At 38.9% G+C, this 288358-nt stretch overlaps 8 protein-coding genes and 1 long non-coding RNA gene across 9 annotated transcripts; 5 read left to right on the top strand and 4 right to left on the bottom strand.

The window, feature by feature from the left end:
• Nucleotides 1–4998: 4998 nt before the first annotated feature.
• Nucleotides 4999–17247, bottom strand: LOC139730277 (sulfotransferase 1A1-like). Its single transcript, XM_071641155.1, has 6 exons — nucleotides 17016–17247; nucleotides 14123–14364; nucleotides 12994–13117; nucleotides 9851–9945; nucleotides 8758–8947; nucleotides 4999–5108 (listed from the first exon to the last, which is right to left on the bottom strand). Exons 1-6 carry the CDS (start codon nucleotides 17245–17247, stop codon nucleotides 4999–5001), a joined length of 993 nt encoding a protein of 330 aa, XP_071497256.1.
• A 32660-nt stretch (nucleotides 17248–49907) lies between these two features.
• Nucleotides 49908–55375, bottom strand: LOC139730258 (uncharacterized). Its single transcript, XR_011710913.1, has 4 exons — nucleotides 55221–55375; nucleotides 52326–52510; nucleotides 51787–51895; nucleotides 49908–51154 (listed from the first exon to the last, which is right to left on the bottom strand). It is a non-coding gene; the product is annotated as an uncharacterized lncRNA (long non-coding RNA).
• Nucleotides 55376–59134: 3759 nt separating this feature from the next.
• On the top strand, nucleotides 59135–64342 carry LOC139730275 (alpha-amylase A-like). Its single transcript, XM_071641154.1, has 5 exons — nucleotides 59135–59283; nucleotides 60603–60841; nucleotides 61913–62097; nucleotides 62978–63081; nucleotides 63406–64342. The coding sequence occupies exons 1-5, from the start codon at nucleotides 59135–59137 to the stop codon at nucleotides 64340–64342; spliced, it is 1614 nt and encodes a 537-aa protein (XP_071497255.1).
• Nucleotides 64343–69811: 5469 nt separating this feature from the next.
• LOC139730274 (uncharacterized) lies at nucleotides 69812–81787 on the top strand. The gene is made up of 9 exons (XM_071641153.1): nucleotides 69812–69855; nucleotides 71211–71292; nucleotides 71679–71924; nucleotides 74199–74276; nucleotides 75106–75184; nucleotides 75802–75848; nucleotides 78085–78149; nucleotides 80776–80948; nucleotides 81066–81787. Exons 1-9 carry the CDS (start codon nucleotides 69812–69814, stop codon nucleotides 81785–81787), a joined length of 1536 nt encoding a protein of 511 aa, XP_071497254.1.
• Nucleotides 81788–103764: 21977 nt separating this feature from the next.
• Nucleotides 103765–105242, top strand: LOC139730255 (melatonin receptor type 1A-like). The gene has a single exon (XM_071641138.1). It carries the CDS (start codon nucleotides 103988–103990, stop codon nucleotides 105176–105178), a length of 1191 nt encoding a protein of 396 aa, XP_071497239.1. The 5' UTR covers nucleotides 103765–103987; the 3' UTR covers nucleotides 105179–105242.
• Nucleotides 105243–125960: 20718 nt separating this feature from the next.
• LOC139730273 (vascular endothelial growth factor receptor 1-like) lies at nucleotides 125961–232219 on the top strand. The gene is made up of 23 exons (XM_071641152.1): nucleotides 125961–126558; nucleotides 183590–183946; nucleotides 198429–198596; nucleotides 202573–202737; nucleotides 204268–204546; nucleotides 208175–208471; nucleotides 208933–209359; nucleotides 213749–213984; nucleotides 214839–215168; nucleotides 215810–216106; nucleotides 217034–217297; nucleotides 218134–218231; nucleotides 219602–219770; nucleotides 220351–220455; nucleotides 221055–221165; nucleotides 221824–222020; nucleotides 222603–222710; nucleotides 223962–224084; nucleotides 226140–226213; nucleotides 227037–227177; nucleotides 227503–227608; nucleotides 228565–228817; nucleotides 231679–232219. Exons 1-23 carry the CDS (start codon nucleotides 126213–126215, stop codon nucleotides 231711–231713), a joined length of 4686 nt encoding a protein of 1561 aa, XP_071497253.1. The 5' UTR covers nucleotides 125961–126212; the 3' UTR covers nucleotides 231714–232219.
• On the bottom strand, nucleotides 142592–147028 carry LOC139730261 (uncharacterized). Its single transcript, XM_071641144.1, has one exon. The coding sequence runs from the start codon at nucleotides 146792–146794 to the stop codon at nucleotides 142592–142594; it is 4203 nt and encodes a 1400-aa protein (XP_071497245.1). The 5' UTR covers nucleotides 146795–147028.
• A 9757-nt stretch (nucleotides 232220–241976) lies between the features above and the next one.
• LOC139730254 (tRNA N6-adenosine threonylcarbamoyltransferase, mitochondrial-like) lies at nucleotides 241977–252309 on the bottom strand. The gene is made up of 9 exons (XM_071641137.1): nucleotides 252282–252309; nucleotides 251156–251398; nucleotides 249612–249711; nucleotides 248445–248605; nucleotides 247502–247631; nucleotides 245531–245738; nucleotides 243945–244099; nucleotides 243601–243803; nucleotides 241977–242175 (listed from the first exon to the last, which is right to left on the bottom strand). The coding sequence occupies exons 2-9, from the start codon at nucleotides 251362–251364 to the stop codon at nucleotides 242100–242102; spliced, it is 1242 nt and encodes a 413-aa protein (XP_071497238.1). The 5' UTR covers nucleotides 251365–251398; nucleotides 252282–252309; the 3' UTR covers nucleotides 241977–242099.
• A 4555-nt stretch (nucleotides 252310–256864) lies between these two features.
• Nucleotides 256865–288061, top strand: LOC139730252 (ankyrin and armadillo repeat-containing protein-like). The gene is made up of 21 exons (XM_071641136.1): nucleotides 256865–256988; nucleotides 258118–258319; nucleotides 258805–259234; nucleotides 259837–260111; nucleotides 261463–261622; nucleotides 262405–262681; nucleotides 263543–263726; nucleotides 265437–265659; nucleotides 272561–272762; nucleotides 273144–273352; nucleotides 274296–274400; nucleotides 276351–276764; nucleotides 277756–277997; nucleotides 278972–279122; nucleotides 279796–279957; nucleotides 280928–281157; nucleotides 282933–283091; nucleotides 284631–284748; nucleotides 285830–286136; nucleotides 286588–286637; nucleotides 287525–288061. Exons 2-21 carry the CDS (start codon nucleotides 258152–258154, stop codon nucleotides 287749–287751), a joined length of 4293 nt encoding a protein of 1430 aa, XP_071497237.1. The 5' UTR covers nucleotides 256865–256988; nucleotides 258118–258151; the 3' UTR covers nucleotides 287752–288061.
• The last annotated feature ends 297 nt before the right edge of the window (nucleotides 288062–288358 follow it).

Genomic DNA, 288358 nt, shown 5'->3' with positions numbered 1-288358 from the left:
ACAGGGAAAATAACCCAAATACAGGAATGGGTGATGCCTGCTATAATATGATACACCATAATCAATAGGCATAGACCACGAGTATATGCCGTTTTCAAGAAAACATACTTGTGGCTCTCGGCCGCATGCTTGTAAACTTACATTCGGCCGTCTAGCAATGGTAGATAAACACGAATGTGGCATATTAGGTAGGGGTCACATCTGTCCATTTGCCATGTCTGTGCATCCTGTCAGACGATCACAGTGTGTTTCTATCTAATCACTTGTATCTTTATTTTTGATTGCCTCCCAACCCATATGCAATTGCAATAATTATATTTTGCTTTCTATCTCTCAGTGTAATGAACTGAGCTTCTATCTGACTATTTTATGTGACCGTGCACCACAAAACGAGCAAAAGGTAGCACACGCTGATTTTGTGTGGAGACTGAAAATAGGTGAAATGGATCAACCTACAAGTGAGTGGTTCACAACCTACAAGCTTGTTTTTTAGTGGACCTCTCAGTTCTTTTTTTTTTCTCAACTGAAACATAACCTTGTATTATTTTTGCAAGTATAAATGCATATATATGTAACTTTATTTGTATCATTTGATATCATTTGCAAAGTTGTATGTTTACGTTTCTCATTTGTGATATAATTCCTAAATAATACTGTGTTATGTTCTGTTGGAAAAAAGAGAATAATGAAATAGATGAATTGAATTGAATTGAACCTAACCGATCATGACTTTTTCATATTTTCTGAACGAGCAAGTCTTCTTCTACATTATTTTAAAATTTGGGATCATAAAATGGGCAGGAAAGTGTGCTTTTCAGCAGTATATCTTGAACTCTTTTTTGTAGAATAGTGTGATTAGGTGTTTTTAGAGTCCTCTTTTCATTTCTTAAGAACCTTGGATACACTTTTCACTTTAAACTCGAATAACTGTTGAAAGGATGATGTTATTGCTTTGAAAGTTAGCATCAATTATGAACAGAATGTGTTGACACGGCACTCTCAATTTCAATTTAATCTGATAATCCCGTCATTGTTGTTACTCTGGTGGTTTACATCCTGTTTTTTTGTCCCATTCGTTGCACAGCCAGCACGGCTTGGTACAGATTTAACGCTTGAATAGACACTTCACTTCAGAGCCTCTTTTCTCAGTTCACACTTTTTTCTGAGTGTGTGTTCTCTTTCCAATATTTAGATTTCAGTTTGATTTCAGTTACACATCATTTTAAAGCTTAAAGTCTGCTCTTTTAGAATATGCTCTTAACTAAAATTTCATGTCTGGCGACTTTCTGTGCATTTTGTGATGCAGGGTCACATAATATACTGGTAAACCAGAAACATTAGTAGCATGAAACTTTCGCGAATTGCCGATCATGAAAAATCATAGGTATTTTAGTATACAACATAACTGTACATGAATAGAGAGAATCGTACAACACTAACTGTTGGTTGATGTGAAACTCACAACAATAATGACTGCACACTAGTAAACCCATGTTAAAAAAAAAAAAAATGCGTTCAAACTTACACATATATATTGTTAAAAAATATTTCAAAGGTCCTCTTTATCATTGGGAACAATATAATTATTTTTAAAAATCGCATATGATGCGTCCGTCACTGTGTTGGTCAGTTGGGGTGCTGTTCGTTATTCCGAAGGTTCGTTATTCCGAAGATTCGTCAATCCGAAACACCCCAATTCTCTTTACCTAGAAGTTCGTTAATCCGAACATTTGTGGCGTTATTCCGAAGGTTTGTTTATTAGAAAATGAAATAGGGTTCGTTATTCCGAAGGTTCGTTAATCCGACAATGAAATGAGTCCGTAACGAACCTTCGGAATAACAAACCATATCACATTTTCGGATTAACGAACCTTCGGAATAACGTGCTGTAATCGGTCAGTTGTACTATACCATATGAGTATTTTTTTAATTGAATCTAAATATAAGGAGATATCACTATATTTGTCAACTGTAAACCGTAACTCTGGACGTTTTAGTCTGGAATCAATTTGATCACATTGTTCACATTTTGTATATTTAACAATACTTTACACTTCTTTTACTAATTCAATTTTTTTACATTGTTTCTATCACTCACATTTTAGAACTATTTTGAAAGCACAGATGCTGGGTTTTTATTCCATCTGCAAATTGTGAATTATTGTGAAAGTAAAAACCGTACGTAATGACCAAAATTGCAGATTTGGGAATGATTAACAGCATTATGAAATCACCAGTTTAATAAAATTAATCTCGTTAAGAATAACTAAGAAATGCTGCTGGTATTGTGTGCCCGAAATGAGTAAGCTTCGAAATTCATTCACATTTCTGACTAACCATACACATACGATACACACACACATACACACACACACACACACACACACACACACACACATACTCACAATACGTTTTATTCTGCTTCATCATACATCATGCTGAATACAGTATCTCAAAATGCAAGATAAAATCGAGTTATTGTTTGTTTGTTTGTGTGTTTGTTTGTTTGTTTGTTTGTTTGTTTATTTGATTATTCATTCTCCATTACACATACCAGAAATACATAAAACAGGACATCAATCTAGTAATGATGAATCAGAAGTAAGATTACAAAATGGATGAATTACACATTTCAAATGTATGATTCATTTCTTCTCTCTGGTCTAATATGTGGTGATCACTGGTCACAATATGCTATATCAGTATGCTGTCGAAACCTTGTTAATCTATGTTTAACCTTAAGAATACCGTAGAAATTTGCAAGTATTTATCATATGAATTGCAGACTCATTTGAAATTGCAGAACCAATTCTTATATACAGGAAAGAAAAACGAAATGGCTCTCAGCTATGTACTGAGTAATTCATCAGAATAAAAGAAAAGAATCAACAATCAATGACAGTTTACATATCAGGGCAGGAGTGTTCAACACCCTTGATATTTCGGTTAGAGTTCGTTATTCCGAAGGTTCTTTAGTCCGAAGGTTCTTTAGTCCGAAGGTTCGTTATTCAGAAGGTTCGTTATTCAGAAGGTTCGTTATTCCGAAGGATCGTTAATCCGAAAATGTGATAAGGTTTGTTATTCCGATGTTCATTAATCCGAAAATGGAAATAAGGCTCGTTATTCCAAAGGTTCGTTAATCCGAAAATAAAACAAAGCTCGTTAGGCCTATTCTGAAAGTTCGTTACGGACCCTATTTCATTGTAGGATCGACGAACCTTCGGAATAACGAACTCTATTTCATTTTCGGATAAACGAGCCTTCGGAATAACAAACTCTATTTCATTTTCGGATAAACGAGCTTTCGGAATAGCGAATCCTGTTTCATTTTCGGATTAACGAACCTTCGGAATAACGAACTCTATTTCATTTTCGGATTAACAAGCCTTCGGAATAACGAACTCTATTTCATTTTCGGATAAACGAGCTTTCGGAATAGCGAATCCTGTTTCATTTTCGGATTAACGAACCTTCGGAATAACGAAACGAATGTTCGGATTAACGAACCCTTTTTCATTTTCGGATTAACGAACCTCTAGGTATAGGGAATTTGTCTGTTTCGGATTAACGAACCTTCGGAATAACGAACCTTAGGAATAACGAACCTTCGGAATAACAAACACCACCCGATAAAAAAAAAATGAAAAAATAAAGAAATTCTAACTTACCTTTTCCTAATGCGTTGGTATCTAAATAATTTATAACATGATATAAGCATTTCATTTCATAGCCAATTACATTTAACCAAAACGTCATAAAAATCCGACTTATTCAGCAAAGCTTAATCCCCACACACACAAAAAAGAGAACACAACAGCAACGAAACGGCAGCCACCTACCGTCCTTATGAAACAAGTCTTATACCACAAGTAATTACCACTAGTATACAGTGTCAGTGTGAAAATAATATAACAAAGCCAGACCTAGAGAATGTGTCAGGCTAATCCTAACCATAATCATTCTGATCCCATTTCTTAAATCGGACTGAATAATGCATATCATTAATACACTACTTGTTACAGTAATCTTATTCAGCTAGACTATAACATCACACGGTTGTTCAGATGATGTTAATTAACGAAAAACATTTGCATTTTTACCTTTGTTCATGCAACGGTAGTCAATTCAATAATCGTGACTTTTTTTTCTTTTCATTTGGAACAATCCACGATGGGAAGATATCCCTTTATTGAGTCTTCAAAAGAAAGCGTAATTACCATAATAAATGATTTAAAGAAAAAGTACAAGTAGCACATAAAGTAGATATTTAGTGAGTCATTAAATACACATTTAAACCAAATAAAAAGGTTGTACAAAAAAACAATCTTTCCAAAAACAATGATGTCCCCTATTCAAGCCAGATCTATGTCCTCAGGAGCCGATAAACCAGTTTAAAAATCAAATTGTCCAAATGTGCTATTACTTTTACTATTATTATTCTACCAACAGAATCCGAATTCTATATCGCTGGTTTGAAAACCATGTAGGTTTCATATTTCTTACATTTTATAACATGTACAGTGTCATTATATAATACAGATATAATATAATCTATGTATCATATACACGTGTATATAACTTGAAACCTCAATACCCACAAAATACCAAAGAATTAAACAAAATTGATATGTGATTATCAACTTGTGTAATAAACCGTCTAAAAAGAAACAATGAACATCATTCAATTTTCAAATTGAGATACAAAGTTTCTTTTTATTCTGGATGAGGAGTAGGGAGGAGGAGGGGTAATTAGCAAGGAACGAAACCTTGTTGGCTATAGAGGAGTCTTCGCCAAGACTACCATATGCACCATTGGCATTACAGCCTCTAGCTATAATACAGACAGGGCCTATGGGGCAGCCATAGTGTCAGTCAGTGCCGTATATAATGATACAAACGGTAATGGTGCCGGTGGTGCATGTAGTAGTCTTGCCGCAGACTCCTTTACGACCAAGAAGGGTTTGTGCCTGCAAACTAGCGGAGGGAGCTGGTGGACGGTTACTCGAAATCAAATGTTAACCCACTCCCGTGGAGTCGATCTTGCAGTTCTCTGTCGAATTGCTCACTTTGTGCCACAGTGAAGCAGTTCTTCCAGTCACCGACGATTCCTGTAGAATCATAAGAACAAGAACGAAGACAAACAAAACTATAAAAAGAGCCCACTCATTTTGAGTGTTTTTTCAGGCTGTTGTAGTATGTACTAATACTGGTATCATACCGTTACTATCTCTGTTCTCCCTGCCTTATTTTGTGTACATGTATTTCAATAATAAAAGTTACTCTAGGTAGTCTTAATTATCACTAATACAACATGGTGCACTATCATTTTTGGTAGTGTCCGGACACTTATTGTCTGTGGTAGGATCGTTTTCGTTTTACACTCTAAAAAAATCCGAGTCAGAACTGACCCGTAACTGGGTCCGTTGGGGTCACACACCGTTCCGGGTCAAAAATGACTTGGAATTTGGTCATGCAGACCCCGAATTGGGTCACCCTGACCCAATTCATGACTCTGAATGGGTCATATCTGACCCCATTCCTTGTCATTTCTGACCCGGAACGGGTGTGTGACCCCAACGGACCCAGTTCCGGGTTAGTTCTGACTCGGATGTTTCAAGAGTGGACATCCAGGGCCGGCGCAGTGTTTACAAAAGTGTGGGGGCCCACTTCCGGGTTTCATGAGCTAACAAGCAAAAAAAAAAAAAAAAGGCTCATCTCTTCTCCCCGTCCACTTCCGAGTTTCTTCAGCTGACAAGCAAAAAACAAAAAAAAAAGGTCTTCAGAGAAAAAACATAACCTTACCGCCGCCATACTTCAAGATCCCTATCTATTTCTATATTAGTGCCACTTACGTACTTCTGGTTTAAAAAAAGTGTGGGGGCCCAAAGTGATGACACCTTATGTATTCCTTTGTATGGGGCACAAAAAGTGTGGGGGCCCGAGCCCCCATAGTACGGCCCCCAAGGCTGCGCCGGCCATGCATCTATGTTTACGTTTATAGTTTTTTCTCTCTTTCTTCTGGGCTTCCAGTGGGTCATTAATAAATGTTTTTATTCAGAAATCAAGATATAATTATACAACAAATAAAAAAAACGCACACACACGTAGAGACAAACAAGTTGCATGTACAGGAAAGTTATATTTAAAGGGGTGGCATAGTTTTTGTTGAGATTGGAACTTAGGTTTTCAACTTCTTCTTTTTTTGTGAGATGATGAGAAACCACTAATGAATCTAATATGAAAGAGCAAAATAATTCTAAGAGGAATTTAATGTTCTTTTGATGAAAATTGATTTTGAAATGGCTGAAATATCCAAAACAAAGGGATCCTCATAAAAGGTGGGGCCCACCTTTAGTTAGAACCTCTTTGCTTTACTTTGCTTTTTGTAGCTCAGCCAATTCAGAACCGATTTTTATCAAATAAACTTTGAATTCCTCATAGAATTGTATGCCCTTTTTAACATTACATATGATAAGATGTTTTCTAAATATCATGCAAAAAGTTAAAGGCTGAATCCTAGTTCCAACCAATAATATACCATCCCTTTAAGCAGAGAAACGTCACGAGTTATATCTTCCTCGTGTGATTCAAATTACTAGACATCAAGTTTTACACCATTTGAGTATTTTGAAAAGTGTAATCACTCTTCTCGTTAGCACGTCGTAAAAATGATGGAAAAGGTTAAAAAAATAATAATAATGTCCTTAAACGTAGCTCCCCTTTTAACCACGCAGGTTTACAGTTTGAAACAAATAATTCCTATATTGTTATTTTTCTTTCAAAATCATTATGAATCTCAAACGGCTCTTAGTGCAGCAAACTTTCAATCTACAAACAGAAAGCCCCATTATATTCTCAGAGCTTTGAATCCAATAGGACATACACTTCAAGCTCTCTTGATCAATCGCAGTCGTATTTTTCTCCCCTGTAGCTGGTGTTGCCAAAAAGATGAGATTTGTCGCAAAAATGCCTAAGCTGGGTTTGTTTGTTTTTTCGCTTTAAAGTTACTCCATCAGCAGATAGAGCAATAACCTTTGAAGTGATTCATCATATGTTACATAAGAAGTAATATTCTGAAAGATATTATTATAAATATTTGATGTTTTCTTTTGATTTTAGTAGTAGATTGTGCAGTAGCTTCAATGGGAAATCTAAACATGGAGTTGATCCGTTTTGAGGTCAAACTTTACATATATTTTGACACCTGTTATCTGTTTGAAGCAGAGTATAATTAATGTTCATATTCATAACTCATTTGCTTTGATTTGCTTGAACTTTTCAGTTACAGTGGCATGCTGTAAAGTAATTCGGAGTTTATAGGTATTAACACCTTTTATTCCACGTATTACTCTACGTATTCCATGTAGTACAATTTCCTCTTCACAAAAGGCTCAGCAAACGACTCAACAAACCATATTCCACAGTTGGAAGTGTTCGTACTGTATTATTCTGCTTTATACAGCGGATAAGTTGTATTGTCTAATGATTTAGTGATCTTGGACTCGAATCCTCGGTCAAGGTATTTTGCCCTACCATGTCATTGACAAGAAGCGCTTGAATTTGTACCTGATAAATCAATAAATTACATTTTTACAAGAACTGACTCTACTGACGCGGCTATTTTTAACATGATGAGACCATTGTATTTTACTGATATTGCATTACCCTTGATGGTCTATATCATCTTTATGTCATAAGTGTACCATAAAAAAGCAGTAAAACAGAAAGCGAACATATAAATTTATTGCATAATGATATACACGTATATATACATTTTGTCCTTTTCTGTGTATACTATAGGCGTATAAATGGGTACCTGGCAACGCTGGTAATAATAATGGCAGGGCCCTCTGGTAGAGCAGTGGCAACACTGAAGAGGCTACCCTGGATAAATAAGACCTTATTATTATTATTATTATTATTATTATTATTATTATTATTATTATTATATCTATAATTACTATTATCGCCATGCAACATTATCATATGTGTCCCTGCTCACAAAACCAGCAAAATGTCGCCAGACATGGATTCTTAGTTAATGGTAAATTCTGAAAGAGCAGACTCTAAGCTTTTGAATGATGTATAACTCACGACGGACTCCCCTAACCTACCTAAATACTGGAAAGAAAGCACACACTCTGGAAAAGAGTAAACTGAGAAAAGAGGCTCTAAAGTACAGGGTATTCAAGCACTTAATCTTCACCAAGCCGTGCTAGCTGTGCGATGAAAGGGACACAACCAAGGATGTAAACCACCGGAGAAACAACAATAAAGGTATTCACAGATTAAGCTGAAATTGAGCATGTTCTATCAACACAATTTGTCCATGATTAATGCTAATTTTCAAAGCAGGAGCGTTATCATTTCAAAGGTTTTCAGACTTAAAAGTGAAGAGTGTGCAAAGGATTTCAAAGACATCATTCTATCCTCCCCCCCCCCCCGAAAAAGAAAGGGTTATAGAAAAACTGTTGAAACACCATTCCTATTCATGTTATGATCCCAATTTAAAGAATAATGTAGAATAAGGATACCTCTTTCAGAAAATATGAATAAAAAACTCAAGATTGACTCGGTTGAACCATTTCAACTTTTTTGAGACCTCACATAAAATCAAGGTGTGCGACTTTGCAACGTTGTGATGAAGGTCAGATATCATACTGTATAAAACGATAACAACAATTATAACACTAATAACACTACCAATAATAACAATTACAAAAATTATAATGATAACGAAAATAACAATACTCTCACCTTTCCGGTAGTAACTGACAGCGCCGTGCGCTCTGCCGTACTGATTACCATCTTTCGAGGTCTCTTCAAGACGTGCCATCTCTTTTCTGATTCCGTCGATCGAGATTTTAGAAATGACGTCATCCAGTACATCCTCGGATATCGGGTGGTTGATGAATTTAGCTATGCTTGCGACGCACTCTCGCAGTTTCTTTGATTATGAATGAATGAAAACATAGGAGAGCAAATAAATGAGATCGGAAACACATATCAAATTTAAAAACAAGTGCTTTCATTTCTCTCTCTTATCTATCAACATGTCATTCCTTGGCTTTGTTTGCTTGAAGGGATTGTATAGTTTTGGTTGAGACCTAATTTCAGGTTTCTAACATTTTTTGGTGAGATAATGAGAAACCTCTTGTGAAATATGAAAAAGCATGTTTATTCTATGAGGAATTCAACGTTTATTTGATGAAAAATTGGTTTTGAAATGGCTAAGATATCCAAAAAGAGTAATTCTAATAAAGTGTGGGACCCACACTTTATTACGATCACTTTGCTTTACTTTGTTTTTGGATGTTTCAGTCATCCAAACCCGATTTTCATCAAATGAACTTTGAATTCCTCTTGAAATGGTGAGTTCTATACTATATCATAAGTGCTTTCTTGGTATCTCGCAAAAAGTTAAAAGCCCAATTCTCATCTCCTTCAATACTGTACCATCCTTTTAATTCCCTTTGTCTGTAGACTCTATCTGTACTTTTTTTTTCTTTTTTGCTCAAGTAATACACAGGATTAGAGCTGGCACGTCTCAAGGCGTATCGGAGCAATTACCCCGAAGGGAAATTACCACCCCCCCCCCCCGACTAAATACAGGTTAGTGATAAGGTTAGGGTAACGTTTAGGGGTAGGGGTGGGTTTTAGGGTTATAGTTTGGATTAGGGTTAGGATTAGGTTCAGGATTAGGATAGGGTTAGGGTCAGGGGAACGGTCCGGGGTAATCTCCCGGGGGTCATGCCCTAGACCCGTTCGAAGGGTAAAATATATCATTTCCACTGAATTTACGTTTCACAAAGGGTTACAGAAATGAAAATACCGTTTCATTTATACGCACCGTTTTCATGTCTTCGAACTTTAAGAACATGATGTTCTCTAAGTGTCTGACTTTCCAGTATGACAAGACATGCTTGTCCCAAGCTCCGTAGATGTCTAGACGACGATATGAAGGAAAAAAGTCAACAGTTAAATCTAGATTGGTCTAGTAAAAATAACATTATTGGAATAGTTCATGTGGGAATCCTTTTGAGGTGTTGGTTAAAGTATATCGTATGCCTTTATTCAAAAGCGACACGACTTTCGATAAATAAATCCTGTCATCACAAAACACGTCTTAACGCTTATATATGCTTTCTCGAAGTGAGATGATTATAACATGGTTGTCCCCATATTTCGTGTGTGCCTGTGTTTTTGCCTGTCTGTTCGTGTGCTTGTTTTTTGTTTTGTTTTTCCATCTCCAAGTTTCATAAGTGGGTTATAAACACATTCAGAATTTAAACGTTCGTGTTGTTGAATACAGACATAAAAGTAATAAATACAGTCTACACAGAAGCTTAGATTCCCAAAAGTGATACGAAAATGATAAAAAACAGGAACATTTTATATAGATACAGATATTAATGAGGAAAGGGGGTGCACGTCACGAGAATTAACGACACCACGAGTCATACAGCCTATTCTGCGAGTTATACAGCTCACGAGTCATACAGCCCATGAGTTTTACACCTATAAATAAGCAAACAAAGCCCACGAGACCGACACATTAAACCCTGTGTTGTATCTGTCGAACTAGTTGGCTGTTTTTACCTGGTGTCGGTATCATGGGCTTTATTTCCTTATAAACTCATGGGCTGTAGGACTCGTGAGCTGTATGACTCATGGGCGTCGGTCTTGTGGGATGGCCCCAAACAGGGAACTGGGTATAATGATAACTTGCATACCAGTGAAAGGAAACAGAATTATTCTATGAATTTCCCCCGAGAAGGAAACACCCTGCATGGACTACTACAATTCAAGGTCTGCAGCATATATCTTTGATCAGTATTTTTTACAAATAAGAAATAATCTCTCCCAAATGACCCCCCAGTCCGAAAAGCTGTTTGTTGATTTTTTTTTCTTTTACAAACTCCTGATTTTAGCTCTTCTTTTTTTTCTCCAACACACAGGACCGAACTAATCGATAATATAGTTCGGAATTTAAAGAGTATAAGAAAAGTGCTTGTTATGATAATATTGATGATATTCTGTTAAAATATATTATAAATTTTATCGTTGATCCCTTGGTACATGTGTTTAATTTGGCTGCAAATAACAGTATTGTCCGTGAGGTTACGAACGTATCTACGGGTATTCCAGTTTTTAAGAACGGGAATAGGGAAGATGTCTGTAATTACAAACCAATATATTTGTTCTCCATTTTCTAAATTACTAAAAAAAAAGTTGTTTACCCAAGACTTTTACATTTTCTTACTAAGCATAATAATATTTCTAATAATCAATTTGGTTTTCGGCAAGAACACAACACATCCTATGAAGTCCTTTTCTTCAAAGTCTCTAAAGCTATAGATACATTTTATCATACCATAAGCATGATAGGTGTATTCCTGGATTTCTCTAAGGCCTTCGATACCCTCGACCACAAAATACTTTACAAATTATCCCATTATGGTATTTGAGGTACGACCTTTGTTGAGAGCCTCAAGAATTACCTCACTAATCGCAGACAATTTGTATGATATCAATGGTCATACTACATCTGTTACGCACGATATATCACTTGTGGTTTACCGCAAGGAAGCTTACTCGGACCACTTTTATTATTTTGTTCTCGATATCGACGATAAAGTTATTATAGAAATTCATCAAGTTTTCTTTCCTTTTTTATTATTCCCTGATGATTCAAATGTGTTTTTCTTGCTCTGATCCTGAGCTATTGACTGATACTTCGAATATCGAGTCGATTAGATTACTTTACTGGATAAGAGCAAAGAAATCCTCAATTAATCTTTAAAAAAATATAAATGTATGCTTTTCAGTATTTCTTTGGAAATATTATCCCGGAACATTTTTCTGGATAATGAAGTCATAGCGAAAGTTTCCTCTATCAAATTTTCAGGTTTGTTTCTTGATAGCAAGCTCACCTTAGCCTCTTGGTAAGACTAAGAGCTTGAATAGCCTGTATTCTCAGTGCACACTCTTTCAAAGTGTGTGCCTACCCTCCAATATTCAAATGGGTTTCGAGAGTCCATTTGATTTGACTCATGCATCATTTTAGAACTTAGATTCTGATCTTTCAGAATCTGCTCTTGACTAAAAATCCATATCTGGCGACTTTTCGTTGGTTGTCTGATGCAGGGTTTATTTAATCATAAGCACAGTCACAAAATAGTCAATCTTATGACACATTGACATCATGCATCATGACAATTCAACAGCTTGTAAAGAAACTCTACAAACACACACGTGTATGCAAATTGGTCTTTAGCTTGCAAATCCCTACTCTCCTATATATGCACACTTTAGTTTTTCATACCGTTGATTCATGCTTTTGATTCATTTTCTTTTTAGTTACACTTGTATTTCTGAAATAAAGTGTGACAAATTGAATACGTGTTAAAAGGCTTGGATGTGAGAAATCGATGACAGAAAAACATGACGTTATTCAGGAAGTCAATGAACGCCAATCTATCCACGATAATATCATGATAACTATTCATATCTATGAATCGATCGGTCAAAGGTGCATGGTCCCGGTGTTTTAGTCAAATGCGTACGCGGGCGCACGGCGCAAGTTTCCTATAGAGACCTATGCTATCGACTCCTCTTTGGCGCTTATGCTGTGGCCCACTTCCCCGAGTCCGAAGGAGTCCGATCCACTGTAGTCAGTGGTCCGATCACAGTTCGGCTCATGATTCGGCTGAGGGGGATGACAGCTTTAGCAAACTTCTTTTGTGATGTCAAGAAGCGCATATGCACGCACCCTGGCATTACTACAGACTGCGCAATGCGCAGAGAGGACAACGAAGGCAACGTTACGAAGCAACACCTACGCACTTTACTCTTGATGACAGCTCAACTTCGGTAATCTTCATATCAATGCTAACGGTGATCAGCAGTATCATCAACAGCGCCCTCTACACTACCGGGACTATGCACCTTTACGAAGATAAAAAATTGAATATTGCCTTCAGTGTCTCTTACTTTGATCGGTGAACACGTTGTTGAGAAGCTTGTCCCATGTGAAATAGTCGCCTTGCGGGGTGTGAGTTACAAACCTGAAGTAGGACGTCATCACGTCTTTAGGATTCCTCGCCAGGTATATGATCTGGGGATTGAAAACAACATGACTTTGTAGTGAATGTTTGTTATTCCGAAGGTTCGTCAATCCTTGTTCGTTATTCCGAAAATGAAATAATAAGGTTCGTTATTCCGAAACACACAAATCCCATATATACTTGGACTTTCGTTTAACTGATAGTAAAAAAAAAAAAGTGCGCTATAGAATATATTCAGATATATGAGGTTTGTCGTTCCGAAGGCTCATTAATCCGAAAATAAAATAAGCTTCGTTATTCCGAGGTTCGTTAGTCCTTACAGTAACTGTCGAGAGTGAGTGTACTGCAGAGTGTATCAAAAAAATAAGGAAATCCAACTATGGAGGGCTACCATTTCGTAATTGTCGGCTATGGAGATTGCAATGTTGATTGTGAGGAGAGGGGAACTCTTCATCTTTCCATTGATACCTAATTATGATGACAAATGTCATGAATGACTGAGCACATGAACTTTAAAGACGACAATGACAAATTGCACTTTTCCAAGTTTGCGTGTTATTGTGAAGGAACAATGCATGTCTCACTGCATGAGATCTGTCAATGAATGTTGCTTTATAGGCCATCCTGTGCGAACGCAGGTTGGTGTGTAGGATTTGTGTTTAGGATTTGTGTTTAGATTTTCTCCTAACATAGCTCCCAGTGACAAACCGTGTCTTGAATATGCAGAGAGTAAAATGGATCATGGTTTCACCTTAATAAGAAGGACCGAGTTTTCGACAACGTGGCCATGTTGAAGGTTATGAACCCTAAATCGTTAGAAGAAGCCCTAACACACGAATCTGCATGATACAAACAAACACACACACACACACACACACTCACGCACACGCACACATACGCGTATTTCCTAATTCGGTGACATGCCACAAGGAATATAATTTTACGTGAAACATTTATCAGTTCTGTTTCTTATCACAGAAAAAAAAATATGGCCTGCGACCGTTATTGCAAATTTGAGGTCAACCGGAGGTACCGAGAAGGTGAATGCATGTTACCTTCGCTTTGGCCTCAAAGATTCCTGGCGGTAGGAGATGGAGCGGTAGATGAGAGGTCATCACTCGTGCAGAATCCATTTTGTCCAGTTCGTGATAGAAAGGCCGGATCGGTGAGCGGGACTTCATCGTGTCCATGCTGGACATGCCCCCCTCAACGTGATACTTCATAGATGCTCGCCGCACGTTCTCCCACACTCCGTCGGCTAGGAGTAGATGTACTATCTCTACCATCCAGTGGGTGCCTGAAGAAGAAAGTTAGTTGTCCAAACCTGTTGCTTCCGAGACTTGATAATTCGCAAGATTTGTTGCAATAGTTTGCCATAATTATAGGAAGTCTGCTCAAAGCGAGGGGAAAATCGCTTCCCAATTCTCTGCATATCCAAAACAGGACGTGGAGTTTTTTGTCTTTATCAGCATGCACACAATAAGTGGGAAATTCATGTTTTGGAGGGAAGAAAATCTTTGTCTTTAATAGTTACTCAGTATATCTGCTGTGGGAACATTGCACATTCTTATCACAAGGTCCTGCGTTAAGCTGCGTTTACACCGAATCCAGCACGCGTCACGGAACGCGGATTTTGCTATGGTGCGCTAAAAGGAACCAGGTCTGGTTCTGTTATAATATCACTTCCCCGCTACTATTTTTGTCAATTAATTGTAAATTATTGGTATACTGTTGATTTTGTTGCTCCTGATTTTGACATTAGAATAGAATAATTATTAGAATAACAATAACTGATTCTTTTTTAGCAGAACCAGATATGGTTCCTTTTGGCGTACCACAGCAAAAACCCGCGCTGTCCGTCGCCTGTACCGTGCTCGGTGCGGTAAAACGCGCCATATGAATGCACGCCCGGTTCGTTTTCCCATGATGCTTTGCCAACTAAGACCTTCCTAAACCAGATGCATGAAGTTGTACTTGGTAATGCTATAGAGCAATATAAAATGCATTTAAAAAAAAAAGATGTAGAGCAATTCCAGGAGTGAAGACGTGGCCATGGGTGATTGAGATCACATCACAATCATAAAAATTTGAAAGTTTCATGCATGATCTTCAGATCTCCAGAATGGTTTGGTGGCGGGAAATCTCGTGGACATAAAGAAAGCTAGTGATCATTAATTTTCGTACTAATAAGATCTTAGGATAGGATAGGATCTAGTGCATGGTTAGGCTTTGCAAGTCGATTAGATTAACAACAAACTAAAACATTCTTGTTCGTGGATTCATGCCTGACGGTAATTAGAAATAACCTTCATCACATAATATTCACTTGGGTATACACTGTATTATGATTATACATGGCTATTTAGAGCGTCCATAGACACGAGTGGGTTACAATATACAGTTAATTGAGTCAACATGTGTTTATCTCGGAACTCGCCCAATATCAACGTTGCCTCGAAAGGTATGCTTGAGATGTATACTTGTTTAATAGCAAATATGTTTGTTGTTACACTAGTGATGCACCTCTTTATTAATCAGATGATGATGTGGCAAGGACAGAGTTCCCTGATGTCATAATTGTCAGGATGTTTTCTATCGTCAAAACATATTTATCAATATAACTTTGAAGGAGTGGTAATTATCATACCTCACTTGGAGGGATTTTTTTTTCCCTCAATACAAACCATAGATCTGTTTTGGTGATCTACGTCTTAAGCGTAATATGTTAACAATAAAGACCCTGTCACATCTTTCCAGGAAAGCTACGCGGGCTTGTTGCGAGTAGGGATTTTCCAGCACGCAGGAGAATTTTCTGCGGGTGGACAAGGATGTTGGCGAGTTCCGAACTTGCGTCTTACTGCTAGAGGCGTGCTATTTACCAGCTACTTGATACCTGTCAGCCTGTATTCCGTGTGACCTGCGTGAAAGCTTTGAAACCGATTCATTTTCAGCTACCAGCGACATACGGGGACTGCGAAGTACCTGCGTTACAGCTGCGAAGTACCTACGTGGGAGTTGCCTATGCGAGGTGCTGCCGCTAAGGGTCTCCTGCTGGTGTTATGCGTGTACTCTGCGGGCAAACCCCCGCGACTGATCCGGAACGAGTTTTGAGCATGCTCAAGGCCTTGTCAAACCGTGTCTGGGGAAGCATTGCGGGATGACTTGCAGGGAAAACATTTTGCTACCCGGACCTCCCAGCAGTTGGTCTGCACCTGACAGTACCTAGCAGTCAAGTTTTGAGCATGACCAAAACTTTTTTTCCGGGTGACTCGCAGGGATTGCCCGCAGAGGTCCACGCAGGACGCCAGTAGGAGGCCCTCAGCGGCAGCACCTCGCAGGCAACTCCCACGCAGGTAGGCCTACTTCGCAGCTGTATAAACGCAGGTACTTCGCAATCCCCGTATGAGGCCAAGATAATGGCACTCTGTGGGACTTCTGCCATTCCTTCAGAGAAATTCCTTCCCTGAGCTGTCCCTGAGCTGTTAGCTGTCAGCATGGAGGTCAAACAGAATACCCGCAAGTAGAACTTAAGTAGAACGAGTCCAGCAAGTAAGACACATGCAAAACTCGCCAAAATCCTTGTCCGCCCTCACAAAATTGTCCGCTATGCTGGAAAATCCCCACACGCAACAAGCCCCCGCAGCTTACCCGGAAAATTGTGGACAGCGCCTAAACATGGCTGCGGGTAAAAAGGATTTGCGTGCGCACCTCCGGGCGACTACGGGTGAGATACGTGCTAGGTATATACTGTCATCTGCGGGTCATCTGCGGGGACCTCCGGATGGTAAAAATTGTTCTTCGCAAGTCGCACCCAAGGCTTGCACTCAGAGGTGTGACAGGACCTTGAAGGACATAATTTCTCGCCATCCCGATACGTTTTGATAGTACATGTATAAGGAAAACAGAATATACAGGTAGGTAATAGATTGTTATAGAGTATGACCTCACCTGATTTCGGAGAGGTGACTATAATGATATCATCTGGATGAAACTTCATGGACTGGACCCCTTCGATAAACTCGGGCTTTACGTGAGGGGGGAATACAATGCCCTTGTAAGTGTTGAGGGCAATTCGGGGCGTCCGGGGCGTCTCGTTCGTCGACTTCTTCTCTTCCACTGTCAAGTCCGTAAAGTTCTCCTTTTCCGCTTTCCCGTTTGTCAACGTCCTCTCGTCCGCCATCTTGTATGACACTTGAAAATTAGCCAATAACCAATCAATCAGCGAATGATTATATCTCGCATAGAACGAAAACAATGTACCTTTCAATAACACACACAATAGGAGAAAGTCCGTTACCACACACATTAACCAGATAAAGTATAGGGGAACTCAGCCCTCGAGAGAATGCAGTGTGGAAGACAAGGTTAAGATTCGAGCATTTTCATGAATGTGTGTTTTCTAGCAGAATATTCACAGTGTGTTCACATCCAATAGCCCACTGTGGGAATACACTGTGTAATCACAGTGTCCAGTGTGCGACATAGTGTTCATGGAGTCGACATTTTACTCACACACGGTTGGGCACTGCGTTCACATTGTTCAAACGCCAGAATTTTACTTTGTACTAATCTTACTGCTTCACGCTGTATCTTTCAAGCGCGATATAACTAGAAAAATATGAAATGAGATAATCTTTACTTTCATTCTATGTTAGTATAGGCCTGTAGCCAGATAGCCTTTTTTCAGGTTTTTCCGGCTTTAATGTTTGACATTTCTAGGATGTGCTGCACTTTAATTCGAATTGAGACGCTCCGGTATTTTTAAGTTTACTATGTTAGATGCGATTGGAATGTCTCTGAGAAAATAGATTAATGAACAGTTTGTCATACTATTGACCAAGATGCCGATGAATGTTTATACATTATTGTTGGATACCTTAAAAGTTATGTGTTATTTGCAACTTCTTGAAACTCAGACACATACCTGCAGAAAAAAAAAACATGTTCAAGAATATTTTAAGCATGTTTTATAGGGCAATTAGTTATTTCACAATAGGATTTTTCAATCTCGTGTAAACATTTTTTTTTCTGATTAGAAAATGTCACTTCTATTTCATTCTGGTATCAGCACTATACTCAAGGCTTCAAAAAACATCCCACATACATACAGGTATAAAAACAAGCAAACAAACAAACAAATACATTAACCTTTACATGAAAAGAAATAAACATCATTCTCTTAACCTAATTTGATTAGAAATCTGATAATAAAAACGAATGAAACGAGAGGAAGCTTGATTGCTTTCATCAATATATTGATTATAGTCATCAAGTTACTCTGTATGTCATTGAGAGGGAAATTAATCCAAGTCACATGAAAGTTGTGTAACTTGGTGGAAACGTAGGCTTTGGATGTACGTGTATGTGTCGGTGTTTTTCTGTCCGTGTATGTTCGCAAACGTATGTTTGACGACGAATTAAATCTTATTCTTGTATGGGATGTACACATATCGACTTACGATAGTAAGCTTACCATCACCTGCAGAAAGGGACTAAATTGCAGAAATTTAAGGGAGTCGTTACTGCCTTCTGATGCTGAGCTGACTTATAGTTTAACTATATATACCGTGATCTTACCTTGTTAATTCCTGTAATTTTAAAGAAGAAGGTTGTCCAGTTCTCAAGAAGTGAGTCTGCCTAGGCGTAAGGCTACGGCTCCCAGTCCTCTCGGTGAAAAACTTCTCCTGTGATGGTACGCGAGCAAATGGGAGATGAATGAGGCGAATTTATACCTAACCACTATACTAGTATCCCTAAGAACCTACAGATGGTTGGAACATGTAGGCTATAAAGCATCTAGCCAATCACCAACGCCCTGAATTGGAAATATTTTATCGCTTTGTTTTTTGTCGGTGTGTTCGTGTGAGTGATTCGTCATCTCGTTAACCGGATAAAGCAGATCATGAAAATAAAGCACTCTTTACCAGCTCAGTTCGTCATGCATGTCATGTCATTAATATTATGACTTCCTCAACGCTGAAAAAGAAATAATGAAAACAGTGAAATTCAATTCTTTTAGAAACGCATAATATCAAACATGCAGTTTCTTTGTGTGTACATGTAAAAAAAAGCATCAACATGATAGTCTTTTGGCGTGTGAATGAAAACAAGCATCTTTAAGATTGTTTCATGGCTGTTATATTGTATGTCTTGCCTATATACACACGCATGTACAGCACAGAATGCTTTACATACCATTAATTATCAATCATAATTGAAGAGCTTGCTTCCAAAAGGCGCTAAAGCCATTGAAAAAATGATGGATTTAGCAGCTTTTGGAAGCAAGCTCTTCAATTACTGCTTTCACTATTGGCAGTTGATTGGGTTTTTTACGACTGTCACCAACTCTTCCAACAAAAATTCAAAACTACAGATTTCGGAAATACGTCATTGGGCGTTAAAAATACGAGGTGCTGCGTTGGACAAAATTCGTGGCGATGCCAGGGATGTGAGGTGCTCTCAGTAGAAACGCGCTCATTGCAATGATCCATAGCTTGGCATGAAAGACAACAACAACAATAACAACACAACGACAACTGAACAAGTTTGATATCAATGTAGGATAATACACATGATCTCATTAAACTTGAAGACATTGAATAGTGTGCAGGTAGCTAACTAATATTGCCTATAATTTTGCTTATTTTTATCATCATTTTCCACTAGTCTGCAGATAGTCATAGATATGATTGATCATCAAAGTTAAGAATGGGAACTTTTCACTGACGGTAATTCAGTGTGTACGAACGTTTAAAAAAAAGGCATAATTTACCATTTGCAGATGAAACAAAAACCCACCATAAAGGGCCGTTCACATTGGAGCGGTTTTGCGGCAGCGGCAGCGGCGGCGGTTTGCCGCTAAACTCTGCCGCAGCGGCACGCTGTGCACACTGGAGCGGTTTGCCGCGCGTAATATGCAAATTAGATTGTTGCCCTTGGGCACCTGCAGTTTACTAGTAATCAATTACATAATTATCATGCACATGTATACCGTGAATACATTCCCCATGGATCTGAGAATTTACAAAATCACTTTTCCAAAACGAAACAAACAATAAAGGAAATCAAGGATGCGTAACATGCAAGAAGACTATTGGACAATCAGTATTGGAATCTCAGCTTTTCAACTTTTTGCATAAAAAAAGAACACTTTCAACACAGACTGTTCAATGAAACTGCAAAATATTCCTTGTGTTACTGATATTGGTATGCACGCAGAAATTATTGCATCGGACCACTGCTATATATACTGAGAAGGCGGTACATAAAATGTGTACATCCAACACCTCAATATCTCAAATATGATCTGCGAATGTCACATTTTCCTTGTTCTTGTTTTATTGTTTGTTTGTTTTTTCTTTGTTTTTTCTTTTTACAAAATTAGTCAGCATCCAAAATAATGATATCTTATCTTGTTTCATGTTAACGAGAAAATGACTAGTATTTCTTTTTTCTGGTGTCGGTAAAGTAGTCAACTGTATGAAAGATGAGCTCTTAAAAAAAACAAACAGCAACATACTTCTTTACTTGTCATTCCAATCTTTTACCATAGAATAGTATACCAGTATTATGATATATACATATATATATATATATATATAAATATGTATGTCCCAAAAAAATTACAACGGGACCCCCCGCAATGATATCTTTAAAAATAGTGAATCAATCTAAATACAAATTCAGGGTATGAAACTATAACTCATTGCCCACATCTTACAGAAAACCCCATTCGATTTGCTTCAGTGGTCAAAGAGAAATGAGGAATTTTGTAGAGGATGTCGGGAATCTCTTTTGTCCAAGTTCTGTCTATTATTCACGCACTAGAGCATTGAATTGCTAAAATTGGAAAAATTAGACTCATGACATGTTTTACAACAATCTACATTTCTCTGTGACCGCTTAACCAAATTGAATGAGGTTTTCTGCAAAATAGAGCTAAGATGTTACATTTTAAGGTCAAAGTAGCACTTAGACAGGTTGATCATTTTGGATGTTATCAATTCGAAAATTTGATTGTAATTTTTGAGGGAAATGCTGCAGTATGTCCCACAAAAATTACAATCAGATTTTCGCATTGATAACATCCAATATGATTTTTTTTTTCATTGCTACTTTAGGGTCTTAAAATATAACATCTTAGCTCTATTTTGCAGAAATCCCCATTCGATTTGGTTAAGCGGTCACAGAGAAATGGGGATTGTAGTAAAGCATGTCATGAGTCTGATTCTTCCAAGTTTAGCACTTCGATGATTTTGTGTGTGAACAATAGACAGAACTTGGACAAAAGAGATTCCCGACATCCTCTACAAAATTCCTCATTTCTCTTTGACCACTGAAGCAAATCGAATGGGGTTTTCTGTAAGATGTGGACAATGAGTTATAGTTTCATACCCTGAATTTGTATTTAGATTGATGCAATGTTTTTAAAGATATCAATGCGTAGGGCCCCGTTGTAATTTTTTTTTGGGGACATACGGTATATATTTATTTATATATATATATTTTTTAGATCATCATGATTGTGTCATTCATTTTCATGTGCATGTTTGTGTAAAGATTTTTGTACTTCATAACTCACTTTTCCTACTGCGCCTTGAGCACGTTAGTCATGTGGAATTGGCACATTAAATGTATACTGTATTATTATCATTATTACCGATGAACTCTATATGGATGAAATGTTAATGTTTGATTTATGTCAGTTCATGCTCTTTTTGGAAGTGTAGTTACAGAGGTGAGGGGATGTTTTAGAGAATATGCCTACATTCACTCTCCTACTCACACCTACTAGCTACGTATGTAGAGTATAATGTAATCCACAAACGGCCCATAATAAACTCACCCACATACTGTACTCCCAGCTATGGAAAAACAAGAGTAGCATTTTCACTCTCCACAACATGTGTTTTATATTATGCATGGGAAGAAATTAATGGCAGTTTTGCATCCTCTTAGAAAAAAACAAACAAATAAACAAAAACAAAAACTACACACACACACACACACACACACACACACGATGTCAGTTTGGATGTCAAATTCATACATCTGCATTACACCAACAAATCTACGCTTTCAGAAATCTGGATAGCATTTTAACAGACAGTCGATTTCCAAGTGAACCACACAACTGTTGGGTAAAGTGATTACCAAAAGCCAACTGAGGTCGGTTTTATCTTAAGCAAGTTTTGAGGAATTACACTAAATCTTTTCTTTGAAATTTAACCGCCGAATGAAAACATTAGTTAACAGGAATTTTAACCAACTTATGTCGGTAAATGACAAACATCACTCGAAATACACATCAAACAATGTACATACACTAATACAAACCACATATGTCAAATTTAGCACTTGAGACACTAATTCAGGACAATTGTTCCAACATACAATCTCATTTGATGTGATCTAATATGGCAGTCTGTTGCAGAAATAAAGTACAGTGTATACATATATGTGACCCTGCACCTCAAAACAAACAAAAAGTCGCCAGACATGAATTTTTAGTTAAGACCATATTGTGAAAGAGCAGACTTTAAGCTTTAAAATGATGTATAACTCAAATCAAATGGACTCTCCTAACCTATCTAAATATTGGAAAGAAAGCACAAACTCAGGAAAAGTGTGAACTGAGAAAAGAGGCTCTGAAGTACAGTGTCTATTCAAGCGCTTAATCTTTACCAAACCGTGCTGGCTGTGCTATGAATGGGACAAAAAACAGGAAGTAAACCACCAGAGTAACAACAATGAAGGGATTATCAGATTAAACTGAAATTAATCATGCCTCATTAACACATTCTCTCCATTATTAATGCCAACTTTCAAAGCAGTAGCACTATCCTTTCAAAATTTATTAGAGTTGAAAGTGAAGAGTGTGGACAAGGTTGTCCAGAAATGAAAAAGGGATTCTAAAGACACACCTAATCACACTATTCTACCAAAAATGTTCGAGATAAACTGCTAAAAAAAAAAACACTTTCCTGCCCGTTTTATGATACCAAATTTTAGCATAATGTAAAAGAAGACCCGCTCTTTCAGAAAATATGAAAAAGTCAAGTTCGGCTAGGTTGACCCATTTCACTTATTTTCAGTCCTCACGCAAAATCAGTGTGTGCGACTTTATGTTCGTTTTGAGGTGCACGGTCACCTTATACTGTTAACATTTGCGAAGGGAAGTCATATAACACATTCACATGTAAAATGAAAATTCACAAGATCTGACACTGTATGAGCAACTTTGTAAATCTGAATGGACAGACATGAGTTGTCAAAACAATACAGTAATGGTAGTATGGTACTGGATTTTATGAATGATTGAAGTACATGTATGATAATTAACACCAATGTAATTTGTATCTTGGACCAATTTTCTATAAGCATATTATTCTCATCTCCTACATCTGAAAAAAGAAGAATTAATTCAGTGCAAATTCCTAGCAGAAATGCATACTTAACAACATAAAACAAATCAGTTGTTTACATTTCACTTTCAAACCTCGTAAGGACCAATCTTTCTAAGTATAATAAGAAACAAAAAGTACTTGTATTACATGTACATCCGTCTAGGGCAATTACCAACTGGGCAATTACCCCGGACCCTTCCCGTGGTTCTAATCCTAATCCTGAACCTAATCCTAACCCTAACCCAAACTGCTAACCCTTGACCTAATCCTAACCCTAATCTTTACTCTAACTTTACCACTAACCAGTATTTAGCCAGGGGGTAATTGCCCTCTGGGGCAATTGCTCGGATACGCATGTACATACATGTAGGACAGGAAAAATATAGGAGAGAATAGGATTGAGAGAAAAGAGCAGTACAGAGTTCATCAAATGAATTGAGCAAGAAAGAGCGGATACATAGGGGTGGATGAGGCTTGAGATTTACAATGATATGGACATGTATTGAAGTTACAAACACAAACACAAGAAAATCAGGATAAGCAAAGGAATACATGTACAACAAAAATGGGCACCTAGGTGCTTACATGGTTCAATTTAGCTAGTCAGATAACAAAATCAAGTAGCAAACAGAATAGCAACATATTACACATATCCAATGCAATGACCTGCTATGAGTTGTCTGACATCAAATACTAATTTAATGCAAGGAAGGTACAAACTGAGTATTCAAGATTATACATGTAATGAAAATAATATTCGATGCCATGTCAACATTCATAGATTTGGGTTTCAAGATAAACTTGAAGCTTTCAAAAATCTGTAGTAACATGCTTCAGGTACACTATAAAGTGCTTGGTCTACTGCTAATCATTTTACTCATTGCCATGCAGCATAATACAATATTACATCCATACTCCAAAGTCAAATACACACATGTGACAGGTACTATGTAGGTACATAGTGAAAAGGTGGAATTTCATCACATTTTTGAATAGTATGTTGGCTACTGGCCTACCTGGGAGCAATGCAAAGAATTCTTGTGTTGTGGACCTGTACATGTATTATGCTATCACATTTCTCCTGAGTCGAGTTCTAACTGCGAAGTGATACACACTAGCCTGCCTTGTATGATAATCATGAAGAACTTGATCATTTCTTACGAACATAGATGAAATTGCGTGGGGTACATCTTCACTACTCAAGTGATACATGAAGGATGCCAGTTGAAGACAATTATATCTTGTGTTTTCAAATTACCATTCACATTATAAAGACTGAAAGTAGTTTGATCCACAATATCTTGGTTAGATTTTCTATAGATTTTTTTACATTACCATGGCAACACATTAATTACATACCACATTTACCTGTTATAGTGGCCACATATGCCAAGTTCTAGGTCAACTCCTGAAAAAGCAAGAGAGTTGTTGTAACTTGGGTTGGAACCAGGTGCAAGCATGGTTAGCAACAATACTGTTGACAGATATTTAGGCCAGGTGAGGTCTATGGTAGTCTCCATGGCAATGTCACAGTTTGGTGCTCTATACATCCCTTGTCAACTTGTACACACTATGTGTGGGCGTGGTGTGTAATAATGGAATTAGCAGCTTTTCACATATTCGATACTTGTCTACATTATCATAAGTAAAACTAACTCCTTGAAAAGTGAATACGTGTACATGTTTCAAAGAAGCATTAACCACTAATAGTATCAATATAAAGGTACCTTATGGTACAGGTGTATAGTCAAAATACAACAATATCCAAATGGCAAATGGCTTGTGAAATAACATGGTCACTGTTATGAGGAGATCACAATTAATGGGTCAGTGCCTATTTCCCTATAACATTGTATGTACTTCTCAAGCAAATGCTGTTTTATTATGCAGACTTGATACGGGAAGGGTGGAGATGATAAATAAATGGTTGCATTATGGTTGACTCGGCAAATTTAGAAAATAAGGGATGGATGCCAAAGTTTCAAATCCTCCTTGTTTGTACAGGAGTCCCTTTTAAAATGGTCTCACCGCCATGCAATGTGGCCAGTAGTTGCGATTTAGAACGAAGATCAACTTGAAGACAAGATCAGCTGCACCCACAATGCCTTGAGGACTATGCCCTGTGCTCCACAACTGCAGATACATGTACCTGAAGAGGGTATAATTTGCTTTCTCCAATAAGAAGGATGAAGGGCTGTGACTGCGGATGTTCTGTGTCGACCACATACATGTATGAGTAGCTAAAACAGTCCTTCCTGGAAGAACGAAAAAGGCAGGCATATATGGAAACAGTGTAAAAAAATTTAAGACATATTGATGTGCACTATTTTCTTATGCCTTTATACACATGATATTTCCAGTAATTTTGTACCATATATTTACTAGCAACTCCAGCAAACTAGGAGCAAGAGTGACCAAGATCAGAAGGTCATTTTTTAAAGCTGAAGATCTACTATGCACGTGCAGGAGTGAGTCAAACATGATATCTGGAAACAGGGGACAAAATTGTTTCAGAAGGGAATGGGGAGGTAGTACAGGCCTGTAAGAAAGCTACAGATCACAACAGAACAATTCACACAATTCTGGCCTTCATGGTGCTATTTGTTTGTTTGTTTGTTTTTTTCCCCCCATGTCTAGCTTAATTACAAACCAGAACTGTCTTTGCAAAGAAGTGTAACTTTAGTCTTAAGTCAATTTTTTTTTTGGACCAACCCCCCCCCCCCCCCCCGAAAAAAAAAATAAAATAAAATAAAAGTGACAGACAATTTTATATTCAAAGTTATATTTGACATGCATTTTCATGTCCTCCAAAATTGATTAAATTGGTATGGGCCAATTACTAGACCTAGGCACCTATGGTACACTATAATATACACTATTAAAATGATTGATTGGTGCATGCTGCATATTGTCATACCTGTCAAATGTATGGGATGTTGCCATATACATTATAAAGAAAGAGAAGAATCTACATACATGTACATTTCCTTGAATGAAGGGGCAGGGTAAAGATTGAAAGATGTGCCTTCACAGAAATTTCACTCTTAATTTAAGTTCACTCTTTAGTTCTAGGTGACATACAAAATAATGTACCTGTGTTGTCATTAGAATTATCAGGTACGGTACAATACATGTACCATCACTTCCAAAATAAAGTTGTTGTTTTTTCCTCCCACAGGAGTAAGGTCAAGTTCTGAACAATGGTTATGGTATAAATGTACCTAGAATGTCAATCTTTTGAATAATGCACTTTCAGTAAATCCTGAAAGCTGAAACTCACAGCTTTCCAGTCAATGAGTGAGCTTGCATCAAAGCCTGGTCAGGGATGCAGCCTCCTTTGCATGGTCTTTCTGCATTTGCTGAATAGGAGGGAAGCAGATTCAATCACTGTTTACCTGAGGGTACTAGTAAATAATATTCATACAAGTGAGGTGTTATACAAATGATGTGTTATACATGTACAATGCATTATAACGTTATTTCCTTACATGAATGGGGGAACTTTTTACTCAGCACAAAGAAAATGTAATATAAACAGGTCTCTTTTAAAAAGCACCTTAGCCCTTCACTCCCATAACCAACACCACATGCAGGAATTGATTGCCTGAACTTTTGATATCTGTTTTTTGCTCTTAAATTGCTCATTTTGCAGTACAGCGTAAGTGCTACTAAAATGCCAAGTGCTTCATGAAACTATTCATGAAAATAGACATTTGGTATTGCTACCAACATGAATTAACGCACTGAATTACCTGCAGAACACAATACAGAGGGTCATCTTTCCTACCGAGGAACACAAAGGACTGGCACAGCCTCCCAGAAGAAGTAATGGCTGCTTCAACCCTTGATACAATATGTCAAGGGTCAGCAATTAACCAACCACTGCATCACTAGCATTTAAATTGTATGAATGAGGGTACCACCTATCGGCACCCTATGAATTTGCAGCTCATTTATTCCAAAAGTATAAAACAAATTCACCAAAGTTTTTCCTCAAATAAGCTGTAAATACTGCAGTTTCAAATCTTGTGACCGTTCTGTTGATATCCAAATCTCTGTTGTAAAATTATGCAATTTTAGTACGTGCAATGCATTTTCTTCGCGTGGCTGAAAAAGGGTACCTCACGATCTGCACCCCTTCCCTCCATAGGTAATACATGTGAATTTCATAGTCATGTGTTGTTACTGTGTGGATGTGTAATTGAAACGTGTTTAGTTTGTTTTGTTGGCTTGATTTTCGTTTCTTTGTTACTGTTTTCATAGCTATAAAATGGCACTTAATCCCACGCATACCTTTTTGTTCTATACGCAAACAGCCATGATACGCAGGGTGTCGATGTACCCTGCCGATAGCTGGTGCCCTTACCATACATTGAAGAAACCGTCCAAGTCTATTGATTGTGGGAAATGTGGGCATCTTTGGAAAGGCAAGACAAGATAATGCACACGTATGCTTACCAGCTACAGTACAGTTACAGTTAAAGTGACTTTAAAACATTACCCTTAACTTGGTCAGACTCAGCCTGAGACTCATGAGAGGATTTGATTCACTTTCTAACAAGACATATCAGTCCTACTTCACTGCCTGTCTGATGATGCGAGACTGAACGCAAGTACATTTGTAAATTCAAGTACCGTAGATTGTCTTTGTCATGCCAATGCCAATGGACAAAGTTGTGGTTATGTGTATGCATTTATACCAGTGCGGTTGCAGTATGGCAGCACAAAAACACCTACGTAGTACATGACCTAGATCTAGGCCTGTATAGAGGCAGAGTCAATGCCCAGAACATACCTAAAGGGCCTAATGCACATTAGGTCTAGAAACTTTAGACTAGAGTCTAGAAGAACTGTGTCTAACGTTAACAATAACAGTATCAGGCCTACCTACTAGAGGCTAGGTGTTTCTGTTGTTGTTTTTATTTGAATTTATTTGCCGTTTATTGACTATTTTTTCCCGTATTAGCTCTAATTAACGCCAAATTTTTACTTATGAATTACTTTCTATTAATTCAAAAAAATTTTCCCTGGCCAGGGCCTACATTATTTTAATTTTATCAACTGTTGTTAGAAATAATTCAAAAATACTCTACGATATCAAATATATCTCATGTTAGAGTGTCTAGTCTACTAGCGTAATAAGAAGCATATTGTAACGTTGAATACTGAGTATGTTGTATACACCTAGTACTGCCTACGTAACTTTTTTTTTTTTAATGAGGATGTTACGGCCAGGCCTAACTGCGACCAGCCCCAACTGTGTAACTGTGTATACGGAGCGTCCCGGGGTTAGGCCAGGCCCTACCGCCTGCCTACCGGTATACAATCGACCATATTGTGGTCCATTTATCATATGAGAAGCCCTTCCCATCTATGGACCCATACATTACTGGTCATTAGTAGGTGTGGGACTAGTCGGATAGTAGGAGTGCTCCTACTGGACCTAGTAGTTCTAGATCTACTCTAGACTTCAAGGCTTCAGTACCACGTTGGCAGAATACTCTAGACATAGATACGCGTATATGGGACTGTGATATTGATAGACTGCTTTCTTTCGCTGGCGAGTTTGCGTCTATGGCAAAATACGTGGAAAGTTACAATCTGCAATGTAGCCTCTGCAAGAGAGTGACCGCTGTCAAGGGTCGAAACAAATGGCAAAACCTTAAGAAAACCAAATGAGCAACTTACCATTTAGCCCGATTTCATCACCAATGGTCTCCAATTCGATATTTTCCTTAGGAGTGTTTTTGTGAACATAATTGAGTTTATTGTACAAAAGTTGTCTTTTCTGGACGTCTTCGTTCCGCTCTTCGACCGACGTATTGCACCTACGCGAGACTCTTTTTCAAGCTAAAGTTTATGACCCCACCAACATAATAACGTCACGAACTGTACTCTATTATGATTGGTCAATAGCAACCTCGCCGCAGCGGCAGACTAGAAAAATCGCTCTGCGGAGCGATTCGAGAAAACCGCTTGCGGTTGCCGCTCTGAAAAGTCACCGCTACCGCTCCAGTGTGAACGGTTGTACATGAACAACACGCGAGGGATTTTTGCGGCACGCCGCCGCCGCTGCCGCTGCCGCAAAACCGCTCCAGTGTGAACGGCCCTTAAGTGTTTCAAAGTAGTTCTAAAGTATGAGTTAGGGATGGAAACAACCAATGTAAACATTTGAACCAGTATAATAAATGTTAAAGGGAAGCAGTCCTGAGATTTTCACTGTACTGATAATTAAGAAGAGTAAAAAATATAAACTTTCACCAATTTATACGCTTGGACATCAAAAATTGTCTCCGTACGCGATTTTTGAAAAATAATTCCTGCAAGCGATCGTGAAAGAGCCGGCAAAAAGATGCTACGTAGTGCATGCCCTACTCACCAAGTTGACAGCCGTGCCTCTAAAACCAATTTAAGTGTTCAAATGATTAGTTGCAATTTCATCATATAATGTGAAAGTTTGTGGTTTTATAATTTCAAACAAAATATTTCAAGCGTAGATATATATAATTTACGAAAAATTAATATTGTAAACATAAATTTATATGTATTTTTAAACCAAATATACCATGAACTTGACATCAAATAGGCACGGTCGTTTTCTAGCTTCCGTCCGTGTTGCATACTTCTTAGCGTAGAAACCCCTCTCGCGCGCAAATCCTTACCATACCAATACACAGTACACTCGATCGACTCCGTCCAGTCGATTTTGGCATTCAAACCGAAGATAACCTGTGCATGAGAGAGTCGAATTCTTCAAAGAAAATATTGTTTGTATCTCAATATTTCTGTAAGTAGTCAGATAATCGCCTTTCCTCAAAAAAAAAAATATGACGTGAGCCGGGAAGGGTAAACACAGGGGGTCGTAGGGATATGATTTCGCTCCACTTTGCCGTGCATGTCCAGTCGGCACTGGCAGCAGCTAGCTCAGTGGCACTGTACTGCAGTCCAACCCCGGCTGCAGGCCCACGGTAAATTAAACATAGCTAGCCACTTTCCTTACCTCTCTACGCTTTTTTCCCTCGGTTTTCTTCGAAGTCGATCCCGTGCTCGAGGTATTTCTGTTTTATAACTCATGTGAGCAAATGGTCAGGATTGCATCTGGTTTCAGGAGTTTTCTCGGTTTATAACCGAGGGCCACAGCCTGCCGGTCCACGTCAAAACATCGCTTCACAAATTGTCCACGCACAGGTAGGTCACAACACGATTTCGAGATTTTGTAGGCCCTAAGTTTCTTATGTTCGGCATCGTTGTACCGATATTTCCCAGCCACACAGCTCACCTTTCACGATACTTTTGTTGGTCTGGGACGGAAAAAAGGATTTTCCTGGGAAATTTTCTGCACGATTCGAGCAAAACTACTGATGTAAGATAGCCTGACCAGACGACGCTGAATGCGGTCGCCCCTGTAGTGTACTAGCAGGTCTGTGTAGAATCGTTTCTACCTACAAATATGTACACTCTGTACGTACTATATATAGAACATGCATGAGCGGCGACAGGTAGGGCTGCAGCTGCGCTTGAGACTGGAAAAGTGCGAAGGGCAAACCGCGTACGGGGTGCGTACGCGTATCTACCGTAGATCTATCATCTAGTTGTACCGTCCACACGTGCGAATATAATACACAATACATACACACACACACAAACACACACACACACACACACACACACACAACGTAGAAACAATGTCAAATACGAGTCGGAGTAGCCACCGACGTCTTCATGCATCCGGGTAAACTAGGGAGCGTACGGATAACGAACAGAACACGGCTGGGAAGAGTTGTGCATCGACGACGTATGACTCTCCGCCAAGACTTGCTCATTAGCATATTCACCATGCAGAGTCACACTTTTTCAACCAAAATGTACGAGCTTATTTGGTGATTTTAAAGTTTGTTTTTGGTAAAAGTAGTTCATTGGAGGTACCAACAACAACATATTTTTTTAAATTTCGTGAGGACTGTGTCCCTTTAAGCATTGTTAAAATGAGAACAATAGTTTTTATAAAAATGCTTCCAGACTCAACCGTCTACAGTTATGGTTTAATGAGAAAAATAGGGATGTCTCCTTATACAGTTGTATTTTAGGCTTTATTGCAAAAAGAAAAAAAAAATATATATACATATATATATATATATATATATTGTAGCGAAATTCGGTGGAACCGATTCGATTTTACTGTTCGATTAGTATTTTTATGATCGATAGTGTCTATAACATAGAAAGGGGCACAATATCGAAACGTTGGACAAACGTTTCAAGGTGGTAGTGCATCATTATGAGTTTAAACATTTATTATTAGATATATGGTTACTTGTTTGTCATGGGCAAGTTTGGATTATTTTAATACCAACTCCGGTTTAGACCGATGATACATGCCGAATTATAGTAACCATGTACAAGAGATACTGTTAAAACGTATAATCATTGTAAGAAGTTTGTAACCACGCCAACATTGTAAATAATTTGAATGACTACTGCGGGTAATTTCTTCGTTGATCACGGCCGTGCGGGATTGCCTCCTCATTCCGCGATAGGAGGAGAGGCATATAAAGTGGCCGTTGTGTGACCTAGTCCGCAACAAGCAGCCCGTGTATGATACATTTCAAGTGTGTTGTTAATGTTCACTTCTATGTGTAATAAACTGTACATATGTTCCTGAATTGCTGTCTTTACTGTGTCTTCTTGAGAGTTCTACCACAATACAACATCTTGGAAAGTGGTGGTACATGTTCCTGAGTTGAAGCGCCGTTCCTGAGAAGACCAACTAGTAAGCCGTTGGATTTCCGGCATATTGGTAATGTGACTTGTCGCATAGTCCGTGCCCAATCCAAGTTCCAATCGTCGCCGTTGGATTTCGGGTATAATGGTAATGTGACTTGTCGCATAGTCCGTGCCCAATCCAAGATCCAGTCGTCGCCTGAGGAAGTTGGTAACGGTGCGATACAGCACTTTTACCCCGTGCCATCAACGATACCTGTGCCACCATATGGCTGTGAAAGGTGTTCCACGTTAGCGTGACTGAGTTGGTAGCAAAAGTTGGTAGCAGAGTTGGTAACAGGTGTTCCACGTTAGCGTGACTGAGTTGGTAGCAAAAGTTGGTAGCAGAGTTAGTAACAAAACTTGGTAGCAGAACTTGGTAGCAAGAATTGGTAGTAAAAGTTGATAACAAAAAAGTGTACCAACTTAACATCCTCTACAAGTGACGTTTGGGAGTGGCATACTTTAAGTGATGCTGAACTTGGTATGTGTGCCGCTTGTGTTGGTGAGCTGCTTCTGACACAACATAATACATGGTTGCATACAGACTAGTAGTTTTAATAATTTAAAGGGGTCGTTGTAAACTGCAACAAAACGAACCCCGCCTACTCGGCCATCCTGACACGGCTCGCGGAGGCATTTGTACAGACAGTCAAATACACTCTCTTACTTCACGACGAGAAGGCGAGTTCGTCACAATATATATATATTGTAGCCTTCTCTCCTTCTGTCGCTAGTGTATATGTTTGTATACGCTGTGTGCCATCCGGCCCCGGCAACTAGCTGGAGAAGGGTCAGGATGGTCCGAGCTAGGCTGGGGTCCGTTTGGTTGAAATATACAACCAGGCGTGGAGAACGGCGTTGAAATGTACCATATTGCTGGGTTACTTACTACCAGTCTATTCCCGTTACTTGCTTACTACCAGAATACTACCAGTCACAATTCATCCAACGAAAATACCAGTATCAGAGCAACTCATCCAAATGCAGATACCAATACCAGTGCAGCTCATCCAACGCAGATACCAATATCAGATACCACCAGTTCACTCGCCTATTATTTAAGCAGCACCGTAATTGCATTGCACTACTCACCGATACGACATGTTATACTGCAGCAGACTTCAAAGGAAACGGTCCAGGCAGTAGTGTCCACTACAATCAACGCTTTATTAACACTCAACAACACTAATCATCCACACTTTAATTGGCCTGTATTCAGGCCCACCCAGCTGATTGGCATGTATCCAGGCCCACCCAGCCGGCTTATCCACACTTTGGCCCGTATCTAGGCCCACCCAGCTGTTTGGCCTGTTTCTAGGCCCACCCAGCTGTTTCGATACGTATTCGACCTCTTATTATTCTCCGACCGCTATATTTCCGAAGCAGTTACGCATTTTACTTACTGACCTTTTCCTCAAATACTAACGCTTATTAACCTCCTCATCATACGGAAATGATTAGATAACGAAGCAATAACTGTATGAAAGATTATTACTGAACATAATCGCATTTCCAATGATTATTACCCCTCTAAAATTTCTAACAAAACAATCCATAATCGTCAGTTTCCTTGTAACTGATCGATTCATGATCGATTGCTAAAATAATCGATCGATTATATATTCGACCACGGAACTTTCAATAGTGGGCTAATTTTCACCCGTTTTCTTACTAATACACTAATCTACCAATTCTTCATTGGTTACAATATATATACATGTATATGCAATATATATATATACGTTAGGATGTTTTGTGGTACAACTTTCGACACATATGCATCAAAAGTGGTATATCTTGAACATTTTTTAAATCACTGCTCCCCAGCACCTTTACTTCTCGAGACAGAAAGACTCACTCACTGCGTACTGGGGTGTGTTCGCCAAGCGTGAACGCCACTGAGGACTACCGTATAGGTGAGGATTCAGTTTGTAACGTTTTGCGAGATACATTTGTATTTAGAAACCACTCTATGAAAATGTTAAAGGGCATACAATTATTAGGGGAATCAAAAGTTTATGTGTATGAAAGTCGGTTTTGAAATGACTGAGATATCTATAAAAAAAAAACAAGGTAAAACAAAGGGATAATAACAAAAGTCGTGGCCTGTCAATACTATTAGGATGGGGGGGGGGGTTTCTAGATATCTCAGCCATTTGAAGACCAATTTTCATCAAATAAAAGTTGACTCCTTCTTGAAATTGCATTCTCTTTCACATTTCATAAGAGGTTATTCATTATCCCACCAAAATTCTATAGTGATATCCAGTCATTAGGTCTCGACCAAAGCAATGCGTTGCCTTTAATGCATTGCCATGGAAGGTTTTGTCCAATTTGGGTCATCCCATGAGTTCGACACCCACAACTCATACAGCCCACGAGCTCGACACGAAGCTAAAAAGGCCAGCGAGACAGACACTGGGTAGGCTAGTACATCATGATGTAATGGCAGTCTCGAGGGCCTTGTTTGCCTAGCGTCGAGCTGGCGGGCCATTATATCTCATGGGCCTACTTTACATGATGCCGACCTCATGGGCTTTGTGCACTTAGGCCCGAATTCACGAATGTGGTACAAATGAAACCATGGTTTAAACCATGGACAAACACCCCATGGAGCGCCAAGTGTCGCACGAAATATTTCGTTACGAAATTGATAATTTCGTCCACAAAATGACCGTTTAGTTACGAAATTGTCATTTCGTGGACGAAATATTCATTTAGTTACAAAATGTTGTCATTTCGTTACTAAGTTATCATTTCATCGACGAAATGACTTATTTCGTAACGAAATATTCCATCCGACACTCGGCGCTCCATAGATTTTGTCCATGGTTTAAACTATGGTTTCATTTGTACCACCTTCGTGAATTCGGGCCTTAGTGTCTAGCTCATGGGCTATTGACTCGACGGTAAATTTGTCATGACAAAAGAATGGATGGATATCGTGCAAGCCTTGAATGATAACGCACACGAATACACACACACACACACACACACACACACGCACACACACACATATATAAAGCACATAAACACACACGATATTTATACACATATTCATTGGCAAAATGGATGACAATCGTAACATGTAACTAAATGAACAAAATACCTACCCCCCCCCCCCCCTCCCCCGGCCGATCATTCCTTTTCAGTTGATCAGCCCCATTCATCGTCATGACTACTCTCTACAGAAACGGTCCCTCCGCCTATCCCCCTCTGCAGCAGATCATTCATGTCACAACATTTTTGGGGGGCATATTATATGTATATATTATCATAGTATCTATTAGGACGTTCTTGCCATTTTCGTAGTAACAAATTTTTATGCAATGAAAATCTTATTCAATCAATTCATGCAAGTGGGTAAATTTATGAGTAATGTTTAGAATATTTTCTATAGGTTTTTAACATTTCACTGAAAATAAAAACACCATCATAGTCTGAAGTTCTACAACGTGATACTAAAAATTAATTATATAGGCCTACCCACAAAATTTCGATCAATTTCATAAGGTCCGTTATTCCGAAGCTTCGTTAATTCTAGTAAAAGAAATAAGGTTCGTAATTCACAATTTACACACCTTCTTTCTTTGCGTATAGATGAACATAGTACACTCGATAGAAAGACATCTTCTTGAAAATACTTTGGTCAATAAGGCTTTGTTGTGGTAGGAGATGTTACTGATTAGAATCCGTAAAGAACTCCCCCTCCCCCTCATCCATAAAAAGGGCGGTAGATATAGTAATAGTAGTAGTGGTATTATGTAAAAATAGTAATAGTAGTAGTACATTGTAGCAGTGGTATATTAGTAGTAGTAGTAGTAGTAGTAGCAGCAGCAGCAGTAGTAGTTTTGTAGTAATAAGTTGCAGTATAGATACTAGTGCAAATAGTAGTGGTAGAAGTAATAGTTTTGTAGTAATTAGTGGTAGTAAGAGTGTTAGTTATAGTTGTGGTAGTTGCAGTAATATCATATGGTACTATATTAGTAGTATAGCAGTATAGTCGTAGTGGTAGTGGTGATAGTGGTAGTAGTAGTAGTAGTAGTAGAAGTAGTAGTAGTAGTAGTAGTAGTAGTAGTAGAAGTACGTGTAGTAGTAGCAGTAGTGGTAGTAGTAGTAGTAGAAGTAGTAGTAGCAGTAGTGGTAGTAGTAGATTAGAAGTACATGTAGTAGCAGTAGTACTCTCTTAATTTCTAGGATTTATTTTTAAGTCCTAAGGATTTATTTCTTTAAGTCCTAGCGGACTGTAAATACAGACAAAACCTTAGGACTTAAAAGTAAGTCTTAGCTAGGATTTAAAAATTTAAGTCTATGTTCGACTTAAATTTCAAGTCTATAGGATTTATTTTTTAAGTCTTATTAGATTACATTTAAATCTTTCTTAGACTTGTTTTTAGAATAAATCCAGCTTGGATTTAAACGACGAAAGACTTATTTTAAGCCTTCCTTGGATTTATTTCAAATAAATCCATCATGGATTTAAACTCATACTACTGAAAATGACAGCCAATTGATGCACTTTCTTCACATGTAAAGGTCTATTTATTTTAACAAAATCAAACTGATGCATTTTTCACAAACATCGATAAGTTACAAAATATACAGATGATTGTCATACACATGTAGGCTCCAGAAAAAATGAAATACGACATGATGAAAACAGAGCATATTTTGCAATAGTCTCAGATGGTCACATCTTCACATTCATGTTACTGATGCTTCTTTCACTGTGTTCTGTATACAAGTTACTAGACGACTGGAACCTTCATTGCCAAATAGATTACTTTTTTTCACTTTTTTTTTTAAAATCTTGCAAGATGACTCCATACGACTCGATTCACTTTCATTTTATGTATTTCTTTCCCTGGTGAGCATCGTTAAGTCGTAAGATGGAAACTATAAACAAATATAAGATTATATATGAATTCTAATAACTTAAATTTTAGAAATGATGCTGTGTAATAAACAATACAGCCTCCATTAAGTTGACGTTTAGATTTACACGCTTTGTACGTCCCATGCATGCAATTTAAAGAATTATTTGATTTTTTGGAATGATGCATAGTATAAATTTAATCAAGAGGGAAGTAAAGGCCAAAATTAGTGTAATCAAATTAGAAAAGAGAAGAAATTTCCCTACACAGAATGGTGTAAAGACTTTGAAAATCAGCTACGAAATAAGGAAGATATGCCTCTTTTCAATTTCACACATTTCCAGAAAACAGATCTTGTCCAGTCTTTATGAACGTCCAAATGAGGGAATTGATGATGTCATTCCTTCAAAATATTTTTACACTTTTCACCTGCATGTATTTGCATATTCATACGGACTAGTCAAGAAATGTTTTCTGAAAACGTGTTACATTTCCTTATTTCTTTCCAGACTTCCCTAATTTTTCCACTATTCCGTAGGGAAAATTTACAATTGAATCAATTTACAATTGAATCCAAACTGTATTACATACAACAGTAGGGAGCAAGATCTATGTAAACTCTGAAGTAAATTCACCTTAAGACATTAAGAAGCTCAAATAACAATTAACATTCTAAACTTACTTCTAAAATTCCTTGAATATCGATTGTCTGAAATGGATTTACATAAGTACATTTCCATACTGCATTTTGGTAGACAAAATGTTTGACAAAAGAATATACAAATTCCTGCTTAATCTATTGATATTTAAGAATCCATCTCAACTGATGACAGGGAACCATCTCAAGAGACTGTTCAAGTGAGATGGACCACTAGTTTCTTAATTACTTTGATGTCATATCTCGTAACAAAGCACTATGTTGAAGTGATGCAATCTGAATTTTTAACTAGAATTATCACTCATTGTGATTAATATACCCCCACCCACAATTGAGGGAATTAGCTCAACCAGGACTATTTTTTCTCACTTTTTAATAAAGAAAAAAATTACCATGGCAATGCACTGTTCCACCTCTCAAATCAAGTGCTCAAAAACTGAGTGAGCAAGATAAATAAACTGACGATTTCTATGGTTTTTACTAAAAATTGTGTAACCATGGCAACACATTGTTGGACATTAAGAAAAAAATGAAGTTTGCACAACTACAGGCCCTATATCATAGCCGTCATATGTGCCAAATTTCAAGCTAAATGCTAAAAGGGTGAGGGGTTTAGTTGAATTCACATTAGTGTATCATTTTCATGCAAAATATACTGTTACCATGGCAACACATTTTCCACACTGACAAAAGATTTTTTGCACATCTAGGTAATGTAGAGGTAACATGTGCCTAATTTGAAGCCAAAATGCTCTAAACAGAGACAGGAGAATCGAAATGTTTGTATGATTTTCATTGAAAATGCACCGTTACCATGGCAACACATTGTTTAACAATGATGAAATATGAAGTTTGCATATTTCTGAACTACAATGGTTGCATGTGCCAAATTTCAAGCCAAATGCTCAAAGACTGAGGGAGTTACCTGAATCCAAAATATTTTTGTATGATTTTCATTCAAACTATGTTGTTACCATGGCAACACAATGATCAACAATGACGAAAGGTTAAGTTTGCACATGTACGTACCATAGTGGTCAGGTGTGCCAAATTTCAAGCTAAATGCTCAAAGACTGAGGTTGTTACATGAATCCACAATATCTTTGTATGCATTTTAGTGAAAAGATGCTGTTACCATGGCAACGCATTGTTCACCATTGATGAAAGATTAAGTTTGCACATCTATATGCTAAAGTTGTTGCATGTGCCAAATGTCAAGCCAATTACTCAGAGTGAGGGAGTTAACTGAATCCACAATATTTTTGTATGATTTTCATTCAAAATATGCCGTTACCATGGCAACACATTGATCGACACTTACGAAAGAATACGTTTACACATCGTACATACCACAGTGGTCTTTTGTGCCAAATTTCTAGCTAAATGCTCGAAGACTAAAGGAAGTTAGCTGAATCCACAATATTTTTGTATGTTTTTTGGTTTAAAAAAAACTGTTACCTTGGCAACGCATTGCTCACTACATTGTTTCCATATCTATATACCATAGTGGTCATGTGTGCCAAATTTCAAGTCAAATGCTCTAAATTTGTTTAAGGTGCCCATCTGCGCTGAATCTATCCTTCCTCGTGGGTTCAAGCACATACTTTGGCTGGAAAACCAAAGTTTATTTCTTTATAAATAGAGAGTTTCATATTAAAGTGTTTTGCCACAACGTCATAATGAAAATAGCAACAAATCAGCGCTCAATAAATGTGATGGACAATGGCTCAACAACACTGTGGGAGGGATGAAAATTAGGTAATCGTTGAATAATTACAAAAGTGTTCAGGGGAACTTAAACTTTCTTCTTTCAATTTAAATCAATGCGGATCTGGCATTACTTTTTTTTTTCATCATCAACCAGACATAATATACAGAAAACAAGCCAAAGATGAACAATAAATAAATTGAAACTGGACATGTATAAAAACTTGAAATATTGTTTAAATGTTCACGTAGCAATGCAAATGCAAAAGTGAGGCACACACATACATGATAGCACCTCTAAAGGAAACATTGCGGCATTAACTTTCCTTATTGTGTTATTTTCATTTAAAAATGCACACAAAAAAAAAAATTACAAGGAAACTTTACTACAACCAGGGCATGTTAGACATGCTTCTTGTGTGCATGGATTTGTAGCTCAATATAAATGGAAAAGTGAGGCACACATAACATAACTTAATATCCATGAGTCAAACATTATGCATGATAGTATCTTCAAAGGAAACATTGCAGCATTTTACCTGTGTTACTTTGATTTAAGAATTCACCGAAAATTAAGAAAACTTTGCTGCACATCAGGGCAAGTCAGATATGCTTCTTGTGTGCATGGGTTTGTGGCACAATGTCGGAAAATCTTACTAGCATCATACACTGACGTGTTCTTGAAGTTCGTGGCTAATGCCCAGAACGAAGCCCTCACTTGGGATTGTAGCAGTACATGAATATGCCACCACAAAATCAAAGAATGCTTCAAGCACCCAAGCATATTTGACGATGAAGACACAGTGGGCTTTTAAGAGTCTGTCAAATTCTTGCTTCCGGTCATCTCCAGCCTGGACTTAGTATGGTCTTGTCCAGGATGAGAAAATACTGGATGTACGTCTAGTCACTCCCTTATCTGACTAAGCAGGGCTGGCTGAAGGTGGCATCTTTAGCATCACTGAACTTCGCGCTTCTCGCTCGTGATGTATACGTTTCGCGCGGATCAACTTGGCGTTTCCCGTTTGCTAGGGCTTTCAGGTGGGAGAATCTCCAGATCAGAAGATGCTTGGGGCTGGGGTTGGAGTCTCTGCATCAGCAATGCCATGAACATTGGTTCCTACCTGAAAAGAGATTAAACATGTATAGCACTACTGATATTTCGAACTAAATTTCACTTGAATCGTTTGAGCAAATGACAAAGGCTACAATTATTATCAAATAAACTTTGCATCACATAGAGGGAAGTTAAGTTCTCAGTGAGAGGGCACTCTGGAGGGAAAAAATATTAAAATATAATTTTACATATTGATCTTAAATACAATGTACTAATAACATATTCATCACATAACTTTTAGTTTGTGATGTACAAGTAAATATTTCTGATATATTTCGGAACATATTATTTTAAAACATTTTGTCTCATCTGGTAAACCTCAAAGCCTTGAAAAAAATTCCCAGAAATCAGATTACTTTTTGCCATCATCGGGGTGGGGCCTACTTGATATTTACATGTTCCAGACTCATAAGATATTTGATGTACATATTATTACAAATCAATAGAAGTCAGCATGCATTTTTAATCCGTAATTTAATGAATTTAAAAGAAAACTGTCAAAACAGGGTAGATGCCCCTACACAATACTCATTGCTGAATGTTCTAAAGTTTGTTTGAGAAGAATCGCTTCAAAAACACTGATATATCAGAGAAGAAAACTTTGCATTTCTCACGACAGCATGAGAAATTCAGATTTTTAAATTCCACCTGTTACTGAGTACATGCAGATTCTACACGAGTCTTGCTTTGTAAGATACGAAGCTCAAATATTCTTCTCTAAACATGAGCTGGTACTTAAAAGCCCAATGAAACATGCATATTGATAATTCTCAAAATTGGAAGCTCAATGATTTGATCATAAACTGATTTCAAGTCTATAAACATTAAGCATATACTGTACTTACAGGCACATAGTCATTCTGCACCAGGTACTGCTGGGCATCCCTCGGGAGCATGAGAGGTCCTCTCCCTTTCTTCTACATGGGGATGTTGGGTCTGTGAAGCATCGCTGCAAGTAGTGACATTCCACAAAATTCCTATAGAATGGAACACAATACAATTTTTTTTTCAACTTTAAGTATTTCACCCATTCTCTTTAACATATTAGATATGACGTATTGTATCAGCTCTGACAATCCCTAACATTCAGTTTTCGACTTATTATCAATATCAGTCTATGAAGAGCAAACTCGTACACATTCACTTTCCTGAAAGGTGTAATAGCAATGAAGCATAAACAAATGAGTAAGTTTTACTCTTACACTTTGGACAGAAATTGTTCCAGTAATTATAATCAATGCCACAAGATCTATGAGGATTGGCGGAAGGACTTACTGTCTCCATCCATGTCTTCACATCTTCTTACGATGTCTTGCAACTAAGGGTGGTTTCGCTTGGCAAGTGCAAGATTCTATTGACGTAAAATGGCCCCCATCTGTTCACCATCTCCTGCACTTTTCTCGGTACAACTGGGCAAAGTCCGCATTGATCTGAAAATAAACACAAGTGGAAAATGAAAAACAGAAACGCTTAACAAAAAAAAAAGGAAGAAAACAAATATGCTTCGGGGGTATAAACGGTCGCCATAGCCACATTTCTAGATTTTTATGTAATTAATTATTTCTTATTGGTCTCGAGGGTTGTCTTTCATGCTGGAGGAAAAAATGAGACCGATATCTCTGATTTTTGTTTCAGATGTTATCGTTAAAATCAATTTTTAGAAATACCAGGGATGTCTTGCATATCTAAACACTAAGAAGGGATAGTCCTGACAGAGTACTCCTTGGAGTACAAATTATATAAATAACAGGTAATTTGCATTCCCTTTATCTTAAAAAATATTAAAAGTAAAAAATAAAAAAAGGCCTCATATATTGTAAAACTGTACTACATTCTCTCACTGGTGTATGTGATGCTTAATGCATACATCTCAGCCAGAAGTGTAGATCTGTAGAATTTTTAAGTCTAGATCCTTCTACTCAAACACAGATCACCACATTGATTATGCTACAAAGAGAAAGACTGGAGTAGAATACCTTTATCCAGGTGCGAAATCTTGTTCCATTGCACGAGTTAATCCCATACATTATTTGTTTCATACAACGTATTCAACAATAACACTAACAGACTTATTAGTTCAAGAAAGAGTCTTGAATTCAGTGCAGAAATGGCAACCATAAGGCCTAGGTGTCCAGGCATACTACTGAGTGGTAGTAATAATAGTAGAAGTATTTTCATGGAATGGAAATCAGTAGCACATTCACATTACATACACATGTACGCAGCCGAGTGCAAGTAGCATTGAAGTTGATTATTCCAGTAAAATGAGTGACATGATGCACGCTTGATAGTAAGAGTGTTGAGTGCACACGCCAAAGGTAATTGTTTATTGTGACATCAGACTCAGTAGACCTAGTCATGCAATGGAACAGAAACTGTTTATTAATTGTTGTAGACCCCCTATTTTAATATGGGAGTCAATGGAAATTGGTGATGTCAGCCAATATGGCCCATGCGATAGAAGTTTTTACAGTTCAGAGCTTGACGCCACTGCACTGGCATTGCAACATTGGCGCCCTAAACCCTGGGGCGCTCATCACACAGGGGGCTTCGTGTTTGGGCTGGTCGCAGTTCTATTGTAGCGCCCATAGGGTCTACGTACTATTGGTGGCCTAAACACAACGTTAAAAATAAAAACCATCTAACAGCATGTGCCCTACATTTTATCACAGCATAGTGGGGCATGATAAGGCCTAGAACTGTGCCTTTCTACGTAGAAATTGATAAATTAAACCTTACAAGACTGTGTAGGAAGGGGTGAACTGACACTAACTTGTTACTGTTACTCAGTGTTAGACGACAGTTAGGCCTACGCTACAGTAGCCTGTTTAATGCCCATAGCTTTACCTTTCAGTCAAGACACCAACATCGTAAATCATCAGGTAGAATGGGCGCTTTATAAGAGTCCCTGTATTATTACACTTGTACTTGCAGTTTCACCGAAATAGAGCCCCCACAATACTAGTATAACGTTAGCCTACATGTGACTTGTTACAATGTTTGGATAGACACATAGCCATGAACAGCTAACGTTAGCACTGCCGCTTCAGGGATACAGCGCTGTATACAGCGGCAAGGCTTAAAAGAAACCTGTACTGACATTTTCTACTTGTCTGATAATTCTAATCTACATTTTTTGATGCCTACAACGGGAAAGAGAGGATTCTGAAACCCAGGATAAGCCTGTAATGATTTTTTGAAAAAAATGGAAACGAGCAAGCCAAGGAACGATCCACACAATTTGGCATACGTCACAGGTGCCAACCTCCGAATTTAGCAAAACGACCTAGAAAGGTTCTACACCATGTCAGTTTACTGATGAAATCTCACACGAAGTACTGCAAAAACTGTTATTTAGTAAAATTGCAATATGGAGCTGAAATAAACATGTTAAACAATATTTATTAATTTTTAAAAGGAATCTCTTCAAAAGCTTTTTATTTAGACCAAATTTGTGGGGAATATTCCAGATATGCAAAATGAAATTGGCATCATTGTCCGAACGTGCTGCCCATAGAAAACTATGTGTAAAAAAAAGTAACGTTGCACTAACTATGCATTGATGATGAGCGATAATGGTTCGACATCACAGTTCAAACTATCTAACGAAGATGAGGACTGAGTGATTCTTAAAATCTAAATAAAAAAAAATAGTCAACAGCAATCACGGTTTACGCCTAGTTAGAAGAAAACGGCACTCACTACATATAGACTCTAGACTAGAACTAGGACTAGGACTAGTGAGCAGTCAAGGACCGAGAAGATTCTACTCTCGCCGCTCCGTCGACAGCTGTACGTGCACAGCGCTAATAATAGGCACAGCGTGAACGCCTCGTATGCAATTTGTATGCAATACATACCCCGAATGGCCCTGCTGCCAGAACTTGAAGAAAGTCCAGACGAAAGTCCAGACTCCAAGGTCTAGCGTTGCCGCTAGAGGCCCTTGTGCTGCAGGCCCTGTTGTTTCTGTGCTGAATTTTGCAGGTAAGGTATCTGCTTTATGGATTTTCAATGTTTTTGTGGTCGAGATAAATCTCATGGTGGTCGTATTAACACCAAGGACTAACTTAGATCTAGTTTTAGTAGGACCCATACCTCGGAAGAGTGGCCCGACCACGTAGATACAAACAGTGCCACCGCTTCGCGATCCAAACGCTGGTGTAGGCATAGAAGTACTAGAGTACTTCCGTATCCATGTAGATATCTCAAAATTCACCCAACCAAATTGCACCAAAATCACAAAAAGTATTTTATGACTCATGTCCACTTGCTCAAGCTAATTGGAACCAAATCGCAAGTTGAGAAGCGTAAGTGAAGTTGTCGACTTTCCTGTCGTCGCTAAAAACAATCTGCTCTGTACGACTAAACAAGAGTGATCGCGGCGTAGTAGCCCTACTTGCCTGCGCACGCACAGACTGAAGTTAGCCATCTAATATCATGAGACAAATCTTTCAAGTAATCGGGAGCAAGAAATCAATTTATAAATTATTTGAGCTAAGTTGAATGAAAAATAAAGTTCGTAAATCACATAAATCGCTAAAATCATGACATTTTTAAATCTAGTTCCCGCGTAAATTCCCCGTTCGCACAGCACTAGTCGGCTAACTTCAGTTCTAGATTGTGCATATCGCGTTTACCAAGATCTCTCGCGAAGTGTGAGGTTTTTTTTAGTGACAACTTGAAATTCGGCGTCAATATTGATACTTCTCGATTACCGATTTCAATCAAATATAATACGGTATTTTGAAATATGCTTAGAAGTATATCCTGTAATTTTGGTGCGATTTGGTTCAGCGAAATTTGAGACAGCTGCATGGATAGGACAGTACACAAGTGCCGCCTCCTAGCTAAATTGGGCCTAAGCGTCGTCTGCTACTCGGCACGATTTAACGCACGCGTATGCGAGGGCTTGTAATCAGTGAAACATTTGGCACCTGTGACATCACGACATCCGGGTTCGTCAGCTCATTAGCATAATTCTCGCCAAAAAATTTCCATTTTCAACATGAAATTACGGACTAAATCGTTATGAAATTCTGATTCTGTTTGCACCGCTGGGTCTTTTAGAATTAAAAGAACAACATATAAAGAAATAAAAAACCGGTACAATGCCCTTTTAAAAGGGCATTGTACCGGTTTTTTATTTTTTTATATGTTGTTCTTTTAATTCTAAAAGACCCAGCGGTGCAAACAGAATCAAAATTTCATAACGATTTAGTCCGTAATTTCATGTTGAAAATGGAAATTTTTTGGCGAGAATTATGCTAATGAGCTGACGAGCCCGGATGTCGTGATGTCACAGGTGCCAAATGTTTCACTGATTACAAGCCCTCGCATACGCGTGCGTTAAATCGTGCCGAGTAGCAGACGACGCTTAGGCCCAATTTAGCTAGCAGGCGGCACTTGTGTACTGTCCTATCCATGCAGCTGTCTCAAATTTCGCTGAACCAAATCGCACCAAAATTACAGGATATACTTCTAAGCATATTTCAAAATACCGTATTATATTTGAACGAAATCGGTAATCGAGAAGTATCAATATTGACGCCGAATTTCAAGTTGTCACTAAAAAAAAACTCGCACTTCGCGAGAGATCTTGGTAAACGCGATATGCACAATCTAGAACTGAAGTTAGCCGACTAGTGCTGTGCGAACGGGGAATTTACGCGGGAACTAAATTTAAAAATGTCATGATTTTAGCGATTTGTGTGATTTACGAACTTTATTTTTCATTCAACTTAGCTCAAATAATTTATAAATTGATTTCTTGCTCCCGATTACTTGAAAGATTTGTCTCATGATATTAGATGGCTAACTTCAGTCTGTGCGTGCGCAGGCAAGTAGAGCTACTACGCCGCGATCACTCTTGTTTAGTCGTACAGAGCAGATTGTTTTTAGCGACGACAGGAAAGTCGACAACTTCACTTACGCTTCTCAGCTTGCGATTTGGTTCCAATTAGCGTGAGCAAGTGGACATGAGTCATAAAATACTTCTTGTGATTTTGGTGCAATTTGGTCGGGTGAATTTTGAGATATCTACATGGATACGGAAGTACTCTAGCACTATGCCTACACCAGCGCTTGGATCGCGACGCATGGCACTGTTTGTATCTACGTGGTCGGGCCACTCTTCCGAGGTATGGGTCCTACTAAAACTAGATCTAAGTTAGTCCTTGGTGTTAATACGACCACCATGAGATTTATCTCGACCACAAAAACATTGAAAATCCATAAAGCAGATACCTTACCTGCAAAATTCAGCACAGAAACAACAGGGCCTGCAGCACAAGGGCCTCTAGCGGCAACGCTAGACCTTGGAGTCTGGACTTTCGTCTGGACTTTCTTCAAGTTCTGGCAGCAGGGCCATTCGGGTATGTACTAGTATCGCATACGAGACGTTTACGCTGTGCCTATTACTAGTATTTAGCGCTGTGCACGTACAGCTAGCTGTCGACGGAGCGGCGAGTAGAGTCTTCTCGGTCCTTGACTGCTCACTAGTCCTAGTCCTAGTTCTAGTCTAGAGTCTATATGTACTGAGTGCCGTTTTCTTCTAACTAGGCGTAAACCGTGATTGCTGTTGACTATTTTTTGGATTTAGATTTTAAGAATCACTCAGTCCTCATCTTCGTTAGATAGTTTGAACTGTGATGTCGAACCATTATCGCTCATCATCAATGCATAGTTAGTGCAACGTTACTTTTTTTTACACATAGTTTTCTATGGGCAGCACGTTCGGACAATGATGCCAATTTCATTTTGCATATCTGGAATATTCCCCACAAATTTGGTCTAAATAAAAAGCTTTTGAAGAGATTCCTTTTAAAAATTAATAAATATTGTTTAACATGTTTATTTCAGCTCCATATTGCAATTTTACTAAATAACGGTTTTTGCAGTACTTCGTGTGAGATTTCATCAGTAAATTGACATGTGTAGAACCTTTCTAGTTCGTTTTGCTAAATTCGGAGGTTGGCACCTGTGACGTATGCCAAATTGTGTGGATCGTTCCTTGGCTTGCTCGTTTTCATTTTTTTCAAAAAATCATTACAGGCTTATCCTGGGTTTTAGAATCCTCTCTTTCCAGTTGTAGGCATCAAAAATGTAGATTAGAATTATCAGACAAGTAGAAAATGTCAGTACAGGTTTCTTTTAAGGGCGGACTCACACTGTGCGATTTTTACTGCGATGCGCTGCGCTGCGACAATGTGCGATATCGCAGCCTGTTGCACTCTGTCGCAGGTGCTGCGATGTATACCGCACACTGTGCGATTTGTGGCCTACGATTTACACCGTGCGCATGCGTACATCGTACATTACGGCACCTGTTCTTCATCATAAAGAACGGTCACCATGAATGAAGTCACTCGTTACTGCTTTTTTTTTTTTTTTTTTTTGGCGACGTTGGTTTGAAAAGTACATGTATGTTTAAGCTTGCTTTTTTATATTTTAAAGTAACTACAGAAATTACTAGAAATGAATCGAATAACACTGTATATTCTAAGAAATAAAGTTAATAATGATAGAAAAAAGAAATGCCATATTTTGGTATTAATTTGGATCACTGCCTGGTTCAAAGCCCCCCCTTTTTTTGGGGGGGGGGGTTACGTGGTTGTAGGATTCTTGATCATTGGAAATAGTTATTTACAGCATATTACGCATATTTATGTAATTATTACAATGGGTAGAAATCACAGTAAGGGTGAAAAAGTACTGCTTGGTGGAGGTCTGTATTCTCTGAGTGCTTTTCTAAGGCTTTGATAGTGGAATTCTAGCATTGTGGTTTCTCAAACACATAAAATATTGTGCTGACATATTTTTCTGGTTGGCCCTTGAAAAATTCACTCTTGTTTTGTGTACGGTATGTAATTACCATCCAGATGTAAGGGAATCACACTTATTTACAATATATATTGATTCACAAATAAAAACGTGACAAGAATAAAGATAATGATATATTCAAGTCATTAAATTAGATCTAAAATATAGACACATTAATCACAATTAAAGTCAATTCAATAGTTTATTTATTTCCATCATCAAAAAAGAAAAAGATAAGATGGTACAAAGCGGTTCAAGTTGTCGATTTGTCTTTCTATATCATGACTACAGCTGTATGCTTCAATTAGTTCAATACAATTGTACTGTCAAAAAATGCAACAAAAAAAATGCAAACTAGTAGGAAAAGCAATATCATAATTGTGCTGTACAATTCATATATACATACTGCAGTATGGATGTCATAGTTCTTAAAAGTATCACACAAAGTGACAAAAAACATCAACTTCCATTTCTTTTCTACATAAACAATGAATAAATTCAGTCAACTTGAACATCTACAATAAGTTCAGCTCAACGAGTTACCATTACAATTTGCATGAGACAACTACCTATGCCACTACAATTTCCCAAATAATGTTGCTAAAATAAACAAACAAACCTCAGAGAGGAAATTGCTGCAATCTAACATACTCTAAAAGCAATGTTTACAGTTAGAGTTTGTGTACAAAGGTACATAAACACTTACTGTGAACATACAGTGTATTTTGAAAAATGCCAAATTGAAATGATCATACCAGCATATCCGAAGGGGTGCTTTGAGATGCACTAAATGTGCTACTGGTCCTAATCCAGATTAATCAGACACTGCATACACTGCAAAATACTGTGGCAAAGCAGTCATTTGAATTGAAATTCCAACTGTGTGTGAACCTTGTCAATTGTATACCTTAAAAATGTAATATCATTACAGGAGATCTCATCTTCAACATTGTCCATTTTCTGTCCATCCCAGATTATGTTGGTGCCTACCTTAGGCATTCTTTACAAGAAGAAGATGTGCTGGTTAAAATGTGCGGAAGAAAAAGAAATAAAAGGTTCAAGGCTAGAGTACATGTAATTTTGGTTACACATATTACTTTCCAGAATTGACTTATAAGCAAGAAATATACAATTGTGTTACCAATAAATCAGGAAGATACAAATGAATGAACATTGAATTGCTTTGACTGAGATGGGTAAGTGGCAAATTGTAGCCTACAATGTAGCAAATACAACTATAACAATTTGCTGACTCAAACTCTCAGATGTTGAGTCCAGTAATAAATGTTATCCATCGATACAGATAGAGGTATGATAAAAAACAAGCAAACAAACAAACATAATTTTGTGCAGAGAGGGGAGATCAGCAGTTAAAATATGTAAGATTAAAATACCATGCAGCACTTATACGGTAGCATATACTAGCATACGACTGCATAGGAAAAAAATAGCTATCTCAGAACGCTGACTGCTGCATTCACATTGCTCTTAATTCAGAATTGCACAGTAACATGATTTCTTGTTTGCAGCTATAGTACAACTTATTGCAATGATACATGTGCCATTCTCCATTTTTCTAGCTCAAACATTTCTGGCAATACATGTATCATTGTCAGACTCACATTTCAATACGCTTAGACAAGGGCGATGAAAACACACTGTGCAATTCCATCATTGTGCCATGATTATTAAAAGCCTTGTTGATGTAGACTGGCATTATTAGGGTGATTAATAAGTTTACAAAACTAAGTTGTTCAATGGTCAAGTTAAACTAATATTAGACAACTTCCAATAAGCTCTCACTTCCAAAAAGGCCTAAGGTGTTTTTACTCTGTGCAGTCCTGTGAGTGACGAAGAAATATGATGTCATGTCACTACCACTTTTGCAACAGTGCAAGTCATATACAACTTCAAGGTAAAACATCTCTTGAACTTCTGAAGTTTTCCATCGATTCAAAAGAAGTTTTGCTTACATGTTCAGCTCACTGCAAAGTGTGTTGCCATGGTAACAGCACAAATTGCCCTCAAAGTTATGTAACGGCTTTAAGAACAGCTTTCTTCCCCAGTTTTTGAGCCATTAAAACAATGTTTGGCCCACATGTTGAGTTTAATGTAAAGTTGCACAAAACATACATTTCTAAACAGTAGTGGAAAGAGTGTTGCTATTGTTTCTGAACATTGTAATGGCCCTCACAAATCAAACAAAAGCTTGTAAAATTTTTCCCTCTCCAGTTTTCCAGTGATACAAACAAAACATGGTACATTTGTTGTACATGATTTAAAGTTGCAGGATACATTTTAAAGAGAAAGGGAAAGTGCATTGTCGGAGTAACAGTGCATAATCGCCTTAAAATCATGACAAAACCTTGCACATTGAAATCCTTCAGCTGTTTGATGGTATTTCAGAAAAGAAAATGACTCATGGTGATTGCACGTAAATTTGAGTTTTTCGAGAGTAGCTGTGTTTGTAGTTATTGGGAAAACAGAAATCAAACCACTGTAAGTTAACATCAAATGCATGTAAAGTTCATGGAAACTTGCACTGGTCCAAAACAAATGAAAGAAACAAGTCAATATGTCAGTTTCTTCAAGTTCCACCTTCACGACTGCCTGCTGTAGTAGCTACCACTTTCCTGCTTTGAAAAGTCACATTTTGTTTCCAGTAAGTCCCAGAGAGACAGCAATGTCATCCCACACCGATCTTGCAGTTACAGGTGTAAGTGTTGAGGTGAACTACATGACAAGGGCTAAACAAACACAAAAAAGAGAGCAAAAGGGAGAAAACAGGGGAAATATTAATTGTTACAAAAATGCATAAGGTTCCCTGTGAAGCAAATGTTTGCAGTTTAGGATGCCTCCAACTTTCCGCCCATTGCTTACAGTGTTTACAGCACTTGAACTACACACATTAGCAACTGACAACCACAGTTGAGTTATCGAGTTGAGTTTTTATGAAGTTCCTCGACCATGGAATTGACTGTGGAATTTTATTTTCTTGAAAAAGTAAAAGAACAATGTGGCATGTTTTTATTTTATACTTAGAGAACTTACGCCTGAATAATCCTTTCGACAGTGATCATAGATCTGAACGCTCTGACAAAAAGAAGTATCCCTGGATGATAATTCTTTGAATAAAGTCTACTCAACAATGTTCTTTGAAGTATGTAAATCAAATTTGGGATTTTCAGGTACACCCCAAATACATAAATATGTTGCACTTGTCTGTAGAGAGAGAGGAAAAAAAAAAAAAACAAGCATGTTTTTGTTTTTCTTTCTCTCTCTATTTTAGAGGTAAAGCAAACATTTTCCATTAGTGCATCAGCAGGGTACCTACTGCTGATAAAATTTTGGTTTCCTTTGCTTCTTGACTCCTCCTTACCTTCTTAGGTTTTGCTTTGACAGGTCCTGCTTCTCCTTCTGCTGCTCCTTATGTGTAGCATTTCAGCCTTTGACGCCTTGCCGGTAGAGTCTTTATCATCTTGTAATTCCTAGTAAATAGGAGAAAAAGAAAAAGAAAAAAACACACAAGCATGATTACATATTGTATTGAATTAGAATGATGAAGAGGGATGCATTCCCCCTATGTCTTACAATGGATTCATTCTTTCAAAGAAATTATGTTTTCATTTATTTCTAGAAATTGCTTACAATGACTGTATTTGAAGTTCTATGAATAAACTATTCATCACTTTTAGGGTAGCATGAATGAAATTTTTATTTTCTTCAATATACTGTAGAAGACAATTAAATTACACTTTTTGAAATAATATCTTTCTTGCTCTCAACTAAATGGTTTTTTTTAATTGTCAAGCCACCATAAAAAGAAAAAGAAACTGATGTATTCACACATGCAGTCACATAAACATTATGGAAAGTATGAAAAAGTGTTTATTTTATCTTCTAACATATATACTGTACCTCAGTCTCCAAAATTGGTTAGGTATCCTCTTGGCATGTTTGTCCTCAGAAATTGCAGGTAAGAGAGGGATTCATGTACTTCTGCAGGACAACCAGTTGCCAGCTGCTCCTTTTCTGCTCTTCCTTTTCAACATTGAGACAAGCCTCCAGTATGAATTCCTTAGAGATTTCATTTTTATTCAGACCTGTTTAGGGTGACACAAAGGGACAACTATTTTCAGGCATTTATGATAATTACAGTAGACTCTAAATTTACCATTTGGGTAAAAAGGACAACATTTGGGAATGAATCTAGAGTTAACAAACACATATAGTGATAAACAAATTTATTCAACTATTCACCATTGTTGATCATTGGACAGGCCTGTACATAAGTGCTTCATAAATTCATATATCATAATCATAATTATTTCAGTCATTTACTAAGGTCTAAGGGCTCGAAAGCTTAACTAAATTACACTATGCATTACATATAGTGTACGTTTAGTACAAGTATGTCAATATACATACGTGTAACACATGACGCACACAGCATTGTTTCCTACAGTCTGCAAATTTGGATAATTCATGATTGCCCTTGAATGATGTTTTACATTCTGAAATCAAACTGCAAGTACAGTTTGTACACCCTACAGATTGGGGCAGGGTCTTTGATGATTTCAGACTGAGAGTTCATTTTGATATACTTTGTTATGAAATTAAAGGGCAATTAAAGTTAACAGAGAGTATGACATGTACACCGGTACTGTACTGTATACTATATACAAGCAGCCTTACCAAGTGCTGTGCACAGCACGTTTGTGACTTGCAGCAACGACAAGGCTGTGTTTATTATCGACACAGATTAACAAATGACGCACAGATTGGGGAAACTAAAAATTTATCGGGGACCCTATCCCTAAACCTAACCCTAATCCTAATCCTAACCATAACCATCAAACCCTAACCCTAACCCTAACCCCAACCCTAACCCTAACCATAACCCTAACCATAACCAAAAACCCTAACCCAACGTTTTTCCCATAGGTTTAACACGCGCCATGCCCCAATCTGTGCCGTCTTTAAAAAAAACGCCTGCCGGATAATCAAATACTTTGTAGCACTAGTCTGCAGACCTGAGCATGAACATGTTACAGCCTCATACAGTAACAACTTTCAATTTGGAGTGCATGATCGATCATCACATAAAAACTCGGACAAACATGGATAAAATGTTAATCACCTAGTAACCTACATGTAGAGAGGGTCACTTCAATGCATTGCATTTGTTTTGTGTGTGTGTGTGTTTCTAGACTACAATTTCTGTACAAATCTCCCACAACAACTGATCAATCTAAGTTACCTCAGCTCCACTTAGGTCTTTGTTAAAAATCTAGAGGGCTATACTCCTGGCTTAGTTAGGTAATTTCCATGAGACTAGACACTACGTCTACTCTAAAAAAAAAAAGTTTGGGAACATTTTGTTTATTTGTTGTCTAGGATCTGGATTCATACTGCTTGTAACTATAGCAATGGATCTCAATTACAGTGTAGGTCTAACTCCAACGGTTAGAGTTCTAATTCCTCTAACGTTTAATACAAAATAGGTCTAAGCCTACGGTTCTAGCGTTAGACCACAGCCAAGGGCAGGAAAGGCTAGCATAGCTACTGACAATCTAGATCCAGTAGGTGCCTAGGCCTAAGTAATAATCGACACTGTATTTCTGTAGCCATCACTAGCTTAACCAGAGTAGGCCTACCGTATGATTTTGAAATCCATGAGCACAATTTGGCAAAAAAAAAAAAAAAAAAAAATGTAGACCCATCTAACGTTAGTACCCTTACGTTAGATCACCTTAAGGGACTAACATTACTATCGTTTAATGTTGTAGAACGGGTCTAAAACTAAGAAGAAGCCTGCTGACTGCGAGTAGTGCTAACGTTAGTGCATGCTACATGTACGACTGCTAGTGCTAGACTGATTAGCTGTTTAGATCTAGTGCTTAGGGTCTAGACAGACTAGTTTAGTTAATCTATATAAGACTTTAATAAGAAAATGTAGATTTCTAGAGATCTTATCACTAATGATATCACTTGATTATCAGTTACATCTTGATGGGCTAGACTTTCAATTATCAATATCCTTTCCTATCAACGTGTAAAAAATATCTGGATCTGTTTCTGTTTCTGTTACGGTTCCGTCGGTATAGAGGTCTACTCAGAATTAACTGTATTCCACCAACGTTTTGTAACTGTGTGTTAGTATGGTCGTGTGTGCAGGGCAGGAAGAATGTTTCACATTTGATTGAAGCCTCTAGACTAGACTAGATCTCTAACTGTTGGTTACTCTTTTTCAACGTTATGTCGTTACACAGAAACCACGTCTAACGTTAGGCCCTAGGCCTAACGTTATGTGTTTAGTGTTACTGTTAGTGCACGTCCACGTCAGTCGATCCAGTAGCAGTGCAATACTAAGCCATTATGGTCTAGACTTAGATCTAGGGCCTGTCCAGACCAGGGGCCTAGCCCTAGTAGTTTATACAATGTGTATGTCGATTTAATTTATAAAATTCGACTGGAACACATACATTGTACATACAATGTAGATCTATCTAGGGCAGACTAGTTCTAGGCCCACACACGTATTTAGGCCTAGCTAGATATATGGGTCTAGTTTATAGCATACTCAGTGACAGTAGGGCCTAGGCTTAGTATAATTTAAACATTAGATCTAACACTTAACAAGTTAGTCCAAGGCTATGCATACAGCACCGGTCCGGCGGTACGCAAACAAAATTTTAACCAACCCAAAGACTGTTTAATCTGCCCTCGTTCAAACTCTATACATGGGACTACGTATGGACGAAACGGCTGCAATGGACGCGAGAAGCCCATATTCATGGTAGAATTACTCACGATTGCACTCTAAGTCGTTGTAAAACTCCCTTCCAATCTCATCTTCGTCATCATGTTGAGATAGCTCAGTAAGCAATTGTGGAATAAAGGAAGCATATCCAGCCAAATCTTGATTAGTACTTCTTCTACCACCTTGCTTCACTGAAAGTTTTCGTTCATCGTCGCAAGCGATTGTCGCAGAATTTTGAACATGTTCAAAGTTCTGCGATGGGGCTGCGATCCCTGCGATATCCCCAAATCGCCGGTTGTCGTATCGCAGACATCCTCACACTGTGCGATTTCTCGTCGTGCGACATCGCAAAGGGTAAATCGCAGTAAAAATCGCACAGTGTGAGTCCGCCCTAACTGCGACCAGCCCCAACACGCAGTGTTGGGGCTGCGCATTGTAGCAGACATGATCATGACAGGCGAAGTATAGCGCCTAAAAATCAATATGAAATCGCAAAAATTCTGCAATATGAAGACTTACAGGTGAAGATGTAATGTTGAAGACTGACTGCGTTCAACTTTTGGTTCTGGCAATAGTCCCTTTCTGCTCGGTTTGATGAGTTAAATGCGACTCGGTCGAGAGGAACTCGGGAGAACTACATCTTATACAGTCAATGGATTTGAGATTTGTGCGCATGCGCTGGCCGTCAAGTCGTGTAGCTTTGTGGCAAGGCCTTATCATACTGTTGGCAAACCCTCTCGCTGTATATTGCGTTGCTTTCTGGGTGGGTGCGCGCGCGCAGGCCTTGTCAGAAGGCTAAACGCATTGCGACTCCGCCAGCACATGAATATTTACGTGCGCAGTGTACTGCATACTGATTTCGAAAATGGTGAATGGGATGGGGAGCTAGGACTACGGACCCGTATATGGCCGTGAAAAAAACGTTTTTTCAAGATCATTGGACCAGTGTGAACAAGAACAAGGTGAACGAAGGGTATTAATTAGATAATAATCTTATGTATACTATAAAAGTACGTTTTTTCCTCGTGATATTCGAAACTTACGGAGGTGCGAAAATCTGTGACAGACTGTGTATGTTTTTCAAGCTTACCGATATAGCACTCTATTGACTCAGGACGCTCCCACAGTGTGTAACTGTATACGGAGCGTCCCGGGGTTAGGCAAGGCTCAAACTCGCCAAAAATGTAGGGCGGTTAGTGCACATCTTAACATCTTTTATCTTTGGTTACTGAGTCCCAGAGTTATCAAACACATTCTTAAGCATTCATACAGTAATATGCTCACCTTTAAGCAACTTGGTCAAGCTTCCGTCAGATCATGCCCTCAAAAAACTCCGGCCTGCATGACTTCAGCCTTCAAGACCAACTCCACTGTTCGAGTCAATAGCGTTTGTTTGCAAATGGTCGATGGTACTATAGTACATGTACAATGTACATATTGTGCACTGAATGTGTGTGTATGACTACGCTGTCTAGCATCGCATGAAGCAAAGTGACGGCCAGCGCCAATTCCGGTTTTAGGCGGTTCAAGATAGCGTCATCTGATTGGTTGTAAGTTTAAGTCCTTGTTAGATTTAGATTGCGAACAGCTTCGACACTCAACTTTTAATCGAAGCCACCTAAAATAAGTCTTAAAGACTTAAAATATTTTAAGTCGTAAGAAAGATTTAAAATTTAAGTCCTAGAAATTAAGAGAGTAGTAAAGTAGTTGTTGTTGTTGATGTTGTTGTAGTAGTACTAAAGAATCATATATGTCACAATGTATGTCTCTCAAAGCGAGTTTGTTTATTCGCTTACCCGTCTCCGTTTAAATCTGAAGACGCCAGCATGTGTCTGAAATATTTGCCCATCTGGCTGCCTTCGAACACCGCCAACTCGTTGAGGGCAGCGTCCATGATGATGACCTGCCAGAAACAGAGGAGAAACAGAGTTATAGCAAAAAAACAACAACAACAACAACAACAACAACAACAAAAACAGCAAATATCTAATGAAGATGGAGAAGGAGAGAGAGAGAGGGGGGGAAGACAGGAAAAAAATACACATTCACACTGGTGTCTGATTATCAAACAATGCCCCGCTGGAAAAATCACAGTGTCCCACAGTGTGAGAAACACAGTGTGAACACAGTCATTGTGAACACAGTGTGAAATCTCTTCGCACTGTTAAAATTCGAGCATTTTAACAGTATGAAAACGTTGTGAGTCATCAATTCAGAATGTCACACGGAACATCAGTAAAGTATGTGAACACTCTGTGAAAACCAAACCACAGTGTGAAATCATCAATTCAGTCTATTAAATTCGAGTACTTTCACATAGTCGACTATTATGACCACACTGTGAACACACTGTGGGATATTGTGTTCTTTCCAGTAGGGTGAACTTCTCAATTAGTCATAATTCATTATCCATAAAGTTTCTGTTGATTGATATTAGAGCTCGTATGTCGGCTTACGTTCGGCATAGGGAATCGCTCTTACCACTCATATTTTGCATCATCTGTCACAATCAAAAGCGACAGGTAGTGTTCGAAGTCATTACCTGTCACGAAAGCGGTGTAAATGTCGTGAAATGCAAATACAGTAGATACTACAATACTGTCAAGCCCCACAGTTTCTCACACATAATCATGGCATGAAAACTGATATCTCAGGTAATGATATAAGTGTCCATTTCCAAACACCCGAAAGTTTACATAGGGCGATGTTTACAAGTCTTCGGTGCTTGTGTTACCTAAGGTGATATGCTTATCGGGAATGGGAGGATCAGGTGTTAACAGAGATAGCATTGTCTAGCAATACGGTAAACATCTTACAAAATACCGCAATATCAAAGCATTCTATGCAGTCTACAGTAGGCCTACTGCTGTAGCTGCTGTCAACGTTCTTATGAACGTATTCCTGCAGTTATGCCATCATATCAGTGATTTCACCATCTATGATAACTCTCGCTCGATAAAGCAGTTCCCGGATGTGTTGTGTGCAAGGTCTCCGTTAAATATTCATATTCAGTGGCAGAAATGAACGAGATCATCGCAAACTAGGCAGACATAGTAATTTTTGTTTGTTTTTTTCTCAAAGTTTTGATAGGAAGAGGCTGTCATACTTTGACGAGATCGGAGTGAGTTGGTGAGTTTCTTCCACAACTACTGTATTCTATATTATATTCTTTCTCAATAAACCATAACTGTAAACGGTTCATTCTACGCGTACAAGCGATTTTGTTATAACTATTGTTCACGTTTTGTATATTCAACAATACTTAACTTTGATTATACTAATTGTCATTTTTATTTGGGTTGTTTCAATCCCTATCTCACAATTTAGAACTATTTTAAGCACTAAAGCTGGGTTTTTGTTTTATCAGCAAATGGTTAATAATGCCTTTGATGACTATAAATGTATGGCCTATAATACAATGCATATATTAGTAATTGCTATGTTGAATTGAATTGAAATGAATCAAATTAGACTGGATTTATTTCTCAAATTTCACGACAAAACCAAATACGATACAATGTGTAACTAAACAGACGCATTTTCAAAATCATCAATTTACAATTCTAAACGCAGACGTGCAGCAACAAAGGTGATTGCAATTATGTCATAGAGCAATTAGACAATACAAAGCTATTGTATATCTTTAAGTACATGACGGAACGAAGGCTTAAGCACATTACGAATAAAAGTATGAAATATGACGGAACCAGCTCAAAGCAATGTTTGTTATTACTAGAAAATTCCTAAGGTTGAATGTGTTTCGTATAATACATAACAGAACACAAAATTAGACATGAAAATAACCGTATACTCAGTTTTTGCTTATACAATGTGTATCAATACTAAATAACAAACATTCGTGTCGTGCATGCTTTCTCATAATAGTAGGCCTGCAAATCTGCATGCACAGTAAAAATGTTGTATTCTAACTCTTCTCCGAAAATTTGTACCCACAGTAGTCACCATGCGAACATTTCCGTCTTTGCCTCTGCTTGCTGCGATCATCACGACAGCAAGCAGCGCCATCACCGATCCAAACTTTGCCGACGGACGAACCGTGATCGTACACCTCTTCGAATGGAAATGGACCGACATCGCCGAAGAGTGTGAACGGTAGGGTCACTCAGGAAACAGATTTGTATCGTTTATGTGGTCTTGATTTTATTCGACGGAAGATAGCATGTCTTTGAATAATCACCGTCAATCAACGCAGTGGTAGTTCTCAAAATGCGACAGAAACAAACCAAATGAGGTCATCTCGCGAACTTGCCACCCACGAGCCATACAGCCCATGAGCTCGACATCGGAAAAAAAAAGGTCCATGAGTTATACAGCCAACGAGTTCGACAATAGCAAAATAGACAAACAAGCCCCACGAGTACGACACTGGCCAAAAAAAAAGAAGGCCAGCTAGCTCAACACTAGGCAAAAAAAGCCCAAGAGACTGATGGTGCGTAGGCCTACATTAAGCCCCGTGATGTAATGAGTGTCGAACTCCTCGACGTCCTTGTTTACCTAGTGTCTGAATCATGGGCCTTTTTTGAGAGGGGGCAGTGTCGGACTCGTGGGACTTGTTTGCCTAGTGTCGGACTCATGGGCCTATACCATTAATTTTGTCTACTATCGAACTCGTGAGCTGTATGACTCGTGGGTGTCGAACTCATGACGCGCACCCAACCAAACCTTCAAAGGAATGAAAATCAAAACTGGCCGAAAGAAATCTGCAAAATACCATGCTCGCATATTTCAATCTTATTATCTATATTCATACTTTCATCATAGCTCATCCTACGAATAATATTCATTATACAGTATTCATGATCGACGTATGCGACTGAGTTAGAAGAACTGCATTTGGTGCACAGATGATAATAACGCTAAGTTGAGCTCAGAGTGAATTATTTTGTTGCAATCGATTACCTTTTGACACATGCAGGTAACAAACACACACTGAAGCTTTTGACCGTTTCTGTTTTCTGTTACAGATATACGGCGCTGTATAACAACTGATTATCATCATCATCATCATCATCATCATCATCATTGATTAATCAAAAACCGTAATATAAAAGGAAGACAGATTCGGCAAAGGCATATAGTGTCTGTGAAGTCGAAGTCCCTAGTTAGAGGCTTGAGTTCACGTTCACATAATCACATTTTAGCAATGTCCTTGACTTTCGAGTCCTTGACTTTCGATGTCATCTCTTTCTTCTTGGTCTTCCTTTAATTGTTTCCATTTCTCACTCTTCCACTCGAGCTTTCCTTCGCGTCTTCTTCATTGGTTTCAATATTTCCATCATTATTTTGCTATACATAATATATTTCAGTACAAGTGTATATCACTAACAAATCCCAGTTACTACTGTAGGACTAGGAGAATGAGGAAATGGGGGACGAGTTACAATGATTTAAATTTTTCTGACGTCACCCAGGTTTTTGGGCCCCTATAAATTCGCGGGTGTGCAGGTCTCACCCCCGAGCGAGCACGAGTACTTTCCGGACAACGAATACAGCTTGTACCCGTATCCCTGGTGGCAGCGATATCAGCCTCTGGGCTATGCGCTCAACAGCCGCAGCGGCACGGAGGCTGAGTTCGAAGACATGGTGACCCGATGCAACGCGGTGGACGTGCGAATCTACGTCGATGCCGTTATCAATCACATGGCGGCAGGTAAGGCTCGAGTCACGGGTGGATTTGTCAGTGAATTAATCATTCGATAGTTTGATAGTCAATCAATGCAAGAATGACAAGGTAAGTTTAAGATGTAATCGATAGACTAAATGTCAAAAAAAACCACCAAGTTCATAATTTTTCCTGTTGCATAGTTTGTCCATTGTTAGGATTATAGCTGCGATCATAACTTTCTTGTAATGTAACTTTCTTGTAACGTGATTTGTGTGTGTTTCATAGATCTCTCTCTTTCTCTCTCTCTCTCTCTCTCTCTCTCTCTCTTTCATCAAATGATCGGATACAAGAATATGAAACTTTCAATTGACTTAAATACGTAGGGTAAAATAAAGCAAACACTGATAGATTTTTCATCAAAATCAGCTGTACGAAGGTGTGATATTGCGAAGTTTCGGTATTGTTAAAAAGTCGCGTCATTTGCAATTACATAATCATGCAAAGTATACAGGGTGATGTAAGAATATCTTTAAGTTCCATTGTTTTGCAGGAAATCAGTAGAAATGTTTCAAATCTTCCTATTCAAGAGATTGTATTATTGTAATAACTTCAAAATCATCAAGTGATATATTAAAAAGTTATTAATGATCAATATCGATCATTAATTATTTGTTTTCATTTCATGGGAGCGTAGTGAAGTGATATCATTATCGCCTTTTCAAATGTTGCAAGTGAGGTTGTCATTAATATTACTCATAGACAAACCTGTGAAACTATGAAATGTCAAATTTCTGCAATTGTTGCGATTTTGATGCACGTTTGATTCTACACTATTCGAAAAAATGAAAATGGAAAAGCATTGTACCTCTGACGGTTCTGGGCAATTACGCCCTGGACAATAACCCCAGACCCTTCCCCTGACCTTGACCCTAACCCTTTAAACTCTGATCCTAACCAAAACTCTTACCGCAACCATAATCTTTACTCTAACCATATCACTAACCAGTATTTATCCGGGGGTAATTGTCCTGGGAATATATTGCCCTAATATGGATCATGACAGCAAAATATTCATTAGGTCTTTTGGCACACAATAATTATTGGTGCTTTATACAGGTAGCTATGATTTCCCACGGGTTCCATACACCGAGATGGACTTCAACGTCCCCCGGGGCCTCTGCCCTTCGCCAGACGGCGGCATCTGGGACGTCAACAACACGGACCAGATGCGCTACTGCAACCTGCTGGCGTTGAGCGACATCTATTACGGCCCGGGCAACGACTACTACGGCAGGGACAAGGTCCGCTTGATATTGATTGTACCGTAACCCTCTCGGTGCTATTGCGTTGCAATACAGTTGTACCATTGACATCTCATGCAGTTTTCATGCCAATGACAATCTCAAAGCTGAAGAAACAGAAATATCAATAGGCGAAAAATTGTGTGCACTTTTGCAGAATGTCAGCTAACAGTCTTGATGCAGGGGTTTGGATTCGTCCGGACGGAGAAAAAGATGGCGTTGCGTGTTGAAAAACAATAGAAGGAACACAAGAAGTTATCAAACTATCGAATTACAGCGCTTCTCGAGGTTTGGAATAAATACTGCAAAACCATAATATTGATCGTCTTTTTGTTTTCAATGCCAATTACTGTATAAAATTGGAAGGAGAAGAAAATGCGTATCCTCAACTGACTGACAATTTCCTGACTGATTAATTCTATGTTAATTTTCATTCATTCTTTCTCGCTCTGCTTTCAAAGTAAAGACACTCCTTTTAAACAAATATCATTCCTGTTCCGTAGAAGTAAATAATTATTCTCTGTCACTCGTAAAAACTGTTCTTGTCATTTTTATGTGAGACGGCAGGTCGCATTTACGTAGTAGCAACGTTGAATTTGAGGAAAATCTTCATAGTTGAACTTGTTTGTTTTGTTTGGTGGGTTTTTTTGGGGGGTGGTTTTTTGGTTGGTTGGTTGGTTGGTGGATTGGTTGGTTAGTTTTTGTTTGTTTGTTTGTTTGTTTGTTTGTTTGTTTGTTTTTTCCTTGTTTACCTCATCTTAACCCGTTCCATAGGGGAACCTGGTGGCCTGTGTATTAAGTCTATGGGGATTTCAGAATTCAGTATGGAATGGTTTAACGCATTCTCTGATTTTAATCTATGCACCTGTCTCTTTAAAAGGTGTTGGAGTACATGAACAAGATGGTGGACATGGGCGTGGCTGGTTTCCGCATCGATGCTGCCAAACACATGGTGCCGTCAGACCTCGTCGATCTTTTTGACCGGTAAGTCACTAAATTGTTGACATTCACACCATGAATGCCTCTTTATCAGTAAAACCAGCCGGAATAAGGAAAGAGAATTCTTTGTTATTCCTGTTTAAATGAGAGAATAAACATCCCCTTTATAATTTTTGCTAAACATAGATTATGAGAAGTGATAGTTTTCTTGTCTAATTGATTTCAGTTGCCACGTTGGTCTACATCAATTCACGTTTATGGAAATCCAGCTATTTTGATAAAATACCGCTAATTCAGAAAGATATTTCAAATATGGTGATGTATAGATAGTCACACCTAAGTCCCCTTGTTGTCTCTTCTTTTCGTCAGCCTGCACGACTGTCCATTTGGTGGTCGTCCTTACATCTACCAGGAGGTCATTGACCGCTTCAGCAATGAAGCCATCACCCCGAGTGAGTATTTTGACACGGGAGACGTTACGGAGTTCAAATTCTGCGATCAGGTAGCACTAATCGGGCGAGGCTCACAACCCGTCGACGGTTTCTCTGATCTGGGTCATGCGGCGAGGTGGAATATGATGTCAACCGAGAACGCACTCGTCTTCGTCGAAAACCACGACAACCAGCGTAACCACGGCGGAGGTGGAGAGATACTCACTTACAAAGAGCCGACTGAGTACAAGAAAGCTGTTGCGTTCACGCTCGCCTGGGATTTTGGGACCACTCGAATCTTTAGCGGATACGCCTTCAACCACAGCGACGAAGGTCCACCTTCCGATGCTGGAGGTCACACCCAGTCCCCGACTTACGACGACCAGGGATTGTGCGGCGGCGGATGGGTGTGCGAACATCGATGGCCGCAGATCCGTAACATGGCCTGTTTCCGTAACCAGGCCGGCGGAGAGCCGGTCACAAAATGGTGGAGCAACGGGAATAATTTCATCGCCTTCTCTAGGGGCGGTTCCACTTTCTTCGCTCTCAACAACGAACCGTCTACTCAAAGCCATCGACTGCAAACAGGCCTTCCCGCGGGCACGTACTGCGATCTCATCACCGGTGACCCTACGGACACAGGCTGCTCGGGGTCATCGCTGACAGTCGACGATGACGGCATGGCTGACATCGTGTTGGAGAGCGGAGAAGATTCAATGCTTGCCCTGAGCCTGGGAGCGACCTCTGGACGCGGCCAGGTCGATGGATGTGTTGTGTTAAGCAGCGCCTCCCGAGTGACGCCATCTCTCTCTTGGTTGTCATGTTTGCTTCCCATGTTTATTTTGCATTGCGACAAATTTAAAATTCTCTTTTAAATATATTCACAAGACAATATTAGTACCTAATTGCAATTTTGACGGAGATTGTTTCTTTTCTATCATGGGAAGAAAATTTCACGATAATATTTATGTATACTGTAAACATCTGTGAGTTATCATGGATATTTAGGAATTTATGGCACCTTAAAATGCTAATCTACGGTAGGATCATAGAGAAGAGCACCTTTGAACGCTATTAATTAGCTCTATATGTCAGTTCCTGGCTACAGTAGACCTTATCGAGATTGCTATTTGCATTTGCTGCAATCTAAGTAAATTACCTGTTTTTATAGAAGGATACAGAGTTTATGTGTGTCTTGCTCACTTCGCGTTGATACGTTATGCATCTGAACTAGTACGAAATAAACTTGGACATCTCTTGATAAACAATACTGAATAACAATTTTTGTTACTATAGATGGAGAGAGAAAGAGATGTACACTTTAACCAATGAAAATGAGAGAGAGGACCTGCATGTTTGAGCGAATGTTTCCACAAATTGCGGATGATATGAGTCGTAAGTTGCGATCTCCCTATAGACCTCACTTGATCAATCTTGAAGCTTTACTTTATGGCATCTCCTGTCAGATACACTTAACAAAAACGAACAATTTTTAATATCCATCAATCAGCACTTGTTGTCGACTTCACATCGTTAATTAGACTGTTGCTAAATAAATTGATTTTTATCTACTCTGGTTCAGTACTAAAGTTTTGTTGTTTTGTTTTGTTTTTTACATAAGTGTATGATATACCGGTAAGTGAGAAGAAACATGCTTTTTCATCGCTAAAACAGCTTAATCTTTCACATTTTGGTAACAAAGTCGACAATAGCGCTATATTGGGGTGAGTCTTGATATTCTATCAATAAATATCGCAAAACACCGCTGAATAAAAAATCATAGTCAACAATGATTTATTCTCGCTTAGGCTTTTCGTTCCCCTGACGGTCGCGTTATCATTTGATTAAACAGAAAATATATTTAATTCAGACTAAGGCCCCGTTTATTTGGGGTCATCCCAAGAAAACGGCACCTACGAGTCATACAGCCCACGAGTTCGACGTTATAGGTAAAAAGATGATTTTTGGTAATATCATGGAAAGCGATATGATTTCGAAAAGAATTTGACAAAATTATTATAAAAATTAATAGTTATACACAAAATGGAGAGTTTGTTTGCAAAAACCGATAAGTCCATTTATGAAGATTTTGAAGTACGGTCTCTGTCATAAAGTACAAAATGATACCTTTGAAATGATATATTGGTCACTAAAGGTACATTTTTTAAGTTATGGTCAAAAGAGGCACAAATTTTCTTACTATTTTCTTTGTTTTTCTGGACGTTTAATCGCAAATATCTCCATTTGGCAAATATGGACTTACACGTTGTATCGGTTTTTGCGAACAAACTCTTCAAATGTCAGTGCAGTATTCCTGAAAACAAAAAAAAAAACAAAAAAGCAAGGCTTTACCATTTCAGATGATTTCGAGTAGCAAAGAATTCCTGTGAACAGTAGGGAGCTTAGGAATTATTAAAAAGTTACAGCATGATTGAGCTCAAGACTGATTGAGACACACAAGTATAGGTGAGAAACTCGCCAGTGACGGAATAGCAACATTATCAGATCACAGATCACATGTCATATCACGATCAGAAATAAAATGAAATAAAAGCTTCAGCTGAGATGAAAAGAAGTCATTTCAAGGTGTTATCTTTCTTGGAAAGCGTGAATTTGATTGTATCTCACGGTATTACAATAAATCATGTAACACTAATAATCAATGGTTATTCAAGACCATTGCATTTCAATTTGGAACGATAAATTCCATTTAAATATTAGAATGCCTATAATGGATCTGTGCAAAAAAAAAAAAGTAATGTTTCATCATGTCAATAATCATAAGGTCTATATTTTAAATCGGATAGATGTTATTTATGTACCTTGGTATGATTTCTTTCCAATGAACGATGGAAATGAATAGTCGTTGTGAGCTGCTGGTGGCATTTTGATGACCTGAATCCGACGTGCAAGTCTGAACAGTAATAAAGAGAGAGCTAGAGCGCCATCTTTAGACAGGTTTGTTATCGAGTGCTGTTACCCCAAGCGCCCCCCCCCCCCCCCCAGTGTTATTGTGGATGAGTTATAAAAAAAAAAAATCATATGTTTATGTAGCGTTTTAACTTGAAGCATAGTTATGCGTTGTATTGATTACAATTTCATATCATAACAATAGATATTTGAAACTCAAACGATTGTATTTATATACTCCATTCTGTTCTAATATTTTGCGTTGCGAGTTCTTCCCAAAATTTCACCGCTTGGAAATTTTTGTAGGCCTGCCATCGCACTCAGTCTGGTGATCATTCATCACAGTAAACGCCTATAGGTCGGATTACAGAGCCCAGCCCAGCTGCGGATCCAGAGGGGGTGCAACCGGCGCACGCCCCCCCCCCCTTATTTTTCGTTAAAAAACAAAAGAAATAACCAAAAAAAAAAGGAAATGAAACCCGGAAGTAGCACCAGAAATTTTAGTTACGGCCCCCTTTACATATTCCTGGATCCGTCCCTGCAGAGCTGTATACAACCAAAATAACTTTCTTCGTTTTCTCTTAAAGGGGATGGCTAGTAACCGATCATTGGGAATCAGTGGGAATGCTGACGGATGATTGTTCCAATCCTTATCATCCTAATTAATCTTTATTAATGTGCAGATTAATGGCCCGTCACTGACCAGTGCCCTGTTTCGTAAAGCTGTTCGTAAAGTTACGAACAACTTACGAGCGACTGGTGATCAGTTCTGATGTGCTATACTTATCAGAATTTCCATAATTCAGCAGAAGAACCAATCACCAGTCGCTCGTAAGTCGTTCGTAACTTTACGAACAGCTTTATGAAACACCCCCAGGTACGCTAACCTGGAAAAATTAAACTGCACATTACTTGAATATGAGACCATTCTGAAGCAAATAATTTTCACACAACAATAGATATATAATGTACTCTTAGATGAATTCCACAAGGATTGGAAAAATCATCATCCAGCATTCCTATAAATACTGATTCTCACTGATCAGTTACTAGCCATCCCCTTTAATCACTGCAGCAGTGTTCTTGGCACAACAACCCAAAAAACCACCAGATACTTCATATTATTGGCACACATTGATTTATCATAATAAGGAATTGTATACACGCGGCCCGGGTGACAGGGAAAAAGCAAAAAAAAATCGTAAATATAACATGCAGTGTCTAACATATTCGAATAACAAAGACAAAGACACACACGGATTCATGCCATATGCATTATATAATATATTCCAAAATTGCATTCGTTTATACTGGTCCCCGATTTTGGTACAGCGTAGATAACAGTAGAAAGGACCCTTCTGAATTCATTATACTTTCAAATACAATGATAACATTGTTTCGCATTCTATACATGCGACACTAGATAATTGAATTGTTCATTATTGTAACCCTCATACATTAACTTACACCTGTCGTGATGACGGATCGAGTGGCGTATTCAGTACCTTTTTCCTTCAATCTTTCTGTGACCCCTCCTCTCTTCACTTTGTCTTTCAATGTGCTTTAAGGTCTTAGTTTTTTTTTTTCTTCCTTCCTTTTTTGTTGTGTGATCAACTATGTGTTTGTTTCTGCTCTCCCTTTTGTCTCTTCAGTAGTTTTGTACTCACGGCCTTATGAATAATGTCTGTGCCGCAACTGCTATTTTATTTTATTAAGTTTGTATATGTTCTATATAATATATACTTTAAAATATACTTCAAATCATTACTTTGTATGAGTATATCATATGTATTTGTCGTAAAATTCTCTAATTGTAAATAGATAAATTTGGATAGATTATTAAGATGATTTGGGTATTTTGTTTTTTAGTGATCTATGCTTTAAACGCTCAGCTTTTCAGTAGATCACTCAGTTCAATCGATTTATTTTTTTACATTTTTGTTACCACTGCAAAGTATACATTGTTTATATTCATTAATTCATCAAAACATAAAAACTTAATGATCTGCATTGTAAAAAAAGATTAAAAATAATATGCATTATTCATGTATAGGCCTCCTTTGTATTCTGTATTATTTTTCTGTTATAGATGAAAATAAAAGTTCAATTGAATTGAATTGAATTGAATTTTTATCATTTTCCGTATAGGACACAGACTGATAGAATCACCAATAGACTTTTTATATAAGACGATGTATAAGACAAGATTCAATAAGATAGAAGTGTAATAAAACAATATTGAATACAGTGGAAAAAAAAAAAAACAGTGAGGGGAAGAAATGGGAAGCCCGCACCATTTCAGTGTGCATTCCGAGGCTGGACAGGTGCTATCTATAGCAGGGACGGTGAAGAAAAGAGATCTGTGAAAGTCAACAATTCATGTCAATGAACACTACACCATACATTGAATCAATCATTTGCACTTAATGATGATGATTAAAATTTGTAGACAATTGAGGCCTTTAATCGATCTGCTCGGGCCAGCGCAAAATTATTAGCATGTATTCAGCTTACTCATGTATATAGATACAGATCAATAGATCAATAAATTAGTGAATACCCATGCAACAATTTTTGCAGCATGTTTTCGATTGGCTATCATCGTTCACAGAACCTTTTTCATTAATGGAAAAAATGAAGAAAAAAAAACAATGATTGCACTGTGATAATAATAATAATGATAATTTACAATATTTATAGAGCCCTTATCACATTAAATGTTTCTAAGCGCTAGGGGAAAAGGACAGAGAGAGGGGGAAAATTCAAGGAAGAAGGTACAGTTTCAGGAATAGTTAGAAACACATAACAATAATTACCAGCTGCACATGCTCACACATGAGACTATTCAATGGACAAATAAGTTTGTAACGTAGATTTACTTTTTTATATTGAGTCAGTTCGTTTTCTACTTTCAGATAGATTATTCCACAGCTGAGGGGATGCTGACTGAAAAGATCAAAATGAACGGTAAGATTGGGTAGGAATTGCTGTTTGATCGCAAGTTCCGAGAGGGTAACCTTTAACAGCTGTTGATAATAGAAGGGTGTCGTGTTTCGCAAATGTTTGAAAGTTAACAAAAGAATCTTTCAGTTTATTCCTTTCCATATTCTTAACATGCATATACATAGTGTAGTACATGTATATGCAACTCGCAGTAGTGGGGTAACAGCAACAGCAACAGTTTACCAGTTTAACCCTGGCCTCAGTTTATGTGCGCATCTGCCCTCAGTCAGACCATGTTGCTAACTCGTAGATGGCGTCCGGTGTTTGTTCGTGTTTTTGTTTTGTTTTTGAATAACCGACTTCAGCAAAGTCTATAACTCGTAGGGGTCAAAGGTTGTTGTACAGGCAACTGTGAACGCCATCCGCTTGATCCGCCGCTAGTATGGGAAGTGAGGACTGCTGCCTTGTGTGAGAGAAAATACAATTTGACGATGAATGAAGAAACCAGGGTCTCAAAATGTATAACAAAAAAACTGTGAGTGCCTTGTTCTTTCTTTATCATTTCATTACCAATCTGTCATACTTTGAGTTTGATGCTTTGTTGAGTAAACTGAGAGGTAACTTTTTGGAGCTGGGTACGGTTGATTAAACTAATGCTAGTTCTCAGTCCCTCACGTATGAATACGTGTTGCATTGGTACATGGACCATGGTGCCTGATCTATCTCGCTATGCTATGGCTGTCGAATCAAGTAACCAGTTAGTAGTATTGTACGTTGTAGTAGTTGACGGTCTACTTGTAGTACTAGTACTTAGTAGTAGTAGTACGTGTAGTACTATACTAGATCAAGCAGTTACCCAAGGTGTGTTGTTTCTTCGTCATTTTTATTAGATTGCCAAATGTACATGCTGCTTTTTTTAGTGGTTAGTAGAAAAAATGTGTCTAACAAGTTAGAGCTAGAGTCTACACTACCGGAGCGGAAAAGAGTCAAATATGAACAAGAAATTCAAATAGGTAGCCTATTCTCATCAACAACATCAACATGCACATGCAACAAAGAAAGAGGGAGGTTGGTTTGTTTTTTGGGGTTTTTTTTTCACACGACTTATTTTTCGCACTTGGCCAAGTGAAGTACATACGTTAGGTGCGAACCTAACTAGTCCTAAGATTTAAAGAAGAGTTTTGCATGATATTGATTTTGATAGTTTGGAAACTGTATGTGACACATTTCGAATGATATTGCTAGGTTTTACTTTAGGCTACTTGGAAATCAAAGGGTTCCTGTTCTTAATTCACCCCCCCCCCCCCCCATGTAAAATTGTGTGTTTGTTTATTTGTTTTTGTACTTAATACATGTACATGTATCCCATTTTATCAAAACGGATGGCACTTTTTATTTGGATCAAATAAAGATGTGTTGTTTATAGAGGGAAAAATGCTGTAAAAGAAATATTTGCTCAAACTCTAACCCTGACCACAAACCTACACGTAATAGGTTTCTACAGCATATGTTTACCTAGTACATCTTGTATTAGTAAGGTTTCACTTTACCTATGGTGCTGAAGGTAAAGCCTTGTGCCAAGTTCTGTTTTGGCAAGTATTGTAGCAGCTGCTTTCTTGTCACTCAGAACAGATTCAAGCCAATTTACATTTATGTCTAGATGGTAGTTTGATGAAGCATTCAGTCAGTCACCTACACATTTTGCATATTTGCAAAGCAGCTCAAAGAGTTCAAAGTCTGTAATATGCATGTGGCTGAAGCTTATAAAAGTTAATGTCTGTGATTTTTGGACAACATGATGTGTCACTGTGACACTAACATGGGAAAAATGTTGGAAATCTCCAGTGACTAGCAATGTAAACAAACAAACTTTGTTTTGCAACTCCCCAGGGAAAGGTACCTGAACCGGGAACGTGTGGAAAGAAGATTTGATACCTCAGGACAAGGACTGTACAGGACACATCCGCTGGTTGTGAGTAAAATGTTGTCCTTAGTTTTAGCCAATGGATTGCATCCTGTTGTACTTGGACATCTATGTACTCTGATCATTCAATAATTGGACCTCAAGGTATACATTTGTGTGTTCTATGAACTGAATGTAGCTAGATCGATAGAAAGATGAAAGAAAACGTTTAATAAAGCAATCAGTGTTGGAACTTGTAAGAATCATCCACATTATTTATGATTATATAGGAATATAAAAATTTCAAACTGCAAATGTACCTGTGCCTTGTGTTTAGCAACAGTCATATGAATCATAGAAACATTATCTTTGAGATTTGATATGTATACAACAAATAAATATTATCTGTGAATATTGTATAATATGTCTTGGCTTTTTTTCTATGTGTACATCAGGTGAAGCTTGAGCTTGCCTATCTCATTGCTAATGAGGACCAGAAGAAATCTGAGCAGGAGGCTTGTCAGGGCAAAGGAGATGGTGATGGAGGGAGCGGATTGCAGCACAGTGGAAGACGAAGGAGAAGAGGAGGGTCTTCCGAAGACCAAGCACTGACTCCAAGAATCCAGAGACTCCCTCAGAAGAAGACCAGAATACAGATGTCGGAGATCACAAGGCTGACTCAGTCTGCTCATACCACTCTTGTGAGTTCACAATGTACAACACACGTCTTTCTCAAATTGGTTGCAGAAAATACTGGAGAAATTTTGTCTGTCTGACTTTCGAGAGAATTTTCCAGTGCAAGGTGTGTTGAATGAAAGTGTATCACAAAGCAGTGTATTAAAGTGAAAAATCTGTGGGAAATTAGACAACAGGTGTACATTTGAAAAAAAAATAACAATATTTTTGTATCTATTAAACCATCATATGTGCAGTTATAATAGCAATCCTGTAAACTTGAGTGTAGCATCCTAATCTCCTTGAAGACTAGTCTCTCGAAAGTATACTCGGACAGGTGTCTATGGGAAATGCATGTTATAGCGAAATCAGCTGGTCCTTAGCGGGTTAATAGTCATTAACTTTTTATTCACAAAAGGACTATTGATTTTCAAAATACATGCAAGCAGTGACTCCTGACTGTGACTCTTGGCACACCAGCTCACTAGTTATAGAATCTAATTGTAATTTTTGCCACCAATCCAACCTCATTACTTACATCATATCTTTTATTCTGTTCTGCGTGGTATTTTGTTATGGAAAATGAGAGAATTTGACAGTTTCCAGCCAAGGCCTGGGTCAGGTATAGACCGATTCTGTGACGCGCTATGTGTATTTTTGGCATGGGCAGCGCCATTAACGCGGTGTCTTAGCCGACCCCCCCCCCCCCTCTCCCCATCCCCTTCCGCGCGCGGAATGAAAAACTGATGCATAGTTGTTTTAGCCAATAGGCGTCTCATACTGAGTGCACGAACGCTTGCTTAGTGCGCGAACCTTTGTTACAAGTGTGTGATAAACATGTTGCCCGGGGGGGGGGGGGGGGGGGGGGGGGGGGGTGGGGGAGAGGAGGGGGGGGGTTGGCTAAGACACCTCAAAATGAGCTCATGGCTGCGCCCAGTGCCACAAATTGTCTGCTGCCCTCAACGAACCCGAATCGGTCTATTGTTTTATGTACTATACTGGTTGAACAACAGGTGAGGAAGTAGGACTTGTCTTTAAATACGTGTTTTTGATGATATCACAAACTAACTAGTTTGTTATTTCACTGGTCATTCTCCTGATATATAGTCCAAATGTCAGAAGTCTGTAGGCCTATATTGACTTTTGACATCCAACACAGTTGTGACTGTAGATTTGAAAATGCAAGTTTGAATCAAAGTGTAGCTTTTTAAAGGTAGGGGATACCTTTTACAGACCTCCCAAAATGCAGCAAAACATTAAATATGAACCTCAGGGGACTTGCTTAGGCCACTGCTTAGAAATTTGGAAGTCAACAGTTATCTAAAATTTGAATAATGCACAAAACTCAACTACTCAGTAGTTCTGTGTGTAAGCCTCTTTGTTGCATTCTTCTGTATTTGTGATCTATAAACACAAATCTAAAAGTACAAGAGCTGATGTAATAACATATACAGTGTGTGGTAAGAATGTATATAGAAATGTTTGTAAGTGTTGATGAACTTTCTTCACAAAATATACATGATGGACACACATGCAGTACATGGGTCTGCAAAGGTAGCCTAGTAATGTAGTGGAATTTACGGTGAGCCCCGAAAACAATTCAATTCAAAATCTAACCGTCAAAAAAATGTACTAAATGTTACCTTCCACTTTCAATACTTTATGGGAGTTTCAAAAAAGATATTCTCTTCAACATACCACTGTATTTATACAACTCTTCATTTAAGGCGTGCAAATGGGGTTTTCTACCTTTAAAACTGATTACATTTATGAAAGAGTTATCACTTTAAAGATTGTCCTCTCCCTGGCATATTTTCTGTAAGTGTAATGAAGTCAAGGCAAGTCACAGCTAGTGCAAGCTGACTCCTGTGTGGAGTCTACAAAATGAATGTGAGTGTACAGCAAAACATTGGGTTGCTCATCCTGTATTTTCCTGCCCAAACAAGCAAGTACAATGTGTGTGATGCATACATTATAATGACATTTTTTGACATGATTGCACTGTTCAGAAGTGTGTGATCAGTTCTTCCCGGTTTTCAAGCTCTGATATTTTCCTTCCTTCAATATACCTGCACCCTTGTAATACTTGTGTCAACCCTTGCAATAATGTAAAATGTTTTATATCCACTTTTGATGTGCTATTACATTTTCCATTCAAAGTTAACTCATCCTTAACAGTGAAGTATCACAGTAGAAGTCAGGTCAGGTGAATTTTATGATGAGAGTGTAGCATGCACACATCTTCATATTCTTTTGAAAAGTCTGTCAGTTTGATATTCTTTTTCTTTTGTGTCTCACAGAAAAGCATAGATGCAGACAAGATCAGCACAGTGTATCGCTTTAGGCAGCAGATGGTCCCTTACGATGTCCGCCATCAGGTAAACACCCAAAACCCTATTCTCATGGTTGGGTAAAAGTCACTTCCAGAGTAGCTGGAGTGAAAACAAACAGCTTGCCATGTACAGTACATGTGCAGATTTGGAGTGTGAATCGGTGTGAATGCATGTGCATACAGCTAATGTACCAATCTATGATAAGATACAAACAAGACACATCATTGGCATGTAAAATCCTCGATCTACAATTCTTTTACCTATAAATTTATCAATGATTTTTTCCTGTGGCTATTTAGTAATGATAAGATGGACCTTATCTGACAGTTTCTTGTAATTTGAAAGCCATTTATAGAAGAAAAGTAGATATTCTAATCTCAAAAAATACTCCAATCGTGGGTTTCTATTTCACTCTATCCGTTACTAATTACCAAGATGTCTGATCGTGTAAACACACTTTGAGCATTTACCCATTCACAGTAAAAACAGTGTACAATGAATAGTAACATACATGCGGTGTTTTATTAGAATCATACCAGGTTTAAACATTAAACATGATTAGCATAGTACAAACACTGCATGTATAAGGGTTTCTTCTGAAAAAGGTATCCTTTTTAGTCACTTGTCCTAAATGAATAAAGTAATGATTGGATAAAAAATAGATTTGTACACATACACACAGTGTATGATAGTGTACAGCAAGCGAAAAGGAGAGAGAGAAACAATTAGATTAAGAAATATGTAAGAACAAACAACATATTTCAATAATGACGCATCATTAACATACCATGGTATAACTCAGAAGAAACATAAACCAATTAATTGCTTGTATTCATACTGGTCTATGGATCCCCCCCCCCCTATTGATTCACAGGGTAAAGTGAAACAGGTTTCTACCAATGTACATGCCTTCCTAAATGCTGAAGAGGCCTGGAGATATCGGAGAGAGAATGGTAAGTAACTTTCCACAAAGATTTAGGCTGAGGAGAAAGCAGCTCTGAATGAAATCTGTCTTTCCTAAGTAGTAATCCAGGCAAAGATCTAAGCCTTTGGATAAATAATTACATTTCATAGAGGTAACGCCATTCGATGGCAGCGTTAGCGTAAAAATTGAAGTGAATTTAGCCCCCAGTAACTAAACTATTCTACAAATCCTTAAAGTTTGAACACTGTAATCTCTGTGAAAATCATTTCTCACATTTTTAGCTTTTTAACTTTGAGTGTTACAGCAAATAGAGTATTCAAACTTTATCAAAAACAGTGCCGACAGCAGAAGACTTTAGTTGATATGAGCACTCGGCTATTGTATTCTTAGAATGGACGCACCGTTTCTCCAGCAATCTAGCCTGTAGGTCTGAATTGATGATTTTATGCTTGGCCTGAAAATAGTGGCATTATAATTTTTTGGCATGCCAATGTCAATGTGTCCACAACATATCATGTACCGCCAAACTGAAAGTTCTGCTCTATTCCGTATTTGCTCTTTTCCTACGCCATTTGAATCTTGCCAAGACAAGACGTGTTTAAGTCTGATCGGTCTTTTCTTTATATGTCTGATTTTGATTTTCAGATGAGCGAGAGAAAGTGAGAAGATTTAGAGAGCAACAAAAGGCAAAGGTAAGAAATGCTGTTGTATGCCATGTTCACCTCACATCGCATAGCTACTATAGTCCTTGATAGTGTTTTTAAGGTTGGGTGAAGTTTCACACAAAGTTGTGAACTATCTCAAGCAGTGGGGGATCCAGAGGGGGGCACAGTCGGTGCATGCCCCCCCCCCCCCTTTATTTTTCGTTAAAAACAAAAGAAATAAAAAGAAAAGAATGAAATGAAACCCAGAAGTGGCACCAGAAATATTAGTTGTCCCCCCCCCCCCCTTTACAGAATTCCTGGATCCGCCCCTGTTAAGCCTCCCAAAATTGGCAGTTTGATCACAATACAATCCATTAGAAAAAGAAAAAAAAATGAAAATCATACACTTAAGCAAGAACAAAGTCATTGGACATTTATACAGAATCATGGAAGAAATTAACTCCTCTTTGAGGACAAGCCCGAGTATACTCAGGTAAGTGTCTACGGGAAATGTGTGTTGTAGCAAAATCAGCCCGTCCTCAATGGGTTAAAGTTTCTGTTTGCATTCTTTTTGAAGAAATTATGGGAATTTCCTTTGTTTTCCTCTTTTCTTCTTTTGTTTTTCAAAAGTCGAAATTTCATTATATTCATATGTACATGTACATGTTATGATTGGGATCCTGATTAATTTGAAAATAGCAATTGCTTGCCTTTAGTAGGCAATGAGTTGTGAAGTTAATTTCAGGGACTATCCCGTCATAGAACTTGAAAGAAGAAGTATTCTTCTCTTTAACTGATAGATCATATGTGACCCGCTACAACAGAAGGATCCTAATGTTGCCGACGGCCGAGCCGAGAAAATCGAGTTTGAATTCACATCATTAAAATTGGTCAAAACAATCGGATTTCTGTTTTTGGCATAGTTTTGTAGTCTAATGTTTTGTCCATCATCTGCCGAAATTTCGAAGCTAAATGATTAAAGGAAAGGCAAGAAATCAGCGTTTTTCTGGGTCATGATTTTCCGACTTTCAATGTAAGAGAAACGTGTCCGAAGATTTGGATTTAGCGCCGCAGCTCCGCCCGTAGCAACGAGGGAGTGATCTTATTGGTCAGTGCGTGGCATCCTGATTACCGATTGGTCGTGCATGGACCGCTGGCGCTACAAGCTTGAATGAACATGGTGGAGGTCGCTAGGAGCGTGCCTTCTATTGTCAAGCGGTGAAAACTGTCTCGCCTCCTCTTGACCATGATAGCGTCGGAAGGACAACTTTGAAGGCGTTTTTCTCTAAACTCTGATTTCCTCAACTACTCGACATGCTCTGATAAAATCATCGATATCTCTACAACCGTGTACTTTTATGAGTTGTGCTATGTATGAAGTTAAAGTAGAAGAGTATGGGAATAATGTCATGCCATTTTCAGAAAATTGTCCTCCCCCGACTTTCGGATCCCTTTGTTCTAGTGGGTCACATATGTCCCACAAGGTGACATTACTGTGGAACGATGTTCAGAAAAGATCCTCATTGTTGTGATTACCAGATCCTGTAGATTGGCAAAACCAGTGACCTTAATGCAGGTTACAGACAATGTCATTATGAGTTCATGAGTTATTCCTGCATGCCCTTTTAGATTTATCAACCTAACACACCAAAAAGTGATTTAAATCTAATATATTTGTCAATGGGCTTGTGATTTTGGCAACTCAAGAGTTAAGCAGGGAAACGATTTTGGCTTATGGGTAGTGAAATCGCTTCATTTAGCCCTTTTTCCTGCTTCCGTTCTATGTCATTAGGAAATATTGAGTAGAAGGTCTGTGCCTGGAGGAAATCAGATATCACTCAATGTCATTTCCACTAGGCCCATTTTATCAAGACACAAACCACAAAGGACCTATACAATTATGTTTTATCGGAACTATTATCAGTGATAGCTGTAACTCTGTGAGAATTCCACAAACCAGCAAGCTTTCTCATAGCTAAACTATAAATAGCAAGAATGTTCTTTAATTGTGCTATTAAAGCCAACATTGAAGTTTCCAGCTAAGAACACTAAATGGTCAAGGACCCTATGAGTGGGACCAATTTTGATGATAGTGGCTTTTATCTACAATGTAATTTTATCCATGCTCTTATGTAATATTTGTTATGCATGTTCACAGCATCCTTTGTTGTTGGACCTTCTGGCCATTAATAGAGGAGTGATTCATATCTTGCAAGAGGCCCAGCATGAGAATGATTTTTTTTTTAATCCCTGCCCCCCCCCCCCCCCCCCCTCCCTTCCCTAGGCAAGAGCACAGGCTGCTAAGGAAATGCGTGAACAAGAGCTGGCCAAACTCCCACTAGGTGTCAGGTAAGTCAGTATAGTGTTCTGCACTTCCCATTGCATAAACTGCTGAATCATTATTCCCCTTATCCCAAGATTGAGAGAAGTGTGCAGGTAGTGACCCATTGCTGACCCTGTGTGTAAGGTACAGGAAAGAGAGGGATGGGGGAGGGGGGTACAGGAGTATCACTCTCCCCCCCCCCCCCTACACACACACACTCTCTCTCACACATTCACACACAGAGAAGTGTGTTTAGTGCAGCTGAAAAAAGGCAGTTCTATATTGCATGTGCATCATCATTCTCATTGACTGGCCTGAATCATTAGTATAACACATGAATAGTGTTTTCTGGAGATGAGGCTGTTAACCCATTGAGGATGAGTCCCAAGGATACTGGGGCAGGTGTCCATGAGAAATGCGTGTTGTAGCAAAATCAGCCCGTTCTCTAAGGGGTTAAAGCTGCTAAAATTAGCCCAAGTGGACCAAATAACATTGATCATCAAGGAATACATGATCATCAAGTCTGAAGTACTTTGCTCTATTCAAGATCTTACTAAGATTTTGCACGTCCGCTGATGAGGAATATTCATACATACTGACTACATAAACAGGGACTTTATGATGCAAAATAAAAGGTACAATAGAATTCTAAGACGTAAAGATGCCATGTGTAAATAAGAGTAAAACATTTAAAACCACAGTATTTGTCATATGCCATTATCAGAAATCAAAACAAGAAAACAAAATTAAAGCCTTTGCCCTATTTATAATCGGTCTATGTCTCATGTAGGTGATGTTTTCCCCATTCATATTGATATGGTGGAGGTAAAAAGAAAAGAAGTTAGAGAATCATTTTGTAGAAAATACCACTTTTTAGATCTGAATAAGGTACTGAAAAACATATAATAAGTCACAAGAATTCATCTAAATCAAGATGACTGTAATCATGCAGATAATTAGTCACTTGAAACAGAGATGACAATCTCCCTTTAAACTGGAAAACTGTAGCACATGCAAATAGTAACCATGATATTGAAGCATCAGTAATGTTGACCCATTCACAGTAGGGTGAATTACACTGGGATGATTATTTTTAGGAGAACCCGAGAGGCTAGTGTGGAAGTGACAAGTCCGGTCTCATGTTGGCAGGATATTTGGTTCTCCCTTGTTCTAGACCAGATTTTGCTGCATCATTCCGCAGCAGAAAAAAAAAGAGAGGGGGAGGGGGAATTTGGATGTTTCAACAACCTCCCTAATAGAATAACTGATTTAATCAGCTCTCTATGGGATGTACTGCTAGCGTTGAAGTATAATCTACACAATCGTCTGGGCAGTTTTTTTATTTTATAGTGTGGTAAGCCTTCTTTCATACATATATGAGGAATTTTTTTTTCTCTATCACGAGTATTGAGAATTATCTCAAGTATTGAGAATTATCTGTTAAGATATCATGCTAATATCTATATATTTGGCATCACTGCAACAATGATGTACTTTGGGGAATTGTGCAAAGTGTGGTGTGCACGATTGATTATCTACACCTATCAAAGTTCTATAAGGACCCGATTTTCAAGGAAGAGCCATGCATAACCCTGTAAATCAGAAACCTGACCAGCAGATTGTTGCATGCAGAAATAGACATATGTGACAACACATCAAAAATTTCTCCCTTTTCCCCCTTTTACAAGCACTGTCATTTAAATCACACATAGTTGGCATCGAAAAGTAAGTTTGGAAAAGAGGATTAAGACTGCTCCCGATGCAACTAAAATTTTTATCTAGAAAATTTGATACAACAAAGTAAAAACTTATTTCCCAAAATTATTATCATCAAAGTCTATGGTGCAAAATTATGTTTGGTTTTAATAAAATTTGGATATCACAAGAGAAAACTCCTAGTCAGGGTACTGTTGTAATCTAAGTCTCCTGTAGTAGTTATACATAGACCAATTTCACTATTGATATAAGACACATCAATGTTATAACATGGAGCAGATATTTTCTTTCTATACGTTGTACTTGTGATTATAGATATACACACTAGTCAAATTTTTCCCCCCCAAAAAAAATGATTTGTGTTATATTTCATGCATATGAAATCTGTGGCCTGACTTTCTCAGAGTCCACATAAGTGTAGCCAAAAAGAAAACCAGCTGAAAACTGTTTATACAATAGTGGCGAGCCAATGGAGTAAAATGGAGTCAAAAGGGGCCTGAGCTTTCGATCCTAACAGAAACTTTGTCAGAGGCAAAATGACAAACAGGCAGGGAAAGCAATCACATATAAGAACTACACAAACAAGCACAGTCAGGGGAGGGCTAGGGACACAGAACAAAGAAAACAAAAGGGAAGGGTCAGAAGTGACTGGCAGGGATCGAGGTAACCCAACAAGGAAGAAAGGGCAATTCAAGCAAGAGGGTGGACAGACAAAAGGAAGAGGTGGGTGGATCAGTGATGATCCCAAGGATCATAGGGGGCAACCTGTGAAGGATAAGGATGAATTGGGAGGCAACATCAAACAAGCTTAAGAGCAAAAGAGGGATGATCAAGAATAGGAAAAGAGTGAATGATTCTGCTAAAGCTCAGGCCCCGTTTCACTCCATTTTAGTCAGCATACATGTAAGTGTCGTCTCTAATGCATTATCATTTCAGACTGGAGATAATGAACCAGAGGGAGAAGCCACGAACTATGGCACTTCTTGAGAGAGTCCTGGAAGACGGGGGAAAGAAACAAGATATTTCTCCACCAGCTGCAACATCGCAAGATAACCCTGCTCCTGCAGCAGATGCGGATAAGATCCCGGATGATTCTGAGCAAGACAGGAGCCCAGAGGATGAATATGAAGATGACTTTGATGAGGAGGAGGATGAGGAGGAGGAGGAGGAGGAGGATAATGATGGTAATGAACAGTTGAAGAAGGAAGTGGAAGAACAAATCTCAGAGCAGGAGCACAACGTACACGGAGATACGAAGAAGCTACAAGAGTCCGAGATGGAGGATGATGCTCTCATCGCCGCGGTGACTTCAGCCAACGATGCCCTCAGCATCTCCTCCTTTCCCGCCTCCACCTACACTCAGGCTTCCTCTGCCGCATCTCCAGCATCACCTGATGCTGCAGGAGGTAACCATGGCAACACTACAAATAACGATGAGGGCAGTCCTGTCTATGAGGATGACAGCTTTGAAAGCGACAGTGAAGAGGAGGGGGAACTGGCCTTCTCCATGGTGGACGCCGGTAGCAGTAGTGTCACACCTACTGACAATGCGTCTCGACCAATGTCTCGGATGCAATCCACAAGAGCAGAGAGTGTGGGCAATGTAGCATCATACCCAAATCAAGAAGATGATGTTGCCATCTCAACCAGTAGTCTTAATAGTCATAGGGATGGGGTCAAAGGTGAAGATGCTTCAGTCAACCAGTCAATAAACTCTGCCAAAGTTACAACACTGGCTCACCAGTTAGCACGGACTGCAGTCAAGAGTGCAGCCCACGAAGAGGATGCAACATATTCAACCACTTCATCCATCAGTGTGAGGACGGCCGACAGGCAGGCAAAACCAGCCGAGCAAGATAAAAGGAAGGACTCGACTCAGGAATATGTGAGAACAGAGAGTGTCTTGTCGTTGAGTGACAGAGTTAGGCGAGACACTGAGGCAGACTAGAGGTAACAGGGAGAATCACAGACACGCCGTCACGAAAGAAGCTGTTGTAACATATCAAGCCATAAAGCAGTCGGCACCTTAAGCCGCAGTCTCACAGCAAAGTCTTCTGCGTTACGAGTATGAAAAGTTACATACTGGTGTGTGATTGAGTGTGTTTCCTGTTTTACACTATTTTTGTCTTCCATAGTGAGGGAAATGATGTGGCAGTATTACAATATTACTCAGGTTTGTTCTTTTTCCTCTCATGAATAATTTGTTGTGAGGAAGGAGGGAGAAAGTAGTGGTTCTTCTTGGTATTGTAATCACTTGAAATGATTAAATGGACTGCAAATGGGAGGGGGGGGGGAAGTACTGTCATTCATCAAAACTGGAAAGAATCTATGAAGAAGGTGTTTTCCTGAGGGTTTTTTGTTTGTTTGTTTGTTTTGCCGGAGGTAGGAAATTTAGAGAGGGATGTACATACAATGTATTAGCTGCTAAGGAAATGAAGCCACGATGACACCTCAGGTACATGTACTGGCATCTTTTTGTACAAAATGGTTTCATTCATCATTCAGGGCACACATGTTTGTTTGTTTTTTCATATTTGCTGCTGTAAATAGGAAGTAACATTCAAAATGTTTATGTATTTATTTTGTAAGATGTGTTATTACTTCCTTTTAAGTGCATTGTCAAGAATCTAGAGTTCTTACACTTAGTATGTCTGACTGTCCAAAGCACTTTAGGGTAAGAATGAATTTTGGTATTATCTTTTTCTTTTGATTAGATAGATTATCAACACAGGAGGATAGCAAAACTCTCCGTAGTGTGTTCTGAGTTCATGTTATGTTTAGGAGAGCTGGCCAGCTGAATTGACTTTAAGAACACACTGACACTGAACTGACTTTAAGAACTGACTTTAAGAAATAACAAATAAGTTGTTGAATCTGATTATAGAACTAAAATTCTTCCTTTTTCCTCTACCTTAGGATCTTGCCTTGTAATATGTCTTCCATTAATTAATGTCTTCCAAGGATTAATTTATCAATCTAATCAGTGATGTATGCTTGCCAAATTTTCTTTTTGTAATATTTTTGTAGTTTGTTATTCCTCTTGAGACACCCAAATCTGGCAGAAGTACGTTACATGACAATTGTGGTTTGCTTTTCTCAAGACCAATGAAACCTCGATGGGGTTTTTTACGGCATCCACACATTTTTTCAGCACTTGCACATTTAAGGATTGTGTCTCAAAGATCGAAACAAAAAGAAAAAAAAATTGATGCTCTTGTTACATCAGCTCACAATCATTGGGTGCATTCAAGCACTCTCCTTCAACAGTTTAAAGCGAACTGAACTGTACCATACCCGCACAAGAGGAGCGTTTGAACACTCCTAAAGTATACCATACCGAACCAAACCGAGCCAAAAGTGGACCACTTCCCGATGTGCTCCAAAAGGGTACCAAAGGCATACCAGAAGTTGGCATGTGAAGAAAGTGCGTAACATGTACCTACATCATAATGCAAAGAGTTCATTCTCTTTGTTCGGGACATCTGTAACTAGCTTAAGCCAGCCAGATGAATGACCCTGTTGCTACAAAATGTATGAACCCCTCTAAAAAGTAATAATAAAATAAAGAAATAAAGACCCTATAAAATGGATAGGTAAAGGGGGGTTGGAGTATGAGCAGCTGACATGTTTAGAAATGACCCATATCTGCACAGCGTAGGCCTGATATAATTTCCCGCATGAAAAAAGAAATGCCATTGTATCTTAGATTATGGCACATGACTTGGACAATTAAACTTCATAGCAACATAAATTGTGGTGCACTTGGAGCAAAGATCAAAAAGCTTTCATCACCAATAGGATTTTGGGGAAATTCAAGAAACACAGCGAGCAGGAACAATAAAATTGAATGTGGTTGGTTGTAATAGTCTTGGATATTTTGGCAATAAGCTGATCATGAACAGGAGCAATCTGATTTGAACAATCAGAAAATTGAGCAAATAGTGTTAGCATGTGAAAGAAGTTACGGTGTACATTGTATGTTGCTATGTGTAAGCCACAATCTATTTCATATGAGTGAATCAGATGGATCATGTGTGTTATACATTCAGAACGTGTATTACAAGAAACAGTATTTGCTGACTTGTCTATCACTGTAGCGAAATTAGCACAATACAAGTCAATGTGTCCAGAATAGACTAGAGGGTTCCATGCTGGTTAGACAAGTGATGAGGTCATTTGGTTTCGCCTTGATTCCGTACCTGTATAGTGTGTGATATACTGATACTGGAATTCTTCATAATTACAATGATATCTACCAATTGCCTTGTTCATTTCTGTGTGTGTATTGTCTTAGAAATACTAGTAATAGAAAGAAGAAAGAAAAGAATGGGTTGTGTGAGTGAAGGTACATTGCAGTTTGTACCAGGGTATGTTATCATGTTTGCCACAATTATATTGGCCTATTATAGTGACTGGAACAATCTTTCATGGTAATGTGAATTGTAGCCAGTCGGTGCAGCATTTGCCAATGAACTGCTTTTCAGCACAGCTATACGGGCTGTACAGTTATAATGCACCACTACAAAATTCTATGTTTTGAATCTGAGCTCTTCCAGAGCACATCATTCACATGTTGATGGTAAGCCAGGGGCCCGTTGCATAAAAGTTACAATTATGGTAACTTTGCCGACCAATGGTACAAATTGTAACTACCATGGTAACAATACTCAACAACCAATCAAAATCAAGAATTCCATGGAAGTTACCACTGGATGGCAAAGTTACCATAATTGTAACTTTTATGCAACGGGCCCCAGGTGTCATATTTGAATGGCGATTAATCCCATAACCTGCATACCTCAGGGTGGTAGACTTGATGTCATCTATTCATTATTGACGTCCATTTAACAATCAGTGGTCATTTGATTGTCATGTGTTCGTTACCCATTTGAAACAATTCTCAGTGCTCTCATGTGCACATGTGCAGATAAGACAATAAAGAGGCATGCATAAAATCATATTTATGCCATGCAGCCATACTTGTGTAGGTAACATTTTATTTCCTCCCCATATACAGTGCAAAATGAATTGTATTCCGAGCTCGGGGTCAATGACATGGGACAAAATTTTGTACGGGTATTCTTCAGTTTATACCCGACAGGTCATGATGTTCCTCACATGATTTAGGCATAAGATGGTGAATGGATAGATTACAGTCTGACCTTTATTTCTGTGATATACGTGGCAAAGTTAAACAGGGTATGCAAACCGTAATTAAAGTTAGAAGAATATAGCTGCCTCGTCTTGTTTATTCGTTTCGTTCTGAATATGATGCTGATATCGAATGAAATTCAGAGTTTAAAAGAACATCATGAAGAAAAAAACAATGCTCAGAATTGGTCCCTAAAAGATTATTCTTGTCCAAGAATTTGATGAGTATAATGTCTATTGGGAGATGACGTTTTCGTGTAGATATCTTGTGTCACCAGATAGACCTTTGCCTTGTGTTGCATTCTGGTTGTCATTTTCTTCCCACGTGATTTCACACAAGCATACATAGGTCAACTGGTGAATTTGCATTATCCGTTACTTTTTTCTTCACATCATAGGATATTCCTGGTTCAATCATGATCACTTATTGAGAGCCACTCGTTCTCTGTAGGGCGTTAACCTATGAAATGTATTCCTTTTGTACAATAAAGTATGGCACATGTATTGTAAGTTCTTGTTTTCCTTTGGATGCATGTGCATGTGGTTAGTTGTGTTCGTAGTAATGTATGAAAAGAGAGTGTGTATAGAGCGAGGGACAGAAAGCAGATGTGTGTGTACATTTGTAAGTAACGTAATTAAGTCATGTTGACAGAGGTAATAATATGGGATGATGATGCTTACTCAAAACTCTTTTATGATCAGCACTCCGAGCGGAGAAACAATCTAAAACTCCATCGAAAGAGTATGGACTAACATACATGTATTGGAGGTGTGGGTTTTTTTTAAGTCCCTAGAAAGGTATCTTGCAAACTTTTCCAAACTAGCCTTCTAAACCCAGAGATTAGAAGATACAAATGTACTCTATAATTATTGCTCATAACTGAAGTCACCATTTCAAAGTTACTGTTCTGCGAGTTCGTCAAAATGTTCTCAAAACGCAACCCATGCCTTCAACTTGTCACGAAAACTGAAAAACGTAAGCGACTGCGCTGACAAAAGCATCACGAAATTGTTTGGCTTCCTTTTCCATTCGATTAAATACCAGAATATCATAATCTCCTACATAAAGCATACAACGATATGATCTGCCTATGGACGGACGGAATTAGAAATTCTATTACCCCGCTTCTCAACCGATGGGCCGCGATGTCAAAATAAATGAATAAATAAATAAGTAAATAGATAAATAAGTAGTTAAGAATGTAAGTAAATAACTAAATAGATAAATACATACATACATACATACATACATACATATAACATGAATAGATAAATAAATGTTTTTAGTCTGTTACAAAACAAAACAAAGAAGCCGAAGTGGGCCTCGAGTCTTGCTCTGCTATCACGTGATCAGGTTTGTCCAACCGTTGGCCTAGTGTTTCCTTTCCCCATGCGATATACTGCAATGTCACTACCAAAGATGCATCATACAAGCACGCAATTCAACATAATTCAGAATATGATAAATGCTGCACCTGTCTTTGGTAGATGGCATGGTAAGAGGAAAAAAAAAAATTCACCTTCGACGTGCCCCACTCTCTACATGTATAGCGTAAAAATAACCCAGAACTATGCTTGTATACATCACTACTAACATGGACGCACCATAAAGTGGTCATGCTTTATCAAATCGTCAACTTTAATAGTTGAGCCTAATGAATTACGCAGGCACTACACTTGGTAGACGTCTCGGGTTTGAAAGGGTCGGGGCATTGGTTTCGAAAGGGTGTTGAGTCATTGCAAGAAAATATTATCAGCTAATTGCCCAATTTTTATGTAATTGCAATATTCATCAACATTATCCGCCTTATACATTGATAGGCATACAGATGGATAGGAAGATAATGTAGATAGGTATAGAAAGATAGGGAAAGAAAAATATAATTAGATAGATAGATATTAGATAAATAGGTAGGTAGATCGATATATGTATAATATATATATATATTGAAAAATGATGGATTTAGCGCCTTTTGGAAGCAAACTCTCTCTCTCTCTCTCTCTCTCTCTCTCTCTCTATATATATATATATATATATATATATATATATATATATATATATATATTATGTCTATATGCGAAGAGTTTGCTTCCAAAAGGCGCTAAATCCATCCTTTTTCTATGGATTTAGCGCCTTTTAGAAGCAAGCTCCTCATATATAAAATTATATATAGAGAGAGAAAGAGAGAGACATTCAAGTGAATAGATGGATAGATGGATAGATATAAACATAGTAAATACAGAAATAGGTGAAGAGATACGGCTGATAGATATGGAAGTGGTAACAGGTGTTCTTTCGCTTCATTTTTCAACCCGAATGAAGAGCAAAAACGTCATCTAAAAAATCAAAAAACATGCAGATACAAAAAGAAGTGTGGAGGTGGGAAATTCATCTTTTGCTTTCAAGGATAGTATCAATCTGTTTATACTACCTTAAGGGTCACCTCTACGGAGTCGCCTTGCTCATTCTTTTGGCAGCTATAGCAAGTACCCAGGTGCATTGTGATAACTGTATAGTGTACTTCACGAGTAATTTTAACCGTTTTGAAATAGTAAAGCATTACATAGGTGTATTAAGGTCAATGGGAAACGTGGATTTACGTCAGATCTCAAGGACAGAAAGGGCGTGGGTGGATCTCGGTTACGGGGACCTTTATTGTTAATTTGGTTAATCAAAGGGTCTTAACAGTTCAGTTAGTTTATGTGTGTGTGTGTGTGTGTGTGTGTGTGTGTGTGTGTGTGTGTGTGTGTATGTGTGTTTGTTTGTTTGTTTGTTTTTTCTTTTGCGTGGTGTACGTTTGTGTGTGCTGAGAAATCTGCGGAGCCAGTGAGAAGTTACGGAAGCTGTACGGGAGTGATAGAAAGGGATCCGTGCAATTGTGTTATTTGTTAATGTTTCTCTTTTGTGTTGCTTTTGTGTGTGTGTGGGGGGTAGATGTCTGTGTGAGTTTCAGCTACTATAACACTGCTGCTAATTCGGGGGTGGCATTTCGAGTAGGGATAACCCTCTGAAAATGTAATTTCATCACGATCATTTCCTGTATGAGTCCAGGTCCAAGGAGCTTGCGGACATCTTCTCTTCGCGGTACGTATTAAGTGGCTTTTTCCCTCTGTTCTCCAAGTAGCTGTGTCATGAATGGGATTTCTGTGGGGGGGTTTCTGGGTTTTTTTTTTTCCTTAGTTCTCTTTTCTTGCCCAGGTGACTTTATGGTCGCGTGTTGATGAGGTACGTGTTTTTTTTTATCAATTTGATTGTCATATAGGTAGGTATACAGTAGTGCTTTTAGTAGTATATTTTAGGAGGCGTATCTATTAGACTTAATCAAGTCATAACATTCATCATACAATGTAAGTTTCATTGTATTATGAATTTCATGTGCAATGACACAATGATGTGCCAAACGTATAGCATCCACTATTTGTTTGTTCCCACTTTCATTTTTTTTCCTTTATTATTCTATAACCTATCATTGTATTTGTTAATGTGTTCATTATGACTATTATTTATATGGATATAATTATGTAGGGCCTATGTTACTTTGTACGGTAAAAGTAGGACCAAATGCCCTGAAGAACAGCTGTATTTTTGAAATACACCTGGTTTCCTCGTATTGCAGATTCCATGCATATTGTATTATTTTATCTGAATACGGAAATGAAACAAACAAACAGCAAACAATAGACACTGGGGAGCAGAAACTAACCAGAAACTGCTAGTTGGTAATATTCTCATTTCCAACATAAAATTTGGTTTCCCTCAAGTCAAGATGGCTTGTGACTGACGAAAAATTAGTGGTTAAGAATCGGAAGGATCCATCATGATCCGACATATACGTCCCCTGTGGAAACCAAACAAACTCCTGTCAATAACGACTCCATTTGATCTAAAAACGTATTAGATGAGAAAAAAAAAAAAGATAATTATATGATCCTTTTCACATGTATCCTTTTGTATGTAAGTCACATGGCAGACTCGGTCCCTTAACTGTTTGTTTGTTTGTTTGTTTGTTTGTTTGTTTGTTTGTTTGTTTGGGTTTTTACTATAAAACGTCATTACAGCATTTCTGTGCTCTGACAAGACTGTCAGATCAAAGTGGATACTTCTTGTAAGATTATTGCAAAAATGAGTACACTCGTTTGTGATTTCCTGAGATATTCTATGCAATGTCCACTTACCACAATCATGGACAGCATTTTATGTTGGTTCTTTTTTGTTTTGTTTTTTTCAAGGGAAAAGCTTAATCATACAAAATAGTTTGTGGTAGTGACGATATACATTTAATGTTAGCCTATGTCTCTTGTTTCTCAAATCGTTTTTTCTGTTCTTTTCTCTATTCTCTTTTTTGAACTGTTTTGTTTTATTGACCGAAATTACATTCCGTTTCACCTACCTGCCTACCTGCAGAGATGGCTGGGCTTGATTGGGGGAATATTTCTTGATGTTTGTTCGGTTGTTCATGAAGAATTTTATTTCTTGCTTGGTTAGCTTTTTGTTTGTCTGTTCGCTTATCTTTTTCTTCTGAGGTTAGTTTTTTTTTTCGTATCACGCTGCTACTCGGTCTTGTGCAGCTATCTGGATACTGCAACTGAGCGCCTTTTGTCATTTATAGTCTAAAGAAAGAAATTAATTAGGCTCCGTTTTGATGTCCTTTTAAAGGAGACCTCCAGATGATTTTCAGACTTTAGCACTTGAAAATCTCTAGTTTCAGAATGTGTAGTAACTGTGATAAGGAATGAGAATGTTTTCAAAATTCATTGAAAAGAAATCACAATGAAGAGGATGACGACAAAGCAGCTTCACATAAAAGTGCGTGATTGGATGCTCAAGGAAGCGAGACAGAAGTAGAGAGCATGTATATTCTACGCAAATAAAGTTAAGCAAGTGATGTGGAAATGAATTACATTGCTACATTACTGGAATAATTATGCGAGTGACCCTCTTACATGTATGTCGTCATCCTTGTTTGGTATAATTTGTTTTGGGTTTTAAGAGTATTGATTTATCCGGTCAAGGGCTACAATAAATTCCAAAAATCCATACAATAAATGATGAGAAACTATGAAAATCGTCTGGAATTCCTCTTTAACGTTACGGGCAGTCGACGTACATGAGCATACACCATTCGGCTGCGATACCTGCTAAGGTACGTGGACACTAGCTATAGGCCTACCCAGTTGAATGGCATGCAGTCGATTGTATAACCTGTATAGAGAGAGCAGTGTTGCTTTTTTTCCAAATCGCTGCACAAATATTTCCCCTTGCTTGTTTGTAATCCCCTCACAATTTCCAAGCCCCTCCTTTTCAATTCGAAACGTACGATACACTGCACGGCCAAATGGGAAGTCTAGCCGGTGCTGTATAGCGTGGCGTGAAATGCGACTCGCAATTGCATTATCCCTGCCCATTACAATAGTTCCTCGTCAGTCCGAAAAGAAAAACCAGGGTCCTTGTCAAAAAGGGTAATGCCCTCTTGAAGACGATCAGTTTCCGGTAAATTCCACCTGATACACCGGTTCATCCGGTAACGGTGAAAGTAATTAAAACCAAGACCCTGTGCACACTGGATCTGGTATCGTCCCAACTGATAATTCATGGTACGAAGCAATCCGAAATGAAATGCAAACCCGGATCAGCACGAGAGGAATCATCGGACTGATATTCTGGATACCCGGTATGATGTCGCCGCCAAAGCTTTATACAGATTATCATACGGAGGCGCCAGGTGCCCGTATAAGAGTTCTGTTTCCGCAACGCTGCGTGTGATGACCACTACGTACAAGTAAGCCTACTCCTTCACAGATCAAATTCGGCACGTCACGGTATTCCAAACTGGACTTGTCGTGAGTAATGTGTGGAGATTGCTATATTGTCATTCTGCCTATAAGGATTAAACTATGACAACGTTTGGTCCTTACAACACCACTCCAAACGATCGAGTGAAAGGGATAATTAGTTCAGGATCTCTTTGTTAGTTGACGGTCGACGATGCAGTGATTTAATTGTTTATCGTTTAACATACTTGGCCATTCTTTGTAAGATCAACCAAGTCAACAGTGATATCCTGCGGTCGCTTCCTGACCATACCAACATACATCCGCTCCCTGTCTAGATAGACCTACAGCTATAGGCTTTGTCCAGCGCTCCTGAGTTGGTTGGATGACAATTCGTTCCTTAATTACTAACAGCGCACTTGTACCAAGCCAAGGTGGACAGTTTTGTTTGTTCCAATATCATTGTCATTCTCACAGGGAGAAAGAGAGAGACACACACAGAGTAGGTGCAAAGAGAGAGAGAAAAAAAAATCAAAGTTTGTGTGATTAACACGTTCAGCGATTTAGCTTGTATACGCGGAAGGGACTTAATTACCCAAACCTGTTGGTTGGTTTCGTGTAGGAGTGCCTGCGTATTGTTGAAGTGTCACCCGGTCTGTTTTTTTACGAGCGAGCGAGCGAGAGAGAATGCTATTAAAAACCCTCTCTTCCTCATAGATAAGTCAGACTTTGCGTGTGATCATGAAAATAATATTGTGGATTAACGTGCGCCAGTGCGGACGTATGGCTGCTCGCTGGTGCGAAATGTAGGACCGCCTGGACCATACAGCGATCGATACGGGCACAAACTTTTAAATATTGTTTTCACATTCCTGATCCGCTGACTGATTGATATCTATGAGTTCCATCTACCAGGTAAGTACGTTTTCTATTGCTCTGCTTTACTGCCTCATAATTTCATTGAAATGACAGATGGTATATATCTATTGAACGCCTGAAAAAAAAAAATCAATATCTTTACCCTTTTCAAATGTCATCATTTGAATATGACGGCCAGATATTGTAGTACTAACTTGCAAAGTTTAAAGATCCTCTCATACATTGCAATAAGCTGTCTAATGGGCACGTACCTCAGATCAACCTGTTTTTGAAGGAACGTGCTTGTTTAATCCCCCCCCCCCCTCAAAAAAAAGGCATCCCTCACTAATCGTATGCAGTTGCATCGTAAATAATTGTACTAAAACCAGTTTTGTCCTTGTATGTCCATCTTAACCTGCAAAAATGATTCCTTTCTATGTCCAAAAGCAATCATGAAGAGAGTGGAACTTTGAAAGGATAACCAATTAGTTGTTTTTTAAGTCAATATTATTGTGATTTTTTTTTTTTTTTTTTTTTTTTTGCGGTGCGTCATGTTGCCTCCTCTGCATCCTCATCACACGCTATAGTTGGTGAACCCCTACATCTTCCCCTCCCACACACAGAACCTCAGTATAGGCCTATACATCACAACGTAGCATACTGTGTCCCTGGATTGAACAACGATTGTGGTATAGTTTCTAAGGCAATTCCCGAAATCAATTAACCAATGATTTCCCTTTCTGAAAAAAAGAACAGCAAATCAATGCCAACAAACAATTCAGTTTGCTTCAGACATCCGCTTCGGAGGAAATGTATTTTTCTGTTGTTATTGATATATTATGCCATTGTCTAAGCTTATTGTATAGTTTTCAAGGTTTAAGTTGCTGCTGCGTATGCAAAACATTCATCCCACGCTATTCTACCCACTGTCTGTTCTATAGCTGCTTGTTACCTTTTACGTTTGATGATTGTGACGTGGCTACTCAGGGTAATAGTGTCATGTTGTTCAAAGACACAAACAAAAATGAAGAAAGAGAAGTAGGGGGAGGGAGGCAGGTGACCAGGCAGCTGGGAAAGAGACTACAAGTATACCACTCTCGCTGGTATAACTAATTTTGTATCAATGCAAGTATATGTGGAAGAGAAACATGACCAATGTAGGCCTACCCGTGTCATTATGGTCACGCTTGGCAGCAGAAAAGGTTCCTTTACATTTTCAATTGTTATGTACATGTAGCTGTTTACCAACAGGAAAAAGGTTACAAGTGGCGTATTTCTGGCATAACGAACTTTCGCGGTGCAGGGATTGGCATTTTAAGGACGTAAAAACTCTAATCAGAGATCGATTTGGTTGCAAATTTTAAATTATGTCAGGTTGGAAGCTTTGAACATGACACCACAAAGGCATTATCAAAATCTTCGTGATATACCCGATGCTGTATGAAGCTGACTTGCAGTCAGTCTCTACTAAACTTGAATACACAGGTTGTATGTTCTCTCTTCACCATGTCTTGACTAAACGCGAATGACATTCCTAATCTGCAGTCTAATTGGCAGCGTTCTATGTATACATTCTACCGTCAGAGGCAAACTCAGAAGCGCCACTAAATTATCATGAAGATAATAAAGAGATGAGGTATTTCTTGAAATTATTAAAAAAAAAGAAGATGAGAATGACCAAGAGGGCGACAGAAAAAGAAAAGAATAAGAGGTGAATGAAATGAAAAAGAGGCTCTGGTGATACTGTGAACCAAAACGTACTCCTTCCTGTTATACGGATATACATTGTACATAATACCCGACTGTTTCTCACCGACCACGGACTATTATTCGGCAAACGTGTGTAGACACACCAAGCAAGAATAAATACGCTTTAGTTGACGTCATTCTAAGTTATCAACACCACACTTGTTGGAAAGAAAAGGCTTTATCCGAGAGAATGCCTTTGTAAAAACATCTGTCAAATCCATGTGGGGGGGGGGTAAAGCGTGAAAGAAAAGGTGTAGACGAGAAAGAGAAAGATAGCTAGACGGACCTACAAAGACTTTGAACAAAGGCGAGAGAGACGAAGATTCAACAGCTCATCGGATACATCAACAGATGGATTATGAGGCGTTGAGCGCCGTATGGTCATTTCGCATACTATATAGCTCGTAAACTAATGTCACATGAATCGAATTATCTCTGCCATGATGATATGAGATGAAAACAACATGACGCACACTGTGGAGATAAAAGTAGTTTCATAGTAGATATAGAGGAGATGGGCACTCAATATGAAACTTGTTCACATGAGTCGACAAAGGTTTAAAAAGAATCAAGATTGTTGAATGATTCATTTGAAGAACATTTTCGGCCTAATCTAGGTGAGACTAAACGAGGGTAAACCACAAAGCGTTTTAATAGTTTTGTATACTAGTTGGATAAGTTCTTACCGTTGGAAACTGACGCGTGAGACAAAATAGAATTCATTACATTCGTTCGTTAAATCTGCCATCTTCTCAGATGCCAATGAAAGAAACAAACAAATCAGCACCCGCAACTCCGTATGACTATGAGTGATATTCTCGTTCATAGTGGCTGAAAATCTACATAGGAGGTTACTTCGCTCAGTCTTCTATTCAATTCCTTTTTGCAGTTATCATTCATTTTAAGCCCTGTTTCAACAGGGCAACGCGAGGCGTGTAAATCAAATTCCTTGCATTCTCCTCTTTTTCCGTTATATGATCATTCTTTTTTTAATCGTGTTGGCTGAGATGCGTTTGGACTGACGTATAGAGCCAAAATGCTTTCCCCCTAATGATTATTGAAATACAACGCAAACATGGAACAAAATTTGTCAAAACAGCACGAAAATTATGCTTTTTAGAGTAAGTTCTTTTTGACGTCCAATTGCAACGACGACAGAGAACATTTTAAAAAAATCCAAAATCAGGAATATTGTTAATTCAGTTAACTGAAATACAATGTGTACAGTATTAATGATAACCAGATACAATATACCATCAATTGTCATCACGGAAAAAAAAAAAAAAACATGAAGCAAATCCCTTTGACAGAAATGAAAAAGGTGATGGTATAAAACGGGTAGGGAAAAAATAAAGACATTATCATTTGAAGTTATTCAAATGGAACTTTCAAACAAAAACTTGACCCTAGCCTATTGAAAGTCATTTTAATGTATATTTGAAATAATACTAAATCATAGACAGGTTATTCATACCATACCCCTCCCCCCTCCCCCCTCCCGTGTTTCCACGGATTTATGCTCGGCTTTCAGCACTTATAAGTGAGGATTGTGAAAACTAAACAGAAACTAAAGTTTAGATGAAATCAAAGATTCATTGTAAAGAGAAAAAAATCGCTCGACCATAGAATTTATAGATATTGGACTCCCCGTAAATCTACAAAATAGACAATTGTTGAGTAGTTTGGGGGAATCTTTTAATTACTGCGCTGTGATTATTAGTACATAGCAGCTGGTTGTGATGCCAATTTCAGGATGATGGACCATCTTGATTGCGTTTTTGGTCATATCTGTACTGATTTCCTTCCCCACCCCCTAAAAAAAAATGAAGTATATTTCATCTTCCCTTTGAACAATGGTGATTTTTCTCATTTACTTTTTATTTAGAAAAAGTTTTTGTTTTGTTTTGTTTTGTTTTTGTTTTTGTTTTGCAATCCTGCTCGCGTGAAACGATCCTCCTTCACGGTGCAGCTGTTGTTTCCTTTAAGAATGACATGACCAACCTGTTCTCGTGGTTTACCTGACATTTTGGATCCAGAGTAGCCGGTCTCACCCTCCCGGACCGGATGCCCGGCTAAACGATAGAGACATACATCGATACGCTGTACCCTTCGACGGAGGGACATTTTAATTAATTGTTCCTCGGCACTCTTTCCTTATACCAGGATGCATTAAGGTCAGAAAACAAGGTATGACAGGGTTTGATGAGGCCGCCGTTGTCGACATCAGCCTCTCGATGAACACGTCGAATCGGCAATCATCCCTCCCTGTCAATCACAACCATCGGTCACGGCGGATGCACTTTTGCGGTGCCAAAATCACTCCATTATGCCGCCAATTCATTGATGTGATAGATGTAGCACATTGCTCCACATTCAAGGGGGAAAAAAACCACAGTCACACACACACACACACACACACACACACACACACACACACACACACACACACACACACACACACACATACAGACAGACAAAAAAGTAAGCAGACTTTGCAGGACAGGCAGCTTGTGATATTAAATCGTTCTCTTTTGCTTTTTTTTAATGAACATACAAGCAAGTAGAATAAGTTTCTATGCAATGCACAGTCATCTTATAGAGAGGGCAAATGGGTGTTGAATTTGATGCTTGGACTGATTTGGCACCATGCAACCACGGCATAAATACAAGTGTGGACAAATAATGTGTTGTATACAGTGGATGGTGCGGTACGTGCAGTGCCAATTTTTGCCAGTGACCAATGCGGATTATCAGAGGTCAAGGGGGTATCATGTAAAGACAGGAAGATTAAAAATAAACCAATCTCCAATCTCCAATTGAAAGTGGTGAAAGCTGACTCCATTATGTTGATTAAAGGGATCGTATAGTTTTAGTTGAGGCCTAACATTAGGTTTCTAACATTTTCGGTGAGACAATGGAAAACCTCTTTTGAAATGTGAAAGAGCATCAATACTCCCAAAAGGAATTTAAAGTTTATGTGATTAAAATTAGTTTTGAAATGGTTGAGATTTTCATAACAGAGCGATCCTGATAAAAGGTGGGACCCATCTTTTATTACAGTCGCTTTGTTTTACTTTGATTTGAGGATGTCTCAGCCATTACAAAGCCGATTTTCATCAAATAAACTTTGAATTCCTCATAGAATGGCATGCTTTCTACTATTTCAGAAGTGGTTTCTTGGTATCTCACTAAAAGTTAAAAGCCCATTCCTCATGTCTATCAATATTAAACCAACCCTTTAACATCAATTGAACGTCCTCCCCTAAAGTTACGATGGCCTCATTTCCTAACGACAACTTGAGACGGAGACAGCAAAGGACATTGCCAAAATACAAATCCCTAACTCATCATCAGCCGTTCGGCTGCTATCTATCTTTTCATTTCAAATTTGTTCAGTGTCAAGTCGGGCATACGCCAGTTTTAGCACCGACTGAATATCTCGTATTACGTAACAACGCGCAAATGCTACTTTAATCTATAGAAGCAAATAGAGACATGATAAAGAGGATTCTAGGCGTACCGTCGTATACTGGTTTACCACTACAATCTTTAACCTTGCGCACACTAAACCCAAGCATATTATGTTGATTGACTGAATGCAGCAATACTCTAGAACACATCAGTAAGGTGTGAGGAAAATCGGACAATCTTTTCAAAAGTTTCGCATTAATTTGAAAAGTTTCTGTGCCGACATCTCTGGATAAGAAGACTAGAGCAGTTCGTCATGTCACGCATGGACAATGATATAAAGAAAATGTAAAAGAAAAATCCACAAAATTTCGCTTCCATGAAAAGCACACATTCATTCTCTTTATTCTGACATAATCAAGGGTAATATGCTTTCCCCTGTTTTCTGAAAGAGGAAAGTCAAGTGCTATTCCATTGTATAACAAAAATGAAAATATGTTGAATTCTCTTCATATTTTCTTTACATCGTTTTCTATGCGTGACGTCACAAAATATATAATCTGCTTATCTATCAACGAACATGACGAAATTCTATAAACTAATTCTTTTAAAACGAATTGAATGATTTCCTTCAAACTTCACTGATATGTTCTACTAAATACTACTGCATTAGCTCGATCCACGTGGAAATTGGGGTTTCATTCTCCCTCAAAGTAAGGCGACATTTGTTTTGTTGATTTTTAAGGAGTTCAAATTCCAAATGATGACGACACTCATAGTCATATAAGCTCTTTCCTATGAGAACCATTTCATCAAGATACAAATGGTAGCTTGGATTATGGCCTACAAGCTTATAGCAGGTTCGTTGCCCTATCATACACTTATGTTTCTCTCCCTCGCTCTGCAGAAACCAGATTTGTATCGCTCGAACATGATACAGCTGCCGGACGATCATGTTCTCTGATCACCAATCCGATTGTAACACGAAATGCCTCATAAAATAATGATAGCAATCTTGACGAGAGCTGAAGTTTATTCCCGGTGCGTTGACTCTACTTTCGCGTGTATTATCCTCGACACTTCTCGCAGATTTGAAGGCGTCGATGATGAGCGGAAACCGCGCATCTCCAGCAATGTTCGGAGGAAGTGATTAATAGTCGTCGGTTTTGTTCGTCAACAGCATACTTTTTTTTTCTTTTCTCGGATGAGAGAGTGTTCGGAGATGAGTACTTCCCAACGCTTGATGCTTATCATTGTCTTTCATCGTTTACTAGTAATTTAGTGAACGGCCTTTTTGTTGACACACACACATAGCACCGTACACACACGTCCACTTTTTCTTCTTTTTTTTCCCATTTTATTTCGATTTCATTCGTCGCTATACATTCAACTTCAACGTTTGTAAAGTAATATACGAAACATGTTATATCCTGTCAAATATAAATGGTACACTTGAATCATTCTACCTGACAAATGTACACATGTTTATACACGAAAGAAATATACCAAAACATAATATTTCCTGTCAATGAGTAGATCATGTAACGTAAAATGAAATCTTTAACATAAAAAACACAACTTCCCATCCCTCCATAACATAAAAGAAATCACCCCTTATCATTAATTCCTTATCATGTGCTCTTTTCATAAGCGCGCGCACACACACACACACATACACACACATTTCAACAACTCTTTACTTCTCTATAAGTAGGCAGGAAAGAGCTTTCTTCAGGTAGACCTGCACTCTTGTCGGTTTTAAGATGTTTTTTTGAAAAGTTTCAAGTGATTGGACTACATGTGTGTAGGCATTTTTCTTATTTCTTGAATGAGAAATGATGGGTACCATACATCATCATCATACTGCCTTATACTGCGATGCATATCTGCAAGATAACTGAATTTCTAGGTCATGTGTGTTGTGGAAAATGGCTTCCAAACTGGAAGAATTCATGCCAGAAAATAATGGCTCCATCAGAAAAAAAAATTGCTCTTGGAAATTCAGAAAAATATCTTCATTATCAGGCTGAAGGCAACCCGGTCGACGGAAGTTCTCACGCGCGTTCAATCTTGGGAGGGACCCGATTACTTACATGCAGAAAGCGGTTAATGTTTCTTTTGTCAACAACAAACCGTATACAGGCTAAACTTCCGCCCTTACAACGCGCTTGAGGCATAGTTCATCAACAATAACCAGCTACCTAAACTGTACGCTCCAGATAACCGCTCTTTTCCCCAAAAAAAGTTTCCGCCGCCCTGCCACGTCTTCCGTTAGCGAATGTCATTTTGCAAAAGGTTCAACCGGAAGTGCATCTCAACAAAGTCCATTCTTGCATTCAGTCCCCGATATGAAACAATATGCATGCCTTCATTCACCCTCTATAAACAAGTAGGCCAAACTTTGTGATAAGAGGTAACAGGATTAACACGTTTCTGTCAAAACATTATGTACTATACCTCCCAAGTACAATATTTGTTTACATTGAAAACATATACGAAGGAGAGTAAAACATCATGTTTCACACGATCTTGTTTCAATTCAATTATTTCAACAAAAGGGTGTGACAAAATACTAAGCATCTCTCACAAATCACCTTATTGCTTTAACGATGTGATTATAAAGGGCATACGATGCAAATCGATGTTGTCTTCACATTGACTGTAGTAAATAGGTTGAATCAAACAATGACATATGGAATTTGTACAGCTTCATATTTCAATGGGACAGAAATGTTATTGGTAGCAACTACATCTATGCAAATTGGACGAGGAGATAATGTTATTACCTCACAACCATAAAACAAAATCTATAGGGAAGATGCTATTTATGCATAGAGGATAAAGCTCCCTGAAGTAGAATAGCATATTTCATGAGAGAGAGAGAAACAAGAAACCGTTATTTGTTGTCCCGAGTGATGAACTGACAGCATGCCATGTCTGTTTGCTTCATGGATTCTTGAAGAAAAAAGTGGGATTAAAACTGGGAGAATGTACGGTCGAACTATTCAGTCGGGAGAATGCTTGAAGGGTATACAATGAGGATAGAATGTATGGGTCATTTACTGTACCATTTTCTACTGTGTTGGAAACGTTTTAGGGAATACCCAGTCTCATTAGTCAAGTGAAAGTATATGTAATGTTGTAAACAATAAACTTGCAGGCTGATGTGATCTTAATTCATATAAACATACATGGAAAGGGAAACAAACGTTAAAATATTTCCATCTGATTCGTCGTGAGTCGATCGATGTCTACATGTCGGTGTACAAAAAAAAAAGGTGTACCAAAAGATGACTTTCTATTACAGTGTGGTTAGTTTCCAAAGCGTAATCTAATGATTCTCCACTAATGTTCTGCAGTGTTGTTGATATGCTGTTGTTGTTGTTTTTGTTGTTTTGTGTGTTTTTTTTTTGCATTTCATGAATATGCAAACTATCTAAAAATCAAAAAAGAAAAGTTTGAAAGCTAACCTAGACTCGCAAACGGTAGTGAACCGCCACAACCACCGCTACCACCACACACACACACACAAAAGCTATAACACACCATAGGATATGACTTGTCAAGGTTTTTCTTGTTTAAAATAATTTCCCTCTTGTTATCATTTTTTTTTCTTTATTGTGTTTTTGTCTCTTGGAAGATGTGGTAAATTAGGGCGGTGAGGATTTGGGAAACACCTTTCACCCTGACACGACCTACTCTGCAGCTACAAGAAGTGGCATTTCTTTTCTTGCTAACCCTCTTCTCCCGCAATTGCCATTGATCCTCCTGAAGTCCTCGTACACCCATATTTAATCCCTTATTTTAGTCCTGGAGCGGGGACACCAAATGGATAACGAACGAGGCGTTTCCATCATCCGTCTAAAATATGCGACCCATTAACAAAGTAACAAACAAGAAGGTGTTCACTCGGAGAGCGGAAGTACTAATGCGATACTACCACCTTCATATCTGATCTTGTTTTGGTCTCAAAATATCTTGCTACGGCTTAATCGTTGAATCGTTCTGAAAGCTTGATATTATGTACATCCTGGAGACCTTTACCTGCACTGATCAAGGTGACTGAAGCCTATATAAGAACATAGTACAGACACATCCGATTACACACATACATACACGTTTATATCATATATAAATGTATATAATATATGCATAGAAACATTGTATATACATACAAATAAAAAGGGTAAAATGGAACCATTTGGCATTGACTGTTTGTTTGCTTGTTTGCTGTTGTTGTTGTTGTTGTTGTCGTCGTTTTAGGGGGAAGAAGGGTAGTCGGTTGCTTTGACTGGGGTCCAACTTTCATAGCGTGTTTGTGTGGTGTGTGCCGTATGCGCGTACTAGTGTGTGTGTGCGTTTCATGTGTGTGTACATAATTATACTACGGCCAAAACTATTCAAATCCTTCCAATGTTTTGGTCTATCAAATTTATCAACTTGTTAAGTAACATCAGCGTTACGTCAGACGAGGACATTCGCAATTCCTCTGTGAAAATGACGCTAGTTTGGCACCACTACCCTCGTAGACTCTCGGTAATGGCTTATGCGCCATTGTTTTACCAAAATGCTAAGGTACACGTCCCATTGGGAGAAAAGCAAACTAGGGAAGGAACTACAGTGTATATTCTTGTTTAACCCTATATGTATATACTTTGAATGCGGACTAGCACAGAGAACCCCATAGCGTTGCCTTGCACACTGTTCAAAGGCCTTGGCACTTAAAGGGTTAATCGTCCTGCCGTCCTACCGATTTTGACTAATCCCACAGAACCATATACGTGGCTTGCCAAGTTCCCGTAAGAAAGGGCTCGCACTTTGTATTACACTTTGACCCTTGTTTATCACCATGCAACGATAGAATCCAATCGCGATGCGTATACTGTACAAGGTTATGACAATACTTGATCAACTCGGAACGACATCGCGTGATAAAAGAGGCATATTGTCTACCAGCGAGTTTATATTCCGACCAGCAACCATTATAGAAATTTCTATCAGTGCGGCATTTCATAATGTCATTACACGAAAGATGATACGAACCTGGTATATATCACAAAGGTAGAGATTAGTTTCATCATGCTGGTGCATAATAATCGATATCACGTCTAAGTATCCGCTAAGTACCCTACCACACCCCCCCCCCCCCACCATAACAAAGAAAGAAAAAAAGTTAGCGCCACTAAGTTGGCTTACGTTCTCAACCCGCGCAATATCGGAAGCCGTCTCGACTTACATATTAGAAGTTATCTTTCGCCTGCGTTTTACTGGACTAAGTCAAGATGTTGTACTCGACAAATATAGCCACATCAATGTCCAGGACTAAAGTTGCTGGTAGGCCAGCAGTATGTCCACTTCCTACTCACTCATTATCAAGTGTCAAGCAATCGACCAATCATGTTGGGCTTCAAACAACCTCCTCTTCACCGCGAGGTGTTGTTTTTTCTCCCTCTCCTACACTAGCACCTTCTTTCACCTTCTTGGCTATTTGTTGAACATGAAATGTTTTCAGTATTTTTTTATCATTTATCTTTTTTCCCAAAATATCAATTCATCAACCAGGGCATTGGGGAAGATATACTTCCTTTATTATAGAGGTTCATGCATTAATTCTCAGTGCTGGACTGACGATAATCATTTGTCACATATTGATGTTTGCAAGTTACATTTTACTTAAGCCACGCGATATAGGCATGAATCATTGGAAATGTGCTTTCCTCAGTCTATCACTTCAATGTCAAGTCCATTCGAGAATAGTTGCATATTTTTTTTAGCAGTAAACACATTGGGCAGTATTATCACGATCGATACACGTCACTGAAGAGAAAAGAACGCATTTTCACATCAATAACAAATCCCAATGCCAGTGCATTACTCATCCCTACAGCGATATTTAAAAAACGCTGAAAGTAAGCGCTGATACGTAAAATAGACATCAACCCCAAGATGAAATCGTCACACTTATCATTTACCTAGATTAAAAAAAAAATCTTGCATTTTACAGGTATTTTTGTACGTAAAAGAAACATTTCCGCATTCTACATAAAAACCATAAGTCAATAATGAATAAACTTTCAGGATATTTCGTAATGAATCATCTGATCATAGACATGTATCATGTGGTTATGATAATACGTTCCCTTAAAAGAGGTTTTATTCATTATATCACAGCTAGAAAGCGGGAAAATATCTAGATTGTTAAAGGACAAGTCCACCTTCATATACATAAGGATTGAAAGAAGGCAGCAATATTAGTGGAACACATCAGTGAAAGTTTGAGGAAAATTGGACAATCCGTTCAAAAGTTAGGAATATTTCAAGTATCTGCGCAGTCACTGCTGGAAGAGAAGACTACTACAGTGTATGATGTCAAATGCGTACAACTATATAAGGAAAATAAAAAGAGAATTTCACAAAACTTTACTTTTTGAATAAAGTGCACATTTCTTCGACTTGCTACTGACGTATGTTAAGGGTAATATTATTCCCCCTGCCTTCTGAAAGAGAGAAGTCGAGTGTTCTTTTGTTATGCGAGAAAAATGGAAATATGTTGAATTTTCTTTATTCTTTCTTTATGTCGTTGTACTCATGTGACATCACAAGCTATAGTAGTCTTTTCATCCAGCCGTGAGTGAGCAGAAACTTCAAAAATTCATAACTTTTAAACGGATTGTCCGATTTTGCTCAAACTCTCACTGATGTGTTCTACTAATATTGCTGCATTCACTCAACCCACATGTCTATGAAGGTGAACTTGTCCTTTAAGCAACAGTATCCTACCGAATTATGACAAGTACATTATAATTGTATCCTAATGCAGGTGCCTCAGAGACAGTCGTCCGACCATCGAGTTTCGTTTCTGCAACCCCGACCTACTCCTTTGGTGCTGGTAAAGACATAGAGGAAGTAGCGACAGGAAATGGGCAGGCGAAGAACCGGACGAACGTGTCACCTTCTTTCTGGACCACCTTAGCCTGTACCTTCAATAACCATTCTACGCGAAGTGTGCGAATTTAACGTTAGATCGAAATGCTCCATCGACTCTTATTATCATGCATTTTCTGCATGGGTTGAACATCACTACCCTTATTGGCGAAGTCTTTTAACGTCATCGCAACAAGACGTTTCCCGGAATTAATGAACTGTGACGAATGTCTCGTCTTCATTTCGTTATTGTCAGTGTCGTGCTCGATCTCGCGAAGTGTTCACCATGGCAGACTTCATGTCGTCTGTCGTAGCAAACGCCAGCATGGAGCAGGAGAACGAGGTGGAATTCGAGTTCTGGGTGCCATCTCATCGCGTCCTGCTAGCCACTCTCCTCATCATAATAGCAATTGTGGGTTTCCTAGGCAACGCGTTGGTCATCCTCGCCGTGGCGTTATCGCGACGGTTGCAGACGGCAACAAACGTTTTTGTGATCAATCTAGCGTCAGCCGACATCATGATTACGCTATTACTATGGTTCCACGTCGTCACGCTGTGCAGTTTTCACGGACTACCCTTCTCAGCGGCTGTCTGCAAATCGATAGCTGGTCTATCGCTCTTGTGTCTGGGATCGAGTGCCATATCCCTCACGCTAATTGCATTCAATCGATACTTTCTTATCACTCACAAGCCGACATCATACATCAAGATATACACGCCTCTAAATATCGGCTTCATGGTTGCCTGGACTTGGGTTTACCCTGTCTTGATGATCATTATCGGTACCCAGTCAGGACTGGGTGATTTGGGTTATTCCCGCCGTTACAAGGTATGTACTCAGGATACTTCACACGAGAAGGCAGACTATCTTACACTGCTTGGTGGGGCATCCGTGCTTATACCGGCAGTTGTGCTTATTCTTGCCTGCTATTCCAAGATTTATCTCCACGTCCGGAGCCATAACCGACACCTGTATCGCTCAAGGAGTATCGAAGGAATGTCCGATATCACGTGCACAACGGCCGCGGCTAGTCCCGATCAAAATCGCCTGTCGCGACCGCCTATATCGCCCAACGAAGTAAGTGCCCAATCGAACGAATCCGATCACCAAAACGGCGGCACAAATGGATTGGCTACTGTGATATCGCTCGAACGCAAACGAGCGAAAAAGGCGCGAAAGCAGCAGGTGGAGATCACGAAAAATCTCTTCATCGTCGTCTGCGCCTTTCTGATCTGTGTCTTACCTGCCGCTGTCGCCAGTACGATTCCTTCTAGTGATCCTGCGATACCTTGGATATCGCTTATCCTCGTCTTCAACTCATGCATCAATCCCTTCATCTACGCATCCAGACACCCAAACTTCAAGACTGTCTTTAAGAGCATTTTATCTTGCCAGTTCAACTCAATACCAGATGGAAGTTGGCGAACCAAACGATCTCGATCACTATATCGTTCTCAAAAGTCTTTTCGTGTTTGACTTCATGAATGTCCTAGCGTTTGTCGCTAGACAAACTGGTCGTATCCTTGCGATCACGCCTACACTAGCCAAAAGAAAAAAAAAGCCCTAAATTTTATATGGACTGATATTTCTTTGAAAGTTTTGGGCTGTCTTCCATGGAGCCATAGATAGTTCATAATGACAAATCTTAGATATAACTAGTCATGTTAGTGACAACATTTTCTCTCCGCATCATCGTGCAGTGAGCAAATAAAATTCCTTTGAGATTGCACCATAGTGAGGAGCTTTCTTTACTCATACCCACATTTGTTCATGTAATCTGAATCAAATTTCATAAGTATACGCCATGTACTATAATCTGACTTGCAGCAGTACGCATAAGACATTGTTTGAAATGGAAATAATGTCCTTGGTGTTAATGGTTTGTCTATACTATTATCAATGCCATCTTTTCAAGCACATCACTCTATCCCAATTCATTTATTATTTCATAAATTTGCAAAGTATTTCATTGTTTGCATAAACGATGGAAGCTTTCGTAGTAAAAGTTTGTCTCGCGAAACTGATAAAATGCCGAAAACAAAAATTTACAGCGAAATTTCACTGCCTGTTCAAGTGACTTGAATATACGACAAGTAGATTTTTTAAAGAAAGAGAAACTAAGACTGGATACAAAACTTATAAAAATGTAAAGGGTATTATACGAACTCGCCAAATACTGATGCATATCATAATTTCATATTTGGTGGGATAATTCCCAGTTTTCATCATTCCTCGATTGGTTTATTATTCATTAAAAAAATATATGAAATCATGTTTTTTTTTTTACCGTAATTCATCAACAACAATTTCCTGTCCTTTACTAAGTCGTCTTTACTGAATATTTACAACTCAAGAATATGCAGGTATGACGGATTTTAATTTCTTCTGAAACTTTGCTTTAACATGTTAAAAACAAAAGGCTTTTGAGGCCATTACAAGATCACCTCATCAAAGCTGCATTTATGACTGACAGGTATCAATAGTTCGTGAAATGCATGTGAGTCGTTTAAAATTGTCCATTAACTTTCTATGACCAGTCCGAATTTGATTAAATTTCAACGTTTTTCACAGATTTGTCTGTTATGATTTTACTCGTTATCAAAGTTCATTTTAACATGGATTTTCGCTTCGTACAGTATAGGTCATCTACATCTCCATGAATATATAATTTTTCCGAAATGTGCTCTCAAAACTCGACATAAAATGTCTAATATCATTATAACATTCAAAAGTATAAATATTTGTCCTCACGTTACGACACGCAATTTGTCATGCCATCATCTCATTTTACATGATCAGTTACACATTTGGGTTTTATGAAACAGTGGAGGTTTCGTCAGCATAATTATGCAGAATGAAGGGGGGAGCAATGCACAAAATACTTTCATTGTCACTGATTGGAAGGCGTATAATTATGATATCCGCTGAAATTTAAACACGATAATGATATGTTGGCATGTGATACCAGTGCTGGGGGCACCCATATGAATGGTTTTGACCAATAGCTAGCCTCAGTGTTTCAGTTCTCTTGTGAAAGTGTATGTGGTATTACTTTTTTTTTCTGATATCTTGTGGATGAAAAAAAAAAAGAGAGAAGGGATTTAAATCTTTGTCACATCTTCATGAAACTGCAAGTTTGAAAGACAGGAAAAATATTCATTCATGCCGTATGTGCAACAAAATAAGAAAAAAATATCGCAAGATATCGTGCATTCGGAATAAAGTATCTTTGTGTCTATATCTATTATGTCATGCTTCCTTTACGACTACGGACGAGCCATTTACGAAAATTAGCAAAAACATGATAAGCTGGCTTGGGTATTCTGACTTCGGAGTAATGGTGTGTCTGTGTCTGTGTAGCAATCCCTCTTGGTATGTGCGTGAGCGCGTGTGTGTGTGTGTGCGCGCATCAAAAAAAATGTATGTGTATGTGTGTTTGTCTTGAGGTCTTTGTTTCTGAGTTGGTACTATTCTTGGGCAGATGTCTCATGATGAGTTGTAGCACAGACACGCAGAGCCACATGAGTCCCCCTCTTTGGATGGAGTGCAATTCCATCCCTCTTCCGACTTGAGTTAATATATATATATATATATATATATATATATATATATATATATATTATAACACCATATTTCATCAAACTCAGACTTGAAATACGACGTGCGTAATGAAATATATCTGGAATCTGTAATGGAATAGATCTTTGCGTATTTTCCCTAGAAAGTGTCACTAGAGAGATATTAAGTGTAACCATGGTATACAAACTAGATGTAGTGAGCAAGGTTGACGTCATTGACCATAATTATTATAAATTTTCCCTTGAAATTAGATTAGAAAAATTAGAAGAAAACGCTTAGGGGTGACGAAGAAGGGGCCTAATAGGTGCGAAATTATCGAGCAAAAGCGTTCTATGAAATTTTCGTGTGAAAACCAAGCTAGGAGACTTTGAGGTGATGATATCATCACTTCATCACTTTCAAAACAATGTCAGGAATATACATTTCAGTGAAAATGCGTGAAACATTCGAATAAGACATAGATAGCCATATCCTATCCCATACCACTCTCTTGTTTGAATTTTAGCTTCCTCTCATACAGTACAATTGCAAGAATTGTTCACCCAGTTCAAATTAGGATATATAGACATACCGATTGAGTAAATTAGAAGAATAGAATGACCGAAGTTATATTAAAGTAAAACCTGGTTTCTTTGATGAAATTTACACGTATTTACGTGTCAGTAATCATTTGCTGAAACAACATCTTCAAATTAGAAGTAGAATTGAAATTGTCATAACCTTGCAAGCATCCCGCTATAAACTGTACACAAATCTTCATTAACTGTTCCTTTTCGTCATTTTCAACCAAAACAATATATTACTGCTTATCGATAATGCTCAATGTTAAACATTTAACGACTTCCAATATTTCTTTATTTTGTTTATGTATTTGGTACGTGTTTGTTGTTTATGTTTAAGAAAGATAGCTGCAAGTAAAGTTCTATTTTCAATAACCACCTATTAAAAAAAGAAAAAGAAAGAGGCTTTAATTAGATGGACTTTGGCGATTGTAACATTTACAGGTATAGAGTCACTTCTAGATAGTTGCAAAAAAATAGTTCAAAATGATTAACAATTCAAATGAGATACAATAGTGAAATGAGTATCGAAAATTAGAAAGTATATGAAAAAATAATAAAAAGAAAAGGCGTTTTTTTCACACACTTTCCCGTTTGTCAACTTTTTCGCAAATCAGTCTACTGTCACCTTCAAGTCGAAAATTGAGTTAAGTTTAGTTCGAGTTTTTTTTTCCACTTCATTCTATTATTTTCTAAATGAAATACGCAATCAATAAATAAAATGCCTTGAGGATACAATAGAAGTGTAAAACTTCGGTCTTTGGCATGAAAAGAAAATAGCAAAGTTTGTAAACTTCTGGAATAAACCCTACCCAGTATTCTGCACATTAATTCTGGTGGGAAAAAATGAAAAATATGGTGAAATCCAATTCAAGACCAAAAATTGTATGGTTTAGGTCTCGAAGAACAAAACAAAACAATGTAGGAAACAAAACTTATAAAAACATAATCATTCTGAATTACAAAATAATCGATCAGACATATAAACATAAATAGAAGGGAAAAGGTAAGATTAATATCCATTTGATGGTTTGTGAAGAAACGTAAGGATGGTAAAGCAACCCCCAAGGGGTGCATACCCTGATGGTCAAAATGTCTTTGTCCGTCAGGAAGTGGACATCACCTCGGGTGAGTGTTTGGTCAAGTATGAAGCTGATGACCAGTGTTGTCGGGGGGTACTCCTGAGAATTTTTTGCGTGATAATGGATAAACAGAATTGTAGAAGAAACATGGTGAAAATTAATGTTTGAATATACACATCAATATAATGGTTATATGATCGGGATGTGTCTTATATTGTATAAGTAAACGAACAGACATTAGACATGATATTCAGACGGAACGTAATGTATGCAAGAAAACAGTGTAATAATCATGGGCATCTCAGAATCAAATTTCTGCTTACATTCAGATAGGTAGGCAAATTGTGAATACTCAGATGGAGAGATACTAGTAAATGGCTAGAAAGAAAATTGAAAAGCATGTATGATAACACAGTTTGTCTGTATATGAAGTGAAAGCTTTGAAATCAGACTTCTGTGATAGTGTGTAGCCTACCTTTTTCCTGTCCAAGATGTTTTGGTGAGAGATGGACCAGAATACTAGTATAGATCCGAGTCAAGTTCACGCCAACCTGTGACATTGTCTTGAATCCTCCTCAAGAGGGCGCAGTCAGCCTTTGCGTCCACTGGGAAACAAACCTTCACTATAAGAACCAGATTGTAGAAGAACATGGAATTTTGCACAAGTGAACGCATGAGACAGACTTTCTTTTCTTGTCTCCTACTCCTCCTCCTCCTCTTCCTCCTCCTCCTCCTCCTCCTCCTCCTCCTCCTCCTCCTCCTCCTTCTTCTTCTTCTTCTTCTTCTTCTTCTTCTTCTTCTTCTTCTTCTTCTCTTTCCTTTCTTTGTCTTAACCAGGTATTTTATCGACAAAAACACCACTGATTTGTTGTCACGTTTTCGAGAATGAATTTTCTCATGTTTAGAGAAAATGTATATCCATGAGACCAAAAAACATAAAAGCTCAGAGGATGAATGCAGAATATTAAACGCAAAACAAAACGATGTGAAAATTATGGACTGCTTCTTTCATATGTCCTTATTTTGACACCCAAGTCAGTTAGGCATTAAACGGAAATCCTTATCAGAACCAACCCACTATAGTAATATCAATGATGAGAAAAATCAATCAAAATGTTGAAAAGATATGGGCCTAATGTGCGAAGCAAATTGAGAAAGCTGGATTGATAATCAGTAATATTATATAACATCCTGTAACTGATTTTCTGTATCATTTCTGATGTAATAGTAATACGAAGTTTTAACGAAAATCACCTCATTTAGAAAGTTTTCCCTGAAGAAGCAACCAAATGTCGGTAGCTCAACGCCGAATCAACGCATAGTTGTCAGTAAAACATTTTAGTCGAATAGACAAGAGCAAGATGAAATATTATAGCAAGTATATAGTTGCACCTATCATGCATAATCGAAGAATAAGGGCAGTAATTTGCTGATAAGAGAGCGGCAGAAGGGTTTGTTGATATCATATTTTTATTCAGCTGTCAGTAAAACATTTTAGTCGAATAGACAAGAGCAAGATGAAATATTATAGCAAGTATATAGTTGCACCTATCATGCATAATCGAAGAATAAGGGCAGTAATTTGCTGATAAGAGAGCGGCAGAAGGGTTTGTTGATATCATATTTTTATTCAGCCACCGATAGGACCTACTACCCTTTTTTTCCCTTGTACGTATGACGTCACAATGGAAATGGCGAAGCTGCAGGACTTCCGAATATTGCTAGATTTACCAATGGAGTGTTTCATAAAGGTGTTCTGAAAGTTACGAACGACTTAAGAACGACTGGTGATCTGGGCCCTGTCTTATAAAACTTGTGATAGAAATCAATCAATCAATCACAAATCTCTTGAAAGCTGCAATCAATCGCAACCTGTGATTGATTGATTGCAGTTCTCCGTCTTAATTTCAATCATAACTTTTTTATAAGATGGATTCGCATTTAGTCGTAAAGTTGTGATTGATTTGAATCAATCACAAGTCTTTACAAGACGGGGCCCAGTTCTAATGTTCTATACTTATCAGAATTTCAATAATATTCAGCACAAGAACTGATCACAAGTCGTTCTAAAGTCGTTCGTAACTTTAAGAACAGCTTTATGAAACACCCCCCCCCCCCTCCCCCAAGCCGGTCGTAAATTTCTCCCACTGCAATTGCCTAGGAATATTATGAGTTCTCATTAGCTGGTGATAATATATTGAACTTTTTCAAAATACATATTATAGGAACGATTCCTTTATCATATCTTGCATTATGCACAAAGCATACAGTTGTCTTTCCTCCACCTGCCCAGAGTTCAACGTAAGAGTCAATACGTATTCTTAGAGCGCCCCCTGTTGATTGGCTGCACTAGCTAGTTTAGAGTACACTGAGTTGTGTGGTTTGGATGTGTGAAAACCAATGACTGCGGTGTAATTGGAAAACACCGATTAAACGATTTCATATTAACATCCTGAATACTTTTAGGGGAAAACGATGCCGTCTGTCTTTCTGTAGCAATGATAACGAAAATAAACAAATTTAAGGAAAAGGGATGGTTTTTTTTTTTTTTTTGGGGGGGGGGGTTTCTGACCTCTTTGTCTCTCTGTTGGGTTTGTCTGTTTTGATACCCGTTTGTTTTGTATTAGCTCATAGACCACTATTAAGTTTAGTCTATGTTACAGACTATGTGTATGTAGGCACCTGTCAACGGATAAGACAATCACTTTAAAGGTCAAGTTCACCTTCATATACATGTGAATTGAGAGATTGGAGCAATGTGTGGTCTACTAATATAGCTGCATTCACTCAATCCACATGTAATGTGAAGATGAACTTGTCCTTTAACATCCAAGATTCACACTGCCTGACTGTCAGACATCGAAACAAATACTGATGTTTTTGTGCAACTTCGACGGCAGCATCAGCAACACTACCAACTACAACACGAAAGCATGCAGTAAAAACATTAAAGGTCCTGTTTACCTTTGGGAGCAGTGATTTTATTTTAAAAAAAATCAAGATATCATATTTGATGCATATGTGTAGGTCTGTTGTATCACAAAGCATCATACCATAATCATAAAATTCTCACAATAAAGCCTAAGATATAAGGAGATATCATTGTCTTTCTCATCGTAACTGCAGACGGTTTAATCTGGAACCATTCTTTTTTTATAACTATCGTTCACATTTTGTGTATTTAACAATTTATAACATCGATGATACGGATTCAAATTTCTACAGTGGTTGTTTCTATCCCTAATTCACATTTTGATTTTTAGAACTATTTTAAAGCACGAATGCTGGGGGTTTTGTTTCATGTGCAAATGGTAAATTATGCCTTTGACATCCAAGATTCACATTGCCTGGCTGTTAGACATCGAACAAAAAAAATACTGATGCTTTTATACAACATCAGCATCAGCGACACTATAGCAACTACAGCACGAAAGCATTATGCAGTATAACAACATTAATTTCGGTCCCGTACAGCTCAGGGGCTGCGGAATAGGGAACACACATTTTTAACTAAAAAACAGCAGCAGCAACAACAACAACAACAACAAACGATAACAAACAAAAGTGAATAAAAAACAAACAAAGAAACAAGCAAATAAGCAAGCCAGAAAACCCATTACTTTCGAGGGTTCCCCCGCCCCTCCCCATCATACACTAGTAAGATTAGAAGACAAAAATGTGCCTCGGCCCAGCTGTTACTGTACTGCATGTTAGTAAGTCCGCTTCCAATATGATATGAACAAATTATAAATGAATATATTGGACATTGGCAACAAGTTATAAATAAATATATATTCGACATTGGCAATGTTCAGTCAGATGGTTGTAGCATACCTTTGTCTGTATGGAGCTGAATGTATGTCATTCCTCATATTACATTGGTTTATTCATGTATGCTACGTTTTCCTTTGAGAACGTTTTTGATGAGTGAAATTGATTAAAAATGATGAATCATAACACAAGAGTGCAGGATTTGAAAAAGTGACCATCTTCCATCGTCCTGCTCTAAAAGACGGATTTTCCGTCCAATTAATGTACGTTTCAGACTATTACACCAGAGCACATTAAGCATCATTCCTTCGATGTAGCAAATAAACGTTATTTGGGTGTTGCAATTTTCTAAGATTGATAATTTTACAAGTGTGTTTGACTTCACGCATTCGTGCGCTCTCGTCAAATAATTCTACGAAATATATGTTGCAAATGATTCTGATGTTCAAAAGCAAAGGAAATAATTATGGTCTGGGCTACAAAGACTACTGTCACTCGAGGATGAGAATCAGACAGTAGCCCCCATTTTTGCCTCAAAAAATAAAGACTAGAATAATTAGCGGAGGCGAGTAATGAGTTCAGCGCAGAGAGCGAGTCTCCCCGGCTCACCCGTCCGCATGAGCGATAGCAAGTCGATGCGTTAATGGTCCCTTGGGTGGTTCACCAAAGCTCTCTAGGAAATTGCTTCGATCCCTAGTCAGGAAAGAACACGAACCCATCAGTCTATCGCCCTTGATTTCCGAGAAAATTGGGGTGGAAAAGGACGATGGAGTTGGCCATGTTCTGCATTTGAAAGGCATTCATGGCAACGAGAACTTGGACAGTTCAATCTGAATCAGGGAGGTGGAAGAGAGGTCTCTCTTTCACCTTCATGGTTTAATCAAACAGAAGGCCTAATTCATAATATGGGTTTAACTCATGATCATTCTTAACTCTTTATGTGCCACGTTTACACGTCCGACTCAGTCAATGGCGTGCCAACTTCACATAAAATTATCTGCTCTAACCGTAACAGCGACCCCAAGACGTACGTGTTACTGGTTATTTAGCGCCCCGCAATGGGTTAATTCTGCTCAAACCCACAAACCAGCTAGCCCAAACCGATCAATAAATCGAACTGTCTCTGAATATCAATGCGGCTCCCAGGGGATTTTACGCCATGGAACATAAAGAGTTAAAGGGATAGTACGTAGTATTGGTTGAGATGAGGATCAGCTTTTAACTTTTTGTGAGATACTTGAAAACCACTTTATGAAGTGTCAAAGAGCATACAATACTACAGATTAGTTCAACGTTTAGTTGATGAAAATCAGATTTGAAATGGCTGAGATATCCAAAACCCGGTAAAACAAAGCGATCGTAATAAAAGGTTGGTCCCACATTTCTTTAGGATTGCTTTGTTGTGAATTTCTCAGCCATTTCAAAACCAATTTTTATCAAATGAACTTTGAATTCCTCTTAGAGCTATTATGTTCCTTCCTATTTCATAAGAGGTTTCTCATTGTTTAAAAAGAAATCATCAAAAAAAAAAAACAACATTGGAAACCTAAAGTCTCATCTCATCCAAAACTATGCAAACCTTCTAGGTATATACTATAGACGGTTTTCGGTATCTGAGAAGCGAAACTTCAAGTTGTCTAAAAAAAAAAAAAATGATTGAATTTTGTTCGAGTAGCTTTCGTCATACTGTAGCCAGTAGGTATATTATGACAAACGTACCAAAACATATTGTGTTGTACAAGAGGATAATACGATTGTGTAATTTGCATTCAGTGCCATCAGGTGGTTAGACTTATGGACAGTTTTTAAAGACACTTCAGTGGATTAAGCGCTGTTTAACTTGATGTACCTTTTGATTAATTATGATATCTCTAATAATTTTATGCAGATACGTATCTGCCGGAAGCATGGTACCTGAAAGACATTTTTTTAAGACAAATGTTTTATCTTCAATGAAATGCAAGACTGCAATTACTTCAATTACAATGTATTCAGTAATTTACAATGGGTCACATACAAGGTCGCAGATAAATGTCGTTATTGTCAGGCTGCTTCCATGGTAACATAAGTTACGATTTTCGCGACTTGAGGTAAGTGGCTCTGGGCAATAAAGATAATTATGTTGGCTTGAAATCTCAAAGCACATCATTTGTTTCACGTCCCGCACATCTTGCATTAAAAAAAAAAAAACCCCTTAGTGACAGTTTTGTATTGTCTTCTAAACTAAACGACTTTCTTTTTGTTCACATCTGACCTTATGATCCATGCATTCATAATTATGTATACTAGAAAGGCAGACATTATACAACAGGTTAATAGGTAGATTAGCACGTAGATAGATAGATAGATAGATAGATAGATAGATAGATAGATAGATAGATGGTCGGATAGAGGGTTATACAGATATATTGAGGAGTATAGATTGGTCGACTTTTCAAACTCATGAGTACGTGGAAAAATAAAGCCAAATCACAACCCATAAATGTCTATTTCCTCCTGCCTTTCTTTGTCATGAAATAGATAGCAGGAGCTTACAGGAAATCACAAAACGTTGCATTATGTTGATTACGTGTTTTGTTGCCTGGTCGTTGTAAGGCCTTACTTGTGTTTGGTGAGATTGCCAACATCACGACCGTAATATGGATTTTTTTTTTCCTCACGTTACCACAGATTCTCCCGTATCATGAAGTGTGGCTATCTCAATTTCTGAATGTGTTTGATGTGGTGTGATAGTTCAGCACCCTTGATTGGCATTCAAAAAAGTCCATCCGTCCATGAAAATTCTACATAAACTTTAACTGCACGTTTGTTCCCCTTGCATGCTGTGTTAATTGAATGATTCAGCTATCTTCTGGTCACGTTAAGATAGTGCTTGATTGGACACTTCAGTATCATATAATAACAACATTTTGAGTGCCAGACATGTAAAACGGTAAAATATGTAATAGCTGAAATTGGCTTGTAATCTAAAGAAAAGAATTTGCCTCTATAAACACTAGCCGCTGCTGCGCCGAGCCTACGAGAAACAAGAGTCGGACAGTCCCCGTTGAAAATAAACGCCCTCTTGCGCCAAAGAGTTATAGTCAGCTCTCACCGTGGTCCGGTCACAGAACTCTTACACATAGAAGAATCACTCGCCACCCGTTTTGTCGCCGTCGCTCGACTCATTGTCACGTGACGTCCGCCATTTTGCTTAGCGGAACTTTTTTGCGTGCAAATCCCAGCAGACGCCATCCACATACAGTGACTGCATGTTGCGACGTGTTTTTCTGACGTTCCGAGACCCTGAGCGAGGCATTAAAATGCCGTATTGTGCGGCTGTAAACTGCACAAATCACTTGACAAAAGGATTTGGAAACAGGTAAGTTTGACACCAAGCCATGATGAGAATAACAAGTAATTAATTTCCCAAGTAACGTTACAATTAGGCGGATCGGTCGTATGTTGGCTTTCTTGTGAGCGCAGTAGCAAAGGTAGTCCCAGACACTGGATTTTGTGTTTGCCGTCGACATATCTGTTTACCACCAACTACCAAAATATGCAAAATAAAAAAGATCAAGTAGGCCTAATTTAGGCCCTGGGGCTATACACTCTGTACGTTGTGTGTTGGGGCAAGCAGCTTTGTACATGAAAAAAAGTACTATCTATTTATATGTAAATTTGAGCTTAGGTGTAAACTTTACACGTAGATTTATTCTTGTCTAGCTAGAGTCACACTACTAGTAGTGGGTCAGTGTCAGTGACAACACTCTACAGTCGTTTAGATACTAGATTGTCTAGACTGACTGTGTACTCTAGTATCATCAGGAGCTTTCCATGGACCATGTCCATGCATGCAATCATCATCATGCTTGCCATAGTTGTATTGTATCGGTACACATGTTTTATGATTATGAATATGAGGTCTATACAAATCTGATATGGTAATAATTTTCACATGTATCATATGTTCTCTGTGTGTCAAAAATCCTAGATTTCCAAGAAGGGGTGTTGCTCTTCGCCAAAGATGGATTGTGAACATGAGAAGAGACCACTGGATTCCCAAACCATACTCTACCTTCTGACCACTTTGAAGAGAAGTACTTCGATCACACCGGCCAGATAACAAGGCTGCGGGCAGATGCTGTACCAACTTTATTCAACCTTCCACAACATCTCATGAGGGTACATGCAGAAGAACAAATTTTAATTTTGCATGTTAGGTGTTTGAAATTTGAGTTTTAGTTTTGAAATCCGTCCGACCAGGAGCAGACATATACCCTTCTGTGTATGTCTGCTTCAGAAACGGATTTTAATCTACCATCACATCGCATCCTGGTCGCTGACGAAGAATGCGATGAGTAACCTGTTTAGTGTCTTGTTTCTAAATAATGCGCTTTCCTTGCCAGGATAAAGCGTTTTGAGGTCTATTGCCATTTTTTAGGTTTTTATCACATTCACTTCTGTTCTTTCAAACTATATTGCAGGATTTCATTTTAAATCGTGCTTAACCTAACAAGAGCAAGTGCAATTTTGCACTACATGTGTATATGAATGTATTGCCTTTGTTATCATTGCCAAGAATGCCTTTCATATCCTTGCCAGACAGTGCTCATTATTCATGGATTTATTTTTATGTTGTTGCAACATTGCCAATTTAATGCATGTTCATGAAACATTGCTTTCGCAATATGCAATATTTTTCATACATGTATTTGCGAGACTTGTCTTGCCTACATATTGTTGCCACGTTAACATTTCATACTATACCATAGTATGTTTTCACACTCATAAGGATTTCATTTTGAATTGCGCTTGAAGCGAACAAGTGCAAGTGAAATCATGGATTATACAGTGTTGCCTTTGATATTTTTTTTTTAAATTCTTGCCAGTGTCCATTATTCATGGTTTTATTTTGCTGCCATATTGTATGCTAAGTGATTGTACATGCATTTGCTTTTATGATATACAAGACATGTAGTTGTCATATTTGTGACACTTGTTTTGCCTACATGTACATACTTTGAGATACAGTGTAGTATGTTTTCACACTCCTTAGATTTCACTTTGAATTTCGTTTGAAGCAAACGGGTGTGTGTGAAATCTTGCATTATACAGATGTTCATGTATTGCCTTTAGTTGATATAGTTATGCCAAGAATGCATTTGATATTCTTGCCCGACAGTGTTCATTATTTATGGATGTTATGTTGTTGCTATATTGCATGATAGTTGATTATACAGGCATTTGCTTTCGTGATATACAACATCTGTTGTATATATCTGTGATACTTGTTTTGCTTACATGTTGTTACCAAATTATATTTTCATACTATACAGTGTATGGGGTAGTTTTTGTTAAACTCATTACTAAGGATTTAATTTTGAATCATGCTGAGCTAACAAGTACAAGTGAAATCTTACATTTACAAATGTATTGCCTTTAATACTGTTACCAGGAATGCCTTTGGTGTTCTTTTCAGTGTCCATAATTCGTAGATTTATATTGCCATATAGTGCATGCGGATCAACACAATATGTTTTCATACTATACCATAGTGCGTTTTTACACTCATTAGGATTTTCTTTTTGAATCACGCTTGAAGCTATCAAGGGCAAGTGAAATTGTGCACTATATTGATGTATTGCCTTAGATAATCTTGCCAGACAGTGTTCATTATTCATGAATGTTATGTTGTTGCCCTAGTGCATGTCCATTATAGATGTATATATGCATTTGCTTTTGTGATTACAATAGTTGTCACAAATTTGGGACACTGGTGGTCTTGCCTATCATTTGCATAACATGTTCCTGACGCATGTACTGCCTGTGATTATAGCCGCCGTATTAGGTATGATAATGGTACGTGTACTTCAAGCAAATGGTATATCACTGTACCGTGGTTGATTCTCAGCAATCAACTTTGACCTTGATAAATGTCAAATAAATTGTAAAAAATCAGGAAAATTAACTCTGTCCAACTTAACTTCCTGTTTTTTTTTTGTGGGAAGACAATCTTGAAAGGAGTTCATGTTTGTAATGTGTGTGTGTGTGTGTGTGTGAGTGTGTGAATACATACATATATATATATATATATATAAATAAATATATATATATATATATATATATATACATAGATAATTATATATATGTATATATATATATATATATATATATATATATATATATATATATATATATTGAGTACCGGGTAGTCTACATGTTGGTGCAGCAATATCATGATATGAAAGTAAAACAGGAACCAAGTTCATGTTGATCACCAACAATTTATTTACAGCACACAAATATTTGAGCGATTCGCTCTTTCTCAAGTGTTGTTGCAAATCGCTCAAAAATTGGCGTGGTGAAATAAATTGTCGGTGATTAGCATGAACTCGATTTCTGTTTTATTTCATGTATACAGATATACAGTGTATATATGCCTATAGGCCTATTGCTTCCTATACCAATATGTGCAATAGTGATAACTACATTGTACTACACACTACTAATGATAATGATAACAACAGGAATATATATAATTAAGGTGATGTTGCCCTCCAAATTTCTAATATGTTGAACGAGTATATGTCAGATGGGGAAGATGTATTACATGATCATATCCACAAATCATTGATTTTTACAACTGGACTCACTGGAAATTTAATTTGACCTGTTTAATGGGAGAAAAATCAAAAGCACGAACACACATCTTCTTACAATATCATTGGAGGGGGGAAAATGCAAGACATAGGGTTGAGAGGGGTATCAGAAAAATGGCAGGACACAGACAAGGACAGGCGCGCGTCTTAGATTATTTTATACCAAAGCAGATCACGTCTCCGAAGTCAAATAGATCTATCCAAAAGGGGAAAAAACACCTGTTTCAATACAGACAACTTTCAGGGAAGAGTGTGAAAAAAATAACATAAATGAGTACATGAATCTGTGGTCAACGCTGGATTGAGAAGTACCAGTTTGACAGTTTACAAGTTCAAGTAAATATCAAGGGCTATAGCGGCTGTCATACTGCCCGATCAGTGAGTTGACCGTACCGTACTCGCGAGGAGCTGCGGAGGTTCCGCTAAGCAACATGGCGGCGTGTGCACTGAGGCGTCACATCCGGGGCGCGCGGTGGCGACACCGAGCTCAGCGGGTTGTGAATGGGTGTGATTCTTCTATGTGTAAGAGTTCGGTGGGTCCGGTCGGTCTTCTCAATCTTCTGAATAAAGAATACCCTGCATAGGGGCGGATCCAGGAATTCTGTAAGGGGGGGGGGGGGGGGGGGAGGGGCGCGCAAACATTATTTCTGAAATCACACCACATCAAACACTTCCGGGTTTCATTTCATTTCTTTTCTTTTTATTTCTTTTGTTTTAACAACAAAATAGAGGGGGCGCGCCCGGTGCGTCCCCCTTTGTCCAGATCCGCCACTGCTGCATGTTTCATGAAGCGTATTCCCGGGGGTCCCGTTTCATACAACATGTTATCTGTAACAACTGCCACAAATTTGCTCTCAGCTAATCAGATGCAAGGATTTCAGTAGCTTATAACAATTGTCTTAAGTTGTTACTGATAACAAGTTTTATGAAACAGGGCCCAGTTCTATAATAGCTCGATAGCATATAAATTAAATTAAATCTCCGGGCTCTTCCATTCTTACGAAATTGCGCAAATCTCTGTTATTTCTTTGTGGAGAAAGAAAAAAAAATCGTTTTAAACGAAATAACTTTACTTTCATTCAAGTTGAATTTTGCAAACTCCTTTTTTTTAATTCGGGGGGGGGGGGGGGGGTAAACAAGGGAAGAAATGCCACTCCACCTCCTCCCCCCTCCCCTCTTCAACCTGCCAACATAATCAAACCGTCTCGCTTTTTAATCATCGATGGGCGTACATACCTCAAATTGATTATTGGCACAAAAGGACGCCATTGGAGTGTGTTTTCGAAGTGAAGTTAGAGGACACCGCGCCCTCTTCTCTTCTGATTTCCGCTAAATTTCCTCTAGGAGGCCGCGCACGTCTAGGATTCCGGGAGACCGGCGGGTTTGGAGTTAACTCATCGTTAGCGAGCATTCATTCGTGAGATCATTACCAGAAAGTCCATTATACACCGGACGGGGGGATTTCCCGCACCCTGCACCCGACAACTCTCACAAATAAAGTTCGTTGGCCTTCCTTTCGGACCATTCGGCACGTCATGTTCACTGAACAATGAACGATTATGGTTCCGAGGAATATCCGATCTGGGCCTTTTTTCCGCGTTATTTGCTTTCATTTGATCTTATAAAAGAGCGGATGAGAACCTTAGTTTTGTCGTGGATCTTTCCTCTTCGCCACTAGGTCGAGCATCATGTTTTGTGGAGACTATACCAAGTCAGAAAAATAGAATTGAGCTACGTTTAGCCGGTTACAATTCGTTATTCCGAAAATTCGTTATTGTGATGTTATTATTTGATAAGTTTGTTATTCCGAAGATTCTGAATTCCGAAAATGGAAAAAAAAAAAATCGTCATTCCGAAGGTTTATTTATCCGAAAATTAAATAAGGTTCGTCATTCCGAATGTAAGTTGGTACGCACTTGTTATTTGTAATTATCATTTTCGGCTTATAGAACCTTCAGAATAATGAGCCTTTTTTATCACTTTCGATCGGATTTATGAACCTTCGGACATGTTGGATTAACGAACAGCATTTCATTTTCAGATAAACGAACCATACCTTCGGAATACAAACTTTATTTTAATCTCGAATAAACGAACCTTAGAAGTATTGCCACAAATGCTCAGATTTACGAACCCTCATTTCATCTTTGGATTATTGAATATCTAGGTATGTGGAATTTGTGTGTTTCGGAATAACGAACCTTCGGAAAACACACCCTATTTAAGTTTTAGAAGCAACAAACCTTCGTTATAACTAAAATCACCCGACAGCCATTCCTTGTTTGTCAGATTTGACTGACAAATAGGCCTACATATAACGACATCTTTCCTCATATGCTACATTTTCGAAATCTGAGTTGTTGCTGCTGTTGTTGTTCTTAATGTACTTTTAAATGAACACCTTGTAGTTGAATCCGACATAATAACGGATGACAATACAAATAAATTACAAACATTGTTTCTTAAATAAAGTGTAATAAGTAAAAATAATTACAAATCAGATTTCTCAATATAATGAATACAAAGAGGGTTTTTTTTTCAAAATGCATTAAATATCTACAAGACTCATCTTAAAAAGCATAAATATTGAGAATGAGTAATATACATTAATTACTTGGTGAAAAAATAGTTACATATTTTTTGTCAAATTTTTCTGAAGAATTTCATGTGTGTAGTGTATTCTTGGGCAACTGTATAGACATATCACGTGGTCTATAAATGAATAGCATTATAATGATCATAATAGTATAAGTACATGTACTCTTATCAGTTCAAGCATCATTATCATTAGAATTTGTCTTATACTATCATTATCCGCGTTATTACTCATACCAATATTATAAGCATTACCATTACTCCTGCATTATAGGATATAAATTTTATGCAATCCATCAATTTACAGGATTTCACAATAATGACAGTCTTCACTGTCCGCATTGTGACATCATTGTGTTGAGGTGGAGCGGGTTTTCCCCTTTTAATTACGTAATCATTGATAAGGTGAATTCCTATTTATTTTTTTCTACTTTTGTTAACTTCGTGTACAGCTAGAAATCAAAAGGATCGTGAAGCTACAGATTAAATGGGAGACATAACTTTTCACAAGGCTTTCTTTAAGAAATAGATTATAGAGCTTGGAGATACATATCTTTTATTATGTGCGTGTGTGCGTGTGCTGTGTGTGTGTGTGTGTGTGTGTGTGTGTGTGTGTGTGTGTGTGTGTGTGTGTGTGTGTGTGTGTGTGTGTGTGTAATGAGGATCACTTCAAGCTTAGTTTCATGGATGTAGGGCCTATACTGTCTGCTATACAAGTCTTGTAGTGTTTGGCTCAAAATGTTGCTGCGAAGATCAAACGTCAACGACAGCTGAAACGAAGCATTCCATCACGTTTTCCCAAGATGCAACACAGTGACACCTGTTTGCCATTTGTTTTTGTTTTTGTTTTTATTTTGTTTTTTGCTTTGTTTTTTCGGCATAGTCACGAGAACATGACTTAGCATAGATATGAAATAAACCAACGTGATGTCATAGCAATCGCAGCCAACTTCAACGGCTTATTCATTTGGTCGATGAAATAACCGCATCCTTGTCCGACCGTATTATACACACCCTTATTTCGAGACTTGTGATCTAAACCACCGGGTACGTCATCCGATTGTATAACACCAAGAAACATGCAAGCAATAGTATGACACAAACTGTGCTCTATATTCCTTCTGATGTCAAACTTGGCTGACTGATTTTTTTTTTTTGGGGGGGGGGATGGGCAAAGGAGAATTGGTATAGATAAAAGATACCAAGTCCCTATATTTATTTTATGATAACTGTTCAAGCTACAAAAAAAAAATCAAATCAATTAGAAATTAGTCTGAAAACAAAAAAGTAAAGATTAATAGGCACAAAATTGCAAACTATTGATCCACAGCGGATGAAAATATGGGCTATCATTAGAAGTTTTGCTAATTATCACACACACACACACAAAAAAATCCTTGGACAGTTATTATGAATATGCAAATGAAACAACTTTTCATACATTTTGTGTATACTCAAAATCTTCAAATTTCCAGCTTTTTTTTCACACGCAATTATGCCTCAGTCTCAAATCCTGATAATCTGACTGATTATAAAGTGATTGACCAGTGAACAGCAGTTTGTTTCACGCTTTCATAACTGCAGACAAGTGACTTTTCGTCAGTGTGTTTTTTTCTTTACGAGATCAATGGAAAATTGTGAAGTGGACAAATGACATCATCACTTCAGTCATTTGCATGTTTATATCAAGTGTTAGACAACTGTTTGCCAAAAAAAAAACAAAACAAAAACTGATCATTAACTTTTCATAATTTCCTTATTTTTAATACTATTTTAAATAAAATTGCATTTTTTCCTTTAAATTGTTTGGGCTTTTTTTAAATCAAGATATTGTAGTCCACAGAAATGACCTTTGAACCTATCATGTCCAGGTCACGAGTTTACATTTTACAATATCACGGCCTGTAAAATGCATACTGAAAGGTTTTACTGGAGCTTCAGCATCTACCCCATTTGAGGGACAACAGAAGTAACAGGATTGTTTTGAGATTCCTTCCGTCGTGCTCGATGATAGTGTTTTAAAAGTCTTAAAAGTGTTAATATTACATTATTTTCACATTCGTTGTATTCGGATACCCGACATACATGGTGCTGCTGTCTAGCCGCGGAACGTGTTTTTCTTTCTTTCTTCCTTTCTTTTTTTTTTCTTTCTTTCTTTCTTTCTTTCTTTCTTTCTTTCTTTCTTTCTTTCTTTTTATCGAACTAAAGATAATGACATTAATCATACATGATCTCAAAAGAAAATTCAAAACAATATAAGTGCAGATGTGTATGTAATACATATATTTATTATAGTATACATACACATCATCTATGGACAGTTATTTAGTCTCGAATTTGCTTTAGAGATAATATGTTATTATCTTTCGAGAGTGAGTAATGCCCTTTACAAGATCCAATCAACGCCAATGTCTGATTATTTGACGACCGGTACCTAACATGGTTACAGTTATTGAAGATTCTTTAGAACCCACCTTATTATCATTATTTTTTTTTTTTTTTTTGGGGGGGGGGTCATTTCGGATTTGCGAACCTTATGATATCATGCTCGGATTACTCAACCTTCAGAATGACTAATCTTTTATATTTCATTTGGAAAAATGCGAAAAATGTTAAGATTAATGAACCATACAATCTTAGGATTGACGAACATCTATAATATGGTATACGGAATTCAGCTGTTCAGGAATCACGAACCTTCGAAATAACAAACTCTATTTCCTTTTCAGATAAACGAACTTTCTGAATGATGAATATCAATCAACCTTCACATTCATCAGCTAAATGTAATGCACCCAAAAGTATGGAGTGCCTTAGAAATGTGAACGGTTGGGAAAATGGCGGAATTAAGTGTTCTTGAACGTATTAAGGTATCCGACAATACACTATACGGGCCGTAAACTTCATTTTTAAAACTGTATTGTGAACGCTGATTAGGTAAATTTGTAGCTGAACTAGAATATTTGCACTGAGACGAGGCTAGGCAACCCCTGCTTTAGGGGTCTATCATACATTCGTATAGCAATCTCTCTGAAAGTTAATTTTGCGGGTCGATTTCTACCTTGTATGACTATATACGAACACTTCCTCGTACATGGAATAATGTGCAGTCTGTAGATTTATGAACATTATAAGGGCCAGCGCACTTTCTCCATATTACGTTCATGTCAAAACTGCCAAACGAGCAGGATCTTAGTATTAAATGTGCATTGTGGTAAACGTATCATTACACCTCGTGCAATGAATACTTCTAGGTTCCCACAGGTCCTTATCATGTACATTATTTGCACTTTATATCTTACTGCGTGTAAACGATGTGTGTCAGCATTATCAGACATGGTCACGATTCTAACTTCTCGTCAGTGTCTTATTGTTCGCGGCAGGAGTTTCTAATATGACAAGAAAAAAAAAAGAAATAACTGAAAAAAGGCAATCGGAACTATCACATTCGGTATATGGATATGACCTGATTATTAAGTCACTGCATGTTGTTAGCGCATCAACTAACCCCAGTGCATCATGTTTCTTTGTGTTCATCTCTCTCCCCCTCTCTCTTCCATCACCACAGTCTCTCATGCAATTATACCTGTCTAATTTTCTTCCAAACAATAGCTTAGCAGTATTAAGGCTAAATAGCGATGCATACGTGGGAGTGACAAAGATGTGGAGGTGTAGAACATTCAAATTTCCTGATTGTTTGTTTGCTTGCTGCTTGTTACTTTTTCCGCCTTGACACTGATCTTGATATGTTTAAATGCAAACAACTTGGATCATACGTTCCGTTATGAAAAGAAATGAGAAAAATCGCGTGAGTTACTAGCCTGCGGAAATGAAAGGATGTGCCTCTTGCAGTCAAGAAAGTCCGCATTGCCGTGCGTTTGATTATTGTGCGCGCCACTGCCGAAAACCGGATGAGTACCTCAGGCCAGGGAGGTGAGACACCTCCCTGCCTGCTCAGGCTCAGTTTCACATTTTATTGTGTGCACACACACACAGACACACTCCAGCCGCAACAATAGGGTTACATTTTGTGCGTCTGTTCGGTACCGCTGCAGACGAGAACCGTACGTCTACAGGTTTCTTCGGTGTGAGTATCGATCACGATTCCGTAAAAAAGGAAACAAAAACCAACAAACAAAAGTGCCGGGTAGTTTTTCTCTGGCGAACGGACAACATGACTTCCTCGCAATGATTGTTGGTGGTACTCACTGCGTCTGCGGGGCGAAGTGATCTCCACATTTACGATTAATTCGTGTCATTGCAGTGGATAATAATCGTGACTATGGAGGTGGATCGCATGTGCCCTTACTGTCTACATGACAATCTAACAGAGGGTCGGAGTTATACAGGATTACACGGAACCAGAACACACGGTACTGGTGCCGAATCAGCTCAACGATCGCATAGAACGAATGAAGGCGGAATAAGGTCGAAACATTATATCGGAATATATAGCTCGTGTGCTGGATGCCAGCGGACATGCAGCGTCACACCCCGCTGGACTCCGGGCCAAGAGGATCGGTGGCTCGGCGGTGGTAGCAGCTACAGCAGTGGTGTAAGGTTGCCGCGTGGAAAGTGGAATACATTATCATTGTTCTTCGTGCTTCTTCTTGCCCTTGGTGCCTTCGGTAAGTTGAAATTAACAGCGAAGTTTACTTCTGACCCCCTCACCCCATTGATAAATGTTAAAGAACTGGCCCGGCTTATCGTCAGAATACAACATCATTACACCATGGGCATGGACATGATTAAACACAGCTAGTTCTATACCATGAATACTTCAACAGTAGAACAGCACGGCCACGGATACAGGTGTGGGTTTGTTGTTATTTTATTTTTGTCGTATGCTGAAACTGCATGTTTTAGTATTAGTACGTTCTTGAATGTTTAAGTACCTACGCTGGTAACTTTAGAAATTTAGTAGAATGTGTTCTGGGCGTGAGTAGAAATGTTTATTTCATTTATTGTCACTTTTGTCAGACGGCCTCGACGGGAAATCCCCTTACCTCTCTTCCTCTCCCCTCCCCCAAAAGACCAACAATTGAACGTACAAGTAGTAGCCATATATAGACCGGGGGCCCAGAGCATTTATTCAGCTGAAAAGGGTCACACTTTTTGATGGTCTCATCATGTAAGGATGTGGCCAAGGGTCAATAAAATGAATTGCTGGCAAGTCACATCCTGTACCGTAAGCCTAGGGACCACAAAAAGGGACCCCGAAAAATGGATTTATTCAGCCGAAGGGGGTCACGGACAAAAGTTGGTGGATATTGTTCCTTTGGGTGTACTTATCATGAAAACAGCAATGCCAGCTATTTTATCCTGTACGGGGCCCCAGACAGTAGCCCCAAAGGGCCCCACAAATATGGTGTTATTCAGCTGAAAAGGGTCACGGCTAATTTCTTTTGCAATGGAAGTAGTTCCCATCAGAGATAACCAAAACACCAAAGCCAGCTATTTTATCCCGTACGGGGCCCCAGACAGTAGCCCCAAAGGGCCCCACCCCCCATAGGCCTACGTACAAACACACACAAACATTGATTTTATTCAGTTGAAAAGAGTCACGGCTAATTTCTTTTGCAATGTAAGGAGTACCAATCAGAGATATCCAAAACACCAAAGCCAGCTTTTTTATCCTGCACGGGGCCCCAGACAGTAGCCCCAAAGTGCCCCACCCCCTATAAGCCCTACGTACAAACACGCACACACACACATTGACTTTATTCAGCTGATAAGAGTAACGGCTAATTTCATTTGCAATGGAAGTAGTACCCATCAGAGACATACAAAACACCAAAGCCAGTTATTTTGTCCTGTACGGGGGCCCCAGACAGTAGCCCCAAAGTGCCTCCCCCCCCCCCCCCAACACACATACTCACACAATAGTTTCATTCAGCTGAAAAGGGTCACGGCTAATTTCTTTTGCAAAGGAATTAGTACCCATCAGAGAAATCCAAAATACCAAAGCCAGTTATTTTATCCTGCATGAGGCCCCAGACAGTAGCCCCAGACAGTAGCCCCAGACAGTTGCCCCAAATTTCCCCCTTACCCCTCCCCCTCCCCCCCCCCCCCCACACACACACATTGATTTTATTCAGCTGAAAAGGGTCACAGCTACTTTCTTTTGCAATCGGAAGTAGTACTCATCAGAGATATCCAAAGCACTAAAGCCAGTTATTTTATCCTGTACGGGGCCCCAGACAGTAGCCCCAAAGTGCCCTCCTACACACACACACACACACACACACACACACACATATATTGGTTTCATTCAGCCGAAAAGGGTCACGGCTAATTTCTTTTGCAATGGAAGTAGTATCCATCGGATATCAAAATAGCAAAGTCAGATATTTTATCCTGCACGGGGCCCCAGACAGTAGCTCCAAAGTGTTTTGCTTTATTCTCTTTATTGTTTGCATCTCTTCTTCTTCTTAAATGCGCTCCTTCGTCTTCATTTTCGCGACAACGACAACGCGTCCTCCTGATCATCATCAGTTTTGCTGTTCTGGCAAACATTTTCCAGCGTATCGCATAATTGCATGCATAATTGAGTCTGGGAAAGCGTAGGAACAACGTAGCTAAAGTGGCCAACAGCGTTATCGAAGCAGGAATGAAGCGTCGTAGGAACAGGCCTTGATTTTATACGAGAGTAGAGAAGGCCCCGTCACACTACAGCGTATAAATCAGCGAATGCCTAGCGGATGGGCAAAATTTGGCAAAGTCCAGATACGCTCGTATCCGCTCGAATTCGCAAGCAAACTGTGGTTTTCGAACGTTCGCCTGACGAGTGATGAGCATATGCTGACCGTGTAACGAGCGGATAAAGTAACAAATGAAAGCGAATGCGTACAGTCCACCCAACGGATGCTGAGCGGACAAAGCGAATGAGCAGCGAATGCCCAACATATGCAGAGCGATACTGCGGCAATTACGTGACGGATCTCGGATGACGCACACTTTACCAAATCATTTTGAGCAGTGACAGTGTCAAGTAATGTTGTCTCTCTAAAAAAAGAAGAGTGAAATTGTTCACTCATGAAGGAGTAAATAACAAAAAAGAGTGAGTTTCGAGTGAAATTGGAGTGACTTTGGAGTGAAAATGTTCATTTTCACTAATTTTGGAGTGACCTCAGGGATCACTCGAAGATTTTGGAGTGATCTTCGTTTTTTAGATAGTTGTGACTGTGAAAATGGCCCCCAAAAGAAGGAAGCCGAAGTAACCACCAAGTACTCCTGATGTCACTCGTTCAAGATTCCCCTAAAAGTGTACTTCCTTCTGATGATCACGTGACGATGATGTTGGTAGTCCAACATCCTCCATTGCGTCTGGTGCCTCCAACTGGAGTCGAACTTTCACAATTCCCAATTTCAATTCAGAGATTCCCATTTACTACAGGTTGACTTTTATAGCAGTGGTTTAGAATAATGTTCTCTTATTATTTAAGGTCAGAATACGTATAATGAAATGTCATGTATACAGGGGGCTGTGGCATAGTGGATCCGACTCCCGAACCGAGGACCCGGGTTCGAATCCCGCCCAGTACTTACATCCTTGGACAAGATTTGTTTACCCACGATGTCCTTCTCGACCCAGGTGTATAAATGGGTACCTGGCAACGCTGGGGTAATAATAATGGCAGGGCCCTCTGGTAGAGCAGTGACAACACTGAAGAGGCTACCCTGGGCAAATAAGACCCTTTTTTTATTATTATAATTATCATTATTATTATTATTATTATATGTGCTATATATGAATATCTATTTTTTATCTACGTTTGATTAACGTGTGTTGCTGTGCACATTTGCTGGGCGAATTTGGACGAACGGCGGACGAATGAGAAACGAATGCAGAGCGACCAAAACTTTCAATCAGCGGATGCTAAGCGAACACAGAGCGGATTGTCATTCCGTTCGTCACCCGCTCAAGATTTTGGACATGTCCAAAATCAAAATTTTGCTCCGGCGGATCTCTGCGAATCTCTGCGAACAGCTAGCGGATACAACGAACGTCAAGCTGGTCACGAACGACGAGCAACGGATGTGAGCGTATGTCCAAATTTTCGGATCCGCTGGGCATTCGTTGGCTCGATCCGCTCTAGTGTGACGGGGACTTAGTGAGAGCGTCGTTAAAGCGGGAAGGTCGTGCTTTGATCAAGAAAGCGGCGCAGCAGCGGGACCATGTCGTCGGTGTCTAGTTTAAACTACATTTCCCGTTCTTGTGCCGCTGTTACTACGGTCAGAAAAACCTGGAATTGTTACGCTCATCCCACGGTATTTACACTGTCACTGCTTTCTCCCCGTTTGAGCTACGATTCAAAATAGGTCAATCTTGATGGGGAGATGAGGAAGAAATTTTGAACCAGTTCAAAATTTCTTCCCGATCTGTAAAATTGCCAGATCTAACCCCATCATCCAAACGCTGCTGCTACGATGCTCCCGGTCCCCGTACACTTTTGCCGCTCTCTCCCGATCTGACAGATTGAATAGATCGGGATGCAGATCTTGATAGTGGAATTACATGTGGGGACACTTTAGGAACACTCCGTGGGGCCCCGTACAGCTATATAACTGGTTTCGGTGTTTTTGATACCTCGTTGAGTACTACTTCTATTGCAAAAGAAATTATAGCAGTGATTCTTTTCACTTAGAATAAAATAATACGGGAGCACTTTCCAGCTACTGGCTGGGGGCCCCTTAACTGGATGGGTTTGTGTTTCACGTATCTCAGCTGTTAATTCCACTAGCTACCAAGGAAAATAGGCATACATGGCTCTTTTCACCTAAAAACACTTAATTCATATGGGGTGGGAATACCTTGGGGCTATACCTGTCAAGGGCCCTGCATCCGGGCCAATATCGCACCTCTTTTAATCGAATTCTTTAATGTTGAATTAAATTTAGCAAAAATTTCGCCTAGATGACATGGTAGTTCAATGTCATATTAATCTCTTCATTCAAATTTATTTTGAAACATTCACACTACCTCTAACCTTATTCTAAATAACACTTTTTCAACTGAAATCCATATAAGACAAGTACCATTCCACTATCCGTTCATTCATAAATTCATAATGATATAGTCACGTGATTACATGCTACGCTCGTTCATTCAAATTGATTTCTGGCCATCTAATTTAACATGTTCTGCAGTCAATTAAACAGATATGTTCATGCTTGGCCTCTTTCCTTATTTTCTTTCATCGTAGTTATTGTTTTGTAAGCATCATAGCATTTCATGTGTTCGTATTCGTTTAAGAGACTTTGACACCATTTTTTTAACGTGCTTTTTGAATCCAAAGAAGTAAGAAGCCACAAATTATCTGGCCGTTACGAGCGCTTTATTACTAGCGGTCGGCCAGTTCCAAGAAGTCAAGGTTATGATCCTCAAATGTTTTTTTTTTTTACAAATAATTCTTTCTATGTCTTTTAGAGATATACGTCTGTATCTATTGTGCTGTCATGACTATAAAAAATGAAGTTAATCTGCATTACTGGTACACGTATAGGCATATGAGAAGGAGCGTTACCAGTCTGGTTACAGAACAACCAAATCCAGTTATACTAGATAAGAAATATGATACTTTTGCTGCTTTATAACAGTAATTCATAGATGAAACGAAAACACACATAGAAAGACATATTAAAATGATCTGAAACAAAGAAATAGCATGATTTGAATTTGAATGAACACGTTTGGAATTTGACTGTCTTTCGCGAAATTTAATAGCTGAAATACCCTTTTCGGCAAGTCAAGGCGAATTTGAATGAACGTATATAGGGTACCAGCCAATTTGAATACCCATTTTACGAATTCGAACCTTCTATCAAATGAACCAACAAAAGTGCGAAATTGGCTGGGAAAACCTAACTGGCTTTGATGTTTTGGGTATCTATGATGTAAACTAAGGCCTACTTCGATTGTAAAAGAAAAACAACTATGACCCTTTTCAGCGAAATGATGTCATAATAATTATGTGGGGGGGGGGGGGGGGCACTGTATGGCTACTGTAACCTGGGCCCAGTACAAGATGAAATGACTGGTTTTCGTCTGGTCACCTTGGTTGTGCACTATACAGAAGTATGCTTCCTTTGCAAATTTCTTGAGTGTTTTGCTACTGTAACCTATGGGACCCCGTATACAGGATAAGATGACTTGCTTTAGTGTTTGTGATATCTCTGTTCAGTAGGCCCTGATATTAACGTTACACAAGAATTTGTAAGACCATTTTCAGCTGATTCACAGTACATGTATAATGGATGGGACACTGTGGAGCTACTGTCTGGGGCTCTGTGCAGGATAAAATAACTAGCCTTGGTGTGTTGAATATCTCTGATAGGTACATGTACTTCTTCCAGTGCAAAAGAAATTACCCGTGTTTGGGGCTATACAGTATGTCCCCAAAAAAATTACAACGCGGCCTTCCGCAATGATATCTTTAAAAATAGTGAATGAATCTTAATAAAAATTCAGGGTATGAGACTATAACTCATTGCCCACATCTTATAGAAAACCCCATTCGATTTGCTTCAGTGGTCAAAGAGAAATACGGAATTTTGCAGAGGATATCGGGAATCTCTTCTGTCCAAGTTCTGTCTATTGTTCACACACAAGATCATCGAAATGCTAAACTCGGAAGAATCCGATTCATGACATGCTTTACAACAATCCACATTTCTCTGTGACCGCTTAACCAAATTGAATGGGGTTTTCTGCAAAATAGAGCTAAGATGTTATACCTTAAGACTCTAAAGTAGCACGTACACAGGTTGATCATAATAGGTGTTATCAATTCGAAAATCTGATTGTAATTTTGGGGGTGACTTACTGCAGTATGTCCCCAAAAAAATTACAATAAGATTTTCGCATTGATAATGCCTAATATGATTAAATTTTTCAAAGGCTACTTCAGGGTCTTGAAATATAACATTTTAGCTCTATTTTGCAGAAATCCCCATTCGATTTGGTTAAGCGGTCACAGAGAAATGTGGATTGTTGTAAAGCATGTCATGAATCAGATTCTTCCGAGTTTAGCATTTCGATGATCTTGTGTGTGAACAATTGGCAGAACTTGGACAGAAGAGATTCCCGACATCCTCTACAAAATTCCGTATATCTCTTTGACCACTGAAGCAAATCGAATAGGGTTTTCTGTAAGATGTGGGCAATGAGTTATAGTTTCATACCCTGAATTTGTATTTAGATTGATTCACGATTTTTAAAGATATCATTGCGGAGGGCCCCGTTGTAATTTATTTTGGGACATACTGTACTGTGCGGGGCCCCGTACAGGATAAAATAACTGGCTTTGGTATTTTAGATATCTCTGATAATGGGTACTACTCCCATTGCAAAAGAAATTAGCCGTGACCCTTTTCAGCTGAATGAAACTAATGTGTGTGTGTGTGTGTGTGTGTGTATGTGTATGTGCGTGTATGTGGAGGGGGGCACTTTGGGGCTACTGTCTGGCGCCCCGTACAGGATAAAATAACTGGCTTTGGTGCTTTGGATATCTCTGATGGGTATATTTCCATTGCAAAAGAAATTAGTCGTGACCCATTTTGGCTGAATGAAACTAATGTGTGTGTGTGTGTGTGTGTGTGTGTGTGTGTGTTGGGGGTGGGGTGCACTTCGGGGCTACTGTCTGGGACCCCGTACAGGATAAAATAACTGGCTTTAGTGTTTTGGATATCTCTGATGAGTATGCCTACTACTTCCAATTGCAAAAGAAAGTAGCCATGACCCTTTTCAGCTAAATAAAATCGATGTATGTGTGTGTGTGTGGGGGGGGGGGGGGGGAGGGAGCAATTTGGGGCTACTGACTGGGGCCCCGTGCAGAATAAAATAGCTGGCTTTGGTGTTTTGGATATCTCTGATGGGTACTACTTCCATTGCAAAAGAATAGCCGTGACTCTTTTCAGCTGAATGAAACTAATGTGTGTGTGTGGGGGGGGGGGGGAGCTCCTTTGGGGCTACTGTCCGGGGCCCCATACTGGATAACATAGCTGGCTTTGGTGTTCTTGGTATCTCTGATGGGTCTTCGTTCCATTGCAAATGAAATTAGCCGTGACTCTTCTCAGCTGCACGAATGAAATCAATGTTTGTGTGTGTTTGAACGTATGACCTATGGGGGTGGGGCACTTTGGGGCTACTGTCTGGGGCCCCGTACAGGATAAAGTAGCTGGTATTGGTGTTTTGGATATCTCTGATGGGAACTACTTCAATTGCAAAACAAATTAGCCGCGACTCTTTTCAACTGAATAAAATCAATGTTTGTGTGTGTTTGTACGTAGGCCTATGGGGGGTGGGGCCCTTTGGGGCCACTGTCTGGGGCCCCGTACAGGATAAAATAGCTGGCATTGGTGTTTTGGATATCTCTGATGGGAACTACTTCCATTGCAAAAGAAATTAGCCGTGACCCTTTTCAGCTGAATAACACCATATTTGTGGGGCCCTTTGGGGCTACTGTCTGGGGCCCCGTACAGGATAAAATAGCTGGCATTGCTGTTTTCATGATAAGTACACCCAAAGGAACAATATCCACCAACTTTTGTCCGTGACCCCCTTCGGCTGAATACATCCATTTTTCGGGGTCCCTTTTTGTGGTCCCTAGGCTTACGGTACAGGATGTGACTTGCCAGCAATTCATTTTATTGACCCTTGGACACATCCTTATATGATGAGACCATTAAAAAGTGTGACCCTTTTCAGCTGAATAAATCTTCTGGGCCCCCGGTCTAATACTGTGTATGTCTATCTATAGTCAAGAGGAATTCCTCAGAACTGTGAATACGTGTAGGCCTATACAGCATGATCTACATGTATACCAATTCAAAATGTCAATATAGAAAATCTCTTTTTCCTCTCCCTTTCCTATCATTCCTGTCATTGTAGTCACTTATTGATATTATCTGTGACAATAATTGATAGGCCTATATTTGTATTGTGATAGGTATACTAAGTAACTCCATAATGAGAAAAAAAAGTACAGTAGTCTACTTTCACTTGTAAAAACTCTTCATATACATGTCGACTAAAGACTGTTATCTCATATCCTTTTGAAGAACGCAAGCTTGGTATAATAATTATAAAGTTAGACTCTGTTCCTAGCCCGGCCACACGCGCGCCGTGCGAACGACACTGAAGTACAGCTACCTATATTGTGAAGAAGAAGAAGGAGAAGAAGAAGAAGGAAGAGAAGAAGAGGATGAAGAAAAAGAAAAGAAGAAGAAGAAGAAGAAGAAAAAGAAGAAGATGAAGATGAAGAAAAAGGAAAGAAGAAGAAGATGAAGAAGATGAAGAAGATGAAGAAGAAGAAAAAAGAAGAAAAAAAACAAGAAGAAGAATAAGATGAAGATGAAGAAAAAGGAAAAAAGAAGAAGAAGAAGAAGAAGAAGAAGAAGAAAGAAAATCTTGAGATCACCGGCAATCCTTTGCATCCATGTTCTATCTCTTCCTAATTTTATTACGTACCGTAATATAGTCAAGGGTGATTTGGTATGAATATATACTAGTAACATATCCATGCGCCAACTGGCAACACCCTCCAGAGTAGTGAAACACATAATTAACACCAAACATGAGCTAAGTGGAAAAATTGTGACACCAGTACGCACCTTGAGTATCTATTATGAGATCACACCTGTAGGCTGCACACGAAAGGTCAGCGCAGGTCTGGTGAAATCTCTAGCCTCTAATATGCGCCAACAAATGTCCTTCACAACTTCCCTTTATAAGCCTACTCATATACAGCGAGGTTAAAGGGAAATTTGTAACCCTATATAAAACACGAATTTGGATACAGTGGTGACTGCGGAAATATTAGGAGAACGTACTGAAGTTTACGAAGAAATAGGACTGTCCATTTTGTATAATAAAGTATTGAATTCGTGTAGGTTTGGTTTTGTGCCATCATCGCTTGATTAGTTGTAGTACATCTGTACAACAGTTATTAAATTGATGGCATACAATGTACGTTATAGTGATGATACGTGAAGCAATTTTTGTAAAGGGAATTTTATGATTTGATTTGATTAAAAGGCACGCATTACCTCAACTTGCTATACTAACAATACATGTGAAGCGTGATATAATTGCTTTGCATTTAAAAGGAAATGAGTCAATTGTTCTTTCATTATGTTAGAACAACAACAAAAAACAAGGTAAAAACAACAGCACCCCCTCCCATGTTTGCTGTTCAATATTGTATAGGCTACATGTACATAAATCTGTATTGATGAGCTAATAACCTGCTCGGCAGTTTCGAAGATTACTGAGTAAGTGGACTTTCGGGAGGTCGTAATGTGTCGTCTTTACCCTTCTTCATTGATTCAACAACTACAACAAAATCCACTACATATTGAAGTAAATGGCTCATAAGCCGATGATACTTTGGAGATATAAGCACAACGAGTGTTTGTTGTTGATTTGTTTTCATCCATTGTTGGTTTTGTGGTGCAGGGTCATATAGTTACATGTTGTATCATCATGATTATTATTACAATGGAGGCATATTCTTATTATTGTTCCTGATAATGGAAGACATATTACCTGTGGAGTGGAATTCCTCTTCATTCCAATGACAGATTCAGACTCTTTTCCACCGAATGGAAGCAAAGTGTAGAAATGTCAACTTTCTAAAATTATCTCCCGATTGGTTGATGAGTTTATAACAATGTGTTTCCTTTTTATCGCCTATGATGTCGTGATCTTTACAAAATACAATGAACGATTATTAATCAGACACAGGGGACACGTTTCAGAAATATAGCATTCATTATTTTTGACAAATTAAATGTACAAGATGTCGTCATGAAACGTTTGGGATAAAACTACACACATGTATGCCAAGGGCTTTCAGAGGAAATGACACGACATGTAAGAAATATAATACATCCGATTCTAATCGCCAGTCCTCCACAGGTAAAACGGAGGCGCCTCTAGAGGCCGCCTTCGTATTTGTTTCACTGTTTACATATCTCGAGGTAGCGCTGGCAGTCCTTTTCAAACTATATTCTAGTTATATCCCTCGTGTCTGAGTGATCACTGATAATCACGAGCAACCTCCAGACGAAATGTGTTGTGTGGGTGTTCTGTAGGGAGTGGTCGATAGATTTTCATCAGGAGCCATGCAGTGAGGATGACATTATGATAGTAATCTATCCTCTCCAGGTATGTGCGAAAAACAAAGAAAACTGTTTTATTGTATTATGGGCTCTTATATGAAGATTAATTGGTGCGACATCACTTCACTTCGTGATCAATAAATTGATTGTGGGTATATAGGGGAGTGGTTGAAGAATTTTCACTAGAAGCCAGTGCAGATGGTGATTATAGTTAACCTGTCGTCTCTGTAGGTGTTTACTGAAACACAGAGGACAGTAACTGAAGGAAACCCATTTTTTTTCTAGATTTTATTATTCAACGTTCAGTATAGGTGCATCATCAATTTAATTCGTGATCAATCGATAAACTGTTGAAGGATTTTCATCAGGAGCCAGTGCCAATGATATTAAATTATAATAGTTTTAATTATAATAGTTAATGACTTCTGACTAATGTTGGCGTCTGATTCTCCAGCACGGAATTCTATGTCTACATGATACACAGGGTACATGCTTTCCGTGTTGGAAAATGCATCATTAGCGGAAGGAATACAGGCATTTCATGTCGTCACCAAATACAGATGAGAACTATTTTAGTATAATATGGACAGTTTTAAGTAATAATAATGGCGGTTGAGACCGGCGAAGTCTGATGATTTCGTCTGATTCAGTGAAGCTTGACGGAAAGAATGTACGCAAAATTATTTTCCACAGCTCCAGATTGATATGATATCTTTATAAGCTTTATAGAAAGCTTCTTTTTAGAGTATATTTTATAAGACAACTAAAAAGTCATTCATCAGCTAAATAATCTTATTTATATTTCTTATTCATATAATTTATTTTCAATTTATTTAAGTATTTCAATTAATGGGGCATCATCTCATCAAGAGAGAATGTATGGCAAAGTTGCAGACGGACAGTAGGCCCATAATATACTACCCATTGCAGAACAAAACCAAACATTATAAGAAAACACGTACGCACAGAATGCAACAGATATACGCTGAAAGATATGCCGAAAAAAAAAGATAATAAAGACTCGATGAATGTACATTTCGAGCACAGATTGTCCTGGAGAGATTCGCTGGCGGGTATTGAAGGTGTTCGTTCAATACAACTTGGTAGCGACAACACTGAGTGATAACAAACTGACATTGAATTAGCCAATTTCTTATGCCTTTATGATCATGGTCAAATACGGAGTTGATTTTTTTTTTTTTTTTTTTTTTTTTTGCCAGGAACTGGATTGTCCTATACTACAATTTTGTAGTGTCGACATCGTAAAATGCACAACTTGTCAGATATAATATGTGCGCTGCTGTCGTTAATTTGAGCGTTTCTCGAGATAGTGGAAGATAACTGCGTCAAAGCATATCGGAAGTCATTTCCACCCCCCCCCCAAAAAAAAAAAGAGGACACACACACACACAAACACACACACACACAAACACACACGAACACACAAACACACGGATGTACAACAGTGTCAAATGTGTTATCAGGTTATGTGGCCATCAAAATGTCATGTTTCAATCTGAATGAAGATGAACGACCAGATGTTTTATGCCTCTCATCTCCATTAACCTCAATATCGGTCCGACGTGACGACCAATTAGCAGGCGACTATGTAGGTACAATTATATACTGATCAGAATTAATATTTTATACACCACTGCAAATGAACAGGCTGGTGATTCATTGTCGATGTTCGCGTGAATAATAATAATAATAATAGCTGCTTAGGCCTATATAGCGCATAATATTCCTGGAATCTCTATGCGCTTTACATACGTAATTGGGTAAAGTACCATAAACTACAACTTGCATAATTTTAACAAAACAATGTAATTAAACGTACAAAATACAACTTATCATAATCATTTAATAACAGAACAAATATGTTTTTAAGGACTTGAGGAAAGTGTGATTACATGTGATGGCCCTAAGTTGACTTGGTAATTTGTTCCAGAGTACAGGTGCTGCTGACTGAAAAGCCCGATCCCCATATGAACATGTTTTGGTTAAAGCCTTGCTTGTTTGCATACATATAGCGACCAATGTCCCATTCCCAGAACATTACTGCGCATGAAATGGTACCCACCACCTATGCATCCGAAACAGATTAATCAAAGCTGTTAAAAAACATACTACCGATCTTACAAGTGTCATCAATTGTTTGCTAGATGAATGTATATACATGTGTACACTCTCTATCGATCTGACAATGGGAAAAGAGAGCACTGCCTTGATAACATCCATACATAAAATGTGTTAGGGTCTTTTTTTTTCTGTGGAGGAAGTTTGCTTGACACCGACTAAGTCGTGACTAAACAATAAAGACAATAACAAACCTTCATATAGGATAGGACAGTGGCTGGCCGAGAGGAAGCACAGCCTGTATATGTGTGAATAATAATACAAGCATCACAGGTATCGATACATGTCCAAAGTCGCACATGGCAGCTTCCGGCTTAGAGTGAGGTTTTATAAGCTTTCTTCTCTTATTATGCATCATACTGGCGCCTTGGATCCGTGCATTGTTTTGCAAATAGCCTTGCGGAAAAAGCCCTACCATTTTTAGCTCACAAGTTCAACAGTGATGTTGACGAGGCTAAAAAGAAAAAAAAGATTGCTTTTTTAAAATTCTACTATCCGGGAATGGTAAAGAAGCCGTAAACGTCTGGATTCAGACTATTCAATGATGTATTACAAGGTAATAGCGGAGGACACGCACTGTACTTACACACATGTCTTGGCCTGGTTGTCGACAAACTGCATAGATTGATAAAAAAAAAAAACACGTACACAAACGGCTTCATTAACTCTCTTGCACAAATGTATATAGGGGTGGAGAGAGAAGGGGACGGGGTACTACGTGTAATAGGGGAGGGAGATGGCAAAACGTTTTGACTATCTTACCCGGAATATTATTGTAGTGATTTTATGGCAGAAAAAAAAAAGAGACGTATCTCCAAGAATTCACACGCGGAGTGGAACTTTTTTTCCCATATCATTTTCCTCGGCTACGTCACAAAGACTGTGACAAGCAGGACAGTCTGCTTGCCACGTTATATGATACGCTGAATATGCACGATGTTATAATGCAAGTGCGTGTATTCGTGTGGTGTTCTACCCCCTTATTGTAGGCCCTACACTAAAGATGAGGGACATAACCTCAGTTTAAAAAAAAAATCATTCACGGTGTCGTGATAATAGAGCTAGCATTATCAATACGCCAAGCGGTGTTCTTTGCTCGCTTATCTCTTGGTCAAAAGAAAGTATGGAAATAAACAACAACAAACGAAAAAAAAAAACAGCCCACGAACACTCGCACCTACCCGAACTGCATCTTGTATATTTGGTGTTTAATGATATAGGCCTACAACATGTGTATGCATTAGCCATTAGCCAGAATCGGATGTAATGGTTTTCGTGACCTTCGTGTTCCAGAACAGATGCAATCCATTTGATATGAATATTTGCATTTTTGTAGACGACGGTGGACAAGTTGCTTCGAACGGAAGGCTATGTAGTTTGTTGTTGCTGTTGTTGTTTTTGTCTGTATTGAACAGACAAGCGATGAAATGACATTGTATCCAAACTTTATAGGAGCAACGAAACACATAATATCAGCACTTTATACGCTCAACAGTGGATTTCACATCGATCATGAATTGTGCAATACCTGTTCATGTCAAACTCAATTCTCCAAGACTTCTGACTGATGTCACATTAGCACATTAAGGCTCTTTTTAATTGTACTCGTTGTATACATTTATATATATATATATATATATATATATATATATATATATATGATTATGTTGATAAGGTAGTCCACGTGTTGGCAAGATCAAAAGATAAGTAACAAAGCTGCAACAAAGTTCATACTGTATTCACCAACGGTTTGTTTCTTCAACGGTTTATTTTCTTCGCTCGAAAATTTGTGTGAAGAAATAAACCGTTGGTGAATACAGCATGAACTTTGTTGCAGCTTTGTTACTTATATATATGTATATATATATATATATATATTTGTCACGTGAGTGACTTTTTTTTTTTCTCTCTGCTACTCTGACACCAAAGTAATGGAAATTCAAACTGTTCGTATACAGTTATGTTCGAGTTTAATCTTTCAAATCTTTGCAGCTTTCTCGTTCATAACAATACATTGAGCATAAAATATAATATGAAACAAATCACAAATACATAACTTAGGTTATCTTGGATGACCTGAACTGGTGATCCCCTCAGCTTGGCTCAGTCGTCATCGATGTCCGATACCCTCGTCGTCGACCTCGGCACAGTCGCTTGGCTTGTCTCTTGGAAGCACCCCTTGACTTGGCCACTCAAGCTAGACGCTACCCTATCGGCGGTCCTCTCAGCTCCTCGGCCTTCACTAGTCCCTGCTACCACGCAGACTCATGCCTTGACCTGCGATGCCCGAGCTCAAACGACGGCGAGCAGGCAAATGGAGATTGAGCTCCGTTCCAAAGTTCGGATCATAACTGTCCGAGTTCAGTTTTATCGGCAGCTGGAGCTCGCATCTCACCGACGTAGAAAACCCCCAGAAGAACGACTGCTGCCTAAGCGGAGATCTATGCTGGATGTCTGATCAAAGTATTTCTCTCCTGACAATATCCCCCACCTTAAGATATAATTGGGATATCAAAATTATATCCTACAAGAAATTTATGGTACACGCTATTCAATCAACCAACATACTATTCACAGTGTATGTCAATATGCATATGTTCAAAAGAGAGACTGATAGACATCAATATCAACAGCATATATACATCATACATTACACTATCCTTTTCTCTTCTACCATCCTTGTTCTGAAAAGAAACAACTTCATAATCATCTCCCAAGCCTTGTAACAACCAACTTTTGCTTTGTTGGTATTCCTAATAAAGGCCTTATAGCTTACTTAATACATCATCTTCAAATGCATAAGCTTTAAGTCTTCTAAAACCAAAATAGAACCATCGAACATGTATACATAAAATCTTCATTGCCTATAATGATACCTTTTAGCAATAATATCTCTACTATCACACATTCTTGCTCAGATATCCTAATATGTTTGTGCGTACTTTGGCTTTCATTTCCCTATACTTCCATGTTGCACAAACCTTACAACAAAATAATATTGTTGCTATTTACATGTTTATCTGGATGAAAATCTACTGAAATGTAATCTTGCTACCTGGTTAACACCTGCTACCTCTTAGTACGCCTAGTGTTCTAATACCTCATATATACTTGAATACGTACACTGTAAGATTTAACCAAACCTTAAGCATTACTCCCTACTCTTAATCCCTTTACATCTATATTGTAATCGCGATTCGCTGATCCTGTAAGAGAAATAAGAGAGAGAGAGAAAGGCTTTTGTAGCATTTGCACTTACATGAGCATTATTTTGTTCATGACAATTCAACAAAATTAATATGTGTTTCATCATTTATGTTCCTCTCTTTCTTTGAGCTTTACCTCGTCAACATGTAATGGAAAAACAAGGACCATTACCAACAACAACAATATAAACAGTTATAGTAGTCTACTCATGAGGTCAGCAGCCCTATTTTCAGACCCCTTTATGGACACCAGGCGAAACCTATACTCCTGTAGGCACATACTCCACCTCATGATTCGCTTGTTTGTCGACTTCTTTGTTTGGAGGTACGTGAGGGGTTTGTGGTCAGTGTGGATCTCAAACACTCTCCCAAACAGATAGTAATCAAACTTTCTGACCGCCCAGACAATAGCAAGACATTCTTTTTCTACCGTGGAGTATCTCTGCTCCCTAGGAAGGAGTTTCTTGCTAGCATAGGCCAACGGGAATTCATCCCCATCATGCTCCTGCATGAGTACCGCCCCCAGACCACTGTCAGAAGCATCAACCTTTAACATAAAGGTTTTCTCGAAATCGGGCAACCGCAACACTGGAGGATTTGCAAGACACTCTTTCAGCTTGACAAATGCACTTTCCTCTTCAGGCCCCCACACAACATCTCCAGGCCTACCTTTGCGAGTCAGGTTAGTAAGGGGTAGGGCTATGTCTGCATAATTGGGTATGTAGTCTCTGTAGTAGCCACAGAGTCCTAGGAAAGACCTAACCTGCCTCTTCGTCTTGGGCCTTGGAGCTTTGCGCACTTTGTCTGTGAGCCTATCGCTAGTGTGAATCACGCCTTCTCCTAATGTGTGTCCTAGGAATTCTATGGTACTCGAACCTACGGTGCATTTGGATGGCCTAGCTGCCAGATTGGCATCGCGCAGTCTATGCAAGACTTCATCTAGAACCTCCACATGCTCTTGCCATGTGTCCGTGTGAATCAGAATATCATCGATGTAATTCACAACATTCGACATTCCATCTAGTACCTTCCTCATCATTCTAGTGAATTGAGCACTGGCTGTCACAAGCCCAAACGGCATGTACTTGAATTGGTATTGTCCCTTAGGCGTTATGAAAGCTGTCTTTGCTTTATCTTCATTCCTCATTGGGATCTGCCAATACCCTTTTGTCAAGTCTAGTTTTGTGAAGTACCTACTGTCGGCTAACGACGCAAATAGCTCCTGAGGATTGGGCATGGGCTCTGGATCAAAGACTGTGACCTTATTCAATCGCCTGAAATCTACACAAAACCGATTAGAGCCGTCCGGCTTCTTGACTATCACAATGGGATGACCGTATGGAGAGTTAGAAGGCTCGATTACTCCTAACTTCAACATGGAATCAACTTCCTTGCTAATCTCCTCTTCCATAGCCTGAGGTACCCTATGAGGCGGAGATCGCACTGGTTGATCAGTCGTCAACGAGATTTCACATTCAGATATGGTTGTCTTCTTCGGGATATCGGTGAATACATCCTGATATTCACAGAGAATCTTTTGCACCTGAGTCCTCTCACTATCCTTTAAGACTGGATCTACTGTTACCATGTCAACGAACTCCATCTGTACTACGCTAGGCATACTGGGCATCTCCCTATTCCAATCAGGGCTAGCCTCTGCCACATCTTCCGCGTCAGCCATGACCTCAACAACTTCCTCATTGCCTTCGACTCTCTCAACCTCAAAGCAACTGGCCACTGGTACCTCTTCACGTCGACTATAGTACCTCTTCAACAAATTGATGTGATATGTTTTGGCAACACCATCAACATCGACCACATAGTCATAGTCAAACTTGACCCCTGCTACCTTGTAAGGACCTCGCCACTTTACCAGCAGCTTGTTGTGCTCGGTTGGCAACAGAATGAGCACGTCATCCCCTACATTCAGCTTCCTAGGCCTAGCCTTTCTGTCATAATACCCTTTGTACCTTTTTGCAGAGTACTTCAGTGTATCTTGTGCAAGTTGCCATGACTTGACCAGCCGGTCTCTCAACTCTATCACATACTCGTACTCGCTCTTGAGCTCTGGATCTAGTTTCTCCGCTGTCCACAGTTCTCTTAGCACATCCAAAGGCCCCCGAACATGTCTCCCATACAACAACTCGAACGGAGAAAACCCCAGGCTCGAACTCGGTGCTTCTCGCAAAGCAAACAACAACGCCGGAAGATACCTATCCCACTGACGTGGCTCCTCGGAACACAACCGCTTCAGAGCTGATTTCACCACAGCGTTGTATCGTTCTACGAGGCCGTTGCACATAGGATGGTAGCGAGAACTTGTTAACTGTCCTATCGACAGCAACCTACACACCTCACGCATCAAATCAGACACAAACTGTGTCCCTAGATCCGACATCACTTCAGTCGGAATCCCAACCCGGCTGTATACCGAAACTAACGCCTCAGCTACGTCAACAGTTGATATCGATTTCAACGGTATCGCCTCCACATACCTAGTCGCATAATCTACAATGGTCAGGATATGAGTGTGTTTGCGAGCAGACGGCATGAATGGACCAAGAAGATCTATTGCAATGCGTTGAAACGGGACACCAATAAGGGGGACCCTACCAAGGGTAGTCTTGGGCACCCTACCTTTGTCAATAGTCCTTTGGCATACGTCACATGACCTACAGAAATTAGCCACGTCTTCCGACATCCCAGGCCAACAGAACTGAGTCTGAATCTTAGACAAAGTATTGTTGATACCCAAGTGTCCACCTAAGAGCGAGTCATGTGCGACTCGCATTATCTCGTTCCTACGAGGCTTAGGCACTACGAGCACTTTAGGACCTATGCCCTGATTACTTTCATCCTTTTTCTGCCTAAGTAGAAACCCCTGTTCACACACAAACTTGTACTTGGAATTATCAACCTGTCCTATTTTCTGCCATAGAGGGCGCACTGACTCATCATCTTTCTGTTCCCTTAGAAATTCACTCGACCGCACATTATCAACAGGATCTGCAACAGTCAAACCTTTACTAGGCCTCGAATCCTTCACCCTTTGTGCACGAGTTTGAACAGCCATCCCAGTATTATCCAGTTCACCCGGGAATGCGACCTCGACGTCCTGTTCTACACCATCATTTGAACTTTCTAGACCCACATCCGGGGTTATGACCTCTACATCCGGGTCAGACACAACACTCTTTGGGACCCAATGTAGATTGGGGTCACTCGGTTCACGAGCCCCTTCTACATTCCCGATAACTACCTCACTCAAACAATCAGGCATGCACACGGCTTCAACTTCCCCTTCAAAATATGGCGAGTCAACAGCTACCTTAGCCACGGGAAAACGCCTAACCGTACCGTCAATTAACCTCACTGCCTGATGTTGACCTGTTAATTGGTCATTTCTAACCAATTTCTCTTTCACCACACACGTACTACAACCTGTATCACGCAAAACAGACACGGGTGTATTATCTGGCATCAGCCTCCCAGACACAACCGGCATACGATTCACCATCGCGGCGACATCATTGTATGCCATTCCAACTCTGTCAACCACTTTCATTTTCACATCCTCAAAGTCATCGGCCACTCTCTCAATGGGGAAACAACCTGCCGTCGAACCAACAACTCCCGGCTTAGAATCACCCCGAGACACCTCATTCGCCACATTCATGTCTACTTTTGGGGCCGTACCTTCCCCAGCACCCATCAAACCTTGAGCTGATGCAGGCCTAGACAACATGGGACAATCTCTTCTCATGTGACTTGGGTTTCCACACATATAGCAACCTCTGCCCTGAAAAGTCCTATTTCCCATAGTCTTTCCCGCCTTTGACTGAGCATCAGCCGGTTTCTGATACGTACTAGTCCTTTTGACCTGATTTTGTTGGGGCGGTTTGCTTTCCGGCTTTGAATCTGATCGGTTTCTTTCCGATTTCTGTACACCTGAAAATGCATGAGGACCGTGAGCTTCTACATAGATTTCTGCACAATCAACTACCTCGTTGAAATCTTTACATTTTCGTTCCTTGACAAACCTAACTACTTCTCTGGGACAATCTATCAGAAATTGCTCTTGCAAAATCAAATCTTCTAGATCCTTCCTAGTATCCCCAATCTCAGCCTCTTCCACCCAATGATCAAAATACCCCTTCATTCGAGTAGCAAACTGTTTTGGGCGCTCAAACTTCATTGGCTTTGCTGATCTAAAACTCCGCCTATACCCCTCTTCAGTGAGATGATAATATGACATCAACTCGTGCTTCACTGTAGCATAACTCTGGCGATCATCAGCACTCATCCGATTCACAACATCTAACGCTTTGCCTGTTAGATTGGAAATCAAATACAACACCCACATGTCTACCGGGATATTCTGACTTTTCATCAACATTTCGAACTTTGTGACATAAGCATCAAACTTATCATGTGCGTCATCAAATCGACCTACTTTCAGCTTTAAGCCAGCTAACTGGGGCCTACCAACATTCGCTGTTTCTTCCCTTACACGCAACTGTGCTAATTTAATTTCATGTTCGCGCGCCTTTTCTAGAGCATCGCGTTCACGCTCAGCTTCGCGTGCTTTACCTTCAGCTTCACGTGCTTCACGATCAGCTTCACGGGCAGCTTCACGGGCAGCTTCACGAGCTTCGCGTTCAGCTTTAAGCTCTGCTTCAATTGCCTGGCATCGCTCTGAAACAAAGCTACTCAATTCACCACCACTAAGGCCCATTTCTCTGCCTAATGAAGAGAACTCTCTGATTTGCTCAACACTAGCCATACTGACTATGTAACTTCCAGACTAAGCAAACGTGTAGTCGCACAAAACAACAGCTGACTAGCACCTAGCTATCAAAGTCCGACAAAAGTACTACCTTGCAGCCAGCGTATACTTATCAACAATTTGTATCTCCGAACGAGCGTACAATTGCCAATGACAAACAGCTGAAATTCACTCAACAAGTATTCCACATACCAAACCGCTAGTACCTTGTCAAAAGCGTACTGGAATGCAGGCAATGTGAAATGACACGAGTTCACTCAACAAACATTCCACATACCAAGCATGCCCTGTCAATAAGCATACTAAAGCTGTATCTCCCAATGAGCATACAATTGATTTGGGACTGTACAAACCCAATACAATCTACCAAACATGCCTATACCAGGCAACACCAAGGGCGTAACCTTGCAATAAAATAACTCTCCGCACAGATTCATTCATGCATGCAAACCCCGAATCTATCACACTGCCTCTAACAGGCAATACCAAGGGCGTAACCTTGAAAAAGGAGTAACACTCCACATAGACTCATGCACACAAACCCGAATCAATCAAACATGCATATAACATGCAACACCAAGGGCGTAACCTTGAAAACGGAGCAACACTCCACACAGATTCAATACGCGAATCCACATCACACATGTGCCTCTAGTAGGCAACACCAAGGGCATAACCTTGGGGAGAAAAACTTCAATCAAACTGTCACGTAAGGCGACATACTCGCACAATTCACACTGGGGTAATGTTTCCGATCAAACGTACGAAACAGTTATTATATCGACAATAATAACATGCAATAAATGACGGTAATGCGTACGATTGAGCAATGAAACTTCAATCATGAATCAAACACAAACATCGCATTTAAGCCTAAAGCATGTTAAAAGAGTATCTGAATAACGTTTTCTAATCAGGTAGCAGTGTCTCGGTGGGACCTCCAAATTGTCACGTGAGTGACTTTTTTTTTTTCTCTCTGCTACTCTGACACCAAAGTAATGGAAATTCAAACTGTTCGTATACAGTTATGTTCGAGTTTAATCTTTCAAATCTTTGCAGCTTTCTCGTTCATAACAATACATTGAGCATAAAATATAATATGAAACAAATCACAAATACATAACTTAGGTTATCTTGGATGACCTGAACTGGTGATCCCCTCAGCTTGGCTCAGTCGTCATCGATGTCCGATACCCTCGTCGTCGACCTCGGCACAGTCGCTTGGCTTGTCTCTTGGAAGCACCCCTTGACTTGGCCACTCAAGCTAGACGCTACCCTATCGGCGGTCCTCTCAGCTCCTCGGCCTTCACTAGTCCCTGCTACCACGCAGACTCATGCCTTGACCTGCGATGCCCGAGCTCAAACGACGGCGAGCAGGCAAATGGAGATTGAGCTCCGTTCCAAAGTTCGGATCATAACTGTCCGAGTTCAGTTTTATCGGCAGCTGGAGCTCGCATCTCACCGACGTAGAAAACCCCCAGAAGAACGACTGCTGCCTAAGCGGAGATCTATGCTGGATGTCTGATCAAAGTATTTCTCTCCTGACAATATATATATATATCATAGTGTATGATATACAATGTGTCCTTGTGTGCGTTTATATTTTGCCTGAAGGTACAGAAATACTCAACAGTGCTTTACTTTATCAAATCCGTCACCTAATCATGTAGAACTGATTGGGAGATGGCAAAGTAAAGCCCTCCCTCTCTCTCTTTCTCCCTCTCTTTCTCTCATTCGAGAAAAAACTCTGGTGTAATGATGAGCATATTATTCTCAGGTAAATGGCCACTTTCGATCTCAGATGAAGCGAAAAATAATAAACAGCTACATTACAGTCGCCGCCGTTTGCTGAGGATAAGGACAAGAGGGGAAGGGGGATATGATGACGTCATTCTGTTCGTCGATTTGTTCCATAATGTATACGTTCAAGGTTATGACGCGAATGTGTGGAGTTGATTCACGTGAGTCCGATCCCTGTGTTGCGGTTTGAATTACGGTCTATTTGCAAAGCATGGTACTAGTATTGTGTTTGTCTGTCGCTATTTATTGAGTACCAGTACTTAGAGAACTCCGGTGCATATAGGCCCTACATGTATACTCTTTTGCCCAAGACTGCTCTGATAATTTTATCCTTGTTTGCTCGCTATAAATGAGGTAATTTGAAGTTCGGTTTTTTTTTTTTCTCCCCGCAATGTCCTTGATTCGGTTGTAAAGATGGATACAATATGTACCAGGCAATGCTAGTGGCTGGGAATACCATCTTCCGTCTTAATTGTCTGTTTGTCACCATCCCGTATACGTGCATGTACACAGTATGTACCTTTTCTTTCCCCATTATCTAGTCTTATAAAGAAGAATTAACATTTAAATTACACTGCAGACCAGTGCGTGTACGATGCTATGCCCCCGACTTAATGATCCAGTTGATTTTCTCGCCCGAGGTTTATTTCAATGCATGTGTATGAAATTTGATCACATCAGAAAGACAAACAAAAACGATGTATAAAAAAAGACCGAAAACAGAAGAGTATAGATTATTATGCAGAGAGCCATGCAGGACGTGACTCAGCACATAGCACACCACGGAGATACGTGTCTATCGTATATAGAAAGCATGATGAGATATATTTGTGTTTCACATCCAATATCCCTATAGTCTCGTATATAGGCCTATAGACCTATACTGCGTGAAATCCCAACACTTGCGAACACCTATGACTCATCCCATGCACTAGACACTGGCCATTTCACAATGCTTTTAATACCTCCTGCACCCTCCACCCCCCCCCCCCCTCCAATACGTCATCCGGGATACATCATTTGTAACACCAGTGGTAGCACCACCATGCATGGTGGTATACAGCTGTACGTAATGACCGTTCACCATTATAATTTTTCGGTTCTTTAATCACTTATCTATACAATGAAGCTCTATAAAGAGTTAGGACTCGTATACTTTACACGGAAGCGGTAGGCACTCAACAATAACTCGGCTAATGAAATAATGGGATTCCAAACAATGTCTATTACAATCGAAATATACAAATGTACTTTGAACACGTTGAACACACGTGGAATTTTGTGCTGACTGCGAAACGAGTATGAGTGATGGACAAAAGAGCTCGTGATAAAGGGTGCAAATATTTCCATTATTTATTTTGTTAGACAAACATGCGCCTCTCCAGCGCAAATTTCAGTTTCGGTTTGAAAAAAACAAGGGGCGGGTTAGGGTGTCGTGGTAGTGTTTACTTATGTATGTATGTACACGTTTTTCAAACTTTGAAAAGCACTCGCGTAAGTGCACCAATACTTCAATTTTTCTTTGCCGAACCGTATGACTCAAGTCACGCAAGTGTATAAAGTTTGTAGACCTGTGTATCATGAAGCACCCGACAGTTGTGTGTGTATCCATGTGGCTGCATCATTCTGTCTTTTAGCGGGAAAGTAATTAGATTTGTCATTAGAAAATTGTAATTCCCGTACGTGATACTTGTAGGTATACATCATAGCAGTTGCTACTGCGGTGAAGACAACTCATGTCGAGATTACATTGTATTTAATACGCAAATACAGTTGTATTGAGGGAATTTGATCAAAGAGAATATCTAACAAACATGCTGGGTCACTGACCTACGGGCGTTTGTGGCTTAACTCTTTGTGTGCTTTGAGTTCAAATTGGTAAAAAAAAACAAGAAAAAAAAACATCACCAACAACAACAACACAACAACAAAACTTCACGGGTATAGCATTGTACACACTGTCCAAAGTCCTGGGCCAATTTGCAGATGAAACAAAAGCCCGGCATTAGTGCTTTAAAATAGTTCTAAAATGTGAGTTAGGGATAGAAACAACCACTGTAAAAATTTGAATCCATAGAATCGGTGTTAAGTATTGTTAAACACACAAAATGTGATAGTTATGATGAAAATGTTTCCAGACTGAAAAATGTGAATAATATCTCCTTATATTTTGGACTTTATTGCGAAAATCTTATATGGTAGGATGTTTTGTGAAACAACAAACCTACACAAAATGCATCACATGTAATATCTTGATTTTTTTTTGTCACTGCGCCCAAAGGTAAACAGAACCTTTAAAGTTTGATTTTCCGTGAGGTGATAAGTATAAAATAAACAGCTTTTCCTTTGTACTGTACCTTGAATCAATGATATATTATGCTTTGTACCTTTGCCTATAATGCACGTCTATCCCGATACAAGTCCCTATATAGATCTATACGACATCGTTATACGATTCCGTAGGGGTGGGGTTGATATCCTCTGACATCAGGACAAAATTTGGACAATTTTAGTGCAAGCATTCTGGATTCTGGAGTGAGTTTTTAAGTGCTACGAAAGTTCTCTACATCAGTGTTTCTGTGAAATTGAGTTTGTTGTAACTGGAACATGCTTAATATTCTTTGGACGCACACTCCATGGCTGGTTTGCTAATGAAGGCAGCTTCATGAATAATTCTTCACCGAGGAAAGTGCACTAACGAGCTGTTTGTTTATTCATCTTAAACATGGGAATTATACGGAATGTGCGACTGACGGGCGAAGGGGGAGTGGGATGTTTTGAGCTTTCTCCATATTTTATGTAGTAAAATCCCGGGGGTAAAATCTTCACCCATGTATTTCGAGTTCGATGTCCCTTCATGTTTTGGTAGCGCGTTCGTGTGGGCACAGTAGGCCTACAGTACATAATTATACTTGTGCTTGTAATGAACAGTGCGTGCCATTTTTAGTCGTGGTTAGAACGTAAATATACTCTGCGTTCAAGTAGAAAGAGCAAAATGATCCCCCCCCCCCCCCCCCGAAAATAGTGAGAGAAAAAAAGAGGGGAAAACACACTTGATGGTAGAATTTTCATGAAATGCAAAGTAGAATACATACGAGCAGCTGGAGTGTTCCAATCACATGTGAATCAAGGTACATGTAATATGCCACCCCTCCCTGATCCCTCCTCCTTTGATTTTGCTTTTTGATGTGACAGTAAAAACAAAAATATTAATAATATAAAATATTACCTCCTTTGCGTAAGATATTTTATGTGTGTGTGTATGCGTCTGTGTGTGTAAGTGTGTGTTGACAATGATGGTAATAATATGCATTGATCAAAAGCATATTATGATCCATTTCGTGTTATATGCAAATCGTCGAGAGTATATCACAAGGTGTTGACGTCACAATCTGTTTGCATACAATGTATACTGTGGTTGAGACCATATCGCAGTTCTGTGAAAACATGTAAAAATCATTTTGAGATTTCATACGAACTTGTGATGTTTCTGTCAAACCTTGCACAAACTTCTACCATAACCATCATCTGTTCGACGTATAAACGATGTAACTCTATGTAAACGTCACTGCACTTAACATCAAAATCATAATCTTTCTGGTGTTCTGTCTTTACCTGGTGGCAGTATAAAGACGAACTGTTATTTGTATTATGATAATCATCACGATATCATTATTGACAGCGACATAATGATGTTATCAATGTAAGGCGATCGATATGTTCTGATAATGAACAAGATTAAAATGGCATGTTAGCAGTGGATGAAATGTTGAGAGTATAGCATGACTTCGCATTACGTATACAAAGTGTAATTACACCCTAAATGTATATTCATATACATGTAGTTCTACAGCGCTTTCGAAGAAAACGACAGTTATTTGCAGGCTCCTTTGATAATGTCCTAATATTCCTCCATGAAACTAGAAGGAAGTGTCTTTAAAGTCTTGTTAACTGCATGCAAATCAGCTTCTGGGATGGCGAAATAGCAAAGGTGAGCGGTAATTCGTGACTGAAATGAAACGCCCGAACCAATATAAATCTAAGGCTCAGAGAATAGGGTCGATGGAGCTCCATGCATATGGAATGAAGAACGTGTAGGTAGACCATAACTCTATAGTGTAGACCGTAATAGATACACCACCTATATAGAAACCAATGGGATACACCGAAACCTGGCACGTGCAGTGTTCCATAGGGGACCATGGGACCTGACATGCCTGATGTACACGTTAGCAGGAAGTGGCTGCCTCCATAATATTGACCAAAGACACACGCATATCAAACACCCACTAGAGAAGGGGAAAAACAAACAAACAAACAAACAAACAAAGAGAGAAAAAGGTGTATGATAATTGATCATGTCCATGCATGATATGTTGATTATTAAAACGATTACTCGTTTTTATTAAAACAAACAAACAAAATTAATGCTTGGCACTGCATGAATGATCATCGCCATTCTGATGACTACATCGATAACAACAACAATCACGAGGTCTATAGATGGTCACCGGATATTTCTCAAAGTTAAAGAACAGTGATTTTAGCTCTGATGTTGTGTCGAAAACGGGCTATCGTGCCGCTCAAGTGTCGCCTTTTAATAACAGCTATACTATTATAACAGGGTTGTTGTCCTCTAGTCATCTGCTGGTTTATATAGGCATACATACTTCTGGTCACTGGGAAGCAACATTCCTTTAGTGAAGGTTAATCATTCTATAGGCAATGTTGTTTTTTTTTTTCACAAAAGAGCTACAGCGTTTAATTGTAAAAAGTGTGGTTCCAAAATAACCTGTTTCTGTCCGTTGCATTTCGGTGCGTGCATGGAATCCCTATTCGAGTTTGATTTCTCCTTTTCATGCTCCTTTCCTCACCAACCCCTACACTGTAAGAAGCTGTCTGGTTGTCAACAGCATCCATGACGGGTGCCGTTCGTTGTTCCGAAGGTTCGCTATTCCGAAGGTTCGTTATTCCGAAGGTTCGCTATTCCGAAGGCTCTTCATTCCTAAGATTCGTTATTCCGAAGGTTCATTCTTCCGAATTTCATTTTCGGATTAACCAATCTTCGGAATAACGAACCTTCGGAATAACGCCACAAATTTTCGGATTGAAGAACCCTTTTTCATTTTCGGATTGACGAACCTCTAGGTATAGGGAATTTGCGTGTTTCGGATTAACGACCCTTCGGAACAACGAACCTTCGGAATAGCGAACCTTCGGAATAACGAACGGCACCCGAGAGGGTTTTTAGCCAATTGTCAAGTGCGTCTCGGATTCAACTTATTGTCATGTGGGTGTATTTTTAAGACAGATCACCTGTATACTGTACATGAATATTTTCTTCATTGTTTGTGCTGGTTTGATTAAAGAAAAACAAACAAAACAAAAACAAACAAACAATGTTTTCTCGTTGCCTCGGGATGAATCCGTGACTCTAACTCGCATGACTCCTTCCCACATGACATGGACAAATTGAGAACAGCTGCACGCAACCGACAGTCAGTGAAAACAATACTTTTATCTGATGAGGGTAGAACTTGAATGTAGTATTTTATAACAGAATTGAGATACACACATGCACGCAAACACGTACGCACACACAAACACAAAATGACACGTCTCTCTTCAAGACAAAACCACATCATTTACAATATGACCTGTGTACTCTAACGTTCAGATCAGCCATATTTCTCTTGTTTCAACCAAAATCAAGATATAGTCATGCGACATGATTGCTGCGTATCTTTTCTGTGAGTTTTTCCTGTCTTTGTATACGTCGTCGTTATGCTTGTTCACACTTGATGGAGGTATATTATGTAATCGAACTTTCAAATAAAAATTTCGTCCATATTGTGAAGGATCAAGTATTGTTCTTGTAAAATGTAATACCTTGATGTCTTTATGTCTGAAATAGCGAAATGTAACGCTCTTGTAGTTATTCAGTCTTTACGCTGTCTTTGACCCCGTTTACAGTGCGGGGCAAGGCCGAGCCGCGGCCGAGCCGTGCCCGAGCCTCGCACTGTAAACGGGGTCATAGTGAGCCCTCTGAATTACGTAATAGTACATTGTAGCAACAGTCATTACCGCTTGTCACGTTGATCTTCAAGAACGGCGTTCCGGATCAACAGATTTGAATAGAAGTTTGTTTAGCGTCTAGACCAAATGAATGAATACCCCAGCCTAGACAAGAGTGTCAACAAGACCTTTTCTTTCATCGTGTGTATACCAGGTTAAGAGAGAGGGTATAGAGAGTTCTGTTTGGTATCACTGTTTCCATCATAATAGAGGTATCTCCTTGGTGTTACTTCCGTATAACGCAAAACACTTTACCTGACACCTATGTTCGGTAGAGTACTGTAACCCCCCCCCCCCCCCCCCCCCCCGAATTTTCCCTCTTACAACAGTCAGGTTCAGGGTTACTGTCATGTGGCGGTCCAGGGAGGTGGAATTACCACCTCCCTGGGTGGTCTGACCCATATACTGTGAAAAAGGCAGGTTCATCTTCAAAAGTTCAACACGGCTTTCTTATTTAAGTTTAGGAAGCTATGGTTATTGACCTTCATAGTGTGTGTGTTTTTTTTTTCATAATATCTTTCTTTTGCACCTAATCTAGTTTCAATGTGACAATTATTGTACCATGGTTTTGTACACGTGTGTGGTGCCATCGTTTATCATGGCAGAACAATGTTCGTGTTCCAGGTTTCATGCATGGCAATGTAGTTAAAGGCCGTCACTGATTTTGTTGCTTCTGTATAATGCCAAGGCCAAACGTTGAGTCGGGATATATAGGCCTACATTGTATCTGTGCGTGATACGTGGGCACTATAGTGGGCAGATGCGTTTGGTTTTTAGCTATAGACATACAATACGAACGCAGGACTGGTGAAATAATCTTGTTTAGCAGTACCCTTTCAACACATGAGGGTATAGGATATACTGTGGCATATGCCTGTATGCATGCCGGATTATCCACACTCACACACACACACACACACACACACACGACGGATCTATCCTGTTCATTGAACGTATTTCTTTTGTATAGGCCTGTATGTCTTTATCTTTAAAGGGGCAGTCGATCCAGACCATTATTATGTATTGTAAGTTCACACCACATAAATCGATAGTGCCTCGCACACAAGTACCTGTCTACAGATTTGTAGGATTTATTGTCGTCCTTGAGCAGATAAACCAATACTCTGAAAAAAACAACAACAACGTGAAACACTGATTGATCAAGGATGATGACATACGAAGTTCACACACTCCAGTAATGTAGCAATGTACATGTATGCCATTGCAATATAGGCCTACCACTTGGTTCACAAGTTCATTTGTGGCTAGAATATTCATTCATGCTTTCTTATTTTTTTCTACTTCCTTGGGCAATTCAATCATGCATTCTTAGGTGGAGCTTCTATGTCGTCACCCTTGAAAGCATTTTGTATTCCTTATCCCAATCACTATAATAAGGTATATTCTTTAACTGTGGACCTAATAACCAATTATTTACAAGTGTTCAAATATCATCGTAATGTCTCGCTTTATATACATGTATATAGTCATTGCATGGCGTTTTCCCTCCAAATTCTTGCCCAAGACGGCATTTCGGATTGAAGGACGCGTGTCAAATCAGATTTTAATGAAAGCGGAAATGAAGTTGGAAACGTGCTGCTTCAGAATATCCTGTTGTTCTATAAGTTAAAAATCTTCGTTATTGATCAATTGTCATATTTTCTGCGTTTCTTTGTTTCTTGTTTCAATGTCTATATCTGTTAATTTATATTGCATTGTTATTTATTTATTCATTTTTAAAAATCTATTTATCATATATTCATCTAGATTCGTTTATTCATTCATTCATTCAATTCTATAACTTTTCATCTATGTGGTTATTTGTTGTCGCGTTTATTTTGTCGGAGATATTGTCCAGGTACCATCCTGTCCAGATGAAAAGGATTATGCTATTCTGTCATATTCACGATTTATCGTCATCACGACTTTAATAATCACTGAATGTTGGAATATCTACTGACATCACTGAACTTTATAGGGAAAAGACTCCATTATTTCAATTTACTTCAAATTTGAGGGTTGCTATAATTATATTCTACACCTGTAAGCCACCGAGAGTGCATGCATTACTCTTGCAGTGTTACGTGTATACAGTATCATTATCCGGCTGAGCGTTTGATTACAGGAGCCCATTAATCAATGGAGCGACAGGGATTGTGTAGAATCTCAACAGATATAATTATTCAAAGTGTATGTAAATCAGGGGGGAGGTACAATTTGTAGCTATTTTGTCACGTATAGTCGTGTTTCTACCAGTCCAATTATGTAAGTTGTAGTAATGACGCACGAAGGGCATGATCGCTGTTGGGTTCATTTTGGCTTGTGATTGTTGTTGTTTTTCTCATTTCTGTGTGCACATAATCAAGTGACTGATTTATAGACGTGCTATTTTTGTTGCCGAGATCGGATGTTCAAAGTGTGCGCAACTACATGGGTGCTTGTTCACTGCCCCATATTCTTTATCAGACTCTTTGTTAAAATCTCTTCACCTGACAGTTGAGGGAGACACTCCCTCATCACTGATTGTATTTGTACCTGCTTTTGGCAACATCCAGTGCATACATATGATTTTATGGTCTTTTGCTGACTTGCTCATCATTTCTTCTTTTTTTTAAAACTTGCAAATCATTGTAAGTACTTCAAAATTTATCTAATTGGTCAATATGTAAAGCGCATATAGAGCATTCGCTGCCGAATAAATTTTGTGGAGTCTATGCTGTATGTCGGGGATAGCTTATACAGCACATGACGTAATAGTAACGATTTCTTAAAGGCATAATTTACCATTTGCATATGAAACAAGAACCCAACATTAGTGCTTCAAAATATTTCTAAAATGTGAGATAGGGATAGAAGCAACCGGTGTGATAATTGATGTGAAGTATTGTTACAATAGTGTACATGTAAATATACAAAATGTGAACATATACATTGTAGCTATAATTGAAATGTTTCCAGACTAAACCGTCCACAGGTAGATGGTTTAATGAGAAAAATGGTGATATCTGCTTATATTTTAGGCTTTATTTTAAAAATTCTATATGGTAGGATGTTTGGTGATACATAACCTACACATATGCATCAAAAGTGATATTTTGAACGTTTTTAAAGTAGCTGCTCCCAAAGGTAAACAGAACATTTTGGCTAAAATCTTTTCTGGGAAATAGAGCAGCATATCTCTACTGCTCTCAATCTCACTCGTCAATCTCAATCTCCATCACAATCGGTAAAAACTACTTAGAAGGAATTTATTCATGCTTGAAAATTCGTGAGTCAATATATTGCTCTGGAGATTTTTAGAATATATATATATATTGCTCTCACCATGCTTTGTAAGACCTCCAGCCAGGTCGAATTTTACTTGAATATTTATAGAGTCCATTTGATAAACAACAGTTGTATAGGCTTTGCGATTTTATATACCATTTCTCACTCTTTCAAGCCGTTCAAACACGCCCCACCCCCTCCTCCTTGACCATCATTGTAGAATATTATAATTGCATTCATCACCTTATACTCCCTTTATACAATGAAGTCCTCTGGACCGACGATTTCCTTCGTTATAACGAAATTTCGTTATAACCGAACAGCATAGTATAATTATAAAGATTTGTTATATAGATGATAATTTTAGGAACTGTATTTTGGTGTCGTTTTAACGGGAATTTCGTTATAGCATATAGTGTACTACACCACACTATGTAAGAATTGACGTAAATAAAAAGAACGTAAGAGCAAAGAAACAGAAGTTTCGTCAAGACAAACCACGGAATGACAAAGACATTGAAGTTTTCAGTGCTCTCACGAAACCGATTTTTTCGTAATAACCACATCTGTGCAGATCAAAGACGGTACTGTCTCCCCAAAGCTTCCCCATTAAGGCTTCTTACTCAGAAATGATGATGAAATTCTCGTTGTGAGATGATTAAGCAATAACAACGCCTGTCCACTCTATAAGTCATTATACATGTAGTTGTAGATAATTACAACACGCCAATAGTCTGATGCAAAGAGCACAATTTACAATGTATTGTGTGGATAATTAATTCACGGTACTAAAGGAAATTGAGCAAAAAATTTGGCCGCAGGTTCATAGAAGAACTTGCCAGGTGATGACGTAATCAGCACCTATGGTTTTTATTATGTGACTGTTACCAATGTATACGTCTATAGGCCTACCTGTTTCATGAAAACATGAAAAGTTCAAACTCCCATAACGTTCTTTTGTTGTTGTTGTTTTTTGTAGTGTCCTATTTTAAAGAAACTTCTAGATTTGTACTCTTAAGTTTGTTTGTTGTTGTTATTTGTTTCACTGTTCATAAAATTCAGTGTGGACATGTGGAGTGGAGTTGCACTTGAAAACATGATTGTAAGAGATAAGATATAATGAAGTCCTTGGATGTACAGCACGCTCCGTTATTTCAAGAAACGCGACCATGATTATAGCTGATGTAAATGTTTTGATTTGTTCGCCTCGCGAATGTGTAATTTTAACCACAATTACCTCTTTCAATTCGTTGCAAGACCCCTCTTACTGTTTTGCGACATTATGAAGTTTACCATGTCAACAGAAGGCAGATAAAGCACACGATCTATCACAGGTTCTTCAGTGTACACTGATTACAAAGCTTAACTAATTGCGATAGTGATTCATTGAAACAGAATGAAATGCTGTATGGAATAGATTTCTATAAATGCGAAGAAGCGATTGCAGTAACCGCATATAATCGTTGATGCGCTGGTTGGTGGTGGAATACCGAGTTCAACTGGGTATAAAACCCCCGACAGAATTTATTAATGTGGACACACACGAACACCTCATCACACAAAATACGCATACCTATATACACACACGCACGTGCTCCCGTATCAACCAGCCCAAAATTTAACACTGAATGACAGTGACCTATGGCAATTGGTAATGGCATGTACAGTACGTAACTTCGCGTCTGCACTTCACCTGTCCGTGAACGCAACAAGAGATTTCGTCATATTGCTCTTTGGTTCGACAGGAACTGATTTTCTTCTATACATTGCTGACTAATTTCTCCGTTTGCATCCCCATTTAAAGTGTAAAAGAAAGTCATGAAATAATGATGCATATTCATGTCTCTTCGTAGAGCAGGGGAATTGTCATCGTGCAAATTAGCAGCGATCAATCGCTCACTGTAAGCTCATTTGTTTCTTGGTATTTTTTAGTAAATTCATGTTGACTCCAGCGAGACAAAATCAGCATGATCAACGTGTCGAGCAAGGTATCAGCTGGGTGAAGTCATTCTGACAAAAGACTTGCTGATGACGTACTAGCCCTTTTGTCAATCCTCTCAAGTGTGACGAAACACAATGAATTGATCACTGACTAATCGTTCTTTCACACGCGCAGGACGGAAGAGCGAACAATGACAAGTTACACAGACGACGTTGTGTCAACATGGAAGTTCCATGGTGTCAATAGAAAGGGGTAATTCCATGGGGTTGGGACTGAAATTGTGACATACAAGTTGAAAATTCAAGTTGGGTAAATTGAAATTTCCTTTTTCCCCCTGATTTGTTACTCCCATTCTTCAACTTATTCCACTAGAAATCTGTTTATTACTTCGCACACTTTCAGTCAGCATGGGTAAACAGGTATGGCAAAATACCTATGTTACATGGACTTCATTTGTTGACATCCTTCATAATTTTGTGTTCTGAAATGATAACAATGAACACATCCACGTTTTTTTTCGTCCATAGCACATCAACATGTTATTTAAGAGGCGCATGAGATCATTATTAGTAAGATTGTATGTTCTGATGTCAACTGCAAGCCACTTTTATTAACATGTTTTTTCTACAAACCATTAACAATTTCAATCAAAGGTTTAACTTTTTCATCAAGAGTGACACAATGGCAATATTCTTAAAAGCATCACAATTGAAGCAAGTGATTTGTATGGGTATTCAAGTGAAAACATGATTTTATTGTTATAATCAGGGGTTTTCAGTCAACAACCTCGCCCACAGTGTACTACCTATGTTACACGGACAGTATGTCTTTGTAACATAGGTACACTACGACATATCAACTGATTTCCTTTATTGTGGTGTGAGATGTTAAAACCTACACATATAGACTTTATGTATGTTCCCACAAATAACACTATTGTAACAGTTCTTTGGAATTATATCTACTGCACACCTGTGGAACAATACCTATGTTACACAGACTTCAATTCTTTGTAACTCTGGTATGAAAGAAGGCAGACTTAATCAGAAGAAGAAGAAGAAAGTGAAGCTTTACACAATTTGACCTTATATACACAACAGCATCATCAACTAGTTGTTAACTAACTAAGAAAACTAATAAAGAGAAATCAGACAAGTCTTCTTGTCTTCTCCATGTTCTTTGTTTGAAATTAATTTCTGCTCTTTTGTCCAATGTCCATTTAGCCCTCGATTTTTGTTTTTCTTCTGTCCATTTTCCCTCTGTACAGTTTTCTTCTTGTCTAGTTTATTACATTCGCTCTTCTTGGGTGTTGCTTTGTCGGCTTCCTCTCTGTTTGTGGAGTGCTGTGGATGTGTCCTTTTCACTCTTTCATGTAGTTTAAAATGTAGCGGTGGCAGAGGAGGAGCCATGGCAGATTCATCAACAAACTGAACAAAAGGTGTAAAGAGAAATAGAATAAAAAAATTAAAAGAAAGTTTTTGTCAGGATTGACTATATATTCCTGTTGATGTATCTGTGTGTTTATGAATGGAATTAAATAATTTCAACAATTTTGCTTACATTTCTACCTCTTGGCATACCCATTAGCTAGAGTTCCATGTGTACCTCCCACCAAAATTGGAAAAAAAAAATGGGTTATGATGTAAACATTATTAATAATAATAATAATAATAATATAGCATGTAAAACATAGGAAAATATCATTTTCATACTCTATGCTAAAAACTTGTTTTGATGTAAGCTAGGAAGGGCAGGTCGCTGCTCCCAGTGTCCTAGCTAAGGTTAGGGCTAGGGTCAGGGTTACGGTTACGGTTATGGTCCTTAATAGACTCCCAAAATAATACTAGGCCCTATTTTATATTCATCCCCCATCGAAATTGTCGCCCTCTTTTTGAATGATAGTGAGAGCAATAATAGTCCAATTTTGATTGGGGTTCATAATCTTATTGAAGCCTTTCCTACCCACTACCCACCCAAACTGAATAGGACACTGGCATTTTAGCTTTGAGACTTCACAGTGGGTGAACATGGAATGGAAATGGTGAATCCTTGTGAAATGTTAACAACTTCATCAGAGCATCTAACAGGTCAATGAAATCTTGGAAGGAAAACAGTTACATTTTCGAAGTAAAGCTGTTAAAGAGAAAGAATTTCACAGCTCCTAGTTCCCTCAATATCACCAGCAAAATAAGGCAAACTCTATTTCTCTAGTTCAGATGCAGTCTGGACATCTACATTTTCCAACTAGTATATAGTGATTAATACTAACTCTAGCACGTCTACCTTGGTAGATACCATGACAAAAGGGTCCAAAAATTCACAATAATCGGGAGGTAAAACAAATTTATATTGCAGTGAAGATACACTGATATACTTTTGTATGGTTTTCTCAGAGACTCCAACCCCAAGCACCTTCTGATCTGGAGATTCTCCCGCCTGAAACCCCTAGCAAACGGGAGGCTCCAAGTTTATGTGTGCGAAGCGCGAAGTTCCTTGGGTTATAGATGCTCTCTGGTACTATCTAAGGCTTATTTTTGCAACATACGATAGCAATAAGTAAGAAATCCTTTCCAACGGGAGACATTGAGCCAGGGCGGGAGAAATTAAATCTCAAACGGGAGAACGGGAGATTTTGCAAAAATGGGTTTTCGGCGGGAGATCTCCCGTCGAAAACGGGAGAGTTGGAGTCTCTGTTTTCTAAGAGAGGAATTATATGCTCCTTTTGCAGAGACCGGCATGGACGGAAAATTTGGCGATCAAAATTATGAACATGAACCTGTAACAAATATCTCAGTATGTGGGACTACAGTATCATCGTCCACAGTATTTTTGGCCAGTTCAGAGCTTTAGATGTCGTTTTTTTTCTCTAATAGAGTTACAGAATATGACAAATGTTATTATTTTTGTAAAATAGCGTAAAAGCTTACCAATTGACATCAGAAACATTAAACTCCTGTACCTACGTTACATGGACAACGGCAGAAAAACAGATCTTGCGCTGTCCAGGTAGGTGTATATTGGCTGTGAGTAGTTTTTCTGCCATTGGGGGAGGACTGCCAGTGACATGAATACGATTGCTGAAGTTAGTAGCTCTTCTTTTTATCGCGAGACGTGTCTTTCCTTACCTACGTTACACGAAGAGGCCGGACATCGCACTGAAGTACAGTGATATGTTCCGTATTTTCTCGTTTATTTGGAGGATTTTGAGGCTAATTTTTGGATAAGAATACTTCTGAAATATAAATCTCATTATAGAAATAAAGTTTCTGATCATATTATGATTGGAAGTGTATGTAAAACCATGCTATACCTATGTTACAACAAAAATTGCCATGGACATCGTTTGTAACATAGGTATGAGGTTGCTTGAAGATGCTCTGGTGTTCTTATTTTGTTACAAATGTTTATGTGCCTTATAGTCTTTGTAGAAGTCACCTTGCCTCTCTTAATTATGATAGGCATAATGCTGAAAGGTTGTATATTCCTGTTTTACATTGCCATGAAAATGGCATATATTTATGTCACAACATAAACCACAAAAAACCATGGGACATCATTAGTGAAACAGTCATAGACAAAATACATTTGTACACAGGCTTGTTTTTTTTCCATCAAATAATTCTTCACACCTTTCTCTTCAAGAATAACTGCAAACCACAGACAATTATTTGATAAATTTCTCAGAATATGACTTTTATTCCCTACACAACATGAAAATCTAGAGAAGACCCAACCCCATGGAATGACCCAAAGACCAAAGTATCTGCTGCGAGAGCATACCATCAACCAATCGAGATTGGTACAAAACGAGTGAAAGAGTCCGACTATTTCTGGGAAAACTGGTTAACTTATGAAATTATTTAATGGTGCCGACTCCTGCATTTCTTGAGTCCGTGATGAAATAGATAATAGTAGTAATAATACACATATTATGTGTATAATATTGTCTAACGAAGTAATAGTGTCATTGTTAATCATAATGAGGACGCAGGTAATACCGATAATAATTATAATGGTGACATGGTAATGATAATGGTGACAGAGTAATAGTAATGATGGGAACAATGTCGGCACTAACTTTGTCTATACTAATCGTAATCATCACCCGTGGTTATGCAATAGAGGGAGACCTATAGGAGGAAATGTCCTGATTTATGGAGGATGGACACCGGTCTCCAGGAGATGCCAGTTTTCCCTGAGATCATTTTCATGAGATCATAAAAGACAAAAACTGATCTATCACCTTAATTGATTGATTGTTATCATTAGTGTTAATACTGGTGTAATCATCATTATCATAAGAAGGATATTAGTGAAATTCCTCAGTGAAGGAAGGAGTCAACTCCCTTGTTCACGTTTTTTTACATACTCAAAGGGCTTGATTTTTTTTTTTTCAAATATAACTTCTTGTTTTTGAGTCGCCACGTAAATGACTCCAAACTCTGCTAGGACTAAAATCAGCTATTCAGCTGAATAAATAAAACTAATACTGGATAGAAATATGACAGCCAAACTGCAGTATAAATACTGCATTGATGTTCTTAGGTGATCCGAGGTGGAATCTGTGAGTAATCATCCGTATCAATATTTAATAATTGCTTTAGGACTAGTTTTCTAACATCAGGGAAGTTCGTAGAACGATGCACTGTGTCGATATTACAGTATAGTCCTTCAGTCAGTCATGCGATACAACGGGTATTAAATTCTATACTTTCTTTCTTGGAATTCATGACGAGAAGCCTGTAGAGCGGCCTATAAGTTACAGGACAATGGGCACTGTCAGTGCTTCGACGCTTCATCCTGTTTCCAACACAATGCCAAAAGTAATTCTGAGGTGAAGGTTAATTTCTTTTTTGAAATCTCTTTTCTGCCTTCACTCATTTCTTCTTTTCGCGGAAAATGCAAAATGACGGGTTCTTGCACTCTCAGACCGTGATACGAATCATCAATCGATGCGTACTGGTCACCTCCTGTTTACCTTTGGGAGCAGTGATTTAATTTTTTTTTTCAAGATATCACATTTGATGCATATGTATGAGTCTGTTGTATCACAAAACATCCTACCATATAAGTTTTCGCAATAAAGCGTAACATATAAGGAGATATCAGTATTTTCTCAATAAACCATACTGTAGACGGTTTAGTCTGGGAACATTTTTATTGTACTTATTTTTCACATTTTGTATATTCAACAATTATACAGATTCACATTTTTACAGTGCTTGTCTCTATCTTTAACTCTCATTTTAGAACTATTTTAAAGCAATAATGCTAGGATTTTGTTTCATCTGCAAATGGTAATTTCAGACCATGGATCTATATACTACACACACCATAAATAATATAGGCAAGTGATAGGTTTGGCCAATATTAGGCGAAGAGCCAATCAGTTATGTCATATTATACGCTGTCAATTGTCACTGTCAATTAATAAGAGATATTGTGATGATGACACTGTTTGCAACACTTTTTGCTACGTGACCCTGCAACCCAAGATGACAAAGTTTCCAATTCCTACCAGTATCCAGATAGATGGCGCATCCTCTCTGTTGAGCGGCTTGTGCGTGTTCCATAGAGCACAGTTATTCAATCTTCTTTAAAAACAGGGTAGTCTTTTCGGAGCCAAAAGGCCTGCTTTTACAAAGATCCCTGTTAACGTAAATATACAATACATATCGGAACTTTATTTGCACAGTAAAAAAAAAGTTATTGCGACAAAACCAAAATATACCAAGTCAAACACAAGAACAACTAAACAAGAAAAAAAGTTTTGAATTTCAAATTGTGCCATTTCGTCAAAAATTTACACCTGTGCAACATGAAACACGAAAAGTGTCGAATGTATAATAGCAGTGGCGGATCCAGAGGGGGGCGCAAAGGGCGCACACCCCCCTTTATTTATTGTTAAAAATAAAAGAAATAAAAAGAAAAAAAATGAAATGAAACCCGGAAGTGGCGCCAAAAATAATAGTTACCCCCCCCCCCCCCCCCCTTTACAGAATTCCTGGATCCGCCCCTGTAATAGCTTTCATGTAGCATTCAGTCAATTAATAACCCAGCACATTTCAAATTGATGGAGACAGAGGGAAAATCATCTGGTCGTTAAAATAGAAGTCGGTTGAAACCCTAAACCCTGTATCCAACTATAGTGAAAATGCATAATGTTATTTGACATTCCATTCTGATATATATTTGAATGAAGGAGAGCAACCCATTTTTAGAAAAATCCGTGGTTGACCCCAAAAGTGCTTTTGAAATTGTCACATAATTATGTCATTTATTTGAATGCTTGTCAGTGTGCTTGTGTGGCATGTGGTTCATGCAAAATAGAATGAAATGAATGATGATATGCATGGAATACCTGTTATGGTAGGCCTATTACGTTAATGACGTGAAGACCCGACGACTGTTTCGAGACGCTCAGAAAACATCTTCCTTTCTGATGGTTCAAACAAGACATTTTATATCATTCGTGAAGTTGTCACTGATCTGTTGCATTTTGTCCATGAGGTATAGGCCTACATCTATTTAAAAAGAAAAAAGACAACAACACCCTAAAAAGAATTTAGAAATAGAAGATCAACGCTTTATTATGCGGTATTTACCGACATTAACCCTTCATGTGCTCTGATTGCCAATTTACACAGAAAACACTAAAGCATTGTGCACACTACCCAAAGTCCCTCCATGGCACAGGAGTTAAGTTGAACTGCACTGTGCAATGCGTATATTATATAGGTCCCATTTGATACGCTCTATTCTGTGCAACACGCTTGGATTTCGAGTAGCTACAACCAGGGAGGTTCCCACCTCCCTGCTACAACCAATAGCTCCATGCTACAACCGTGATTGAATTCCAAATCCAGATTCTGAACTCTGACCTTAAATCTCGTCAATCCTTCACTTTATTCCCATCATTCCACTTGCATTGCAATGTATAAGCAAGGAGGTAACTTTTTGGTATAAGGAAGAATTGTGGGAATAAAGTTGGAGGATGTACCTACTTCGTGCATTCTGCCTGCCTAGAAATGTAAACATAAAACCTCTGGTGCGAGACGATTCTGATGATGTATACCAAGAAGGAGATCTATATTTGTTGTATGGAGGAGCGTGGAGTTTATGCGCGTTAAACAAAAACTTGTGATATGATGCAGTAATGATTCTAAGAATTGAAGAAAGTAGAGAATGGACAAAATATGGCGAAAGCGATATGATAACAAAGAGACAACGACTACTCCAAACAAAGCCAACAAAACAACGTCCGGGTCAATGTCTTATGGTTTTTTGGCCCTTCCAGTGAAATGAGATATTGCGCCAATCTTGACAGGTGTTTTAAACGATCATTAATACCAACACGGATATGATATGATATGATATAATAATAGTATGCATAGAGAACATAGGGCCTTCTTCCCTATGTGGTTTCTCGCTCGGGTACAATGTGGTTTACTACATGTATGCGGAAAAGAGGACAAACAGATTAAAGCTTGGCAACAATCCACATTTTCGTGAGGAAAAAGTTATGTATACGTGTAGTGGTTTCTCTTCATTATCTCGTCATACAACTTTTTTTTTTTCAATGGAAATCGAATGAAAATCAAACTAGATAAAATACATCTGAAAACAGACTTTAATTGAGCATGATGATGAACAAAACAATGGCACCGTAATATTGCTCATAGTATGCACATAAATGCACATAATACCTCCAAATGACACAATTGACTGTTTGCTAGTCAGCTTATTCGCTTTGTCCGATTATGCTCCCGAACAATCGTGGGATACGCAGACCGTCATTTTGTGCTTTCATGACGCAATCCTGAAAGTTACAATATGCAGATCGAGCTAAATAGAAACATGGAGGAAGTAGCTTCATACGAGGAGCAGGGAGGTGGGAGCAAGACAGTCTGCATTTCGTTAACCCGTCAATCCAAAGAAACCACATTTCTGTCATCTTCATGTATATATAGAGCTCTAGCTTGTCAAGTATGACTTGAGTATAATAATTATTCATTGTTGGTGTTTCATATAAGGGTAGAGTACAAAAAAAAAATCAACTCATTTGACTCCTTTGATGTTCATCATGTACGTATATGCTGGGCTCGACATTAACGGTGGCCTGGTGGACCGGGACAACTTGGGATGTCGAGCCACCAAAGTTCCAGGCTAGGCTATCTTTTGCCGGGGTCGATCGGACCTTTAAAATTCAAAATGAATTGATAAGTTTCTTTTTGTTTCGGGCCACCAATATTTCACGTGTATGAAAGATAATGTATATATATATATTTTTTTTATTAAATATATATTTTTTTAATGTATATATCTCTCTATATATAGAGAAAAAAACTTGTGTGAAGCCCTGGTATGTCAAGTGGGTCGCAAAATTTCCAGAAACTTCTTAGTTGCTAACTTCATGAATAATTCATAAATTAACCAATATACACTCTTGAAGATTCAACATTCTCTTTCTCTCTAAAATCGAGAAATTCTTGTCAATTTCTTTAAGCTTTTAGCTCCAGTGAACTCTAGCTATTCGATCATTCATAGTCCGGGATCTATCGTCCGTCATGCATCGTGCATAAACTTTTTACATTCTCAGTGGTAAACTGGCACCTCGTCTACAACCACCCTGTCCACTGTCCACCTAGTCTAATGCCATCTCGTCTAAACTCACTTCGTCTACTACCAATTCGTCTACCAACCATTTTGTCTATATGCCAATTAGTCTAATTGTCATTTCGTCTATTAGCCATTTTAGTAGACGAAATGCTCCTTAGACGAGTTGGGTATGAGACAGTACGGGTAGTGGGCAAAGTGACTATTAGACAATATGGGTACTGGACAAAACAAGTTGTAGACCAAATGGGTATTAGACGAATCGGTGATAGACGATTTGCCAGTAGACCAACTGGAAAATAGACATAGTGGCTGTAGACGAGGTCACTATAAACCTTTTCAGTTTCTTCTTGACAATTCCATGACAGATTGTAACCAAACTTCTCGCGTAGCACCCCTGGGGTGATAGGATCTTAATGTGCGGAAATGAACATGGTTTCACAACATATAGGATACCCCTAAGCTTGACTGCAATATTACAGTCCTCGATATTTGTACACGCTGCGGCTCTCAGTGGTTTCCTTTGACGTCATTCTGAAAAAGGGTTTCCCACTTGCGCTATTCAAGGAAATTATAAAGTTTGTGAAATTCAATCCAATTTAAGAGGCTGTACAAAAATAAAGCAATACGGGTTATGGAAATACTGCCACAGAAAGATCCTGTAGCTTTTTCGAAGGCTTGGTGATCATGTGAACTTATTTTTGATCTCCAATCGGCGTAAAACACTCAGACTAAGTTATATAATGTCATGACAAATTGCACATGATATCTGCAAACGTGTGAACTATGTGAAGGCTATAATGATCAAAAGAAGGGTTGCCAGATCCTGCACCTGAGCACATCTTGAGAAGGAATCTTCCGTAAATCATGCGTCTCTTATCTCAAATTGGTTAACAAGCGCAATACTGAAACCAGAGTACACCCAAATAAAAGAAGATCGATTTGTATATCGGCCAAAAGGAAAGAAAAGGAGAAAGGCAGATAAGGCCATAAAAAGCTTGTCATTCAATTCGGTGCAACATATCACGTCCGAGACATACCGTGATTTAGTTTTTATTGATGGTTTTCAGAATATACCTGGTTGATGTTTCATAAAGCTGTTCTTTAAGTTACGAACAACTTACGAGCGACTGGTGATCAGTTCTTGTGCTGAATTATGGACATTATGATAAGTATAGCACATAAGTTGTTCGTAACTTTACGAACAGCTTTATGAAACAGGGCCCTGAAGAGGCAGACTCCTGAAAAGGGCAAAATAATCCAAGAAAGTTTTAGAATTAGATTTGAGTTGGTAGGATGATGACAAATGTTCAATTTGCACATGTTGCATTTAATCGCGACATACGAAGTGCCACGTTCGCCGACGAACATGACGAATTTGGCGTTTTCATCCTGCGTATATGTATGTAATGAGTGCCGACAGATTTTAATTGTCATTATATATTAGGATGGCTGTACATCATTAACTCCTTAGTAGATGACACATCCCAGCTCAGTAAGAGATGAAGAAACGTAATGAGCCATGATGACGTCGCCTGCAGAAGAGTGTTAATTACTCCGCTGTCCAAGCGGGAACGGTATACGTTGATGCAGGCGTAATGCGCCTCGATCACCTCCTGATTTAGTCACCGGCCCCACTGGCCTGCATCCCAAGAGACTCGTGGAGGTCCCCCATAACACGCCAATCCATGCCAATAGCTCGGTCTCACCTCCCTGGTCCGAGGAACTACGAAAGCGGAATGGGTACGATTAATGAAATAGGGATGAGGATGGGAGAGGGAGGATGCATCTAAAATAGGTTCAGAGAAAGGGGGAGGGGGCGGTGGTGAGAGGGAGAGAGGGTGGGAGGTATGGTAGACAGATTTCATCAGCTGTTCATAATGGTCTTTGAGATGTTACGTAACCATATCATTTCCATGTAAATCTGTGTCAGTGATTCACGTAAATCTGGTTGTTGCTTTCTGTTTTGGGCGGAAATTTATTTTCTCTCCTCTTTTCACCCCTTCCCCTCTTTTCACCCCTTCCCCTCTCATCCCTCTCGTTCTGGATCTCTCCATCCCACCCTCTCTCCTCACTTGAGATTGTTCTTGTATTTATGAAGATTTTGATTCAAAGTGAAAGTATGGTGGGATGTCGGAAGTTATTGTTTAGTTCTACAAGCACAGGAACTGCCATATCCGTATTATTCTGGAAAATCGTTTAGTTTTCTCTGACAGACGTCCGAGAAATAGAGGCTAAAACTGCATCCGTGATAACCCTCATATACAGTGAGCCTACACACTTCCCCTCTGGATTTTGAAGCTTTCATACCCGAGCCTAATGCATATCAATTACATGAACAATCTGCAGAGTCATAAAGCAAAGAGGAGAATACAAACGTTGATATTAATTGGGCTATAGAATAGCATCTTGGGTTTTCGGTTTTGGGAGCCAGACCTCCAAATTCGCATTTGGCAGCGCCGGACCGTCCTCCACGAGCTTTTGGATGGCTTTCGACCACTCGTTTCCTCTCGCTTTGGCACTTAAAAAACAAGTGGATTGTCCGGTACTTCCCCTCTTCTCGTGTGACTGATTGGAGAAGCGTTCCAGTTCCCCAATTTGATAGAAAGGGCCATTAATGATTATACGTTAGCCAGCAACCTACTGTGGGCATCTCGTATGAATCGAGGTTATATGCCCATTACACATAGAGCTAAATGGGGGGAAAAGGAAACCCAGATATCTATGCAATACAAGCCAATTAGCTTTTAGGATGTATACGTCTAACATAATAATACTAAATTCTGTCGAACCATGGAGCTACTATAATGGTCGAACTCTGGTCTGTGTTACCTCAACGTAGTTGTGATATAATTATATACCTTCTTAGAGACTAAATTCATCACAATGTGTTTTCATTTTATTTGCGCCTGATGCAGGGATACTGTATACGAAGTAATTAAGCTTTAATGTACAAATGTATTGTTATATGCATTCCCTGTTGTATAATTCTAGACTTTCGTATAATACGTGTGTGATCATCTGCACGGCATGTTGTGAAATGTAACAGGAAATGTGAAGAATGAAAGATCGGATATGATTTGATAAATTATTTCCTCATAAAAAGATCATAATGGAAAAACAATTTAGATACTAGCTTTTAGTCGTTTCATTGAGACGAAAGTGTAGTCATCACGTCAAGCATCATTACAACGTATGTGTGTTTATTGAGACGCGCACCTGCAAGCGTTTTCGCTATGTGATGAAGGGGAGAATGCAAACTCTCTATGCATCTAGATGAGAAATTGAATTTTTTGTCAAATTCTTCTTTTGTTTTTGCCTCAGGAAATTTTACTTTATTCAATCTTTGTAATGCTATTAAATTTTCGTTTGTTTATTGTTTCTCGAAGAAGTTTCTGATATAAACTGAAAATGAAAGACACCTGATCCATACTGAATTCTGAAAACCACTAGACACAGGCCACCGGTTCCCCGTATGAAACGGGTCAAGTTATATTGGACATTAAATATGAAATACTTGTAAGAGTGTCAGATGGGCCTATTGTATAATATTATGAAATGGGACTGTCAGATATTTTATGATGATAATTCCTGAAGATGATTTAGTGAGGTGACAGTCATCAAACCTACTTAATGCAGAAAAAACAACAACAACAACAACAAACAATCAAACATCCCTTATCTACGTCACAAAGGGAATACAGTGTACTTGATTAAATCGTTTCAAATTCGTTCCCTCTCTTCTACTTGCTTTCTTGCAGTATAAATATTTTTTCGAATTGCTCTCTACTTCAATTTGTATTCAAACTACTCACTGGGCCTTCTGCCCATAAATCATTTACGCACTCGTTTACACATACAGCATGACTTTATCGCGACGCTGACAGTTATTATGTTATCAATTATTAAGATGTGGACCTGTCCCTTGTGGTACGTGACTTGTTTCTTTCATTAGTAACACGCCTCGTGAAAGCGTGATTACTGAGAAAATTGGAAGCGGGCATCGGGATAGAAGGGAAATCCAGTGGCTTACTATCATGACTATTATACCAGCTCCACTTGCCCTGCCTCTGCATGGAGTTCCTTTCGATTCGATCCTCTTCTTCTCTTTCCTCCTACCATCTCAATCTCACGCATTCTCTTCTTTCGCCTTCTGGTCTCGTTCCTTCCCCATCTTCACTGTCTTTCTCGTTGATCTGTCATTAAAACATATTGGTCTACTCCCACTTCGTCTAAACCATTTAGTCTCAACCCAAACAGTCTAATCCCGTTTCGTCCACAGCAAGTTCGTCTAATGACCATTAATAGTCCAATTGCTACTGCTACTGCTATTGTTGCTGCTACAATTGCTACTCATTACCAGTTTATACTTCCAGATGGGCTGAACCGTTTAGTCTATTATAAGTCTATCATAAGGCAAATGGGAAAATTTTCCAAGGAGACTAAATTGCAATTAGACCACCTGGTCATTAGACGAGGCGATAATTAGCCAAACTGTGCATTAGTCAAAGATGAGGATTAGACCAAACGGACATTACACGAACATATAGTAGACCAAATAAGTTTAGCCGTAGTGGTGTTAGACGAACAGGGAAGTAGATCATCTGACATTAGACCAAGTGACAATGAACCATTATTTTACCATGCCTTCCTCCTCTCCAACCATAAAAGCCTTCCATCTCATAGGCCTGTGAGGATCGCTTCTTCAGACTAAATACCAATAACACCCTACGTGGGATAGAGCTGGGTGGTAATAAAAGGGTTAACCTGTCCTGACTCTCTCACATCACCGTGGACATAATGCTCTATCTCACTGAAGTCCCAAAAGTCTCTCATCTCGATCTACACATCCGTCATCACATTACACTCCTGCAAAACCTGCTCTTATCTCACGTTCGTGCCATCCTGCTTTGCATGGAATAACGCGCTCCATCAAGGATACAAGTTTGCTTCAAAAGCAGTGACGTACGGAAACTTTTATATGACATAATGTATCACATGTATACATTGTAAAATGAATTTCACGTTACATTACATTACATTTTAACAAAATTATGATGCTTGGATACATACAGTGTGGTCGCATTTTAGTCATTGCAGCAGTTGTAGGTGGTAGTCAGACTCAGAGTTCTGTGATTAGGAACGTTTTCTTTACAAAGCTGCAAGGGCGGCGGGATACTCCCATGTGATATGTGACAGATGATGTCACAATTGTTCTATACCTATAGCTGAGATCAATAAAGGTATTCCCTCTTAACAGTTGTCGTTTTCAAATCAGAATGTCGCTGTCTCGGCCCAGTTTATCACCCGCTCTCTCCCCCCCCCCCCTCCCCCTCTCTCTTTATAATGTATAATATAGATTGCCGTAATAAGCGTATATAGTGAAAGACAAAATAATTATATGTGGTGTAAGGGATTTGGGGAAAGCATCGCGTGTGACCATGAGTATTCGATTGTATGATATATCACATGCATGGTAACATGCGATTTTCATTTCCTGGATCATTAATTTCCGACTCTAGACGTACAATTAATGTAGACGTGGGTATCGTTTTAATGAGAAATCTAGAGAAGCATGCTACCTGTCGTCATCCTGCTAATCTCATCATATGTCAATGTCGTTTGATCTGAGACAGTAACATTCTCGGGAATGATAGCGCTGATTGACTTAGAGCCCCCGATTAAGGGTCGCTAATAATAATGATTGGTGCATGTTGAATAGAATGAGATGGCAGTTTTTAAATGGGTCCTTAATCAGTAATCAAGAATGGGCGGGAAATACTCTCTAACGTGGTATTACGATAGGGTATCTCTCCAAAGTAAACGACGGGAAATCAACGAAAATATCCCGCTTCGTAATGCGATAATTCTCAGAAGGAATACCTTTTTAGCCCGTTCTATGCTAAATTCTGAAATTCCCATAGACTTAATACACCGTCTATTGAATGATCATTCATGATGTTCGCTTGCCATATAGAATGTGGACAGAACGAGATGACGAAATCAATCGCTTTACATGTATGTACTGTATAAACTTCTTCAATATGTCTCTAGAGAGCCGCAATGTACTGTAGATGTCTGTAGTTCTCCATGTTACCATGGTTACTTGGTCTCTTCATACACTCTTCAGACTCTCTTCATCTGCTTATCTCCCTGCCTGGTCCGTTCTGATTAATGCCGATCCCTGTGGCCTAGCCGGCGACAAAAGTCCCCTCCAAGGAGGTAGGCCTACACTAGTCGGCTTGAATACCGCCTTTGTCTCTCGTGACTTGACTTTTGTTCTTGAATGAAACACTAAGGGCAATCAAGTCAAAACGTGACTTCGATGCACGAAGTGGGTTTACGAGGTCTGCAAATTATCATTCCATTGAAGTATTGTTGTCAGCAAGCCAAATATTAAGAACATTTCATGTTGATGATATTCACGTCTTGGGTTTAAACCCTCATCATTGGCCTCGATCTGTTTGATGTCATTGCCATTATTAAAATTGGTGCGTCATTTGATATGCTTATAATAATCATAGAGCTATGAGATAGCCATCAATGAAATGGGATTTCCTGTATAAGGCATACGGATGCGATGAATCCAAGAGACCGCACAACTATATGTTGTTGGTTGAGTGTTTGTTTTTTTTTTTTTCACAGCAAGTCTGATACTCTCGTTACTGTTACGACTCAAGGCGGTTTGTAAGAAAGCGATAAAGAAAAGAAAATACCCAAAGCGGAAACAGTCTAAAAAGTTAACAGTTTAAAGGGATAGTTAAGTAATGGTGGAGATGAGGACTCAGTGGGGTTTTACTTTTTGCGACATAACAAGAAACCACTTGTGAATTATTGTTGTTGTTCATTTTCCATCTGTGAAGATGGCTGGATAGGCCGTATTCAGCTAGCTGGTCTTCCATGGGGTCCAGTTGGATGAGAGGTGGGACCATTTTACCGGGTTAAACACCCTGCTCTTTGCGATGAATGAATGAAGCAGGATCTTTTACGTGCATGAGTTGTGACTCTCTCATACCATGGAGGTCTCTTTTTCTACCTCCATGCTCATACACGGGCCTCCATTTTATGTCATATCCGAGGGACAGAGTGTTTTGCCTCTTGTTAGAGGGGACGGTATGATTACACACAACATTGCTCAGTTCAGACTCGGGTTCGAACCCTGGTCCTTAGGATCGTGAGGCAGACGCGCTACCGACTGAGTAGAGCATATAATTATCATACCCTTCTAAGAGAATTTCAAAGTCAAATAAAAAAACCCCAACCTAATATAAAATATGAAAGAGCATGTAATTCCATGGGGAATACAATGTTTGTTTGATGAAATTTGGGTTTGGAATGGCTGAGATATCCAAACACAGAGTAAAACAAAACGGTTGTAATAAAAGTTGGGTCCCACCTTTTATTAAGATTGCTCTGTTTTGGATATCTCAGTTATTTCAAAACCAATTTTCATTAAACAAACATTGAATTCCCCTTGGAATTACATGCTCTTTCATTATTTCATATTAGGTTTCTCATTATCTTAGAAATCCAAAAATGTTAGAAACCTAAAGTTACAACTGTGGAGGTCTAAATCAAAACCATACTATCCCTTTAATCATCTTCAGCACATTCAGCGTAAACGTTTGAAAAAAAAAGTGAAGGGAAAGCGAAACAGATCGAAGATTAGGGAAACCGAAAGCGCATTCATCTACGTGGTCATTCTGGAGATAAAAATAATGATCTTAGAAGCAGGTTTGGATTTTATTTCCACGATTGTCAGTGTAAATACAGAGTTGCTAAACAGTTAATCTTTGTGGGTCAGCACGTGTAATCATCCTTACAAATTCCTGTGTAATCAGAATAATAACGGAGAAGAAAAAAAAGAAAGGAAGAGAAGAAAGGGAAAGATAAAGACGACAGAAGAGGAATTGAAAACTGTTTGGAATAACTTGAAGGGATCAATGATATACGCTTTTCCCTTGAATTCATCAGTTTTCGGTACTTGTAAAAGATAGGTCATCGTTATCACAATGAAGTTATACCCTGTAGTATGCGTTGTTGCGTCCGCATTCGATTTCGTTGCTATAAATACCGTTGTTGAATCTTTAGCTCACCTGTTCTTGTCTGATACACTTTTCTTTTCGTTGTTGTTTGCTTTGTCTAGCAATCTTTATACACACCGTAACCATGAGAGAAATGGTCAAAATGGTTCCGACGAGATATAGAATAATGATAATGATATTACAATACATTTGGGCGCTTTTCCACATGAATGTGCGGAGTAACACTCCGCGTATAACGTACGCTAAGAGCACGATGATAAGGGGAACTAAAGCAGAGCGAGACAAAACAATGACTCAGCTTGATTTTCTTGTTGCTATATCTATCGTATTTTACATACTTTGATGTGATTTTGTGTGAGATTTCATCAAACTCACAAATGGCAAGGTCTTTAATCTTGAATGGTGAATGGTGTCATCGATAGATCGATTGTTCGATCAGTATTGATCGAATGAAGTATCGATGGATTTGTAAGATTTGTTGATTTCTGTAGAAACGGATATTTTACACCTCTTTCCTTCGACTGGGCCAGATTGATAACAGAAGCCGGCGTCGCGATGTCCGACTCATCTTCCGGTCAGTTTTCTTGCAGCTGCAGAACGTTCTAACTTCTATTCGCGCTATCCTTTTACCAATCTTGCTGTCCACCATATTAAATTCAAGTACATCCCCAAACTTTGACATAATTTGCGCAACGGCGTTTTATTTCTGGTCATCCGCCTGCCAAATTGACCTACCTGTCCGATGGCTTTTGATAATATTTCCGAAAGCCTTTAAGCAGAAATGAATAACAAGCAGCAAATGCACCTGACCCATATTTGTCATGTCACGTTACCGAGTGAGACCTCTTAAACTCTTGGGCCAATTTCTCGAGGGAATCACAAACGATACCAGGGAAATAGATTGGATTCTTGGAAGAGGAAAGGCGGAAGGAGAAGCAACGGAAGAGGTAGAGAAGGAGATAGCATAAAAATGATAATACCGAAAGAATTACTTATTGTGGATGTGTGTAATAGACATAATACAATGTACTTTTCATGGATACAGGTGTTTAGTCATGTATTCATTTGTTCTTTGGTTACTATCTATACACCTACCATGGATATATTACACTATAGCTGCTTCACGACCGGGCACGCACATGCAGAACGTCCGGAAGTCCGGAAGTGAGTTGGGAAGAGTAGTAGAAACGTCCATCCGGAGAAGCACGTGACTTAAGATTCACTTTTTTTTCAGACAAGTCTCTGCTTGGGCTGAACGGTCCATTATGTACACATTCCTCTTTGTACAGAATGCCTTTATAGACAAGTAAAATGCTTTAATGACTGGCGAGACAGACATGCATTATTCCAACTGCATACTGAATGGAGTTGAACTCATTTATCTCTTAGGTGCATTATCTAGTTAACCATCGTCAATGACACTTCGCTAAAAGTGGCGTTACCGTGCTTTTAAAGATTCTAACCTCCTCTCCCAAGGTTTCCTAAATTTCCGCCCTATCTTGATATATATGTAAAATTTGGATTCCTGCCATCCCGTATTTTAAAGACTCGCTCGGCTATTCTCCTTCCGATAAGGATATTGGCTGCGGCTTCCTAGAGGGAAGAAATGTCATGAATGTATCATCTTTATTATTTTTTTATCTTATGATAATGAATAATAATGATGATGATGATGATGATGATAATAATGATAATAACAATGATTAATGATGATGGTAATAATAATGAATTATTATTATTATTATTATTATTATTATTATTATTATTATTATTATTATTATCATCATCATTATTCTTATCGTTATTGTCGTTATTATTATTGCTGTCGATATTATCATCATTGTTATAATAATTATTAATTTGATTAATATCATTATCATTATCATTGTAAATATTGTAATTCTTTTTCATTAGTACTATAATTATATGCCTACTTGATCATCATGCTCACAACCATCACTTTTATATTTACTTCTTATGTTGCCTGTTTTCACATTTATAACTGATAACTACCAACTTTCTCTTGTTCCGTGGTTCCTCCTTCATCATTATTCATTGCCGTCTTGCTGGTAGTAACGCTAAAGGGGTGGTATATTGATTGAGATGGAGATTCAGCTTTTAACTTTGCGCGAGATAATTAATAACCACAAAGTTTATTTGGTGAAAACCCGTTTTAAAATGGCTGAAATATCCGAAAACTAAGTAAAACAAAGCGATCCTAATAAAAAGTGGGTCACATTTTTTTAAGGATCGCTTTGTCGTGGACATCAAGGCCTTTTCAAAACCAATTTTCATCAAATATACATTAAATTCCTCTTAGAATCATGCGCTTTAACATACTTTGAAAGATGTTTCTCATTATCTCATCATCTCAAAAAGTTGGAAACCTGAAGTTCCATCTTAATCAAAACTATGCCATCCCTTTAATGAAGCAGTTGTTTCAAAACCAATTTGTAATGGATAGGTCGCAGTGTGGGCGTGTCGTGCGTGAAACGATCAAACGGCGTGACGGAGGCTGCACGCTCGTGCCTCCACAGAAAACTTATTCTTTACTCCAGCGTTGACTGTAACATCAGCCTCTGGACGAAATTAATTTGGATGGGAGATAGTGAGATGAAAGTCAGCCTGTCACCTCTATATGATTATTGTGGCAGACTTGCATAATAGTAATTGTATATCGCATTCTATCAATGTCCTTCATGTTGTCTTCTCAAGGGTAAATGCATTAACGGGTTTGGTTGTAAGCTGATCAAGGTAATTTAATGTGAAGAGCAGACATCCTTTTTTCGTTATCCTTCCCCCTTTCTTCATTCACCTGAGCTCAGCTTGAACACTCCGGATTTCATGTGGTGCCTCTAGATAAGTATAATGATTCCAATGCGTATTACCGATGATAATTGAAGAGGCTTTTCAAGTTGAAAGTGATTACACTATTTTTTTTTTCTTAATGTCACACACACAAAATGGAACATGCTTTTCAGTTTGAATTGGAATATCTGCGAAAGGATATTCGAGTTATGGTTCACTTTTTGTTTCTGCCTACAGCGTATTTCCTGGCATATATAGTCTGAGTCAATTGCTACGGTTGGACTTGTGCAACTCAGATCATAATTGAACTCCATGGACTTAATCTGGCGACAACTGTGTCGGCTTGAAAAGATCCGTCACAACCTTTTAAAAAGGAACTTGAATACCCCAAACGAATTAGGAGCTTTGGGCAAACTCTTAGCATATAGATTATGAATTTGCAATGTTTTAATAGTAATTCTGCCCTCAGTGAATGAATATGTGTATTTCTGTTGTTTCTTTTTGTCTTTAATCGGCTTTACCCATCTTGGCGTGGTATCACACCTGAGTCTCTCTCTGCCGTGATGTGACGTCACCTTAATCTTAAGGTGACGTCACACACGTCACATCATTCGGGACATCATTGTTCAGCTGGCAACGAGCAGTCAGTTACTCGTATACGAACGGCTTGTGTGCATGTACATGTAAGTGTACATGCAAGGGAACGATGGTGAGGGTGTAGTATAAGAGACATAGATCATGGGAGAATCAGATCAGAGAGCATCCGGGATTCCCTTTAAAGGACAGTTCTGGTGTTGGAACCGCTGGATGAGGAGACTACTAGAGGTTATGACGTCACATGTGGACAGCAATAATATAAAGGGAATTCCACAAAAATTCATTTTTCATGAAAATTATACATTCCTTAACTTGATACTGACATTTGTTAAGCCGGGGTAGCAATTATTCCCCCTGCTTTCTGAAGGCGGTAAGTCAAATGCTCTTTCATTATACTAGAAAAGTGAGATGAAAGTGAATTGTTGTGGAACTCCCTTTATATTTTCTTTTTATTGTTGTCCACACATGACGTCATAACCTCTGGTAGTCTCCTCGTCCAGCGGTTCCAACACTAAAACTTCAAAAAATTCATAACTTTTGCATCGTATGTCCGATTTTCCCCAAAACTTTCATCGATGTGTTCTACTAATAATATGGCTGCATTCACTCAATCCACGTGTATATGAAAGTGGACTTGTCCTTTAAACCCCATACAGTATGAAATTCTAGATGACTCCTCTGGAGCGGACCGGATTTGTATGAATCGCATGGAGGGAGATTAGCCTTGTCAGGTCCGTCTCGTTTCCATGATGGCGAAATATTGGTGTGGTTGACAGTGCTGATCTTCTACGTACATGTAAGCCATCTTCGGCGAGACGTTGGTAATAAGAATGATGATTCTGGGGATGCACAGGCAGATGAAACGACAATTTTGGCTTTCTCTTCCTAGATAGAAAGTTTCAATCATGTCCACGCACAATCCATTCTCCCGATGATAGTAGGTCGAGGAACGATTTAATGTCGATCGTTGGTTTGTCGTCGCCGCTTGGGGCATCTCAGGGAAGTGGGAGAATGACTCTTACCTTCCTGGCCTTTGTGTATAGGGCTCTGCATAAACAAACTTCGTGTTTTAATCCTGCCCAGTAAGGTTGTCCTCTAACAAGATGTCTAGCTCGAATTGTCCCTCTCGACCCAGGTGTATAAATTAGTACCTGGCATTGCTCTGGTTTAATGATAATGACACGGCCCTATGGGAGAGCGCTGTTTACAGTGAAGAGGCTAGCCTAGGCCGATTGCTTGGTATCCCATCATATTATATTTACCAGCGTGATAATTGTGCCCCATCCTTATTTTCGTTCTGAATTTTGCATGCTTGACAGAAGGAAATTAGTCGACACTTTTGCATGGGTAGAGGAGTGTAAAGAGTATGAATATTGTTTTCACCCAGCATTACTTACGCGACAAAGATGATAGTACAGTGGTAATTGATAATAATACTGCAAAATGCTACTGCTACTTTAACAATAATGGTAATAATGATAACAATAACCAAATGAAAATATACGACTTTACTACTATATTTACTGATATTAATGAAAATAATGATAACGGTGAAAGTGATGACAATGACGACATTCATTTTACAACGACATTCATCCTAACTCTTTTTATATTTGTAAGTTCGACGGGGAATGATTGTTCTTGAGTATTATGTCGTATGTATAGAAATCGACTCCATTTTACACGACACGATATTTACATGTTTTCACAACATCCACTGCATGCGCGGTTGCAAAAGTTAGTCAGCATAAAAGTGGCTTTGTTATCTTTACAAGAATACTGTTATTCCCATCTGAGGATTCCACGCTGGTGAAATCATCCCAGTTTCAAAATGACTATCAAAATTAGATTATTTGTGGTGATCGGTATGAAGGGTTGAATGCTGAGAGCTGGAGAGAAGTGGCAGGCAGTAAAATAGGCCTATATCTCTGAGAAGACAGGATTGAGAGGAATACAGAACGTTCGCACAAAATGTTTTTCATTTTCCTTTGAAAACCCGCTGAATCTCATTTTGGTTTAAACATAAACACGTTGTGCTCTTTGTATGCAACTCCCCATAAAACAGATGGAAACATTCAATGGAAAGTGCCAGTATACCTCAAAGTACTCCTAAATGTTCACGTGCACGATCGAGGGTGGCGTTGGGGAGACGTCATAGTAATCGATATAGTGGCATTAATTCCAGTAATTCTGCTGTTTTCTAAAATCCTGTACCATATGATATTTCACCACGAACATCCTTCCTTCTAATATCTTTACCAAAGAGATATAATACACGCGATATGACATTGTTGTCATCGTGAAGCATGATCGGGAATGACCTTGCCTACACACGTATGTAATAACATGCTCCTTGATATTCTGTCAGCTGTTTGTGAAAGTTCAGTTGTATGAATAGTTTAGAGTTCTCAAGTAGCATGGAAGGATGTCACACAACATTATCAGAAACTTTAAAAAAAGTAGACCTATACCTTAAAAGGGTGGTATATAATATAGTTAGTTATCGTTGAGGTGGGTACCGTATAGATCCAACCTTTTAGGACCACTTTGTTTTGGGGTATTTCAACCATTTTAAAACCGATTTTCATCAAATAAACTCTGAATTGCTCGAGAACTGTACGCTCTTACATGTGTGTTAAGTAAAACTCTTGTTATCTCTCTCTCTCTCTCTCTCAAAAAAAAAATAAAAATCAAAGCCCCATCAGCATCTCAACCAAAACCCTATACATGTACTGATGTACGACCCCTTTACAAACGGAAACTTCTAGTGTTCCGTTTCCTGCATATTTGCCGAATCCCGATGTTCGAGAAACCACCCCTTTTGATGTAACAATCTAATATTTATACTTGGACAAAACTATGACTGTTGTGTCATGCATTCTATACAACTCGGTATTTTTCCCTATGTAGGCTGTACACTCGAACTGCGTTTTGTATGCACTGAATTAATTATGCAGATCATCATCGCATTACTATACTGTGCATTTCTGTATTATGCAATGCACATTGTATATTATATTTTATGTTTGTACAGATTGTATGTATGTTAATATGCATATTTTTCTAACATGGAAATACTGTTTTATAATTACAACATAAGACAAAAAAGAGAACTGTCGAGTCGCACTTTTTCTAAACATAAATGATCCCAAACCCAATGGGTATGTTTCTTTTTTTTTCTTTGACTTCTTCGAGTTTTCCTCGAATGATAGTGTTCACAATACTATCTCTATACTTCCGTTTCTGTCCATACAGAGCCATGTCTATGCCAAATAGTGAGGGTGTCCGCTCCGCAAGTCTCGTACGAAATCGACGAGGGGAGTGCCAGCTCACTCGAATGCAACTACACAATATCCTCGGAACATGACGAAGGGGCGCAAGATGTCCCTCGACCTGTTGCCATCATCGCCTGGTTTAAAGACGGCGTCGAGATCGCCCGTCACCAGGGTACCGTACGGTTGACCCCGTCCGACGTTACGGAAGGGGTTGCGATAGTTCGCCCCGCCACGCTGTTCATTTCGAAAACGACGTCGTCCTACGCCGGAAAGTACACGTGTCGAGTTAGCTATGGTGATGCTGTAGCCAGTAGGAACATGACGCTGTCCGTTCTAGGTGCGTATATTAAAGACATATTGTGTTGTCATCTCATTATAAGGGAGCTTTAGATTTTAGACGCGCTGACGTTCAAAGAGAAAAAAAAACATCGTCTGAGCGTGCGCAGTAGCGCACGTCAAGCTACTGCGCACGCTCAGACCATATTTTTTTCCCTTTGAACGTCCGCGCGTCTAAAATCTAAAGCTCCCTATTATCACCTACGACGTTGTCTACGTAGGCCCTATGTTCGGTAATTGTTCATAATGCAAAACTAACTCGTTATTTTGCGAGCAATGACGTCAGGTCAGGTAATGTAATTGCTGAATTTGACTGTTTGCCGACGGGCTTATTGACGGGACTATGACGAGATGATGCTGTTTGTTTTATGTAGACCATATATATAGTAGGGAGTTTTTAGATTTTTGCGACGCTGACGTTCAGGGGGGTGGGGGGAAAACACGTTCTGCGCATGCGCAGAATAGCTTATCAAACATTTAGTTTTCACTACGCGTTCTTTGATAGTTTTACGTCCGCTCAATTCACGACGCAGAGAGCTACTTGATGCACTGATCATAATGGGGGCGCCATTTTACTCTTTATAGGTTGCGTTCTACATGTTCTAGCGTAATCTAAAGCTACTTTGCAACACGACGCAGGGAGAGAGGAGGACGATCAACGCATTCGTTGTCTGAAACGCCCGCGTCGCAAATCTAAATCTCCCTATTATATCAAACAGTGCCTTATGTGTTGTTGTAATACAACAATTTACAGTCCCTTTGGAGTTATAGTTTCCCCTCCAGACAATGTTTTCCCTCAGCGCTGCAAACTTTGGGGAAGTATAACTCGCGGGATGTCAAGTTTTACATTACACGTCTGACATCGGAAAAAAGGCAATTTGTGTGTGATATCAAATATCGTGTGATTGTGATGTGTAGATGATGATTGTTAAGGATTGAGACTGATGATACAGAATGGTCCGTCGGACTTTTGGATTTACCTTAGAGGAGACCTATAATCCATGGGCGTCACCAGGGGGGGTGCGTTGGGTGCGAACGCACCCACCTTCAGATCCTTAAAAAAAAAAAAAAAAAAAAATCAGTCTGCGAGCGACCTCAACGCCGGACGCTAAATAATTATTCTTTTCTATTTTTTTCTCATATTTTCCACCAGGGACACACACACACACACACACACACACACACATATACAAAAAAAAAAAATCCTCGGCAAAAACAATTCGCACCCCTGGTTCTGCAGCACTGATTTTATACATATCTATTAGTATTCTACAGTGTTTACTATTTATCGACCGTACTGTACATCCGTACGATACGGAGCACTTATACACGTTTGCATGTACGTGTGCTACTTAAAGGTATGTAGGCTCTATGTACGTTACTTCTGACCAATCCATATTGCCAGCCCTTAGAGAGCGAGCCTTAGCCTCATTAAAAAAAAAATGAAAAAAAAAATGGAGGGGCAAGCATATCATTTTGCCCACCCCCCCCCCTCCATAATTCCAGAGACGAGAAGATTTTCTTATTTTTTTTTTGACAGAAAAACAAAAAGTTACCCCCATAAAAATATTGGAGGGGCAAGCATATTTTAATTTTGCCCCCCCCCCTTAATTAATAAATCCCGAAATGAGAAGATTTTCTTGCTTTTGAAAGAAAACAAAAATGTTGCCCCCATAAAAATATTGGAAGGCAAGCGCACCATTTGCCCCACCCCACATAATCATAATTCCCGCGATGAAAAGATTTTCTTGTTTTTTTGTTAGAATTCAAGAAATCTGTCCAATTATTTCACCCAAAAGCAGTGGCGTAACTACGGAGGGGGGGGGGGGGGGGTGCGCCCCCTCCCAATCGCTGGTAAAAAAAAAAAAAAGACTTACCGAAATAGTAGTTCAAGTGTTAGTAAACTGCTTTTGACTGAAAGGGTGATCAAGAAATAGGATTTTTTTTCTATGATTTCTTTTAACCATATTATAGTGTGAAACATTGTTAAAAAAGCCCGGACCCGACAAAACATTGTGATTCACCGTGATTCCTGGTTGGCATTCTGCATATAAGCAGGATGTGCGCAGTGTACTCAGTACATCCGAACGAAGAGTCACTACAATGTTGCGCAATTTGATGTAGAATGTACACCTTTGTACTTTACGCTTCGTTATATCAAAGCTAGATCATTGATTTTGCAGTGTTGCTTTACATACTAGTCTATATAAAAAATGTCTCGCATTGCCAGTAAAAAGACTTGACCTGGGCTAATTCCTAACTTTTCCATACACACACAAACAAACACGCACAATAGTTTAGGGGATAAAAGTGCAGATTTTGGACATCCTTTCCCCGCTTGGTCACTTCGACGCCACCTCGCTGGTCATACCTCCCCCAGTCATGAACATAAACCCACACCCTTGACTACCAGTGGCGGATCCAGGGGGAGGGGCGCACCGGGCGTCCTCCCCCCCCCCCCTTTAATTTCCAAAGCGAAAAAAAATAATAATATAGCTTCAAACGGCAGTTTTTGGACAGTAAAATGTCAAAATTTTCAAGCTCGCTCGCTCCTCTCGCTCGCATTTAGTCGTAATGCCATTCTCCTGAAGTTGCTGCCAGTAATTGCCGGCAGTTGCGCCTGGTGCGCCCCCCCCCCCTTAATTTCCAAAGCGAAAAAATATAGCTACAAACGGCAGTTTGGGGACTGTAAAATGTCAAAATTTTCAAGCTCGCTCGCTCCGTTCGCTCGCATTTAATCTTTATGCCATTCTTCTGATGTTGCTGCCAGTATAATTGCCTGCAGTTGCGCCCGGTGCCCCCCCCCCTTAATTTCCAAAGCGAAAAAATATGGCTAAGAACGGCAGTTTTTGGACTGTAAAATGTAAAATTTTCAAGCTCGCTCTCTTCGCTCACTCGCATTTAATCGTTATGCAATTCACCTGATGTTGCTGCCAGTAATTGCCAGCAGTTCCGCCCGGTGCCCCTCCCCCCTTAATTTCTAAAGCGAAAAAATATGGCTACAAACTGACGAAGATTCTTCTAGGATCAAAAGCTCAGGCCCCTTAACTTCATATTACTCCATTGGCTCGCCACTATTGGATAAGCAGTTTTCAGCAGCTTTTTTCCTACATATAATAATACTGCGAACAAGTTAGAGTCAGCTTGACTCATTACACTTGTGCGACAGAGAAAACAAATGGAAGTATACTGACCTTTTCGGATGTCTATAACGTCTTATTCACAATCAAAGTTAATCATGCCTTCCGAAGTTAATGGTAAGCGAAAGATTGGATTTTGCAATTTGATGCTTATGACCATTGATTAGCCTAATTTGGATTTTTGTTTTTTTTCCAAAGCGAAAAAATATGGCTAAGAACGGCAGTTTTTGGACTGTAAAATGTAAAATTTTCAAGCTCGCTCTCTTCGCTCACTCGCATTTAATCGTTATGCAATTCACCTGATGTTGCTGCCAGTAATTGCCAGCAGTTCCGCCCGGTGCCCCTCCCCCTTAATTTCCAAAGCGAAAAAATATGGCTACAAACGGCAGTTTTTATACTGTAAAATGTAAAATTTTCAAGCTCGCTCGAATGTAATCATTATGCTCTCCTGACATTGCTGCCAGTATTTGCCAGCAGTTGCGCCCGATGCGCCCCCTTAAATTCTAAAGCGAAGAAATATAGCTACAAACGGCAGTTTGTTTGTCTTTTACTGTAAAATGTAAAAATTTTCAAGCTCGCTCGCTCGCTCGCTCGCATTAAATTGTTACGCAATTCTCCTGATGTTGCTGCCAGTTGCGCCCGGTGCGCCCCCCCCCCTCCATTATTTCCAAAGCGAAAAAATAAGGCTCCAAATGGTAGCTTTTGGACTGTAAAATGTCAAAATTTTAAAGCTCGCTCTCTTCGCTCACTCGCATTTAATTGTTAGCCATTCACCTGATGTTGCTGCCAGTAATTGCCAGCAGTTGCGCCCAGTGCGCCCCCCTTAATTTCCAAAGCAAAAAAAAAAAAAAAAAAAAAATGTGGCTACAAACGGCAGTTTTTGGACTGTAAAATGTCAAAATTTTCAAGCTCGCTCGCTCGCTCGCATTAATTGTTATGCAATTCTCCTGATGTTGCTGCCAGTAATTACCGGCAGTTGCACCCGTTGCGCCCCCACCCCTCCTTTATTTCCAAAGCGAAAAAATATGGCTCCAAATGACAGTTTTGGGACTGTAAATTGTCAAAATTTTAAAGCTCGCTCTCTTCGCTCGCTCGCATTTATTTGTTATGCAATTCACCTGATGTTGCTGCAAGTAATTGCCAGCAGTTGCGCCAGGTGCGCCCCCCCCCCCTTAATTTCCAAAGCAAAAAAATATGGCTACAAACGGCAGTTTTTTGTACTGTAAAATGTCAAAATTTTCAAGCTCGCTCGCTTGCTCGCATTTAATTGATATGCAATTCTCCTGATGTTGCTGCCAGTAATTACCGGTAGTTGTGCCCGTTGCGCCCCGACCCCTCCTTTATTTCCAAAGCGAAAAGAATATGGCTCCAAATGGCAGTTTTGGGACTGTAAAATGTCAAAATTTCCAAGCTCGTTCTCTTTGCTCGCTCGCATTTGATTATTATGCCATTCACCTGATGTTGCTGCCAGTAATTGCCAGCAGTTGCGCCCGATGTGCCCCCCCCCCCCTTAATTTCCAAAGCAAAAAAAAAAAAAAAAAAAAAATATGGCTACGAACGGCATAATGTCAAATTTTTCAAGCTCGCTCGCTCCGCTTGCTCGCATGTAGTCGTTATGACATTCTCCTGATATCGCTGCCAGTAATTTGTCGTTTCACACCGTCATTCCATAATCCATTTAAGGGCTTTTTACACTTGTGTTTCTTAACCCCGGACTTTCTCTGACCCAGGACTATCGTTAGTCCCGTACCAATTTTTTCAGCTTTTTACACTCGCCAATTAGTCCCGTACTATCTCTTGTCCGGGGCTAAGGAGAAAACTGACCTTTTTACACTCGTATTTCTTAACCCCGGACTTTCCAAACCACATGAATATTCATAATTACGCTGTGTACTGTACACGTACACGCGCGCACCGGCAGCACTTGATTGCCTCGTTTCTGATTGGTCAGTGAGGGTCGGACTTCGTCTCCGTCGCTTAGCCCAGGATTATTTCTTCGTTCTGTTTACACTCACTTGCTTGGCACCGTAATTGCGGTGCTAGCACCGCAATTGCGGTGCTAACCCCTGCTATTTTGCAGGGCCAGATAGTACCGTACTATCGGTGGGGCTAGCCCACTTTGGCAAAAACGAGTGTAAACAGAAAGTGGGCTAAGGATAGTCCCGTACCAACGGTGGGGCTAAGGCCCCCCCTTAGCCCCACCGTTGGTCCGGGGCTAAGCAAAATTTTACAAGTGTAAAAAGCCCTTTATAGGGGGTACAACCCCCTCCGGCACTTCCACACCTTTTCCCCACCCTTGCTCGCTCCCTCGCATACTACCCCCCCCCCCCCCCGCCCCCAAGATTAAATCCTAGCTACGCCGGTGCCCTTTCCCCGCTTGGTTTCCCTCCAAAAAAAACAGTAAAAGTCTAGGGATTGAGAGCTTCCTATGTTCCAAATGTCTGTCCAAAAATCTCGTAAACATTTAGTGTCAAAACGCACCCCTCTTGAAAAAAAGCTGGTGACGCCCCTGTAATCTCTCCGAAATAGTGTATTTTACCCTCATAGAATAATATTGAATATTTCCGACAGCAACTTACCGTACCCATTGTGTTCTTTAATGGATTTTATAGTAAATACTATTCCGACAATACAATACTAGTACCTGCAACATTTCAAGTGCAAGTGTTTTTCGGTTGATCTCATGTCACAAAGGAAGGTATGAGTAAAGGCTTTTGTTTCAGAGGTTAGTGGAAGATTAGTAAAACTGTGACATCATCACCACACCTAATTTGCATGATCTGCTTGCTTGTGATTGCTACCCGTATCTCTCTGTGGTCAAAATAATTAATATGTAAAGTGAAACATTTTGTGTTTTTAGGATAACGACAACAATTTAATTGTCTTATATAGTATGTCCAAAAAGAATTACAATCGGATTTTCGCTTTGATAACTCCCAATATGATTAAACTATCTAAATGCTACTTCAGGGTTTTAAGATATAACATCTTAGCTCTATTTTGTAGAAAACCTCATTCAATTTGGTTAAGTAGTCACAGAGAAGTGTGGATTGTCGTAAACCATGTCATGGGTCTGATTCTTCCAAGTTTAGCACTTTGATTCTCTTGTGATATCAATGTGTGAACACAATGGACAGAACTTGGAGGGAAGGGATTCCTGACATGCTCTACAAAACTCCTCATTTCTCTTTGACCACTGAAGCAAATCGGATGGGGATTTCTGCAAGACGTGGATAATAAGTTATGGTTTCATACCCTGAAACTGTATTTGGATTGGTTCTCTGTTTTTAAAGTTCTCATTGTGGAGGGTCCTGTTGTATTTTTTTTCTTTTTTCTTTTTTTTTTGGGGGGGGGGACATACGGTAAAGGTCGGAATCAAATGAATGCGCTTTAATTCTGCATGGCATATAGTATGTGAACATGTTTTCTCTAGTTCCATCGTGCTGCACATTTATACAAAATCATATATATTACTGTTATATGAACCTACTATTTGTAGTTCCAAAATCCCGCAGTTTGGGTGTAATTTACACCCTACAGAAACACCTTGGCGCAGCGATTTTTCTTGTGTCGCGTGTGTGTTTGTGATGCTCATGTATGTGAATGCGTAGGTCCTTCTATCACTGTTGGACCATTAACATGTCAATGAAATGTCATCTTGGCTCATAAAAGGATGGTGTTACAGGTCAGTGATGATAATCACCCCCCCCCCCCTCCGTATGCCCCTCCTCCCCCCCCCCCCCCCCCCCCAATTAATTGCCGAGGAGCATAAATACATACCCATGCGGTATCGGATGATGAATCGTGGTAACACAATATGTGAATAAAACATGATGGTTCTCCTTGATCTTCCCACGCGAAAGAAGTAAGACTGGCAAAGATGGAGTGGAAAGCGTGTCGAGGTTAGGCTAATTCTGCCAGACTGTGCAGCTAGTGAGCACAAGCACTAATAACAGGAAAATGTGTCGAATGAAGTTGAAATTTTATAGACAGTCACATGATAGATGAATAAACCCTTTGCCCTCATCAGTGTTGACTGCTGAGGTCTGTTTTACCCTGATAAGCATTATCATGTTGCTTTGTATGTTTTGTTAGTGAAAATCTTTAGAAATGAATCAGAAACATACACACACACACACCCACACACACACACACACACAAATGTGAACTGTTAAGGTTTTGAGAGTAAGAGAAACTTTGTGATAAGTGTTGAGAAGGTCTATACTTTCGGTTTGTACACTAAAATTCACAAATTTTTCATTTTCCTCCCTTTATTTATTTTTTTTGACCTGCTCTTGGTAATAACAAGAATATTACGTTTGCTTTTTGTATAATGTATGTGTGTCTTCCTCAGAGGTTACGTACTGTCTGCGCTCAAAGTATTAGGAAAATTAGAATTCTTGAAGTTTTGCGTACAAAATGATTGGAGAGCTGCTGTTCTATAAGACTTACATCACGCAGAGTTGCCAAGTTGTCTTTCCATCTTAGAATTCTACAATATACATAGCTTTTTTTAATGTGTTGGTTTTTTCCAAAATTTTCACTTATTTACTTCTCTGACATTTTTTTCCCTGTTATATCAAGCAGCATAATGTCAGGACGGAATATCCCTTTAAAAGATAGGAGTTTTACGTCACAGTCTCTTCAAGAAAGCTATGAAATGTGACAGCTGCTTCAGTGTTTGAGGCTCATTTATTCTACGCAGATAGATGACTTGCATCATTCTGATAAGGTTCGTCATTAGTTTAGCAGGGAGGTGGCTTTCGTCTCACTTCCCTGGTCGTAGTATGCAACATACTGAATGTAGTCCGCGGCGGACTGTGTTCCGGCGGAGGCTCTGTAATTTTATCATATGAAACTTTCGCTCATGCACGCCGGAACTCTTTGGAGTTAGAGGAAACTGTTCACCACTCACTCAAAGTACTACTTCCAATAAACATAGTTAACAGTCTGTCTTGCGGTCAAACACACTTTGTAGGGGAAAAAAGAGAAATCCCAATAAAAGATGTGAAAGATAATTATCCTTCAACGCCCAATTAATTCTGTAGTCTTGTATTCCGCCCTTTATACTCCGCCCAGAAGAATACAAGCTATAAAACTGTCAGAGGCAATACGTGTGATTCGTGTGTATACCTAGTTTGAGATTCCACCAATAATACAATAACTCGAATGCGATGCAGCTACTGGACAAAAAAAAAAAAAAAAAACATATAGACCAAAAAATACAATTTTAGCCAAATACTATCTCCCTGAGTTCATCTATATGGGAAGTATTATTGGCAGGATGAATACCGTCTCACGTAACAATACGAATAAGTTTGCAAATGATTATCAAATTGCCCTTTATGAACGTACTTTACATCTTTTATTCAGTGTTTTGAGTAATAATAGCAATTATTCTTTTATCATGGCAATTACGCAAAATACTGAATAATTAGTGTGTAACTACTGAACCAACTCGACGCAAAAACCGTTAAATGAACAGGAACAAAATTAGTATGTTTTCACTCTATTGCGCGCCATCCATAACGTATTCAATCTTCCAATAAGCATTTACTTTGCTTCCTCTGTGTAATGTGTTTTACTTTTGTCACGGATGAGTCACTACGTATAAAAGCGACACAACATTAGAAAACAAGAATTAGAGGGATGGTATACAGTTTCGGTTGAGATTGGACTTCATGTTTCCAACCTTTTTTAATGATGATTTCTTTGAGATAATGAGAAACCTTTTATGAAATATGAAAGAGTATGTAATTCTAAGAGGAATTCAAAGTTTATTTGATGAAAATTGCTTTTAAACCAAAACAAAGCGATCGTATAAAAGGCGGGACCCACCTTTTATGAGGATCGCTTTGCTTTACTTTGTTTTTTGGATATCTCAGTCATTTCAAAACTGGTTTTCATAAAATAAACTATAAATTCCCCCTAAAATTGCCATACCCTTTAACATTGCACAAAGCGGTTTCTAAGTATCTCACAAAAAGTTAAAGGCGAAATCGTCACCTCAACTAATCCCTTGAAATCCCTGTAAGGTGATCATCGAAGGTGGTGGTAGTGGCGGTGGGGGGGGGGGGGGGTGGAAGCGGTAAAAGAGAAATTAGTTAGGATGTATAACAAATGCTTTGTGTGTAACACGACTTTCACGTCTGATACTTTTAACCTTGATTAACATGATTACAAGGTCGCTTAAGTTAATGACTTGCATTAATTTGTTTTAATAACAATGGCATATAATAGGCGTTGCATATAAGCTGTATTGCATGTGTAGAGGGAATGAACGTGCGGCAAAGAGATGAGAGAACCTGGAAGCAAAAAAAAAAAAAAAGAGAGAGAAAAAAAAGCCAGTTTTCATTTCTCCTCGAGAATGAGGCAACGTGAAAGAAGATAATGCTGATATCAGTTGGCATTTTGAAGGAATGAGAATGAGGGCCAGGGATATCGATGACCGTACCCATAAGTTTTAAATGATCCGTGACCGAAGCTAAATCGCTAATGATTATAGAGCTGTGAAAAATCATTAGAAGTATGGTGTTTAATATCAGTCGAGAGCTGGCATTGTTGTGCGTAGTATGTCCGCATGTTTGTCATTCTGTGTGCACACTCAATAAATGATTGAGCTACGGATAACTAGATACACTGTAATGAGGTTTATATATATATATATATATATATATATATATATATATATATATATATATATATATATATATGTGTGTGTGTGTGTGTGTGTGTGTGTGTGTGTATGTGTGTGTGTATGTGTGTGTGTGTGTGTATTGAGTTAGTTGTTCACGAGTTGGTGTGATAATATCAAAAATAAAACTGAAACCAAGTTCATGCTGTAATCACATAACAGTAATTGCTTCTTTCGGCACACAAATTTTAGAGCGATTTGCTCTTTCTCAAGTGTTCTTGATTCTGAGAGAACAATAACAATTAAGTCATAACAATATTGCAACATATATATGTATATATATATATACTCTATATATATATATATATATATATATATGCGCGCGTGTGTGTGTGTATATATATATGTATAATATACATATATACATGGATATATTTTTTAGGTCTTAGTACATTTAAGGATATGCATACTTATGAAATGACTGGGAGGAAGAGAATTCGAATATGTGTGTTTGTTTGTGTGTTTGTTGTTGGTTTGTGTTCTCCAGTCTAGAGCATTTTGTTACCCCTATTTGTTTTATTCTTCATTATTCTTCTCACGTTCGGTCACTCCCTTAGAAACGGATCTAGAAGGTAAGGATAATAATGAATAAAGACGCCCTATTGGTAAAGTCTCAGTTTCTTACAGTGTGCTGCACCCTCGTAATTGCATGCTTTTTTCTTTCTTTTGTGGAAAATGCATGATTATTGTGGATATTCAAGAGAAACTTTTGGTGTCGGATGAAGTTTCCCGCGAACAATGACTTACAAAACGGACTCAAAATGGGAAGAGCCAATTTGAAAGTGGGCCTATCATTAAAACCGAACGAATGTATGACTTTGATGATATATAATATTTGTAATGAATACGTTGAAACATTGTGTCATGACTAAGATGGTTATACCGTTCCCTCGATAGTTTGGTTTAAAGTTGTATTTCATTTCTTCTCCTTCTTCTTCTTCTTCTTCTTCTTCTTCTTCTTCTTTTTTTTTTTTGGGGGGGGGGGGGCTGTGTGACATATAGAGCAATGTAGGCCTACCTTTTTTTTTCTGGTTAGAGGACATCGAATAAATGGAGGTAGCAGTAAATTTGTCGTTGCTTGAGCCAAGACGACCGACCTAACGAAAACCTTGCAATTAATTGAGCTTTCGTGTTTATTCAAACAAAGCATTTCGTTGTGGAACGATTGGGAAAGAAGCGACGCGCAACTTGATCTATCCGTTTATTTTACGCAGCTAACAGTACTGATTACGGTTGTTAACGTTTACGCGGTCTATCGATTAGGCCAAATATTTTCTATGAACTAATGTTCCAGTAAACGCACAATTTCTCTATAGTGGATATGACATGGGAGGTTTAGATTGCCATGAAATATTGGCAACTGCAGTGACGAGTGCAAATTGAAATGATGCCAATTATGATAATAGCAGCAACACATCAATAGCAGGTTATTACCGAAACACCTGCGATGACCTATTTTACATAAACTGCATGATACTATTGTTGGACGAGAAAATGAAACGCAAAGTTGTCGATCATTCAGTGCCCTTTCCAAACAAAAACGAGTGAAACTCCGCCGCGCCATGTTTCTTCACGATCAATGACAAACTGTCATGGCAATTTAGAAATAATATAAGTTTGTTGACAGAGTGTGTTGACACCCGTCCTTTAAACTCTTGCTTGGAATGGATTCCCTTTGCATGAGATGGTATCTGATGTAAATGCATGCTGTTAAGTCGAACATCTTGTGAAAAATGTATTGATGACGTCACGTCCTCCATCCTCTCTCCCCTCATCTCGTCCTGTCTATTACAAGGCAGAATAATACACACTTTCTTCGTACCCACCCACCCACAAACACACACGAACACCCACACAGAAAAATCATATGCACTTTGTCGCTTCAGTACGTTCGATGACTGCAAACCTTCTGTTCATTATGATCATAATGAAAATGGTTGTTCATTACTTTGTATATTATAATAGTAGTAGTAGTAGTAGTAGTAGTAGTAGTAGTAGTAGTAGTAGTAAAAGTAGTAATAGTAGTAGTAGTAGTAGTAGGCATTAGTGGAAGTAGTCAAAGAAGTTGTAGTAATGGTGATAGTATAGTAACATCATCTTTATATCAATATTCGTTACTGTTGTAGACATAATCAATCATAGGCCAATACAGGACCATTACAACTATCTTCTGCTTTCACCACCTCCGTCGCGCGGTGTCAGAATGTTAACTGAGTTTTATTTCTTAAATGTAGGTGTTGTTTCTTTCTTTTTCTCGTCGTCGAATATGTCAATATGGTCCTTGTTGTAGCACATAATCATGGTCCTTGTTTCAGAACATGCATGAGTTAAAGATGTAAAGGATTGCCTGTGTGTGTGTGTGTGTGTGTGTGTGTGTGTGTGTGTTGTGTTGTGTGTGTGTGTGTGTGTGTGTGTGTGTGTGTTTTAGAGTGAACACAAAGCCTTGTTAACAAATTCCCCTTATGCCATTACTCTCTAAAATAGGTTCAACGTTGCACCTCTACCAATGTCTCACTGGGAGCACCTGTACAGGTTCAATTTTGCACCTTTTGGACGAATGAGCACCTTTAAAGGTTTTATATAAACTGATTTATGATATTTTGGACCTGAATGTCTACTTCTTTTTAATGAAAATTTCCTTATAACCGTGTTCGTTAGACCGGAAGCGCATTGAGTTAGGCCTATACCAGAAACCTCATGGTGTCGTGTGTATGTGTATATAATATGTATTTCGAATTTTCGATATTTTCAACACGTTATTCAGTTGTAGCTGTACATGACATTGAATCTTAGATCTTTAATCTTCTTTTTTTTGCGCTCATTATTGATATTACTGTATCCTCAAGTGGTCCAGTTATTTCTCATTGAAAACAGATATCAAATCATACTTATAGGTACATTTTTGTTAAACAAATTTGATATTTGACATCATGTTTGCTGTAAGTATCTCGCAAGCCCTTATATCAATTCATTTAGATTATCGACTCGGCTTTTCGGTGACAGGTTATCAAGATTATGATGCATTGTAATTTTTTTTTCAGTTTTCCTAGATTTCTTCTGCTGTTTATTCAATTAGTTATCTTTTTCTTCTTAGGTTCAGGTTGAGAACACACTGCAAAAGGGGCACATGATTCGATGTATTATCATAAAATATATAGAGAATCCCATTGATAATGAATCCCACTGGACTTGTACTGTCGATGCCTGGTAATTTGTATACAATGTATATCTATCTCCTATGGCGACCAAGGATGACATCTCATAGCGCTTTTTATCCAGTGGAAAAGGCGCTCTAGAATATCAACTATTATTATTATTTTTTTTTTATTTTTTTTTTATTATAACGTTAGAAAGAGAACACTGTTGTCTATAATGGTTCATTATGCAAAATGAGATGGTAGATGAATCGTGTAAATAAATCGAATATAACACCTGTTCACGCGGTGCGGAATAGCAGAAAAGAATTTCGAAAATAAATATTACTTACTGCTCGATCTTTTGACAGTGTTAGCATAAGTATTACGCCATAATGAATGTGTTTGTTTAAGTTCACGCTCTCTGTAGTTTGGTTTTGTAAATTTCTGTTTTGTTTTGTTGCATTTAGACGCGTGGTCAAAATGTCTCTTTCACTTATGTTAGCCCGTATATCCTTTCGTGTGTTTTTCTCTTGTTTGCTGTGATCATGGTGATATGTGATGTGTTAACTGAGTTGATTTTTGGAATGTCTACCGCTTATGTACATAGCCCCCTTGCGAGATTCTGGTGACTTATTTTCTGTGCAACATTCCATAAATTTTTCAAACTGGCTTCGAATCAGATTGTATCAGTAGTATTAATGATGCTTTGACTCCGAATTTAAGGATGCTGTAGTGAAAGACCGTATTAAAAAAAAAAAAATATATATATATATATATATATGTGTGTGTGTGTGTGTGTGTGTGTGTGTGTAGTATAATGAATTGCAAACTGTATTTCGCGTATCTAACATGATTGTGATTTGTTAACGTACTCCTTTTCAGAATGTAGCATGCATTGAAACTCCCAATATCTTGTCAACTTTCAACCTTTGAAAAATAATTTAAGAACAATACTTTATTATCACTGAAGTCTCAAGTGTCAGCCCCTGAAGCTGATTCACACTTGAACAACACTTTTCTTTCCAGTTAGTCAGAGCTGCATGCATACTGACTGATATTCATTTTAATTATAATAATAATTATAATAATAATCATTATACTCTCTGTGCGTAATTACAAGGTAACGCATTTTTCATTTCAACTGTTAAACAGATTGAAGAAAAGACAAATCATTAAGTATAATACGGCACATGATTTTATGTACAAATGATGTATCGAAATAAGAACAATGCTCTATTGCATTTGTAAAAAAAACCAAACAAACAAACATACGAAACAAATGCGATGGAAAAGAGCGATCCACTGAAAAGCAGAGCTTATAGGACGTGGATCACTCGGGGAAAAAAAAAACACCACAAACGCATGTAGTACATTGTAATTATAGGATGGATCTCGTACGTAGTCGGCCCACTCTATATACAATGTATTATTGTTAAAATAGCATATAGTTCAGTTATTTTTGTTTATTTTGTTCATTATTTCTTTTTTCTCCCTGATGGATTTTCCGAACAGGAAACAAGCCGACGATAGAGGGATATGAAGGCCTGGACTCGGCAACCTTTGAAGGTGGCGCCACTCTGAGGCTAACGTGTAAAGGATTCTACCCACTCATGTGGAGCTATCCATACAACATCGATAACGCACGGGTGTCCATCAGGTCGACACTCGTGCAATTACAGCGTAAGATATATCATTTAAAAGCTGATAAAAATTCATTTATATATTTACTTAAGAGAAAGTTGCCTTGAAATGTAGAAGATTATATAATGAGTGCATTCAGGTTCAGCCAAAATTTTCCTCGGTACAATGATTTCGCTAAAGCCACACACCATTTAATCTGTTGATACTTAATATGCGAAAAAAGCAGTGTATTGAAAGAGAGTCTTAAAATGCAGAACTATGCTGTTTAAATAATTTTATAAGATGTTGAAATTATGAATGGAGTTTTACGCACCTCTTTCCGATGAAATATGAATATTCCTGTTCATTGTCTCTTAAGTGTACAGAGGTTTGGTCATTGAATATGACGAAGTGATAAACGATAGCAAGAATAAAAAACCCCTCTTAATAACCATTTGTCCAAGAAGGATTCCAACTCCATGGCTTTCATGTTTTCTTAGAAAAGGTCTGTAGTTGAAGACTGCTTGAAGAAGTTCAAGTGCTTCCCGTGTTTTCACGTTTCCGTGAAAATATTTCCAGGAGACTGCATGAAGACATGGTGCTCCCCGTGGACTTCATGTTTCCTTAAAAAGAGGTCCATACTAAAGAGAACGTTGCACGAATTGAAGATGTATAGTGCTCTCTGCCAATGAGAATGGATCTCCCGACACATTTCTGTGTGGGTGGAGCCGAGAAAAGCATCAGCAATTGCGGAAACCGATCCTATACATTTAGGACAAACATGTCGTTTTCTGTTTCCGGCCAACCTTCTTAGTTTTTTTGTTGGTTAATCTGGTTGTTTGGGGTTTTCTTTTCTCCTACCTCAAACCATGCTGCGGAGACTTTGACACGGGACACTTAAGGCAATACCTTGGTATAAAAATGTTTGTATTTCTTTATGACTTCAGATTGCACCAAACGCGGCATCTATTGTAAGAACAGACACCATGTGTGATAAAAGACGTGTAAAAAAGATATAGGTGCTACACCTTACTGTTCATATACAAGCGTACTAACTTCAGACTTAGTTCATTAATTTATTCATTTATTTACTTTATACCGCAGGGTTGGCCTGTTCAGTTTTGTAAAACTGCTTTCCAAAGGTGCCATGCAATAATAACAAACATCAGTCTACAGGAAAATACACAATACAATGATAGGTGACATTGTACACTACAAATATCGAGAGAGGGTTAATGATAGATAAGTATATAAGATACGTAAATACATATGTGTAGCGCTGTTACAAATCAATTGAATCGTTATATAAGGTTTTGCATTGTTTGTTTGTTTTTTATCCATAAAGGGATGTAGGCCTACATGATTGAACATTTACAGGGACTGTATTAAACAAACTGGCTCCGACATAATTATGCTTATCGTGACAAGTAAACCGAAGACCAAATAATAAGGGGATTGAGTGAACACAAAAATTATAGGAGAACACATGAATGAAAATTTGAGAAAATCGGGCAATCGATTCAAAAGTTTTGAATTTTGAAAGTTTCGTTGCCGTCTTGCTCGTGGATAAGGAGACTACTACATTGTTTTCATGATGAGATTTGGACAACATAAAGAAAATATAATGAGAATTCCACAAAATTTCATTTTTCATGAAAAGTGCTCTTTCGTTATACTATATAGAAAAAATAGTGAAAGCAGCAATACTATAGTTGAATCGCCAATATGCGCAAGCATATCTTTGTAATTAATATTATTTCACACAAAAATAGTAAATACATATGTAACACTAAAGCTCTATAAATTTTTGGTCATTTCTTTGTCCGATTTCAATTCTATTATACCATGTGCAAGTTGTGTGTACACAGTGCGTGTATAGTTGATATTTTGAAGTCACCGTGGCGATTCTGAGAGCAGAATTACTGTGTGTGAAATGCCTGCCCTTCTGCTGGTATTACTTTACTGTATACACTTCAAAATGGAGTAGCACTTCACTTTACGCATACTGAGATAATATATTATATCCCTGCGAAGCATGTCAACTCTCCTTAACAATCTATGATGTCACAATGAGGCTACCCCCCTCATTTTATGATGAAATCTCGCCGACCCGTATACCCACCGGGACTGAAATTGCATCCGACTTGGTGTGCAACAGCTGACGCCAAATACAATGACATGGGTGAATCCGTAAACAAACGGATCCAACCGCCCCCTGTCAGGCAACACGCCGAGACACAATTTCTTCTCAATCTTTCCCTGTAGTAGGGCATGATCATAATCGTAATTCTCTATTACACGCTGCTAAATATAATTGTAATAAAGTACTGGCCTTGATTAGCCTTCTTGCTATAATTATTGCTGTTTTCTTGTAATTCTGACTATTGTACGGTTTATATTTTGTTTGGCAAATAACTAAAAGGGTAATGATATTGATTTTAATAATAATAATGATAATAATAATAATAATAATAATGATAATAATAATAATAATAATTATTATTATTATTATTATTATTATTATTATTATTATAATAACTGTAGTGACTACATCATAATAATGATCATCAATAAAATTTGTGCTGAATATGAAATGATACCTGCAAGGTTTTCTAAAGCGCAATTCAGACTTGAAAAGAATTTCATTGCGTTATACAAAACATATTACATGTAAAACAATACAAAATAAAATGCAATATGAATTGCAGTACGGCTATAATAATGATTCTAAATAAACGAAGCAGCTCAACGTTATGAACATAATCTGCTCTAATTAAATGAATTAGAAAACGTACGCAATTTCAGAAACCAAACATTGTTGAATGTCAACCAACTTTAATTCTTTGGTCGTTTGTCGATCGCACTCGCTGCATGTATGCATTTTATATGTCACTGACATTTTAGAGTGAAAGTCGTGCAATAGTGGTGATTTTGTCACGTGAAAATGAAAAAAAAAAGGAGTGTTTATGACATGACACACGCAGAACGATTAACTTTTCTATGAGACAATATGTGAATTGAGGCTAAGATTTGGTGTACTATTATTGTTTTCATTCTTTTTCCCCCCGGCCTACGTGTTTTATTGTCACTACTAAATCTCATGGTAAATCTGACCAAAAATTTTGCCATTATTTTGGGTTTATATTCCAAATAAGCTTATTATTTTTATACATGTATTTGGTGTTTCATATAAGGTAACTTGGAAAAACGAGATGTGATTTGCATTCAATCAATTGCAATTTCAGGCTGGACTTTTATTTCAGTGAGCTATTTTTCTCTACTTGTTCCCCCTTTCTCTTTTTCAGTCTAATAATCATTTTCCTTTCCGCGTTCCTGCTCACATAAAAACTATCATTCTTCTCGTCGCTTGCCTTCTCCTAGATATTATCCTTTATAATATTATCCGTCTAAAGCAGCATTACCAAGAGGAGAAAGCAGTAGCAGAAGTGCGAAAATCCATTATTATGATACTAATTATCCTTATTCCGCCACCATTGCTCCAGCAGAGTTACAGCTTGTTTATCATGTTAATAATTATATCAATTTCGTCTTTCCGTGGTACTGTATTATTGCATATCATTGTCATAATCGTTATCAATATCATCATCGACATGAAGAGCATTGTTAAAATCCTTGTTGAGATTATACCTGTTCCTATCTGCTCCAAAAATCGTTGTTGAGATTATATCTGTTTCTATCTGCTCCCAAATCGTTGAGATTATATCTGTTCCAAAGTCGTTGTTGAAATCATCTGTTCCTATTTGTTCCAAAATAGTTGTTGAGATTATATCTGTTCCTATCTGCTCCAAAATCGTTGTTGAAATTATATCTGTTCCTATCTGCTCCAAAATCGTTATTGAAATTATATCTGTTTCTCTCTGCTCCCAAATCGTTGTTGAGATTATATCTGTTCCAAAGTCGTTGTTTAAATTATCTGTTCCTATTTGCTCCAAAATAGTTGTTGAGATTATATCTGTTCCTATCTCCTCCAAAATCGTTGTTGAGATTATACCTGTTCCTATCTGCTCCTCTCTAGTGAAAGATTCTTCTGACTGGGAAGAGACAAACAACATCACGATCAGGAATGCGACCTATACGGACTCTGGGCTTTTCACGTGTACACACTCCCACGATGGTGACCTCAGCGGCGATGGGACGTCTCTCTCGACAGAGATCTACGCGTTCGTCACGGATTTGACAGGTGTATTTTCAGATCTTGGGAAAACATGATATTGGTATCAAATAGATCGCATTGGTTGCCCTCTCCCTCTCCTCCCCCTCCCCTCCCCTCCCCCTCCCCTTGTGATTTCTGCCAATCACTGTTAAAGTCACTATCTTTTTCAGGTTATTTTAAAAAAGCTTTTCATAGTATTTTAAAAATAGCTCTTACATATGAGTGTGTTTTGTTCTCCCTTAATAATCGAGGAAAGGTGATGGAAGGGGGAGATATAGGATGGGAATACAAGTTGGGAAGGGGAAAGTGGCTTATCAGAAAGGGGGCAACAAGTGGGGATAAAGAAGATGAAGGGGGAAAAGTTGGTTTTGAATCAGAAGGTAGGCTGGAAGGGGAGAGGGAATTGTAATATATGAGGGGAGAAGAAAGGGAATTGACTGCAAGGGGTAAGGGATGCTGGATGTGGAGCGAAATGGGTGAAGAATAAATGGGAGAGGAAGAGCCAAGGATTAGTCATTTCCAGTCGTTGTGACCAGGAGAATAGGAGAAGAGACAATGCAACAGAGAGGGAGAGATCTAGAGACAATGCCAGTGGCAGATCCAGAGAGGGGCGCACGGGGCGCACCCCCTTCCCCCTTTTTTTGTTTTTGTTAGAACAAAGGAAGAAAAAAAGAAAAAATTAGGGGGCATGTGCCCCCCTTTTAATTTTGTAAAGGCACCTCCCCTTTACGGAACACCCGGATCCGCCCCTGAATGTCCACAATCCAATGTGATATAAACATTGCACTACAATTTATATGTTTATTAAATTTGTGTCCTACTTTGGTTGTTTAATTACCTTAATGGGGTTGCTCATGACCAGTGACGAAACTCAGAAATTACTGGACTTAATTTTTGGTGAACATTGCTCTTAGGCTATCCCTTGCAATTTACGTCACAGTTGCTCCGCAAGTGTTGGTCAGCTTATAATCGTTTATATTAAGAGAGCGTGTTTTGTTTGAGGTTGTATTGACCCCCAAGTCTGCTAATAACCTGATAATACATTTTGTTCTAATCCACTCTCAAAACGGTAGCTTAACATACTCCGGTTGAATGTGGGGCTTAATATATGAGCAGGAATTTGGTAAAGGAGATTCAATAGGTTTTAATTTAACAGTATGTGGGAGCTGTCAACTTATAAATCATTTTCTTTTTCTTATGAACACCATAAAAACATTGAAAACGTCGATGTGTTTTAACAGATAATTACAGTTAAATTCTCAATCGAAATCTCTGCATCAATGGTGCAGAATTTCTAATTCATGTGCAGGTTCAATGCACGGAGAAGGACGCAAAATTATTGAGATCTAATGGGACAACACATATAGACTTAGTACATGTCGTTTAATATGGAACTCAGGGGTGGAATTTTTCTATAGTTATGATATCACTTCACAAATTGTCTGCACAAGTCCCAACAACAACAATGAACAAACAAACAAACAAACAAACAAACATGCCTTGTTGAACAAAATTTCCACTGAACATGTTTGTGTTTTTATCATCAATCTCAACCAGTCGCCGATAATTTGTTCTTGCCGAGTGACGTGACCAATATGTCCATCTACTACGGAGATGATTTGATACTGCCCTGCCGGGTGACGGTCCCCGACGCGAGAGTGACGCTCATCAGGGCCGACCAGACTGAAGTACCCCCCGATGAGCTGCCACCCTACGACAATCGAAGAGGATTTCTGCTGAATTCCAGCACCGCGTCGGAATTCTCCGGGCGCGTCAGCTGTCAGGGCAGCTACCGGGGACTGACCGCTATGCAGTCCTTCTACATTGACGTCATAAGTATGTACATATTTTAGTTGTTGGTTTTTTTTTTTCAGTTCGCTGTCAATAATCAACGAATAAAACCTTTGACCATTTATCTCTACCATAATGATCGGTGTAGCTTACCTGCTAAATTACCTTACCATAACTACCACTGGACATTTCTGGCGGAAAAAGTTGATGGAGAATGATGTTCTAATGTGAGAGTAAACTTGATGACCTGTGATCTTGACCCATTACCTTTTGTCTCTATTGTCTCACCACCATTATTTGCTGTATCACCTTTCAAACAAAAGCATGTGATCTTTGAAGATTCGTAGAGTGAGTAGTTAATAGTAAGACGTAGACCCATAAAGTACCTTAAACTTTGATTGTGTCACCTTGTCATGATCTTGTACTTTTATCTTGCCCTCAAACTTATATGACAATTGGACATTTCAAGCTAAAATTACAGAATGAAATATATATAGCATATATGTATGTATATATATATATATATATATATATATACACAAATTCAGCAGAAGTTTAATAACCTTTCGCCGGTCACATCTATACTTTTTGGGATTTTCAAAATACAGTGCACTCCTGTTATATAGCAAACACAGTTATAACAAAATTCCTGTTACAGCGAAATAAAAAGTCAGGCCACAGCGTTACCCACACTATGTATTTTTATTGTATATTTGTTCAGTCATAACAAAATTTTGATAAAACGAAAGAAAACTGCCAGTCCCGATGACTTCGTTTCAACATGAGTCCACTGTATCTAGAGCCTACTCAGCATCTTTGCACCTCATGTAACACGTGGGAAAATCCACAAAGGTTTTTTTTTTTTCTTCTCTGACATTTTTTTTTTAAATATCTCAGTAACAGAATGTGATGAGGCATAAACATGTAATTAGATGGATAAATGTCGACAGACTATTAGAAAATCCAAAACATGGCTCTTCTTCCAGCATATCGAGGCATAGACCTAAATATGACAAATATATATATATATATATATATATATATATATATTTGCAAATCTACTTCATGTATGAATTCCTTCTGTGCATCACTACAAAATATCCAGATATATTGTCTGAGTATCAAATTTCCAGGAGACCTTATGAGAAATGAGAATAATTACGCTGCCACTGGATTGGGGCTGGTTCTGTCTGAGCATGGTTGGTGGTCAGAATGAGGTGACTGAGCACTGTTCATTGGAAGAGGCTGGTTCATCTCACTGTACCGGTGGTCAGAATGAGATGACTACTGCTTGGATGAGGCTGGTTCATCGGACTATGGCTGGTGGTCAGAATGAGATGACTGCTGCTGGGATGAGGCTGGTTCATCTGAGCATGGATGGTGGTCAGAATGAGATGACTGCTGTTGTTCAGTGGATGAGGATGGTTCATCTGACTATGGCTGGTGGTCAGAATGAGATGACTGCTGCTGGGATGAGGCTAGTCCATCTGACCATGGATGGTGGTCAGAATGAGATGACTGCTGTTGTTCGGTGGATGAGGATGGTTCATCTGACTATGGCTGGTGGTCAGAATGAGATGACTGCTGCTGGGATGAGGCTAGTCCATCTGACCATGGATGGTGGTCAGAATGAGATGACTGCTGTTCAGTGGATGAGGCTGGTTCATCTGACTATGACTGGTGGTCAGAATGAGATGACTGCTGCTGGGATGAGGCTGGTTCATCTAAGCATGGATGGTGGTCAGAATGAGATGACTGCTGTTCAGTGGATGAGGATGGTTCATCTGACTATGGCTGGTGGTCAGAATGAGATGACTGCTGCTGGGATGAGGCTAGTCCATCTGACCATGGATGGTGGTCAGAATGAGATGACTGCTGTTCAGTGGATGAGGCTGGTTCATCTGACTATGACTGGTGGTCAGAATGAGATGACTGCTGCTGGGATGAGGCTGGTTCATCTAAGCATGGATGGTGGTCAGAATGAGATGACTGCTGTTCAGTGGATGAGGATAGTTCATCTGACTATGACTGGTGGTCAGAATGAGATGACTGCTGCTAGGATGAGGCTGGTTCATGTGGCAATGGATGGTGGTTAGAATGAGATGACTGCTGCTTGGATGAGGCTTGTTCATCTGACCATGGCTGGTGGTCAGAATGAGGTGACTGCTGTTCATTGGAAGAGGCTGGTTCATCTGACTGTACCGGTGGTCAGACTGAGATGACTGCTGCTGGGATGAAGCTGCTTCATCTGACTATGGCTGGTGGTCAAAATGAGATGACTGGTGCTTGGATGAGGCTGGTTCCATGGTTGGTGGTCAGAATTAGATGACTGGTGCTGAGATGAGACAGCATGGTTCATCTGACCATGGCTGGTGGTCGGAATGGGATGTCTGCTGTTCAGTGGAAGAGGCTGGTTCATCTGACCAGGGCTGGTGGTCAGAATGAGATGACTGCTGTGGGATAATGCTAGCTCATCTGACTATGGCTAGTGGTCAGAATGAGATGACTGCTGCTGGGATGAGGCTGGTTCATCTAACTTTGGATGGTGGTCAGAATGAGATGACTGCTGCTGGGATGAGACAGCATGGTTCATCTGACCATGGCTAGTGGTCAGATTGAGATAACTGCTCCTTGGCTGAGGCTGGTTTATTTGACCATGGCTGTCTTATAGTCAGACTTAGATGACTGCTGCATGGATGAGGCTGGTTCATATATAACCATACTCATGGTCAGAATGAGATGACTGCTGCCGGGATGAGGCTGGTCCATTTATGACCATGACTAGTGGTCAGATTGAGATGACTGCTGCTGGGATGAGGCTGACGAATGGTCCATATATGACTGTGCCTGGTGGTAAGATCTCCTCTCAGTCCTTTCTGCTGCTGCTGGGCGGGGTGTTGTTTCCCATCCATTCTGGGGATGAGGACGAAGGTGATGATGCGAGTTATTGGTGTATTACGGGATGGTGATGTCTCCAGTGAGGCACAATTAAGCTTGATACAGTTTCATGTGATTATGATGCACTTTTTGCTTGGTCCTTTCACCATGGGAGTTGACAATGGCATACTTTAATTTGTCTTCAGTTGAGAAAATCAAAGTAGAGGGACCTTTCCACCTATACAAGTTCAAACTTTTCCTGCAATTGGTCGAGTCTTGTAACCAGATGAGGGCTTTTCTGTCATACGTAGTGAAGAAGGGGTACCGACTTGTTGGAGAATTGATGGATGGTTGCATCCCACTTTGCATATTTGACGTTGGTGATCATTTCTGTGAATGTGTTTCCATCACACTGCACTTGGACAGGATGAGAATGGACTTAAATTGTTGACTTATTAGTGTGGAATTGACTCGGTTATCTCCTAGTCATCAAGTTAGTGTGTCAGGGTTTTCTTGTGATTGATCTTTCTTGTATGTTAGCCAAACGAAAATGAATGGAGTTTCACTATCCACCACATGAGTATTATTGAGAATAGGTGAATGATGTGATGGATCATTGTGAGTGGATGACGACCTGAAGACCTGTAGGCCTACAAACTGAACTGAATAACAAACTAATACTGAAAGGGAGTTTAAACCAAAAGGAAATGCCAGTGTCAACTTAGCTGTCTAACACAGCCACTATATTGTCATTTATATTCACTTTGTATATTAAATTTTGTTTTTGCTTTTACAGAAACACCAACCCTACATGTTGGCAACCGGACAATGAGGGAGGGAAGTCAACTCTCCCTAACGTGCACAGGGGGTCGTCCACTTATTTGGAAGCATTCATCTTCCCTCAGCAGGGAAGCTGTCATTGAGGTGTCCGCTTTGCGCACAGGGGACGGCTCCTTGAACTACAGGAGCACCCTTACCATCAAATCAGCCTATTACACCGACACGGGAAGATTTTCTTGCCTCTTCCTGCAGTATTTTGACAAGGATGACCCGTCGCTGGAAGAATCAGTGTATATCTTTGTCATCGGTGAAGGTAAGAGATTAAATTATGTAGATTTTGGTAATAATTATACAATCTATTCTTTACCACTCTGTGACCCGAAATCATTTTTAGCTACTCAAGGCGCAGGTCATCCTTACGGGGATATGGTGGCTGAATATGAGGTTCCTTTGTGCAAAATGTGTAAAATCAGTGTATTTTGCATTCTGACATCCTGACGATTCTTTATGCATTTAGTGAAAGTTTGAGCTCACAATCTGAATATCTGTTCTAAAGTAGTGCATTTGTAATGCTTTTGTCAGTTCCATGTACCACCCTAACATTGTACTCTACAACGACTTTTGATATCAGCATATATGACATTGTGTACTCTCATATTACAAAAATATGAGAATGATTTTAGCAAATGTGATCCATTTAGAAGAAGTGCACAATCCAGTGAGTTCCTGATGTGTCGTTACTCTAAGCTGTCTCTGTTGTTGTTCCTCCTGCAGATTCATCTCACAAATTCTTGCCCATTGATGAACCGAGTTTGCCATACATCGAGTATGATGCCACGTTAACGTTCGTTGTCCCCTGTAGAGTATCTGATCCTCACCTGCAAGTAAATGCAACAGTCAGTTACAAGGACTCGCAGAATGAATACAAGGAATTTTACAAACTCTGGGATCTGACTTATAACCCTGAGATAGGGTTCATAGTTGAGCCAGTTAATACCAGAGGGAAATCTGTCATCAGCTTGACTTTCCAATGCACCCTGGACATCATAGATGAAGATAAAGAAGTTTTGCCGCTTTCCTTTATTTTGCAAAGAAGAGGAGGTGAGTATGTGTTGCAAGAGATGATGCAGACATTTGATTTGATGATTCTAGCAAAGCTAACATCAAGTGCGCCATTCAAATGTATTATTAATGCTCCAATATAAAACAATTAGTACACCAACTGTGACACCTGCATTAAGTATCATAACTTAACTCTTTTGTGAATAGGGTGAAAATTGCTGGCACATGTATACATTGTGCTGAGGTGTGCAGTGGCGGATCCAGAGGGGGTCACACTGGGCATGTGCCCCCTCTTTATTTTTGGTTAAAACAAAGGAAATAAAAAGAAAAAAATGGGGGGGGGTTGTGCGTGCGCCCCCCTTTATTTTTGAAATGGTGCCCTCCTTTTACAGGATTCCTGAATCCGCTCCTGGTGTGTTCATTTCATTTGCATGACATATCAGAGTTATGGATAATGGCATGGCCCCCTGGTCAAACAGTGTCAACACTGAAAAAGCTACCCTGGTTGCAAAGAAGACCATGTTGTTGTTGTTGGTATTATTATTATTATTATTATTATTATTATTATTATTATTATTATTATTGTTATTATTATCATTATTATTATTGTTATTATTATTATTATTATTATTATTATTATTGTTATTATTATTATTGTTATTATTGTTATTGTTATTATTATTATTATTATTATTATTGTTATTATTATTATTATTATTGTTGTTATTATTATTATTATTATTATTATCATCATTATTATTATTATTATTATTATCATCATCATCCACTGTGATGGTTTACTGTTGGTCTACTCCATTTCAGTGAATTAGAGTGTCAGTTTACTTCATGGAATATCGTGATTTCTCCACAGAGGCACTGGTCCCACTCTTTTTAGAGGTAAGTAAGAACGCAGTGCAGTACATCGCTGGAAGGGATGAGCTGAGACTTAGCTGTATAGGCCTCGTTCCGTCCTCCGTATTTCAATTGGAGAACTCTCAAGATTTTAACCCATTGTTTGCATGGATGTCTCCAGGTCAACGGCCGTCTGACGATAACCCTGTAAGTTTTTGCAAGAAAGAGCATGTTGTACAGCAGATGCATAGTTTCTTATGCGCCTCCTGAATAATCTGATGATTTTGAAAGTCACGATTCCAACCCACTTGCTAAAAAGTCTGAGGGGTATTGTCATAAGATTATTCTATTATGGGGGACCTGCTATAGCAAATGTCTGTTAGGACAAAATTTTCCCATTATTTTCCATTTGTAGTGTGATAACTTTGGTGTAATTTCATTCATGATCAGATTATGAATGAAAGTACACCAAAATTCGTATTGGTACCAGTGATGAAAGCTGCTCCAGTTCCAATGCCTTTGACTGATGTAAATCCAATATCTGCTCTGATTTTTTTTCATGTGGTACTATGGTACCCTGACATAACTGCCCTGAAGAAAAACATTATACAAAAGCACTTCTGACAGCATTTCTTGAGTTGTTGCATTTATCATCTCTTCCCCAAGTCAAGGGAAACTGCTGGTCACTCTGTGTAGCTCCATTGCACTGTTTGACCCAAGGAATAAAGATCATGTAGTTTGCTTGGATAAATCCGAGATATAAACACATTTCAAAATGATGCATGTATCATGTGCTTCTTGTGCTAATATGTTTGAGATCACACTTTTTTTTGGCATATTTCAGAAAGGAATCTCTAACGTCATAATCAAAACAGCTTTGCATTATTCATCAGCAGGTGTAGCTGCTCTATCTCCCTGTATAAAGTCGTATGGAAACCTTTAACCTAAACCCGAAATGAGTTGATAAAAGCACCCAAATATATATAAGCACCATAATCCTTCCACAATCCACTTCAGTTCATCCTTGGTTTACAAAGTCCACATCGCTAATATAATTAAGAGTATGTGCCCTAAAATGTGTAATGTTCTGTTCTTAGACAGCACATACCCAAGGAAACTAGCTTAATATTGTCATGTCAAATATCTGTCATGTGATTGTAGACTGGCCAAGGCAGGAGAGGATTCGACAGGCTGCCAGCTTTCTTCACCTACACCTATGAGCTGAGGAGAACTGCTGCCCTAGCAGATAATGGAACATTCACCTGTCGTGCAGCGTCAAGGGCGATATCTATCAGTGAGCAGATTTCCGTCCACATCCTAGGTAAGAAAGAGTCTGTCAAGTATATCATTTAGTGTGAAATTCTATTTGGATGATATCGTGTCAGGCATCAAAAAGCTCTTACAAAATGATTGTTACGAACTGGAGCTTGAAAAGGATATGTCATTGCTGAGTGGTAAAGACCAAATAAATTGTAAAACTGAAAGATTGAGGGATGCAGAGAGGAAAAGAGAGAGAGAGAGATGTGATAAGATGAGATGAGGAATTTATGTTTCTTTTTTTTTTTACTGGTAAGTCAAGGATTTGCAAAGATCTCACTGAATGAATTGCATGATGTGCAGGTGTAGAGTAGCACTGATACATCTGTAGATGCATGGGCATTTGAAAGGGGTGAAATGGGCCCTTACATCATACTCAATACTCTGTTTTCCATTTTTAAGCATATATCCATAAAGTGTTCATCACTGAAAATATCATCGACATTACCAAAAAGACAGTTTTTGCATCAGGGAACCTGTTAGGGAAGGAGTGGATAATGCTGTTTGAAGTGGATGACAGCATTTTAGTTTTTGTAGAGAAGACAACTGCCAGATTCTTGACTCACTTGTTTTGATTGCAGAACGAGGTTATGCACGGATACAAAGAATCAAGGAACCAGGAGAATCCGACCGAATCGTCAGGGTGGCAGGGCAGACATTTTGTTTCTATTTTCAGGTTTCTGCATACCCTCAGCCGAATAACTTCTGGCTCAAAGCACAAGGTTCCGCTTACGTTTCCGATAGACGTGGCATCACCTTTGACCAAGATGAAAGTGGACTCAGTCTCACAATGTGCTTCCAGGAAATTCAAATGGCAGATGAAGGGACATACTCTGTGATTACAAACAACTCATACGAGAGCAACAGTGTGACATTTTTTCTGCAAGTCAATGGTGAGACAAATAGTCTTCAGCATTTACATCATTTCAACTCATACGAGCATTTACATCATTTCAACTCATACGAGAGCATTTCAACTCATTGTGATTTCAACTCATTGTGATTACAAACAAATCATAAGAGAGTAACAATGTGACATTTTTTCTGCAAGTCAATGGTGAGACAAATAGTCTTCAGCATTTACATCATTTCAGCTCATACGAGCATTCACATAATTTCAACTCATACGAGAGCAACAATGTGACATTCTTTTCTGCAAGTCAATGGTGAGACAAATAGTCTTCAGCATTTACATCATTTCAAATACTTTTAATTATTATTAATAGTCTAACTCCTCTTCACTTTCTTCTGTTCAGGCACAATGTTTCACCCGAGTATTTTACATCAAAATCAACCAGAACAATGAGTTAAAGAAAACCAAAGCCCTAAGAGAAATATGGATTGAATGAAAGCTGTAACACCAGTAGAACACTTCAGTGAAAGTTTGAGGAAAATTGGAGAATTGACGCAAAAGTTATGTGTTTTTAAAGTTTTGGTGTTGGAACCACTGGATTTCATTTCATTCGCTTCATTTCTTTGGTAGTAACAGTGTACAGTAAATATCTCTCTCTCTCTTCCTAGTGGCACCACAAATTAGTGTATCTATTGATCCCAGCCCAGAAGAACTATTTTCAGAGCAATTTTTCTTGACGAAGAAGACCTACGCTCTAACCTGTGATGCTACTGGCAAGCCGACACCCAGGTAATTCAAAATTCCAAGTACGTAAGCCATACTTGCATGCATGTTTGGTAAGTGAATGATAATAAGTTTTAAAGACCTATTAGTGTGGGAAGACCAAAATTATATTCTGGAATCCCTGTAATAAATATTGTGTACAGCTTTATACACAGCACACACACACACACAGATAAAGAATGTTGACTGGAGATGAATGTTGCCAATTTGACAAGCATAATTATGTACGCTTCAGACGAGGCACACATTCACTGATGGCAATTCAATTCTAGCATGTCGAATGTAATCCAGTGGGCATTGAATAAAAATTTTTTTCAGTCAATCGGGCCAACCTCTCCACTCCATATGTAGGACCTTGATTTACAGCCTCCCCATGCCAGACCGAGTACTGTGCAAATGGGAGATAATAGTTTGAAGCAGAATTTGACTTGTCTGGCCCAAAGGCTGCAAGAACGAGGCATTATGTTTTCAGGTTGTCCGTTATTCTGTCTCATGATTTCTTTGTGCTCTCTGGAAAGGTGCCTGATGGATTCCCCAGTACCGGTACCTTGCCCAGGTAGACTCTACAATGTATATGATTCACATTCGTGAAATATATAATTTGTGGGAGTTACAGGTGAATATGGGGGCTTCTTATCAATTATAAGTTTAGATAAAACAGGACCCAGCTCTCGTAGATGTCCCCACCAGGATTACTTTAGATACTATCCATCTTCCTTGCAGGTCAGATTGGTTGTATAGCAATTGCTATGATGGTACAACAAGCACCTGTAACCCTGAGGATGACTCTAGCTGGTCCCTCGTGAGAGATGGTTCAGCAACTGAGATGATTGAGCGGGAGGGGCCTGTTACTACTCTGCGTGTTATTTCATCCGTCTCCAAGATGTACCGCTGTCGGGCCATGGCCCCGGTCCCAGGTCTGCCAGATGCCCATCAGGATGTTGACTTCAGAGTGTTGGGTAAGCTAATCAAGGGACATGTACACTAAAGTGCAATGGTACACAAATGATAAGTGTTTATGAGTGCAATGGACAGAATTTTTCATGAGGTGAAAGATGAAATGGTCCATTCAACGAGGTGCAGCTGAGTTGAATGGATCTAACATTTCATCTTTCACCGAATGAATTATTCTGTTCGAATGAAAAACATTAATCATTTTTTTTTGTATAATGCCTAAGATAGATCCTTGTCATTTAATGTTTTATTGATTTGGAAACAAGAGAGAATCTGAGATCGCAGGAGTGCTCACTGAGCGCTTTACGCTAACGCACTGTCGCGTACACACACCGCAAATGCAAGCATTTTACATGTGTAGTGTGCCGGGCTCTCAGCGAGCGTGCAATGGAGCAAATCGTATGGATCCAAAATTGCACGGTAAATGGAGCCACAATTGCACGGATGATGACGTCACAGTGAAATGGACCAAATGATCAATGTCAAACAACCAATCAATTGGCAAGAATCTCCTCAGGCGTTATATATTCTATATTCAAATTTATGTCAATGAATAGAGTATAATCATACAAGAATGGTAGAATATGAATAAATGATTGTTGCATCAGGTTACTTATCATTGCAACTGGTTGACAAATTGCCATTCATGGACATAACTCTAAATACTGATTAATATGGTGTTTTAGTATCTGATGGTTTTGATAAAAATCATGGGCACATATAGGGCCTACTTTGATAGATGGGGACCATATTCAAAACTTTGTTACACCTTGCTTGACTAGATCCAATTACCAGGGTATGTGATTATATTATTACGGATGCATCATAAAATTAATGTCATGGTTTGATGTTTGTGTAGATGAGCCAAATGGTATCACTGTCAGCATGGATCCAGAGAAAGTCTTCAGAACAGACAACGTGACGTTGACCTGCGAGGTCACAAAGTTTCTCTTTGACACCATCAGCTGGCTCTTTGCTCCGTATGGAGGAAATGCGTCGACCCAACTCCAGATTAGCGAGGATCATTCCATCGAAACCATCGAAAATGCCCCTTCCGTTTACTCCCTCTCATCAATGCTAACAATTCACAATGTAAGCGATTCAGATAGGGGGGAGTATATCTGTCAGGCAGCGAGCAGCGAGGATCTTGGAAGAACCAGAGCAACATCTGTAACTGTCAACGTAACAGGTGGGTTTTCCCCTTTCAGAGTTTCTGCTTAGGGCGATCACCTTTGTGAAGTCGTGGAAAGATCAACTTCTTCATGGTATCCCCTACTCAGTAATCAACCCATTGAGGACGAGTCCCGAGTCTGCTTGGGCAAGCATCTATGGGAAATACGTGTTGTAGTAAAATCAAACCGTCTTCAACGTGCTAAAATGTTCCTTCCAAAGTGGGCACATGGAGTACTGGTATTTTTTTTTTTTTAAGTTTTTTTTAGAAGTTTTTTTTATTATGAAGCTATATTGAAAGATATTCTGTATGTTATAGTTTGGTGCAGTTACAGGTAATGCTAATTAATAATTACCAACTATTTTGGGGGGAATGGTTGCCCCAAATTTTGGTTGAGCGAGATGTGAGCAAATCATGATGGTTGAAATGTCAAAATATTTCATCTTGCAGAGCGTTCTGTAGTAACAGAACACTCACTTGTTTTCAATTCTTTTTAAAAGTCAGATATTGGAGGTATATTGATTTGATTAGGTGAAAGGCTGCATTATCAAAACAAATGAAAGAAAGGAATAAAATTCTTGTGGGCAATCAGAAAAATTGACTTTGACTTGATCTGAATAGAAGACATTTTTTGTTTGTAATCAACTGATTTCATGCAGAGGTTGAAGCAGCGTCCATCATAGCACACAGCAATCTCGTCATGGTAGTGGACGTTGATATGGACCTGATAATCATGTGCTCCGCCCAAGGGAAACCAACTCCGGACCTTGCCCTCTACCGCCTGGAAGGCAGCACACGGCCAAGGCAGGTTGACGCCCAGGTGGAACAAGATGGCACAGAAGTGACCCTTACATACAAACCAGTACAAACGATGCTTACAATGAGTGGAATGTACCAGTGTGTCGCAAAGAACAGGGGTGGTGCAGAGAGCAAAAATTTTAGCGTTAGTGTAGTCGGTGAGTAAAGTAATAACCTAAATTTTAATCTTTGAAACATGAACAACGTATGTTAAAGGTTATTTTTCTCAACAACAGCAACAACAAAAGCTTACCAAGCAAAAAGTATTATTGTTAGGGCCTGGTGGGGGAAGTTGTGTTCTTTGTGTTTGTTGTGTTTCTTTTGATAAACGACTGATGATGCTGGTACAGTGGGAGAGGGAAATGGTTCCATGCGTGGCTCTTTGTAAATTGGTTTAAAGTGTGGAAGCCTCTGTGTGAGAGTGCTCAGTTGAGTTTTTTCTTTGACTGTAATTTGATACCTTTGGGTCTGTTTACACACATCCATATCAACAGTTTTAAGAAATTGATATTTGCATTGCAATGCTGAAACCTTGCAGAAATTGTGGACTTTCAAACAAACAAATCATTATCTCTCTGAGTTGCATGGCAATGCAAAACTCATTGCATTGATCGTGATGTTCGTTGTTGTTTTTCTTTGAAGCTCTCTATATTAAAGGTGCCTTGTGCCATGTGCATGTTAGGTGGCACCTATATTTTACACATAGTTTGTTATCATCACTCAGGTGACAAGACCTCATATCTCAATTTGTATATATTCATATCTCAATTTGTATATTCAAAAGTCTCTTATCCTAAACTTTGAATATCAAAAACTCAAGCTTTAAAAAATTACAATTAATCTTATTTAAAACAAAATGTCTACTTTCGTCGATGTCATTGTTGATGTTATTTTGTAAGAGCCTTGGAAAACAGAAAAGAAAAATGTTTTCTTTGGAAAATTCATGACTTTTAAGATATGGCTTTGTCACTCTTCGGGATGATATATGAAGTTATTTTAGTTAAGCAATGAGCAAATTAATAATCCCTGCAATTGATGTTTCTTTCTTTGGTTTTCCAAATGACTTTTTGCTCTATATTTGACAGAGGGTCCAGATGTAACTATCAGCATAGAGCCTTCCAACAATGTGTATGAAGGCGACAATGTGACGATAACATGTCGTGCCACAAAAGGCACCCCTACGCCAGTGGTGTGGATAGAGAAAGTCGGAAGTTCTACGCGAAGACGGGGGCAACCTTTCAACTTCTCCATCGACTTTCCAAGCGTGAAAGCCGATCATGCGGGGACATATAGGTGTTTGGCGTCCAATACCATCCGCAATGCTTCGGCAACAGAGGTGTTGTCTGTTGGTGAGTGCATGCATGATTATGCATGATTTTTTTCATCTTTATGTAATTCGTTGAGCAGCTTCTTGTGCCTTTAGTGCAGTAGATTGTGAAGTGCTGTGTCATGAAACTCATGAAACCTGATTATTTTTACTACAGTATTTATCACTTTGATTGATTCATTTTATGCTGATTATGGTAGAAAAGTGGTCAATGACAACTTGCAATTAAAAAAAAGAAAAAACAGTCAAAAAAGAGTTACATGAGAAATTCCAAAAACATTAATCTGCCCCCCTCCAGTTTTACCATAGCCAAAAAAGCCTGGCTGATTATGGTTAAAGGGCAAGTGTGTTAAAGTTTAATACTACAAGTTCTTCCATGCCAGCATGAAATGGTGAAGTCACGCTCTGGTGTTTTCGCTGCATGGCTTCACTAATCAGCCACTGGTAACAGATGTCCTTCATCTAAAACAGACAAGGAATAATCCTAATCCCCATTGTACCAATTTGGTCTTTGAGTAGGGCTACATGTACATCACGTCTATACATACGATGTCTCTAAGATACACACCAATGCAATCACAGAAAGATAAACCCTTCCAAAGGCATTAAAATAAGGCTGAAATCATGTTCTCTTATGATATTGTATATACCACACTTCAAGGTGTTTTTCTGTAATAGGAGGAGTAAGGTGTAAAAATGTGTGATAGTCGGGATATGGAATATTGGTGAGTCAAATTGTTTGTTCCTACTTGTCTAGGTGAGTTAACATCTCCATTCTTTTCTCTTCCATTATCTCTTCTCTCTCTCTCTCTCCTCCTGCACTTTGTCTTTTTTCATTCTATTTTATCTATTTGTCAGAAGTTGTGCCATCCAAACAGAATCAAATTGTACAGATCGGAGTGATTGTTACTGCGTGTTTGTTGATTCTCCTCATCATTGTCATCATTGTCATCAAGGTGAGAAGAAATCATATTCTCTTCATTCTCATTATAATCATGTGACCATGTATCACAAAACCAACAAAAAACCGCACACCCTGATTTTGTGTGAGGACTCAAAAATAGGTGAGACGGATCAACTCAGTCAAAGTCAAGTTTTTCATCACTATTGTCTGAAAGATCAATTCTTAGATGTCATTCCAAAGTTTTGGATCATAAAACGAATTGGAAATTGTGTTTTTAGTAGTTTTTTCTGGAACAGTTTTTGTAGAATAGTATGATTGGATGTGTCTTAGAGGCCCCTTTTCATTTCTTGGAAACCCATTGCACACTCTTCACTGTTAAACTCAAATAACTGTTGAAAGGATGATGCTATTGCTTAGAAAGTCGGCATTAGCCATGGATAGAATGTCTTGAAAGAGCATGCTCAATTTCAGCTGAATCTGACAAATTCCTTTATTGTTGTTGTAGTTTTACATTCTATCCCAAGTCCCATTCATTGCACATTTGAATGCAGGGCTTGATAAGATTAAGCACTTGAAAAAATCAAAACTTTAGAGCATCTTTTCACAGTACACACTTTTCCAGATTGTGTGCCTACATTCCAGCAGTTATAGATAGGTTAAGAGAATCCATTTTAATGAGTTATACATCATTTCATCGGGGCGGATCCAGGAATTCCGTAAAGAGGGGGCACGTTTACAAAATTAAAGAGGGGGTGCACGCACCCCTCCCCCCATTTTTTTTCTTTTTATTTCTTTTGTTTCAAAAATAAAAAATAAAGGGGGGGGGGCGTGCGCCGGTTGCAGTCCTCCCTGGATCCGCCCCTGTTTCATGGTGTTGCAAATGAGTTGTGAGACAAAATGTTGATAATGTTGGTAAAAACAAAAACAAAATACACACACCTTGCATGTCTCAAGTGCTACATGTATAACAAACCAGCACTTGGACGTAAAAATATCAGCATGAGCCCAACATTATCAAAGTAGTATTATCTGACTAAGTGGAAGGTTTTTGTTGTCTGATGCAAGTAGTTTCATGTGCATTATATATATGTTATAAATTTATCTTTCTGATGCAAGTACAGCTTCATGTGCATTATATGTTTTATAAATGTATCTTTCTGTCTTTCTGATGCAAGTACAGCTTCATGTGCATTATATGTTTTATAAATGTACCTTTCTGTCTTTCTGATGCAAGTACAGCTTCATGTGCATTATATGTTTTGTGAATGCATCTTTCCGTCTTTCTGATGCAAGAACAACTTCATATGCATTATATGTTTTATAAATGCATCTTTCTGTCTTTCTGATGCAAGTACAGCTTCATGCATTATATGTTTTATAAATGTATCTTTCTGTCGTTCTTTCATTTCTCTTACCTCTTAGTGCCATTGTAGAAGGCCCAAGGTGCGTCGTGCTTCCCGCCTCAGCAGCGTTCAGCTCCGCCCTCGGAGCATGCGCTTCATGTCAATATACTCCACTGCTGGTGAGGACCCATACGAGAACCTGCCATACGACCCCCGCTGGGAGTTTCCTCGTGAGCGCCTGACCCTTGGTAAATGTGGAGGATTAAACCAGCACTTGCTACATAGTATCCCTCCCAAACTACCGGCTTAAGAAGCAATCATACATGAGTGGTACACAGTAAAACATTTCGTTTCCATATCGAAAATATCTGTTTTCAATAATTGGTAGGTTTCATGTTTACAGTGAAACATTTAGTTTCCAAATCGAAAATATTTACTTTCAATGTTTGGTAGTTTTCATATATTTAGATCTATATTAAATGTGAGATTGTCAGTGAATTTGATTGATGTTCCTTGCAGACAGTATGGCTTGAGACATGAAAATGAATCCTGTTTGAATATACTGCAATTACTTTGACATAAATTAATTTATGAAACAAAACTTGAACCCAGTTTGGTCAGACCATAAACTCTGCATAGTCCTGTCATTCATTATCAAAGAAAGAATGAGAAGCTGCCATCATGGCTATATTGTTCTTGCCATGTTGCATACTTGTAAGAACTGAATAGAAGGAAAACACTATAATATGTACTATGGCAGGTGGGGCTTAGAAATGTGGTCATTTGTTTCATAAAGGCTTGACTCTTTCTTTCTCCTCGTGTGGACAGGTTCTGTGATTGGCAAAGGTGCCTTTGGTATGGTGATCAAGGCAGTGGCTGTGGGAATAGATGGTACTGAGAAGAACATTATCGTGGCAGTAAAGCAAGTCAGAGGTAAGCTACCACTTAACCCCTTGAGGATGAGTACCGAGTATACGTGGGCAAGTGTCTATGGGAAATGCATGTGGTAGCAAAATCAGCCTGTCCTCAACGGGTTAAAGCCAGTTTGTATACTCCACTTTGCACTTGTGCAGGGAAAAAAAGTCATTTGTACTAACAGGCATGTTTGTTTGAACCTGTTGAGGATGGACTCATTTTGTTACAACATGCATTTTCCATAGACCACCTGCCTGAGTATACTCGGGACTTGTCCTTAACGAGTTAAAATTCAATGAAATATCCATCTGTGATATAATGATTAGGCTATTCATGAGGTAATCCTTGTAAATGGAGCTTATAGCACATCCACCTGACAACAGCAAAACGTTCCTTACCAGTACATGGCTTAGCCTAGGTTATGTCAATTTACCTTATCCACAATCCAGAGTGCATTTAGCTCTTACACATCTACATAATTATTTACATATAACAGTGTACCAAAACACCAAAAATGTTTCCCAATCCAGACCAACTAACGATCATATGGCCTATGTAAAAATTCTCTGTGCAGACAACTTTAACCTCCTTGCATGAAATGTGTGCTTCTTCCACAGCGGGAGCAAGTAGTGTGGAGAAGAAGGCCCTGTGGGCGGAGCTGAAGATGCTGGGTCACATAGGTCGTCACCTCAATGTGGTCAACTTTCTAGGAGCTTGCACCAAGGATGGTAAGCGGGATTCTGCTCAGGGGGTGTGATAAAACGAAAGACCTACCAGTTGTTTTGATAACTGTAACTCATCTCATGCATGTAGTGCATCGCTCCAGGTTCTTAATTTGGACAAGATTAAGACTTTCAAAATGTTGACACACACTATGTGCTTGCACATATGCATAATATGCAACCCTGCAGAGTGTAGTACAAACTGGAATCAGACACAAGTGTTCATGTTCATCTCTTTGAAAATTGACTCTTAAGTTTAAGGTATTATTCTTTAACACATATGAAGATGGACTGATTTTCCATACAACACTCATCGCCCACTTACCCCAGCCTGAAAATACATGGGACTAGTCTTCAACGGGTTAAGGTTCAATTATAGCCAAAGAACGTATTCCGTCAGATTAAAACTACAACTTTTACCATTCGCCAAAATGTTCACGGCTTCAAGCTAATGGGGATTTCAAATGTTTGACCATTGGTTGCCATGGTTATTTGCTTAAAGGAATTCATTGTTCCATGAGCAGAGGCATCAAATACAAATCATAATACAAGAACAAATTTTCAAAAGTGCTCAAGCAATTGCCTACTTATATGTATTCAATTTTTGTGGGCGTAATCAGGAGTGTGCTTGTGTGATTCTCCTCATCACTTCTTCTCACATTAGGTCCAGTCCTAGCCATTGTGGAGTACTGCAGCCGTGGCAACATGCTGGATTTCTTGCGCTCCAAGAGGAAGTACTTTAAAGGGTCACCAGAGGTCACAGGGTCAGGGAGTCAGACGGGTCATTCTAGCAGTACTGGGGCATCCTCCTTCCAGTCGTCCACTGGTAGTGAGCGGAGGATGAAGCCTGTCTACTCTTCGGTGAGACAGCTATAGCTTCTAATCTCTTTTCTCCAGACCTTTTTCGTTGCCATTTTCACAAAAATCTTAGTGCTCGCTTTTGTCTTGACGTGTAACTAAAAGTTCATCCTTGGTGCTTTAATCATTTGTTCTTTAAAGAGGAATGGTACCTATGTACCGGGTACATATTTTGATTGAGTGAATGCAGCAATGTTTGTAGATTACAGGATTCAGTGAAATTTCAGGAAAATATGATAAACCTGTTTCATCACTTCACGACAACAATGCAAAGAGAATTTAAATAGAATTTCACATATTTTTATTTTTTCTAGTGGTATGAAATTTCTTGACCTAATTTCTTTCAGAAAGCAGGGGGAATGACATTACCCTTAAACATGTTTTAACAAGTTGCAAGTGTTTTTTATTGGAGTCAGCTGTTGTCATTTATTGTGAGTCTCAAATGAAAAAAAAAAGAAATCTGGCATTGGAAGATGAGAACCTTGGTGCTTGCTGATAACTTTATGTAAATCTTTACTCAATGGGTTAAACCATCAACATCATCATCATCTCCCCACCCAACCCCCAACCCATGCATCGTTGCAGGTCATTGTAGAGGAACCCAATCTCCAGGACGATCCCATAGATGTTGAGGATCTCCTCTGCTACAGCTTCCAGGTCGCCAGAGGGATGGAGTTCCTTGCCTCAAAGAATGTAAGTATCTAAGAAATCAAAACACTTTGTGTGTCACTGTGTGCTTGAGGCATAGACTGTGGTGTAATCTAGTGAAACCTGGAGCATTTCTTTTTAAGCAACAAGAGGGGGACGAAGACAAAATATTACTCCTGGTATAGGAAAGGCAGTTTGATGTAAACTTTGTGTTAACCTATTATATAGAATGCTGGGTTGTCTCTAAAGAGGTTCAACTGATTTGTATTGTAAATCTCTATCCTATGAAAGAAGTCAATTTCTGCAGTTCACAATCAGTTCACTCTAGTTGTTATCTGCATTGTACCATGTACTACATAGATATTAAATTTTAGAGACTTTCAGGCAGAGAGCAGTAGATCTACTTTTTATTTTTTACCATGAATAGAAAGAAATAAGATGAAGATTTACACCTCTACTTCATGAAGAAGAGATACTTAAAGGCGCATGGTCCCGGTGTTTTAGTCAAATGTGTACGCAGGCGCACGGTGCAAGTTTCCTATAGAGACCTACGCTATCGACTCCTCTTTAGCGCTTACGCTTTGGCCCACTTCCCGCGAGTCCGAAGAAGTCCGATCCACTGTAGTCAGTGGTCCGATCACAGTTCGGTTCATGATTCGGCTGAGGGGGATGACAGCTTTAGCTAACTTCTTTTGTGATGTCATAACAACAAGCACATATGCACGCACCCTGGCATTACTACAGACTGCGCGATGCGCAGAGAAGACAACAAAGGCAACGTTACTTAACAACACCTATGCACTTTATGCTTGATGACACCTCAACTTCGGTAATCTTCGTCTCAATGCTAACGGTGATCGGCAGTATCATCAACAGCGCCCTCTACACTACTGGGACTATGCCCCTTTAAATCCCGTCACCCAACAGACTTGTAAAGTCTTTCAGTTGTAATTCACCAGGAATGCAAAGAAGGAGTTAAGAAAACAGAGGGTGGAAATAAGTCCAATTTTGCAGAGCGTGCACACAGTAATGTCTCATAGGCATGTATAGCTCATAAAATGAAAACAGCGAGAGAGCAGTATATCCACCAAGAAGTTAGGATCATTTCAAGTGCGATATATGCACTAAGATTATTGTTTATGTTTTGACTTCAATCATTTGAATCCACCATGCTACAAATATGTGAATTGTCCAGCCAAAGTTAAAAGAGCAATAGTCTACCATTCATTCTTGTTTTGTCATTTGGCAATGATCAATTTGCGCATTAATTATTGCAAATAATCTTATTCTTTTCAGGTCATCCATCGTGATCTTGCAGCAAGAAATGTACTCATTACAGACAATTATGTAGTGAAAATTTGTGATTTTGGTCTTGCCCGCCATCTTTACGATGATCCAGACTATGTAGCGAGTGGAAAGGCAAGTCAACTTCAAGTATTCGCAATATAGAGCCCTAGAATTTAATTGAACACCAAACAGGAACATTTTTTTTCTTCTGAAATAGTACCTGTAGGATAGGTAAAATTATGTAAATTGAGATGCACTATACTGTACATCACCAAAATCATACTGCTAAGGAACAAGAAATTCCCAGAGATGGTGCTGATGATCGTTTCACTCCACAGACCAGTTGTTTGGAGGCTTGGGTAAAGAATATTTTGTCTAGCTGCATTTCATCTCCATGGAGATTTGATATAGTATTCAGTGTATTTCATGATTCACTGATTATGGTATTTTTAAAGTCTTAGATAATGATAATCCATTCTGAATGTCGTTTAATTTGTTGCTCTGAAATGAAATGTTTGTTGAAATCCCATCATTACTGATCATGTTTCAGGACTTAGAATTGTACAGTGCCATTTAATGTAAAATTGCCCCTTTTTAGCTCACCTGAGCCAAAGGCTCAAGTGAGCTATTGCGATCGCCCTTCGTCCGGCGTCCGTCGTGCGTCGTGCGTCGTGCGTCGTCCGTCGTCCGTCGTCCGTCGTCCGTCGTGCGTCGTGCGTAAACTTTTTACATTTTCATCTTCTTCTTGAAAACCCCAAGACCGATTTTCATCAAACTTGGCAGGTAGCATCCCTAGGGGGTTAGGAACTCAATTTGTTAAAATGGGCACCATGCCCCACCCAGGGGGCCCCCAGGGGGCCCAAACCCCCCAAAATTAAGGAATCTGTAAAAATCTTCTTCTCTAGAACCAGAAGTGATAGAGCTAAGTTAATACTATGAGTTAGTACATTGATGACTGTAGTTTCAAGTTTGTTCATGGCAGAATCAGGGGTGCCCCCCTTGGGACCCAGGGGAGGGGGGTGGGGAAGGGTTCTAATGGGGCCTAAATTGTACATTTTCATCTTCTTCTTGAGAACCCCATGACCCATTTTCACCAAACTTGGCAGGTAGCATCCCTAGGGGGTTAGGAACTCCATTTGTTATAATGGGCACCATGACCCACCCAGGGGGCCCCCAGGGGGCCTCCAGGGGGCCCAAACCCCCCAAAATTAAGGAATCCGCAAAAATCTTCTTCTCTAGAACCAGAAGTGATAGAGCTAGGTTAATACTATGAGTTAGCACATTGATAACTGTAGTTTCAAGTTTGTTCATGGCAGAATCAGGGGTGCCCCCCTTGGGACCGGGGGGGGGGGGGGGGGTGAGGAGGGGTCCTACTAATGGGGCCTAAATTGTACATTTTTATCTTCTTCTTGAGAACCCCATGACCCATTTTCACCAAACTTGGCAGGTAGCATCCCTAGGGGGTTAGGATCTCAATTTGTTAAAATGGGCACCATGCCCCGCCCAGGGGGCCCCCAGGGGGCCCAAACCCCCCAAATGAAGGAATCTTTAAAAATCTTCTCTAGAATCAGAAGTTATAGAGCTGAGATAATACTATGAGTGAGTGCATTAATGACTGTAGTTTCAAGTTTGTTCATAGGAGATCCAGGGGTGCCCCTCTTGGGGGTAGGGGGGGTGGTTGGAAGGGTCCAAATGGGGGCCTGAATTGTACATTTTCATCTTCTTCCTGAAAACCTCATGATGGATTTTTGTCAAACTTGGCAGGTAGCATCCCTAGGTGGTCAGGATCTCAATTTATCAAACTGGGCACCATGCCCCACCCAGAGGGCCCCAGGGGGCCCCAATTCCCCCAAATTAAGGAATCTTGAAAAAATTGGGCCTTTATTGTACATTTTCATCTGAGAATGCCTCGTCAAAATGCCACTTGAGAATGCCTCGTCAAATTTTGGTAGAGCTGTGAATAATTTAGATTAGTGACTGCGTGAAAGGTGAACTTGCGATACTCAGGTGAGCGCTAGACCCGCGGGTCTCTTGTTTAATTATTATTACTCATTATTTTATGCCATTGTTGGATCTGCATTTACTGTAGGCTCTCATAAGTCTGCTCAGGCTGCTAAAGGTATTTTTTCTTTAATCTGACTGTACCATTTCATCCCATCTTGTCTCATGATCCTTCTTCCCTTACAGCAAGGACGACTTCCTATCAAATGGATGGCGCCCGAATCTATCTTCGACAAAGTCTTCACCACTTACAGCGACGTGTAAGATTTCTGTTCTGTTACTTGCTTCCTTCATTTATTCCTTCTGCCTTTTGATTGGTGTAGGCCTACATGTATGTGTTTCAGTGCCACAGGCTTCTGATCAGCTTGATGTGTCCGGCAGTTATTTATGTGGAACTTTTAAAGTAGTTTTAGAATTATTGTTGAAAGTCTGTGCATGTTGCAGTATACAAGTAGGGACAGATGCTCTTCCATCAAAACTTTCAAAGTTTTTAATGTGTTTAGTGATGCATATTGGTGACGTAAGTTTGATTTTATTGATGTCATTCACAAAATGGACCGAGAGGGCAGTTTCCCTACAGATAACCAACCACTTTGGTCAAAGAAGATTGCCAGACAGAAGAACATAATGAATTGGTGTTATGTTGTATAATTTGTGCATTTAATGTCATACATAGAAGAGGCATGAAAGAAGAACATCTTTTCTGGAGCCAATCCCTATGCACTTAAGTGATTCATGCTATGCAGTAGCAAACTAGACCAAATTAACAACTTGCACATGTAGGCCCTAAACTGTAAAAGCTGTTATTTTCACAAATCACTGTTGGGTCACAAATTTACCAGCACACGAAAATATTAACGTGTACAATAAAAAGGGCGGAGTGAACGATAGGGATAGTGTGAAATCACGAAAACAACATTTGCGAAAATGTCCACGATCTCCTTATCCGCGAAAATATCTGTACACGAAAATAGCAGCTTTTAAAGCATGCTAGCAAAATAGCTGGCAACCGCGACAGTCGCGTTTCACAACAGTTCCCCTGACTGCATTGTGTTCTTCCTTCTCCTGTGTTTCAATGTATAGGTGGGCCTATGCGGTCTTTTTATGGGAGGTGTTTTCACTGGGAGGCTCACCCTACCCAGGGTTCCAGATGGATGAGAGTTTTTACAGCAAGATTAAGAATGGCTACAGGATGAATGCCCCAGAACACGCACCACCTGGCATGTAAGTTGACGGCTGATGCAATATTCGTTATCTTTCTGGATCATTGTTGTGTGTATGTGTTTTATTTTTTTGAATAGACAGTGAGGATTTCAAACTAAAAGGATGTGACTAGGAGGTATTTGTTGCAACTTAAAGCCATAGATAATGATGATGCTCTAATAGAACATTGCCCCTTGACACCCCCCCCCCCCCAAAAAAAAAAAAAAAAAAATAAATAAATAAATTATGATCTATGACCTCTATTCATACTGTATGATTTATGCTTATTTATGTCAAGGAAGGGCAATTTATCAATAAGTTGCAACTTGTATTCTATTTCCCACAGTTATGACACCATGCTAGAGTGTTGGACTCCAGAGCCAGATGCCAGGCCTTCATTCAGTGTGCTTGCTGTCAGACTGGGTGACATGCTGGAAGCTAACGTGAGATCGGTGAGTAGAAGACTGGGAAATAAACAAACAAACAAACAAACATGTACTCAGTAGGTTTTCTTGGTAATGAAGTACCTGACTGTATAACAAACTTTTTTAAGCCATCAAACTAGTTTTGCAGTTACAGTGCTCTAGACTAGTGGTTTTATGCTGCTCTGTTTCAGAATTTGTTTTCATAATTACCTCTTGAAACAATATTTATGTAGTTGAGAGCTGAAAAAACATTTTATTTCTTTTGCACCATACAAAAGAAATACATAAGGTGTCAACACTTTGGGCCCCCCACTTTTCTTTTACCCCGGAAGTGCGTAAGTGGCACTAGAAAGAAATAGATAGAGACCTTGAAGTGTGAGCGCGTAAGGATTATGTTTTTGCGCCGAAAACCTTTTTTTTTTTAGCTTGTCAGCTGAAGAAACCCGGAAGTGGCACCAGATGTTGTGCTGAGGGCCTTTTTTTTTTTTTTGCTTGTTAGCTCATGAAACACGGAAGTGCCCCCCCCCCCCCCCCCCACCTTTGAAAATGCTCCGCTGGCCCTGTATATACTGCACATAGTGACAACTCCTGTTATAACCAACACTCAAATGAACATTCATTGAACTATCAAAGGCATGCAATTGTATTATCAAAAATCGCAGGCAAAGGTAAATCGATGTCGTTAACTGGGTTTCCTTCTCTCTCCAGCAGTATTTGCTGAAAAATATTTTAATTATATGATCGCAAATTTTAGTTGAGATTACTGCAAGGGGATGATTATTCTATACATGCACAGCAATCTCGTACATTATGTCTCAGTGGCATAATGCTATACCCAACTGTGCAGTTGAATGCAAAATGGTATACCTTTTGTGAATTAATCTGCTAATTAAAAGCAACTTAGACTACTTTGTCGGTTCTTAGCTCATGAGAGCATAGAGAAACATGTTGATGGAGCTCTAGTTGCTGTTTTTATTTCACAGGAATACATTGAGCTGAATGTCCCATACGAAGAATCCAACAGGAAGGCAGCGAGCGAGCTCCCTTCGCCTCACGAGGACACCCCGTTACTACGCCGACCGTTCCAGACAGACTTGGAGACCAGTCACCACCTAGGCACACCCGCTTGCTGCGTCACCGTGCCGACCATCCAAGAGGCGGAGGAGATTGAGGAGAGGAGCACGCTGTCCGACGACACGGAGCTGGGTGTCGGCATAAGGAGAAACGGTCGGACAGGTAGCGAAACGGCGGCTGAGGTGTAGAAGATGCCAGGCCCTAGACAGCATGACTACCATCTCATCTTGGTATCCATCCAGCATGTCTGCCTAACGCACAAGTTGTAGTGAGCAACTTAACCCATTCCATACCGAATCCTGAAATCCTTATAGACTTAATACACAGGCCACCAGGTTCCCGTCGCTTAAGGGTAATTGTACTCGAACCAAGATCCATGCTTTTCTCATCATCATCACCCACTACCCCCTCCCAGCAATCACCACATACTGTAAAACGAGGAATTTTCGCGTGCATTTTAATTTCGCGAATTTCGCGAGCGCCAAGATTCACGAAATTAAGATGCACGCGAAAGTTCTTGTCTACACTATATGCATTGAATGCCAGTGGCAGTTCGCGAAAATTTCATGCCGCAAAAAAGGCTGTCGGCTCCAATTCGCGAAAAATTCATGCCGCGAATATATCATGTTTTACAGTACCTTCAATTGTGGAAGTGCAACCAAACCAGTGCCAGAAAGTAGATTCCTATCAAATTGACCCCCCCCCCCACCACCACCACATGCACAGAAACGAAAGATAAAAACAGTACTGTTTTAAATGCTTTCATCTATAATGTGCATCTTAGAATTCTACATGTAAGTGTAAGCTGTGAAGTTAAAACTGCAGTGTTTTAAATCATGGGAGTGATTTAGTTTCGTGGCTCTTTATTACGGGAGCTCAGCTACTGCTACGAACTCTTTTACAAGTCCAGTACTTCACATCCGTATAGTGTGGAATTCAGTACTGATAGCATTACACTGTCTCTAGTACAGTATTAGCATCAGAATGTCACATGTTCATGGAAATTATGATTCTTGAACCACTGGTAGGAAATCATGAAATGACAGTGATGTCACTGTACTATCCATTCTGTGCAATATCTGTCATGGCTTTTTGCAGTTTTAAAATCTTTAAAATCTTGCCTTTGTGTTTTGTGAATCTGTGCTCATTTGCACTCTAAATGCATCAATCTTGTAGACTACCCACCAAAGCTGAGGGAGACTCTGAAAATACCTAATATTTTTTGAGTTGTAACTATGAAGAATAATCATATCCTGAATAAGGTTTAAGTTGTTTTATGCATCAATCTGCTAAAATGTATATCAGCTGAAAGAAAAAAATTGTTATGTTTGGCTTAAATATTCAGAAAGCTTCATGAATTAAGAACAGCTAAATTTTGAGTTAGGTTTATTGAATCTTGTGGATGTTTGGTGTTACTTTATGTGAACATACCAAGAGGCTTCCAATTCAAATTGCATTAGATGTCATTTTCATGCATCCATCTTTACTCGCTATTGCTTTGTCATGCAAAAAAAAAAAAAAATGATATCAACATTATCAACATAAGAGGAAAGAGAAAAATATCACATCTTCATCAACATATTAACATCATATTGGTAATTTGTCTCCCATTAAAATAAAAGAATATGTTGTCATGATATTCACATAGAATAAGCAACTCTAACAATATTTTTCTGCATCAATGAAAACAGTAATAATTTAGGATTATCGTACGTACCATGCGAGATGAAATTGTGTTCCTGTTGATGTGAAGCATATAACTTTGTCATTGGTGTCAGTTTTGTTAATTCGTAAAATGGGATTTTCAGACTACATTTTAGTGCAAATGTGCCCTAAAGAAGATGCTTCTGTTGAATATTGGTTGGAAATACACCTGTCCAATTTTAAAATCACATTTATCATGCCGCTATGAGAATAAGTCATTTTCCCTGCAACACCTACTCTTTCAAGAAAAATTGTTGTGCTGCACGCTTATTTCAATCTTGACAGCTTCTTATTCAATTGGACCAAAAAAGTTTAAAGGTAGTTTGAAAGACTTGCTAACTTTTATTTTTTTCTATTTTGTTTTGTTTTGTTCTGTTTTTTAATAGATTATATAAAAAGGTTTATAGGTATTGTATTTTAAAAATTGTGGCAGTCTGGCTTCCAATAAATTGTGATTTATTGAATATTATGTCGCTTATATCATATTGAGTTGTCATAGGGAGTGAATCTGCCGATAGTCAGACTGCTATAGCTTCAGAGAACAAGTGGGTTTCTCATATCCTCCCTATATTCTCACCAAAGAGAGCTAGATAGATGCAGACCCTGAGCCAAGACCAAGTGGGATAATGTGAGAAAAGAGTGGTGGATCTCACTGCTGGTATGACCAGAGACTCCAACCCAAAGCACCTTCTGATCTGGAGATTCTCCTGCCTGAAACCCCTAGCAAACGGGAGACTCCAAGTTGATGTGTGCGAAGCGCAAAGTTCCTAGGGTTCTAGATGCTCTCTGGTGCTATCTAAGGCTTATTTTTTTCAACATACAATAGCAAAGTAAGAAATCCTTTCCAACGGGAGACACAGAGCCAGGGCGGGAGAAATTAAATCTCAAACGGGAGAACGGGAGATTTTGCAAAAATGGGTTTTCGGCGGGAGATCTCCCGTCGAAAACGGGAGAGTTGGAGTCTCTGTATGACACAAATACTATGTGTTTTTGTGAGGATACACTACACAGATTAATTCTTGAAAATGGCAACTTTCCTCCAGCCAAAGTGGGTATACTCTCCCTACTACCTCCTAAAACGTGAAGCATGTGACCCTTGTCCTGAGATAATCATGAATTTACTTTGTTTCCTCAGAAAAAGACCCCCCAAAATATATGATTATCATCTTGTAGATTGAACCCGCAGGTGAGAGGGCTGCACCTGTAGACTGTGAACGTCAATAGCTTGGTATGAGGTAACCACAAGAAATGCTTATTCTGTATGTGAAGCTCTAAGAGAAGATTGAACCGGACATTTCCCACTTCCTTCTCCTCTGTAGGTCTCAGTACGAATTCCCAAAGCACCTGGTTATGATAATGATCACACTTCACTCCGCCATGGAACCTGCATGATGCCTCAATGTCAGCTTTCCTGCTTTCATCTTCTTCCTTTTTCTCAGGTGGACTTTAGCTCAAAATGTTCTCAGGAGTAGCAGCCAAAAAAAACAACAACAAATGTGTTGTTACTGTAATGACTTATTTCAGAATGCCCCTCGCTAGTGCATTTTCAGGTGCATGGTACTCTATGATTTGCTATTTCACATTTTATGCTTAACTTCATATTCAGTTATAACTACATTGTAGTAGATCCTTCTTGCTTTTATTTCAAGCAAGTGAAGTGTGATCATCCCTGTATTACAGTCCTGTAGGTGGTTATGTATGTTGATTCACTATAGTTTAAGGTTTGATGATGGAAAGTGTCGAGATTTATTTGTTTTGAAGGCAAGTCTCAGAAAATAGTTGATGGAGATACTGCACAATGCAAGACAGCCATGACCAAGATGCACCATTTAGCTGCCATAGCCTTGAAAACACCCTGTTTTGCACGCACCATATCAACATATCAATCAAATATGTGTCCAAGACATTAAATAGAAAATTTTCTCTTCTATCTCACACGTTGAAGTGACTTTCTGTTGTGACAGTACTACCCCCCCCCCCCCCCCCCCCCCCCAGTTGCTGGTGTCCCACATATCTCAATCAAAGAACCTTCTGTGTCTTTAAATACAAAACGATGTAGTTCTGAAGTGTTAGTACTACTGTAAAGGTCATGATGGGACTTTCAGCTCAGTAAAAATGTCTTTGAGACCACGTTTGCAGATGCTGAAAAGCTCATAAAAGGAAATAGATGTAATGTAAATGGATATTCTCAGATTTCATTGTTTGCTCCTAAACCTTAAAGTATGAGTCCGTTAGTTGTTTAAACATTTTCTACTGTCAGTGGACATTGACAAGTGAAGTTTTGTGAAGGAGTTAAATGGATGGCATTTACAAAACCTTGTTTATTGCACTGATTTTCAAGATGGAGTGACAGTGTTTACACCAAATTGTGTTGATTAATTTGGTCTTCAGTTGTGCCTTGTTTTAATTCTGTTGCCTCATGGACCCCTACCGAATCAGTTTTAGACAATTATGTTTGTTGAAGACACCATAAAAAAAATCTGTACATAGTAGATGTCAAATAGCTTATTTATCAACCCACTGTATGTCACATAGATATGTCTATGCATGCTATTTTGGGTTGTTTTATGTGTTTTAGTGTATATATATTTGAATGATTATTATCAACAGTGCAATAGTGTGACAGTGTTAATGTTTGTAGAATAAAGTTCAGAGCTGTATAAAGAGAAGAATATTTTTATACTTTATGAACACTTAAGTGTGAATATTATAGTGCATTGAACTGCAAAGAACTACATTGTCATTATTGTCATACACCTAGAGGCTGTGTACTGGTAGAAGCTGTAAAAATTTGTAGGGGATTTTTTAGGACAAAGGAGTTTTTTTTTCATATTTAAATTAATGTCTTATGTACTTCATCATCTCAAATCAGATGGATGTGGCATCATTCTCTGTTCTACATCTCAGATATAACCCACTGACTTAATCACACTTCAAGAAATATTGAATTTGTGTGTTTTCCTTTAGAAATTCAGGGTTGATTCTTTTTTTTACAGTTACATGAGTAGGGAGAAACGTAGTGGAGCACACTGTGTGTTGTCATCACAAGCCTTAATATGGATGATATTTCTGTTCTCAACATATATAGACTAAGAAAAAGAGAAGCAATATAATGTGTGTTGTTTTGTTTGGAAACATTAATTTGCATATCAAAAACACTGATAGGTTTTATTTGCATAAAAAAGGTGTAAACATCTGTACCCTTGCACACACCTATATCATGTGTGTGTGTGTGTGTGTGCAATACATGTATGTGTTCCTATGTGTACATCATTCAGTTTATTAGATGCAATTATCTAACTAAGAAGTAAACATCAACTCATGCAAATGCCCATACTTGTGTATGTAATGCTTATGCCTAACTTGTAATCATCTATATGATGTTAAGATATGATACTAGTACTTGTTGATAATGTTTTACACTGTAAGACCAATGTTGTCTGTAGGCCATTTGTACTTTTGTTAGTTTGAAATTTAGCAGAAGTTGATTGTGGTAGAACTTTGATCTGTTCCTTGCAGAGTTAGATATTTGAAATGCACAATTTATCATTTCAGTGAATTCCTTGACACATTATTGAGAATGACTCATTTAGACTTTTAATACAAGTAGGTTGCTTTTTCTCTTTCTATCATTATTGGCTCTTGAAAACCAAGCTTGATATGTAAGCAACTCAGGTGTTGTTCAGTATGACGTGATAGGGACATGGTTCGTAGAAACAGGTGTACAAGTGTATAATTATCAAGATAATGAAAGTTAATATTTGAATTCTGTTTTGCCTCTCATTGGATAGACCCATGCAGCACCTTGTAGATATGTATTTTAGAAAATTATTGAGAATAGATGTATTATTTTGAAGCAAAAAGAGTGTCACATGTTGACATTGTATAAAAGGATTTTCTAGTTAAGTGCTGTATGAGAGTTATACAAGCATGAACCTTACAGGCTGATTAGACATTGCAGTGGTACTTGTAGTTGCTAAATTAGGTAATAATTGCATAATACTGTATGTCCCCCAAAAAAATTAAAACGGGACCCTCCACAATGATAATTTTAAAAATAGTGATTCAATCCAAATACAATTTCAGGGTATGAAACTACATGTATAACTTATTACCCACATCTTACAGAAAACCCCATTCGATTTGCTTCATTGGTCAAAGAGAAATGAGGAGCTTGGTAGAGCATGTCAGGAATTCCTTCCCTCCAAGTTCTGTCCATTGTGCGCACACATTATGCAGTTTCAAGAGCATCCATGTACTAAATTTGGAAGAATCAGACCCATGACATGCTTTACAATTATCCACATTTCTCTCTGACCACTTAACCATGTAGCATTTAGACAGTTTGTGATCATGTTGGAAGTAATCACTGGGAAATCCAATTGTAATTTTTTGGGGGGACATGCTGTACATTGTAGTGCTTCTACGAAGCGATGGGGTAGCTACAGTCTGGCTAACTCTGAAAAGTGAGTCAAATTCAGTTCACATGCCAAATATCAAGTCTTGTGTGTACAAGGTATTCTAGATTTTCAAGGTTATCAAGTACATTGAATCTGTTCCATGAATATTTTGTTATTCATTTGATATGGAGCATATTTTATAGATAAAATTTGTAGTCAATGTAGGGTTCACTAGCTGCAGTTCTATGGCAACAGCCAGGAAACAAGTCTACTCTAGATGAATTGTAACTGTAGTCGCTATAGTTATTGCACTTTAGAATAGCTGTATCTTTGGAAAAAAACAGGCCTCCAAACTATGTAAAATGTTGAAAGTGGCAATCGATTGTAAAATCCTCAAGTAGTAACTGAGCTCTAATTAATGGCAATCTTATATGGATTTTCAACTCTAAGACTGAGTCCTGATTATTTTTTCTTTTCTTTTAAAAGAGAGATCAAGAAAAGACAATGTTTCATCTCATACACGTATGCTGAGGTGTTTTTTTTTTTACTGTCCTATGATATTTATATGTGTACAATTAATTCTTTAGAAGTACAGACTAGACTTTTTTTTACTGTCCTGTGATATTTCTATGTGTACAATTAATGCTTTAGAAGTACAGAATAGACTTTGCTACGGAAGAGTGAATGGTGCTAAACATGATCGCGCAACAGAATTATGTTCCAACCCAAGCTGAAGATTTGGTGCGTATCTGGGAGATGCGCTGATGTAATGCACAAATTTAAATTAATGCCGATTGTCATGACTTGCTAGTGTAGGCCTACTCATAAATCATCACACAGGTCTTTGAGGCAAACATGTTTCCATTGTGTCACGCTCAAAATCTGCAAATGCGTTTTCTACACAATGTGCAAGTTTGAAAGATACATTTCATACCTTGATTTCATACCTAGATTTCATACGTACCTAACTGATATCTAATGATTTGAGTTTATGAGTGACATACATGCAAATCTCCATGATGACTTTTACTGGACATTCCAATGCAAGAATACAGTACTCTATTTAAAGACAAGTGCTTTTAACAGGCTCTGTAGATAAGCACTATTAAGACTTAGAATTATAATTTTATGTTTTTTTATTCCCCACAGAACAGGAATACAAAACAATTCAACAAACAAACAAAAACAAAATGAAACTTCAATTAAAAAAAAAAATCAGCCATTAGGAAAGAGTTATACAATTTACCAAAATCTTTATGAGGTTTTTAAATGAATTTTATTAAAAGAGACACATCCATGACAAGACCCCTTGAGCAGATGGAACATATTCTTCTTTGTTAGATTAAAATCAATGTGATGAACAAACAAGAGATATTGCTCTCTTGAAAGAGCAGCATATACATGTAGGAAGTATATAATGATATATTACATGAAAAGGAAAACTCGGGTTTTGAACCGCAATCCTTTATTAGAGCAGATAGCTTTGGGGCATTAAAAATATTGGCATTTGGTTATTAGCTGCTTTCACAAAAGTGACAACATGATTTTAAGGGACAGTCAATTCCAATTTTACAGAGTAATTGCTTACCTATATGTGCTTCAGTCTATATATTTGAAGAAAAATTTATATTACATATACATGCAAATATGTATTACCTCTGTAAAGTAGCCTATGCCTGTGTGTACTAGTGCATTTTAAGGACTTATGATTTTGTGCAGTTTTATAAATTTTGAAATGTCTAATCACTCATCTTCTAACAGTAATCTATGTGTGACATGTACTGATTTCTTGCCTTGACTATGTATCAAATTATGAAGTGATATTTTTGTACATGTACATCGTAGGTAGACATTTGCTTTCAGTGTTAAGTTTATAAAAATGCTACTACCACATCATACAATCGGATGTCTTTGCTTGTTTTCATTTGTACTTGTTTAAATAGCCACCCGAATCTCAAAAGAGTGATTTGTATAGTTTGTGTTGTACGAGGACATGTGTTTGATACATGTGCTGATTTTATACCAAAGCTTGATGACTCATTTTTGATTGATTTCATTTCCAGAGCACTTGAGGTGAAGGTGCAAGAAGGTGCTATGCAGAGAGTGTAAAATATTGCAAATTGCAATTTTAAGAGGTGGATGTCCAACACAGGAAATATAATGGCATCAGAATCTTGAAATAAAAAAGATAGATGGATTTTTTACAGGACAGAATGAAGTGTCCTCACAAATTTTGGTAACTTGCTTTTTGAAGTCTGTTCCCAACAATCAAGTGATAACAAGATGAAAATTCTCATAGGATTTGATAGGTAAAACTGCATTATTGTCAGATTTGTGACCAAACTATTAAAGCAGGATAAGGGGCTGGTACCACTTTTCATGCAGTACACATAGAAATTGCATCTTTAGGTTGATTTTATCTTGAAGCTCACACCTGCGCCAAGCCCTGTGGGGTACAGGCGGTTGTATTTGTGGTTATTTTTGTTGTTTCACGGTTTTGATGTCGTACGTGGTCAGAGAAAGCTGGGTACTCAAAGCATTTGAAATTATGGCTTTTTCATATTTTTTTTTAATTCAGGTCTTCACACAAACCACAAAATAATTGTTGGTACATTCCATGTAAAGATGAAGAAAGGAAATACAAAGTATTTTGAGTAGTTAGCCATTATATGACAAATATATATATGGATATTATATACATGTACATATAAATCTCATTCTACATTTGGAGTTGAAGACCATCTCCCAATAAAACAAGAATGACAAAAGTATGCTGGAGTTTGACTCTGCATTTTGTATCTGGTGAATGGTAAGAAAAGTGTGTAGATTTATGAAATGTAAGAAGGTAAAATTACTTATAGTTATACTTATATTTATATATATATATATATATTGATTAGGTTGTCCATGTGTTGGCAAGAAAAGATAAGAAACAAAACTGGAACAAAGTTCATGCTTTTTGCACCAAAGGTTTATTTCTTCTCACAAATTTTCGAGACAGAACATGGATATCAAATACAAAAAATAATGATGATCAAGACAATAGTGAAAATAATATCGACAATGACAGACGCAGAGACGGCCGGAAAATAAATACACTAATGGGAGTGTATACAAATGTATATGCGTCAATCTTACATAATATAACATACATACATACAATCAATATTTACCAATTAATTTAGAACAACCCTTAATGTTCCAAATTTATTTTTATTGCTGTCACTGTGTTTAGTTGTCCGTTAGCCCACCCCCGTTTTTATCTTTCTCCTGTACCACCAGAATGTTTCGGTTCCCCACAACCGGCTGCCAATTGACTGCCGGCATGTAACCAGGCCAAATGTGAACTGTGCATCTCACATCGTACGTATTTATAGATTTTGTTCTTCCCTTCCTGTGACCTTGAATGCTGTCAAACACATTATCATACATCTATTTCTGGTTAAGAATGCTGCATATGTGCTCTATTCTTTTTTATGCCTATGTTCCGTTTATTTACACATACACTCCTTAATTACTATTATGATTTTATTAATTGCCGTAATTGGATTATGGTTGCCTGTCTTCACATATGTGAGGAGATATACAAGTGTGTTTGTGCGTACATATTCGTATCTATCTGTAGGTCCTACATGTGCAGAGCCCTTGAATGCTGTCAAACACATTATCATACATCTATTTCTGGTTAAGAATGCTACATGTGTGCTCTATTCTTCTTTTTTATGCCTATAGATGTTCCGTTTATTTACACATACACTCCTTAATTACTATGATTTTATTAATTGCCGTTATTGTTTTATGGTTGCCTGTCTTCACATATGTGAGGAGATTTACAAGTGTGTTTGTGCATACATATTCGTATCTATATGTAGGTCCTACATGTCATGTGTGCGCGCAGATGTTTAGTCATACGTATTTGTAAATGCTTACATATGTATGCTTGTTTGTGATTGTATGTATGTATGTTATATTATGTAAGATTGACGCATATATACACTCCCATTAGTGTATTTATTTTCAGCCGTCTCTGCCTCTATCATTGTCGTTATTATTTTCACTATTGTCTTGATCATCATTATTTTTTGTATATGATATCCATGTTCTGTATTTTGCCCCAAAGCTCGAAGTAAAATCAAATTGTGAGGATTCAAAAGCAACGTCTACTGCCTCTTCTTTATTCTCTTTATAATTATATATATATATATATATATATATATATATATATATATATATATATATATATATATATGTATATATAAATATATATATAAATAACCATAAGTAATCTTGCCTTCTACATATATATATATATATATATATATATATATATATATATATATAACTATAAGTAATCTTGCCTTCTACATATATATATATATACATATATCATATTCAGCGTTCTTTGAAACAGGGCTGCCAACATTCCTACATTAAATTAGGGAGATTCTAAATAGCAATCAAGAAGATCCTTGTGTGTTGTATGATGCAACTCAGGAGGCTAAAATATTTCTCAAATCAGGGAGATTTCTTTACACATTCTTTCATCCAAATATCAAAAGAGTGCTTCAATTTTTGTTTTTAAAATCTCAGCATGGACATTAAACAGACGAGAAGCATGTATACCATATATGTGTAACTACATTATACAAAACCTGCTTTGAAAAATTTGCACACACACACACACACACACACACACACACACAAACAAACACAAAGTTCAACTCCATGAGGTAACCCAGACATTTCATTTATTTTGTTGACAGATATGTTGTGTGTGCATGAGCCGCAGAAAAGTAAACAAGGCCGGGACACAAAAATCCACCATGTGAGGAAAGACAATTTAAAACTTGGTAAAAATGAATTTATTCTCACTGGAAAAGAAACACTGATCCTCTCCATATGTAGTGTTCTTGGTGGTTCACACCATGTTACTGTCGGAGAGTAAATGTTAGTGTTGTAAAGTGGTAATCTTTTCTCTTTGTAATGTCACAATTCAAGGTTTACAGGAGAGGGGACAGAGGGGACTGAGATCGGCCTAGTCACCATTGACCTCATTTGCACAAATCGTTTCTTTACTCTCAGTAATGGACTACCCGTTAACCCATTCCTTACAGGAACCTGGTATACCAGGTTCCAAAAATATAGACAAGAGTGTCTGCATTCATGGCCTAAATTCATGTTTGTGTTTTCTGCTTCCCCGTAAAATAGCTTTGATAGAAAGTTTAGAATTTCTTCTTTCAACAGCAGTTTTCTTTCTGTATGAAAACTGCGTGTATTGCAACATTATTTGCCTTTTTTCCAACATAGTGTGCGCTTATTTTGCTATGAAACTTGTGTGAAGATGTGCATAGCGATCAAGGCTGAACTCAGTAAATTTTTGCATTCGCTGACCTTATTCAGGTTCCTCTATTGTGTAGAACAAACGAGTCTGTGAGCCCATCAGCGCACCCTCTATTCATACCTTGTGCCCGACCGATACATTGCTTTGTTTGATGGCACATGTAGTTGACCGTGGAAAGGGAATGTACCGCTTGACTGCTTTCGCACAGGTGGATTACCAACCTGTCTGCCTCTCCGTGGACGGGCAAAAAAAATCTCATTTGGGGTCATTACAGGCACTCAGAGAATTGCGGGAGGAATAGGTACCATCAACGCTGAGCATAGACTTCACAGATTTATCACATCAAGCATTTATCCCATCTAACCCCCTGTGTGCTTTGGTTGCTGAGTGGTACAGAAAACCCCACAGCATTGTACACACTATCTAGGGTCCCTGGCACAGAAAGGGGGAAGTTGTGCTCTGCATTTGAAGAGTTTATTTGCAAAAGGGGTTAGCTCCACTTTTAGTACTTTCAAGAAAAATAGGTTTATTTGTGAGAATTTGTACACAAGTGAATGGTAAATCTAAATCTAATTTTGCAATAACTTCTATCCAAATGGTTGTCTACAGTTGAAATTTTCAGTGTAGCTAACTCAACTGTAATTCTGTGCAGTGATGCTAATAACTAAATTTTCATCAAAAATGGATCTAACCCCTTTTGCAAATGAGCTCTTCATTTGCAGTTCCTTGTCAAGAAGTGAGTACACAAGCATCAGTCTCTTTTTTCTTTTTTTTCTTTTTTTTTTTTGGGGGGGGGGGGGTTAATCTGAATTCATCATTCAATGCCTCTATCTATGCAAGCATAAGGTTCAAACTACTGTAAATATTTTCGCGCAAGTTATTTTTCACACTGGGCTGGGCAAGATGAATTTTGTGTATTCTTAATTCTGCGGAATCAAAACATTTAGTACTGGTACATACATGTATCACAAGCAAAAATTTTACCAGTCTTTTCAATTTTTTTGCGCCAGCTTCTGGTTGCACGAAATGGGCAAAATTATCAACACTGCAAAAATTTATACTTTTACAGTATTGCTCAATTGGAAGCAAAGTCAAAAACTAAATTAACATGTTTTACTCTCTAAAAGAACCAAAGATGCATGGTCAAATAACTCAGATCTTTCTGTGATACACTGAGAGCACCATGATACAATGGAAGCCTGTTATAAAGATTTTGGATAAAATATTATATCTGGTTATTTATTTACTTTGTATCAAAACATGCTAATGCAAACACTAGCCCTGGCCTCTATGAATTTGGAAAGAGTTGTCTTTTAGGATCAGTGATTTTTTTTCTTCTTCTTCTTCATTGAGAGATTATTGGTGAAAATAACAATAAAAAAAGCATGTGGTCTCAGACTTACAAATAACTTAGATAATACACTGAAAAAGTCAATTGCCTCAAAAATCACGGTATAGAAGATTTAATATATGGCACATCCACTTCCCATAATCAGCAGATTAAATGGATGCATTTCACAAAAGGTGTTAAAAGGCTGCATTGTAATCAGCTTTGCAGAATTTATCAACACAATCTTGTTTGAAAGGAAACTGGCAAAACAAGATAAAGAGGACTGGGGGAAAAAAAAAATAATATCATAATAATAATAATGGTATGATAATAATCATCATCATCATAATCATCATCTCTGCAAAGTCTGATGTCTGATGACTTCCGAGAGCACAACGAGTGACTGTAAGTGACAGTCCATCAGGCACTGCAACGTGTCCATGACATCCACCATTTTGGTCACACGACTAAAATCTTCGACGTGGTACTCCTCATTTGCCTGGCTCACAGAACAAACCAAGATGAACTTTTATTCTTGAGCTCGCATGAAGGCACAGATTTCCTCTAGCTGATGCTTACCAGCATTATGCCTGCTAGACGTCCACAGAGGCCTTCCACATGATCGAGAAATATATATTCCATGTGTAGCACTTTGTTCCCACAAGCACTTCACCAGAACTTGATCCTCCTGATCTTAATGTTAGCTTCCCGGACCTGATCCGATATATTCTCTCCTAGAGGAACCCTTCAGGAAAGAAGACAAAGAAAAAATATTGGATTGCCAAAAGAAATGTAAAGAAGAGAGGTCAACAAATAGACAGATAGAGTTAGAAAGAGAAAGAGAGAGAAAGAGAGGGGCAGAGAAAGAGAAAGAGATGAATGCCTAGATAGATAGATAGATAGATAGATAGATAGATAGACAGATAAATAGATAAATAGATAGATAGATAGATAGATAGATAGATAGATAGATGGATAAATAGATAGATAAATAGATAGATAGATAGATAGATGGATAGATAGATAGATAAATAGACAGAGATAGATAGATATATAGATGGATAGATATATAGATAGATAGATAGATAAATAGATAGATAGATAGATAGAGATAAATAGATAGATAGATAGATAGATAGATAAATAGATAGATAGATAGATAGATAGATAGATGGATAGATAGATAGATAAATAGACAGAGATAGATAGATATATAGATGGATAGATATATATATATAGATAGATAAATAGATAGATAGATAGATAGAGATAGATAGATAGATAGATAGATAGATAGATAGATAGATAGATAGATAAATAAATAGATAGATAGATAGAGAGGGAGAGATAGATAGATAGATAAATGGATAGATAGATAGAAAGATAGATAGATAGAGATGAATACATATTGTATATATTATGTTTGAGAGACAGAAAGAGATAGACATATAGATAGCGAAAAAAGGATAAATACAAATAGACGGATAGAAGAGGATGGAGAGATTCAATGAAAGATACATGTACATCCAAGTAAACACGTAAATTTCTCAGTGCATGTTATTTATATGAAAATTAGACGTGAATGTATGTTAATTATGTTGGGAATGATATATATACGGTATACATATATATATTTTTTTTATAGTTTGAAACCCCCCTTTTCCCCTTAATTATTAGATCTAAAAAAATAAAAATAAAAATCATGCCGAGATCACATCTGGATAGTAGAGAGATGTGGATAAAGGGAGGCTGGATAGGGGAGGTTGGATAGGTCTCTGGAGAGGTTGGATGTGTAGAAGCAGTCATTTCAATTCAACATCAGCACATTTCACTCAAGAACTTTCTTTTTCCATCATAACTGTATGACACCATAACTATTGAATATGTGCTACAAGAAGACACTATCACTTTTGTTTCTTATTGCTGATCTGAGAGAAAGGTTTGCCTAAAATACCAAAATGAGACAGTATATGAAAAACTTACGGTATAAACATGGAATTTTATATGTAAAAACATAAGACCATGGCAACTGAAATTACATGGTCATAATGTTGGTGATAATACTTTCTACTTTTATGACCGGGATATCAATAATCATGTTTTTGCTACAGCCAAGTTCCATGTTCATGACATGATGCAATATCACAGGATAGGGGCTGAAATAACTTACTTGGGCTCGTATCTAATTGCTTGTGGGTCGTCAGCAAAGCCCACATCCAACTTTAACCTCTCCACTCCAGCCCAAGCTATCATCACTCCGTTGTCAGTGCACAGCTCGAGTGGCGGGCAAACGAGAGAATACTGGAAACGGCTGGTGGCGTAGTCTAGCGCCTTGCGAATATACTGGTTGCTTGCTACTCCACCTGAAACTACCTGCATGTATAGAGTACAGGAATGGAAGGTCTCATCGTAATATATCTCCCTTCCATGTAACATAAGACAGAATCTCTATCTCACACACAACCAGAATAATGAAGAAATCATATGGAGCCTTGAGGAAGAATACACACTCACCAGTGTCTGCCTCTCCTCTGGTATGAGTCCAGTCATTTGGCAGTAAAGCATGGCACGGCCTAGTCTTGTTACAAGATGCTGGGCAACTTTATGCTGGAACGCTGCGGCAATGTCTCGAACCGTGTGCAGGTGGCGGCTATCAGACTTCGGTATACCTGGGAGTATCAAAACAACAAATACATGTATGGACCACAAACAGATCACAAAAAAAGGTACAAAAATGCAGAGCAAACTGTGTGCTTTACCAATATCTACTGACACTAGTTGTATGTTAAAGGGGAAGGCTAGTAACTGATCAGTGGGAATCAGTGGAAATGCTGGGAGATGATTGTTCCAATCCTAATGGGATTCATTCAAGAGTATATTATATATCTATTGTTGTGTGAAAATTACTTGCTTCAGAATGGTCTCATATTCAAGTAATGTGCAGTTTAATATTTCCAGGTTAGCATGCCTGGTCAGTGACGGGGCATTAAGCTGCACATTACTTGAATATGAGACCGTTCTGAAGCAAATAATTTTCACACAACGATAGATATATAATGTACTCTTAAATGAATCCCACAAGAATTGGAACAATCATCCCCCAGCATTCGCACTGATTCACACTGATCAGTTACTAGTCTTCCCCTTTAACCCGTTGAGGACGAGTCCCGAGTATACTCAGGCAGGTGTCTGTGGGAAATGCATGTTGAAGCAAAATCAAACCGTCCTCAACGGGGTTAAGAAGCACAATTTGATATTTTCCACTGACTTGTGTGTTCTTACTTTGCGTATGTTTACTAACATCTTTAGAATGATAAAATACAGATTTATGGGATGTGTACACACTGACAACACTTGTTGGCGAGCTACATGTATACACATGTGTCCAAATGTGATGATGGTAATTTTTTCTTTTGTTTTGGGTTTCTTTGTTCTTACACTGTAAGTCTGCATCACACTTTAATACTTTTTTCTGGTGGAGAAGAGACAAGGTTGGATCTAGAAAAATGCGGCCAATGCTGCTGAAAGTAAAAAATACTCTCTTTTGCTCCTTCTTTGCAGTTTTTTCCTGCACTACAATTTTCCTTTGCTCCTTTTCTCACTTGCATTCTGGATTTCTGGTTATCTGAGAAACAGGGCTAAGCAAATTACCTCAGCTCTTACTCACAATGAATAAACCAGTGCTATGTAGTGTCTCATATAATATTCACAAGGCAAGCATTGTGCACAGAAGAGGCGGTACAAATGTTTTGACAAATCTGCTGTAAAACCTGGCTGGGTGAGTGAAGAAATTAATATTCCTGAGGACCACTTGATCTCACACTTAAACCCTTTGGAAGACGAGTCCCAAGTATACTCGCGCAAGTGTCAATGGGAAATGCCTGTTGTAGCAAAATCAGCCTGTCCTCAACGGGTTAATGTTCATCCTGCGGGCAAACTCTAAATAGGCATAGACTTATTGGTGGATCAAGCCCACTTTCAAAAACAAAAAACACTTCCATAAAAAAAGAGAGCAAGAACAGAGACAGGCTAGTCTTAAATCCAGGAAAATTGGTGGGTCTACTAAAAGGAAGAGGTCAAGAGGTCATGAGATCACTGACCCTGAGCCACTTCATGATGCTGAATCAGCCAGTTGGTGAGGTTCTTGAGACCTGAAAAGGAGAAGTTACAGTCACGGTGCCTGCTCATCGGGATGCTGCGTTCCATCAGCAGACGGTAGTCACCGCCTTCAGCCATCTTCTCGATAGCCTGGCCACCGCTCAGGCCCAGACAGTCCGGGTGGTGCTGCAGCTTCAGCCGCCGGGCAACCTAGACACAGGAGATGAGGGGAGAGTCTAAACTGAACTCACAAAGCAGCTCCGGGGACAAGAGAGTTGCCTCTATCACAAGTCACATCACCATCGTGTAATCACATTCATTCCATGCACAATTACAGGGGAAACTCGGTATAACGAACACTGCTATAACGAGATATCGGTTATAACGAGGAACTTTTCTCGGTCCCAAATTTCCTTCCACACAAGTCTATGTAAAATGCTACTCTTATAGCGAGATCGGCTATAACGAAATAACTGCTATAACGAGATAAATTTTGTGACTTCCAAACAAAGAAAAACATAGTAAATCAAACCTGCTATAGCGAGGTAAAGCAAAATGCCTTCGGTAAAGCTTTACTTCGCCTGTGCTATCATCTTCCGAGATTGTATTAAAAGCTCGATGCGCCAAAAACTGTCTTGTATACACATAATCATTTTCTTCAGTGCACTCCAGCTAGCACTGCATGTTGTACGTGTGAAGTGTGTGTGTGCACGCACACTGATACATGCAGAAAATGTGCTGGGACGGCCATATGTATACATGACATCATCATGACGTTTAGCAGGTGTGAGGCAATCTGATGCTGTGATTGGCCTTCTGCTTAGGGAATTCCCCGTCTTCACACACACGCAGTCATAATGTACACACAGAATGTGTCACATACACACACAGCATTGTGCAGACCATATTCAAGCTTTCCACACAACACACACCCATACGATAACCACATACCAATCCACAGATGATCTTGATACAATCGCAAGCCATATAAATTTACAAATTCAAACATCTACAATTTATAAGAAACACATTCTTGATATTGGATTTCCTTGGCGAAAAACATCTTCTTACCCATAAAGGTGAGTAATTCCCTCACACACAATATCAAGTTATCAGTATTGATTGAAATATGATGGGTAGTCCCACATGTGTGTGTCTTTATTTTATGCCTTCTTTTATGCCTACTGATATAACGAGATATCGGCTATAACGAGGAAAATGACTCGGTCCCGACCATCTCGTTATATCGAGTTTCCACTGTAGTAGCGTTGCTGGTGAGATGGAAAGAAGTGCAGAATCAGAACATCTGTTTAAGTGAACGTTTTCTGAACAAAGCAGCTCAGTTGTACATTAGCCAAGGTGTGTACGGTGTACATTTCAAGACCCTCGCCTCTTCCTAGCCTTTTGGGTTTTTCTTTATCAAAGCAACAACATTTCAGGACATAAAATTGTCGGTATTGATAACAAGCCAAAGAAGAACACTTTCAGCTATGATAATACAATAAACTCGCTTATATTACTCTACATTGATGTATATAAGTACTGTATCGATCATTTGATAACAGTATTACCAGCAATAGCCATAACAAACGAAAGCATGGGCATACACAGATACTTGAGCAGGATTTGAACCGGAAGACCTCCTGATCACCACACAGGCATCTTTTTCACTAGACCACCGAGCTTCCGCCCCACAGCCAGTGCTGGTTTTAATCCTAAGCTCGGTGGTCTAGTGAATAAGACGCCTGTCTGGTGATCAAGAGGTCATAGGTTCTAATCCTGTTTGAGTATGTATACCCATGATTTCTTTTGCCATGGCTACTACTAAAACACTGATCAATTCAGTGTTTATTTACGTTGATGTAGGGCCATTTGTCAATCGGTTGCAATAAAAATGACTCCACTAAGAATTTCATTAATTTGAAAAATCTAATAGTTATTACACGAACAGTAATGAGCAAAACACTTTGTACCTTATCAAAAGCCTCTCCAGGTGCATCGTCCCAGGTGGTTCCCAGGACCAGAAAATCGCCAACCCCTCTTGCTACAGCCAGGATGCAGTTGCCCCCAGAGACGAGCAGGACTAAAAAGGGGAATTCCACACTGAAGGGATGAGAGAGAATGAAGTTAAAGTGATGATCACTGAGTGTGATATTGAGTATGGCAATGACACAGGATACATGAAGGTTTTCCTATACCTTGTGGCTCATAACAATGTGCTACCTACTTTTGAATCAACAAGAACATAATACCGGGTGGTACTTTCAGTCGACCTGAGTATGTACGCCAAACATTTTTAATCATGGCTTCTAGTAAAACACTGATTAATCAGTGGGTTTTTTTTTTAATACATTGATGAAAGGCAATTTGTCAGTCAATTGCAATATTTAAAAGCAACTCAAAGCAAGAATCATTAATTCAAAGAAATGTTAACTCTGTCTGGTGGTTTGCCAAAAGTGTCTGTCAAAGTGTGTGAGAGGAGGATGAGATTAATCCCCTCCTAATCTGGGAGCCTAAAATGGGAACTGTGAGAAGAGGGAGAAGTCACACCACTATGAATACATCCCTGTATTGAAGAAAGATGCCTAGGCCTTGACGGCATTACTGATTTAAGAACAGCCATGCTACAGGGACAGGTCTGGAGGAGCAACTATTGTATGGTCATGGAACCAAAGATGGTATAAGATAAAGTGAATGCATGAACTCAAATCAGCAGGACAGTCAATCTTGATGGAAGTGAGGAAAAAAGTAGGCAATACTCAACTTAAGCAAGTATAGGGGAATAACACAAGTAAGGCTTTGAATATAAATTGGGACTTATTTTTCATAAACTTAGGTAAATATCAATGACACTATACACCATAAACTATATTGACTTGACAGTAGTAGTAGTAGTAGTAGTAGTAGTGAGCTTACCTCTCCACCATCCTAACAGTGAGTGCATGGGCCTCCATGTGGTGTATGGGGATGAGAGGGAGGTGGGGGTGTCGCAGTAGCATATCCTTGGTGTACTCCAGCCCCACCTTCAGGGAGAGTGGGAGGCCGGGCATGGTGCTCAACGCCACCGCTGAGAGGTCCTGTGAGAGATAATGATCTATTGTAAGCTCATTTTTACAGTATGCTGGAGGAAATACATCTAAAGGGTCAAAGTCAGTGGGATTTTTTTTTCTTTTCACTAGAAAAGGAACAGGACAGAGATTCTATATGAGACTGCTGTCTATTAGGCAAGGCCTTTGTGTGCTATAAAGTCTTTGTGAACCTTATTTGCCAACTGGCATGCATGAGAGTGCTTTCTTTGCCAATTGGGACAGCTAGATGTCTGGAAACTAATTCTCAACAAAGAGAGATTATCTAATCCCCCTAATTTCTCCCAAATCAACAACAAATCATCACACACTTGCAAGCGATACAAATTTCATGTTGCATTTATATGTCCACCAAAGTTTTATTATGATCAACATAATTCATGATCATTCAATGTTTATTTGAATATTGCCTGAAAGTTTCACAGTGAAAAGTAAAATTCTCCCTCTCACAATATTTGATTTTTCTTCAGGAGCTAAGGGTGTTGGACTGTCTCCAAAAGATAAAAACAAGGAGTAGCTGAACTGAATGTTACAGCATTCTACTCAGGGAACAAATATTTTGACTCATCTTCATGTTATCATTGTAAGTCACACTGGATTATTCCCTTGGCAATCTCTATCACTGCTTCCTAAAAAGAGTACATCAATACTTAGGCTATTACCAAATTACCAGAGTACTGGGTGAAGGAGAGTTACACTATAGAAAGGAATGAGTACACTGTCCAAACAAATCTCAAACTTTGGAGCAACAACAACCTTCATAAAAACATTTGAAATCGTTCTTTTGAAACAACGTAGGGAAGATACCACAGCATTCAATAAAGATGATCTGAAATTTCAATTTTGAAAAAAAAAGGAAAGAAAGTGCAGTATTGTGAAAACAAAATACATTGTAGCAAACAAACAAATAAACAATGGGGCATGCTTTTGTATCATCTATAGGGGAGAATAAAGAATAAAACAAGGAAAGGGGGGGTTGCAAATATGGGTGTCTCACCTTGATTTCTATTCCCGCATCCTCAATGGCACCCTGCACCACAGGGTCAATAAACTGACGGTGGAGGTCCTGGGCAAGGATTGGTATGATGCCACCATTTCTTACAAGATGGAGGAAAATCAAGGAATTAACTATCTCAAATACCTCCATGACATAAATATTTCTGCAAAATACACTGGTTGAACAAGGTTTATACCCTGCATACATTCTCAAATGATAATATCAAAATTTATGTTTCAATCACAAAAGAGAAACAGACAGTAAAGGGGACAATGCAGAAAGACCAAAAAAGAGGAGCTCATAATATACATAAATCTAACTGGGTTTTTTTCTTTTACTGCTTCATTATTACGAGTAAAGTGACAGCAAACAACAATAATACAATGGTGCCATGCAAACATTTGTTTACGTAAGAGACAAAGCACGTAGCACAGTATTCAGAGTTGCTGTATAGACAATGACTCCAGCATCTTTCCAAACCAACAACCTTTCCTATTACCTGTTTTTGTTATTGTTGTTGTTGTTCACATAAATGTAAAGATAACGGACATGACTATAAGATAAAATGTCAGAGCTACAACTGTATCAAACATAAACCATGATCAAATCTTAGCAATGTCATTTGAACTAATGAAAGATAAGATTCCCTTTTCAAAGTCAGAGGGTTTGAAATACAAGGTCTCATAAACAAGGAAGAAACTAGTAGGGTCCTATGCTGATACACCACAAGGTGGCGTGTACTCTTTTGAAGGAAGAAGGAAATATCAGAAATGAAAGAAGACTGTTTTCTACATGATTCGCAAAAAACTGTTTGCAATGTGACTTGCTACAACAAAAGGATCCAAAAGTCAGGGGAGGTTGATTTTCTGAAAATGACATGACATAATTCCCTTACTCTTCGACTTTAACTATTTCATGTATAATACAACTCATAAAAGTACTCAGGTTTGGAGATCATCAATGATTTTATGAGAGGATGTCGAGTGGTCTAGGAAATCAGCATTTCGAGAAAACTCTCTTCAAAGTTGTCCTCCCGACGCAATCGTGATCAAGGGGAGGTAAGACCTCTTGACAGTTAGAAGGTATGCTCCTAGCAACCTCTGCGATGTTCATTCAAGCTTAGCGCCAGCATTCTACACACAACCAATCAGTACCGGTAACCAGGATGCCACACACTGACCAATAAGATCACTCCCTCATTGCTAGGGGCGGAGTCTATCTGCGGCGTTCAATCCAAATCGTTGGACGCGTTTCTGTTCCGTTGAAAGTCAGAAAATCATGGTCCAGAAAAACTCTAATCTCTTACCTTTCCTTTAATTATCATTTAGCTTTGAAATTCCATCAGATGATAAACGAAACATTATACCATTGAGTACCACAAAATTAAGCCCAAAACAGTTTTGACCGATTTTGATAATCTGACTTCAACTCAATTTTTTAGGCTCAGCCATCAGCGACTTTCGGATCCGTTTGTCGTGGCAGGTTATTTCCCCTAGTATTCAGACCCTTAAAAACAAATGGGCTCAATGTTTTCTTTTGCTAACTTTGCATGGATTCTCTTCTGGGTGTGTAGTCTCTCTCCCAAGACCCGCCCAGACTCATCCATCACGGCTGCTCCTGTGTCATCACATGTGCTCTCTATGCCAAGGACGAGCCTGCTGTGGACAAACCGCTGGTGGTGTCGGCGCAAGTGACGGCTGCATCTGACCAAGATGGAGCGCCGTTGTTGGAGGTGTCGCAGGACTGCAGACATGCCGCACGACGTCCTAACGTAATAATCTAAAATCCTTCATAAATTTGAAAAAAAAAATAAAATAAAGAAGAACAAGAACAAGAAAAAAACTCGGCACTCAAAATGATAACACTAAGTTAGACTGTGACGTTAAAAATAAAACTCTTCCATAGAGAAAGAAAAGCAGACTAAGTTTAAAAAAAAAAAATCTAGATCTAGAGGATGAGCATTTCTAACGTTGAAGGGTGTGTACAGTTCTGGTTAAGGTGAGGATTTTGCTTTTCACGCTTTGCAAGATATTCAGAAACCACTCCATGCTGCCTATGTCAAACTTTAAGAGCATGCAATTCTAAGGGGTATCAAAAGTCTATTAGATGAAAATCGGTTTTGAAATGGCTGTGATATACTCCAAAAACAAGGTGAGACAAAGAGATCCTAACGTTAATAATAATATTAAAGGCGTGGCCTGTCGCTTAATATGTAACAATAATATTATCACTTTTTTGGATCTCAGCCATTCGAAAACCAACTTTCACTGATTTTCATCAAATACGTCAATGTAAACTTTAAATGTTAAATCCTTTTTCAAATTACATGCTCTTTCATATTTCATAAGTGGTTTCTCATTATCTCACTTAGGAATGTTCAAAACATGAATCCCCACCCCAACCACTGTACAGTCCCTTGCTTGAATAAATAAGAGTGATAAAGGGGACCTCGAGCACGAGCCAGCGCCGCGCCTGTCTCCACCCCGATACTACCGGTAGGCTCACGGGGTACGACCGTACTGTTCCTAAACCGGCGCTGGCGGCACTTAATTGCTAATACACATCCACCACACAAGCACTGCGGGAAACAGAAAGGTCACAGAATGTAGTAGTAAAATCTATAGAATTATTCAAAATGTATAAAGCTCGTACATTACACTATACTCTTACCCAGTGGTCAAGTTAATCAGGCCCAAAATGTCCAGTCCAGAGCTTGTTGATAGATAGAGTTGCGACACTGGGGTACAAAGGTCACGTCAAATAGTTCCCCCTGGTCGTCGATGTCGACGAATTATTTCTACAGGGTTTTCACATAGGCGCGCAGTACCCGGACCCAGCGGCAGTGTGAGATACCATTGTTGCTTGCGACGGGAGTGTGACTTGTTGAGAAAAATGTCCTATTTTTACGGCAATCATGTAAACTTAATGAAGTAGAGAAAGGAGTACTTACTGTCGAAGTCAAGGAAACGGATGCAAACAACCGGAAAGGATGAAATATTTTCAGAGTTGTTTTAACGCTCCTGGATGATGTTGATGGGCGAACGTCAACATGTAAGGACGGAAATATCATGTAGTCCCACTCCTTTACAATTGTTGTTGTAATTCAAAATCCCGGGTTGTGGGTCTTTATTGTTGTTATGACGACGAGGGGAAACTATTTTGCGCTACCGCGCAAAACCCATGCGCGGAGCGCGTAACTCTACTTTGCGCGAGCCACGGAGCAAAATAACAATTAATGCATTGTTTGCGTCATAATAGGGTACGCGGTTTTCTAAGGTCTTATCGACATCATACGACCAGGGGGAACTATTTTGAGGGATTGACCAATCAGCGCGAACTTCCGGTGTCGCAACTCTATCTATCAACAAGCTCTGGTCCAGTCTAGCAGCACCTCGATACCTCTCCTCCTAGCATAAGACGTTACATGTGCGCTGCCATCTTGCCAAGCTTGTGTTGTGCTAGTGTTAGTGGTCCAGTCGCTTTCACAATGCTGATGATTTACTGTCACGGTTAAAAATACATAATGATGATAATACATGTACAAATAAAAAAAGTACAAAAAAAGTATCATCGATCCATTCAATAATTACAACAATGGCTATGGCGACAAAGCCTCTCTTTAGATAAACACCGATGAATATTCACTTAAGTTCTGAAATGCTCTCAATACAGAAGAAATGATTAGTGAAAACAACAACAGCAACTATACATACACTTGACGAATGAGCAATGTATTTCCATTTCTTTTGTGTTAAAAGAAATTTTATGCTCCTCGTAATAGATCGAGAGGAAAATGTTAATTCATTTACCATTATTCAGTCTCTATAGCCATGCTTAGAATTTTGCTTACAGAGAGGACAAAATAAACTTGACAAATGAACGATATATTATATCATATTTCCAATTCTATAGTGTAAAATCAAGTCTATGCTACTCGCAACAGATCATAGGAAAATGTAAATTCATTTACCATCATTCAGACTCTAAAACCATGCTCAGAATTTCACTTCACAGAGAGGACAAAATAAACTTGACGAATGAGCCTATATTATGTACGTAGTCCTGCCATAGTGTATCCATTTTAGTTTTAAATACTTTATGCTACACGCATGGATATTAAACATGTAAATTCATTTATCATTATTCAGACTCTAAAGCCATGCGGAATTTCACTTTACAGAGAAGACAAAATAAATGTATGTCTCTTTTGATGATAAACTCTGTGACTTCCCTACTCATAAAAGCCTGGGAAATACGCAGTGGTTGCAGTGCAGGGATGCACTGATGAAAATAAAAATCTTATTCGACTGGGCATGTCCGGGCGTATCTGACTAATCAATTCATAAACAACAACACAAATTATACCAGTAGCACTTTTGAGTGATAAAATTAGCTTTCCAGGAAGCGGCACACTTTCAGATACTTTTAAAGCATAAAGCCTACAGTACAAGTGCAACTCTGACATGGTTTACACTTTTACAGGCCGTTTTTCTGGACGATCTTGACTTTTGTTTTCTATTATTTATCATTATGGAAATTAATCTCCCTCTCTCCACTCTCTCTCTCTCTCTCTCTCTCTCCCACTCTCTGCCTCCTCCCCCCCCCCCCCATCTAACTCTCATGTTTATAGTATACCCTAGTGCATCTTTCTATGAATGTAGAGAGCCAATAAATCAATGAAGTTTCATGTCATTTTTCAAATTCAAATTCGAATTCAAATTTATTTCACATGCTAAAAAGAAAACATCACGTTCACAATAAAACACAAGAGAAAAGTATATGCAAACATAGCATGTGAGGGATCAGTAAAGGCCGTATGAAGCCTATCGAGGCCGATTCCCTTACAAACAATAAATAGGACGCAATTTCAAAGAAACATTACAACAATAAAAGAGGGGAAAAGTGGCAAAATTATCACAATAATTACTCAATTGCACTTGGGATTTTTGATGGCAGAATATTTCACACACACACACACACACACACACACACACACACACACACACAAAGAATATTGAATTATGTACAGTGTATGTTCTTCCAACTATTTATGTTACCGAACAGTGCATAAACGACTTTGAAGCAGTCTAACAATCGATTTCTGTCTGGACGAATGAACTTATTCAGAGTGACCTACATTTGACCTGCTTCCCTTGACGCCGTATCAACAGATTACGGCCTTGTCGCGATTTGATATCAAAAATTACTAGAAGATAAAGCTCTTCATGCTTAGCTACGTTATTTGGAATTGAATAACCGACTCACTGAGGTAATGGATCCACCTTAGTATGAATCATTCTGAGGCACAACCCTTCGAGCATGTAACTTGTAAGTATTCAAGAGGTCTTTTCGGTCGCAAAGACCAGCGCTGACGAGTGACGAGCAAGTCTACTCTACGCGTATACACGTAGTAAATGACTGGCCGCGCGGCGGCAGTGCACAACACTGTTAGTTTACCAGTGCATTTTGGGCCGCATTTTGTGTGAGCATTGCGGCTCAAATTTGAATTTATAAGCCATAGGAATGAACTGTGTACCGGTACGGAAAGGTCGAGAGTGCCATCCCCTCCCTCCTTTAGTAGAATTAATCTTATAAAAACTTAAGTGAAGGACAATGACAAGTCATTTATTAGTACGTACATTGTAGTCAAGTGATCCACCGTCCTTAAAATTAAAACTAAAAGTAGTCTATTAGACGACGGTCAACCGTTTAAATGCAACAATTATTGGTAACGTTTATAGAACACATCGAAAGTTATAAATTTTGGTAAGTTTCTGCTCAGTCGCTGCTGCCAGCTGGATAAGAAGACTACTAAAGCTTGTGATGTCACATGTGTACAACGATATAGAGATCTAAAGAAAAATCAACATATTCTCACTTTTCTTGCATAAATAGAAGAACACTCGACTTGCCTCTTTCAGAAGATTAACTTAGCCTTAAGTTAGGGAGAGATTACCGGTAGCGTTAGACCTTGACCGAAAGATCGGTCTGTATCTGGGTCCCATTGCGTAAAACTTTTTTAGCAACCTTAAAAGATGCAGGTTGGGATTTGCCCAACCTGAATTTTTTAAGGTTGCTAACCTAAGAACGTAAAATCCGTTGCATAAAAACTCTGGTTGGGAGCTTCCAACCGGAATTTTGTGATTTCAACCGGAAAAAAAATCCGGTTGGAGTTTTATGCAACGGGCCCCTGGTCGTCGGGGATATGTTCCGCGGAGACTGCGTCTGGCTTAATGGATCTCTTGGAGAGCGATAACGTCAAAAAGATTTTTTAAAAAGACTTCTCTAGACTCTGGACAGACAGATCTTTCTGTCTAGTACGTACTCGTAGACCATACCCTTAACATACGTCAGTGACAAGTCCAGGAAATGTGCACTTTTTTCAAGAAAGAAAATTTTGTGAAATCCCCTTTATTTTCCTTATATTGTTCTATATGCATGTGACATCATCATACACTGTAGTAGTCTTCCCATCCAGCAGTGACTGCACAGATGCAGATGCAGCTGTAGAACTCTACTTTAGAAATTCATAACTTTTGAACAAATTGTCTGATTTTCCTCAAACTTTCACTGATGTGTCCTACTAATAAATATTGTTGCATTCACTCAATCCACATATATATACAGGATAGAAGGTGGACTTGTCCTGCTAAAAGTTCATATGAGAGAGTTATGTATTATAAAATGTGGAAGTTCTTATTTAAACCCTAATAAGAGTAAGACAAGTAGAAAATGGTCTACAAATGTAATAAGAGTTAGGACTTTAGATTAGAACCTCTTGCTCGGACAGTGTACCCTTGGTCTACTGTGAACAGCCCAAACAAGCAAGGAGCGCCCTGCGGTTAGTCTACCCTGTTACTGTAAAATGAGGAATGTTCGCATGCATTTTAATTTCGTGAGAGCCAAGATTCACGAAATGAGAATGCACATGAAAGTTTTTGTCTACACTATACACATTGAATGTTAGAAGCAACTCACAAAAATTTCATGCCGCAAAAATATTGTGTTTTACAGTATGCAACGTTAGGCTAGCCTTGGCTATTGTAGCCTAGGTCTCAACAGTAATTTATTCCACTTCTTTGCAGCAATGCCAAAAGTAGATTGGATGTGGACTCTCACTCCCAGCTCAAGTTGTCGATTGTCCCAGCCCTACAGTGTACCTGCCAACACTTCACAAGACACAAGTGGATGTCAAGGACAGTGCTGGAAAACTGATACTTTGTACATGTAGATGCATAGCCGTAGTGAATGTGGTCAACATCTGAACTGCCGTGGCTCTGCACATCATCATGATCGTGTTTGATCTGAAGTCTTCCAACCAGCTCCCCAGCCAGCTGTGATTGCTACTGGCATGTCCAACGTTTGAGTCTAATCAATGTAAGCTGGTATAATTTTTTTTTTTTTCCTGAAGTTCTAAGTCTAATATTATTGGCAGTGACCACACTCGTGTGACTGTAACGTTGGTCTGTATGATTTTTATGGCCCAGTGTTTTCCCTTGTTACAGCTACAGTACATCAACATGCAATGTACATTCTTAATATCACACAAAACCATCAGATAAGAGAATAGACTATGGTATCTTCATACACTCTTGTCAACTTTATTTTTGTACAATGCTTTTCACTTAATTTTCACAGTCTTCTCTCCTTGCTTTTCTGTAAAATGATCTGCTGTAAGGCCTTAATTCAATCCCATCATATGGGCAATTGTGTAACTGTAGTGAAAAATAGCTTGGTCTACTACAACTGTAACTACATTTTGTGTACAAATTGTACATGTACATGTACAGATTGTAGGTTAGACACCAAGAATTAAAGTCACATGTTGCACTCATGGGAAAGTTACTTGTAGCTGTTTGAGGCACTCTTCAACGTTCTCCTGTTGTTGTCTTTTTAATATTCATTGCAAAGTAGATATTTTGCAGGGGGATCAAATTTGAAAGTAATGTGTACCGGTAGTTTTTATGTGCACAAGTTGACTCTCTTCTGCGTGCTGTAAGTGCAAGTCACACTTACAATAATATGTCAAAGAGGGTCAGTTTTTTATTTGCACGCAAGCAGAGAAAATCATAGAAAGATTTCATCAATTGTTATCTCTTCCACCTACAAAGTATGAATATGGAATTATAAAGAAAGATACAACAGCCTATTTCAAAACAATGGAGATATGGTCACACATTTATTTTTTTCTCATCTGTCCAGTCATGTAAAAATATGCAAACTGTGCGTATTGTCACATTTGAAGTAAGTGGTACTCATAACACCACGCTCCCAATTACCATCATTTTCCATTTGCTCTTGTTATGGTACAATGTACCTTAGTAGAAAGTCTTCTGGAGGTGCAATTCCAAAGCAGATGTACATTTGTATGATCATGACTTTTTATGCTTGTTTCATATTGATATAAAAGATTGAGTACACTTATTGTGCAGACCTAGTAGTATCTGTAGTTTTATGTGCTACAAGCATGTATCTACAATTCTGTCTTCATGCTGACATCATATAGAAGCCAGAACCTACAATCATACTGCCATTCCAGCATGGCAGGTAAAACTCCAGACACAAACCTACATCCAGGGGAGGTGGACCCCACCCTGGTTGCCAATGCGACAGCCAATCGCATGGCAGCTCAGTTCTTTGAGCGGTATGAGCGATTTGAAGTACAAGAGATGCTTGCCCAGACATCATATCACTGGTTTTTATCCCAGGTAAGAACAGTAGTTCATTACACTCATTGCCAAAGCATAATATCTGCCAAATGTTGTAAAATGAAGTATTACTGTAAAAGTTAAATTCTTGTGCCTTTTGTGGGTCATACTGTAAATCATATATTCTGGCCACACTTTTGTATGTTCACAAGTAGATAGATAATACTATAAGTAATGATGCTACAATTTATGTATGGTGAATGAGGTGTTCACATTTAATGCTTGGCAAAACTTACAAAATTACATAAATGTGTTTTTTTTCCTCTCAAAATATGACCAGGATTCAAAATTACTTCTTTTTTTTTTTTTTGCCTGAAGGTTTTAAAATATACCAAAATTACTTTTTAACATCAATAGATGCTCGTCTTAAAGAATAATTTTGTAGCATCTTTGTTATGACTATACACCTTTCTTTGGCTTTACATTGTACATTACCAGTTGTAGTACCAAGTGTACATGTTGTCATTTACTATTTTCAATTTCAGGATGAGCACAAGCTTCAGGCAGAGCCGCCAAATGGGTTGATCATGACCAGCAAACCTTTCAACAACAACAACTGTCTCATCCTCATGCCCTTTGACCCCACCGTGGAGGCCATCGACTTCCGGCTCGTCCACCAGATCCTGCGGGAGCTGGTCATGGGCATCTATGGCCTGAACCAGGTGCCCATGATCTCGCTTGAGGCCAACTTTGACCAGAGCACAGCCTGCCAGCTGCCGCCAGCGTACAACGACACCTACGTCGGTCAGCTGCTCATTAATGTTGACTACATGATGAAGGCTCTCTGGCACGGCAGCTACTTCCCCCGCGACAAGCGGGCCAAGTTCTCCGAGCGGTGGCGTTCCAGTTTGGACGTCAACGCGGAGGGCGTTCCCGAGTCCAAGAAAATCATCATCACAGAGTTCTTGCTGGCAGGTAATATTCATCGGATGCCTCTTACAATAAATGTTTTTGTCAATTTACAAAATGAGCACATTCACTCAGTAATAAGGATTAATAGCACTCCACAGAAAAGAAACTTTGTTATTGTGAATATGAACAGCTGTGAAGCATTGACAGAAGGTACTCGCAAAACTGAATGAGGCCTCCAGTACTGGCCTTCCAAGATTCCACTGCATCACATGTGGCATGTTATTGAAGTGATTTCTCATTTTAAACAGATGTAACTTTAACTACCTTTAATATTTTTCAGACTCACAAGCATGAAAGCAGTCAAGGAATCTAACTTTGACATTACTGCCCGAGGGTCTGTTTGCTCTTCAGCTTAAATCAGTCTATTATTTTTTACTGGACCTCTATGGTACTGTCCAAAAAGGTTTCTTCATTTTTAAATCATGGTGGCCATGAATGTGCTAATTGCAAAACCTGTGTGGAAAGCCTTTGGAAAACTTTGCATTCTTTGCATTTGAACTGCATGCAAGCAATTTGAGCAGGATTTTTGTTTAGGTGTATTGTACTAGATGGGCATAAGGCCAAGTTATGGTTCACACATAGACTTTCCTCTTTGCTTACTGTAGGTATGATGGACATCACAAAGGACCCAGATTACGCCACCATCTACGAAAAGATGCGCCTCTTTCCCATGAGCAAGCACGACGCCAACATCGACAAGCGGCTCTTCATGCAGTACGTCAACGACATGAGCATCCAGCAGACCTGGCGCCAGAAGTCGCTGCAACAGCACAACAATATGTTCGTCATCGACGCTGCGTACGAGGTGTCGGGCATCCTTCGCATAGGGGAGGACAGGGAGGACAGAGACATCTTTGAGAGGTTGCAGACAAGGTTACAGGTGAACATCAGCTGTGATCCTTCTACAAGCCAATTACATAACTCTCTTCTGTTAAGCCGTCCTGTATATATTCTCCCTTTGGAGAATTAATGCAATGTGTGTAGAGCTGCTGTCACTGGACTGCCAGAAAAAAAAAAAGCAAACAAACAAGCAAAAACCATGCTTACTTAAGTTCAGAAAGGTGTTACATTTATGCGTAAGCTTCAGTATGCATGAAGAAAAATAGGAAATTGAGTCATTGATTTGTATTATTTTTTTAAATTCATAACAAAGACATTTTGTAAGTTTTGCTGATATCGAGGAGACCTGCTTTTCAAGGAAGCCCTGAATGCAGTGAACAACACAACCTAAGTATTTATTATGGTGTTTTTGTTTTTCAATTCTGTCATGAGCCATCGATGATTTATCAAACAGTGTTCTATTGTGGTACGATAGCACAAAGTAACCTATAGTTTACAGCAGCTGTTCCTTCAAGGAATAGTAACCACTCAGCTGGTCAAATGTCTAGCTTTAATGAATTATGATGGTGCTGTACATGGGCTGCTGCCAAAGCTAGCTTCAGATCCACATCGTTACAAATTATAATGCCAGATTTTGTGTCAAAGTCACAACCAGACATTCAGTGTTGCCAGATCTGGACACAGGACACAACTATGTTATCTGCATTGCCAGATAGAGCTGTCAAGTGAGAGATTGAAATTTAGTGAAGTCGGGGGCCTGTTTCATAAACTTGTCATCAGTGACAAGTTGTCATAGATGTGACAAGCTACTGAAATCCTTGCATCTGATTGGCTGAGAGCAAATTTGTCATAGAAATATGGCAGTTGTTACTGATGACAAGTTTTATGAAACGGGCCCCAGATCGGGCATCAGAGTCACAGGCTTTCACCCACTGTAACCAGATCATTCCTCAAAGTCCCAACTTGTGTGATTAGGGGGCTTTAGATTTGTTGCACAGATGTTTGAGATGACGCTTGCGCTGGACGTTCTCCCCTCTCTCTGCGTCATGCTGAAAAGTAGCTTTAGATTATGCTAGGACACAACCTATAAAGAATAAAATGGCGCCCCCATATGATCGGTGTATCAAGTAGCTCTCTACATCGTGAATTGAGCGGACGTAAAAATAGCCCAGAATGTGTAGTGAAAACTCAGACAACACAATCTATAAATAGATCGACTTTGATACGCGATTTTGCGCATGCTCAGAAAAGGTTTTTTTCCTCTGAACGTCCCCATCGCGAAAATCTAAAGCTCCCTAATATCTCACTAGCAAAATCTTCACTAATAAACAGCCGTGCTGTAATAGTTAGATCAATTTTGGGTTTCCATCTCTGATCTTCACCTTCATCAGGCCCATGTCGACGTCGTTCAGAAGCATCTTTGTAACAAGGCGGAGGTGAGACGGCAGATGTCACTGCTGCAGCTGGTCAGCTTTTTGGTGCCTTTTCTCATGGGACTGAGAAGGAAGAACAAAGTGCCTGACATGTCCAGACTACTTCCTCCTTTAACTGGTAGGTACTGTAACCTTGTCACCAAAAAGAGCACATGCATTTGTGTTAGAAGTCTTTGCTACGTTCAGAATGATGACAGTTAAAAATGTTGGCATTGAGCATGTTATGGTAAAGATTTGCTTTCCAAAATACAAATACAGCACAAATTATCATGCAGCAAGACTGCTATACACATGTAGTTACTTTGGCTCTCTATTCACTGTAAAAGTGAATGAAAAATGAAGAAATTAATGTAAATGAATATGCATGTATTATGATTGCTCATTTTACCTCTGAATCAAATGAGAAACTAATAATGATGACCATTACTTTATGCACATAATTTTTTTGTGTATGTGTTTGTTTATAGTATTCTAATTTTCTGACCATGGGTGGACTAGCCTCTCTTATATTTTCGTTTCCTCTTAAATTGCCAATGTTAGTGAAATTAGCTCACTGTTGCTGAGTTGCAAGGCTCATTATTTGCAAAATTGAATGTGAATGACCATTGCTCTGTGGATTTGTGGGGCTCATGAATGGTTGCAGATAATCTCCCTAAAGTTACTAAAAACCATCTTTCTGTAACTGATACTTTAGCATGTTATCCCCACTTCTTCCTGTTTTGCCCAAGTGAGAACCCGACAAAAGAAAGAAAAAGTGCCCAATACCAAGATGACGGAAACAGACTCAGCTCAAATTAATTTTTCACATAACAGACCTCTTGATATCACACTGGTTGTACTGAATTTAAATTATTTATTTGATTTACTCCTTCAAAATTAAATCTATATATATCGTGGTAGCTGATGAATGCAAGACAGAGAGAGAACTGCCACCACTGATGCTGGCGCCAGACTTTCGCTGCCCAAACTTTGACTTCGGCAACAAGTACTTCCACCTGCACGGCGGCATCCACATCGATGTCGAGAGCGACGACAAGGTGATTGAGCCGCTGCCGATCATCGTCAATCACTACAACCAGATCCAGCTGGAGGCCCAAGAGCGGCTGGCCAAGCTGACGGAGCCCGACATGTTCCAGGAGTCCTACCCAATGGTTGTCAAGGAGCTGGGAGGAAAGAAGTGAGTGTTACCATGGCAACACGGGTGGAGAAGATGCATTGCTCTTCAAGTGCAATATCAACACTCCATTTCTGATAATCTGTCTACAGTGGCTTTGTATGATCTCTTTAATATTTGAAGGGCAATATTCCGCTCAAAGCATATGCTGTCCTTGTTTGAAATGATGGTGATGATGATGATGATAATGATTAATGATGGTAATGATGATGATGATGATGATGATGATGGTAAGGAGATTGATGGTGATAGTGATTGGGAGGATAGTGATAAGATGTTCTTAATAATTACGGTAACTGGAGATTATCATATGCCCTGATGTGACTACAATGGTGATGACTCTAACATGAAATGTAGTAATAATTCCCATCATGATAATCTGAGTTCATTGTTTGGCTAGTGTTGTTAGAAAGGAGATGATGTAAGAACATAGGATGTTTAGTAGAGAAGATAGTAGTTTTGATGGAAATAAGGATTGTCAATGGTTGTAACAACAAGATCATAGCATCTCTCTATGTACTCTGTCATAATCACTCTGCGAAAACTCGTCTTATACGAGAGCACACAAGTTCAGACTAATCATCCTCATTATTTTAGTTTCAATTCCTCAGCTCATAATCAGGTCGTCTTCAGATCATTCAAATCTGCGTTGACAACTCATCTTTTTGATAATTGTTGATTATGACGTTGTGATGTACTATAATGTTTGGATGATTTTCCTTCCGTGTGTACATGCATAGAGACTATTTCAAGATGATGATGATGATGATGAAGATGATGATGATGATGATGATGATGATGGTGATGACAAGTGCTATCATTATGATCATTATTATTCATCCTCTTGTTGCCTGTGTGCTCTAGGTACTATGTCTTCTCCATGGATCTGGAGACCTTCTACCCTATCTCTCCTCCCCGTCCCCTCTGGTGCCACGCCTTCTATGAGAAGATCAAAGACCTGAAACCAAAGCGTCTCCCCCTCACCGATCTTCACATGCACGAGCAGTTCAAGAAGAGATATGGCTACCACCAGGCCATCAAGTTTAAAGTGAGTCCGGGGGTGGTATAGGAGCTTCTTCTGGGAGCTGTGTCTTCAACTGAAAGGAATCATACATAAGCAGGCTGGCAATCTTGTGTATTTGGTTTTGAAATAAGTAGGAGTAGCTCTATTTATCATGAATTTCTATCCAGATCCAGTCCTAGCTATTAACCCTAAAAAGGCCAAGGGGGTTGAATCAACCCCCCTCTCGACATTTTTCGCGACTACTCCCCAGCGCGAAATTTTTTTACCGCACCGTTCGCTGACTTTTTACTTTCAAGTCTCACGCATCTTTTGACACCATTTTCGCGAAAATCGCACATACCGTTAAGACGCTGCATGATGTTTTATACATGCCTGTCAGACCGAAAATGGCTCAAAAACGTGATTTTGTGTATAAAGTCTATGCAAATGGAGATTTCTCTTCTTATTCATAAAGATATGATTATTTTTGCTTTCATAGGCTGAAACTAATTAATTTTAGCATAATCATGCTTGACATAGGTTCTGTCATAAATTTTGCGCAAAAAAAATGATAAAACAGAAGGTCGAAAAAACAATGAAATACATAAGAAATTCATAAAACAATAAAATACATAAGAAATTGATTTTGATACCAAATTGTTTTTTCAAGTACATTGTTAGGAATGCTACAAAGAATGTTTTCACCAAATATTAGGATTCTAGGAGCTTTAATTTCTGATTTAGAGCAAAATGTATGATTTTATGCATATATTAGCATAATTAATCATTATGGCGAAAATTTCCATTTCTTTTTGTATAGCTTGGTAGAATACGCCACAGGTAATGCACATGCCAAATTTCATGGCGATTGTGCGATCGATGGCCGAGATCTCGGGGGGGGGGGGGGGGGGGGGGGGGGTTGAATCAACCCCTCCCTGGCCACAGAACACCCAAAAAAGCCCGGCCTGGTTAGGGTTAAATCTGTGCTTCAGAATGAGTTGACATATGCAAATATATTATGACAACTTTCCTATGAACAATCACCATTTTCCAGATGACAGATCCCACTACTATCATATTCATATGCTTGTTATTAAATGTAGGCAGATTACCTAGAATTTAGACCTGTCTTGTTCTGTGTGTATTTCCATTTTCATACCAATGGTGTTTCTTTGCCGCTCTCCTTAAAATGATCCACATGCATAGCAAGCTTGGAAACAGTATTTAATTTGAAGAATCGTGTGTGTTTAGTGTGTGTGTGCTTCAGGAGAGGGACGCTATGGCTCTGAACACTAGTGTATACTGTCTATGCCGCAGATACTCTGTGCTGCTGTTCCTGGTAGGCATTGCACCAATAGAAATACAAAGTTATTAACATAATTGATGTACTTATTCCAATGTTCATAGGGCAATACATGTTCATTTCTCAAGATGAAGGATGTTGTCATTTTGTAACCACCACTGCTGAATTTGTGCAATATTTGCTGCCTCCATATGCACTCTATTCTTAGGCAATACTTAGTGACATTTTGTTGGATTCAAAGCTATGATGTGTACAGTACCCTTCAGTTTTAGAATAAAAAAAAGGTCAACTTGATTGCACCTTTCCTGTGTGTAATCGTAGCTGCTGGTGAATGGATAAGGGCAATGCAGATGAATGGCATCTCAAGACATCACAGAGAAACAATAATGCCGCTCTTGGTCATGAGTGATAACGTTTTCATCATTTTTACTGTTTAATTTTGTTTCCTACAGACGTTACAAGCAGGGCTCCGGCAAGCATCCATCAGGGGACTAGTCTCCGTCTTCCAGACTCTTGCCCGCAAGTGCCCGGCGGCCCGTCTGGGCAACCAGGACGAGGACGGCTACTCCCTGGTCCACTACGCCGCCCTCTACAACCGCGCCCAGATCATCCAGCTCCTGATGATCCAGGGTCAAGATATCAGCGTCCGCAGACATCACCTCACGACGCAAGTGGGTGAGTTACATAAACCGAAGAAACTCTGCGTTTATTCCAGGTCACAAGACTCCAATGTAACCCTGTGTGATGCCAAGTTTTGCTTGATTATCGTCGGTTTGTGTCGTCTATGGATTTCTGTATCCATATTTTGGTATTTCATTATCTTAAAGTCTCATGGATTTAGAACTTGTTCACTTTATCCTCTCTAAAGGGCTGTACTAAATGCACGAAAACAATTTATGCTTTATGCTTTTCTTTATGAAACATTGTTATCATCATTGTTACAGTTATTCTCATCTGTATCATCAGTGCCATTTCACTTCATTTGCAAGTGTTCTCATGATGCTGCTTCTACCACTTCCATTGTAATCAAAATCTAATATGTCATTTACCTTTCCTTCCACACACAGTTACAGATTTATCAATTTCAGTGCAATTGTTCCAGTCAGGCAGTCTTATCTCTGTTATTATATTGCATGTAGATGGTTGTATCCTTCAGAGGACAGAGTTAGTGGAGGATAATTACAGTAGATTTTAGCAGTGTTATGCTGCCAATGCAGTCAAATCACACTTCCTGGGGGATTTTATTCAGATTTTGCAATGGATCACCATCATGTATCATGGAAAAATCTCAGTGCCTATGGTGTAGATGACTCTTTTTTTATTGAAAAAAAAAAAGTGAATATTTGAAGAAAAAAAAAATCCATTTGTACGGACTGTGCAAGCTGCAGTATTGAGTGAATCTTCTTCACAGAAGACACCTATAGGTCTTGATGGTGCTGCCCATATATAATTATCTTTTGCAGGGTCAAAGGTTACCCTAACCAGATGGACATTTGCTAAAAACACTCAGGAATGCAATAATTCATTACTGAATAGATGGAGCTCAAAGTTGGCGTGGAAGTGTTTGATTGGTTAATTTGATTACCTGTGTTTTTTGTTGTTGTTGGGTTTTTTTTTTTTGTTTTGTTTTTTTTTTTTGGGGGGGGGGTGATTTCCTCTTTGATTCAGCCTTTAATAGACCACTGTGTCACAATTATTTGGATGCTCTGTATCATCCATATTCCAATGCCATATTTAATTCTAACATGCTATGGAGGTGTACCATTGGACAATCCAGCTGTCTAACGTTCAAACTCCTGATAAGTTGTGCCCGAGCTGTTCCATCTCTCTTAGCATGTTACAAAATAGGAGAACTGAGGTTAGTTTGGGGGATACATTTCCACATCACAACAAAGGACATTTCTAGTAATAGCACATATGTGTATCTACATATGTATGTGCATAAAAGCCTATGGTAGGTATTAATCTGATCATCTTATTAATGGCTCTTTAACCCTGCCTACACGTATATAAGCCTTCATCATCATGTGATCCTAACTTCATCATCATCACCCTCTTTAAAGGACAAGTTCACCTTCATAAACATAAGGATTGAGAGAATGTAGCAATATTAGTAGAACACGTCATTGAAAGTTTGAGGAAAATCAGACAATCCGTTCAAAAGTTATGAATTTTTGAAGTTTTTTTGCAGTACCCGCTGGATGAGAAGACTACTGCAGTGTATGAATAACTTAGATGTCACATGCGTACAACAATATAAGGAAAATATAAAGAGAATTTCACAAAATTCCATCTTTTGAAAAAAGTACACATTCCCCTGACTCGTTACCGATAAATGCTATGGGTAATATTATTCCCCCTGCCTTTAGAAAGAGGCGAGTCAATTGGTCTTTTATTATGCGAAAAAAGTGAAAATATGTTGAATTTTCTTTTATATTTTCTTTATACTGTTGTACGCATATGACTCACAAGCTGCAGTAGTCTCCTCATCTAGCGGTTCCAACACAAAAAATTAAAAAATTCATAACTTTTGCATCGATTGTCCAATTTTCCTCAAACTTTCACTGATGTGTTCTACTAATATTGTTGCATTTTCTCAATCCTTATGTTTATGAAGGTGAACTTGTCCTTTAATGTTTTCATCACTAAATATCCCATTATCTTTTCCATAGATGGTACTCGTAGAGGTAAGAAGGTTGAGTATTTGCAAGATTGCTGAGTACTGTGCGTCAGGTTGTCCAAACTGTGAAGAACTGCAAGATCTTTTTAGCAGCAGTTGCAGCAATAGAATTGCTAGTTTAGCTTCCTCGCACTATCCATCTAGTGCAGTGTGTACATCGCCATTTAGGGTTGCCCTTGGTTTCAGCACACAGTAGCAGCTATCAAGTTTTCACAAGTGTTAATGTTTCTGTACGTGAAATCATGAATACAATTTGTAGCATTCATAGTAGTATACTACTGTAGCTTTGTGCATTTTTTTTTCTCCCCAGCATGCTTAGCAAATGAATAGGATTTCACAGTTAGAATTCTGTAGTTCACCTCTGATCTCGTAGCTAGCAGTTGTACAAAATAGGCAGTATACATTGTAGATACTGTAGGATGCTTTACATTCACCTAATAACTACCAAAGACAGGCTTGTAGCGCAATGGGAACCAAATTCTGTGACTAGTTTTATCAAGTGTTATGTGGTTCAACCATTTGGTGTAAAAGTTGTATCATCTAAAATTGCACTGCTTTATCACAACAGTAAGAATATGTCTTAATCAGAGATATGGTGTAAGAAAAAAAAAAATGTTTTATCGAGCACATTCATCATTCCATCAAAATTATGACAAGAAGTGCTAAAATTGAATCAGCTACAGACCCGTGCCGAGAGTGCTTTCACAACATTTATTACATCATGAAAAGGTCTTTTTAAAGTTTCCTTGTAAGTGACAATGGGGTTTACAATAGAATGTCTTAGTTTCTCCCATCTAGGTTGCCAAAGACTGAAATTCTTCTGGCATTGAAAGACTTGATATACAATAATTTGAATATTCAGAGCTGTGTCAGAGCTTATTTTCTTTTTTTTTTTCTCATGAAAGTAATTGAGGTCAAATGTTGATTAATGCACTATAGTTTATGCCGCAAGTGCATTACATAAACACCAGACATGCTGGATATTAACCCGTTGAGGATGGTTTGATTTTGCTACAACACACATTTCCCATAGACGCCTGCCCGAGTATACTCGGACTCGTTCTTACCGGGATAATGTCACAAGGGAGAAGTCATGCAGGATTAATCAGTTATGCTGTGGTGATGTTGCCATTGCCATGGCAACTGGAATGAATTGCTTGATGATCATCTTTTCTTCTTCCTTTTTTTTTTTTGGTCATTGTGAATGTGATTATGATAGCAAATGTTCTTTTTTTCTTGTGCACCATTAAGCAACAATCATGAGAAAAGATTTGAAAGGTAAAGTGCCGGGATGTGTTTGTGTGCAAACACTGGTGCACTGCTGCAGTACTTTCCCTCCTACCGAGTGGACTGGTGGGTGGTGGTGGTCCACTGGTGGAATACTTCTAGCATGGTGGAAGGGATACAGGATTCAAACTGAATTGGTGCTTTGGGGACTCTAGAAATAAGCCAACATTTTATCCTTGTTCTATCTCACCCGTCCTCTTGTGTGTTTTGCTTTTCTAATTCACATTGATAAATATAACATCTTTTGTGCATGAATGTGTTATAACATCATTCTTCTTTCTCATATCTATAACACCATCATCATAACCGTTATGTCTGCGTTTATGAAAAGGCTTTATTCTTTCAATCAAAAGATTTGGTTTTGACTAGAAGCTTCGCTTTGTGTGTTCCGTGTGCACCAGAATGGCTTTAATACATGTTTTGTTGTGTTTTTAGTTTTTCTACTGCAGAGCACTGGCATAATTCGTCGCTGGGGCAACAAGACCTCGTATCTACAAAATGTCAAATGTTCAGGAGAGCCAAAAAACATGGCGGCTAAAGCACTGTGGCGAATGGGATAGCCTTTCCTTTGACATGCTGTGGTGGCTTCATTTTTGGAGTAAGACAGTTGGGATTTGGACAGGACATCACTTAACCCATTATTTGACCATTAATCCAAAAAAGTCATTTTCACCAAAATTGCAGATACAAGGTCTTGTCACCCCAGCGACTATATAAATCAGTCATTAAAGCGTCTTTTTATTTGCAGCGTCGCATTTTGAAGTGAGCTAAGAGTTAGCTCTTGCACAGAACTCTCATTTTTGTCAGTGACCACTGTGATCCATTCAAGCATCATTATGTTCTTCACGTTGTATTTATAGATATTTGCCTCTTTAGAGGTTTAGTCAAAAACACTTGATGTCCCCACAGGAGTTGTATTTTCCCCCAAGAGATAATGATGAAACAGTGTCTTGAGGGGAAAATAAAACTCATAGGGGACTATCAAGTGTTATATTACAATGATAGACAATGCAATATGCCTTATGGTCTATATAAGTACACTTGATTTAATGCTACTAATTTCTAGACCCATCGGCAGCCATTCAAATTCTTGAACTAGAGAACTCAGGAGCACTCTGAGAATGCAGACCTCTGCCAGGCTAGCAGCACATTTTCACAAAACATGCATGCAATTTCCCCATATACAATGTAGAAGCCTTTTGTTTACATCATCAGCAGAGCATGCGCTTTAGTGCGGGTATGTAAACCTTCAGAATGTGCAGCTAGGACTCCTATGTTCATTGACCTTATATGCCGAAAGATCAAAATTCCTTCAAAAATCCATAAAAATTCCTGGATCACTACCAAAATTTAATCATCTGTTCTTGTGTCATTGTCAACTTTTCCTACAAGTTTCATTCAACGTTATCGCTTAACCTCCTCCTTCCTTAGCGGAGGTAAACCTGATGGTGTGGTCACTGCTCACAGTACATACATGTTTAATGTTTTTGATCCTCTTTGCATTGGTCATGTGATTGCGTTATGACCAATCACCAACCAGTATTCATGTAGACTATGTGATATATCATAGTATTGCTTGCCTACCTACATGTGGGAGCAGGAGAGATACTTGTAGCGCAGTAGAAAGTGTTCCTCAACAGAGGATTGTGAGGTCACACAATATCTTCCTCAAATTAGGAAGTGTGAGTTGAAAACTTACTTCAGTACATGCACATACATCTGTGTGTATGTTTGTATGTGTTTATGTGTGTTTGTCAGTATGTTTTCTGTATGTGTACCAGGACAATTTTCTCATCTATTTCCCGCAATTTCGGCAATATCCCATGCTTCCTTAAAGTTCTCAGTTCACCAGCTGTGAAACATCCTGTGAATATGGAAACCTGTAACACCATAGTTGAAAACAGGAACCCAGTGAATCACATTGCCTGACGTGTGTTTAGTTCCGCTAAGGGTCGTTATTCCCTTCAAGGGGGAACCAGATAAAGAAAAGACTGAGACAAAACAATAAAAAGAACAGATTTGATTTTAACTTGAAATGCAGATTGTACATCCACAGTACCATATTATGGAAATGTACTGAGTTTCTAATGTGCTTAAAATATGAATGAAATTAATCTTATTACTAAGTGCCTTCATGTCACTAATTTTGTTGTCAGTAGAACTCTCTCTTAAAAACAAATAAACAAAGAAAAAAAATCACAAGGAACACTTAATTCTTTACATACATGTAGTACAAAAGATGTGATACAAAATGTAAGATTTTGTTCTACTGTCTTGTTTGGAAAGTGCAACTTTCTTTCTGTTTTTATGCCTCCGCAACGAAGTGGCCGGAGGCATTATGTTTTCGGGTCGTCCGTCCGTCCGTCCGTCCGTCCGTCCGTCCGTCCGTCCGTACGTCCGTACGTCCCGTTTTGTTTTTGTCGATATCTCAAGAACCGTGTGGTGGTTTTACATCAAACTTGGTATGAGGGTATATCCTTGGGGGATGATACTTTGTGTGGATTTTAAGGTCACAGGGTCAAAGGTCAAAGGTCACAGGTTATTTTGTGAAAAAAAAATTGAAATTTCATGTTTTTCTCCATATCTCGCAAATGGTTCAAGGTATCTTCATGGAACTTAGTATATATGCTTGTACCGATGGGCAGTGATTATCTAGGGAAGTTGGGGTCATGGGTCAAAGGTCAGGGGGTCAAAGGTCAAGGTCAACTCCTCAAAATATAACTACTTTCCTTAAAATGCAATATGCCTGAAGGGTTTTTTTTTTTTTCAAACTTGATGTATGGCATGTATTACCCAATATATATTTTTGGGGAAGTTTCTTGCCAAAAGGTCAAAGGTCAAAAGGTAAAAGGTCAAGTGAAAGTGCTAAATTGCACTTTTTCCTCCATATCTCGAAAGTAACTCAAGGTATCGTCATGAAACTTACATATTTATGCATGTTCAACCTAACAGTGATTCTCTTTGGAACTGTGAGATCAAAGGTCAAAGGCCAGGTTTAGATAATGCTATTTTCCCATTTGATACTGAAATTATGCTTTTTCTCAATACCTTGAAAATTACTCAATGCATAGACTTATAAAAGGGTCAAAAGTCAAGTAAAAATCATCAGTTCCCCAAATACCTGCACTCTGACATTTTAATCATTCATCCAATTGAACCTAGTTCTAGAAAAAGTGAACATTCAGCACATTTGTGTCAAACCTGTCATTTTAATATTTTGCCAATTGTGTGAAACTGTCATCACACATTGTCAAGACATTGTACTATAGACCTATTAGGAGAACCATGCATTATGGCGGAGGCATATCAGTAGCCGTAGCGATATATCTAGTTCTACTAGTAGATCCTTACATGTAACTGTAAAGATTCTGACAAGGGCTTGTAACCACATGTATTCGCTATATTTAAGCATTGATTCTGGTACTTAGCCCTCACCGTGTCATACTCTTATATGCACCTGAAGGATATGCCGTCCAAGAGACACAATTGGATATTGAAGTGACTGTGCTCAGTAGACACTGCTTTAACAAGGTTTATTTGGTTGTAGTTGGACATTTATATTTTGCTTTTCTAATCATGCTAAACTTGAAACTTGTCTGACATTCCTAGGAACCACGCCGCTCCACTTGGCCGCCAAGAGCGGAAGTCTGGATGCAGCGCTGCTGCTGGTCAGTAACCATGGCGACATGGTCAGTGCGGACAAAATGGGCTGGGCACCCATCCATCTGGCGGCGTTCTACAACCACGCCCCCATCGTGCGCATGTTCATCAGGAAATTTGAGGATCAGATGGAGCTAGAGACGTGGAACAAGTAAGACTTTCAGATTCCAGTGTTCTGGCCATTTTTGCAGACCAGTTTCAGCCTAAGAAAGCCAACAGGAACAAATTTGTTCTTTACTTTGTCGCTCTTGCACATTACTGTCACAACAACAAATAGCAATAATTGAGTACAATCATGTGAGGTTAACAATACACATATAGATAATTACCAACGTTCTGCTCTTCTTTGGTTCATTCACCTTTTTTATTGTTTTTCTTTTTTAATATGTTGAGGTTTGACTCATTGCTGATGATATGACAATACATTAGATTCAAATGATAACTTTTGAAAAAAAGACAAGCTCCCAATGTTTACATGTGGACTAGTTTCAATGGTAAATGTAAGACATTACCATTTCTTTCTGTGTACCAGGTTACGGCAGACTCCGCTTCTCCTAGCAGCTAGCAGCGGAGCCCTGGAGGCCGTCAAACTGCTCATCGAGCTTGGCTCAAACATCCGAAAGGTCGACACGGAGAGGAACAACATGGTCCACGTGGCGGCTCTCAGGTTCCACACCAGCGTGCTGGAGTTCTTCATTGAATGGAACCACCCTGACGCACCAGTCTGGAAAACACTAGTCGGTTAGTAAATAGATCAAAGGAAAACTCCATCATGATTTTATTTTGCTTTGTGTGAAAACCGAAAAATCAGGGATATAGATCAGTGAATTTGTTTTCTTTTTCTTTCTTTTTTTTTGGGGGGGGGGGGATATAATGCATCAAAGTTGCCAAATTCTAAAGAGTAGAACAAATTGGCAGTTTGTGTAATATGTAGATGTTGAGCATCTTGCCATTTGTTTTGTACACAAATTTCCATAATATTCTTTTTTTTTCTAAGTTAAGACACAGAATTTATCTGCTGAGGGGCACATGCAAAAATGTATTACTCTTATCTTAAACCGAGAACAAGTCCGAAGAAAATATTTCTAGGGGGGGGATAAAATTAGTAACCCTTTGTGTACAAACAGAATGGAGAGCTTCTCAACACCTACATGATTATGTACTTCTTTTTACTTTTAGGATGCGGCACTTTTTTGACACAGAGTATGAAATGAGAATACTTGAGATAAATGAAAGGGAGTAACATTCTGCATAAAAGAAGACCTTATCATAACACAATATCATACAAGTAGACAAGTGCATAATGAAAGGTATGGGCCTCCCGTGTGAGACACTGCACTTCATCATGATTCCTGTCCACACACCCAGGGTGGTACTCTGAAATCCTTTCTAGGAAGAAATTGCATCTGAGAAAGGGGACATGCCGCACACACGTGTATTTAACCCTATGTCATGATAATATGCGATTGTCATTAGTTGGTTCCTTATGATACGGCATTTCGTATTGGCTTAAGAAAGGACATGGGCAGGGATAAGGATGGCCTAATTTGCATTAAGAAGTTCCTAGTAAAAAAATGTCAGAATACCAATTCTGTCTTTCCTAGGCACTTCTTAATTTTCTGACGTAGGAAGAAACTTAGGAAGAAACCTGGGAAGATTTCTCTCTCTCCTGCCTGTATTTCAGACATGCTCGTCTCGGAGGATTTCAGGAAGAAGGACAGTGCGGTCAGATCACTGGAAGTTCTCACTACATCAAATGAGCACCATTGGAAGGCCATCCTCAAAGCAAGTAAGCCATGAAGATTTCATTCAGTTGGATGAACATTTTTGTACAGTTCAATTCCTCAGTTTTTGTTTTTATGCCTCCGCCACGAAGTGGTGCCGGAGGCATTATGTTTTCGGGTTGTCCGTCCGTCCGTCCGTCCTTCCATCCGTCCTTCCGTCCGTCCGTCCGTCTTTCCGTCCGTCCGTAATGAATTTTGTGGACAAGGTAACTATCAAAAGCTGTTGTGGTATCCTAATGAAACTTGGCATGTATGTGTATTAGGGGGTGAAGTTGTGCCTATCAACTTTTGGGTGCACGTGCTCAAGATCAAAGGTCAAAAGGTCAAGGTCAAATACATAAAATTTCACTATTTCCACCATATCTATGCAATGCCTGAAGATATCTTCTTGAAACTTAGTGTATACATGTATTACCCAATTTAGATTCTCTGGTGAAAGTTTGGGTCATGAGGTCAAAGGTCAAAGGTCAAAGGTCAAAAGGTTGAGTAAAAGTATTAAAACTTCTTTTTTTTCTCTGTAAATTGGAAAATTGTTCAAGGTATCTTCATGCAACATAGTATATATACATGTACTGACTGGCAGTGATTATCTAGAGAATGTAGGGTTCATGGGGTCAAAGGTCAGGGATCAAAGGTCAAGTGCAACACTTCAAAATTTTACTATTTCCCTCATGTTCATGCAGTGCCATCAGGATAAGTTTTTTTTTTTTTTTTACACTTGGTGTATGCATGTGTAACCTAATAGAAATTCTCTGGAGAGTTTTTTTCTTTTTCTTTTTTTATTGCCTCAAAGGTCAAAGATCAAGTGAAAGTGCTGAACTAACTTTTTCCTCCATATCTCGGAAGTGGCTCAATTTATTGTGAAACTTACTGCATATCTATGCATGTTCTACCTGAAAGTGATTATCTTATGAATTTTAGGGTCTAAGGCCAGATGAACATGGTAACAATTTACTATTCAGTACAGAAATTGCACTTTTTCTCCATACCGGTACCATGAAAATTACTCAATGCATAAATGTATGAATGGGTCAAAGTCAAGTTAAAGTCCTTAAATCCCCAAATACATGCTCTCCTATTCATCCAATTAAACCAAGTTCAAGGAAGGTGAACATTCAACACATTTCTGACAAACTTGTCATTTCAATATTTTGCCAGTTTTGTGAAAATGTAATCACACATTGTCCACATGTACTATCTAGACCTATTAGGAGAATCATGCATTATGGCGGAGGCATACCAGTCACCATAGCGACATTTCTAGTTGTTTTTGTTTTTGTGTTCTCTCAATCCCTATAAGAATATTGGTTGTTTTATTCACTTACATGTAGGTACTATTAATCTGTGGACATTATTAAACTTTTTTTTAAATTATAGCCAGTAATGTATTATATAGAAAGAAATATAAGTGCATTCTGCTCTTCTCATCCTGAAAGTACTAGTGTCAAAATAATATCTGCCTCATTGATGATATCCGCTTGGAATTATGCAAATACCGATGAGTTTGTGGCCCTCAACTTCAGTTTTGTTTGATCATGGAAGAATAGTTGTCTATTGTACACATGTACATATTGTATTAACTTCTGCCAGTGAAAACTTACGTTTCACTGACTCTTTCATTGAAAAATATATCCATGGTCAAAAGAAGATTGATTGATGAATGACTCCAGGAATTGAACTCTGCAAAATTGTAAATTACCGGTACGCGTTCGGTATTTGTTTAGATGACAGTGTCAATATCTTAGTGTCATTCCTAGTATGTGGACCAAATACTGCATAGATTGATATCAATTTTTGTAAAGATGGTATACCAGCCCTGGTGGAGGTTCTTCAGATGCCAATTTCAGAGAAAAGTTGTGTGTATTATATTTCTATTAATTAAAATGTCAATATCTTGGTTTCATTGCTAGTATATAGACCAAATACTGCATGAATTTTTATCTTTTTATGTCAAGATGGTATACCAGCCCTGGTGAAGATCCTTCAGATGCAGATATCAGAGATGCAGTCGCTAGGGGCGGCCGTGCTCTGTAACATGTCCCGCAACGAGCCCATCTGTGAAGCCATCGCTGCAGCCGGCGGCATCCCCACCCTCATCAAACTCCTCTCCTCACCGCGAGACGACATCCAGTCCCGGACAGCCATCATCATCGGCGACATGGCAGCCAGCGATGAGAGCCAGACGGCGTTCAGCAGGGAGGGCGGCATCCCTCCCCTCATCCACCTCCTGGACTCCGAGCTGGAGGACGTCCTTAAGCAGGCGGTCAATGCCGTCCGCGTGCTGTGTCTGGACCACGATGAGAACCAGTCCCTCGTTGCCAAACACAGAGGCATAGCCCCGCTTGTAGAGTTCCTCACAGTGAACTCAGGTCAGTCCTTTTTCTTCATTTTTTTTCAAATATGCCTTTTCTTTTTATTATCTGCACTGTGTGAAGGACAATGCAAATTGTAGCTACAGACTTATGCCCCACCCTCATGTTAAAGGTGCATGGTCCCGGTGTTTTAGTCAAATGCGTACACGGGTGCACGGCGCAAGTTTCCTATAAAGACCTACGCTATCGACTCCTCTTTAGCGCTTAAGCTATGGCCCACTTCCCCGAGTCCGAAGAAGTCTGATTCACTGTAGTCAGTGGTCCGATCACAGTTCGGCTCATGATTCCGCTGAGGGGGATGACAGCTTTGGCAAACTTCATTTGTGATGTTATACAATGTAATAACAAGCACATATGCACACACCATGGCATTAACGCGATTTGCAGAGAAGACAACGAAGGCAACGTTACTTAGCAACACCTACGCACTTCACTCTTGATGACAGCTCAACTTCGGTAATCTTCGTATCAATGCTAACGCAGATCGGAAGTATCCTCAACAGCGCCCTCTACACTACTAGAACCATGCACCTTTAGCATTGTCAATGTATTACATTTTCATTATCATTCAATATGAAATGATATGAGTTTGTTTGTCTTCTTTCTGTCTCTCTTCCTTATTAATCCATCCTCTTGGTACAGGTTGTTTCTTTGCTCACCATGTGAAGAGGAACAAAAACTTACTGTAGCCACAGACATATGACTTCAATATATAAATATAAATTGCAATGCATTTTTTCAAAGCAAAATTAAGATGAAGTTTTTTTTCCCCCTTTTAAGGGAGTAATTTTTTTTTCTGAAAACAGGAAATAAAGCTTCAGTGGAATTTGTCTATTATTGGTCTGAATATGTCATGCTGTTAGCTTTGATGCAGACCTTACTGTCTACCAGATGAAGAGCAATAAATTAAATCCATATCCAAATGCTGTATTAGAAAGTATAGTAAGAATCTCTTCCATCATTCCTGACCAATCACTGACCATCACAGATGACCTCAAGGAGGCCTCGTCTGCTGCCCTCGCTGCCCTGACGTACGGTCATCACGAGAATCAGAACAAAGTGATAGCTGCCGGGGCTGTCGACCCGCTGGTCAAACTCATCAAGTGCCACAACATCAAGGTGCAGGTGAAGGCAGCAGCGGCTCTGGAGTCCCTTGGGGAGAATAATCCCGACTCCCAGCGTGCCATCCTAGACCTCCAGGCTCCGTCGGCACTCATCAAGCTCCTGACGGTAAGGTCAAAGGTCGCTTTCGAGTGCTCAAGTGTGAACCGATCCGATCCAAACTAATGCGTAGCATGCCATACCAGATTGGGAGTGTTGGAGAGCTCTGTGGAGATACAAGTAGCTTACCTCATGGGTTTATTTTCGGACTCAAGTCAGAGGGGTCACATGTTTTGTAGCAACAGGGTCACGCACCTGCCGCACTCACACTGCATAGAGGTGTCCCAAACAAAGAGAATCAACTGTTTGCGTCATGATAAAGTGCGTGTTACACACATTCTTCTTATGGATATATCTGGTACCATTATGGTTCACTTTTAGAACACATCAGAAAGTGGTCAACATTTCACATGGTATGGTACGGTACAGTAGATTTTGGGAAAGTGCTCCAACGCACCCACAGATGGATCCTACCCTGTCATTCCCTGTGTCATAAGACACCTTAAAGGTATTAGCTGACTTCAGCAAGACTGTGACAAATTTTCTCAGGCTTTGATGTGATTCACTTTTAATTTTGTTGCCCAAACTTCTCTCTGGTTTCATTGTGACAAGCAAAAAATTATGATGGAAATAGATCTCCTTAGATTATGTGAGAGCTTTAAAATTCATATTTTAAGTCGTCTTAGAGTGTATTGAGAAAAACTACCAACTTAATTTTTCCCTGATATGTAGATATCAATACCCATATGTACATTCAAAAGTTGCTTCTTGTAATCTTTGTGTACAATTTGATACGGAGGTCACACCAGATACTGGTACATCACTTTCATGTGACCTTGACAGTTACTGTGAACAAGTCTGTGGAATTTTTGTGGTACATAATGTGCTGACACTACACAAATGTTCACCTTCCTGTATGTAGGTTAAGCTGGTTTTGATGCATAATGAAACTGATTTTTTTTTTTGTATTTATTTTGTTTCATGTGGTGTTGTTTGGTTTATTGACAATGTTCATGACATTTGTGGTGTATCTTCTTTCATAGTTCTGGGCCCTAGATGTGAAGGAGCAGGCAGCATGTTCCCTGTGGGCCCTGGCGGGACACACTAGGAGACAACAGAAGGAGATTGCCCAGTACATTGGCATCAGCGGCATCATCGACCTTATTGTCAAATCAGAGAGACTGCAGTATGTGGGTAGGTACCGAGTCTAACTGAACAGTGTTGTGTGTAATCACCCCATCCCCTCTAGTAAGAGGCAAAACACTGTCCCTCGCATAGAACGTAAAATGGAGGTCTCAAGCATAAGAGAATCACAACTCATACTTGTAAAGGATCCCACTTCGTTCATTCATCGCAAAGAGCAAGGTGCATACCCTGTTAAAGTGGTCCACCTCACATCCAACTGGACACCATGGAAGACCAGCTATGGCAGCTGAACATGGGCTATCAAGTCATCTTGTCAGATGGAAAATGAGACAAATGAGATGAAAGATACACTGTTGTACATGTAGATATATGTGTCATATGTGGCTAGTGTTGTCACTCTCAGTCAGTGAAACAATTGTATGAGGGATGAATCGGCTTGTCTCACCAAGGTGCCTTCATTGTTTGAATGACAGTTTCCCTTTTTGGTAATTTCTCTGGAATAAGCTGCAAAGTTTGTGATTTCTTTCCATGAAACCTGTTAATTCCTGTCTGCAAATCTCAGCATGTCATATGGCTTTTGTTTCCCCGCCCCCTTTTGGTGTTGTGTTTTTGTGCAGTAATTGTATTGTGTGTAATGTTGAATCAGTCATTTAACAATCGTAGGGTCAGAGGTCAATATATGTGCATTGCCTCACACCTCCCTTTTTTTTTTCTTTAACAGGTTGCATGGCCATGATTGCTCTCACGAGGGAGAGCTTCGACAACCAGAACGAGATCAAGAAAGAGAATGGCATTCTCCCGCTGGTCCGCATCCTACGCTCCACCAAAACTGTGGAGCGTGTCCTGCTGACGGTCATCAGGGCCCTGGGCACTCTCTGCATTGGTATGTTGAGCTTCTCTTCCAGTGGTGATAGATGTGTGTGTGTGTTTTAAAGAAAGAAGAGAGAGAGAAAAATGGGTCCCTATACAACAAATAATTTGCTCCAGACAATACCGGCATAAATCAAACATAATCAATCTAAGATATCAAACAAGAATATGAGATATGCCATATGATGTCTCCACGAGGGAGCTCAAAAAGTCTCCACGAGGGAGCTCATAACGTCACCACAAAGGGGCTCATATAATTATTGGAAGTCTCCGCAAGGGAGCTCACAAGGTCTCCACGAGGGAGCTCATACAACATGTATTGGAAGTCTCCGCAGGGGAGCTCATACGTAACTCAACAAAGGAGCTTATGCAAATATTAATTATTAGAGTGACATTATTCAGTACCAAAAATGATAGTCATGTCTCAAAAAAGAGCTCATAATAAAAGAATACTATAAGGTGACAGTGAAAGATGTGCCTGCACAGCTTCTCTAAAGTCACTCACAGCCAATGGTTTTGCAAACCCTTAGATACTGAGAACATGTTCGGTTTACATTACTACAGTGTGGATATATCTGTGGGATTGTTTGTTCAGTAATATATAAATAATTTTCCCAGAGACTTGTCCTTTCCATTTTGAAAGGAAGTAGCTTCCCTACTTTTTTGCAAATTTTCATTTTCATCCATAAGTTTTTTTTCTGGCAAGGTCTAATCAAGACGTGATAAATGGTGTTTTGATAATGAAACAATGTCATCACAATGAATGACTTGTTTGTTTGGGTTTTTTTTTCAAAATTGTAAGAAATAGGATAGAGATAGATTGGACATTGAACTGTTACTTTGCAATATCTTTTCTCCTATAATTATGCTGTAAGTTTTATACTCTTTTTAATAGTTTAAGTTAGACAGTGCAGATTTCTGCTTTGCAAGCAGTTGAACACTGAGTCAATTCTTCTCATCTCTGATGGGGATTTATCTCATAGGCGTGGCCAACAGGAACAACCCCGTAACCCAGGGCAAGATCGCCGAGGAGGGGGCCATCAGCACCCTGGTGAGCCTCCTGCGCAGCTCCTCCAACCCCCTCATCAAGGTGGAGATTGCCGTCACCCTCGGCGCCATCATCCTTGGTAACCGTGGCAACCAGAAGCTGCTGGAGGAGGAGCCCCTCTTCAGCATCCAGCTCCTCCTGCAGCTGCTGCATGAGCGAGATGAGGTGAGAGAGCTTGGATGTGGTCAGGGGACAAAATTTCCACTCTCTTGCATACAGTGCACACCTGATGTAACGAACACAGCTATAACAGTTGTGCTAGATTCAAGGAAGTAAAATTCAGATCCCCAAGTGTCATCTATGCATCTTTATACCTTCACGCAACCATGCAGGAACAAACTAGCTGGCGATGCAGCTTTCTTTTCTTCTGCTCCCAGGCTGTGGAACCAGCTCCCTCCTCTTCTGAAAACATCACCAACACTGGATCACTTCAAACAAAACTTAAAGGACAAGTTCACCTTCATAGACATGTGGATTGAGTGAATGCAGCAATATTAGTAGAACACATCAGTGAGAGTTTGAGGAAAATCGGACAATTCGTTCAAAAGTTATGAATTTTTGAAGTTTCTGCTCAGTCATGGCTGGATGAAAAGACTAAGTAAGCTTGTGATGTTACATGAGTACAACGATATAAAGAAAGAATAAAGAAAATTCAACATATTTCCATTTTTCTCGCATAACAAAAGAACACTCGACTTCTCTCTTTCAGAAGGCAGGGGGAATAATATTACCCTCAACATACGTCAGTAGCAAGTCGAAAAAATGTGCACTTTATTCAAAAAGTAAAAAGTTTTGTGAAATTCTCTTTTTATTTTCCTTATATACTTGTATGCATGTGACATCATACACTGTAGTAGTCTTCTCATCCAGCAGTGACTGCGCAGATACTTGAAATATTCATAACTTTTGAACGGATTGTCCAATTTTCCTCAAACTTTCACTGATGTGTCCTACTAATATTGCTGCATTCTCTCAATCCTAATGTATATGAAGGTGAACTTGTCCTTTAAAGACCTACTTATTTTGATATCCCTATATGTGCATTGGACTTGTACTGTCACTGCCTGGTAATTTGTATATATTTTATCTCCTATGGCGACCAGGGATGACATCTCATAGCGCTTTGTATCCGGTGGAAAAGGCGCTATAAAAATGTCTGCTATTATTATCATTATTATTATTATTATTTATACACTTTATTCATTCGGCAATGAAAAAAATTCGATATAACTAAAGATAACTGCTGGTCCCAAGAACTTAATTTTTACAGAAGTTGCCTGATTTTCAAGATCAGTGCTGGTTTACTATTTTGCCTTTCAAGTATACCACTGATTCCAAATGTTGACCCTCTTCACAAATTCTTAGCAAATCATTCATGGGTATCTAATTGTAACAGCAGGAGCATACAAATCATTTGCTCTGGATATACCAGTGATGAAATTTCTTGAACGCATGGTCCAGTTTATTGCCGCATTAATTTGACTTTTTGTCAAATCTGAATATTGAATAGTCTCATGATCTTGTCAAACATTTACTTGTTAGTCACCACATACGTACATCTTAACAAAATTTTGTAGAGCTACATGTATGTTGTACTTTCCTTTAGGTGCATTATCAAAATATTGTGCAAGACTTTGCATTATCAACTCTTTAAAGCAAAATATGGCCAGTTTCATTCAAAATTGAGTAGCAGATGCTACTAGTTGTACTTTTCTGAGGCTGTAGAATTGATGCAGAGCAAGGAATAGAGAGGGGGAGAGGCGAGAAGTCTGCTAGACGGATAATGGCCTGGCATCAATTAATTTCACATTCCAGCTATCAATCATACATCCTGTATCATATCTCATTGGGCTTTCCAGCATCCCTGTGAGACCAAATGGGTGGAAAACACTGAGTTAAGTGTGATTTCTCTCCTGCATCTGCATCATATTTCTGTGTAGGACGTGAGACTGAAAGCAGGAACTGCCCTAGCCACGTTTGCCTTCAACAACACCAGCCAGCAGTACGCCATCAGGGAGGCGGGAGGGATCAGGATGGCCAACTTTCAGCGCTTCATCGATTCGGAGAAAGAGGCTCACCAGGCCCATGCCTCTTACCAGGTAACCATGGCAACCTGATCATCTTACATCTGTAGAATCTCATATCCTAATAGATACCGCATTAGGGGGTGGGCCTTTGGTGTGTCGCAAAATTATGTTGAGATTTTCAGAGGGCATGAAGGCTGATTCGGCTGTGGTAGTATGGGCATGTGGTAGAAGAGATGAAATTTTCTGGGTATAGGAAGCTACAAACTTCTTTGTGTCTGGTCCAAGACCATGGGACATATTTTGCAAAAACCAGGAAAAAGACATTTGCAGAGGGCATTGTAAACTTTTAAACCACAGAGTGGGCATCCTTGAAAAAGACCAGACAGGAAATTAAATGTCTGACCCCACAGAATGTGAAAGATGGATATTACATGATGATGATGATGATGATGATGGTGGTGGTGGTGGTGGTGATGATTTTGATGATGGTGATGATGGCGTTGATGACGATGATAGCGATGATGGCGATGATGATTATGATGATGATGATGATTATGGTGGTAGTGGTGATGGTGACAATAATGGTGTTGAAGATGAAAACGATGACTATGATGATGAGGAGAAGGATGAAGAGGATGATAATGATGATGATATCTTAACCCATTGGCTGTAGAGCTCTTTATCAACTAAGTATTCATGAATCCTGAATGACATTCATCTGATTGGTGATTTAATAGAAGTATGTTCTTCTTTCACTATCACAAAAATCGTTTTGTACCTTAGTGAGTACTTTCGCCTCCTACTGGTGGCTTCTTCAGACTGCGTCGTAGATGGCGATATGACGCTGGACATGAGAGAATGGTATCATATACATGTGAGAGAATACAATGTATATTGGCCCGAGTCTCTGTTCATTGTGCTAGCTGTTTTCCTCTTGTGAATTGCCTCCCTTGTCCACGGGCGATGATCTTCTCTGCCTTTGTTAAATTTGTGATTGTATATTATGGCGAGAAATCATCGTCATCATATGATATGTTCCTAGTGTATGTATACCACATGTATAATACAGTCTTTCTTACAAAGATCTCCTTCATTGCTTTGTGTCACACCTGTGAGTTTGCTGTGGCATCAAAAGCACTCAAAGAAACCAAGTATTTTACAGGAATGAAGACAGGTCTGTTAAATCTAACCTTAGAACTTAAAAGGTGGGCTATAACATTACCATGTCAGATAGTGGCCAAGCTCTTGTTTTCATGACAAGTCCTAAATTTTGATTAACATGCCTGAAATGTCATGCATTCTGACTGTTCCATGGAGGTTTCAGTGATGTATTGTGCTTTTGTGGGTAAAGATATGTTTAGCTGTAGAATACTGTGTATCTGAAAGCAAAGAAGCAATTTAAAACAATGTGACAGCTCTTGTAGACTTTAATTTGAGATGTGTACCTAAAGTGACTAATATACAGATGGTACATTTAGTGCCATAAACTACATAATATTATGTAAACATTTGGCATGGACCCAAGTATGTAGGTGACATTCTTTTCCTTTGTTGTTTGGGTAGAGGCTGTTGTCTGGTGTCCATTACCATTTCCTTCTCCCATCCCAACAGATTGTGGTTCTAGCTAGGGTGATTGTTGACCGCGACCAGGTCTCCTTATCGGCCGAGGGTGTGACAAGACTCGTGGGTCTGCTCAAGTCTGATGATGAAGAAACTGTCATCTTAGTGGGTAAGCAACTGTGGATTCAATCCTGTTTTTAATTTGTTTCATGACAAAAGTTTCAAGGAAAGCAAAGAGGCCAGTTCATGAATCATATTCCTTATCTCCATTTAATTAAGTTTTGTTCTCAGTCCATTGTTCCTTTGCTTTGATGCAGAAATCATCAATGTATTGCCAGAAGAATACTGTGTCTGCACTGATTTGCATGTTATGCCTTTCTCATTCTTCAATGAGAACTTTTCCACAGATGCTGCAACTTAGAGCAGTTCGCACAGACACCCTTTGTAGACATTTGAAAAATTTTTTTATAATTATGAGGAACATATCAATCCTTACAGCAGGATATTGAGCATCCCCAATTCCTTAAAGGACAAGTTCACCTTCATAAACATAAGGATTGAGAGAATGTAGCAATATTAGTAGAACACATCAGTGAAAGTTTGAGGAAAATCAGACAATCCGTTCAAAAGTTATGAATTTTTGAAATTTTTGTGCAGTAACCGCTGGATGAGAAGACTACTGCAGTGTATGTATAACTTAGATGTCACATGCGTACAACAATATAAGGAAAATATAAAGAGAATTTCACTAAATTCCATCTTTTGACAAAAGTACACATTCCCCTGACTCGTTACCGACAAATGTTATGGGTAATATTATTCCTCCCGCCTTTAGAAAGAGGCAAGTCAAGTGCTCTTTTATTATGCGAAAAAAGTGAAAATATGTTGAATTTTCTTTTACATTTTCTTTATACTGTTGTACGCATATGACTCACAAGCTGTAGTAGTCTCCTCATCCAGCGGTTCCAACACAACAATTTTAAAAATTCATAACTTTTGCATCGATTGTCCAATTTTCCTCAAACTTTCACTGATGTGTTCTACTATTATTGTTGCATTCTCTCAATCCTTATGTTTATGAAGGTGAACTTGTCCTTTAATCCTCCCCACATCCCTTCTTCCCCCCCCCCCCAAAAAAAAGAGAGAAAATAATGCTATTTTCGCCAGTGTCCTCACTGCCATCAGCAATACTCATATGTTGATTAACTGTCCATTTAATTCATGTTTGCACTTTTATCTCCCCATTGCAGGGAGCCTGCTGGCAAGCCTTGCCCACACGAGGGCAGGCATCCCAGACGCCATGATCACCTCGGGTGCTGTCGACATCCTCATTGGCCACCTCCACTCTGCAAACATGGAGGTGCGACACTCCGCCGCCGTTGCCGTGGGCTACCTGACCTTCAACCGCACGGCCACGCGGCTCCTGCTCATCGCCACCCGCAACACGCCGGGCCTCTTCCAGAAACTCATGGACAACTTGGACAAGGACGGGAAGATTTCTCGGGACTTCACCGAGGAGTTCCGCCGACAGGAAATTGTAGGCCTTCCAGCACTCAGGTACGTACCAGTTGGAACTCTGTGGCAGATTACTCAATCTAGCTTATCATAACTGAGGACTGATTTAAATGTGTAACCACATGGGATTGAATAGATTGCATTAAAATGTATGAAGCAGACCTCCCAATAATACTGAATTTGGAGGAAAGAGCCTAAATTTTGACCATTCCCAGCTCTTGTTTTAATAGTAGTTTCCTATTTTTCTTGATAATTTTACTACACACTCGTATGGGACCTGCTCTTTCTTTCCTACTTTTGAGCCACATCATCCTTATTTTTCAGTCAGAAAGGTTGGCATGATACACTGTTTCTAGCCATAGATTAGTTGGTTCTGTATCGAACTCCAAGAACATGCAAATGAGAGGTTCTTTTGTTAGAATGATCTTTCATTCCATGTTTATTCTAAGCTTGTTCTTCTCCCCTCCCCCCCCCCTTCATTCTCTCTCTTCAGTTTGGAGAAGCACGGAGGACCAGCGGCAGTCCCTCCTCCAAGACCAAGGGGTGAGTATTTAGCATCATTCCTCCTCAACGGTTCTCTAAACATCTTCACGTTTCTACGATTGAACTTTCCCACTGAGTGGCTATAAAACCTATTCACAGGTTCTTATACTTGTACTTGCGGAATAAAATTGCTTATATTTGTACTTTTTCATCCCAATTCACCAAAACGACAGAATTTGATTTGACACTTCCATACATGAAAGTTGATTTACTAGTACGGACTCACAATCCGTTGGAATGTACGGTCTGCACAGAAAGCAACTAGCATACATGCACTGAAATAAATACTAGGACACACACATGCACACATGCACATAGGCCTACAGCTGTACTACTACTATAATAGTATTTATCAATATGATGAAGCACACAATTCACACCATTAAAAATGCATTCAGAAAATTGTAAAGATATTTTTGTGGATTTTAGAAGTGCACTCTAGCCAAAAGTATTACAAAATCCACAGACATCTATGAACTGCCTATTTCTGTGCATCCAGTATCCTTCACGTCTTGCTGTAGTACCGCCAAAGTTAGGGCTGAGTAACAAAAACGCATTGCGAGAAAACTTTGCGTCAAGCAGAGGGACTTGTAGCAAAGGTAATCCGTTTATAGCTGTAAGATAACCAGGGGTTTCAACACAGGTCACCCAGATGTCAGACCTGTCCATATTTGAATTCAGTGCTGCTTAAAAACTAGTGTTTTTCAGAGGCAAAAGATTGGATAACTCTCCATCAACTTCCATGCAAGTCTAGGGTGTACTTGACTCACTCAAACTCAGTGTACTTTTAGTCTCAATAGAATATGCATATTTAGATTCATTTACCTATCCATTGCAATTTCATTTGTGACTTCGTAATGGCATGTACACGTCAATCCCTTTCAAAGGATCGAGTCGACAGAGTCGGCCTAACACCACAATGGGCTTCAACAGCCGCCCAACGACGGCTGCCACGACGGCAGGCAAGCCGATTCCGCGTTCCACGTCTGCCCCAGTGCGCTCCCGCCAGGCCAGGGGTCCCAGGGTCCTGTCAACGGGAACAGCGCGGAAGGTGAAGATTGAGGAGAACGGCACCACCCTCCCTCAAACCTCCAACAAGGTGGCGTGGGATTGACGCTACCTCAAACCTCCATCAAGGTGGCCTGGGACTGATGCTCCCTCAAATCTCCAATGAGGTGGCGTGGGATTGAGGTTTCCTCAAACCTCCAACATGGTGGCCTGGGATAGAATTCTACTGGCAGGGTAGACGAGGGAGAGGAAATGATGTTTTTATTGCAGAGGTACAAAGGAAGAGGGAGAGAGACATACCAAGTGAGAGAGAGAGCAAGTGGAGTTCATGGGATGCATTTCTGTATGGATGTGTGTGTGTGTGTATATGTGTGTATATGTGACCCGCTACAACAAAAGGATCCTAAAGTCGCTGACGGGTGAGCCGAGAAAATCGAGTTTGAAGTCAGATCATCAAAATCCGTCAAAGCGTTCAGATTTCTGTTTTTGACATAATTTTGTAGTCTAATGTATCTTCTATCATCTGCCGAAATTTCGAAGCTAAATGATCAAAGGAAAGGCAAGAAAATAGCATTTTTCTGGGCCATGATTTTCCAACTTTGAACGGAACAGAAACGTGTCCGAAGATTTGGATTTAGCACCGCACCTAGACTCCGCCCCTAGCAACGAGGAAGTGATCTCATTGGTCAGTGCGTGGCATCCTGGTTACTGAT

This window comes from Diadema antillarum, unplaced genomic scaffold (genome assembly GCF_040938485.1).
Source record: "Diadema antillarum isolate AM-2024a unplaced genomic scaffold, OU_Dant_1.0 seq00000300_RagTag, whole genome shotgun sequence".
In the NCBI taxonomy this organism is placed as follows: Eukaryota; Metazoa; Echinodermata; class Echinoidea; order Diadematoida; family Diadematidae; genus Diadema; species Diadema antillarum.
This window is presented reverse-complemented; position numbering and strand designations above follow the sequence as displayed.

Coding starts and splice junctions, on each gene's coding strand:
- LOC139730255 (XM_071641138.1), top strand. CDS start 103,988: ATGGCAGACTTCATGTCGTCTGTCGTAGCAAACGCCAGCATGGAGCAG.
- LOC139730261 (XM_071641144.1), bottom strand. CDS start 146,794: ATGTTGATGAAAAGTCAGAATATCCCGGTAGACATGTGGGTGTTGTAT.
- LOC139730274 (XM_071641153.1), top strand. CDS start 69,812: ATGAATGAAGAAACCAGGGTCTCAAAATGTATAACAAAAAAACT. Junction 75,849..78,084: donor GAGAGCAACAAAAGGCAAAG/GTAAGAAATGCT, acceptor TCCCTTCCCTAG/GCAAGAGCACAGGCTGCTAA. Junction 78,150..80,775: donor AAACTCCCACTAGGTGTCAG/GTAAGTCAGTAT, acceptor TTATCATTTCAG/ACTGGAGATAATGAACCAGA.
- LOC139730252 (XM_071641136.1), top strand. CDS start 258,152: ATGGCAGGTAAAACTCCAGACACAAACCTACATCCAGGGGAGGTGGAC. Junction 272,763..273,143: donor GAGCTAGAGACGTGGAACAA/GTAAGACTTTCA, acceptor TCTGTGTACCAG/GTTACGGCAGACTCCGCTTC. Junction 281,158..282,932: donor TGCTGCATGAGCGAGATGAG/GTGAGAGAGCTT, acceptor ATTTCTGTGTAG/GACGTGAGACTGAAAGCAGG.
- LOC139730273 (XM_071641152.1), top strand. CDS start 126,213: ATGGAGGTGGATCGCATGTGCCCTTACTGTCTACATGACAATCTAACA. Junction 220,456..221,054: donor GGCAGTAAAGCAAGTCAGAG/GTAAGCTACCAC, acceptor CTTCTTCCACAG/CGGGAGCAAGTAGTGTGGAG. Junction 222,711..223,961: donor AGTTCCTTGCCTCAAAGAAT/GTAAGTATCTAA, acceptor TATTCTTTTCAG/GTCATCCATCGTGATCTTGC.
- LOC139730254 (XM_071641137.1), bottom strand. CDS start 251,364: ATGTCTGCAGTCCTGCGACACCTCCAACAACGGCGCTCCATCTTGGTC. Junction 248,606..249,611: donor ATGCGGGAATAGAAATCAAG/GTGAGACACCCA, acceptor TATCTCTCACAG/GACCTCTCAGCGGTGGCGTT. Junction 245,739..247,501: donor CTGGAGAGGCTTTTGATAAG/GTACAAAGTGTT, acceptor TCCTGTGTCTAG/GTTGCCCGGCGGCTGAAGCT.
- LOC139730275 (XM_071641154.1), top strand. CDS start 59,135: ATGCGAACATTTCCGTCTTTGCCTCTGCTTGCTGCGATCATCACGACA. Junction 60,842..61,912: donor TATCAATCACATGGCGGCAG/GTAAGGCTCGAG, acceptor TGCTTTATACAG/GTAGCTATGATTTCCCACGG. Junction 63,082..63,405: donor CTCGTCGATCTTTTTGACCG/GTAAGTCACTAA, acceptor TCTTTTCGTCAG/CCTGCACGACTGTCCATTTG.
- LOC139730277 (XM_071641155.1), bottom strand. CDS start 17,247: ATGGCGGACGAGAGGACGTTGACAAACGGGAAAGCGGAAAAGGAGAAC. Junction 14,365..17,015: donor AGTCACCTCTCCGAAATCAG/GTGAGGTCATAC, acceptor TTTCTTCTTCAG/GCACCCACTGGATGGTAGAG. Junction 13,118..14,122: donor TCTTTGAGGCCAAAGCGAAG/GTAACATGCATT, acceptor TTCAATCCCCAG/ATCATATACCTGGCGAGGAA.